General features: G+C 34.8%; 25 protein-coding genes and 7 non-coding genes across 35 annotated transcripts; 13 read left to right on the forward strand and 19 right to left on the reverse strand.

Annotated features, from left to right (window-relative positions):
• Nucleotides 1-313: 313 nt before the first annotated feature.
• On the reverse strand, nucleotides 314-3,073 carry LOC146138958 (uncharacterized). 3 transcript variants are annotated; one of them, XM_083394172.1, is made up of 5 exons: nucleotides 3,000-3,073; nucleotides 2,557-2,784; nucleotides 1,966-2,040; nucleotides 1,740-1,833; nucleotides 314-1,438 (listed from the first exon to the last, which is right to left on the reverse strand). In XM_083394172.1, exons 1-5 carry the CDS (start codon nucleotides 3,037-3,039, stop codon nucleotides 1,231-1,233), a joined length of 645 nt encoding a protein of 214 aa, XP_083250298.1. In that variant the 5' UTR covers nucleotides 3,040-3,073; the 3' UTR covers nucleotides 314-1,230. The 3 variants fall into 3 exon arrangements, with proteins under 3 accessions (XP_083250298.1, XP_083250296.1, XP_083250297.1); XM_083394170.1 differs by having other exon boundaries at nucleotides 1,966-2,286; XM_083394171.1 differs by having other exon boundaries at nucleotides 1,966-2,286; nucleotides 2,557-2,781; nucleotides 3,000-3,067.
• Nucleotides 3,074-12,175: 9,102 nt separating this feature from the next.
• On the forward strand, nucleotides 12,176-24,430 carry LOC146138959 (four and a half LIM domains protein 5-like). Its single transcript, XM_083393638.1, has 6 exons — nucleotides 12,176-12,527; nucleotides 14,082-14,171; nucleotides 17,497-17,671; nucleotides 18,057-18,226; nucleotides 19,793-19,979; nucleotides 22,478-24,430. The coding sequence occupies exons 1-6, from the start codon at nucleotides 12,441-12,443 to the stop codon at nucleotides 22,630-22,632; spliced, it is 864 nt and encodes a 287-aa protein (XP_083249764.1). The 5' UTR covers nucleotides 12,176-12,440; the 3' UTR covers nucleotides 22,633-24,430.
• A 5,940-nt stretch (nucleotides 24,431-30,370) lies between these two features.
• LOC146138960 (1-acyl-sn-glycerol-3-phosphate acyltransferase delta-like) lies at nucleotides 30,371-40,942 on the reverse strand. The gene is made up of 8 exons (XM_083394027.1): nucleotides 40,744-40,942; nucleotides 39,815-39,984; nucleotides 39,168-39,329; nucleotides 38,120-38,273; nucleotides 32,133-32,311; nucleotides 31,525-31,628; nucleotides 30,984-31,108; nucleotides 30,371-30,476 (listed from the first exon to the last, which is right to left on the reverse strand). Exons 1-8 carry the CDS (start codon nucleotides 40,910-40,912, stop codon nucleotides 30,424-30,426), a joined length of 1,116 nt encoding a protein of 371 aa, XP_083250153.1. The 5' UTR covers nucleotides 40,913-40,942; the 3' UTR covers nucleotides 30,371-30,423.
• A 1,508-nt stretch (nucleotides 40,943-42,450) lies between these two features.
• On the forward strand, nucleotides 42,451-46,487 carry LOC146138961 (uncharacterized). Its single transcript, XM_083393956.1, has 8 exons — nucleotides 42,451-42,531; nucleotides 42,767-42,880; nucleotides 43,164-43,322; nucleotides 43,734-43,870; nucleotides 44,045-44,245; nucleotides 44,598-44,761; nucleotides 45,153-45,293; nucleotides 45,806-46,487. The coding sequence occupies exons 1-8, from the start codon at nucleotides 42,451-42,453 to the stop codon at nucleotides 45,910-45,912; spliced, it is 1,104 nt and encodes a 367-aa protein (XP_083250082.1). The 3' UTR covers nucleotides 45,913-46,487.
• A 2,113-nt stretch (nucleotides 46,488-48,600) lies between these two features.
• Nucleotides 48,601-52,792, forward strand: LOC146138962 (uncharacterized). The gene is made up of 8 exons (XM_083393865.1): nucleotides 48,601-48,681; nucleotides 49,257-49,370; nucleotides 49,562-49,720; nucleotides 49,974-50,110; nucleotides 50,315-50,515; nucleotides 50,834-50,997; nucleotides 51,546-51,686; nucleotides 52,148-52,792. Exons 1-8 carry the CDS (start codon nucleotides 48,601-48,603, stop codon nucleotides 52,252-52,254), a joined length of 1,104 nt encoding a protein of 367 aa, XP_083249991.1. The 3' UTR covers nucleotides 52,255-52,792.
• Nucleotides 52,793-53,502: 710 nt separating this feature from the next.
• Nucleotides 53,503-59,050, forward strand: LOC146138963 (small ribosomal subunit protein uS12). Its single transcript, XM_083393439.1, has 4 exons — nucleotides 53,503-53,568; nucleotides 56,709-56,868; nucleotides 57,680-57,800; nucleotides 58,864-59,050. Exons 1-4 carry the CDS (start codon nucleotides 53,565-53,567, stop codon nucleotides 59,008-59,010), a joined length of 432 nt encoding a protein of 143 aa, XP_083249565.1. The 5' UTR covers nucleotides 53,503-53,564; the 3' UTR covers nucleotides 59,011-59,050.
• Nucleotides 59,051-59,052: 2 nt separating this feature from the next.
• LOC146138964 (EF-hand calcium-binding domain-containing protein 10-like) lies at nucleotides 59,053-61,203 on the reverse strand. Its single transcript, XM_083393440.1, has 4 exons — nucleotides 61,064-61,203; nucleotides 60,635-60,799; nucleotides 60,242-60,332; nucleotides 59,053-59,606 (listed from the first exon to the last, which is right to left on the reverse strand). The coding sequence occupies exons 1-4, from the start codon at nucleotides 61,185-61,187 to the stop codon at nucleotides 59,564-59,566; spliced, it is 423 nt and encodes a 140-aa protein (XP_083249566.1). The 5' UTR covers nucleotides 61,188-61,203; the 3' UTR covers nucleotides 59,053-59,563.
• Nucleotides 61,204-70,366: 9,163 nt separating this feature from the next.
• LOC146138965 (NACHT, LRR and PYD domains-containing protein 3-like) lies at nucleotides 70,367-76,404 on the reverse strand. The gene is made up of 7 exons (XM_083394748.1): nucleotides 76,360-76,404; nucleotides 75,533-75,722; nucleotides 73,435-75,176; nucleotides 72,589-72,744; nucleotides 71,390-71,551; nucleotides 70,909-71,070; nucleotides 70,367-70,609 (listed from the first exon to the last, which is right to left on the reverse strand). Exons 1-7 carry the CDS (start codon nucleotides 76,402-76,404, stop codon nucleotides 70,367-70,369), a joined length of 2,700 nt encoding a protein of 899 aa, XP_083250874.1.
• Nucleotides 76,405-78,903: 2,499 nt separating this feature from the next.
• Nucleotides 78,904-83,573, reverse strand: LOC146138966 (uncharacterized). The gene is made up of 8 exons (XM_083394136.1): nucleotides 83,484-83,573; nucleotides 83,100-83,227; nucleotides 82,222-82,414; nucleotides 81,653-81,758; nucleotides 80,893-81,101; nucleotides 80,028-80,447; nucleotides 79,236-79,363; nucleotides 78,904-79,068 (listed from the first exon to the last, which is right to left on the reverse strand). Exons 1-8 carry the CDS (start codon nucleotides 83,537-83,539, stop codon nucleotides 79,007-79,009), a joined length of 1,302 nt encoding a protein of 433 aa, XP_083250262.1. The 5' UTR covers nucleotides 83,540-83,573; the 3' UTR covers nucleotides 78,904-79,006.
• A 2,206-nt stretch (nucleotides 83,574-85,779) lies between these two features.
• LOC146138967 (lactadherin-like) lies at nucleotides 85,780-86,908 on the forward strand. The gene is made up of 4 exons (XM_083394749.1): nucleotides 85,780-85,954; nucleotides 86,240-86,392; nucleotides 86,532-86,704; nucleotides 86,771-86,908. Exons 1-4 carry the CDS (start codon nucleotides 85,780-85,782, stop codon nucleotides 86,906-86,908), a joined length of 639 nt encoding a protein of 212 aa, XP_083250875.1.
• Nucleotides 86,909-99,079: 12,171 nt separating this feature from the next.
• On the reverse strand, nucleotides 99,080-99,153 carry Trnap-cgg (transfer RNA proline (anticodon CGG)). The gene has a single exon. It is a non-coding gene; the product is annotated as a tRNA-Pro (tRNA).
• Nucleotides 99,154-112,346: 13,193 nt separating this feature from the next.
• LOC146138969 (sushi, von Willebrand factor type A, EGF and pentraxin domain-containing protein 1-like) lies at nucleotides 112,347-133,527 on the forward strand. Its single transcript, XM_083394750.1, has 35 exons — nucleotides 112,347-112,350; nucleotides 113,454-113,657; nucleotides 113,884-114,066; nucleotides 114,177-114,350; nucleotides 114,604-114,783; nucleotides 116,911-117,084; nucleotides 117,348-117,527; nucleotides 117,632-117,805; nucleotides 118,024-118,198; nucleotides 118,434-118,612; nucleotides 119,057-119,236; nucleotides 119,380-119,553; nucleotides 119,834-120,008; nucleotides 120,339-120,517; nucleotides 121,289-121,468; nucleotides 121,594-121,768; nucleotides 122,099-122,277; nucleotides 123,035-123,214; nucleotides 123,340-123,514; nucleotides 123,711-123,889; nucleotides 124,693-124,872; nucleotides 125,009-125,182; nucleotides 125,695-125,869; nucleotides 126,782-126,960; nucleotides 127,275-127,460; nucleotides 127,947-128,128; nucleotides 128,732-128,948; nucleotides 129,110-129,265; nucleotides 129,710-129,898; nucleotides 130,354-130,545; nucleotides 130,736-130,924; nucleotides 131,346-131,566; nucleotides 132,391-132,619; nucleotides 132,927-133,064; nucleotides 133,454-133,527. The coding sequence occupies exons 1-35, from the start codon at nucleotides 112,347-112,349 to the stop codon at nucleotides 133,525-133,527; spliced, it is 6,084 nt and encodes a 2,027-aa protein (XP_083250876.1).
• On the forward strand, nucleotides 131,857-131,931 carry Trnaa-ggc (transfer RNA alanine (anticodon GGC)). The gene has a single exon. It is a non-coding gene; the product is annotated as a tRNA-Ala (tRNA).
• A 47,071-nt stretch (nucleotides 133,528-180,598) lies between the features above and the next one.
• On the forward strand, nucleotides 180,599-189,142 carry LOC146138971 (P-selectin-like). The gene is made up of 14 exons (XM_083394751.1): nucleotides 180,599-180,734; nucleotides 180,988-181,167; nucleotides 181,932-182,106; nucleotides 182,326-182,504; nucleotides 182,697-182,882; nucleotides 183,391-183,572; nucleotides 183,889-184,105; nucleotides 184,451-184,606; nucleotides 184,688-184,879; nucleotides 185,138-185,329; nucleotides 187,699-187,893; nucleotides 188,032-188,252; nucleotides 188,382-188,610; nucleotides 189,006-189,142. The coding sequence occupies exons 1-14, from the start codon at nucleotides 180,599-180,601 to the stop codon at nucleotides 189,140-189,142; spliced, it is 2,577 nt and encodes an 858-aa protein (XP_083250877.1).
• Nucleotides 185,700-185,774, reverse strand: Trnaa-ggc (transfer RNA alanine (anticodon GGC)). The gene has a single exon. It is a non-coding gene; the product is annotated as a tRNA-Ala (tRNA).
• Nucleotides 186,054-186,128, reverse strand: Trnaa-ggc (transfer RNA alanine (anticodon GGC)). The gene has a single exon. It is a non-coding gene; the product is annotated as a tRNA-Ala (tRNA).
• On the reverse strand, nucleotides 186,408-186,482 carry Trnaa-ggc (transfer RNA alanine (anticodon GGC)). Its single transcript has one exon. It is a non-coding gene; the product is annotated as a tRNA-Ala (tRNA).
• Trnaa-ggc (transfer RNA alanine (anticodon GGC)) lies at nucleotides 186,762-186,836 on the reverse strand. The gene has a single exon. It is a non-coding gene; the product is annotated as a tRNA-Ala (tRNA).
• Nucleotides 187,116-187,190, reverse strand: Trnaa-ggc (transfer RNA alanine (anticodon GGC)). The gene has a single exon. It is a non-coding gene; the product is annotated as a tRNA-Ala (tRNA).
• Nucleotides 189,143-190,623: 1,481 nt separating the features above from the next.
• LOC146138977 (protein FAM228B-like) lies at nucleotides 190,624-195,325 on the reverse strand. Its single transcript, XM_083394159.1, has 7 exons — nucleotides 195,154-195,325; nucleotides 194,661-194,744; nucleotides 194,001-194,114; nucleotides 193,647-193,841; nucleotides 193,283-193,432; nucleotides 192,654-192,820; nucleotides 190,624-191,015 (listed from the first exon to the last, which is right to left on the reverse strand). Exons 1-7 carry the CDS (start codon nucleotides 195,244-195,246, stop codon nucleotides 190,787-190,789), a joined length of 1,032 nt encoding a protein of 343 aa, XP_083250285.1. The 5' UTR covers nucleotides 195,247-195,325; the 3' UTR covers nucleotides 190,624-190,786.
• A 622-nt stretch (nucleotides 195,326-195,947) lies between these two features.
• Nucleotides 195,948-199,100, forward strand: LOC146138978 (profilin-4-like). The gene is made up of 4 exons (XM_083393832.1): nucleotides 195,948-196,055; nucleotides 196,559-196,687; nucleotides 197,045-197,179; nucleotides 198,110-199,100. The coding sequence occupies exons 1-4, from the start codon at nucleotides 196,005-196,007 to the stop codon at nucleotides 198,251-198,253; spliced, it is 459 nt and encodes a 152-aa protein (XP_083249958.1). The 5' UTR covers nucleotides 195,948-196,004; the 3' UTR covers nucleotides 198,254-199,100.
• Nucleotides 197,483-199,674, reverse strand: LOC146138979 (centromere protein S-like). 2 transcript variants are annotated; one of them, XM_083393833.1, is made up of 4 exons: nucleotides 199,417-199,674; nucleotides 199,022-199,125; nucleotides 198,680-198,829; nucleotides 197,483-198,361 (listed from the first exon to the last, which is right to left on the reverse strand). In XM_083393833.1, exons 1-3 carry the CDS (start codon nucleotides 199,450-199,452, stop codon nucleotides 198,685-198,687), a joined length of 285 nt encoding a protein of 94 aa, XP_083249959.1. In that variant the 5' UTR covers nucleotides 199,453-199,674; the 3' UTR covers nucleotides 197,483-198,361; nucleotides 198,680-198,684. The 2 variants fall into 2 exon arrangements, with proteins under 2 accessions (XP_083249959.1, XP_083249960.1); XM_083393834.1 differs by lacking the exon at nucleotides 197,483-198,361 and having other exon boundaries at nucleotides 198,554-198,829.
• Nucleotides 199,675-199,876: 202 nt separating this feature from the next.
• On the forward strand, nucleotides 199,877-211,225 carry LOC146138980 (uncharacterized). The gene is made up of 18 exons (XM_083394752.1): nucleotides 199,877-199,991; nucleotides 200,562-200,743; nucleotides 201,198-201,269; nucleotides 201,768-201,914; nucleotides 202,420-202,536; nucleotides 203,564-203,690; nucleotides 204,153-204,260; nucleotides 204,556-204,656; nucleotides 205,190-205,322; nucleotides 205,518-205,562; nucleotides 205,878-205,963; nucleotides 206,321-206,551; nucleotides 207,245-207,344; nucleotides 208,361-208,555; nucleotides 209,337-209,444; nucleotides 209,503-209,595; nucleotides 210,176-210,408; nucleotides 210,653-211,225. Exons 1-18 carry the CDS (start codon nucleotides 199,886-199,888, stop codon nucleotides 210,794-210,796), a joined length of 2,328 nt encoding a protein of 775 aa, XP_083250878.1. The 5' UTR covers nucleotides 199,877-199,885; the 3' UTR covers nucleotides 210,797-211,225.
• A 1,115-nt stretch (nucleotides 211,226-212,340) lies between these two features.
• LOC146138981 (atrial natriuretic peptide receptor 3-like) lies at nucleotides 212,341-219,116 on the reverse strand. Its single transcript, XM_083394753.1, has 12 exons — nucleotides 218,890-219,116; nucleotides 217,637-217,916; nucleotides 217,018-217,103; nucleotides 216,475-216,608; nucleotides 215,698-215,844; nucleotides 215,045-215,193; nucleotides 214,413-214,560; nucleotides 213,935-214,029; nucleotides 213,662-213,734; nucleotides 213,351-213,395; nucleotides 212,935-213,037; nucleotides 212,341-212,479 (listed from the first exon to the last, which is right to left on the reverse strand). Exons 1-12 carry the CDS (start codon nucleotides 219,114-219,116, stop codon nucleotides 212,341-212,343), a joined length of 1,626 nt encoding a protein of 541 aa, XP_083250879.1.
• Nucleotides 219,117-222,731: 3,615 nt separating this feature from the next.
• Nucleotides 222,732-227,933, reverse strand: LOC146138982 (GTP-binding protein RAD-like). The gene is made up of 10 exons (XM_083393804.1): nucleotides 227,870-227,933; nucleotides 227,643-227,698; nucleotides 227,372-227,466; nucleotides 226,148-226,246; nucleotides 225,612-225,792; nucleotides 225,239-225,312; nucleotides 224,661-224,757; nucleotides 224,105-224,242; nucleotides 223,544-223,784; nucleotides 222,732-223,250 (listed from the first exon to the last, which is right to left on the reverse strand). Exons 3-10 carry the CDS (start codon nucleotides 227,435-227,437, stop codon nucleotides 223,070-223,072), a joined length of 1,077 nt encoding a protein of 358 aa, XP_083249930.1. The 5' UTR covers nucleotides 227,438-227,466; nucleotides 227,643-227,698; nucleotides 227,870-227,933; the 3' UTR covers nucleotides 222,732-223,069.
• A 1,090-nt stretch (nucleotides 227,934-229,023) lies between these two features.
• LOC146138983 (histone-lysine N-methyltransferase Smyd1-like) lies at nucleotides 229,024-237,699 on the reverse strand. Its single transcript, XM_083393406.1, has 10 exons — nucleotides 237,489-237,699; nucleotides 236,900-237,127; nucleotides 236,317-236,474; nucleotides 235,941-236,058; nucleotides 235,526-235,664; nucleotides 235,076-235,194; nucleotides 234,548-234,647; nucleotides 233,910-234,040; nucleotides 233,485-233,562; nucleotides 229,024-233,291 (listed from the first exon to the last, which is right to left on the reverse strand). The coding sequence occupies exons 1-10, from the start codon at nucleotides 237,672-237,674 to the stop codon at nucleotides 233,142-233,144; spliced, it is 1,407 nt and encodes a 468-aa protein (XP_083249532.1). The 5' UTR covers nucleotides 237,675-237,699; the 3' UTR covers nucleotides 229,024-233,141.
• Nucleotides 237,700-239,492: 1,793 nt separating this feature from the next.
• LOC146138984 (uncharacterized) lies at nucleotides 239,493-245,652 on the forward strand. Its single transcript, XM_083394754.1, has 12 exons — nucleotides 239,493-239,650; nucleotides 240,512-240,625; nucleotides 241,138-241,335; nucleotides 241,763-241,861; nucleotides 242,051-242,116; nucleotides 242,467-242,590; nucleotides 242,659-242,703; nucleotides 243,062-243,196; nucleotides 243,738-243,811; nucleotides 243,982-244,075; nucleotides 244,284-244,338; nucleotides 244,533-245,652. Exons 1-12 carry the CDS (start codon nucleotides 239,618-239,620, stop codon nucleotides 244,702-244,704), a joined length of 1,209 nt encoding a protein of 402 aa, XP_083250880.1. The 5' UTR covers nucleotides 239,493-239,617; the 3' UTR covers nucleotides 244,705-245,652.
• Nucleotides 245,653-247,453: 1,801 nt separating this feature from the next.
• LOC146138985 (SMAD family member 3-like) lies at nucleotides 247,454-252,782 on the forward strand. Its single transcript, XM_083394858.1, has 10 exons — nucleotides 247,454-247,683; nucleotides 247,838-247,891; nucleotides 248,207-248,382; nucleotides 249,022-249,165; nucleotides 249,578-249,679; nucleotides 250,083-250,127; nucleotides 250,279-250,491; nucleotides 251,295-251,432; nucleotides 251,961-252,105; nucleotides 252,648-252,782. Exons 1-10 carry the CDS (start codon nucleotides 247,484-247,486, stop codon nucleotides 252,769-252,771), a joined length of 1,341 nt encoding a protein of 446 aa, XP_083250984.1. The 5' UTR covers nucleotides 247,454-247,483; the 3' UTR covers nucleotides 252,772-252,782.
• A 795-nt stretch (nucleotides 252,783-253,577) lies between these two features.
• LOC146138986 (trans-L-3-hydroxyproline dehydratase-like) lies at nucleotides 253,578-256,289 on the reverse strand. Its single transcript, XM_083393562.1, has 7 exons — nucleotides 256,028-256,289; nucleotides 255,619-255,768; nucleotides 255,402-255,555; nucleotides 255,004-255,177; nucleotides 254,783-254,899; nucleotides 254,608-254,723; nucleotides 253,578-254,467 (listed from the first exon to the last, which is right to left on the reverse strand). Exons 1-7 carry the CDS (start codon nucleotides 256,171-256,173, stop codon nucleotides 254,320-254,322), a joined length of 1,005 nt encoding a protein of 334 aa, XP_083249688.1. The 5' UTR covers nucleotides 256,174-256,289; the 3' UTR covers nucleotides 253,578-254,319.
• Nucleotides 256,290-257,187: 898 nt separating this feature from the next.
• On the forward strand, nucleotides 257,188-262,618 carry LOC146138987 (AP-4 complex subunit epsilon-1-like). The gene is made up of 11 exons (XM_083394755.1): nucleotides 257,188-257,984; nucleotides 258,527-258,745; nucleotides 259,126-259,276; nucleotides 259,687-259,796; nucleotides 260,177-260,319; nucleotides 260,534-260,646; nucleotides 260,725-260,810; nucleotides 261,005-261,094; nucleotides 261,282-261,428; nucleotides 261,646-261,723; nucleotides 261,980-262,618. The coding sequence occupies exons 1-11, from the start codon at nucleotides 257,292-257,294 to the stop codon at nucleotides 262,523-262,525; spliced, it is 2,376 nt and encodes a 791-aa protein (XP_083250881.1). The 5' UTR covers nucleotides 257,188-257,291; the 3' UTR covers nucleotides 262,526-262,618.
• Nucleotides 262,619-262,865: 247 nt separating this feature from the next.
• LOC146138988 (ras-related protein Rab-8B-like) lies at nucleotides 262,866-265,289 on the reverse strand. Its single transcript, XM_083393965.1, has 6 exons — nucleotides 265,126-265,289; nucleotides 264,770-264,830; nucleotides 264,558-264,696; nucleotides 264,304-264,393; nucleotides 264,172-264,237; nucleotides 262,866-263,788 (listed from the first exon to the last, which is right to left on the reverse strand). The coding sequence occupies exons 1-6, from the start codon at nucleotides 265,259-265,261 to the stop codon at nucleotides 263,645-263,647; spliced, it is 636 nt and encodes a 211-aa protein (XP_083250091.1). The 5' UTR covers nucleotides 265,262-265,289; the 3' UTR covers nucleotides 262,866-263,644.
• Nucleotides 265,290-266,957: 1,668 nt separating this feature from the next.
• Nucleotides 266,958-269,448, reverse strand: LOC146138989 (leucine-rich repeat transmembrane protein FLRT1-like). Its single transcript, XM_083393515.1, has one exon. The coding sequence runs from the start codon at nucleotides 268,863-268,865 to the stop codon at nucleotides 267,018-267,020; it is 1,848 nt and encodes a 615-aa protein (XP_083249641.1). The 5' UTR covers nucleotides 268,866-269,448; the 3' UTR covers nucleotides 266,958-267,017.
• Between the last annotated feature and the right edge of the window lie 14,863 nt (nucleotides 269,449-284,311).

A 284,311-nucleotide genomic window follows, 5' to 3' on the forward strand; every position in this document is an offset into this window, starting at 1 on the left:
GTGCTATGTTGAATTAGTTTATTCTAACTACAACACACCTATACATCACCAACAAGAAAATATACAGTTAAATTAACGTCACTAGTACATTTGGAACAATCCTAGATTTCATTACACAAACTGACGGCAAATTTTCTTCATTTTTAATGAGCAATATAGAAAAATGCCAAATTACCAAATGGTTTCAAATTACAAAAGTACCAAATGACCTTGAAAGATTTCAGCAACTAGCTAAAATCACACATTTTTTTTTAATTCTGACATTAGAACCACTAAACAACTTTAAAAGTCACACAGTATTTTGGGTAAAATGACTTGTTTAAAACACTGTTAATACCTTTTTAAGAAATAGCAGGTTAAGACCCAGCTCATTTTCAAAAAACGGCGAAAGATATAGCATTAAATACATCTGTTAAACTGATAAAGTTGCTAAGCTTGTTTTATTCTGAGCAATATTTAAGGCAAATACAAAAAATGAGACATAAAGCATTATTTACAACTTATCTAAATGCACTAAAATTGAGTTAAATAAGCTAATTTTACTGAAATACAAGTTTTGTTCCTAAATACGAGTTGTTTTTTAATTTATATGGATTCTGGGCTGTTTGTCCCTTCTCAACATTTTTTGCACACTTTTTTAATAGAAGAAAAAAAGGAGATATTTAAAGTCATAACCAAAACCACAAATTCCAGTTTAACTGGCGAATACCTTAAATGGCATAGGCTAGTGCTCTCAAAAGATTTCTCCGTGGTCCCCAGGGGCTATGGGGAGCACAGTTTGAAACCCCCAGACTACCTAACAAAAATAATCCATACAACTTTACTTCAAAACGTGTGAGTATAAGAGGCCAATGCTAAAAAGCGGGAAATAAATTGATGGTCGATATGTTATGTCTGCAATTTCATTCAATGACAAATATTACTCAATTGTTCTAACATCACATGAAATCTAAGATACTTTATCTAATTCGAAGTTATAAACATAGAAGCGTTATTGATAAAAGCATAATGTCATACGAAAATATAACTGGTGGCGAAATTGTAGCACATGTTGTTGTTGTCTGTACGATTAAATAAGTAATTTCGCAACACCATTCAGCTTATGAATCATACTGTGTTTAAATTAAATGACATTGCGTTGCTTATTAGCTCATATTTAAAAAGACTTATTGTTGATAAGTAAGACTATAGTGCTAGTATCAGACATCCTTGGTTGTAAAAAAATCGTTTTTATATCACAGCACTGGTTGTTCCGTAGAGTACATTGTCCACCATTTGTCTGGTCGGTTTGTCGACAACTGAGTAATGAGGCGATGCTTCGTCCATGGAGTAAACATTCCCATTAGGTCCGCCCCGAACAAACATCTCCTCAGGCCCAACGTCGTTGCCTTCATTTGTGTTGTTGGGGTTTGGTTGATCCAGCTTATCTCGCAAGTTCCTAAAGATTAGGAACACAATTATTTGAACTGTCATTTATCTTTTCTTTGTCTGTGTTCTGCAAAGGCAATTTTGCCTATTTTATTGACTTGTTTTCAGGAAAAATAAGATTAATTTTGAATCAGGCGGCCGTAAAAGCTTAAACAGCATGAATGATAGAAGAAATATATTTTAAACAAGAAAAACTAAAAAAGTGTTTCAGCAACATTTAGTAATTATCATAAGATGTAAAGCAGAAAAGGTGTAGCTGTTTGCATTTCAATATTAATAAGATTATGTGTTTAACGTATCTTTTCACTCACTTGTATTTAAACGCTGCAAACACTAGAAGAAAAATTGCAATGACGAGCAGAAACGCAAGGACTATAATGGATGCCATAAACCCCGAGCTACCACCTGGAAAGAACATTTAAACTTAGGCTTAACAAGACATTGTTAAAACTTACAATCTAATGTGAAATCGATTTACTAACAGGTCGAACCGCATTTAATGATATGTTATGTTTCTAACTTATACACATAGCCTACCAACTGTTTCGACGCTTTTTGGTGACGTTTTGGGTAGTTCCGTTGTAGTTAGAAATATCTTGTTGTTGTAGCATTCTTGGAATATGAAAAATATGTGTATCACTTTAAATGGTTTAGTTGCACTTAAGTTAAACGCCGTAATATTGGTAGTCATCTGTGGAGGCCAGGTGAGGGCCACACTGCTTTTATTCTGGCACAACTCTGGATAGGTTGTGGCTTGACATGTGGTTTCACCATCCTTGTTACTCTTAACATAACTTCCGCACCACGTCGGTTGGCCATTCCTATATCGGTGTCTTGTTTGTGGCGTGAGTGGTACGCCTGCCAGAATAGTTCAATATACTAGATTATTGTAGAAGCGAAATATCTGTACAAATAGCTTTTTGGTTAAAAGCGCTTCATTACAGCAAACTAATCTACACATATCTCTTGATGCAATGACTCTCAATAACATAGTTTTACCTATGTTTTAATTAAACATCGTAATAAGTAGACTGCAGTCGCAATGTTTACAAAATGTATTTTAGTTTAAGGGTTACAAACGTATTTTTTACCTTACTATCAGGGGTTACAATATGTCATTCAACTTACCATCAGGTGCTCTAAATGAATGCACTGTAGCGTCTCCAATAAACTCAATCAATTGTATGGAAAATACAACGTCACTTCTCGTGGTGTTGAATCTCCAGGTACAAGCTTCGTTGTTAATCGGATCGGCAGAAATTCTGGGCGATTTGTAGTAGAACGACCCGTAGTGGATTTGGTTACTAAATCCTGACGGGCATCTTGCAATTACCTCATGAGAAATAAATCCAACTGCTGCAAACATATTTTTTTTACGTTTCGAAATGGCAATTCTACTGACTGAATATTAGAACAACAGAATGGCTAGATTACAGTTGTTATATACGCATTGTGTATGGATCTTTCAAATTATAAATGCTTTTAAATTGCCCTGGACATACAGGTAATTTGTACTGACTTATCTTGAATTGTTGATCGTGTTTAAGGTTGCAGTAAACCTATATACTTACCTCCAAACAGAATTGTAAAATACATTGAAAAGTTTGCCATATCACTCTACTCTCAACAAGACCCCTCACAGTCTGTAATGAACAAAAATATAAAATATAAAACTTCTGCACAGCAAACCTGATCAGTAGAAAAATGCACATTAAGTGAGTAGCAACAATTTGCCAACCAGTCTATGCTGTAGTTACTTCGCTTAAATTGCTTGAGTAAACAACAGACAATCTATTTCCAGTGTTTAAAAGCGGAAAGAGGAACGTGGGTGCGATTCCTACAGTGGCGTAAGTCAATTTGGAATAAAACCAAGTATATCGATTAGTTGCATACCTCTAACTACTACTTAATTGCAAATGTCTTCATGACACTTTCCTCCGAAGTCCGAACGACAGCCTATAGTTTTTATTAATATATTAAACTTTGTGTTACACTCTGCCTTAAAAGCAAATTTTCTTGGTTGAAATGGCTCAAGGAAACAGCGTAGTAGATGTAGCATACCAATTGTAAGTTTGTTGTGCTTTGCTAAAGAGTTAAACGTATGTTTCGTGATATTTAAAGGTTTACCTGAAGCCTTGTATTTAATGTATTTAATGGAACATCTTTGAACATCTCCCAAAAGTTAAGCATGATAGTTTTTTTTTTGATATACGTTGAATAAATCTGAATTTGTAAAAAACATTGAATATTTATTTGTTTAAAGCTTAATAGTTTGTATTTGTGAAAATTATAGCAAAACATTTATTTCATTTCTTTTGGTCTACTGTAAACTTGTATTTTTTATATGTGAGATGTTTTCTTTTTCTGCGCTTTATTAATTCGGTTACTGCTTTACTGACGGAAAGGATTAATATAATAATTGTCACTCTGTGTCGCTAAAGACAAATTAATTTAGCTTCACATTTTGCCTTTTGAAAATAGTTAATATGTCTGGAAAGTCTATACTTGTGCCGAATAATTCGGACTTGTTAAAAGAATTTAATTAAAATTACAGCAAACAAATGTTATGCAAATGAATCGCATTGGTTATATTGTATGTTTTTTGAATGAAAATATTCTGATGGGTCACATGCGTTTCTTTAAGATACAAACGTTGCACTAATATTGCTTGGCGTTGCCAACTAAAACGATTCGTTTCTTAGTTAAACTTGTCATAGAAAGCTAAACTATTGTAAAATGTAACTTTTTAAACAAAAGTATTTATTTGTAAAAGCAAAAGGATAGAAGTTCAGTCAAGCGTAGCCGGCAAAGTCACGCATGATCGCTTCCCCTTAGACCCTTACTTAAGCCAATTATTTGATCTTAATAAAAGTTAACTTTGCAGATAACTTGATATTTATGCAAGTGTTTGGATTAAAGTTTTAACCGCAGGGTTTAAATATTTTGGAATTTATTCTTTTTTAGCCCTGTGTTATACGCTAATGTACCTAAACCAGTGTTTCTTAACAGGCGCGACCCAAAATTCTGTGGCTGTTTAAATTTGTTAGGTCGTAGACTGCAGTACTTTTATATGGTAAGATTTATTGAGACGCTGAGAAACACCGACCTAAACTTACTGGAAAAAAGTTATTTTGGTCTAAGGACGATATAACTTAACTTAACGGTGGCTAAACTGCGAAGCTGAAATTGCTTAATAGTTTTAGTCGGTTTGTTTGGAGAACAACAACTTATATTTACTCTGTACCACAAATAATGAAACGCTTATGTGTTTGCGTCTTGACCCTAACTACAGTACTTATTTATTATTGCCTATGATGTTTAGGTTTTTTAAACCTGGTCATTAAAATTAGGTGGAAATCAGGTGGCACCATTGGATTGGAAATTGCATCGACTTTATTAATCCTAAATTTCTAGCAATACAATTGCCTGTAAATGCTTACATTAATAAAGGAAGCGAGAATAAAATATAACGACAAAATCAAGAAAAAGAGCAAACTGACAACCTAGGCAAGAGAGGGGAAAGTGACATTTAAGCCAGACTTAATGTTCACAGCTCGTGGTTTGAAGCGGATTAGTTGTGATCAGGCGTCACTTGCTTTAAACCGAGCGAATCGCACCAAATAAGGGCATACAGGAAGCTAGCTTTGGCCGAGGTGGATTACAAGTTTGTTTTTGTGTTTCTTCACAACTTGAACTTAACTTAACCGGGACGATTAAGCGGGCGTAACAGCTTACAAGTGTATTCGGTTTTTTGCACTTTTTCCATATATTTTTTAAGCGCTGTGATGCGTTTCTCAATTACAACCTTTTAAATTTTTTCAACCTTGGTATGATATGATTTTAATCGAAACATCAAAAAACTACGAAAATCGACGAAATCAAAACGTTATGCAATATTCCTAGGAGAAAGCCAAAGCCTGTTAGGTTTACCAACCTGGTGTTGATTTTTTTACGTAAATACGATGTTGTGACGAAAGGGAAATATTTTAAAGTGTTAACTGCTTTTCTGTGCATAGTATTTTTCTACGTGGTGGTAAAATGTGTAGAATGGGGCTACATAGTCTTAATACGTATTAAGCTTTGGTTGTGTTAAATTTCATTATTGTTTTTTTTTTCAATTTTGCAAAAATGCTGTTTGTTGTCGCAAATGTATAAGGTCTAAAAATATAAGTTCTAAATAAATTCGAAATACAATGTTTAAAAATCAAAAGTTTGCTTTTACTTGAAGAGGTACAGCTCCCTTTTAAACAGTTTGTTACCCAAAATAGCAACTTAACACACGAGCTTCCTACAAAGTAGAACCCACAAGTTCATTTTGCCGCCAAAGTGCGAGCTGTGTGTTACGTCACAGTGCTAATGTTTGAATGTCGCTGGTTTGGTTTGAACAGGAAGCGAGCGACATTCAGCAAAATGCTTGAGCCTTTTCAAAGAAGCAAGTCGTTTCCGAAAGGCAAACTTCAATGCAAGGGAATGTCAGTTTGCAAAGCGTTTGACATTTTAGTAAGATACCAAGAATTTACTGAAAGGCTGTGAAATTTAAAGACTGGGTGATTGACTAATGACTATGTTAGCTTTTTAACTTAGCCTTATGGGAGATGTGTTATTAAGCCCCATTGAGTATTCTACATCAAACTCTATAGGAAAAACATAGAAAAAGTGTTTTTTTCATAGGAAAACACTACAGATTAAAATACCTAAGCGATTGGATAAATAAGCCTGCTAGCTTTTTGCTTGGCTTTGCCCTGGTGTGGTAATATGACTGCTTAAGTAAAGTAACAACAAATTTACCAGTAAAATGTACTGCTGAAAGAGTCAGGTAGTTGATGAACGTCTCTGTTTAATTTTTAACTTGGCGTAAAGTAATGGACACATTTTTCAAACTGAAAGACGCCCTAGTTGAAAAAATACGTAAATACGTAATGAAAAAGGCACCTGTTAGCTTTCAGTTATTGTATCTCTATATGTATTCAGGCACAACCTACAAAAAGTTACAGATTGTACGATTTAGGTAATATAAATGAAATTGTTTCGTGACTATTGCAATATTATATCCAAGCCTTATTTAAAGGTATAGTGCTGTGGTGAAGCAGGTAATTGAGTCATACGAGACTTGGCAGTCGTTTAGCTTCGCTTGGGTACAAGTGCGGTATTGGTTCAACAGGTAAATAAAGCAGCGACCCCAAAATAGCCAGGCTTTCGCTTTGTAGCCTCATATTTCAGCAGCCCTTGAGTCATAACAGAAACAGCTCGTTGAAGTTGTCATCGATTTCACGCCAATATCGATTTCTAATATTTGTTTTCGTGTGGGCGCTTGATTCGATTAGGAGCTCCTGTCTATTTTAGTGGCATATTGAGAGCGGAGGTAAATAGCGAGCTATCGTTCCAAATGGTGGGCGTATGCACTGTTACATGTATGTGGCTGTGGATAACCCTGTTTGAAACAAATTACAGGTTTTTGTGAAACTTCCAAGTTGCTGCAAGTGTGTAGAAGTTGGATCGTTATTTATTTGCCGAGATAAATAATAATGTAAATAAATAAATTTTAGTATGAAATCAGGTAATGCTAATAATATGTTAAGTGTTCAGCTATATTTACTTTGAGGTGCCCGAAATTCTGCAACATGTTAATTACTCTGATTACTTTGTTAGTAACAAAGTGTTAGTTGTTACCCTTAAATTAACTTGTGTTGCAAAAAACACAACTGTGTAATTTTCCGGAAATCCTAAGTATATAGACATGTTTAAAGTGTATATAACTTAAAATTTAAAGTATATTTTTCCTGTTTAAGCCTTTCGTTATGTTTATTATTTTGTCGTGTTAGAGAAAATATATAACTGTTTGTTTGCCTTAAATATTGTTAGTCGAACATAGAGAGAAAGGTCAATATTACAACAAATTTCTTATCTAGGTACTTAACCCACCGGGATTACGGGATAACAATTAAGAATTAAATTGGCCTAATTTTGAAGCTAATCTGAGTTTTAAAGAAAAAATGTAGAGACACAAGAAATGTTGTTATTTTTTGTTTAGCTATATATTAAAGCAGTGTTTAGAAACATCGTGAGTTATTTCGTAACACCAGCTAGATACTTCGTTAATCGCTTTTCTCCTTTAAACATATTAAAACACAAATAGCAGATTATTGTATTCAACAAAACTTCATTTATTTGCCTTTTGGTTTGCCCGTCTGCTCAATGAAGTCTACTTGTGACGCAATATAGTTGATCATTATTAGCTCATTCCCGGCCAAATGTGTTCAATTGTTACCGATCTTATGACATCACAATTCAATTTGTGGGTAAACAGTAGCACCTGTGTAGCCCATTGTTATTTTGACGCCAAGTCGATTGTTTCACTTCCATTAAAATTCGCCATTTAGGATAAACGCAAACACGCGACGCAACGCGTAATTTGACGTCATTTCTTTTGAAACTATGACGTCATACGGCGTACGTACGATATGACGTAACAAAACGTGCGTTGTTTGAAAGTAAGCGATGATCTTTTGCTCTTGGAATGCAGCAAAAAAAACGCGCGAATCGATGTCGTAAATTCCCGAACAAACAAAACGTCACAAAGGTTAGGATGGACGTTATCGAACATCATCCATTGTTGACTCAACAAACACTAAAACTTGCCGCTGTCCGCTGCGTTGGCATGGCGATAGAATGGCGACGCGGTTAAAAGTCGTTGACGCGTGGCGACGCCTATGTGACGTCACAGAGACGTACTATCGGCGGATATTGTCGAGTGGATATTTGGCGGTTGTGAGTTTTTATGAGATGTCTGGCTTGTTGCTGTTGGAAGTCTGAGCTTAGGAGATAGTATTGGAGATTACTGCGCGGTATTTGTAGCACTTTTGCCTTTAACATAGGTATTTGGTAGTTTCCAATTAAATAAAGCTGTGTTTAATTTTGGGTATTTTTAGAAATAATTAGGTTCTAAACTGATTTGTCCATGAAGCTATTTTAAATGTTTTTAGATGTGCAGACAACGTTATATTTCCAGTTTAACATCTGTAGTTGTTATTTTTAAAGTGAAAGTGATTGCAATGTACAAGTCAACTGAATCGAACGGTTTGCTGTCATGGAATACATACGTCACAATGGCTATAGTTCTGCGAATTTTGAATGAAAACAACATTTGATGAGCGACATATTTGGTAAACACCGCGCTTTCTGTGATCTGTGGTAGCGGCATTGTGATGTCATCAAGGCCTTTGTTGTATTTGCTGGGGATGCATTGAAACCTTAGGGTAGAGACGAGTTTACATGGAGTGGAATATGTAGTGACTGTGTTTGCCTGTTTTTTAACCAAACAAGTTAACACTTTTAAGTTGTCATTTGTTAATAGAGTTGAGCGGATTTTTAACTTATAATCGCAAGTTGAGGAAAAATGTCCAACATGTAGCATTTTGACCAAGAAACAATTGCAATAACGGATGCAATTAAAACCCCACAGAGGTTTGCAGTGTACTGTACAGCTAAGGAAAGCATCGGAGGATTAAGATATAGATTGTTTTAAATATTGGTTAATAACGTATCGCTTGATAAAAAAGAGGACAGTTATATAAGACAATTGATTAGTGCATGTAAATTAGAGCGAGTTGTAATTTTAATCCTTTCCTTGAAACACATTTTTTAGTTATTGGCTTTGAAATAACAGCCTAGAAAAACGTGGTAAGAATACCCAAGTCAATACAGAAGTAGGCAGCATGTTGCATGTTTCCCACACCTTTTGCAGAAGTAGGCAGCATTTTATGAACATTTTAAAAACGTTCAAACTGCTATTGATTTCTGTTTGGGCTTTGATATTCTTACAACATCTTACTACAAACTCCAACCATTATACTCCCAAGCCTAGATAAGTATGTTTTAACTATAAATTAAAATGTTTCACAAAAGGTGTGGCCCGTATAGTGTAAGCTGTTTAAACCTTGAGTCATGATGCGTGTCACGTACAAAGCGCGTAACCCGTTCACATAATATGAACAGCAATACACAGGCAGTTAATCGGCTTTTGCGTCGTTAAGCTTAAAAGGTGAGTCGTGATTAACAGGGAGGGGGTTAGGGGGTGCAAAACACCCTTAAACCATTAATTAAGCAGATGTATGGGAATAACTGAACTTGGCGCCGAAAACTGTTTGGTATTGTTAAAGAGATTTTAGCATATTATAGGTTTTAACATAATTGGTCCGTTACTCTCGTTATAAGCAAAGCGAAGGTTAGACATTATTATTAGGAGTTATTAAAATTTGCGCTGGTAGTTTTTTATGCAAAACAATTGTACGGTTTTGTAGTTTCTAGCTGTTAACATACAGAAAAAATAGCTATCTTGTGTTAAATAGTTTTAAACATCCCCTGTATAAGTTGACAATATTGCCTTTGTAGACATCCAAACTAGACTCATTTTCCTAATAATTCACGTTATAAATTGCATCTAAAAGGGGGGAAAATGAAAAATATAGGTGTTCGATAAATTTCCTCTGTAAGTACATAAAAGTAACCTCCGTAGAATCAAACCCCTCCCAGTTAAGGCATAACACACGCCATAACGCTAAGATAGCTACAGGCGATCAACGGGCTATTAAATCGTGTTTTGCGAGCCGTATATCTGCTCTGTGGCCGCTACATGTGTAGTTCTGGTAAACACGATAGCTGTAATCTGAACCTTGATAAGCTTGTAGCAAGCCAGAGGCTCAGTTGGATTGAGAAATGCGATAACTTTATGTGCGCAGGTTCAACATTTAAACTAACTTTAATTAAGTGTGCGTTTGTATATTTGTAACTTGGATGTGTTACTTCATATTTAATTTTAAATCTAATCGATAATTGGTTTTAGTGGCAAATAGCTTGCTTGTAATCCAATCTTTACCGACTTATTTTGGTCATTCTAACAAGGTTAAACGTTGTTTTTTAACTGAGGTGGAAGAATTCATTCAAAATCAAAGTATCGAAAATCCTGTTTTTTTGAGGATTTGCTCGCTAAACGTAGTTAAAAGGATATAAAAAAATAGTTGTTATTTTATGAGCCAAACTTGGGGTTTCCATATAGCAGAGCACTATGTGTATGGCTGTAGTGCAAAGCAATTTTAGCATGTTAATATGTATAAAAAGATGCTTTTTACGAAAGGTTCGATGTTGCGTCAAAACTGAACTGAGTTGACCAGCTTGTTACACGAAATATAATATTTCAGCGCACTTATTTAACTGACGTATCGTGAACGTTTTATGCGTCAATTTTATGTCTGTCACTAAGAGATGTGTACACATGAAACAGTCATTTGCAAAGGTATTTATTTAACGTTCAAAGGGCTTCATTATACTTTAATATTTTATATAAGTGTAAGCGTTTTAAATAATAAACATACTATGCGACTACTACTTGGTTGCTACTCCTAATAATACATGTTTATTTTCTTCACCGTTTCGGCTAAATATGCGCCCTTACCGCTTTGTATCGCCCCCTTACCGCTTTGTATTTTGTTTGTTAGTTATCGCATTTTTATCACCTTTTTGTGTCGTTTTATTTTGCGTGTAGTTGAGCGTGGTATTGTTACATTCCATTATGAAGGCATCCTACATAGGTAGCAGAAACGTCAGGAAAAATATATAAGTACCTAAAGAGCTTCTTTTAGTATACTATGCCTGGTAGCAACAGCATATTTATAATGCTAAATTTCGCGATATCTTAAATCTTACTATAGGTCGCTAGTTTAAAATGCGTAACTTCAATAGAAACAACAACAGCCGTTTAGCGCGGTTAAAAGTTTAAAAGTTTGTAAAGTTGATAGAGTTGACAAAGTAGGCGATATTATAAACATAACTCCATCACAATAACGTCACCTCGATTGAAGTTAAGCCTGGGTTCATTAAGGGGCGAAACCGTTAGAACTTCGTCATTAAAACTGTATAGGAGTTATAAGTAAGGAGAAATGACGCGATGAGTAACCAACTGACCACAACTGAACCTCACTGAAGTAAATATAAACACACTGGAAATAGTTTGTAATATACGCCGGGGAATTCTAAATGGAGTTCCCTGTTTGTGCGTCTTACATAGAGCAAAGATTTATTTGTATGCTAGCGGGGTTTGTGGTATTCTAATATTTAAGCGCTTGTGATAAATCGAAAGTTTATTTAATCATGGCACGAAAGTGCAGCAATGTTAAAGATTAAAGTAAGTTTTTAATTTTAGTTTATTTAATCAACGCGCTCGTATCCAACTGAACTAACTAAATGCGTTTAGTGTTTGTTTTTAGTACTTTTAGAAATAGGTCATAGGAGTTATTTATCCCGAAGAGAAAATATTGTAACTTTTCAAAGTTTTTAGTTCGATTTTTTGATATTACATCGGCGCTCAAACCATTTATAGCCTGTGTATGTTAAACAAAAGTACTATACGGCCGACCCTTCTTACGTTTCTACGCTGGGCATGTATGTGTGACTGTGTGTACTTGTATGTGCGTGTGCTTGTGTGTGTGTGTGTGTGTGTGTGTGTGTGTGTGTGTGTGTGTGTGTGTGTGTGTGTGTGTGTGTGTGTGTGTGTGTGTGTGTGTGTGTGTGTGTGTGTGTGTGTGTGTGTGTGTGTGTGTGTGTGTGTGTGCGTGCGTGACTAATGTTTATTAGTAGCTCAGAATACCCTCCCACCGCGAAATTAGCCGCATTAAACCTCACTTCCCCAGTAGTTTGACAACAAACCTTTAAAATGACCAACTTTCTACCCAACGTATTTTCCTTTTGTTTCACAGAGAATTATTTCACCTGTAACCTTCCGTTTTGCAGCTGCATTTAATTTAAAGTTTGCAAAACCTCTGCAAAACATTTGCTGCAATCAGCCAGTTCGTCACGTGACCTTCAATTGATCAGCAGCAGATAATTCCGGAACAGATTTAGACTGTGACGTAACAGACCCAGTTGGTAGCTGAGGGTCTAAGACAGCAGAAGTCTCACTTGAGTTAGAACTTCATCGAAAGCTGAACTCACTTCAACAAACAAGAATTTCGAGAAAGATGAGCGTTAAACTGGAAAGATCTGCAAGTGTTCCTTGCTGCAGCAAATGCCTGGAGTCCTTGATGGGAAAGCAATATCTCATGAAGGTACGAGAATCTTTCAATTTGGTAGATAGAAAGTAACGCAAAAAAGTCTACAAATATCGCATAACGCAACGCACATTATTTGGGTTAGGGTGTTGGTTAGTGTTTGGGTGTGGGTGGGTCAAGTATTTTTATATTTATTATTAATAATAATACTTGACCCACCCAAACCCAAACACTAACCGACGCCCTAACTCAAACAATATGCGTTGTGCGGTATTTGTAGACGCTTTTTACGCTCATTTCTACTAAATCGATGCAGCGCCGAATCCACTTCTAGCTCGTATATTTTGTTTCGTTTGCGAAATGCTCGCTTGCTTTACACAAGAGTGTTGTGATGAAGGATAAACACTTCTTGTCGAAGTGCTGCACCTTTACTACCACATTTTCGGTTGTGGGGTTTATTTTGCAAACATTATTTAGGTCAGGGTGCGAGATAGCGTTTGGGTTTGGGTGGGTCAAGTATTGCTATTTACTGAAGTGCGTACCAATAGTCTGTTTTAAGAATATGTCGATTTACAATACCACATTTAAGAAACAAAACTTAGTAACAACCTCCCGAAAGGACCTTAAGCATTTGCCGTTTACTAACCCGCCCCCTAAACCCCAAAATGCACAGATTTGCTCGCAGCATTTTGAATCTCGTACCAGGTTGAAATATTTGGGTTAAACTAAAATCTTAAGACTGATATTGCAAAGACAAACTCCAGGTGCGCATGTGTGAAGTCAGAGGGATTTACATTGGGTAGAAAAACGATTTATTTCAGTTGAGGGCAAAGTAGCTAATTCCGACATAAACGTCACTTTGTTAGTTGAACGTCATTCGCACAGGCGAACGCACCCAACCATAACCTCCCCGCATCCCCACTGTGTTATCAAACGCCACACGTTCTAGTTTTAGTTGAAGGGATTTGTAACCAAACCCGGTAATGACAACGTTTCATCTCACCACTAAACCTACACCTGATAAACACTAATGGCATATTCGTGTCTACAAGTTATAACCAATGTTTAAAATGTAGCAAAGTGAAGTCCCATATAGGTGGCCTTTTAAGGGGGTATAAGTTATTATCAGCGACGTATTTATAGGGGGAGAATAACCCCCTGCTATTAATATTTCTCCATAAACGCAATGGAAATAATCAAAGAGCTTTTTGGTTGCATGCAAATAGGTGAAGTAGTAGACCTTCAGGTTTTTTTTTTTAATCAAAATAATGGACAAACTTCATCGTGAAAGTGAAACCTTACAGCCTTAAGTATTTTTTTTTAATTAGTTTTCAAATGTCAAATCTTTCATGACAAAAACGATACAAATATTTAGGTAACCTTCCAAAGAAAATAAGCATAATCCATATTAAATATAATTCAAACAAGAAAATTGTTGTCTTTTTGGATAATGACGATTTCTAATTTTTAAGTTTCATCTACACTGCTTTGTATATTAAAATGTGCGAAAAAACACACCAGAAAGAAACACAAAATTCGATATTGATTTGTATGATAAAAATAACGTCCTTTTGGTGGTACATTTTTGTAATTGTGAAATTCTTGTTCCAGGATTCGAGCAAGTTCTGTGTGGGATGTTACGAAAGCATGTACTGCAACTCATGCAACAAATGCCAGCAGATCATATCGACTGAGAGCAGGGTAAGAATGACCTTAACTGCTTGTACAGATCTTGTCAGTCTTGTACTAACCCTTATCACCTTCAATACTTGCAAGCCGGGAAAGTTTATCCAGTTTGTGGCTATATTTGGCGGGATGTAAAGTTTAATGTTACATTTAGGAACTCTGCAAGTTATGATGCCGATTTCTTTTTAAATTATGTGTTATTTAGGTAAACTATGAACTGATATGTAATGCAGCTTAAAAATGAATTGCAAAGTCCAATAAATCGACATCATCTTGATTAAGACGTTTCGATACGAGCTTCTATCATCTTTCGTTTAATGTATGAATTTTGTTGTTTGAAAATTGTAAGCGTTAAACGTGTCCTGGTTTAGACTTCATATCTGTTTGCTGGTAAAATAGAAAAATGATTGAGAAACACTGATGTATCCGAAGCTATACAACCTACTTTTGTGATGTTTAGACGCGAACGAATTATAAAACCTCTGCCTAAATACCTCTTATTATTCTTGTCTTTTTTGTGTAAACTTGGCAATAAACATGAAAGTTGGCTCAGATATTATGCAAGGTACAGAAGAAACAGAACGTGTAGACTTTGTGTACCAACTATATACACGTTGTTTAATCTATTACGATTTTCTTAAGACCCTTGAAAACATTTTCGGCGAATGCAACATATGACAAGTTGCTCGCTTTTTTATATCTTAGTAAACCTAAAATACCCTAAATCTTATTTTGATGTCAGGTTATTTCGCCAGTAGCGAGTTCATACAAACCTTATGTTGTGAGCTAATAGATTCCCTAGAAACGATTTGCATACAGATACATCACAACCCTTAAGCAAACCTTGTAGTTTAAGCACGCGAATGTATTTGGTTGCAGGAAGATGCATTAGAGTGCTTCCCAATTACGCGGCTCCCAAATTAGATTAGATCCTGGATGCGGCAGCAATGACATTTGGCTCGGTTGCTCGCCAATTTAGCTGCTTAATGCTGGCTTCAATTCCCGGGAAAGCTTTTTCCGATCTGCTATAACTGACCTTGTTCAAGTTTCTTGTCAACCTTGTCCCTGTGTTTACTGATATGGACGCGTAATTGCTGTTTGGAAATTGTCTTGAGGTTTTGGCATCCGAAAAGATAAATTGAGCCACTATAACTTATTTCCATGTAAAGGCATTTCTTTTATTTGGTTCTTTAAAAAGGGTATTCATAACATTTTAGACGTAGGTAGTAGGGACATCAAAGCTCATAGGCCTATAGAAGTAGATCTTAAAATGAATAAAGATTTATTTGAAAAGTTCAAAATTCTACCTACTTCTGTATGAGCTTTGATATTTATTCAACGTCTCACTACAACCTGGAACTACTATGCTCCAAAGCATTATTAATCTTGGTGTTCTAAAATTGATTTAAATTAGGGGCCCGAAAATGAAGCTAAGAAAAAACATGTGACTTTGCGGTTTTCGTTAAAGTGATGCTTTTTGATATTGATCCACAATAATATAAAGCTAAAATGAGACTTGCTCGTTGTACCTCACTATAGTATGTTTCTGGAACGAACGTCAGCCGTAAAGAATTTATAAGACCTTAAAGCAACTCATATTGAGAATAAGTCCTTTTCTACATTTAAACACCACCTCAGTAGGGTTAAGCTTGCCAGAATACTTTGCACTCTGTAGTTACTTGTCACGTTTAGCGATGATGTTATTACCGCGCTGGCAAATCATACCTTTGCAAGTCTTGATGCGGGCTGCTGAATTATATGTGTTAAGCACAAGGCTTGCTGGACCCCGTGTATGTATATAGTGTAACAGTGGTTGTTAGAAAATACCTGTCAGTTAACTGGCTTATTAACGATCCAACTAACATCAGAAACATTTTAAAATACACAAAACCAGTGGTCTTGAGGTGTTTTAATGCAGCAAAACTGTTTTTTTATCAAAATTAAACGGTCTTTCAAAATTCCACCTACTTCAGAAGTGTGTAACTACAGCAAATATTAGACGTTAGTCCTACGATGAAATAGTTGTGGTCTCTTAACCTTTCTTATCGAATACCAAAGCCCAAACCCATAAAACTGTAGAAAACAACCAGGAACCTGCATAGGACACATCACAAAAATATTAAAAACATTATCGATAGCGTTATGCACGAAAAGTTCTTTTTGCCAAATGCTTGTTTTAAAACTTCCGTGGGAGACAAAATTTATTTTTATGGTAGAGATAACAGCAAGCTCTTTTGGTTTTCACAATTTAGTTTTGAAATTAGCTGCACAATATTCCAGGGACGTTCAATTAAAGTGTTTTCAACATTTGAATTGTCTTAGCTCTCTATAGACGGACTTAACAAGCGTTCCACTAATGAAACGTTCCATAACTACATTACGTTTAGCAAATATAACCCACATTGAACCCACTGCCTGTAATGCATCTGTGATTAGGTTAAAATCGTAACGACTCAGTAATTAATTAAAGTCCCTGAGGTGAAAGTTTAAAAGGAAATGTTTCCACGGTGACCCTGTACAAGTTCGTTTATCACGTGTTGCACCACCCGCATTATTTTAGTGAAGTTTATTTTAGTGAACTTTCTCTTGCTTGGTGCAGTTTTAATTACCGTGGGCGAGTACATCCTACTATAAAATAAATTATGGTTGCAAACCATGTTGAGATAAAATATGTTTTTTCCTAAAGCGTGCATCAATTTTTTATAATAGTTGATCAATTTCTATGAACTCGGTTCTTTTTGGCCGATATTTTACCATAAAAATTTTATATAATTTTGCCTTAAAAATAAATAAGTTTCTTATTTTTTTCATTCGCGAATTTGTGGGTAATTCCCATTAGGGCCCGATACTTGACATTAAACCCCGATACCGATATTTTGGACAAAAAGTATCGTAATCCGATACCGAATGACGTCATTACTACGGAAGTTGATAAAATTAAAACGTTCTTAAAAACAATAATAGTTAAATTGAAACGTTTAAAGCAATTTTTTAGGTTATTAAGCTAAGATTTGATTTAAGCGTGAAGACGTTTAGTACCTCCAGTTGTTAACCTAATATTTAAAAAAATACCTTTTAGCTTGTAATTCCATGTTTGATCGAAATCAAGGCCGAAATTCCTTATTTCAATTTGGTATAGGACGATGTCCGATACTACCACTTGGTATCGGCTCCTGTCCGATAATATCGGACGCCACTATTCATAAGGTGAACTACAAGTCTATAAAGGTAAAAGTCGTGTTTTCCAACGAGCTTTATTCCATTGTTCCACAATTAATAATTACGTCCTCCAAATAAACACTTGCATGATTTGCTAATTAGATTTTATCCTCGGCCGTAGGATATCTCATACAAGGACTTCCACTTCCACGACCGGTGCTTCAGTTGCAACGGATGTGATCGATGCTTGACCGACAAGAAGTTCATCTTCAGAGACAAGAAGTTTATTTGCGAGAAATGCTACGAGGAGAGATTCCTTCCAAAGTGCTCAGCGTGCAAGAAGACTTTTAAAGCTGGTGGGTTGGCAAGTTTTTAGAGATGTTGTTTCTTTACGAGATGTGTTTTTGTTAATTAAAACGCAGTTATCCACCTAAAAGGCCAAAATAATATTTGCTAGTTTAACAGCCTCACCGGTGACGTCACATAAAAACATTGTCGCCTGTTCTTCATGACGTAATCCTATTAAATTCTTGTAATTGACGTCACGGGTTATTTTGGTTTGTTCTTACCAAGGTGTTTTTGTTTGATCAAAACGCAGTTATCCACAAAAAATGCCTAAAGAATATACGCTAAAAATACTATTTTTATAATAATCTACAGTTCGTTACAATTTCAAAAACGCCATTTGTTAGCCACTTAATACCAACCGCAGTTTACCATTAGTTCTGTTCTTATGTCCAGGTTCGAAGCGAATGGAATACGAGGGAAAAAGTTACCACGAGAAGTGTTTCTGCTGCACTTCATGTGACCTTCCAATCGGGAAGAAAAGCTTTGTGAAGAAAACTGACGGCTACTACTGCCAAGACTGCTTCGAGTCTAGGCTCGCGAACAAGTGCGCCAAGTGCAGCAAGGTGACCTTGACAAATTTATCACGTTTGTCTTCTAATTTATCAGGGATGCGGTTTCTAAGGCTAAATATGAACAAGATTTATTTGACTAAAGGTTACATTGTTTCGGCGTTTTAAATAAACAATTTGCATTGGTGACGTCACAATCGCTAACGATGGGTAGTGGAACGTTTATTTAGGAATAATACTATTTAGGAATAAACATTTGACCTTTGATTATGTCTTGATTAGCGCTATTTACTATCACGTTAAAAGTATTTAAAGTTTAATTGACACGATTGCGCCATCTTTAAGGGGTTGTTTTTTTACATTTTTGGGCTGATTTAAATCAAGGGTACAATTAATTATTTTAGGTTTGGTTCTTCGTTGTACTTTGAATTTTAGCGCATTGGATTCAGCCTACAATAATATCTGGCTGGGACTTATATTTCTAAGCTTAGCCGATAGACTGATCACGCAATGACATTCTACTTTGGCAAATTGTCTTCAGTGACAGAAAATATAGGAGTTTTATCACAATTTTTATCGTAATCGTTGGTCAAAAAGCAGTTTCAGAAGGACTAGATCACAGTTGTCCAACACATGTGTGTGTGTCTTTAATTTTTTATTACAATTTAAAAGACTCAAACGCATAAAGCCTATTGTTAGTGAACAATGCATTCGCTGTGATGCAATAAAGCAAACGACTCGCTGCAATACGTGACGTCATTCAGCTGTCTCTCGCGTCACGTGACCACCTAAATGTCACACCGCGTTCACCCCGGGGTCACGTAGAGGTTAAACGACCGATGCGGCGTTCTGATTGGTTGAGCCGTTTGCGCGGTTAATGTCGTTTCGGGTTTGTTTTTCTGATTGTTGCGAAACAAAGCGGAAACAAACGATCGTTATTGTGACGCGAGAAGCTTCTGGGTCACGTTTTTAAGCAGAACTTAAAGTGCACAAAATGTTTGAAATAAATTAAACGTGACAAACAATAGGCTAAGTAAGGTTGTGGGGCCGGTATTTCAACAAACGCATAAACTAACGTTAAATCACACACGGTTTAAGTTTAAAAGTCAGTCCATTTGTCACTTCGTGCTCTAGAAAAGAACTGTTTGCTATAATAATTCAATTTAAGGCTTTGCCATCTGGTATATAGGTAATTTCATGTTCAGCAACATACATGTCTCCCCAAGCGATAAACGAAGGGATATCGTACAATTGCCGATATAATACGGCCTAGGATCGGACGTTTATCGATGCTAGGATCTCGCATCGGTAAAATACTAGAATCTGGTATGGGTAGGTTCCAGTTCGAATAATTTCTAAAATGGCGTTGCTGTCCTAGCATTGCACACTACTACTCTATTATCGGTTCCGATCCGATATATCGGACACCACTAACACAACCCATGTCCCCCCAGGCGATAAAAACAAAGGGATATCGTACAATTGACGATATAATACGGCCTAGGATCGGACGTTTATCGATACTAGGATCTCGCATCGGTAAAATACTAGGATCTGGTATCAGTAAGTTCCAGTTCGATGTTTAACGGACACTCCTAATATAACCATGTCTCCCCCCAGGCGATAAAGAACGAGGGGGTATCTTACAAGGGCGCCACCTACCACTCTACTTGTTTCGTTTGCTCGGGATGCGAGAAGAACATCTCAGGGGAGCAGTTCATTACACACGATGAGGAGCCTTACTGCGTCAACTGCCACAAAAACAAGTTCTCAAAGAAGTGCTTCAAATGCGGGGAGCCTATCTCAGGTAAAGAATCGACTGTTTGATAAAATTAGACCTATATCTTGAGTGGTGGTAGTATTAGATTCAATTTTCAAAGTTTTGCATAATTTTAGTGAATTTTTGGGATTTTTTTTGTTTTAATTACGTTGTTAGCCGGGTAAATAACTCCAGGAGGTGCTTTTTGACCAGGTCGCTATTTTACACTTTAGGGACCCATTAGGGATTATGAGTCGTTTTGAACTACTGAGTGTTTTAAATGCGGGGAGCCTTTCTCAGGTAAAGAATCGACTGATAAATTTGATAAGGCCTATGTCTGGTTGCTCCAACCCAGCAGTTTTTGAACTTATTTACCTACAAAAAGCAGATTGTATTTTCTCGTATTTGCGCCAAACAACGCTTTTATTTGGCAAATGCCGAGGCAACAGAAAGCTTACAAATTCATGGAGCATAATGGCTGGAGGTTTTAGTCAGATGTAGTAAGAATATTGAGGCCCATACAAAGTAGAATTTTCAACATGTTTAATGTCGACATTCACAAAAAGCTGCTTAATTCCTTATACAGGATTTGACATTCATTCTACGTCTAACTACAACTTCCAGGCACTAACTTAAGGTTTTTTCGAAACTTTAAAAATGCAACAACTTACTTCTGTATGGGCTTTAATACTTTTACTACGTTTAACAAAATTACTTCCGTGCAAAACCGCAAAGGAATCGCTCATAACAACTAATCTATGTGATATAAGCTGCTTGGGTATGCAGCACACACAAATCCAATATGGGCGATTGCGTAATTACTCCAACATGACGTAAGCTCACCCCCATATACAGCAGTGACGTAATAGTTTGATGGTTAGGGGGGCGGGTTACCCAGGGGGGTCATGTTGTTGCCCTAACATGCCTTTGCCGCGTGTCATTGGTTCTGTGGTGAACTCAATCAATGTCATGGTAATTTAATTTAGCCTCAGGAACCGCGGGACATTTGTAGGTGGTTGTTTTTAACATCCTTCATTGATTGGTGACACTCTGGCACAAAGTGACGTTGTAAGGTTTAAGGTGGGTTATCCGTCACAATAACTCGCCATCTGTTGTCCCTGTTGGACACTTATTGGTGTTTTATGTCTGAACTGTATCGGTACAATAACATATTTCTATTAGATAAATTAAAAATGAGGGCTTTTTGCGTAAAACTCAGGTTTTGGTTTACTAAAGAGGTCAGTTTTGCAAAAACAAGCATTCCACCAAGGACCAAGGTGCATTGATATGAATAATGAATTTAAAGTGTTCGACCTGTTTGATTTACTGCGTTCAGCCAAGTTGATTAATAAGGCTTTAAAACTACGGCAGACGGTTGTGGTTAAACTACTTTTTAACCGTCTAACGGCTTTAACTTTTTTAATGTTACTCGTTAGTTGAGCTGCAAACAAAGACGATGCTTGTTTAAAACAGAAAAAATATATATTTTGCTCGTTAAATACTAAAACTGCAAAAATTTATGTTGTTTAGTTTGATTGTTTTATTCAAATATATTTTCTATATTAAAATTTATTTGGTCGCCATTTCATCTTTAATTTCAAGAAGTCCCGCCATTTGCAAATCAAGCTTGAACATAATGTCACTTTTCTATTCGCAAATGAAGTCCCGTCATTTTATAAAACGAGTTTCACGATATTTGAAAATACCGCGAGCCACAGACTGAATTTATTCAGTAAAGTTTTTCACTTTAGCTTAATTCTGAACCACAGACTGAATGTTAAGTGAAGAGGCGTCTTCCTTCCAGCGGTTTGCAGCTGGCGTCCTCGATAATTATCGTTCCAAATATATCGGACGCGTCTCATCACCGCCTAAATCAATTACAACCCCCCGAGACCCCCCGAGACCCCCCGAGAACCAACTATTGCGTCATAATGTCGCGACACACTTACAAGATCCAGCGACATGTAAAACGCGAATCGCGATCAAGCGGAGTGATCTTAACATTTGACCTTGAGAGTGAAGGTCGTGACCTTAAAACGCTCGTGATGACGTAGGTAGTGTTGTAGTGATGCCAAGCTGTGATTGGTCGAGGGTTTGCGGGTTGTGATGTCATGTTGTTGGTCGTTGTGACTATTTAAACTAAACGAATCAATCACAAAAAATCACCGAGTTGTTTTTGTATGCTGGACCTTAAGTCAAATACTTAAAGGGCAGAAGACCAAAGATGTTTCTCTTGTAATACATCATAAACTTAAAATAATACACAAAAGATAAGCTTCTACCAATATTTAACGTTATGTGTTGGTTTTAGTTTTAATGTAGTTTTCTCTTTTACTTTTAATTGGTAGTTGTCTGCTTGAATTTGTTTGGAGACTGATGATGTACTGGTTGGTATTGGAATATATTCCTCGTAAAATACTGACTTTGGTTGAGACAGGATCGTCTAAAAAATACCCTTAAATCTTATTTTAAAATAAATATTTATTTTTAAATAATAAAATCGTAGCAACTTCTCAAATTAAACACGATTTTCTCTGCATTTTTAGGCATCAAGGAAACAAAGATGATAGCATTCGAGGACTTGAGTTGGCACATCGAGTGTTTCTGTTGCCACGAGTGCGGGGTTGCTCTTGAGGGGGAGGGGTTCGCACTACAAGATGAAGACACGTATTGCGAGGAATGCGTCGCTCGCATACCTTAAGTAGCTGACACCTACACCCGACTGTGAATATGTATCGGTTAAAATTCTTTCGTTTTTAAAGTAAATTAAATTATTTAGCTTTTGTTGTAGAAATAGAAATCAAAATTTCGCGTCAGTTTTTTACTTACATTTTTTAATTTTCGAGAAAAAAAACGATTATTTTATCAAACTATTGAGCGTTTTCTGTTTTCGGAATTTTAGCTCCAAATAATTTGTACATATTCTTTGCATTACATCACTGCTTATGACGTCACACGGCGCATGCGCAGTTTAAGAAGCATTTGTACGATTATGTTTTTTTCGCAAAGTTTTATTTAAAACAAAAATCTTTGGAAAACAGTTGAACCCATCAGCTACCGTGGTTACCACTGGTAATGATCACCGTTAATCGGTATAATGCTCTTTTCTGTGACGTAATAATAAGGTTAACGCTTTTTGGCAGTTTGTTAAACGCATGGATTGCACAGTATTGTGTTGGGTGTGTTACCTTTGCGTTTTTGTAGAAATTGTTGTGTTTGCAGTTGTCACTAAATGTATTCTGAATCATAAATATGAAGAACTTTTATAAGTAAATTGGCTAAAATAACAACTTTTTTGTTCTACCTATTCATAGACCGATCAATAAATGCTTAACATATTCGACGTAGTGGGAATATCGGAAATACGTCAGCATCTTTTGAAAATAAATAGATATTCAAAACGTTCAAAATGCTACCAACTTCTGTATTGGCTCCGATATTCCTATTACGTCTAACGAAAACATCCAACTACTATCCTTCAAAGAAAAACATTTTGTTATAAATCTTGGAAAAACTGCGAAGTACAAACTCAGTAGCTGCTGTGTATCCTAACTTAACGACGACGCTGTTCTAAGGCGGAATACTTGCTATAAAAATCTGCACGCAAATACCAGAGGTCATGGATTCGAATCCTAGCTACAATGTAGTGCTTTTTTGCCGAGTTATTACGTTCAGTGGTTATTTGCTTGGTTTACAAAAATACGATGTTTTTATATAGCGTTATTACTAAATTTGAAAATTATTTCTCCAGTAACACATCACTGCTTGTAGTTTAAGTTGGTGTCGTTTGCTAACTTTTAAACCAGTGTTTCTCAACCCATGGGTCGCGACCCAAAACTGTAAGGCCGTTTTATTTGGTTGTGTCGCCGATTGCAGTGGTTTTATGAGGTTAGCCTTATTGAAATTGGTTCTGAGCAAGATTTTTCCAAAATTGTGAAAAAAAAATTACAGAAGCCATACGACTTGGCTCATATTAACCAAATCCGAACTTAGTAATGCTAATCTTATGATTGGTTCTCTAACTAAAACTTCATTGAGTTGCATTAGGTCCCAAAGCTGCAAATCTTTTCTAACACTGGGTCGTCGCAAAAATGTGCTGAGAAACACTGCTTTAAACCTGTGGGACCTTTATTCGGCGAAGTTCAACACATCTTTTGATTTTTTGCTTTCTGCTTGTTTTTCGTTGCACGAAGATTATGTTTACAGTTTCAATTGCAACTGTACAGTACTTGTAAATCATTGCCTTTAAGTAGCAGCATAATCTATTTAAATCTTCCTGTATTCGAAGCAAAAAGTGTTCCGTTTCTTCCATGAAATGTAAATAAACGTTAACACGGATGCTGTGAATCTTACAAGAGTCGTAGAAATAAAGTTTTAAATTATAACCCTCAATCAAGCGGTTCTCTAAGTGGGGTTATGCACCCCCAAAGGGCTCTGGCTTAATTTTTGTTGCAGTGATGTTTTTGTAGTGAAAGAGTAAAAACATTTTTATTCGTGAAGTGCTTCTGGTGAGTTTTGTTGACAAAATTGTGTTTCACAAAATTTCAAAACCACTGAAACTAAGCTGACCATCCATTCAGAATCAAGTGATAAACGCGCAACATTTTTGCATTTAAGTAGAATTGGGCAAAAATTAGTCACGCGAATTACCACTGAACATCATTAACTCTTAAATACAACCTAAACGTAAGAGTCGCATAAAACTAGTTGAAGAGTAGAGGTTTGGCCAACCCTGGACCAACCTCTAAAACAGCGGTTCTCAACCAGTGGGCCATGGCTTTCTGGTGGGCCAAGGCTCACTGGTGGGCCATGGGAACATTTGCGGTGGGCCAGAGACCAATTTAAAAAAGCTAGATTTACTGAAGAATATTAGTTTCATTTATGTCACTATACTTTATTTAACAGGAATAATGGCAAAGGGAGGAATTGAGCAGGAATGTAAATTTATTGTTCAGCAGCTAGTATCTCATTAATGCACGGTTCAATAAATGATCTGTTTTGAAATATGTTCTGCTGTGTTTTGTTCTAAACCTTTTTTTTTTTCATAACTATTGGGCCACAGAATTTTTTTGCAACGTAAATGGGCCACGAAAGAAAAATCACCGTTGTTATAATGACTAGCAGTTAACTTTAAATCGAACCTTTAAACAGTGATTTTTCAACCGGGTATATTGTGGTTTCATATTTTTGTTGACAAACATTCTTAGCTAGAAAACTTAAAGTTGTAGACCTCAGGCGACCGACTTGCATAAAACCTCCCCATTTGAACCTATGCCAGTGGTTCTCAACCTTAATTCTTTCGTGACCCATTTACGTTGCAAAAAATTCTGTGGCCCAATAATTTTTTATGAAAGAAAAAACTGTAAAATAGGTTTAGAACAAAACACAGCAGAACATATTTCAAAATAGAATGTTTATTCAACCGTGCATTAGTGAGATACTTGCGGCTGAACAATAAATTTACATTCCTTTTTAATTCCTCCCCAAGCAATTATTCCTGTAAAATTAAATATAATGACACAAATGAAACTAAATCTAGCTTTTTAAATTGGTCTGTGGCCCACTTTAAATGTTCTTATGGCCCACTGACCTATGCAGTTCAGGTTTCATCACGCCGATACATTTAAATGGAAATACGCCAACAGATCAATCGGCCCTAGCTGCAGGTAAATATAGCTCGCAATAATCCTATGGCTTAACTTGTGATCCTTGCGGAAAGAACAGACATCCTTCTGTGGTTGAGCCACATTTAGACGACCTAGGAAGCCGAACGCTTACCATGGCTTTGACTAAACCCTAGGGGTTTAAATGTGATGACGTGATTGAGTTGAAAGCAAATTTATGCCATCAAGTGAATTGTGGGAGTTTTTCCAAGTGAAAAATAAGATGACGATTGTTTATAAATGGCCAACGGAAAGAGAATAAACTGTTTTTTGAATATAAATTCAATCGTGCTGTTTTACTTAGCTGTAGTTTATTACATCGCTGTTGCAATTCACAACCTTCGATAGAAAAAAAATTTGCGCATAATTAATGCACGCTACCGCCCTCTAGCAGTTATAAAACTACAAAAAAACTGTCACTAGGGCTCAGAACCCGAATTTATGTTTTAATTGATTTTTCAGGAAATTGTCATCATTGCCCAGCTTTGCATTCAACAAAAATCAACTAATCTGATATTTAAACATACTTTACATTACTCTCTGCACAAGGTAGACTGAATAACATATCTCTGCAATATAAATCACTAAAATAATACTTCACTGTGAGATGTTGCTAAAAAAACACGTGGTTTCGGCGATCACGTAAAAGCTTCATTAGCAGATTTCGGCAGATAACGACAACAAATTAGGATCGTAAAAATGAAAGCAGCAAAAAAATGCACCAGAAAAATATTCAGAAGCTTCGTTTAAAAACACTAGAAACGCAAAAATACCAGTTCGGGTTTTCAATAGAAAACATTATTTCATAAATCATTACAGTTTGAGAATTGAAATTGATTCTGATCTGGAACAACCAAAACGATCAGTGACGTCATTGGTTGGCTTTATGACGTCATTATTAGTCTTCATGTCGTCTTTTAATTTATATACGTTTGTATTCCAGTAAGTATGGCCGTTAAAGAGAATCAACAGAAATTATTTTACAGTTGGTGCAAACTTTAGATTTATTGCCTTTTCTGCTAAAAATATATATTTTTTCTGATAAAGAAAATATTAAGCATCTGGTGTTAATGAAGGTAGGGGCGACAGTGCAAAACACAGTTAAGAGAGATATTTGCATAATTCGCACACAATTCGATAAACACGCGAGTTAGAATATTAAAGTAATTAAAAACACATAAATTTTCACAATTTAGGATTCGCAAATAGCGGATGCATGGAGAACAGTCGAAACAAGAATTACACCTTTTACCATAAAAACAAAACAAAACAGGTATAGTGGTAAATTAGTGGGCTGTGTAAAAAAATGTTTTTTTAATTTTTGTTTTAATTTTTGCGTTATTAAGCTTTTTTTTACAAAGGTTGCGGTATATACTGTAAAGTAAGAAGTACGACTTTATCGAAATTACATGCTAAACGATGCCTAGTAAAATCATGGCCCGATTGTAAGATTAAATAAAAAGTCAATATTTCCATAAATGGTCAGATACACGGCATGTGCCCATCTGTGCACAAACACAGCGAATGTGGAACACGAAAAACGTATACACACACGCACAAACACACACACACACACACACACACATATTAGGGATGTCGCACACAGTTTACACCGACACCCGATATTTTAGACAAAAATTATCGCGATCTGATATCAATGACGTCATTACTATGCGGAAACAAGAAAAAAAAAACGTTTTAAGTTTTTTACCAGGTTATTTGGGCCGTTTGCTTTAGAGCAGGGGTGTCCAACATGAGGCACGCGACTGTAGCGTGTTTTTTGTTTTTAGATAAGGGTTTAGGGATTTTTTTGGGTTTTGCATTTCGAAACGACCTAATAAAAAATGGAACGCAAGCCCCCAAAATACAGCCAATTGTAATTGTTTATTCACAATACAAAACAATCCCAGCAAATTACGACCACAAGCAATTACTTCTGACATTACAACAATATACTGTTTTTTATATTTTGTATAAAAGCGCTTTTAATATTAGAAAAAAAATAGTTGCCAAACTTTGTCACGGGAAGAAGTTATAAGATAAAAATTGGCACGTCGGCATGTTTGAGTTGGACACCCCTGGTTTAAATAGTTCACACAATATTTCAAAAACAAGGTCATCTGCTCAATATATCAAGGGTAGAGTTAAACATATTGAGTAACCTTCAGTTGTTTGCCAACTTATAAAAAAAAAATTTAAGTATAGAAATCACAAAATAGACAAAATGCTTTTTATTAATGTGTGTAGTATCGGATCGGCACCGATACTGACCTAGTATCGGACGAGTACCCACACAAGCACTTGGTATCGAGTATCGGCACCGATCCAAAATTATCGCACATCCCTGTCACACATACGCTTCTAAGTACATACAGTGTGGAACATAAAGGACACAGTAAAGAAAGCGCAAATAGACATTGAAAGCGGATCTTGGGTTAAAGTAGGTTGATGTTGAGCAATTGTAAATGCTTGGGTGAATATTAACATGAAGTAGTTGTTGGTTTATGCTGGGACAGGATTGTAAATGTTTCTCGCAAAATACAGCGCTTGTCTTGCATTCTGGCAACGAACCAGAGTTCTGGCAGCCATGGAACCTATTTTCATTTTTATATAAAAAATTCTAACAAAAATAAGCCACTTTTTTGAAGCTCTTATATTTGTTTGCAAACTTAAGATTACACCGTAATAGAGAAACAGGGTTTCATGACGCATATTTGTTACATTTAGTTGGGGGGGTATTTAGAGCGGTACTGAAAATGTACCCTAAAAATGGTTAAATATTCTTAAAGACTAGCAAGCTATATTTCATTTTAATATACATAAAACGTATATTTTAAGTTTCCAACACAAACTGAAAACAAACAAAACAGTTGACACAGTTTACCAACAAACTACTGTACTGCGGTAACATTCAGAAATGGCTTATATTCACTAATTGCATTGCTTATTTAGAGTTTACCAAGAAAAATTAGGAAACCAAAGTAAGAAACAGGGGTTCTTAAACGGGGGTGGTCCATAGGCCTCTTTGGGGTACGTGGACTAATTAAAGGGGTCCATGAAGGCCTAATTGAAATTTTGGCGCTTAAGTTAAAAAATATAAGGAATTTCAGAAAGTTTCATTTAAAAAACACCGTTTTGGAGCATTCTCCTTAATGTATTTAGACTTAATTTCAGTTTCACATTTGTTGGACTAAAAACAACAGGCTTCCTAAGTCTAATTTCTTTGTGACGTCGTTTGTAAAAATTCCACGCCCCCAACCCCCCCAAAAAAATTCAGGGGCTCTGCGTTAAAAAAACTGAACTGAACTAAAGAATTAATCTTTCGGGTAAACTGGGATTATTGAGCGTGCAAATAATAAAGCTGCAAATAAAATGGCGGACCAAGCAAAGGTATATAATACACGATGACACTCTAATTGCACAATTACCTCTGCGAGTAATACTCGGCTTACACGAGTAGCAATGAATGGTCGTACTGAGTACCCGGGTGGAATCGCAACAAAGTATCGGGTGATGCTGGTGAGCGATACCCGATACTAGTATTTTATTCCGATATATTGTGGGAAAAATATCGCGATCCGATACGATACAAAATGACGTCATTAAGTAAAAAAAAATGATAAAATTAAAACGTAAATACGTGATGTTTTTAAGCAAACAATTAGTTTCCAGTTTGTTAAGTCAATTTGCTTGAGCTTAGTTTGCTTTTGTGTTAATATATTCTTTTGTTCAAAAAAATCTGTTTGAAATTTGAAAACGTTAATTATGTCGCAAGATTAAAATTCCTATATTAACTTGGTGTCGGATCGGCACCGATACCACCCAAGTATCGGACGAGTACCGATACCACCCTAGTATCGGACGAGTACCGATACTACCCAAGTATCGGACGAGTACCGATACCACCCTAGTATCGGACGAGTACCGATACCACCCAAGTATCGGACGAGTACCGATACCACCCTAGTATCGGACGAGTACCGATACCACCCAAGTATCGGACGAGTACCGATACCACCCTAGTATCGGACGAGTACCGATACCACCCAAGTATCGGACGAGTACCGATACCACCCAAGTATCGGACGAGTACCGATACCACCCAAGTATCGGACGAGTACCGATACCACCCAAGTATCGGACGAGTACCGATACAACCCAAGTATCGGACGAGTACCGATACCACCCTAGTATCGGACGAGTACCGATACCACCCAAGTATCGGACGAGTACCGATACCACCCAAGTATCGGACGAGTACCGATACCACCCAAGTATCGGACGAGTACCGATACAACCCAAGTATCGGACGAGTACCGATACTACCACTAGATATTTATAAGTTGCATTGACTCGTTTGATACTAGGGTGCCGGTGCCGAGCCTGTTCCTATTTATTACGGGAATTCCAGTTATGATTTGCGATCGCGATTTTTATTTTGAAAGATAAATTTGGTAAAAATATTAAGTTAACAATTGAAGGTAACCACACTTAACACAAAAAATGTTGGCCTCACAAAAGGATAAACATACCTACAAAAAAACAAACAAACGTTTTAATTTTATATTTTTTGCTTGTTTTAGCATATGAATGACGTCATTTGGTATCTGATCATTTAGCACAACCATGCGTATCGGCTCCGATCCGATATTATCGGACATTCCTAGTATTAATTATGCTTTCTTTAAATGTGGCAAATTTAAAATGCTGTGGAACAAATTCAGGCTCGGTTAGGAGGGTTACGGACTTATTATATGAAGAATTCCTCTCGTTCGTAGGGATTGTTACGTCATGAATCGAAGTATGCAGAATAGGGGGCATCAGCGATTTCAGGCCCCCTTAGGTTTTCCCGCCTTCAGCATTATTTGAAACACCAGCGCCACTAGAGGGAAATTATAATATAAAAAAATAATGTTTAAAAGGTTGTTAAAAAATAATTTATAATGTCACTCAATTTTCTTTAGAATAATTTTAAGTTTTTATTTCAACAAAAATAAATCAATTCTAAAAAAGTTTACGTTTTGCGTATCAACTTTATAGTAAAGCACATCAATTTTATTAATCTAACAGCTTTAACTGGGATAAATGCCAAAAAAATGAACTTATTTTTTATTTATTTTTGACATTTGGTCTCTGATCGATATCAAATAATAGCTTTAAATCTAAACAAGTCTTTTTTATAAAACCTGAAGGTTGGAGGTTTTATTTTTACGTAGCAGGAATTTTAAAACCCACACAGAGGTAGTTGCATTTTTGTACGTTTTAAATAAAAACATCATGTCAAAAATAAAGATTTATTCAAAACGTTCACAAAATGATAACTACTTCCGTAAAGGCTTTGATATTCTTACTACGTCCAAAAGTTTTTGTTGTTATTGTTTCAACTCACCTGACACAGCAGCAAGTGAGAACAATGACCGCGCAAGCATCGAGCCCCAAATAATGGTGATTGTCGCGTAATAGAAGAGGGGAACCAGTGACGTGAAAGACCAGAAGAGTAATATGAACAAGGATCTGCGTAGATATAGGAAATTGGGGAAATTAGAGGCGGATATTAACAGTTGTCGGCGATAATCTAACCGTTTAAACTGTTTATTGCTTCTTTAAATTGTTTAGACATGGCAATTGTGAATAAACAAGCTTGAGCTGAAAACGAAACAAAATCCGTAATAATAATAGTTGTTTAGTCTTTCTATTTTTTTATTGCTTTTCAATTGCCTGATTGCTTCTTTCAATTCTGGGTGAAAAAGTTCACCTCTGCTTGTTACGTTAAACGAAAATTAGCTGGTTTAACTCCAGTTTTATTAATAACCGGCCTATCGTGGACATTTTTTATTTGCTCGTTTGGTGCAAGAAGGGTATATTGAAAAAAAACTAGCGGTGAGATTTGAACTCACAACCTCGGGAACTCAAGTTAGAAATCAACTTACATTTTATTCCTGGGAATTTCTTTTCTCACGTAGTCGTTTAGTCTTGGGTCCGCGCCGTTGATCGGGAAAGTGTCGTGCTTCTTAAAGTATCCACAAAACTCGTCCTGTGAATAACAACACTTTGCGGATAATACATTGTATTCAGGTCACAAAATGTAAGAAAACACCAAACTGGGAGCTTGACAAGAAAGGACGCACTTGGAATCATAAAGACTTTTAATTCGAAGGACACGGAGAAAGTAAGTGACGCATAGATGGTTGATGGATATGATTGAGGCAGCGACAATAAGAGCTCGTGATGTAGTTAAGCTAAGCAACCACGCCATTTTTTTTTTACTTAAAACATATATTAATAAATATTTTTTTTAATAAACTGAGATTACAGGTGGATATTATAATAAGTTCTAATGGAAATGCCAAGGGATTACAATTTGTGTAAGCATCGTATTCCATATACAACAGTTCGATATGAAACAAAACCACTAAGTGGCTACTCTGGTAATTACAACGACGCACAGTTTGAGAAACAAAACACTATGATTACAGCATCGAACATGTACATTTCGGCATCGGGAAACGGTTACGATCCGATATTATCGTACACTTACCTTCTCTTGATAAAGTTGCCTGAGGTACTCTGAGCATTCCGCTTCATCGTGAGGTATTTCCTCGACAGGCCTCCTTCTAACGATGAAGTCCGCCTTGCAAGGTTTGCCGTTGATCATGTCGAGCAAGGTTGGGTCGCTGTCTCCTTGGAAGCAAACCGTAGCGTCGTACAACCAATCGACTGTAGGGGAAAGTGGTGTTAGGGGTTAATGAAGGTTCATTGGTATATGCATTATGCAATACGTAGTTACTGGGAAAACAGCTTAAATAATAAAACTTAGTTGGTTAAATCCGTACAGATCGCTGATCTTCGGGGCTAATGCTGTAATTCTAAAATTTATTTAAACCAGGCCTCACTTTTTTTTAAAGAAATGTCAGGCCCCACTTGAAAAACGACATGTCATAAGGATGCATTTGTAGCTAGCCAATGTGCATTTGTAGCTCGGGTCGTACAACTAGTTGACTCTGGGTGTTAATGAAGGTGCATGGGGATATGCAATGTCTAATACGTGGTTAGTCGATAAACAGCTTATATAATGAAAACTTAGCTGGTTAAATCAGTTAAGGTAGCGATCGTGCAACCAATCGAATGTAGGATTAAGTGGGGTTAGGATTAAATGCACTTAACTTGGTCTTTTAACCAAACAAAAAATCAATTTTAGGCAACTCTATTGTTTTTTGTTGGAGTGTATCTTGGGATTATTTAAACAAATACTTCCTGCTAAATAGCAAATGGTTATACCTATAAAATGGTTATGCATTAATTGGGGTTTGGGTATAGGTGAATGAATATGCATGGATAAGCAAGGGATGGCCTGACTGGCAATTTTATAGGCTTTAAAAAAAAACCTGTGTCAGCAACCAATTTAAATACAACAAGACAAGCAATATTTTCCACTTTTGAACAAAACACCTATTCTAAGTTTTATTAATTTAGATGGGATTTGTGGGTAATCCATATGTATTTAGGCTTTTAGTGTCGAATAAACAGCGGGTTTGCGTAAAACACAGGAAATCAATGAAAGGATTTAATGCCAGGTTGCAACATATGTTTGTTGAAATCGGCTTTACTGGCACCTAATTCACCATCAACTGTTAGGGACGTCCAAGTATTGATCGGCAGAAACTTGAGCGGTTCAGTAGTAGCCCGATCGTCGCACATTTAAATGCTCGCGAGTTCGCTTGATTGGAGTTACAGAAGTGCTTCTAAACCTTTTTTTAATCAAGTGCCTTTTTTGCTAAGAATTTACAGACATTTAAACACTTTTCACCGAATTTAAAAAAAAACAATATAAATGCTATGGTCAACAAATTAACAAATTGGTAAAAATTGTGTAACAATAGCACTTTCTAAACTCATAACTTTAGTTGGATGTAAAATAAATTCAACGACTATTTAAAGACATTTTTGAGAGGAATAGGACATTCAAATTTCACACTTTTTAATACGCAGATCACTTCAAAGATATTCAAATATATTTAAAGATTGAAACACTTCCTGGCAACCAACCGTGATACAAAAAAAACTTTTAACGGGAAAACAATTAACAAAGAAATAAATACAATTCAATACAAATAGGTGCATATTTACCACTGGTAGTGTATATTTTATAAAGGACTTACAACACACAAGCTTCTTATCGACTACTTCCGCCTTAATTCCACCCACTAATGCATTATTCATCGCCATAAAATAACAAGCAATTACTGGAAGCTAAGATCATCACGATTTAATCGAAAATTGACGGCGTCTATAGTTCTGGGATGAGTTAATATAAAAACCATCCATTATTTAAACGACTGCCTATCGCATGTGTATTTTCATCCTATGTGTGTATTTTGGTACTAAGCCGTTGTACACTTGTTTATATTTGGGACGGTGACCAGTTTTAAACTAACACTGGTATTGCGATAATGTCATTAGTATCTATATGCAAACTTTGTAAATTGTTATACCCATGTATATAAAAGGGCGTATCTTTATTGAATCCAAAACCATTGGCAGCAGGTTTCTGCTCGTCGATCACTGTTCCGCTGACGCGTATATTAGCAATAAAACTCAGGTTTAAATCCCTGAGTAAAATCAGGATCAGACATTTTTAAGGAATATATTTTGCCTATACTGGCATCGTCAGTTCCTTAATTCGAATGATACATTTTATTAACTCTTGCATACACTTGTGTATGTTTGTCATAGGATTTGCAAACCCTTTTTCTTCTTTATACGGATAATAATATACTTGATAATGCTTTTAACGTTACTTTCAAAAACCCAACACGTCGTGTGGAGTTAAACGAAGCATGACTAGCATGTACATTAGTATGAAGCCACCCATCACCTCTGCGGATATAAAGAGCTTGTGGGGGTTTAAATAAGCCCGGAGTATTTGAATGTGTACAGAGGATGAGTTTTGTTTGCATCGAGTAAAACGGGATTTTACCTTGATTGAGTTCACAAACAAAACAACATTACTTCCTTAAAATGAAAAAGTAAATGGGTGTTTAACACTATACACAAACCTGCAATATAGTTTTACTTTCTTAACATGAAAAAAAAAAAGGGTTTTGAAAAGGCTTTGAGTGATAACATTGTTTTTGTTAACCGATAGAAGCAGCAGTTCATTAGCAATATCAGCTTGTGCAAGAAAAACTTGTAGCACGCTTTCTACACGCACACTTTTATTTTTCTACAAGGATAGTGTCATGACTTGTAATGGTTGCACAGATGTGTAATGTAGCTTGGTAATGAATCTCAAAGAGAAATAGGTCGAGTAAAATAGATGTCGTCTTGGTAAAGAAATTTCGATGTGCATTTGTGTACGGAAACTTTTTTATTAAGATGTTGTCGATTTACTCTGATGTTTTTGCTTTGAAAATCGTCCTTATTAAACGACAGGACAATTGTACATCCCACAATGTCATCAGTATTTTAACGGGTAATGTAGTCAGGTGCGGGTCTAGGACATTTGTTTGATGGACATGAAAATATTTTCAGGTAAGACGTCACAAAGTTACGTCATAACGTGACGTCACAACTTTACGACGAAACGTGACGTCACAGTGTTACATCCAAGCGTGACGTCATAAAGAAGATGATACGCAAAGCAAAAAAAACTCCTTTAAATACGTTAGTTTACAATTGTGCGATGATACGCAAGACGCCCTTGGGATAAAACAAGATAATCAGGTGGCACTGCATAAAGGTAAAATGTATTGAATTCTCGAAAAGCTTGTGAAGAATTCAAACAATTTGTCTTTATATAGTAACACATGATACCCTATTAAGGAAAAATACGGCCAAGTCGGCCATTTACAAAGGGATAAAACAAATTGATCAAGACATCTAGAAACGTAATGCAGTTTAGCGCGAATTTTTTTTTAAATAACTAAAAGTTTTACTGCACACAGTTTGACAATAACTGCCTTGAAACCTCGAGGGTCTCCAAACGTATGTTCATTTGTTTTCAAATTACTCTCATCGATTTAACTAAACTGAAACGTAACAGTCATTTAAAAATCGATGGGCTTTACAAATCGTCTGGAACGAGTTATTAAAACGACGTTTAACGATTTAATCCAACCAATATTGTTTAAAACAAATTTTTCGGAAGGCTATTATTGGTAATATTAGTACATTTTTGTGTGTTGTGTTAGTCGAAATTTAAGGAATGGTTCAACATATTATTTTCTATATTGTACACAAAACAGCGGTTTACATATACGAAGCAAATCTAATCTTTTAAATAATCTGGCTCAGTTGTGCATTAAACAGATTTTAAAACATTACATCGATCTTACAACCATCCGCACATGGGACATAATGTGTTCAATACAGGACCAAGCGACCTCAACTAACGAAGCCCTTTGGCCAAATCAACCCCAAGTGTTTATACAAGGACCTTAAGAAACACGATGGTTGTTAATTAGGCCGGCCTTGACAATTGGTTTGGCACGAGGTTAAAGTGTGGTGTGAAGGTCATTTCAATGACACAGCTGCCAGAGGTGCGTGGTTTGATTTAAATGCCACGTAAAGTGTCTTTCTTGTATTGGACGTTTTAAGTGTCAATAAGCCTTTTAGTTTTATGACATCACTGTATTGTTTATATTTAAAAAACGCTGCGTACGTGGTAGCTATACAGCAATAATACGCTTTATGCAAATTAATCGATATTTAAAACGATGGGTTAGTTTTATGAAAACAATGTATATCCTGATGTTTTTGCTAAAATACAATGAATGTTGCACAACTATCAACTAAATCAGATGTCAAACATTACAGGCCCTTAGGTCAATAAGTTTCAATATGAACCAACGTTTTAACACCAAACAATTCGAACCATACTACTTTAAGTGGTAAATGACTAAGAAAATTGACAACACTGGAAAAATTTAGTTACAGAGCTCAAATTTAACCAACTATTTTTTTTTTCTTGGAAAGTTTGCCGAAAAAATAACAGAATTCACAAAGAGGGATAAGATCCCTTAAATCCACGTGACTTTATTATTGCCTTTCTAGTCTCGAATAAAAAAAAAAATTTTGATAAAGGTTTAGGTAGTGCACATAAAATTTTTCATTTTTTATGTGAGACTGATAACTAAACCAAAACCAGAGACGGTGAGGGCCTGTTGGGGAGATCTAAACTTCAATTTAATTTTTTTTCATAAAATAAAACTGCAAGTTTTAACCATACTTGCGAGGTGCAGTGGGACACGGCAATCAATTCAGCTTTACAATCAGCAAATATATATCAGTTTAAGTTTACTGATACTGAAAAGCATGGAATTTTTGTCAACATTGTCTATCTATCCCAAACCACTGCGTTCACAGTTTAACAAAGCCAGCGATTAAGTTGTTTGTTTTTAAGGAAATGCTATGTACTAATCAGCAAATAGATCAGTTTAAATTTACTGACACCGGCAGGGTTGGAATTAGGGATGTTCAAAGTAGAATCCCAAGGTATTCTAGAATAATAGGTTTCGAATCTAGAATAACGAATCCAGAATAGCGAATCCTAGTATATTTTTATTAAATTATTTAACATCGATTTTGTTTGGGGAAGGGATTAATCTTAATCTACCCTACAGGGCCCACAATCACAGCAATAAATCGCCAAAACAATTTTCTAACATGTGTACATTATAATAAAAAAAATCTCCCATATGTTTAACATTCTTAACAACTGTCATTTGAAGCAGTTGTGTAAACTGTATTATGTCAACTGTCCAGGTTGTTGCCAAAACTTATTTTTTTGCCAATAGTGAGTACAATGCAACACTGCACACAGAACTCTTTAGCAATTCAGTACTGTTTTTTAAAGCAGTGTTGGGTCTTAGTACTTCTTTTTTGACTAACATGATCTGTTATGCAGTCAAATAATGTACTGCAAAGAATACAAAGTTACTATTGACTTAACGAATTCTTGACAATTACACTGTGCATAACTGCATAACCTAGCTGAATATTAGCCTAATGTTGACCTTAACTAACCCTATAGCGCATTTTGTGGACGGCCAGCACGTTTTACAACGTAATGTTACTTTTGCAACTTAACGCATTTAGAGAAATTGCGAAATACGCACCTGGCATTACACGTTAGTCGCTCGCCCAATAATGCTTGATTGACACTACGAACGAACGTTATCGCGAGACGCGGTAATTGGTCGCCCGAAAAAACGCTGACACTGCACTACCAGGTTACATTTAAAGCAAGCACTATAAATTGGTCGCCGCAGCGACAGACCAACTTACCACACGCGTTTGTGCAATTAGGCGCAACAATCCGCGGTAAAACATTAAATTATATCGGTTCCAATTACCCGAAATAAACGGCAGAATTGGATTCGAATACCATCTGGATTCGAATCCAAGGATTCGATATTCTACTTTGAACATCCCTAGTTGGAATTCTTGCCAATATTATTATATTGTCTATTTCAACCTCTTCTTTTACAGTAAAACAGCAATCGATTGAGTTGTTCTTGTACTTACTACTTTCCCTCATTCCTTGTGTTGTGAGCACAAAACCCTTGGTCTTTGGTTGAAGGAGATGCTTAAGAGGTTTAAGGTTGTTCTTGGCGGCATACTCGTTACTCTGTCTGTGACGTTCGGGGGTGTAACGTGTGCCCTCGCAGAATATCAGGATCTTAAAAAGCACATGTTATTAGTGCAAAAAGTTGGGAGAAAGCATTAGTGTTTTGCTTAATGAAGAACACAGCAAAAAAATAATAACTGTTTTGTGTTCCAAAATGTGGTAAAATTTGGGGAGAAAAAAATTGTACATGTTTCACCTTCTTACATTCCAAATATAAAAGAGACAGTTTAACAATATTTATAAAATAACACATCGGCCGTGGGTCTTGAAACAAATTTTTTAAATGTTACAAATCACTAACATAAATAATTGCGTTGGGATAAATGCAGTTTCTCCATCTAAAGCTAAAGCTTGGTTGCAACAGTTTCAATTATATCGCACCAAAACACATCTTAAGCACAAGGTAGCGCTTGTAAGTTTCTCCAGGAAATTAAATGCTGAATAGTAATTAATTCTTATTATAAGTTAATATTTTAATGTTAAATAGAAGGATGTGGCTTTAAAGCCTTGATCAGTAAATTACTATGTAAATATTCATTCATATCGGCCAAAAATAAATACCTAAATTAAATGTAGAAAGCAATGAATTTGTTTCTACTAGGCAACAAGGTTAACATGATTTATTATCCTATAAAAGGTACACATTTAACCTTAAGAAGGTACACATGAACTAAAAAATGCTGAATCACGGCAAATAATAGAAGTTTGATTTTTGTTGAGAAAGCAGTTTGTTTACATTACCTTCGCTATAAGTGAACCCTACACACACTTAAGTTAATATAGAAATTGGTTGTCTGAAAAAACACTAAGACTGACAAGTCATTGTTAAAAGACAATCTATGAAAAAAATAACACTAGACAACAATACCTACATTTAAATAAACGTACTTAATATTCAGTGCTTGGGAGGGCACATATATGACTTATAATAGGTTTAGAATTTACCCAGAAGTTTTCTTTAAAGGTCTGGAGGGCTTTGAATCCTTTAGCCAGAGTTTTTCTATCCTTTTCAATCCTACGCTTGAGAAATATGTACTCAGCCATCCAAAATGCCCAGCCAAGAATTGGAATATAACGAAGTGCTGATTTCACAATGCATTTGGCATTCTAAACATAAAAATATATGGTGGTTTAATATGGAATAACTACATATTTTGTTAATTATTTTTTTATGTGTGGTAACTACTAAGAATTTAAAACTTATATAATTTAATCTACGCTTTTTATGTTAGCAATAAAGTTTAGGCCAATAAACCCGAACCACTTTAACTTTTCTTTCTTTTGCATTTTTAATGTAAAAAAAGATAAAACATGATCACTGCCAGCCTCAGCATTTAATTTTTTGTATTTTATAAAATCTGACAATTTTATTGAGTTAGTTTATAAGCGTATTAAAAACATTAAATTAGTTTACTTTACCTAAATAATTTGTTTCGGAAAATAAAACATTAAATTTATTTATTATTTTTTTAATTCTGATATCTGACTTTTATTAGGTAAATTTACAATTATTTTAAAAAAATATTTTGGCCCATCAAGCCCAAATTATTTGTTTAAACAAACAAAAAATCGGTTATAATTTGTAAACTTACTCCGAGAATGTTGCAGTATTCCGACACAACCCAACTAACAATCCAGTCTAATTGTCCCTTATGGTTCAAGATGGCGATCGTGTTTTCATTTCCCAAATGTTGGAACTCGTGAGGTCGTGCGTAGATGAAAACCCTCATACCACTCCACCACTGAGCGACACCAGGGATCACTGTAGAGTAAAGGTCAGGACAGTGTTAGCAGTTTGACCCAAAGCGAGCTTGTGAAAAAGGTGGTTTCAATAAGAACAGACTTGCCAGACTGGATTTTTCTCAGATATCTGGCTTTATTTAACATGTTTGGCAGCAGAAAATTTATTTTTAAGGTTTTCTGTTTCACTGAAGGAGTATAAGGTTAAAGGTCAAGTTTCAACTCTAAACAACCCACTTAAGCAAGGGACGAAGGTCAATAAGGTCAAAGTACAGTAAGCAATCAAAGCAATGCAGGTAAACAATAAATCATGGTGGGTTTACAATATTATTTTGACTTACTAGGGCCATATAAACATATGACATTAGATACAGAAATTTATAAAATTTACAACAAGTTTATCTATAAACTATTTTTATTGTTTCATTCAAAGTACAGTGAAAGCAATAAAATCAAACACACGTCCAATTTCTGCATTTCATCGGTGAAATTCTAACATAATTAATTTTACAGTAAACCAACCTTAGCTAAAATCAATCAAACAAACATACAATGATTTTTATGCATTTCTTAAACAAACTAAGCGAGATAATGTGACTATTGTGAATAAAAAATTCTACATTTTGCTTAAAACAACCAATACTCAAATACAATATGTCTATAGCACTTACCAACCTATTCCAGCAGAGAGGAAAAGTGACAGTAGTATTGCCATATAAAATATATATTTCCCATTACAGGTAATTTTTTGGCAACTTGGCAAGAATTAAAAAATACTTACAGCACCAGTTGAGGTAGTTAAGGTTGCGGATAATTTTTCGATAAAGGTCCTTAAATCCGACGTACCAAAGTGGAATAGAAAGGCATTGGAACAAGTTGACCACCAATCCACTAGACAGGTAAATATAAGCGAGGAAAATGTGGACAATAAAGTTGTCCTTAAAACCCATTTTATGAAGTTTGTATAAAATTAAAAAAGTTATGTGTTATAACAACCTGAAAAAAACAATTAGGTTTTTAAATAATGATAACGATATTTAGACTGTTTATAAAACAGGTATTAAACATTTAAAATAATAATAAATTTCTGTAAATTTTTGAAGAAACAATTTTATATTTTACATCTGTTTATATAAACAGTATAAATATCATCTGGTACGAAAGCAAGAATCTTTTTTTTTACATTATATAGTCTGCGAGGGATTTCTTACTTTCAAAAGTGTTTCAGAGTTTAGGTTTTAAATATTTAGATATTAGAAGAAAAAGCTCAAAACTAGGGTTAAACCATAAAAATAAGAAACATGAAAACCTATAACTTGTAATCTTTAAAAAAACGATGAAATATTATCTCTATAACTTTTTATCTCGCTTTTCTCAACCTTAACTACTGTTATCTGTCAATTAAAATATGTTCAAAGCTTAATATAACTGGCGCACACCAATTACCAATGGGTGCATTTATCGTAAATTAACAGAGCACATGTCTTATAAATGCTCAAGGTGGGTTTATGACCAAGTTGTTATTGCACTCCTGATTTTCACCCTCACAATAAAACCTTGTTGAAGTCAACATGTTGTTGTTCTACATTGCTATTACTTTGCTTGGTATTTTATTGCGTCTATTATTGCAAAAAAACATTAATTGTTTCAAGATAAATAAAAAAAAATAATTTTGTGTACCTTTTTCTAGTGGTTTAGATTGGTTCACGATTTTTTAAGAAAAAAATTTACCAGGCATTGCATTAAAACATTTAAAAAAGTCAGGGGTCTTCAATCGGCAATAATTCCCACTTAAGAGCCTTTTTTAGTTTTGTTTTAGACATCTGCCCACACAAACCTATTACCACGATTAATCTTAGCAGTCATAAAAAATACACAAATCGTGAGTTGAACCAGCTTCTTGATTTATTAATAGAATAACACAAAAAAAATAACAGGAAACTCTTTTTGCGCCTATTTAATAACCTTAATATGCGTATGTCCAAACGAAAACGACCGTAAAGGTCAAAATAGTGCCCTCTGGCACCAATAAATCTGTTTATCATTTAACCTGAGAAGTTCGACTTTGGTCAGAGAAAGTATTTTTATGTTTGCTTTACTCGAAACGCATGAATGGCGACCGACACGCTTGGATGACTCAGCAAAATCGCCGGGTGAGAGAAAGTTTGATTTCTATGAAAGTCAAAGTAAACTTTAATATTTGTAAAAAAATGAGTTTTTGTAACGTTTCACCAAACAAATTGTACAACTATTAAATAGATAATACTTTTATACAATTTATCAGATGTTTAACTTTCCACAAACGTAAAAATAGTTATTTTTTTTATTTAGCAAAGCGGTGAGAATAAAAAATATAATTTCCGTGTGTAATAAAACCATTTCCGGGTTTGAACAAAAGTAAACAAATGAAAGCAATTTTGTCCTAAATATAGAAAGTATTCTGTGTAACTTTACATAATAAAGTAGCAACTTTTTCAAGACTGTTGCGATGTTATTTCATGAATTGGAATCTTACGAAGCTCCAAAATTCACTGCTGGTCTTAATGGAGTTCCAAAGAAACGTGTCAAAGTAGGCTATACACTTAGAGTCTTACCATATTATTATTCCCTCAGTTAAAAAAAAAACTTTTCTTTATGCAACAAAGTAATAAATTTGCCAATATTTCATATATATGTTGCTAATTATCATTAAAATACTTACTTTGTTTGGCTAAATTTTATTTTTTTAGGCTTTTATTTATTAAAAAAAATGTTTATGTGACCATATTTTTTTACTATAAACAATTTTTTTACTTTTCAATCAGCTGGCAATGTTACCAACACCAATCCATAAATGGAAAATACCTGAAGCTCCAAAAGATTTTGAAATCTTTATTAAAAGAGATGACATGACTGGATGTGCCTTAAGTGGGAATAAGGTAAACTGAAGATTTTTTATTTATTTACTTTAAGTTGCCAACGTAAATGATTTTTTTATAAATTGTTAATTATTAGTAGTGTTTGACTGTTTGAAATTTAATTTCTGTCCATTTTAGCTAACTTTTAAACACTTTATAAATATTTTGTTTAATTTGATTAAGGTAAGAAAATATTTATGAAGTTTTTAAAAGGCTTTTTGTATTAAAATGCTTAAATACCAACTGAGTCAACCAAGATTTGCAAAAAATTAAGTAAATTTCTAGAAACAATTTATTTATTAAGGTGCGAAAGTTGGAGTTTTTGTTGGCTGATGCGATGTCGAAAGGTTGTAGGTCGGTGATCACTTGCGGAAGCGTTCAATCGAATCACTGTAGAGCGACCGCTGTTGCAGCTAAAGAACTCGGAATGGATTGTCACCTTCTTCTACGAAGTGAAAATATGGTTAACAACATCTGTTTATTTTTATTGACTTTTACTTGATACATTTTATTGTCTGTTCACATCGTACAACTATAGGAAAGTTATAATTGTTTAATTTAATTATTACTACTTTAAAATATATATATATGTAAATAAGTTTTCACCCACTGACATAAATGAATTCCTTGGGTGTATTTTTCTTTTGTCTTAGACTTATGTCTTTTTAAAATTTCCATAAGCTATTGGATATTAGATAATATTATGTTTATTAACATTTTTGATAAAAAAACTTGGTGACAAAATATTCTTGTTATTTTACAAATTAACGATAATGCCATACAAATCTAAAAAAAAAGTTAGTTATATGATAATGTACTATTTGTAATTCTTTTTACATATGATTTACAAATTTGTGTTGCTTTGTATTTCTAGAATGTAGAAACTCTGTCCAACCCTGGAAACCTCTTGCCTTCTATTTTGTGCGGAAGTCAAATTTATTTTATTCCCAAAAACTCAACATATGCTGATGATATTAAACCGAGGCAGGAAATCCTGGCTGATAAAATATTGTAAGTATATTTTTTCAGTTTTTAGTTTGTTATTTTACTAAGGTATTTTTGATTCAATTTAAAATTAGATTTTCTTTAATTTAAGATGTGATTTTATTGAGAATCTGTTTAATTCATATTTATTTATTTTTTTTGTGATTCAGGGAATAGTTTGTTTTTATTTTTATCGCACAGAAAATCAACGGGACACCCTTCTTACATAATCCCAGTTGGAGGTTCAAATGAAATTGGAGTTTTCGGTTTCATTGAAGCTTGGAACGAAATGATGTCACAGAATGTTGATGACATCCTCCATGACATAGTTGTGACTTGTGGAAGTGGGGGGACTATTGCTGGTTTGGCGATCGGGAATTTCCTCACAGGAAGCAAAATAAGGTGAATCCTTAGGTGGACTAGGATTGGTATAATTATGAATATACTGTGGAAGCATGACCACAAATAAAAATGGTTGTGCTATCTATTGCTGTAAAAAAAATTCCCGAATAGATAATAATCAAAACATTGTCAGTTGAAATAAAAATTCTATCAGAAAACTCATTTTTTCTCTGCTTGTCATAATAGTTAATAACTATAATAAACTTGTAAATGTTGTATCTTGGAAAGTCACAATGTCAACCATCATGGCTCTGCATTATTAGTTAACCTGGTTGCCATACTAGAACAATTATTCAACTGACAAGATGTTTCAATGTAACATAGGAAAATTAAAAAAGCTTAAATTTTTCAGATTGCATGCGATCTGTGTAAATCGTGATGAGAATTACTTTCACCAACACATCAACGAAATGTTGGCAGCGGTCGGCATCACTCAAACAACATCGGAAGAATTGGTTAACATCATCGATGGCCACAAGGGGGACGGATATGGAAAGAGCACAATTGAAGACCACGGTAAAAACTTGTTAAATTTAGCTAATTGTTTTTAGGATTTGCATAATTATTTTGGATATTACCCCTTTATGGAAGTAATTTAATACAAAACTCTAATTGAAAGGCAGGAGAAAATGCAAATATAACATGAATTAAATCCACACGTTCAAAACGCTTAGTTTCCAACTATGACTGAATGATTTAATTGTGACTGTGTTCAGGGGCGGATTAATGCGGAGGCTGAGGGGGCTGCAGCCCCAGGCCCACCAAAAAATAGGTATAAAAAAAAATATAAATCTTATTGGTTAGTCAACCTAAAAAATCCTAATTTTTTCTTTGTTATTATTGTAATATAAATTCAAATAAACTAAGGTTAAAATTCAACTTTTTTCTTATAAACTTGTTTGTTTAGAGTTTCTTCAAAATCTAGCGTCATCTAGTGGTGTGATATGCGACGCTGTGTACACTGGAAAGGCAGTTCGTGGAATGTTGAAGGAAATGAAAAACAACCCCGGCTGCTTTAAGGGGAGGAGGCTAATGTTTGTACATACTGGTGAGGTTATGTGTATTTTAATAAGCAACTTTTACTTTTAGGACTCGTTTTTTAACAGAATCTTCGTCCGAATTACAAAAGTTAAAAATTGATACATGTAGTTCTTTTTAAGGGCCCAATGATATTGTACAGCATGTTACATTTTAAAAATTACAAAGATTTAACGATCTTTTTACACTTAGCTTTTCACAGGATAACATATTTCTTTGCACTTCTACTGACCATCAAGACAGGTTCCGCAATGATGCTTAAGTAATAAGAATGTATTCTATAATGACGAATTTTCAAAATTTTTATTTTTACAACAGCCATATTGCTAAAAACCCAATTAAATTAAGGATTATTTGATAAGGGTTGTCAAAACTGATATTTCCTTGTGTAGCTTAGACATGTCGAGTACAGAAACAACACGTTTCATTAGTTTCAAATGATAGACAAATTAAAATTATCTGTTTCTCATAAACTTCATTTGATTTTACTGTGAAAGTTATTGCCATGTTCATTGTTTACAGGTGGAATATTTGGAGATTATGACGGAACAATGCAGCACACAATGAACAAGACGTTCCAGAACTTGACGCATTCTTGGCCAATTTTAAATTCTCCTCCAACAGATTGATTATTCTGTTAAACGAATCAAGTGTAGCTTTATAGTTCAAATTAGGCATTTTTTCACACTTTCTTTAGTTTTATTGATATTCTGTTCATGAAATAGCGTAAAGTTTGCGCCGTAAACTGCCTTGATTTCTGTTTGACTCTCCTGTTAAACAAACTGAGTGTAGGTTTACAGTTTAAATGAGGCATTTTATCGCATGTGCTCTGTTTGCTTCATCCATGCAACTGATATCTTTAAACAGAGGTGCATTATTATGTAACAATTCAAAATACTATGTTTTTACAGCAAAAATAGTATGCTACATTTTGATTATATAGAATCGCAATTTACTTCAGCGTGGTTCAAAGTTTACCCTGTCAAATATCTATGCATTAAATACCATTGTTGTATTGCCTTACCCCCTCAGTGCAACTTAATTTATTTTAGTTTTGAAACGTTTTGATTTTGCTGATATGACCAGTTCATGTACTCAAATTAAGCTAAATCAAAAAAAATTCCTTTGGTAGTAAACAAATATATTTTATAAAATTTACACATTTTTAACGTTTGTTTTCCTTTTTGTACTATGTATTCAAACTTTCCTCTCTAAAATTGACATGAATCAGACCGAATTCAGTCGTTAGATCTTTAGATTTCATATTACTATTAAAAAAATGCAGTTTAATTGCGCCAGTTTTTCGTTTTAAAAAATACAGAGACCCGAAAAAGTATGGAGTCATTTTGTTAAACTTCCTGAAAAAGTCCTTATTAAGGTGTACAACTGCGCGGAAACGACAGAACATTAGTGTAAACAATTTTCTTATCACGCACTTGTGCTAGTCACCTAGATTTTGTAAAACCATACTAACTAAGATAATAATCTATGCGTTATAAATGCACCCGATCCGTTAGAAATTAGTGCAATTCTAAAGCAAAAAGATCTACGACAATTCAGGCATACAAAGGATCAAAAGTCTGGCTTTTAGATTTTAAGGGCTTAACAATTCACTAATTTAATTTTTTTCATATTTTACTACCAGTTTAAAAATGCCTTTTCATTGCACATAAACGCTACACACATGTCTTATCGAATTGCTGAAATACAGGGAAAAATAAAAATAAAAAATGTCCTATTTTATTTTACGTAACTAATTATTTATTTTATGAGAATAAAATAAACAGCGACTAAAAAACTAAAATTTTATCCAGTCCAGTGTTTAAAAAAATCAATTGAATAAATTTTGAATTAAAAAAAAACGCAAAAAGTATCACATTATTTTGGTATTATTTAAAGTTTAAACAAAATAAACCATTTTGGAAATAAATATCCCAGCATTCTTGCAATAAAACGATTTTAAGAGTTGCAATATTAACGCCGATGAGACAAGGAATTATTATATAGGGTGGCAGACTTGGTGACCTTCGGTTCTTTCGTCACCCTGCACGTTAATTTATTCGTTTCTTTGCATTCTGTTTTATAAAACGATTACAAACGTGCAAATAAAATATATCTACCTATCTATCTATATTCTATAGGCTGTGAATTGGTGGTTTGGTGCTAACACTTTTCGTTGAGCAGCGACAAATTGGTCACAAATAGTTACCTGAAGATATAATGAAGACAGCGATGAGTTTACATCACAAACAATTTACAACATATCAAGGCGAAGGTCACAGTTTGAGAAACCCTGCCTATCCTAATCACCAAAGCGGTAAGGCGGACATGACGCAGCAAAATCACAGGCCTTTCCGGGGTCGTTTTTGGTCCCTAACTTTTTTAACTTGTCACTATTGCTATTTCAAATTTTTAAAAATATCTGTGAACGACAAAACACACGTTTGATTAAAAACTTTAACCAATTACGCATTTTTAAGAAGTATCAGTATTGTTCAATAATGAACCGTGGGAAAAAGTATAAAATACTTCCGGGTTGTGCAAAGTAAACAAATGTTGTTGAATTTAATAAATCTTTTGAATAATATTCCCAGAGTATTGCCGTTAATATCAAGAAAAACTTTTATTCCATTTTCAAAACCTTGGCAAACCAGGCTCTCAAATATTTTTTGTGTCGCTAATAAACTGAAATTTTAGACCTGGTGTTAGCTTTACCCATCCAGCAATCACACTTTTAGCAAAAAACATTGATAAAATATATTGATGTTGATGAATGTAAATATACAGCCATGTTATCATCTAATTGTCAATATTTTTGCTGAAATTTCAACAATATAAACTACTCGGCAAACTCTTCAAAAAGAGCCATCGTTTATATTCAATTTCCATTAGTTTAATCTAAATTTTTTTTATTCTGGTTGTTGCAATATATTTACGCTAACTGTGGTTTAAATTGTGAGGGTAGTTATCATGCAGACAGAAAATAATTGCATTATTGTAGATTTTTGCTAAAAGCATGGCGGACCCTTATAGGGTTTTGCAAAACACATCAGTTTTATTGTGTATATGGATTGTTTTTGTCACATTTAAGAATTCCATTTTTTGACATACATAATTTTATAAGTAAGCAAAATTAACCATTCAAATGCTCTACACTATGCCTAAATAAATCTGCATATTGCTGGTTGTATATTTAACATTTATTTGATTTCCTTCTATTTCCAAGAAAATACTTTGCAAATACAAGTTAAGTAATGTTTAAACTATTAAAAAGTGGAAGAAAATTACAAAGTTGTAATTTCTCAAAAATTTTTGTCATGAATTTTCACCAAATTGAATCTTACCAAGCCCCAGAATTTGCTGCTTCTCTTAATGGAATTCCAAAACAACGTGTTAGGGTAAGGAAATAAATGAAAATTTATTTTTGTTAAGGAAATAGAGTGGTTCAATGTATCTATATAAGTGTTTCTCTACCCATGAGCTGCCACCCAAAATTTGGTCCCTGTTTGATTTGGTTGGGTTACTACAATAGGTCAGATTGTTAGGTTAATTCAGATTGGTTCAGAGCATGATTTCTTGAAAAGTTTAAGAAGCTTGTAGAAACAATAGAAAAACATTGATCATGTTAATAAAATTCTAACTTCCTGATGTTAATGTCTTATGTTTTTTTTGGTAACAAAGATTTCAGTAAATAGTTTTAGGCTGCCAAAGCTTTGCTGTTGAACTTAACCCTTAAGTAAATATGCTGTTGCTACCAGGCATAGTATATTTAAAATAGGTTTGTCTGGCATATATTTCTTCAACCAACGTTTCGGCTTACTATACGGCAAGCCTTCGTCAAATTACCCCTTAGTAATTGGGTCACAAAAGTTTGAGAAACACTAATCTGTAACTTTAGGTTTCATACCAATTACCATGTAGCCTACTGTTTTTCTTTTGTATTTTTACTTTTTTTTGTTTACTTTTCAATCAGCTGGCAATGTTACCAACACCAATCCATAAATGGAAATTACCTGGAGCACCAAAAGATTTTGAAATCTTTATTAAAAGAGATGATATGACTGGATGTGCCTTAAGTGGGAATAAGGTAAAAAACTAATTTTACATTTTAATAAACGACTTTTAATATCAATGTTAATTAAGTTAAAGACTCATACTGGTAATTTATATTCTATTAAGTTATTTTTAAGTGTGAAACTAAATTAGTTAGAACTTAAATTTTATCTATCAACTAGTTTGAATTTTTAATTCTATAAACACTTTCTGTATACTTTTAAGGTGAGAAAGTTGGAGTTTTTGTTGGCTGATGCGATGTCGAAAGGTTGTAGGTCGGTGATCACTTGCGGAAGCGTTCAATCGAATCACTGCAGAGCCACCGCTGTTGCAGCTAAAGAACTCGGAATGGATTGTCACCTTCTTCTACGAAGTGAAAACCTGGTTTGGCTGCTTTTATTGTGGTTTGTTTTATTACAGGCATAGTTACTTGATTATTATTAATGTTCATTTATTTTTGAGAACCTTTGTTTAATATTGATTTCTATAAATACCAGTTTCAACATTATAGTTTTAATTGTACCTATGTTGAGGTATATATTACATATAAAGCTGTTAGTAATAATTAGTTGTGTTAATAAATTGTTGACAATTAGTTTATCAAAATTAATTTTTATGATATTATGTATTTTTGTAGAATGTTGAAGAACTGCCCAGTCCTGGAAACCTCTTGCCTTCTATTTTATGCCGAAGTCAAATTTATTTTATTCCACTAAAATCACGATACGCTGATGATATTAAACCAAGGCAGGAAATCCTGGCTGATAAAATATTGTAAGTTTCGTGACATAAAATCTGTTACTTCGAAAACAATATTTAGATGGACTTTTTTCATTTTGAGCTAATTTTTAAAAACTTTAATGTCATTTTTGATTATAAAACATTTATTTGTCGTTAAAGTATAATATTTGACATTTATTTTTTGATTTATTTAACGTTTGTAGTTGTTTAATTTTGTTTTTATTTTGTAATGTTTAGAAAATCAACAGGACACCCTTCCTATCCAATCCCAGTTGGAGGTTCAAATCAAATTGGAGTTTTCGGTTTCATTGAAGCTTGGAATGAAATGATGTCACAGAATGTTGATGACATCATTGATGACATAGTTGTGACTTGCGGAAGTGGGGGGACCATCGCTGGTTTGGCGATCGGAAATTTCCTCACAGGAAGCAAAATAAGGTTCGGCTTAAAATTTAGACGAAGAATTAATTTATTTAATTTCAAACATAAATGTTTTGATTATTTTTTTACATAAGATTCTTCAAATTATTTATATTAAATTTAATATTTGTTTCATGAGATGTTTCTGTGACTGAGTCGCAATGACTTGTTTTAAATGACCAAAAAAAGGTGCCTTGTTCTAGCTATAATCTGTAATTGGGGTATTACAATGACCCAAGTTTTACAACACACACTTTGAGAATCTTAGTTTAAAACCTAAATAACTTTTAAATAGCCTACTTAGTGTACTTGTACATTGATATTTTTTATGCTTAGATTACATGCAATATGCGTAAGTGACGATAAATACTATTTTCACCAACACATCAACGAAATGTTGGCAGCAGTCGGTATCACTCAAACAACATCGGAAGAATTGGTTAACATTATCGATGGCCACAAGGGGGACGGATATGGAAAGAGCACAGTAGAAGACCACGGTAAAAACTTGATGTAGCTAAACAACATTTTTTTAAATATAATAAAAAACAAGTAAATAACATAAAAAGCCAATCAGACAATATCATAAATTTTCAGCACGGAAAGTCAAGTGTGTATTTTGTTAACTTGAAGAACTTTTTACTGGAATTAATGACTCTCTAAGGTTTTCGAGTGGCCTATCTAAATAAATTGTTTATTGAAGGGGTCTACAGACTTTCTTATAAAATGCTCCTCTGTTGTCGGGCATTATTAAACCACCGAGGTTGTTTCTTTCCAATAAAGCAAGTTGTATTCATAGGAATTTTGCTTTTTCGCATTTTCGCTGTAATTTGTGAAAAAATATTAGTTTTTTGCTCTTATCTGGTGGACTTGACAGAGTTACCCAAATAGGGATGCAACAATACAACGATGGTTTTATGAATTCTAAAATATTTGAAAAAAGTATTAAAAATTTAGGTTACCAAAGGCACCAAAATCATTACAACACCAAGTTATAATTATGGCAAAAGTGAAAGTCGACCATTTGTTTATAAACTTGTTTGTTTAGAGTTTCTCCACAATCTAGCGTCATCTAGTGGTGTGATATGCGACACTGTGTACACTGGAAAGGCAGTTCGTGGAATGTTGAAGGAAATGAAAAACAACCCTGGCTGCTTCAAGGGGAGGAGGCTCATGTTCATACATACTGGTGAGGTTATGTGTGTTTTAAAAATCATAATTACCTTACATAGAGCTTTATACATTTGAAAGATTTGACTTGACAGACCTCCAAAAACTTTTTTATGTTTATTAGTCTTTATATTTTAATATACAGCTTCACAACTAGGGTTATATTTTGCTTGTTTAAGTATAGTTATGATTAATGACGTCATTTGGTATTTGTATCGGATCTTTTCATCCAAAATACCATCGTATCGTACAACCCCAGTCAACATACTTCCAATTTACTTTAACCAAAATTCAACCAAAGAAAAACATAGATTATATATTAAGTTGATTGCTGGATAGATTTGGTTGCTAGCGTGTAAAAATTTCCGACAATAACGTACGTTCTTTCGGAGATATTAGACTTGAACGTTCAGTCTGAATGATTTCCTTTTGATTATAATGGCACCGATGTTAAGCGTATATCGCCATTGTTTCTTACAGGTGGGATATTTGGCGTTTATGACGGAACACTGGAGCAAACAATGAACAAGACATTCCAGAACTTAACGCATTCTTGGCCCATTTTAAATTCTCCCCCAACAGATTGAGTGTTTTGTTTATGGAACTGAGTAGGTTGCTAAAACTAAAGTTTCCTATTTTATCTCACGTTTTGTAATTCTTTTATCTATGCAACTGATATTGAACTGGTGTTGGCCGCTCCAATGCTAGTATGGTTAAGTGGGGCTAAGCTGATAACTCGACACTGTCTGCATCTTTTGGCCCATTCATGGCCGATTTTGAATTCTCCTCCAACTGATTGTCTTGTTCAAGGAAATTAATAAATTGAGCGTCCAGGCCAGTCTCCTGAAGTCAAAGCTAATCAAACAACATTTCAGACAAATTTATCTTAAGTTTTGCATTTTATTGCTTGTCTATGTATTTATCACCTATGCAACTAATTTCGACAAAACAAAGTTTATTTTCTTGGAAACATGTGTTTATTGTTGGTATAGGGTCTCGTCCTCTATTCGATGATATCATATACCATGCGTTCCACTTAATCTAATTTATTGTTACTTTATCGAAATCAGCATAATAGTTGTTATTATAGAACTCTTAAAACACATATACCGTTGCATTGTTTTGTTGGGCGTTATCTGAATTTTATGAAGACTAAACAATAAAACTAACAAACCGTTGTTATACAAATATTACATGAGCATGCGTCAAATAAAATAGATTAACTCAGCATTTTATATGTTTTCATCAGTTATATCTTATTTTCGTTACATGGAAACCCTGGACCAGATCAGCCTAGTTTTCGTTCTCAAATAATCAATAAGAAGTATTTTATATGGTTGGCTCATAAAGTACAACACACTAGTTGTTAAAGAAAGTGTATGTCATTTGTTTGTTTAATTTAATTTGCTCAATTCTTCGAAAGTTTTATGAAAAACATGAAACTGTTCAAAATTTTCACATAACACATTGATGGCCAAGCTATTTGTTATCTTTGAAGTAGTCTACTATGTCGTACATTGTAAAAATTTAACTTTCAAATACTAACATAAAGAAAAAATGCAGTGATTTTTATTCAACCATTGCAAGAAACACAATAAAAGCAACTTTCCGCAATACTTAGTAACTTTAGTTTATTTGTATTTCGCCGTGTGTAGGAAAAAAAACACTCTAATAAGTGATTAAAATGTGTCTGTTTTACTTGAAAACATTTAATAAGAATAAATACCGTTCAAGAAACTCTCTTTTCAATCAATTTATATGGGCTGTATAAATAACCAAAGTTTGACAACTAAGCGTTACTCCCCTTTTGGTGAAATAAAATGTATGACGTCACGAAAAGTGGCCGAGACGAGAAACATCGTGGATTCGTTCTTTTTCACGAAACCCTGAAATCAAAATGGGTAAGTTAGGTTTTGAGTTTTTTTAAGGGATATATACGCGGAAATTACAGTCTTTGAATCAAGTTTTGTGATAAAAAAAACAACTAGACCGTATTTTTAATGTGTAATAAGTGTAAAAATAGTTAAAAGTGATTGCTCTTCACAGTTTTGGCTTCAACAACTTATAACTGAATTTAGTAGCACAAATGCAGGCGCTGGTCTAGAATCCTACCACAACGAAACACCATTTGGGTTAGGGTGCCGGTTTGGGTTTGGGTGAGTCCAGTAATAGTGTTAAACAATATTACTTGACCTACCCACACCCAAACACTAACCGACACCCTAACCCACATTATGCATTGCTTAATAATCATTTCAACGTTGTGGTAGGATTCTAGACCGGCGCCCAGTTTTGTGCGTTGATTTCATAACTGTGGTAGGATTCTAGACCAGCGCCAGATTGGAAACTTTGGATATTGCGCGGGGGAGATGTTTTGCAGCTGAAAAAATGCGCGGCTGAAAATAAAATTTCGACTTGAACTTGCGCGGCTAAAAATAAACCATCAGGCTACCGAAAGTTGTAAATTGCGAATTTATATTAAACTTACAGCGTTCATAGAATACTTGAATCACTGCGCAATTTTTGGTTGGTGTGCGGGCGCAGTGCGCAGGTAAATATTTAAAAAGATGGATAGTATAGCATTTAATATACAATATTACTCGAAATTGCCTAATTTGACGTCACTAAACACGTGACCGTTGTCCACTGATGCGTGACCAAATCGCCTAACTGTGCGTTTTCAGCGTTTCGCAAGTGATTCTATATGATGTATTATATGATATACGTCTTATAAACTAGCGTTAAAAAATGTTATGCAACTTCAGTATGCGGCCCGCCAATTTTTTTTGTGCTTGTTAAGTTTCATACAGAAGTTTGCGCGGCTGAAGTTTTGCGCGTTTGCTCGAGTCAGATTTGCGCGGCTGAACACATTTTCTATAAAATGCGCGGCTGTGACCGCGGCTGAAAGTGCTACTGCGCGGGGGATAAATCCCCCGCGCAGGCCAAACTTTCCAACCTGGGACCAGCGCCCAAATGCAGCCTTTTTACCCCAATTTTGTAGTAAATTGGGCTAGCAAATTCATTTAAATTAAATCGTAAGTTTTTAGGATAAATGCAGACAAACAAACAAAATGTGTATATCTATTTTTTTAATTTGGTCACAAGTATTTTAAATTAAAGTAATACAAGCATATAAAACTATAACAAACTTCAGTAACGTAGTTCAGTGTGAAAAGTATGGCAAGTTATATTATTTCAACAGACCAGACCTGCACCCTTAAATAATGAATATGCACTCAATTTTTCCATACGTTATTAGTAGGGAGGGTTTATTTTTGTTCTAGACCGGCGCCCAGTTTTGTGCGTTGATTTCATAACTGTGGTAGGATTCTAGACCAGCGCCAGATTGGAAACTTTGGATATTGCGCGGGGGAGATGTTTTGCAGCTGAAAAAATGCGCGGCTGAAAATAAAATTTCGACTTGAACTTGCGCGGCTAAAAATAAACCATCAGGCTACCGAAAGTTGTAAATTGCGAATTTATATTAAACTTACAGCGTTCATAGAATACTTGAATCACTGCGCAATTTTTGGTTGGTGTGCGGGCGCAGTGCGCAGGTAAATATTTAAAAAGATGGATAGTATAGCATTTAATATACAATATTACTCGAAATTGCCTAATTTGACGTCACTAAACACGTGACCGTTGTCCACTGATGCGTGACCAAATCGCCTAACTGTGCGTTTTCAGCGTTTCGCAAGTGATTCTATATGATGTATTATATGATATACGTCTTATAAACTAGCGTTAAAAAATGTTATGCAACTTCAGTATGCGGCCCGCCAATTTTTTTTGTGCTTGTTAAGTTTCATACAGAAGTTTGCGCGGCTGAAGTTTTGCGCGTTTGCTCGAGTCAGATTTGCGCGGCTGAACACATTTTCTATAAAATGCGCGGCTGTGACCGCGGCTGAAAGTGCTACTGCGCGGGGGATAAATCCCCCGCGCAGGCCAAACTTTCCAACCTGGGACCAGCGCCCAAATGCAGCCTTTTTACCCCAATTTTGTAGTAAATTGGGCTAGCAAATTCATTTAAATTAAATCGTAAGTTTTTAGGATAAATGCAGACAAACAAACAAAATGTGTATATCTATTTTTTTAATTTGGTCACAAGTATTTTAAATTAAAGTAATACAAGCATATAAAACTATAACAAACTTCAGTAACGTAGTTCAGTGTGAAAAGTATGGCAAGTTATATTATTTCAACAGACCAGACCTGCACCCTTAAATAATGAATATGCACTCAATTTTTCCATACGTTATTAGTAGGGAGGGTTTATTTTTGTTCTAGACCGGCGCCCAGTTTTGTGCGTTGATTTCATAACTGTGGTAGGATTCTAGACCAGCGCCCAAATGCAGCCTTTTTACCCCAATTTTGTAGTAAATTGGGCTAGCAAATTCATTTAAATTAAATCGTAAGTTTTTAGGATAAATGCAGACAAACAAACAAAATGTGTATATCTATTTTTTTAATTTGGTCACAAGTATTTTAAATTAAAGTAATACAAGCATATAAAACTATAACAAACTTCAGTAACGTAGTTCAGTGTGAAAAGTATGGCAAGTTATATTATTTCAACAGACCAGACCTGCACCCTTAAATAATGAATATGCACTCAATTTTTCCATACGTTATTAGTAGGGAGGGTTTATTTTTGACCTTTGTTGCACCATGTCAACCCATTTTTTTGAGGCCGTGCACCTGCGCGATCCCATACTTTCCAGATGGGCATGTAATTATATACCAGTCTGAAAAGAATGGCAGATCTCGGGTGTACAGCCAAAAAAATGTGCAACAAAGGTCGAAAAAGTGCACCTTTCATGATTTCCGATGCACTCTGTATGGCATACATTGCACTGTAAACGTTTGTCGCACAAGCGTTCTTCATATTTGGGATGCAGTTAAGATTTTTTCAAGGTGCCATTTTAAAAGGTTCCAAAAAACTCGTTGGTGCACTTGCCATACTTTCCACAATGGGTTATATATATGTTGTTAAGCAATAGAACGACAAGCTTTTCATGTTTATTATGTTTGATTCCAGGAAAACCAAGTGGTCTTCGTTGTGCTCGAAAGCTAAAGAACCGAAGAAGGGAACAGAAATGGCACGATAAGGATTACAAGAAGTCCCACTTGGGAACTGCCTTAAAGGCCAACCCATTCGGGGGTGCTTCTCACGCTAAGGGAATTGTGCTGGAAAAAATGTGAGTCGTTTAACCTTACTTATGCGTCTGTGGAAACATGATCTTACCTCATAATTTGTGGTCGCCAAAATAGGTCGATATATATGCCAAAAACAGATATTTATTTTGTTAAATACTAGTTGGCGATATTTGGTACCGAATGGCGTCATTGGCATTGTTTTGGTAGCAGTCCACCCAAAGATCTTTGGAAAGTTATTGGAATGCAATTGCAGATCTGAGAGTCTATTTTATATTAAACTAAACTCCTGCTAAAAACTCTTGAATACTGCATTGGGAAATGTTTAAGCAACATGAAATTGTGTGGCTGTAAAAGTTTTTGCTAAAGTGGTGTTAAGCACAACTTTTGTTTTTTACATTTGCTTACTCAAGTTTTACTCAAGCACGGCTGACTGAATTTTACGCCGATTTATCACAAAATAGGTTGCTGCAACCACAGCGGAGTTTACAACTAAACCAAAAAAACCCAAACTCTTCATTCTGGTCTGCTATGTATCATTCGTTACCCGATTATATTTTAGTTATTTACACCAAAGATCTTTGTGTTGAATCCAAAACCACGCCATGTAGTCATTAAGTGTGAATTGTACCTGCTTTTCCTTTATTTCTTTAGCTAATGTTTAACATTTTGTTTTTAAAAACTGGTAAAACATGTTTTCCCAGTTAAATGAATGTTGCTTCACAAAACAAATTCTTAGAAATTGTTTAAATGGTTCATTATTTACATTTTGTATTAATAGCTTTCACAGAAAATATCTGAAAACCCTTCCTATAATCTCCACTATTTGTAACTTTCATGCTTGTGTTGTTTTAGTGGAGTTGAGGCCAAACAGCCAAACTCTGCCATCCGAAAATGTGTCAGGGTTCAACTGATCAAGAACGGAAAGAAGATCACCGCTTTCGTCCCCAACGATGGTTGTCTCAACTACATTGAGGTAAACTGGGGATTTATTACATAATGTACGACAATTTGACTGTTACCATAAATATACGAGGAGTCAATGAAACATAGCAGCCCTATTGTAACACTGTTAAGCCAACCACTTATTAAACATACAAAACATATTGACAGAAATATGTGATTTACTCGACATAGTGGTTTGCTTATTAAGGATGTCAAACACATAGTTTTGATACCATGGAGGCTAGGTTTGGGTGATACAATCATATATCTCCATGCACTTCATATTTCTGCTGATGCTTATGATTTTGGCTCATTTGTTCACATAATTCCAAAAGTTTTGCATGACAAGGGAGACTTAACTTTCTATCTTTTCAACATCATGTAGTAATCCATTTTTCTGAATAAGCTCTGTACTTGTGTTTGTTGTCCCAATGCTAATATGTTTAAGTGGGACTTAGCTGATAACTGCAATGCTGCCTGCATGTGTTAATTGCGTGGGGACCATACCATGGACTACCACCTCCTACAGGGGCTGGCCAAACAAGTGTGCATGACCTTATTGTGGCACACTTCCTAATTTAATATTTAGGACAATTATTTTCATGAAGTCGGAAGATAATGGACCAATACCAAAATAATATTAGTAGGCTAATAAACAGTATTGTGTGGTTCCCCACATTCCCTTTGTTTTACAAGTAGGAGATCGAATAAAATTCTAAAAAATTCATGGCAGGAGATAAAAACATTTGGAAAATAATACAGATATTGCATTTATATCATTCTAACCACTGATTACTGCATAAACCACTTTTGAATTAAAATCATGTTTTCTAACTTTTTCAAAAGTTTGAAAAAATGGGGTCCATTGATTTATTAAAATTTTCAAAGTGGCCAAGGTGTAAAAAAGGTTGAGAACCCCTGCTTTACATTATACTTTTACAAACTACACAGTATAAGAAGAATATGTTAAAACATTTAAAAAGTATGATTTAACTTCTCGAACAACTATAAAATATCGTAGGCAAGACATTGTGTGGAAACTGGATTCAATTTGATTCTCAAACATTGTACTATGTTTCATTTTGTATTTTTAGGAAAACGATGAAGTTTTGGTGGCTGGATTCGGTCGAAGTGGTCACGCTGTAGGAGATATCCCCGGTGTCCGATTTAAGATCGTAAAAGTGGCAAACGTTTCACTTCACGCTCTTTTCACAGGCAAGAAAGAACGTCCTCGCTCTTAAGTTTTGAATGTTGCATTCAAAATAAACAAAATACAAAAAGTCTGGTGATGCTCTGTTATGTATTGCGGTTCCATAAATCACAACGTTTGTGTCCATTGGAAACAATCTGCCACTAGCTTGGTTTTATACAACCAAACTTTTTTGAGAAAATACTGTTTTTTGAACTCTGATATAAAGTAGAAAAAAAAATAACACCCCCACCCAAAAACTATACATTTTAAATAATTAGTGGGGAAGCAACAAGAAAGTGACTGCGCATGTAAAGCAGATGTTATTATTTTAAAGAAAGTTTAAGGTCATTATATGGCTAAATGTGTTTATTTAGTTGGTGTATATCATCTAAATATTTGAACATCTCGGAAGAGTTGATGTTATGTTTTACTAAGGTAAAGAAAAAATTTCGAAAGCTGGCTATCAATATAAGGAAAAATAAATTATAAATCCGTTTTTTATAAAACCGAACAGTGCAACATTTCACACAATATAGCCTGAAAAGCTTGGAGACGATCCCATCACAGTGAAAAAAGCAAAAGTTTTTTTTTTTCATAGCTCATCATTTCTTGAAAGTAGAGGAAGCTTTTGTCAATCCTTGTTTTCTAAACAATAAAAATGAATTAAAGGTTCAAGTATATCCAAAAAAAATTATGATTTACTTTTTAGGCCCATATTGATTGTAGGCCTCTCTCTAGCACAGCGGTTCCCAAACTTTTCTAAAAATTTTGCCCTGTTGCCCCTTTGCAATGATTTTGATATTTCACTGTCCTATAAAAATTCAAGGGTCAGTTGACCCATGTTTTTTTGTAGTACACTGGCGGTCCGCGGACCCCAGTTTTTGAACCGCTGCTCTAGCATATTTCAACCACATATATTTTCTGTGGTTGGACTACTCTATTTAATAACCAGTTCGCCCACTTACACATTCTTCAATGTTCCCAATTCTTTGTATGCAGATTAAAAACTGAAAGATATTTTTATGTAATGATCTCTGCATTTGGAATAGACCCCCTTAAGTTAAAACTAACCACAACTAGAAACCCTACACAAAGTTATCAACTGTCTATATAAGGAAAGTTTGGTCTACTCTAGAATTGTGCAGAAACCGATTCTGCAAACCTTTTTACTTTGGAAAGCAGTTTTTGTGAGGCAGTATGAATAATCCCACCACTGACTACATGTAAATCACACGGATTTATTGGACAAAGACTTGGTTAGCCAACAAACGTTTACTTACGCTTCCCTTAAAAATGTGTCCATGGTGATTTTATTGAGTTCAGACCCAGGGGGGTATTCGTCAAAATTTGAAATTCCAATTGTTGACAATCCTACAAGAAAAATGGTTTTCACGTTTTTTTTAAGGGAAGCCCGTGTTCAAAATACTTATTCTCAAAAGATTTTAGATTCATAACACAAGGTTAGCCATATTTAGGTGTCAATCAAAAAACAATTACATTTTTGTTTTCATTTAGTCTTCAGACTTAACATACAGCTTAACGAAGGTGTATTTGAAAGCAAAAACCCAATTATGAGGAAAAAACATTTAATAAATAAGCACCATAAAGGCTCACCCTGGTAAATGATGAGTAGCAGTAGTTTATAACTCAACTTAATATGTAGAGCCACATACCAGACACAAACTGATCTCTGGTGATATATCCTCTTTTGGTTGGATCAAGCATTCCAAAAATAGAAATCAGATTACTGTCGTCAAACAGACAAGGGTGGTACATTCCACTTTGCTTTGCAATCTTTAACTTTTCTAATTGTTGAACTAAATATGCCTTCGGTTCATCTAAAAAAGCATATTTTTAATGGGTATATACATAATATTAGGAATTTTAACTGTACGATCATGATTGGAATTATCTACTATAAAGTCATTCTTTCTGATAGAATTTTATAACAATATTGTGGACATGAATTATGATTCTCGCTTTTAATACTAAATTTAAACTTGTAAAAAACAACAATTCTAGTTTAGTAAATGCTGGTTGGCAAAATTTCTCCCAAAAGCGCATTTTATGTTCAAATCCACTTTAAGTGAAAAAATTAGTACCTGGTCTTGCATAGATCAGCATTGAGGTCATATTATCCAAGAGTTCCAATATTCTGTGTTTTTCTAAATAATCTCTTGTTTCTTCTTCTCTTGGATTTGATTTTTGATCATCTTCTTTTGTCATATTTTAATTATTTTTTGTTAGTTTACTTAGGGTTCAAAACAGATATTACAAAGAGCTAGGCACTGATCTAGAATCCTACCACATTTATTTTAACAGCAACACAATGTTGTCAAAGTTGAAATTAAAAGAAAAGGCATAAATATGTAAGAATAAAGATACTAATAAAACTTTAACCACCCAAACGCTAACTCGCACCCTAACCTAAATATTACAAGTAATTTAAAAAAACAAGGACGAAGATGTGGTAGGATTATAGACCAGTGCCAAGGGCTTCACAAAAGACGTACTGTTTTAATAAACAAATGGTAAAAAAACAAAAAAGTGAGAATTTATCACAACACTATTTTATTTTAAGTGTCACAAACAATCTTTGGTATTACAATTACATTTTCAGAATCACTGATACGAATCCACTGTTATTATACTTATAATAGACAACATTACGAGGCCATATAATTAAAAATTATAAAATAAGCATACAAAATGAAAAATTATCCAACATCAACATTACATTTTTTTATCATACGTTTGGAATCGAGAAATTTTGTTTAAGTTGTCTTGACAATTGCCGCTAGCGGCGCATTTACAAGGAATAATTTTATTATAGCTGATGTTAAATTAAAAAATACGGCGAGAAATTTGTAAGTTTAAAGAATGGTCTCAACTATGTGTGTGTGTTTAAAAAGCGAGCTTTTTTCTTAATAATTTGTTTTCTTTTTCTCTTTGTATAGTTTTGGCATGATGCGTAGCACGTTGGCTTGTCCATTTTTTCGTCCATAATATTGGTCATTTCTTCTTCTGGCAGTTTGAAAATGATTTTAAAAGGCCCAACGGAGTCATTTGCAAAATAATTAAGTTAAAGTTAGGCTTTTTAACGAATAACAAATTAAGTCCTAGCCTAAGTATATGTTACAGCGAGAAACGTGATTTTTAATATTATGACGTACTATTGTCACTGTTTTCTATCCATTTTAGCTTATTTGCTCGCCAAGGGCGTAAGTTCTTCAACTTAAGTTTAAACTGTAACTGCGCAACACCTTAACTGTAAACCAGATTTCTGTGTCCGGTATTCGCTGTGGGTTTAGTAAGTTGTTCAAATTTACTCTTGCTGTTTGCTGACATTTGTTGATTAACTGGAAGCTGAAATTTACCTTTACATTCAATTAGTTTTTTTTAATCGTGAATTGCTCTTTTCCTTGTCGCTAAAGAAAACGTAGCCTATATGTTCGTGTCGCGGTTAATGTGCAAAATCGTTAGATCCATGATATCCGAATTTATGAATTTCACCCTGAATATAAAACCAATGTAAAAAATAATATATAATCGATTCATTTATTGTCATTTAGGCTTTGGAGGTGATCTGTAAACTGTTTCCAGTCTTCTACAACAAATTTTAAATCTTTTTATTAAAACACTTGAAAAACAAGCACAGCAAAATACAGCTGATTAAACTCCACTCTAAATCTACAATAAAGGGACAAATATACACGACTACACGTGGATCAGGGGCGCATCTAGGGTTTTGTTTCTGGTGAAAAAAATTTCGGAAACTACGTCACAAATCTACGTCATAAGTTGAGTATTAAAAAACTTGCTGTTCCCAAGCAAACTCGTCCACAAAAGTGCTGAAAAAATTTGGTCTGAATATATTAAAGAAGATGGTGAGAACGATAACGCAAAAAATGTTGTTTCGTTTATTTAGAGAGTTAATTTCAAAAAAGACGTGACGCTTTGGGAACATAAAGCACGCATTGACCGATGTTATTGCAACTATAAAGAATGTTTGGGCAAATAACTTGTGAGAGATATTGACCCCACAAAGCACAAAAAGGCATAGAGTATGTTTATCTTGTTTCAATAGGTGTTACTTCCAATGTTAAGGCCTAAATAGATAGAAATAAATGCGATAACCGGGTAAAGTTAATTGTAACATCGTAATCGTATGATAGAACCCGCGATTTTGCATTGTTAGGATGGGCAAAGTAATAAAAAGCAATAAAAACAAACAAAATAAAAAAACAACTTAAAATGCTACAGTACCAACCACACAAATCACTAAAAAAATACCTATAGTAATACATAAGCACAACATACCACACTAAGATGGTTTGTCACGGGTTTGATGTGAGAAGGTTGTTGCTAAACTACAGTGTGAGGAAGTTGTTGAGTTTGAAAAAGTTGAAATCTCCTAATAAAGAATCTGGTTTTAAGCGAAAAAATATTTTGTGAAAGATAAGTTGCAGAGAAGATCGTTTAATTTATTCCAACGATGGCTTGTTAATGTTCCCTTAGTGCAGGGATGGCGAACCACAGACCCGCGGGTCACAAAATGACCCACCACACATTTTTAATGACCCACTTGCCTCTCTAGAAACATCGAAATTTTGTCAATGTAAAAAAATCAAAAATGTGTGCAGAACAACCAAAACGCATTTTGTTTATCGCTGTAAAACGTAGGTGGCGATAATTTTAGGGAAATTAAGAGCTCGCAGCCTAAAAAAAAACAAAAAACCTTGCATTACCAACGTAAGACAAATACACTTACAACGACGCAGCAGCAAAGCTTCGCATAAAATTAACATATCTTACAATATATGACTCTCTTGTGCATTTTGCAAGGATTGAGAATGCGTTTGTGACCCGCGCGTTGAAAAGATCCGCCATCCCTGCCTTAGTGTCACCCATGTTATCTATGAAACAAACAACAGTTTTGGTGAGAAATAGGTGCTTGAAACATGAAGTTATATGGAATGCAACTTGTTAGCTGCCTTCAGGTACAAAGAGAAAACAAAAACGTCCATAAACGACCATTGTTGTTGGCTGGAGTGTATAAAGGTAATTTAACAAAAGCAGGTTTTAGTGAGAGAAGTTTGTTACAAATGGTTGTAGCTTGAAAAAGTTGTGAAGAAAAGTTTGAGCAAAGCTGTTTCAATTGTCGTTTAGTTCCAACGATGATCTTAAAATGTTTTCACCCTTGTTATCTGAAAAGCAAACAACATTTTATTACGATCACAAATATCAACTTGGTGCTTTGAAACATGAAAATGAATGGAATGCAACTTGTTACACTGCCTTCAGGTAAAAAGACAAAATTAAAAACGTCTACCCGACCATTAAAGTGGAATATTGTCTAATGTTAAAGCCTCTCGCTTCATGCAGGAGATTTGATATCCATTTGTTAAAAAAAAAACATAACATCATACATAGCGCAACGGAATTTGGAAAAGTAACATCCCAAAGTATATTACGGACTAGAAGTCCACCGGCAACTAAATGCTACAACTTCTATGAAACCAGTGTGGACTCCAGTTCACCCCCGTTCCCATTAAACGAGGCTTTTTATTTGTAGATTGTTGTGGGGCAATTTGAAGCAAAATGACTTTCGGTAAAATTTGAAAATTTGGCAAAGCTATAGCCTTGGTGTTTTTTCCATTTTTGACGATTTTAAAAATATACATATTTCATAGGAAATTACCGGATTTTTCAACAAAAACCGGTTAGAACCGCCTCAAACTGGTTTAATCAAGATTTTGGGGCAATTTGAAGCAAAATGATTTTTCGGTAAAAAAATTTGGCAAGGCTATCTTGGTGTTTTTTCCATTTTTGACGATTTAAAAAAAACGTATTTCATGGGGAATTTACTGGTTTAATAGCTTATTTGCCACTATTTTTAGCTTGTTAATTCATTATTTTTTTTCAAGCCAGGTCTGCAGAAAAGAACAAATTTATTTTTGAAAATTGCTTCCATATTAAGCGCAATAGGTTACGCGTAAACACTTCCACAAAAAAGCGACGATAAATGACACAGCAAACATACAGCGACAAAGGAAAACAAAAACTCGATAAATGTTTAAACGTCAAATGTGACGTTTTGGGATGAGTGACGTCAGTATATGACATCATAACCCTTTCATCGAGCATTATCCCAACAATATGACGTCAGTTGTTGGAAGCAAGTGACGTCAAGTAGAGGCGGTGTTGACTTCATTCCCGCTTAGTGGTTGTGCGCTGATTACGTATCAGTGATGTCATCACACAGAGATGACATGTGACGTGATTGAAGTTCAAACTTGACGTTGATGTGGTCAGGTCGATCGTCGTGGACTCCCGGAGATGAGTCATTTTGACGTCATAATCTGGTTTGTTCGTCATAATGTCAACCGGTCACGTGGTCCTTTTCCGATCTTACTTGACGGGTGTTTCATGAAAATACAGAAAAAAGGTTAAAATATCATCTTCTACTATTCAGTGGCTTTGTTTATTGCGCCTATCCTTATCCCTAAACCTTAAACCCTAGGCGCTGTGGTGTTGCTTCACAACCTATTGCTACTCCTTAAGCCCTATATGGGGGGCCTTAAACCTTGCTTATCCTATTCCTATAGCAGTTGAGGTTTTTGTTCACAACCTATTGCTACTCCTATTCCTTAAGCCTATATACATGGGGGCAACTGTCCGCTGGTTTCGTACTACAGTGAGCAATCGAGAACATACCTATTCCCTAAAGACTGTTTAAGCCCTATGTGGAAAAATGTTGCGATGAAAACCTATACAAACCTTAAAACTCTTAGCCTTAAGGCCCTATATGGGGGAACAGCCCCCTAGTTTCAACGGATGAGTGACTGTTTTTTCACGAACATTCCTATAACCCTATTTCCTATCACTGACACATTAAACCGAGAACCCAACCACAATGCGGGAAAATGTTACGGAAACGTGTAGTGGCCTGTTTGTTGGGTGAATGTGCGTGTTTGCGAAAAACTGAAAATCAAAAGCCTGTAGGAAAAATGGTTAATAAGAAACTGCAAAAAATCGCTACATTAAAAGTCATTTGTCGACGATCAAGTCGACATTAAAAAAGACAAAACAGTCAACCGAACTTTCTGAACTTCTAAGACCTCCCCTTTCCACAATCTATATCAGCAACACATTTAAATTAATGCAACTGACTCAAATGTTCGTGCGGAATTTTGTTTTATTATGTGGCAGACTAAATAAGTGCAAACACAACACACAGTTCTTTCGTCGGGGAAGAATTCCATCGTCTCATCGCATTGAAGTGTTAAGCACAACAACTAGTTTGAACAAATTTTGTCCAAATTGAGTTCGTTTTTTTTTTTTTTTTTATTTTTTTTTTCATTTTTAGGTTAAGAGTTCACTTCTAATTTTGGAAGCATAAAAATTTACATAAAATGTGTTGTTGCCGATAACCTCACTAAATTGGTTCAGAGCTGTGCAGTGTGCTCAAGTATAAAGGGCAGATTTAAGTGAAAAAGCTCTGAAAGACAATCCGGACACTATCTGCTTTCAGAAATACAATAATAAAAGTGCAAAACACCTACAATAGAAGGCGTGGCTCTCACGTGAATTTGCCAGTTGCGGTATATATCGGTATAAACAAGAAACATACTTTTTTAATATTCTTTGTAAAATTTACCGCATTTAGCAACGTCATTAACGACTGTGGGGTGTGAAGTTTGTATATTATATTTATATCTGTAAAAAACATGCACAAAATGTCAGAGGCAAAAAAATTGAGCTAAAGACCGGACGAGAGGTTTTGCAGAAAACATCTCGCCAAAATGCGATTTTACGAAGTTTTTGTGGTTTGCCATTTTAGTGCAAACTAATGCCAAAATCACTGGTTTCAAGTGGTACTACTACTGCTGCTCCAGGACATTAAGCTATCTTGAAAACCAGTGCCTACGGGATTCGGTCATTTAGCTCCAAAGAAAAAGAGAACTAAAATGCAATACTTAGTTATCACGATTGGTTTTATGAACGGTGCAAAACAGCGCAGCCACACAGCACCGCTCTTTTTGCAAACCTTGTTTACCCAAACCCAACCTATAAATGGGCATTAAATCTGCATTTAAAATCTAAAGCCAGGGGTTGGGGGATCTTATGCCCTACGCGAGGTTTGGTGCCAATACCGGTTTGTATTGACTTGCGTTACACGGACACAAGACAAGCCCGTCAACACAACCGTCGGAATCTAACCCTAATCCTTAGTTATAACCGCCATACTAGCTATATCCTACGAATTTAAATGGCGGAATATCCCACTATTTAAGGCGAGGCTAAATGCAACCTATTTATTCAACACGGTGCCACGACCTCATCTATGGGCCACCTACAACGCACCCTAACCTTCTTGTGGCACCAGAACTACCTTGCACCGCCAAGATCAAGCAAGGTTCCCTGCCCGAACCTTGCTTTGACCCAAGCGGTTTCCGTGCGTCAAAAGAGGTTAATACTAAAGCCTATCTCCCACAGCCGAGATTGACGCGCGTGACAGCCACTAGTTGTTACAGCACCTCATAATAGTTGTACGCCCCAGTGGCGTTAAAACGAGATTTTCCCAACAAACGTACAACATCATTCCTCCAGACTGTTGCTCCTTCACATCCAACTTGGCAAATGGCAAACTTTTTCTCGCGCACGTGTTTGGACGAGTCAGTTGCGCAATCAATCAACGCAGGAATTTTGCGCCGCGCCTTAATTATTTTCTGATAAACTGCCTTTAAGCAATAGCTTAATTTTATTCTTAAGGGGCTTAAGAGTAAATGAGTTGTGTAATACTTCTGTATTTAATTTTTTTTTCGGTTTTAAATGAAAATTTGGCAAAGCCTTGACGTGCTTTCGACTTTTGATGATTTAAAAAAAAATGTTTTTTATTAAATATGATCTTTCCAATTTGTCAAGTTTTAAAATGTTTAAAATAAGAATTTTCAGAGTTCCTGAAACATGTTAAGTTTTGTGCTGTTCGAAATGGATTTGTAAACCATTTGCAACAGACAACAAACACAAAAGTAAACACACATATTTGTGAAAAATATTTGTGAAATAACTTAAGTCCAAGTCAAGTCATTTGTTAAAGACTTAAGTCAAGTAATTTTACCAAAACGACTTAATTCAAGTCAATTAAAAACAGTGACATACACTTGAGTCAAGTCATTGGCTTCAGTCATTACAACACCGGAATCCAAACTGATTTTTTAAAGCTAAGTCTATATATTTTATTCGATAATTTTTATGTTTCTTTCGTTTAATATTATTAAAGTTATTAGCACAGACTTTTAAACCCTACCCGCAATCATTAATCCGTACAGTTATTCGGCACTTAATGAAATAATTTGTTGATTTTTGAGTTAATCTAAGCAACTTCTCCAACTCTATACCACGCCTTACTACTCAAAATCAACAAAATAAGCGTGCAGAAATATGTATAAAGGACTCAATTGTTCTACATTATTTTTACAATCGCCTTTTTTTACACACACAACAAACAAGCACTACAAAATAAAAATAAGGCTCAATATAAATCTACAATAAAAGGAACAAATTAGGATTTGTTAAATTTTGCCAAAATATTTTTTTTATATTGACAAATTAATTTAGACTATATGTCAACTGTATCGTGGATATCATGAGCGCCATAAATTACATTAAAGAGCAATCAGGTTAAAACAAAAAAAGTTAAACTTCGTGCCACACTAAGAGGGTTTATCAGAGGTTATATGCGAAAAGTTTTTTGCTGAACCTTACAGTTTTAAATCAGGCGTTCTTAAACTTTTTCTTTGCGGATATATCTAAAATTTGTTTTTGCTTCCCATGGACCACCGTGGAAGGGAATTTTACAGATGACGTCATAAGTTCACATCACAACACAAAAATGGAGTCTAAATACATTCAGTGCAAAATCGTTTTATTTAATTCAACTTTTTTTTGAAAAATTGATTACTTTTTAAACATACACTAATATTTGAATTAGGCTTTCATGGACCCCCTAAAAATTATACACTTAACACCAAGTTTAAACAACCCGGGTTTAGATTGTGGCAATAAGGTAAATACAGAAATGCCGATTGGTGGTGAGAGCAAATTATCGCAAATCTGTTGAAACTTAAAAACGTTTAGGGTTCCTAAATAAGTAAACAAGTATAAGGCGGCGAAACCAGTTGGTGGAAGATAAAACGAAGTTCATTTAGATGTCAAGGTTGTTAGTATTCCTTTAATTCCACTGTTGTTAGCTGTAAAACATACAAGAGTGTTTCACAGCCTCAAATATAAAAAACAAGTATATCATCGCCAACTAAAAGCTACAAATTCTATGAAATTAGTGTGTTTGCGGGACTTATGTTCGCATTAAACGAGGCTTTTCATTTGTGAGTCTGTTACTTATTATAAAATTTGCGAACTTACCTTGCGTAAATATTCCAAATCAACTTCGCCGATATCTTTTTTAGTTAACCACATTTCCTCCACTTTATGAGCGCAACTTCTAAGCAAAGTCGCCCCTTCACTTCCAATATTGTTGCCTCTCAGATCCAAAATCCCCATCTACATAAACACGTGTTAGTTCATCTACGACGCTAGAAGTGTAAGCTACATAGCGTCTATCGTGGCTATGAAGAAGTTTGCAGAATTATTTTGGGCAAATAACTCAGGTTTATTTAAAAAATAATTAGGTTGTACATTTGTTCAGCTTGGCACAACTTGTTTGTTCAATTAACACGACGCCACGTTATAACGCTGTTGTGTGACGTCATGTCTACTGGCCCATTAAACAAAATCCTGCAGCGCCCCTCGCGATCCGCAAGCTAACAGTAAAAAGTCTGATGTTGTAAGATTATTGCAGTTTTGCGTCCGATATTTTTGTGAATCACAAACTAGGTTTTGTGTGTCTATGGGGAATTCCCTGTTTCAAAATGTGCACCCCCGGTTTTAGGGGGTCAGTGTGGGTAGTCCGCATGCAGCGCACCTAGTGGTCGTTAATATACATAGGCCAAACTTACAGGTTGATCCAAGCGAGATATGGCATCGGTTAGAGGTTGTAGATCGGTTTCTTTAATGTAGCAGTTCCTTAAACATAGGTTCTTAACGTTGTGAATAGATTTTGCCAGTAGAGCAAGTTCATGTGATCCAAGCTTGGTGCCATACAGGACCAATCCTTCCATCTACATAAGCCAGTGTTTGTTAGGTTAATATTGTTACAGGTTGCCTCCAATCATTTCATGCAGTCGGTGTTTAAAAGGAGATAGCTTAATATTAACTTTAACTACTCCAAGAATAGACAGCACATCACAAACAATGAAATAAACGTGACATTTTTTCCCCATAAACACACTCGGGCGACAGCTAGTGGTGACATCACAACAATAACAAGTTAAAAAACATAATTATTCACTGCTCGCCCACAAAATGTGCACCCTCAGTTTTGGAGCTAATGTTACTTGAGCACTGTGTGGACGTAAACTTACAGGGCGATCCAAGCGAGATATGGCATCGGTTAGAGGTCGTAAATCTGGTCCATAGAAGTCACAGTTCCACAAACTCAGAATCTTTAGGTTGTGAATAGATTTTGCCAGTAGAGCAAGTTCATCTGATCCAAGCTTGATGCTATACAGGGCCAATCCTTCCATCTACATAAGCCAGTGTTTGTTAGGTTAATATTGTTACAGGTTGCCTCCAATCATTTCATGCAGTCGGTGTTTAAAAGGAGATAGCTTAATATTAACTTTAACTACTCCAAGAATAGACAGCACATCACAAACAATGAAATAAACGTGACATTTTTTCCCCATAAACAGGGGCGACAGCTAGTGGTGACATCACAACAATAACAAGTTAAAAAACATAATTATTCACTGCTCGCCCACAAAATATGCACCCTCAGTTTTGGAGCTAATGTTACTTGAGCACTGTGTGGACGTAAACTTACAGGCCGATCCAAGCGAGATATGGCATCGGTTAGAGGTCGTAAATCTGGTCCATAGAAGTCACAGTTCCACAAACTCAGAATCTTAACGTTGTGAATAGATTTTGCCAATAGAGCAAGTTCATCTGATCCAAGCTTGATGCTATACAGGAACAATTGTTCCATCTACATAAGCCAGTGTTTGTTAGGTTAATATTGTTACAGGTTGCCTCCAATCATTTCATGCAGTCGGTGCTTAAAAGGAGATAGCTTAATATTAACTTTAACTACTCCAAGTATAGACAGCACATCACAAACAATCAAATAAACGTGACATTTTTTCCCCATAAACACACTCGGGCGACAGCTAGTGGTGACATCACAACAATAACAAGTTAAAAAACATAATTATTCACTGCTCGCCGTTGGTGACACCCGCCCACAAAATGTGCACCCTCAGTTTTGGAGCTAATGTTACTTGAGCACTGTGTGGTGGTAAACTTACAGGGCGATCCAAGCGAGATATGGCATCGGTTAGAGGTCGTAAATCGGATCCATAAATGTCGCAGTGAAGCAAATCCAGCCGTTTTACTTTGTGAATAGATTTTGCCAGCAGAGCAAGTTCATGTGATCCAAGCTTGGTGTTATACAGGACCAATCCTTCCATCTACATAAACAAGTTGTTAGTTGATACTTGGTATAAGCGGCTTCCAGTCATCTCAATTAGCGTTTCTGATGGTAGCTTGTGCTTAATTTCATAGGATAAAAGTAACGGTACAGAACGGTGTTCGCTAAAATAATTGCTGCAGTGACGCGGCATTAATAAAATAATTTTTATTTTTATGAAGCGATGTTACGCACCATGCAGTGGTAGACAAGCGTTATGCGTTGTTTCACTGGTTGAAAAACTTTAATAAGGGATGTCTGGTAATACCGGATCTTGGCCGATCCCATATCAATAAGTAGGGTTTTTATAAACATGAATTTCCACCTAATGCAGCAATTTCTATCTTGAAAGGTAAATTCTCAAAAAATAGAATAAAAGGTTGGTAATTAAAATTTTTCGCGCCAAAACGAATTTTGTCCAATAACCTGGAAAAATTATCGCGATCTGATCCGATAGCAGCGACGTCGTTGCAATGCCCCAACAAATAAAATAGATTCAATCAAAACGTTAAAAGGGTGTTTTTCTTTTCAATAAAGCGGCTCACATAGAAAAAACTTTAACTTAGATGTTTTTTTATGAAGGTTAAGTTACTTTTTTCTTTTTTGTATTTTTGTGTAATGTGTAACAATGAAAGAAAACTCAAATTCTTGAACTCTTGAACTCAAATTCCCCTTTTTTCATGTTCGCAAAATATTAACAATAATGGTTTCGGGCGATTATATTTCATTTGTGTACATCTTCGCACCTTAGCCTTTAAAAGTCGTTAGGCCAATTTTTGCTGTAGCGTAAAAAACGTCTAATTACCTCAGTTGTTAACCTTTACTAGTTTTTGGTGAATGTATCTTTTAAGGTTGAAATTGCTGCATTATAGGTGGCAAATCATAGCTAAAATAACTATATTAGGCCATTTTTTAATTTAATCGATTTTGTTTTACTTTGTTTCCAAAATATCGGCATCAGAATAAAATATCAAGTATCAGGCATCCCAACATCTATAATAAGCAAATTACGATTATTTACAAACCAACGTTAATTACCGGTTTTGCCAAATTGTTAATTCCATCAGTAAGAACTCTCAGATCGGGCAGAGCGATGTTTGGGCAACTTAACGACAGATTGTCGATTTTATGAGCACAGGAGAACAGAGCAGTGAAGTCACTCGCTTTGTTGGTAGTAATATATACTTCTCCCATCTGTTAAAGTTATATAAACGTGAACATGAAAGGTCATTCGACCAGTATACTTTCTGTATTTTGCCGGTGTTTTGGAACTTATTCCACATCATGGTTTTTCTCAGTTCGTAGTTGTGGTATTTTTGCTAACCTCTTCAACTATTGTCATTAAATTTGTATTAATCATCCACACTCGAACAAATATCCTTCACCACTTTGATTTTTTTCCACTTTAAAGTTTGCAACTAGGAATGTTCGATAATATCAGATCGTACACGATACCCGATACCAAGTGGTAGAATCGCTACTTGTTCGCTTTTTCGCATAATATAACATTCTGGTATCGTAATAAAACATTCAAAAATCAATTTTAGTTTTGTGCTTAACATAATTCTATACTAAACAGCACAGCGCAGATCTAGAATCCTACCAAAGCATTGAAAGCAACGCAAAAATATGTAATTTGCGCAAAAACCTTTGTTAAAGTGGAATAGAGACAACCCCACAAACCTCGTGGACGATAACCAATACCAAGCGGTAGTATCCCTACTCTTCCGCTTTTCCCCATAACCTTACATTTTTGTTAAGGAAAAAAATATGAAGTTTTGGACATTCCTATAAAAGCAGCATGAGTTTAAACGCAACAAAAATAAGTAATTCTCGCGAAACTCTTATTAAAAAAATAGAATTAAAAAAAAAACATTCTCAAACCTTATGGTCGTTATGCTTCATTGTGTTCATCAACATTTCTAAAGCGTTGCCGTTGAATATGGATGCACGTTTATTGGTAATTCCTCCGATGTTGATGATAAGCTTCCTTTTAGTTGCTTGAAGCACGTGACTGAGACTTGTCACGTGACTTGAAAAGATTGTGCCATCTAAGGGTAACTCTCTAGGAAGGGAATTCCCCATCGAGTTGATGATGTCATTATCACCTGATTCACAAGCGAAAGTGCAAACCTTGAAAAACGTGGCTGTGTCACTCTCCACCCACTTTTGATCGACTGGCAGTCGTGAAGCAAGTGAAGTAACGAGGTTTGTGAGAAGCTCTTTCTTTTTAGCAACTTCAGTTTGAGAAATCTGAAAAATCGGCCGTAGTTTACCGTGTAGGTCCGGATTGAGCAAGCCGAATAGAAATCTTGAAATCATTTCCCATTGATCACTTTCCATGCGTTGAATCAATTGTGAGAATTCCCCGATATCAGTGTCAAACATGAGCTTGAGGGCTGCGAAGAATTCCTGCCAGAGGAGGTGTACAAAGTAGTAAACTTTGTCTCCTTCCAATAGTTTTAGCTCTTTGTTGTCTGAAAAAGCTTGAAATTTAATAAAGTCTTCCAATTGAGTCACATTAAGTCCAACTCCACTTAAATTTTCCGTTTCGAAGATGAATTTATCTTGAAGCATTCCGGTTAAAGCCAAGTGCGAAAGGTCTCGCAAAACATCAGGGTTAGATGTAAACTTAGTAGAGCGAATAGTAAAATCCACAAAAGATACAAAAACATCAGTAACTGTGAATAAAACATCAGCTGAACCATGTTTCACAATATAAGATGAAAGAGTTTTGGCAAAAATTGGAATATAACACAAAGCCTTGGCTGATGGGTTTTGTTCGAGTGACTTTTTAATCTTGTCATAATCCTCTTGGTTTGGATAAAGTTGTTTGAAGAACAATTCTTGGGAGATTTCGTTAAAGCCGATTACCCGGACTATAAAGTGGGGCTTGCAACTTGGGTGTAGCTTGTGATAAGCTCCCGGTCGTGAAGCAAGCAGCTTGTGAGCATTTGGAAGAATGTCGCCTCGTAGAAGGTTCTCGAGAATGACAACTGGCTTAGCACGATCGTACAAACCAATTACTGGGGCTTCAGTTAAAAGATCCTTGAATCTAGCTTCATCCAAACCATCCATCAAGATGTAGCCATTGGATGATTTTGAAAGTTCAGCCAGAAGTAGTTTATCGTTGTCCTTTTCAAACTGCCAGTGTGGAATGATTGACTTGACTAGGAACTCCAGAACATTTATCTTTTCATTCTTATCTAACTTCTTTAGATCGATAAAAAACAAATAGGATTTGTCCTCTGCAAAAAACATGTTTCTTAAGAAACCCCAAAATGATTTATTTCTAATATGCTTAAGAAACTGCTTGGCAAGTGTGGTTTTGCCGATACCAGCATCACCAACCACACCAACTGTGTTGCCATATTTCTCAACATATTCATTAAAACTTGCTTGACCAGGATATTTTGATTTTGCTTCTTGAATCGAGTTGTATTTTGCTTCAAGAAACAGATTCTTCAAAGAAATGGTATTTGTTTTCTTAAAAAACATCTCTTTTGTCCCAAACTTCTCCAACGTTTGTAGGGCCTCTTTGATGACGTCAAGAGGTACCGGTTCAGTTGGCAGAGATTCAATGATGACGTCAGCTTTTCTGTTCAACGATTCTCGCAAAAATAAATCTGAAAACAACAAATCACACAAAACGTCTGTGTTAGTGAAAAAAGAACTTACAACAACAAGGCCGGAATACCCACAGCCTTTCGAGAAATTAAATAATTTGCTCGCTTAATTTCCCCACAATTAATTTGCAAACCTGATGCAATAAATTTGGTAATAATGTAAATTTATTTGTTTAAAACAGAACTCAATTTAAACTGCAATCTTTAAAATTAATCAAAATTAAAGGACCCCTGGTTTAAAGTATCAACCTTCACTGTGTTAGTGGAAACTTCGATGTCTCCAAATAAGCTCCACCCTCACATACGCATCTAAATCCGTGTGTTGCTTCACATACTTCACCAAGCAACACACTTACCATGGTCGAATGTATCCAGTTTAGGATAGTTGAACCAAACGCTTGCAAGGATTGCTAAGATGGCAACAGCAACAGGAACCATCCAAATACGATTTGGTTGGTTTCTTCGGTTTGGTTGGGCTTCATGAAGATGCACCTCACCGAAATATGCATTCTGCGCAACTATGGGGATGGGGCCTGGTATAGGGTCCTGTGAGAAAAGTAAATTTATAAACACTTTATAACTTTCCACTAAATTACAATATTATACTTTGACTGGTCATTGAACACGGATCGAAGTTGGTAGATCATAAAGTAAGATAATGGTTTGGAAGTTTTATTTTTTGGTGCAGTAAGGTATTATAATAAGGAAACAAGAACCTTAAGGACGAACTCCAAGTAAAGCTACAGGTCACATTTTGATAATATTGGTGCTGTACCTCAAACCGTGCTAAATTATATCTGATGTTTGTAAATGGAATTAGTCGTTACAATGTTAATTGATTAGAAATAAAAACAAAATTTATTGAACGCATTTAGTTGGTACACTAATTGCCTTATATCTGTTTCTTTAAAAGAAGCATTCGCAGCATCAAAAGAATACGAGTGAATGGCGGTCATGTTCAGTTTTGTTTGTGTATCTCAGGCGATATTTCTTGATGGGGACCTGAGATTTATTGAACTTAATCATTTACCCATAGAGAGATGTCGCTGCGAAGCTGAGTCTACGGACGAAAAAATCAACTGATCATTCGTTTCGGATTCTTAGCATGTGACAAAAACCAAGTTTCTTAATTTACGTCATAATATTGCCTTTATCACGCAACAAAAGTAAAAATTATATTTACCGCTTCCACGCCATTGTTTCCTTCTTCGGTCTCACTGTCCGACATTTTTGGTCTGAGGTAACTGTCAATAGGTTAGGTAAATTTACAGCAGTTAGCAAAAGTATTTTGTATCTTAAAACAAATAATATTTATCCACGGCGTCATTGTACAATGTACATAAAGTCGTCTACAAAGTCTACCAACTAAGACAATTGCAATTTTAGCGAATGTAGGGCTGTAGTAAAACGGCGCTGGCTCTTAAGACGAGAGCCGACGGCTGCCTATGGTATGTTACACGTCCCTTGTCAACTACTGGCTCCAAAGAATAAGCGCTAAATAACTTATTCTTAACCACTTCTTGTACTCTAGACAAAGTCACTTCACTTAGTAGGTATTGGCCGTTGAGTAGGCTATAGCCTATATTCACAAATCTCAGAAGTACACACGAAAAGGTAAAGCGGGAATTCAATCCGCTAGTCTGACGTTTATAATAGAATGCATAAAATAGAATCCCCTGCAAAACGCTGAAAACACACAGTTCGGCGCTAGGTCACGCGTCAGTGGACAACGGTCACGTGCATAGTGACGTCAAATTAGGCAAAATCTAGATTATTGCATGTTAAATGCTGCGGCAATAGTAAACTTTAATGCCGGAAAAGTCTTCATTTTCATAGAGTTAATAATATAACTCAGCTGCGTCGTCTAACGGTTATTCAAATCTGCTCTCTTCCACAAACGCTTGCCCAAAACAAGGCCGCTGATAATTCCTATTTTAAGGCAGCTGTGGATCGGTAAACCTGCTTTTGTTCGACGCTATGCCGACATGTTTGATTAAACTAGGCAAAGTTACTTTACTAACGATCTCTCTGTATCTTAGTACCCAATATATATAGAAAAGCATCACTAAGTATTTTTGCAATACTAATGCTTGTACAAAACGATAAACAACATTAGCATTCAAAAAAACAATTGAAGCATTTTAAAAAAACGATTTATCTCTTCTATCAGATAATAATTCCTTTTTGATATATTTGTCAATGCACACCAGTTTGAAAAGCCATTTGTTCAACACAAAATGTTAACCAAGTGCCGGTACTAAGTCTACTTTATAACTGCGTTAGTTTGAACATATAAATACTTATTGCCAAACAAATCTTTCATCACATACATTTGTGCCTTCTATCAAGAATGTGTAATGTTTATTAATGTAACCGACACCAAACAAAAATTTGTTTAAGGACTAAAACACTACCTACCCTTTACATAAGCCCATCGATATTAAACCGACTTAAACAACTTAATGACTGTCACAACCTTTAATATCCTCACCAACTCACTTTAAAGCAGACGAAACAAGCAAGGTACAGTTCATAAAAGTTGGAGCCCTAGGTAAAACGATACTTTGTGAAAAGAAAACAACTCCATTCACGTAAACAATGGAGTCGCGCGTCACTTGTTAAAAGCTGTGTGTTGCTGAAAGTGCACAACAGTGAATCGTCTGTGATAAAATATTTCTCGAAACTAGTTTTGAGTCAAAATCAACTTTCACTGTGGGTTTAGAAAGGTGATCTTAATTTAAAAAATCACAGGTTGTAATTTGCTCAAACTAATGGCACACATATTAATAGCAGATATGTTTAAATTAAACCTGAATATATTCTAAGTACAATTTAAAAGGTATGAAAAATAATGGAAAGTCTGGAAAATGTATATATTTATAATATTGTTAAGCAACGTAAAAAATAAAATAAAATGCAATCACTGAGGATTTTTTAAAATTCGAAACGAAAAAAGTTTGCACCACTGTTTTGCTGCGTCATAATTATAGAATGTAACGTCATGTTGAAATTAAATGTTTTTTACCGGTTTGGGTTCGGTTAAGGTTACTTAAAAATATCCCGTTAAGTTCAGGTTCGACTCTGTTTTTTTCCAAAAACGTTTGAGGAAAATTAACCCAAAACCGGTTCAGACTCCAGTTCGGCTCTGTTTTTATCTTTTCCTGATACGTATCGCACCTTGGAAAGCACGAATTTGTGGTGTTATTTATGTGCGCCTTGAACATGTTTTGTGAAATCTTGTGTGTGTTGTTTTCATAGCGAAGTTCTCGCCTACATTCATCTGTGGACTTGCTCATTAATGCAGTGTTTTTCAACCTTATTTTGACGGCGACTCAATAAATCTAACCACTGTAGTCTGCGACCCAATACAAATAAACGGCGGCCTAATTTTTGGTCGTGACCTATAGGTTGAGAAATATATATATTGATTTCAAATTTACAGGTTTTTTAAGTCGCTTTTGACAAGAAACCTATCAAAATCTTTACACAAATGTCTACATATGCGGCGCTTTAGTATCATTTGCAACTCTGTTGATGTACTGAATAAGACGCTGCAGAGCTCAAAATGGCAGGGGTCAACGCTCACCGCTGTTCATTTCAAGCCCTGCAAGACCTAACGCAATTAAGCGAAGTTCTTTTCTGTTTGGAAATACAATCAACAAAAAAATAAGATAAAACACCAAATTCGCTTGAGAGTAGCTTACATCAAAACAACACAAAGTTGGTACAAAGTTTTTATTATAAACTTATAAATATGTACAAAAATAAATCTTTGGTCTGTGCACAGTGAAAATATTGCACCAATCAGCTTCCCGTAGCTATGGCAACCATCACATCAAGATTTCTTCTTGAGAATCAACGTTCGGTCGAAGAGGCGGCAACCGTGAAGACCCTGTAAATTGTATGGCATGGGTAAAACAACAGTAAAGTGATGTCCTATTGGCCCTGTAAAATAATAATATAAGTTTTTAAATTTTAAAAATTTACACAATAATTTAAAATTTCTGTGATTAAAATATGCTGAGAAAGTTGTAATAAAAAAATGGGGATTTCCCTTACCCAGTTTTTCGGACAGGTCGCTGTCCCTGGTGGTCTGGATTGGAGGAAGAATAACCGAACTCAAGGGAAGTTGATCGCTACTCAGGGGAATCACCTGGTTGCCTTTGCGACGCCTCCGTTTCTTTTTACTCGCTGCAAAAAAAGTTTAAATAGAAATCAAACTAGATAGCTTTCTAGTTTCCTGACACATATCTCATGCTGGTTGATAGAACGCTTAAAGGTATTTATCTTTTAAAAACAAGGTACTAAGCCTCAAAACATTGCTAACAACAACAGCTAATTTTTTTATATAAAATAGTGCGCGAAGGTATTTTTGATGTTTTTTGAGTGATTGGTTGACTAATTTTCTAGAAAATCACTCACAACATCAACAAAAATACTGTGTACAAAACTGGCGCCACAAGCTTTCATAATTTTAAACTTGCTTACCTTTTTCTTTGACCGTTGGTGTGCTGGTTTCTGCAAAATTAAACCGTGGTTTAGAAATGTTAATAAAATAGTCAACATTTTTTTATATTTTACACATACTTTTACCATTTCAAAACAAGAATTTTAAAATGACTTACTATGAGGACAATATTTTACTAAATGCTTAACTAGTATTTTCAAACCAGAACAATCAAACAAACAAAAAACTTTTTTTAAAAGACACTAAATATGAACGCCAATTTTTTGTAAACAAAAATGGTCGAAGTGAATTAAAAAGCAAAAAAGTTTGGCAAAAACCTATTTTATAAATGTGAATAGAATGTCTATGCATCTACCTTTTACAAACCTGTGTCATTTTGTTGCTCTGCATCCGAACGTTCCTGGAGAGTTTCAGCGGCACCGTTGGCCCCCACCGCTCGAGGGGTATCGAGGTCAGTGGAACCAAAGGCCCCCGTTCTCGGCATAGGGGAATCCCGAACGATCTCACTCATCCTACTTCCACTTCGTTGCTGCGACTCAGTGCAAGAATCCTCCGCGTCCCGGTGCTGCAAACCAGGGGAGCCTGTCATATCCTGGTGTTGCAAACCAGGGGAGTTTTCACTATCTTCGTCAAGCAATTGATCCCCTAGGCCAGAGCGTACACTAAGAGATGAAAGTTTCCCGCTGTCTGCAACCTGCCCCGGTAACAACGTGTTTGAAGTGGGGTTGGAAGGGGATTCCCCGTTTGGGGTACCTGGGGCTTGGGGGAATTTTTTTGCTTCTTCTTCTTCTTCTTGTTTAGCTCTGAAAAAATGTTTTAGGTTGTTTAGTGTTTGGGCAAGCAGCATGAAAAGTTTTAGGAACTAAATGTTACACCTAAATGAATTGCACTTTCTGACTGTCTATATGCCAATGTCAAACTAATACAACTTAATCCCAAAATGTGTCGAACATTAAAAAAAATAGTTTAACATTACTTTAAGAAACGTTTGTAGAATCGGATAACAAGATACATGTTGTTTAAAACTGGCTGCAGATTTCAACTTCAACAACAAAACAATGAAATCAAACTTTAAAGACCAGAGGTGATCATTACTAGTTAAAATCATATTTATTTGCTACTAAATTTTTCACTAAACAGATGCATAACTCATAGTAAAAAAATTATTCCAAATTCCAGCGCACTTTTAATGTCCTCTACCAAAAACATACTTTTATTAAAATACACATATTTTGTAAAAGCTCAAACCTTTCTTCTCTGATCTTTCGGACTCTTTCATTCCTCAATTTTCTCTCTTCCTCTTGAATGAGATCTCGCTTCTTGACATCCAACTTTACTCGTTCGTTGATCGTGTCGAACTGTTGGTTGACGACTTGTAGCAACCAATCAAAACCCGACTTGAGGTTCACGTTGATTCCCTTCTTACCAGAGGTCTTGGTGATAACTGAGCAAGTCAGCTAAAGTAACACAACCTTGTTATTAATATATTTATACAAAAATAAAGCTATTAGGTAGTGAGTGACAAGTGTTTTATTCACTAGAGACAACATACCTGTTGAACTTGCAAAACATACAATCAGATCAAAACTGAGAATCAGGGAAGTTAATTTTTCACATAGTTTTCATAAAGTCAGCTACAATTTTCACCTATTAACTTATTTATCAGTAAAAAGTCTAGATATACTAGGTTTGGCTTTTAAGTTGGAGCAAGTATACACATTTTTTTTTATTTGTACCTAGCTTACAAAACATATAAGAAAAAAGTCAATGAGGTGAATATTAACACTTGTGTTGTGTGAATTTTATAATTGTTAACACAACATAAATATATAAAAACTATATAATGTGAAGAAAATATAATTGCTAAACTATCAAAGCAGTTCGAAGTGTTTAAGATAATTCTGGCACTATGATTGAGGGAAATGAATATCTCAAACGTTTTGTTAGCAGTTTGTCCTGTCTATCACTGGTATATCAATAATTAATATTGTAAACATATTGCTCTCACCACTTTGCACAAACATTTGTTTTCGTTGACGACATCTTGGACGTTTAGTCGTTCACAAATCTCATATTCCTCCAAGGCATCTTCTTTATCCTGTTTGTTGGCAAGTCTGGAAAACAATTTGCTGTTAACTTATAGAATTAGGGTATGTAAACTTAAATGTGTTGGTTAGCCTTGTCAAAAAGTTAACAGTGAATTATTTTGCACTTTAATCTCATTGTAGAAAACGCTCTTAACAAATTTTCTAAACAAAAGTATTGAGCAGAATATGTAAATCTGAAGACTTTACTAAATATGAACGTAATGAAATTTCACCAAATCTTCTTAAATTAAAAAACAAGTACATCTCAGGCATAATAATTATGGTTAAAACTTAATTTTAACACAAATAACTGGGTAACTGTGAGTTTTTGATTACCAGACAAAATAGTAAAAAAACTTCACTCATTACTCACTTTAGATTCTAAACAATACTCTTTATCGTGACAGGATTTTTTACTTTCTACATGTTAAGACAGCTATGGTTTAATGTGTTCTATTACCAATAGTTTAAATAAACAATACAAACTTACAATAACACTGGTTTTCTTTGGATAAGTGGATTATTTAAAAGTTTCTCAAAGGTTTCCTTGCACTCATCCATTCTTGCAACATCAGATGAGTCGACCATAAAAATCACAGCGTGAACTTCAGCAAAGTAATTCTTCCAAATGTCACGGATCTTGTGTCCACCTCCGAGATCAATCAATATGACGTCAAACAATCCTAAAAAAAGACAAACTGATGATAAAAACATTGACCCGAAAGACAACAAATACGTTATTCTCACATTTTCATGAAAAAACATTATCATTAATATTAAAAGAAGGTACAAATAATGTAAAAGAATTGTATTACAAATTAGGACAAGTGAAACTAACATATGATTCATTACTTTAAGGAAGGCATTTAGGTCAGTGGATGAAGTAATCATTAGTATCTTAGCAGTCCAACAATTCATGGCACTTTTAGGTGTGGAGGTTCAGAATTCGACCATAATTCAAGCCTGACTGCATTCCATAATTTGTGGCCGCCAAAGATTCACGCCAAATTATTTTTTATCGCTGAAATCCTACACCAAAATAGGACACTATATACGCGAAAGCGAATTTTTTGAATAAATTCACTAGGCTGCGATTTTCCATGCCAAATGACGTCACTGTCGTAGTTTTGGGCAAGTATTTCACGCCAAAGATCTCTGGAGGGAAGCGACTCGAATGCAATTGGGAATTCAAGCAGTGATAAAAACTAATAAAAATCAAATTTATATATTTAGCTTACTAATTCAGGTGTGCACACAAATTGGATCAGAAAAATCTTGGGAGTGTGCCTGGCACAAAATGCAGACTGGACTGCTGCCAATATCAGAATATTTCTTCTATATATAACTAAACATAAGTTTACAAAGTACCAGTTTTAACATCGACGGATGAAAAGCCGATAGTAGGCGCAACATCTTCAAGTGGTTTTCGCTGGACTCCCTTCACTGCTGTTGTTTTGCCGGCGTTGTCAAGACCAACCATCAAAATACTCACTTTTCTGAAATACAACAATACATCCTTGAATGATGGTTTTCTATCGTCATACTACAAAATCATTTGAGCCCAGAGCACAGCTACATAGATAATTGGTTGTAAGCTGATTGAATTCATCAGACTTTACGTTTTGTTGCCGAATTGTATACAGTACTAAAACAATTTACAAATCAAATAAAAAAAATTAAAACTAGCATAATCCCAATACTTGGTAAATTACAATAACTTAACAGTATTGCGAAAATACGACCAATTCTTACTTTCTTTTTGCCTTTGTATTGAGCCACGGTAAACAGTTTCCCATAATTTCAACCATAATCCGCAAGAAAATCAATAAGTTTATGAATGAAAGAAATATTTGTAGTTTTTGCACGAACAAATACGTCGCGTTGCCAAGAAGGTTGTCACACATGAATGGTCACTGAAACCTTGAGTGTCCGAGAGTTAAAAAAATGCGTGTATTTTTGCCTCTCTATAGTAAAGCATTAACCCCTATAATATTTTTTTAGTCTACATATTGAGTTATAATAATTTATTAGACAGTTTAAAATGATTTAGCAAGTTATCTGAAAGGTAATTAACCTCATAGTTACTAGACGTAACAAGTTTGTTTATTTGTTGGCAACAGCAAAATATTTACAATCAATCCCATGAGTCTAATGTACTTTTCAACCATTTTTAATTCTTTCTTAACACCAACAATTCAACATCATTTTACACATTATGGGATAAACATTTGCCTTGTATTTTTTTCTTTTTATACTGACTGCAGATATTTTTGAAATGACTTTTCATTACCGATCTATATGAGGCGTTTTATTCAAATCAACGTATTTGGATTTTGTGAACAAGTTTGCCTATTATTTATTAGTCCAGGTGACGCACATTTATTAAACTTAAATATTAAAGAAATACTTCTTGATATGTAAAGTTAACGAAATCGAGCCGAATGACATATAACCGGCAATTCGATTTTTTTGTTTTTAGTGATGAACACTTCCATAGGCAACTTTATCTTTAAATTGTTCAGATAAACGTGTTCTTATTCAAATCTAAATTGTATTACCACTTGTGCGCATGACGTCGAACAAGTTCTTCCCAATTAGTTTTATCTAATAATATTATTATTTGTCTGAAGGCCAAGTAATCAACACTGTGCTAGCAGTCGTGGTCGCCGCAGAATTATTACGGCGCGAAATTACGATGCGGTTAACTACGCGAAACAAATTGCGGAGACCAAAAATTGCAAGGGGGCGTGTTTATGTTCACCACGAAACGCCTCATTTCTCAACAAATGTGTCACGTACAAACACTTTGTGCGTTAACGGAAAACGTCAGCAACTTAAGCGTATAAACGCTTCCGGTCGCGAAAAGTTGAAATATTTTAACGTTGACCATTCCAGGTAAGAGAGTGGAAATTTGCAGTGAACACTAGTAAGGCAATGCGGTACACGTTAACTGACTGACGCAAGGCACAAAACACGCCTGTAATGTAAACCTATTTTTAGGTTTGTTCTAAGTTGCTAACTCTAAGTTTCACAAAAGAAACCGCTCCGACTTGAATCTGTTTTCAGTCAAGTCCTTAAAAGCGTTGACACTACAACATAGCGATGCCTTATATTTCATATATATGCACTGATATCGATATCCTATATTTTCGGTTCGAAAAGTTCGTCCAGTATAAAATAATGTCAACAGTTGTTAATTTTATTATAAAATTATCTGTAGTGTAACGTCACAATATGACGTAAGGTTGTGAAAAAATCCTGAATGCGCCTCCTGGACCCTGGTTCCAGTGCATATAGGTAAACCTTCGATATTTTCAAAATAGAAGATAAGGTCTATAAGTATAGCGATCTTCACGTTTATTTTTTTACGAAGCAATTGAGTAACTTTATTTACAAGTAAAAAAAATAGTTTTAAAAACCACTACAATTTCATAAAAATATACAACGTTTATAAATGAAATCATTGATTTGGTCAAAATTGTTTGAAGCAATGATTCTTTTTTCCGCTTGATAATAATCGGCATCCGCTTTTTCGATTCATTAAACAATGAGTTCAGAAATACAGTGAGATATTATGTAGAAGTCTAAAGAACGTTTTAGGTATTTTTACGATTGAAACAACGAAATTAATTAATACAATGAACCCTTTGAAAGCCTACATGTGACAGAGCAAAATGTTGTTTGAACTTTATTTTTTTATATGGTAAATCTGTACTTACTGTACAATCTTGCTTTCCAAGTAGGCGTAAACATTTTTGGAGGATATTAGTTTTGGCAATAGACTACTAAAAAGTAGTCGAAAAAATAAAAAAAATAAATAATAAAAGGTCGCCCTATAGGTATTACGTTTTAGTTTTGTTAGATTAACGAAATTTATATTTTAAGTGCACTACATTAAATGATTTAAACAATTTTAGAAGATGTATCTCACTATGTTGCAAGATATTTAACAATTATGCCTATGCCCGCATTAAGTGTCTGGTCCACATTGCTTCTACTCCTTTTGAGACAGCGGTCTATTCTTATACGATGTGACGATAACATTTTCATGACTATAGAAGAGGTACAGGGACTAGGTTCCAACACAAGCGTTGTCGGTCCGCCTGGCCCAGTTGGCCTTGTTGGCCTCCCTGGCCACAAAGGAACCGCAGGCCTCATTGGAACTTGCCGGTGCGACATCGAACGCGTTCAACGACAAACTCCGGTAGTTAGCAAGTTACAAGGTAACTGTTGAATTTCTACTGTAGGTTTGAGCTAGAAAGTGTAAAGTTAAAGTTAGAATAAGTTTAGGACCATAAATAATAATAGTTACAAGACAGTTTAAATATAAATTTAAATTTACCAAATAATTTTATTTTATAATTTCTCTTTTTATCTATAATTTGTTTTTAGAAACTCTGCGCAATAGCTACGCTCAGACAGCAGTGTTCCGTTTCAAACAGAATCCTGGTAATTGTTTTGTTTGTTTTGCATTAAAAGAAATGGATTATATGACCATCTCGTTTTAGACTTGTGTTCAGTCGGGATAAAGACTAGGCGTCTAAGAAATTCGGCAATGACTGCTTCATCTTCAGCCAGTGATCGCTTTGGAGCTCCACATGGAAGATTGGATAACTTGTCTAATAACGCAACTCATCGAAGCGTTTGGCACCCTAATCAAGGTAATTTGCATTACAACTTTTATCAGTATAGTTTGCCCGTCAGGCATTTTGGGATTGACTGTAAGTGCCACCAGAAGCCAATTCAGGCCAAGTAAAACAGTATGCTATTCACTGAAATCACAATATTTTTCCCACAAAGGGCTAAACGCGACTAGCATTTGGATACAAGTGGATCTAGGTGAACCAGGAAAAGTTACTGGTGTAATTACCCAGGGCTATCCATTTGGTGATGCGTGGACTTCTTCTTATAACGTCGCGTACAGCAATGTGACAAGCTATCGAAAATGGATACAAGAAGGAGGCAAAAATAAAGTAAATTAAAAGTACCCGTCATATGTTGTTAAGAAAGGCTTTAAAATGTTTATTTTCATATTCCAGATATTTGCTGGAAATCACGACCAATCAAGTTACAAGGTCAACATGTTTTCCGAGCCAATAACAGCAAGATATTTTAGACTTTACGCGCTCACCTATAAAACCTCTATTGTGCTTCGTATAGAGCTATTGACTTGCTAAATATAGTTTACAATAATAATGTGTTATTGATTTGAAGACTCCAGAGGGATATGTGCCGTACGATAATTTAAACTGCGGAAAAAGGAATAGATCAGTGTTTCTAAATGTTTTTTTCATATTCCTACATTGCAAACCCAAACATAGTCAATTCCTCCCCAGCAAAAATCAACAAGTTATCCACCTTTTTTTTTATTCTACTTTGATGTACCCTGCTGACAACAAATACAGTAAAAACAAATCTACAAAAAAACAAGCTACAAATTAAAATAATATTGTAAAACTACAATAGAAACATTTGCGACAAAAAACTAATACAGCAGACAGGTAAGAAAGCCTCTTAAAACAGTTCTCTGTAACCTTTTTTCTTTGCGGGAAACTAACAAGGTTAGAAATTTCCGGGCATCTTAGGAAGACACACCCAAACTCGAGGGGAAACTAACTTTTTATGGATAGATGCGCCGAAAGCCCGAAAATTGTGCTGTTTTATATTCACGTTATTTTTTGTTTTTGCGTTCTTATTCTGTGTTACTGGTACTCCTTACTATGACCGTTCAAAAGACATTGATGATTTTGTGCATTAGCTAACTGTTTAAAATGTCTATCCGATATCGTGACACTGTGGGTTTTAAGCACAATGATAGAATATTTATTGCAAATAAACAAACGACAAACAGTACTTACAGGTACTTACGATACATACAATAATTACCTCCGTATAACGTACGTATAACGGACTCCACAATGAACAGTAAGCAAGACTGCTATTTTTGGTATAAAATGAAATCCCTTATATACAGCATTCCAGCTGGCGGTAATTAAATATCGTGACAATGCGGTTCGGCGACGCAACAAAAAACAGGAAATTTCGGAAACACGATCAGCAATATGCTGTCAAATTAATGAATACACACAGCAGGCTAGCGAGGTGACGACACAGTCCACCAGGCTGTTTCAATTGAATGACCGAAGTTTCAACTCGGTAACAATATGGAGCGCAAACGCTACAACACCAATCTAGGTAATTTAAACAATAACAAGTCTAAAACTTGGGCAATTGAGAATAACATAAATATACCTATACACATATAACAGAGAAATGGTCTCTAGAGAGTCTAGACTGCATAAATAGATGTAACTGTGAAGAAATGATAGACGATTTTACAATATTATTTATTTCAGTTAAATAAGCTTTTTATTGCTTAAAATTTGTTTTCCTTTGAGAACCACTTATTTTGTCTCTTACACGTTCTTGTGTCAACCTGACTCCAAAGGGCAGGCCGTTGAAATACCCGTCCTTAACTGCTTGAACTCTATGCAGAGTCACTTCACTCAGTTGATATTGCTCGTTGAGTTGATATTCACAAATCTTATTACACACGATACCGTAACACGGGGATTAAAGTCATCGAGGGGGGCTTACAGCTTATATTGCTAACAATATTCGGGTTAGGGTTTGGGTTCAGGTGGGTCAAGTATTATTATAATATTCGCCGTGACGTAAACTGAGTCGTGTGCCTTTTCCATTATTCGTTTTGCGGTATGTGCTTTTACTCGCTCCTCCGTCTCTCTCTTCTTACTCTCGCTCTCTCGCATGAGCTTTTTCGTGTTGGTGCTTAACTGTTTATGCCTGTGGGCAGTCGAGTCATGGTTACCAGATTGGCTTTTTTGACGTCAAATTTTACGAATTTGTCTCTTTTTAAACATGGTTGGTGTCAAAAAGTCAGTTAGCTTTTCTCTGGCTTTTTTGTTAACGCTTGCTTAAATTAGTCAAATTACATAGGCTTACTTCTATAGTTCCAAAACTTTCGTTTAAGATATGTAGGCCTTATACTTTGCCTGACTTTTAAAATAATAAAATCGCTACTGTACGTCTCCACTCTCCAGGCCGCAGTGTTTCTCAACCCATGGGTCGCCAACCCGTTTGATTTGGTTGGTTCTATAAGAAAGCTATTTTGGGACTTTTTTCTTTTGTTTTAATACGTAGAAAGTAACGCGAAAAAAACAAAATAAAAATCTACAAATCCCACTCTCCGCAACGCATATTATTTGGGTTAATGTGCGGGTTCGAGTTTGGGTTGGTCGAGTATTATTGTATTTATTATTAATGAAAATGCTCGACCCACCGAAACTCAAACCCGCACATTAACCCAAATAATATGCGTTGCGGAGAGTGGGGTTTGTAGATTTTTATTTATTGCGTTACTTTTTACATATCAAACCGCAAGAGCCCCAATATTTTACACATTAGGGAAAATTGCAAGCAATACAAAGAAAGTGGTTCACACTTAAATTTGAAGTATTGGTCGCTCAAACAGTTCAGTGAAGTGGATTAAGTTAGCAAAGCCCCGCTTTATTACTTTTAGCAGACAGCAAATAGGTTTAGAAACACCGCGCTTTAGGGTGAGCTCATCAAATCGAATAATTTTTCTATAGAAAACTTGACAAAAAACTGTTACATTTTTAGCCTTAAGATCGTTTAGGATAATAACTGAGCTTTTCCAAAAATCAAAATTCTCTTCTGTTGGTATGTTGTGATCATGTTATGTTTGTCATTTTGTCATACCACACAAGCATGAACCTTAAAGGTTATTTATTATCATACAAATCAACTTATAGTATTATTTATATGTTTTGAATTTATTTACATAATGTTTGGCTTTTTCTGGCTTCTTTTCATCCACGGTTTGGCTTTTATCAAAATTTTAATCTGGTAACCCTGAGTCGAGTCCTGGACACGCTACGAGCTGCCACCTGTGTCTATATATTGATCAATAAATAAGCACTGCTGCCACCTTTCTGAGTGATAATAAAATGGACTGATAAATCAAGTAGTTTCAGAGTCATAGGCAGCTAACAATAGTCCCAAAAAACATTAGGACATTCCCAAACCGCAACGCTGGTCTAGAACAACACCCTAGACAAAAATGGTCGCTGGTCTAGAATCCTACCACATTTCCGTCCGAGGGTTTATATTGCTAGCATCATTTGGGTTAGGGTGCGAGTTACGGAGTTAGCGCTTGGGTTTGGGTGGGTCAAGCGTTATTATTATATTTATTCCTACATATTTATGCCTTTGTTGTATGTTCAACTTTGAAAACTTGTTCTATAATGTTCAAATAAATGTGATAGGATTCTAGACCTGCAGCCATGTTTGTGTTAAAAGCTAACGAACAACTTGTAGCCTAATTAACAAATTGTATTCTTTATTTAAAATAACAGACTTACATATTCCTCATGTGAATAACACAATTACTACTAGATTTATTGCTCTATAATATTGTTGTTTGGCTTATTTGTATTAGGGTGAATGACATAATTTGGGGCTCTTTTTATTTGGTTTGTAGAAAGTAATGCAAACAAAACGGTCTACAAATACTGCATACCGCAACGTACAATATTTGGGTTACGGTGTCGTTTAGCGTTTGAGTGTGGGCTTCACCCACCCAAACCTAAATGCTAACCTGCACTCCAAAATTGTGGCTTGTGGTGTTCTGCAGTGTTAAATGACTTAAGTGCACTTTATTCAATGTTTTCAAGTGACTTGACTTAAGACTTTTAACCAAATAACTTGACTTAAGTCTTTCGGACTAATGACTTGACTTGGACTTAAGTCATTCTGTCAAATATCTTGGGTTTAAATAAAGTGTTTTCATTAAATTTTTTTTAATGAAATTTGGGTTATCCATTTTCAGTTTTGCACATAGAACAATTTGCTAGCTATATATTGCGTTTTTGTTATTTTTAGTTGAGTTATTGCTCATAATCGAACGAGTTTGTCAATTTTTTTTTCAAACTGTGCAAAAAATTATCAAGTAAAATAATAATGTTGAAGATTCTATTAGCTCTTGGTTTGGTTAATATTTTCACAAAAGGTAAGTTTGAGTTTAATTAAATATCCCATTTATTTACTAAACTGAACAATTTTAGTTATTTCTGCAAATTGTATTGAGTTTGCCAATGTTGGTTCAACGGAGGATGGATTAATACTGATGGAGTATAGCAATGGATATGAAACAGAATCAATAGTTTCGTTTAGTTGTGAGGATTTTTTCTTTTTGTCTGGTTCAACGACAGCTGAATGTTCAGTGCTCAATAGCTGGGAGCTGAATCAAGATGCTCCACCAAAATGTTCTAGTAGGTATTTTTTACAGATTAGGGTTTGTAACATTTTCTAACAGATCAAATTCTAACTGAACCTCAACCATTTTTGTAAGATTTTAAGTAGCCGAACCGGAACTAAACCAAATTTTAAAAGAACCTGAACCTTATCCAAACCCGAACTTGTAAAAAAAAAACGGTTCTCTCCAGTTACAACTTGTATTTTACCAAGTCAAGTTATGCCACATTCGAAATTTTATAAAAAACTGAGAATATTGAATAAATAAAATGTTGAAATAAATGTTTATTTTTCAGATATTTTAATATTGAGGGCTGTTTTTTTAATATATCATGTAACTTAGATTAAATGACTCACAATTCAAAGATTACTCATTTATTGACCCACATTTTTAGATTTAATGCAACTTATGTTGTATCCGTACCGGAACTTTATGAAACGGTTTTAAAATAATTATAAAAAAATAATTAACGAGAACGAAACCGGAACTTTTAAATTGCTTGAAACTGAACCTGAACCAGAAAAGTCAAACAGTTTGACTCCCTGCTTTAATATCTCAGCACATACACAAACTATGGCTAATGTTGTTATCATTAGGATTAAAATCGTGTTGATTAATTATTATTTACAGGGTCCACTTGTAATGATATAACTGCCCCTGAAAATGGATTTATGTCTTGTACATTGGAGATGAAAACTGGTTCAGTTTGTGAGTTTACTTGCAAGGATGGTTATTCACTAGAAGGCCACCCTACTTTACAATGTAGTGGGGAAAAAACATGGACCAATGATGTTCCTACATGTAGAGGTAATGTACTAAGAGTTTTCACCCTGTTGAAATATGTTTTGTCTTTTTGAAACAATATTTCAATCTTTTTATAAATACAATATTCTCTATTTACCTCTACCACTATTTATATGTAATCTGAGTCCTAATTTACATTAATATATTAACTGTTAAATCATCTTTTGTTACTATTCAGACATATTTTCTTACAAATCAATGAAAATTTAAAACAAATTGATAAACTTTTAAAGTATATTTGGTTTAACATAAATCAATCAGAAGTTTTGGTATTGTCTATATTCTTTATTTTTTTACATTACTTGATTTATTAGTGTGTTTTACAAACCACCAGAAAACACATGTCCTACCCTTTCTGCTCCATTGAATGCAAATATGGATTGTACAACTGGAATGATAGCAAACTCCGAGTGTATGTTTACTTGCAATGAAGGATATACACTAGAGGGAGCCACTGCGACACTGTGTGACGCAAGCAACTTACAATGGTCAAACAACGCCCCAAGTTGTCAGTGTAAGTGTGTTTACAGTATATGTACCCTTCCTACTTAACTGATCAATTCTGAACATGTAAGTTTTAAAATCTTATTGAAATTCTTCCTATTTTTTATTGTTATATATTTTCAGTGTCGCCATGCCCATCTATTGAATTCTTTAATGGAACTGTAAATTGCACTGATGGTGTTAAAGCAATGTCTGAATGTTGGTTTCATTGTAATGAAGGATTTAGGTTGGAAGGATCTGTCAATCAAATAACTTGTATTTCTGGAACCTGGTCCAACAAGATTCCTACTTGTAAAGGTTTGTTAAGCAATATAATATATATTGTTTATTGACATTTTTATAAGACCTATATTAAGTTTGACTGTTAAATTTGGTGGTTGATATCTGAATAATAATTAAAAAAATGTTGTTCATTTTTTTTTAAATTGTAAGAATGTCAGTCGAGTGTCTACCCATCAGCATGTACCCTAACAGAATTACACTAGGCAAAAATTGTTTGGGAATATTAAAATTATTGCATATAAGTTTGGCATATTGACACAGACTGTTTTAAGTTAAGGAACATTGCAGATAGCGATTCTTTTCAATTAAATCGGTCCCATAAACTGAAGAATTTAAGAAGATATCCAATTGTCACTGCAACTAAATACCATCTCGATTGCTATTTACAATAATTTTGCATTGTGAGCTGTGTCTAACAAGACCTTTCAATATAGATTAATACATTTTTATTTTTTGGAATTGCAACTATTAAAAACTTTGTTGTGCTTGCATTTGGTAAATTGCATAGTAGTTGCTCAAAAATCTAGCGCTAAATTTTATTTACGTTTGGAACAATAATTGTCTCAAATCGACAACAGAAGGTTATATAATGAAAGATATTCTTAGATTACAGCACTTTGCCAGAGCTAATTTTACTTGAGCAGGCAAATGTAAAAAGAAAGCTTGTTTTCATGTGTTTTTCCTAATTTTCAGACATGTCATGTAAAGTATTGCCTAATCTAGCAAATGGTAACTTTGAATGCAAGGACGGCAATAAGCTTGGGTCAACTTGTGTGTTGTCTTGTTCAGCTGGCTTCACTTTGAAGGGAGAGGGGAGCATTGAGTGCATTGACTCACAATGGACACATGAAGTGCCTGACTGTGTCAAGTATGTGATCCTTGAACTTACTGAAAATGCTGAAATTTTTTTAATTCTATTTTTTTTTAAGTTTTAAGTTAATATGTTAATTTCAGATTACATAATTTGTTTTAGTTTAAACTTTGGTGTTATTTAATGTTAAATAAATATACTTAAATTTATAAATAAAAAAAACACAAAACATTTAAAATAAGATAACAGATTAAAATACCTGAATCTCTAAAATTTCAATATTATAAAGTATCATAGTTATGTATATATATCACATAATAGATATATATGTGTACTATGTAGCAACATTTTTTATGACTGCATGAAATTTAAGTATATAATTTATACTTGTTATATTTTAAGATCAGTTGAATGTCCTCCCCTTGATGAAATACTTCACGGGTCTTTTACTTGTTCAAATAATTTCATGATGTCATCAGAATGTACTTTCTCATGTGAACCAAGCCATTCTCTAGTTGGAGAAAGTCCAATTATTTGTGCAAATAATTCAAAGTGGAATTTTCCCCAACCAATATGTGAAGGTAATGCCGTGTGTGTCTAAAGCTGGGATCTAGTTTTTTGCAAAATTTATTCATGAAAATTTCATACAACTATCAAATCATTTAAGGTTTTATTTTGTATAGTTTTAAAAAGTATTGTTTTAAAGAAAATATCAAATTTCCATAAACAAGAAATTGAATCTCAAAAAGTAAAACATCAGTTATTAAAGCAGAAAAAAGTTTTAAATTTTTGTGGACTCGTGCCTGCTTGGCCTCGCGCCCCGCGCCTATAGTTTTAGAGTTTGGTCTAAAACAGGGGTGGGCAATTATTTTTAGCCGCGGGCCGTATGAGAAACCTAAAATGTTGTGGCGGGCCGGATCAAATATGGATCTAAAATACACGCAATATGATGCGTCACTACTCTGGCTGTATAAAACAAATAGGCTAACGAACTTGTTATTACGTTTAGAGTTGTGCGAAAATTTGCAATTTAAGGAATTTAGAGAAAGCCACAAGACGAAAAAAATGCGACTAAACTTGGTTTTAAAATGCAAAATTTAATTCAAATTTAGAGGAGGACGTCACATGACGCACTGTGCACAGATAAAAAAGTACATTGTTTGATATATTAGCACAAGTTGTGGGGCACGTTGACCCAAAAGTTAAGATTAAAATACGTAAAAGTTTCGTAGAAAAGAACTTTGCTTTAAGTTACTGATGTGTGTTACTTGCGGTATACAGCAGCCATATTGCAAAGACGATATAAATCGGGCGAAACACACAACATTGAATAAACTAACTTTGGTTTATCCGGATCCGTCCCGTGGGCCGTATGTTGCCCAGGTCTGGTCTAAAAAGTGTTATGTACATTTTGTAAACATAAAATATTTTTCTGGAAATTTACTTCCACATGTGCAATTATAAACTTTGTCATTATAGTTGAGTTGCTACCACACGCTTTTTCCTAGAAATCCCTCGTTTTTGCACTCCCCCATTGTCTCTATTGTACGAAGACAATGCTGAATGTGACAACACAAACCACCTCAACTCGACTTGTATTGTGACGTGTGATGACCAACAATCGGATGTGTATGTGTGCAAACTCGATCAGGCGGAACAAGAACTTGTCTGGGAGCAGAAATCCAAAAACTGCGGTAATTTGTTTCTTTAAGTTTATTTGATTTATTGGGAATGTAATATGTGTAAGACTTTGCTGCGGCACCCTGGAGTGCCATTTCTAATGCTCAAGGGTGCCGAGAGATATTTAAGAATCTGATTTTTGCCCAACTCTTACCACTTTTTGTGTAAGAGTGGAATAATCCAATTGTAACTTCCTACGTTGTGTAGAGTTGATGTGTGTTGTTATTCTAGTAATTTGTTATTTCTGAGGGGGCCGCTAGCCATAAAAGGTTGAGAAACACTGGGTTAAACTTTAACTTTATTATTTTGAAGAAATTTTAATTTTGTTGTTATTTAGAAAGCTTTCTTGGAAATGGTTCAACAACACCTCCAGTAGGTGAGTAATAATAAACAGAACAAAAAAAATAAAAAAACAGTTTTAAATGTTCTTAAAGGTTTAAACAAAAAAAAATTGTTCAAACATAATTTTTGTTTCTTGAAACAAGTAAACTATGTTCTTATTGTTAAGAATTTAAAAAAATATGTTTAAACGTATTTTATTTGTGTCTTAAATCAAGATGTTTTATTTCTATTGCTTCTTTTTTATTACCCACTCGGACATTTTTATTTGTAAATTTCTTATGTGTTATATTTGTTCAGTTTGTGACAAGAGCATTGTTGATGTGTTTTTGCTGCTGAATGAGCCAAGTAGTTTGGAACACATAGATGTCTTGAACTTCTTTGGAAACATACTCGACGCTCTGCACAAAACTATATTCGCTGGATATACCTGGGTTTGGGTCGGACAAACTGACTCTAACGAATGTGAAAATAACTTTCAGGTAAAATTGCTTAAAATAATTTTTTGGTGTAAGTTTTATATTTTCAACGGTCTGGTAAATATAATAAGTTGTTAGAAATGTTTACAAAGAAACCCAATAGATAATGAAAATATATAAATTAATAATAATAAGTGTCAAAAAATATTGGTAATAATGTAAAAAAACTGCCATTGAAGGAGGCTATTAAACTAGCCAATTTTTTTAATATTGTTATTGTTTTGATTATTTTTTTTAGAGAAAGCCAGCAGTTAGTGAAAAGTACGACATGTTTCGTGGAATCGTGAAGGAAATAGTGACGATACCAAACTGTTGGAGCACAAACTTCTTATCAAGTTCTTATGATTACATTAAAAGATTTGGACGAGGACTCGCCAAACCTATTCTGCTCTTCCTACAAACTGGTCCTGCCAAAACAAATGTTTTGAAAGAAGCTGAAAAACTAATTAGTTCAGGTAGATTATTTAAATTTTGGTTAATAAATTTTTTTAAGTTGCAATACTTTTAGGTGAAAAAGTATTAAATTTCCAAATGTTTTTCATTTGATAATAATATTAGACAGAATTTCATTGAAATTAACTGTTTTGTGAAAATTATATGCCAAAAATTAATCAAAAGACCTTTATTTTATGTGTGTTTAAATGAAAAAGCTTTAGGAATGTTATATTTAATTGAAATATGTTTTCATAGGAGTCAAGATCATTGTTGTTGGTATGGAAGATTCAAACAGTGAAGATTTTTCTGGTTTTAGTCACAATTTATTTTTTCTTGGACCAACAACTTACCTAAAGTTAAACAAATTGTTGTCAGAAGTTGTTCTAAAGATAACAGATAACAACTGTCCAGGTATATCTAATTTATTACCATTTGATTATTTCCAGTCAATTTGATATTTAATAATAGCAAACAAACATGTAAGTGATTTTAAAAAATTGGTTATTGTGCTTTTTTAAAAGATTTCTCTTTAAATTTGTTTGCAGAATGTTTAATCCAGTTGATGAAGTTTTGTCACTCGAACCATAAAACTGAAAAAAAATATGTTACTTTTTTATTTTGTTTTTTAGGCTCAGGTTGCAGTTTGAATGGAACAAATATCAAAGGTGGATCAAGTATTTGTAATTATGTTCACAATAAAGGAACAGTTTGTGAATTTGTTTGCGACGAAGACAAAGTTCTTATCGGAAACAATGTTATTTCTTGTCTGCAGATAAACCAATCATATTCAGAATGGGATTCACCCATGCCTATATGTGAAGGTATTTCAATAAATTTTATAGCTTATTCTTAGAGTAAATTACTCAGCTAAATCTAAAAAGTTAATTTTGTTAGTCTAACACAGCGGTTCCCAAACTTTTCTAAAAATTTTGCCTGGCGGACCCGTTAAAAATTCAAGGGTCTGTTGGACCATGTTTCTTGTAGAACACTAATGCAGTCTCGATTCTTTCTAATGTAACAACTCTCTAACTAATATGAACGATTCGCTGATAGCAGTTAAGACAGCATAATAGATGCTTTATGTTGCAAGAAACATCATAAAACACGCTATATGATCGAATAATAAAGCATTACTAAAAACAATATTGGTGACAGATAATGTTTTAAATCATTTGCTAAAACCTAATGTTGCAAAATTTAAAAGACTAATTCTCCTTGTGGACCGTCTAAAACTGTTGTACGGACCCCAATTGGTCCACGGATCCCAGTTTGGGAACCGCTGGTCTAACAGGTTTAAAAGTGTTGTTTTTTAAAAAGATTTTGTTTAAACTTGTTATGCCTTATATATTATATTTTGCTGTGTTTTAATTTGTAATCAATAGTTTATTTGCAAATTGTTTCATTTGATTTATTTTTTTAACTGTATTTTTCTCCAGGCAATGTAAAATGCCCATCTATCAATGCAACATCTGAGTTGACGTTTAATTGCACAGACAGCAATGAAGCAGGCTCACAATGTATGTTCAACTGCCCACCTGGCTTGTTCATTAAAGGTCCTTCTTTCATCGCTTGTGTTCAAGAAAACCAAAGAGCTTTCTGGAATGGCGAAACACCTTTTTGTTCATCAGGTGAAAATATGTCATTTTGTTGGTTTTGTCTTTATATTTTAAGTTTGCCTAAAACTTTTTTTTTATTTTCAAACAATTGTTTGCAATTTTAGTTCACGGTTTTATTATAAGTATGATAAGTTTTACCAAATTGTAGAATAGTGGTTAGGCTACTGACCCTTGTGGTTCCGTGAAAAAGTTCTCTGGGGTATGTGAAACAAATTTTAGTACTTGATTTGACTGCCTGTGTGTAACCATAGGCTTGTATGGATAACCATTTGAATGTTTGCATAATGATCATTGTACTGTGATTTTTTACCTTAGCTTGTTTGCCCGCTTTAGAAACAAAGAGTTCCTCCGTAATTTTAAGTAAGCAAAAGGGGCTGCCACAAAAGGTTTTAGAGTTGATGTCCTGGGATAATTTCGTAATTATTTTTTGATTTTCCCCCAGATTTATTATGCCAGCCCCCTTTAATGGCGCCCTCTAATGGCAACTTGTCGTGTCCTGGCGGCAACAAGTTTAACGCAGAGTGTGAGTTTGTGTGTGACAAGGGTTATAACATTGAGGGGGCTGCCACCCTTCGATGCGACACTCCACTAAGCAATGGTGGCGCTCAATGGAACAACTTGCCACCAACCTGTGAAGGTAGATGGATATAAGTTTGCTCAAATAGCATTTTTTCTATATTCAAAGTTTAAAATCAAAAATATGTTTTAATACCATATGATTTTGCAAATTGACAGCTGAGCTGTTGTTACATTTTGCAAAAATAGTAGTTGTTTTTAGCTAGAGTTACAAAGAAGGTTTATACTGTTTGTATGTATAAGTTTTGCTTGTAGTTGTTAACACAGTGTTTTAGTTTTTATCACTTTATTTGTCGGAGTTATTTGTTAAATTAAAACACTCCGAAAGCCAATGCAGGCTCACCGAATCTGTCTTTAAATGATGCAAGGCAGGCTAGAAAAACAACTAGCCTGTTGTGAGGTTCGAACTCACAACCTCCGATCAAGCCCGGACTGTCGCTCTACCAACTGAGCTACATAGGCTCAAAGGGGAGCAATTCGAGAAACAACCATAGCACCATTGCCTGCTGCATCCTGTTAGTAAAACTAGCCTGTGGTGAGGTTCGAACTCACGACCTCGGTTATACCGGGACCGTCGCTCTACCAACTGAGCTACACAGGCTCAGAGGGGAGCAAGTTGAAAAATAACCATGACAAAAGGGCTAGATCACAGTTGTTGTTTTCTTTCTTTAAATTAAATACTTACGATTTTGTTTTAATGAGGTCTACTTTAAATCTGATGTGCGGTTGTTTTGTTTAAGATACAATGTCTTATTATAAAACTTAAGCTTCCCGTGACAAACATACTTTTGCTAAAGGTTGTTCGAACCCTCCTTGTATGCAAGACGTGATGGTAGTGCTTGACATATCTGCTGCATCGAGCGAGCAAAACTTCAGGCAACAAATCGATTGGTTGTTGAAGGTGCTTGCCTCCTACCAAGGCCCTGTTGAGGTGGGCGATGTACAGGTCGGAGTCATGCGCGTCTTGTCAACTGCTCCACTCACTTGTCAAGTTGGACAAATCGAACACGATAATGAGGTATGGAAATAACTTTAGAAATTAAACGTTTACGATGAAAAACAACAACAAGAGTTAACCCAGAAACTTCACTTATAAAGTTACACTAATTGTTTGTAATTTATAGAAAGAAATGGTTGTTTACAATATTAGGTACTGTCATTTCATAATTAAATGGAACATTGATAATTTTAAAATAAGTAAATTACTTTTAGTTAATTTTAAAGTTTTATTTTTTATTTTATTCAGATTATAGTTGATCTAAAAAGCGGTCCCATGGATGAATTACTGGAGCGTGTAAATGATCTGAAACACGTTGGGGGATGCCCCGGTACACTGGCCTCGGTCAAACACGCGGTTGATTATTTCAACGCGGTCGGAAGGTCACCCGACAAGGTCAAACGGGTCATCCTTCTACTCACCAATAACCACGACCAGGTCGCACTCAAAAGGTCACAGGGTTACGCAGAAAGTGAAGGTACAATACAGGGCATTGTGACGTAAACAGTAGAGATGCACAACAGACATTGTTGAGAGGAAAATAATTCAGAATGATTGTTTAGTAACAAACCATTTTAAAATATAGCCTCTGTTGACATTTTTCATATAAGGATATATAGAATATAGATTCTTTGTTACGCGTTATGCAAGAGTTATTGCGGACAGGTAAAGCCACAGTAGACCCATTGTTACTGTTTAAAAGTAAATTTAGAATATATTCATTGCTAGCCAACAGGCAAGTGCAGAATAGAGATATTGTTTTGAAACAACGCAGGTGAAACATGTTACACAACAGAAGAGAGTTAGAAATAGTAAAGAAACAGGGAAAAGTTAAATCTAAGGATATTGTCAAGTAAAAGATATTTTAGCTTTCAGTTTATTTTATTCAAATGAACTTGGTATTAGTAAAGTTGGTTTTGTTGAAAATTACTTTAAAAAAATAGCAAAGTTTATTTTGTTGCAAGGAGTTGACATTGTGACCGCCCAAGGTGGTCGGTCAGAGGTCACGGGGTTAAAGGTTACCTCGGGTCGTAGTTTGGTTGACCTTAGTGACGATGATCAAAGCTTCAACATACAAACCGTCGATGACGTCATCGCATCGAAAGGTATGATTTAAAACTTTATTTCTTCTTGACTTTAACTTTGGTCAAATAACCTTAAATTATCATTTAATTAAAGTGTTATTTGTCATATGGAAAAAGAGCGATTATTGTATATTGTAAAATATAGTTTCGTTGCTAAAAATTACATTTTTACAGTAGAAGGTAAATTGCTGTTTCAGTGAGTTTCGAACTCTTGACCATGAGCCTTAGCTTTCACAGTAATACATCTAACAGAAACTTACTAATACATTTCTCAGGAACGTCACACCACTTGTTTAGGACCAAGCTATTGATCCAAACAACTCTTCTAAGCGTCGTCCGATGGTTTTGATGACGTCATTGATCCTCTCTGTATCTGAACTGCTGACCCTCGGAATGGGGTCGATGTCGTAGAAGGGGTCGTGACCCCAGTGGCAAATATGACTAGGAGTTTACAAACTTATTTCTAGCGCATCTATTTTGTTTCCAGCATTAGTTTAGAATTTGTTATAAGCAAGAGAACTGGAAAAGAGAAACAAGGTTAGGTTACGTAAAATTTTTAAGTGCTAAGCTATTTACAGCAATTGCTTTTATGCACTTTTGCGTATCCTTTTAAGAGTCATTCTTGACATTTTAGCGATTGTGTTTTAGCAACGAAACATATGAAGTAACCTTAAAGGTAGCTTTGCAGTTTAGGAACGAAGAAATTGTTCAAAACCTTCTGTGTTCTACAATCTAGAATGTCTGGTGACACCATAATTCTTTCTTTTTATATTTTTAACTTAGTTATCATCGTTAGACGCTAATTGTTTGGTCTTTCTGATTGAAACTGATAAATGTAAATACGTTTTGGCTGAAAAACCAAATAAAACAGAATAATAAACACTGATGTTAATGGTCTGCTGTGATATTCAGAAAAAAAAACCACCAGCCTTTGCAGATTTTGCTATATAAATTTAAAACATTATCTGGAAAATTGATGCTTTAATTCCAGATTTAGGGCAAAATTAAGATGATTATGAACAATATCTTTGTTAGCTTTTGACATGGATCATTAATGAATCGGTATTCAAAAGTCTGAGAAAAACCTATAGCTTAAGGATTTTGGCGGTTTAAAATAATATTATTGATATTATGGCAACGTTCAATAAACTGAAAGTGTAAATCAGTGTTTCCCAACCTTTTTTACACTAGTGCCCCCTTGGGCTCAGTATTATTTCATATCGCCCCCCTCATCTTGTTTTACAGTAAAGTATTATATTAATCGTTGTCTAACATCATATTGTCTTCACTTTCGTTTCGATAAGCTGTCAGTCATGTTTTAGGTTGACTAACATGCATTCACTATAGGAATTTATACATACATTATTTCACCAGGTTATGTCATTACCAGGAAAATTTCATATCTTTCTGCACCAAGACTTTAAATCCTTTTGTAGTCGCGGGCACCAACCAAACTCATGAATGTCTCTGTTGGCCGCGCAAAATTTTAACTTAGAAAAATGTTAGAACAACTGTGAATCAGGCGAGCCTCGAATTTCTTGTTATCCATGCTAATAATGAAAAGTGTAATAGTGTTTGTTAATCTTTTGAAGTCCGGGCGCACCTGGCGAGCGAAGCGAGCGCGATTTTTTTGGGGTATAACGGCATTTCTTATTACATTGGCGAAAAAATAAAAAATGTTAAAAAATATATGTCTAATATTTTTTAATACGTTTTCCGTTTGTCCGCGACACACTTTGCTGCCTTCCACGTCCCAACGGTAAAGAAGCGATGATCTAGTCCAAATACAGCATCAAAACGTAAACAAACTGGACGTAGAAAGATCATTCGCGCAGCGCGAAAATTTTTCGCCCGTACTAAGTTAAGATAGTCAAAAAGTATTTAAAATGGACTCGTGTCTAGTTGTCAAAGAGGCGGTGGGTAGAGGGCCGTAGGTTGGCGACCCCTGCTTTAAATATACAAACATTTTGCCGCGTATAAAACGGTGAAACGCAACAGCAACAACCAACAGCTTTACATAAAACCAATTATTACGTAACGATGGTCGGGAAACTACTACAAGTTCGCAGTACGAAAGTTGCCATTTAAGGTTAAAAGTTACCTACGTCCTACAGTGCTGTTGGTTACTATTTGTATGTGAACTTTTTATAACATTTTGATATAAGTACTTTCATGTAACGCCCCCTTATGTGCGTTCAGCGCCCCCCAAATCATGAACAGGCTCAAAACGCCCCCTTGGAACTCGCCAACGCCCACAGGGGGGCGGTACCGCCCACGTTGGGAACCTCTGGTGTAAATAGTTTTTTTTAACCAAGGCTTTTGGAAATCAATGATTGATTTTTCAAAGGTAAAATATCCTTGGCTTCCCGTTTAATTCCTTCCTGAAGTAGTTAGGCCATTTCCGGTTCTATGAAAGTATTCAAAAAAAACTTCAAGTACATTACTTTTTAATCGACTGCGTTTATTTTTTGTTATTTAACAATGTCGGTGTAATACAAGATTTAAAATATTTGCTGTGGTACTTATTATTGTTGTATTAGGTAATGCTTTCTTGTTTGTTTAAAAGTGGTCAAATGTTATGTATCCACTCAAGTTCACACTTATTTTATCCGACTACTAAACCAACAGTTGTCTTACCATGCTGCACCGTATATTACAGTAGCGGTAAAATCGGGAAAGTGCTTCTGGTTTCCGTTGCTGCTGTGCCTTGCTATTCCATCTGAGATGTGACGGCAACATTTTCATGACTATAGAAGAACTACTGGCGCCTGGTTCCAACACAAGCGTTGTAGGAACGCCTGGCCCAGTTGGCCTCCTTGGCCCTAAAGGAACCACAGGACGCATTGGGACTTATCAGGGCGATATTACACGTGTTCAAAAACTGAAAGATAGACAGAAAGACGTTACAGATAAGTTTAAAGGCAGGGGCTTGTTAAACGCCAATCCCAACCAAAATTCGAAGTTAGTGTACAGTGTTGAGTCGTATAGACCCTACATATATATATAGGCCCTAATATATATATATGTATATATGTTTTAACTGGTGTTGAAAAAATCAATTAAAATTGCTGCCAAAAAGGTGTTTCTAGAACCCCTTTGTTTGTAGACCATATGTGGAGCATTGTTCAAAGAGTCCTGTTTGAATTCCAGCAAAATCCATTGTTCAGTCGGAATTAAAAACTGGAAGGCTGAATGATTCGGTAATGACCCCTCACGGTTGCAATAATATTACGTATACACCATACAGAGGAAGACTCGACAATTTGCATAATTCACATAATTTACAGACTAATGGTGGGATATGGGTTTCCAATTCAGGTAATAAACGGAATATACGAGTAATCATTACACCGAAAGCCATCGCAGACTCACCGAATCCGTCGATCAATCCTGCAAGGCTGCTATAAAAACAACTAGCCTGCAGTGGGGTTCGAACTTACGGCCTCTGGCAATAGTTCGAACTTCATATAGTTGTTTTTAGCCTGCCTTGCTTGCATCATAATCGACAGACTCGGTTATTTGGGAAGGATCATACGTCAGCCGTAATCGTCGGTCAAAAAGCAGCTTCAGAAAGGATAGATCACAGTTGTTGACACGCATGTGTTTGTATATTTCATATATGAGAGATCCTTGTATATAGGCAATATGTAGTCCAATAAGTATTTTAGTCATATACTTGAACGGACCAGTAGGCCTACATTATTTTATTTACTTGACCAAACATTAAAAATCTTTTGTGAAACTAAATTTAGTAATATTTTGGTTAACACATGTAGGTCATAATACAATCTTCCTCTAAGTGGATTTAGGCCGACCAACGAACATCACTGGCATTATAACGCAAGGCACCAACACAGCGACGTTTGGGTCTCCTCTTTGAAAATATTTTACAGCAATCTTACTGGCCCGCGTAGTTATGTTCAGGAAGGGAGTAAGCAGGCCAAGTCGACCATTTTATTTCTTGTACTGCTTCATTAGTCGAATAGTTCAAATTAGGTAATTATTTGCCTTTTAAGGTCTTCGTTGGTAACCATGACCGATCAACCTACAAAGTCAACATGTTTCCGGATCCTGTAACAGCAAGATTTTTTAGGCTTTATGTGCTGACCTTCAAAAAATTAACAGCGCTTCGAATAGAATATTTGACGTGTTAAATATTTGTTTGCCGTTGTTATAAACGTATTGTAAAAATGTTACAAATGGTTAAACATTTAAAATTTATAACCTGATAAAAAATATACCCAGTAAGCACAGAAGTAAGCATTAGTTTGCGTTTTTGTTTCACGTAAATGTTAAATCATTGACAAAATAGGAATAACACCAACCATTTCAAAAGCGATAGTTTAATCGACCGTCTTGCGTAACTTAAAACAGAAGAGATGAAAAGGAGCGATCAAGTTATCACCAACCTTCAGTGTTTTATTGCTTGTTTGTATAAGACCTATGTGTATTGCGCAACTAAAAAGCTTTCAGTGATCACATCAATCGTGATTGGTCGCATAATAAATAAAATATTGAGGATGATAATATGTTGGACTAACATAAATTTGCAGTTTAGCTTACTTCTTTATGACGTCACGTTTAACATAACTTCATGACATCATCTTAGATTTTGACGGATAGCTGTTATGACTAAATGCAAAACGTGAAAATTTGAAAAATAATGTCTTTAACCAAAATTTCGGAAATAAACGATTGATTGATTGATTGTATTGGAAGTGAAGTATCCTTGGCTTATCTTATAGTTTAATTACCTTTTCGCTTCGAGAGTACTCGTTTTACTAAAAAATAAATAGATTTACAAGTAAAAATCATACATTATTTTTACTAGTTTATGAACACGAATTTACATAACTTTAACATTTAATCAACTGCGTGTAAGTTTGATCAACGACATAAAATAACTCTTAACAATTAAAATATAACCATAGACATTTAAATTCAATATTTAAAGCCGGATACCATAATTGTTGTCCAGTCAACAAAGTTTAAAATTTTAACAAAATTTTCGCAGAAGGTTTTATTTTTATATTTTTTTCTTAATTCTTCTTCAAATATTTATTAAAGCTTCTAAATGCACATACTTTTGTCAAAAAAGCAAAGCATTCAGGTAAGAAAAACATCAATATGTTGAATTATCATGTTTGTCTGTGCATTTTTAGATTATTATGCATATCATTTGAAATAAAACACAAATCAAATGTAAAAACATTTAAATAAATTATTGGGTTTTATGTTCTCACCCTGACTATAATATCACTTTTGTAGGGTAAAATGTGAATGTTTCAAACAAAAACAATGTCAAACAATCAAGTAAAACAAAAATGCTGAAGATTTTACTAGCTTTCAGTTGGATAAATGCTTTCACAAATGGTGAGTTTTTAATTATTAACCATTACTTTTATGTACTAATCTAAACTGTTTCAGTCATATCTGCAAATTGCGATGAGTTTACCAATGTAAATACAACTGTGGATGGATTAATACTGATGGAGTATAGCAATGGATATGAAACAGAATCAATAGTTTCGTTTAGTTGCGAGGATTTTTTCTTTTTGTCTGGTTCAACGGCAGCTGAATGTTCAAGCGATAATAATTGGGTTCTCAATCAAGAAAACCCACCGCAATGTTCCAGTAAGCTAAAAGTATTCGCGAAGTCAGTTAGTTCAGTATAACCCATGTGGTACATGTAGCCTACACATTAAAAATATTGCTAAAACTAGATAATATTTTAAGATTTGTTCTACAATTACTAGATTAATTTTAAAATGTATTGTTTTTACAATTGTTATTTGATTTTCTTTTAAAATGACATTTATTTACAGTATTTGAATATATAACTTATTTTTACAGGTAATATTAAACCTCAGCTTTAAGTTAAAATTTATTGTGAAAAACTTAACTAAACTTTATCAATATTTTTCTACCTAATAGTTTTATGACTAAGGGAATACAGTTTTATGACAACTTATATTTACAGGATCCATCTGTAGTGATATAAGTGCCCCTGATAATGGGGATTTGTCGTGCACGTTTGGAATGAAAACCGGTTCAGTTTGTAAGTTTACTTGCAAGAATGGTTATTTAATAGAAGGCCTTCCAGTAATACAATGCAGTGCAACTAAGCAATGGACCAATAGTGTACCAATATGCAAAGGTAAGGTGAAGAACGTTTTTAAACCTTTATTGTTGTTTAAGCTATTAAATCAGTGAAAAATGGATTTATGTATTGCACCTATTTTCATTATTTTGCTTTCTAAACTTCTTGTTCTTTAATTTTTTCTATTCAAAGGTTAATTTAAGTTTTTTTTTAAATATATTTTTAAGACTTTTTAAAATTATAAAATAGAGTAATTTTATTCTCAAAATAAACTTGTAGATTACTATTAAATCAGGCTGTCAAAAATAACTTAATAACCCAGCTAAAATCTTCATTTTGCTTCATTTGGCCTTAAACTTTATATACTTGTGATTTTAGAGAAATCGTGCCCTGCCCTTTCTGTTCCATTGAATGCAAAGATGAATTGTACAAATGCCATGCAAACCAACTCCGAGTGTAGGTTTACTTGCAATGAAGGGTTCACCTTAACTGGCACTCCAGCTACACTCTGTGATGCAAGCAACCTACAATGGTCAAACGATGCACCACTTTGTCTGTGTAAGTATGCTAAAACCAGTAGTGTTATCATTGAAAAATAGTTTATTTTTATCTCTATTTTTATTACATATTTTTTTAACATTTTTATCTCTATTTTAGTGCAAAATTCAGTTCTGCCTGAAATTTAATTCTATATATTTTCACTGCCAGTAATATTAATTATCAACAAATTAGATTTATCCCTTTCTTTACTTTTAAATCGAATTCTGTTTGAATATTATTGTTCTTATCATTTTTTATACATTTCAGTGTCTCCATGTCCAGCTATTGAACTTACAAATGGAGATGTAACATGCACTGATAGTGTTAAAGTTTCATCTGTATGTACATTTACTTGTGATGAAGAATATTATTTAGAAGAAGGTGTAACTGAAACAATGTGCGTGTCTGGGACCTGGTCAAACAAAATACCTACTTGCAAAAGTATGTTACTCTATCTTAAATTAATTTGTTTTATTTAATAAAAAGTATATAATTTTGATGTTTGAATTCATCATTTAAATATAAATTTCGTCCTAAAGTTATTCAAACTATTTAATTTTCAGCTACCTCATGTGATGTGCTGCCCAATCTAGCAAACGGTAACGTTGAATGCACGGACAGCAATAAGCTTGGATCAACTTGTGTGTTGTATTGTTCAGCTGGCTTCACTTTGAAGGGAGAGGGGAGCGTTGAGTGTGTTGACTCACAATGGACACATCATCTTCCTAACTGTGTGAGGTGCTTACCAGTATTATTTATCTGTTTTGATTGCTAGTCATTTCCAGTTAGTAAATGAAAAAAGCCATTTTCTATGGTATGACTGTTAGTTAAAAAATAATTTTATTGGTCTTTTAAAAGATGCTATGTTTTATTTAACTTTATATTTTTACATTTTTAAATTGTAAGTATATAATAATGCTTCCAGGGCAAAATGTCCCCAACTTGATGAATTGATGCGTGGAACATTCACTTGCACAGAAGAAACATTGACATCTTCAGAATGCACTTATTCCTGTCACCCAAACTACTTTTTAGTCGGGGAAAACCCGATTGTTTGCGGTAACAACTCTCGATGGAATTTACCTCAGCCAAAATGTGAAGGTAATTTTATTACCTTCGACATGTATTAAAACAAGTGTTTAATTGTGAGAAAACAGCAAGTATCTTGATAAATGTTTTTTGTGATTAAAAAGTATGTATTAATATTAAATAGTTGAAGCTTATATTAGTCTTTAAATAAATATTTAAGTAATGAATGTTTTTTAATAAAGAAATTTCAAAGTAGGCCTTCACTAAATCAAGTAGATGCTAAAAGGAACATCAAATCTCACATAGAAGTAGACTTAATTTTTAACTTTAATGAGATACTCGAAACCTTCAAAATGCTACCAACTTCTATATGACCTTGATATTGCTAATAAATCTAACTAAACCTGCAACCATTAAGAAAATTTTCGTGACATCATATGACCGATATGACATTTCAATGGTACAACCAGCTGTGTTATACATTAGTGTGTAAGGATCCTCCATGTATGCAAGACCTGATGGTAGTGCTTGACATATCTGCTGCATCGAGCGAGCAAAACTTCAGGCAACAAATCGATTGGTTGTTGAAGGTGCTTGCCTCCTACCAAGGCCCTGTTGAGGTGGGCGATGTACAGGTCGGAGTCATGCGCGTCTTGTCAAACGCCCCACTTCTTAATTGCGGAACCGAAATAGATGATTTTAAGCCTGAGGTAAGTTAAGATTAAACTTATGTCTTAAACGTTTTTAATCCATAACCTAAACGCCAGTAAAATATAATTTTACTCCTTAATTAAAAATTTGGGGCAAAAGCTGGTTTAAAAAATACTTTGTCTAAAAGCTCAGTTTAAAATTTCATGTTAAAAATTCTCATCAGCAATCCTTGAAAGATAAACAAATTATTTGTTTCCTGATTAATAAAACAAAAAATTTTCCGTGAGTTTTGTCTTTTATTCTTCCTTAAACAGTCTTTTCATAATTGTTTTTTTACAAAATAGTTTTTTTAGTTTTTTTATTAAATGTGTGTTTCAGATCATAGTTGACTTGAAGAGTGGGCCTTTGGCGAAAGTTGTTGATCGTGTGAAAGAACTTAAACACATTGGGGGATGCCCCGGCACACTGGCCTCGGTGAAACATGCGGTGCATTATTTCAACGTGGTCGGAAGGTCACCAGACAAGGTCAAACGGGTCATCCTTCTACTCAGCAATAACCACGACCAGGTCGCACTCAAAAGGTCACAGGGTTATGCAAAAAGCGAAGGTAGCCTACAAATATAGACATGGTGTCAAAAACAACATATTTAGAATAAGGGTATAAACAATGACGCAAAAAGCACGGTTAAATCCAAGCACAGACAGAATACATGCATTGAGGAATAGTGAAAATAAAATAGAGCTTTTGAATGCGACATCCAAGATTAGAAGGCATGGTTGAGCAATTGTCAAATTTATAACAGGGACATTGTTAGGCATACAGTATGAAAAGAAAATACACCTTACTGCCAAATAACTAAGATTAGAATATTGTTTTAACAGAGTATTTTAGCGAGTAAAAACGCCACACTTATTTTAAACATTTGTCAGTTGTATATGTTGATTAAGTTAAAGTGAGATTTAGTTTATTTTACTACAAGGAGTTGAAATTCAAACTGCCAAAGTTGGTCGTTCATCACTTGCCAGTTTAAAGGAGACCTCGGATTGTAGTTCAAGTTATCTGAGTGACGATGAGCAATCATTCAACATAAACGATCTCATTAACTCTAAAGGTAAACCCCGAATACTTCTCACTCCCTAAATGTTGACGAACTGATTTGTAATATTGGAAATGAATCTTGCAAGATAAATGCCAACCTCAATTCCAGATCAGTAATACTTAAACTGTCATAAGTATCTCTTGCTACCAGGCAAATTATATACTAAAAATAAGTTCTTTTCCTCCTTATTTGTTAACCGACATTTCGACTATCCAGGAAGTCTTCATTATTTGGCGTGGTGCTGTTACGTTCCCTAATTAATATCCTAGTCGAAAATGTCGGTAATTAAATAAATAGTACCGGTAGGAGAACATATGTTGTTTATTTAGATATACTAACGATGATTTGCCGGCGTAATATATAAAGATACCTTTTAACATCTATGAATAATGTCTGACCTGAACTACTAGCTTTGCTAGACGATGTTGCTGTCCAGCTTGAACATTGATGGAATATATTGTGTGCTTGTCTTATTGACACCTGTGCTATGAAGTGCTGTTCTTTCCAATGTAAAACTACCTTCGTGTTACTCAAAATGTTAAGAATCCACAACTTTGTAACACTTGCTATACAATATCATTACAAAACTTTATATTCCAGGAACCTCGCACCGTGTGTTTTTGATCAACTTCTGGCTTCGAGCTATTCTTGTGACCATCGTCACGCATTGGTAGTTTTGATGACGAGACTAAACTCGAAAAGTCAAAGTTACCTGTTATCCTGCTTAAGGAATAGGAATATACTTTTCATTCTTCGACGTTTTATACAAAGAAGCACACCCTATGAACTAACAAAAGAAATGTAGCCGGTTCAACAGAAAAAGGGGCTTATTATAAAACACAGTAAAGCCGTTAAACCTTCTTTTTCAACTATAGGATTCTTGATGCAATTTGTTATTACAGAAAACTTTTACTTCTTTGAACTGTTGTATAAAGGTTACATCTAAATGCTACCGGTAAACCGAAAAACAACATTTGCGTTTTTGCGCATTTCTTCGTTTTGTTTTTTGTAAATATCGGCCTGAAATATAAAATAAACCAATAAGAGGATTTAGTAGCTTTCACGTTGTGTTGTATTTTGTAAGAGCCAAATCATCCCCGTCTACATGCAAAAATAAACCTATGACGGAAATATTCTTAAAAACCACGACCAGGTCGCACTCAAAAGGTCACTGGGTTACGCGAAAAGCAAAGGTATAAAAGGCTCAGTAAACTCATGTAGAATGCATCATTGATTAGCATTAGCAGCCTTTAAGAAGAGACACAACAGATCCCCCAGCAAGTTAAAACAGTTATGAGTGCTTCAAAATAAACTTTCAATGCAGCTAGCTGTGAAGCAGAACAATGCAGATAAATATCAGCATCTGGCGCTAGAACAGATTCATATTTATTTTACTGCCTGGATTTGACATTCTGACCGTCATTAAAATTGGTCGATCACAGCTTGTGGGTTTGAACGCTAATTCGAGCAACAATACGGTTGAGCCCAGTATCAATGACCACATCTTGACATAAACACCGTCAACCCATTCACTGATTCAAGAGGTGTAAGTTAAATATAAATAATCCAGCACTACACTTAGGTTAAGTGTTCGTTTAACGAAATGAATATTTGAAAATGGTGGCACTTGAAACGTTTACTGTAATTTTCTTAGTTGTAATTTAATGAGCGATAATTTTGACAAAGCATGTGTGATTTAAACGTTCTCATGAGAAACTCCCAACATATTAAACTTGCGCCTGTAGGAATACGCGCGTAGCTCATCACTACATTCTATTGTAAAACGTTCACTTTTCCAGGAACATCTTATCGTGTATTTTTGATTAACTCCTGGATCCTACTGATGATACTATTTAGACAGTTTCCCAGTAGGTTTATCATTGGTGATATAAACAAATTTAGTAAATAAAACTTAGATTTTAAAGTAATAAAAATAGTTATTAGCTAAATCACCTAACTATAATAAAAAAAAATTACCTAGCTTTAAACATGCTAATAATGACAGTGACTTTGTTTAAAACTTAAAATTGAAAGCAACTAAGTAACCTTGACAATGACCTCGCTCTATGTCGACAACTTGTGGTAAAAGGCTTTACTAGAATAAAAATCAAATTTATTAATTTTTTTGAGGGAGGGATAAAACAAATATTTAAATCTAAACAACGCAGGAAATTACAAAAATTGATTTAGGACGTTAACAGTAAGAACATCTGTTTCTTAATTCGTCGTAGCCTTTTTTTAATCCAACACTTGCTCGTTGCATTTATAGTTTTGGAAATTTGTTAGCGCCAAATGGGTAAGTTTTGCGGCGAAGCAGATGACAGTTAAGTAAGCCAGGAGAACTAGGGACTCCCAGTTTTGGATGATTTCAATGATTTTTTCGTAAATCGTTTAAAATGAATTTGTCAACCGGATAAATAGCCTCAGGAGGTTGCTATACAGTTCAGTCTGAAAAGTCTGTCAGATTTCGACGAGTTCTCGTGGCAGTCGTGGCTGCACGGCCGAAATAATTCGGGCGACCGGGTGCAACAAAAAGCCAAAAAAGTGCACTTTCAAATTTCCGGGTGCACTTTATAATTCCTAAGAACTCTTTATTGCATGCTTTGCACTGGAAACAAGCGTTTTACATATTTGGGGGGCAGTTAAGATTTTTTTGGGGTGCTCTTTCAAAAGGTTAAAAAAACTCGCGGATGCACTTGCCATACTTTTTACACAGTTGTATATACAGTTAACTCTTTGACCAAGTTGGTATATTACGCTTGCACCCATACATGATTATTCATAGATTTGGGTGGTGGTTGTATTATATTTAATTTCCTGGGTTATGCAAAGTACCAATGCATTATTCGGAAATTGTTTTAAATTACTTAGTTATCCGTGTAAATAGACCCAGAAGGTGCTTATAGGCTATTTGACCTGATCGCTATTTTACGCTTGCACTCGTTAGGGCGCTGGTCTAGAATCCTACCAAATTTTTGTACGGGGGTTTATATTGCTTACAATATTTGGGTTTGGGTGAGTCAAGTATTATTATTATTATATTTATTTTTACATATTTATGCCTTTCTTGCTATTTGTTTTTTTCTTCCTTGCAATAAAATTTTTGACAACTTGTTTTGTTACTGTAAAAAAACTAAGCGGTAGGGTTCTTGACCAGCACCCCATTAGTGATTTTATGTGGTTTTAGAATACTGATGACAGGGTGAAAAGGCTCTTCAAATGCTTTTAGGGGGCCGTATTAAGTTTAAGAACCACTGAAGTGTGCCGTAAAAATGTGGAAGAATGCACTGTTTTTGTTTTGTTTTATAAAATTCTTGATATCTGGTAAGTGTGTTTGTTTTGCATTTAAATTGCAAAGCATTTTCTGATAATTTATAAATTACTGTTTGTTTTTTAAAGGCGCAGCGGAAAATTGCTATCAAAAATACATTACTTTTGATTATGGAACAAAAAGTCCTGTTTTGACAGTTTACAGTGATATGTGGAATGAGGGATCCGTGGTTACTTTTTCATGCGATCCTATGTTCGAAATTTATGGCGCAACCTCAGCAACTTGTCGAACAATTTGGTTACTGGATCAAGGTTATCCCCCAGGATGTAAGGGTAAGTAATTGTTAATTCTTTTGAAATCCGTCTTAATTTTAAATACTATCTTACTTTATCAAAAAAAAAAAAAAACAGTTTGTAAATGTGTTAAAATTAAAAAATTCATTTAAAAAAAAAAAAAAAAAAATTCATTGAAATTTTACCAGTAAACTGTAGATTCAGTTTTAACATAAAAAAGGTTTACATTTTTTTAATGCAATTAATTAAATTACTACATTTTCAGAAAGAACAAAATGTGATGCTCTCCCATCTCTGGTAAATGGACAGGTAGTTTGTACAGACGGAGTTCTCACTGAATCGGAGTGTACGTTTACTTGCAATCCCGGTTACACACTAGAGGGAGCTGCTACCACACTTTGCCAGTCAAGCAACTTTCAATGGACCAACAGTGTACCACTTTGTCCATGTAAATATTTTGTGGTTTAAAAACAATTGGTAGAAGTACTTTGTTATTTTCTACATATATGTTTAAAATTAAATTCCTGAAATCAGTTTTCTGATCATTACTATTTTCAGTGACACCATGTTCATCTATTGACATCACAAATGGAGGTCTTACTTGTACTGATGGTTTTAAAGCATCATCTGAGTGTACATTTACCTGTGATGAAGGTTTTATTTTAGAAGGAGCTGTAGCGCAAGTAACTTGTGTTTCTGCTGCTTGGTCCGACACCATTCCTACTTGCAAAGGTTTGAAACTAAGCTATCACATAATTATTTAAAAATTATGAAACTTATTTCCAACTGTTACCAGAACCATCTTTATTACACATTTTTGCTTTTTGTATAGCAACAATTTTTTTGTTTTTTAACCATTCCTTTGTGAATTGCTAATATATTTAAATGAAGCACAATGCTTGAACAGAACTATCAAGTTACCAAGGTCCTTTTTATTTGCATACTGTTTGTTAAAGCATTTGGCTTAATGTTATTGTCTTTTTAGTTAACACATGTCCGACCCTTTCTGCTCCATCAAATGCAAATATGGATTGTACAAATGGAATGATAGCAAACTCCGAATGTACGTTTACTTGCAATGAAGGATATACACTAGAGGGAACCACTGCTATACTTTGTGATGCAAGCAACTTACAATGGTCAAACAATGCACCAAGTTGCCCATGTAAATTGTTTTAAACTATTTTTCGGATTACTTAGATTTTAAAAGTTTAGCAATGTTGTTTTAGCAATGTTTAAAGGTTTTAGATGTTGAAAATGAATAAAGAGTTATTTGAAATGTTAAAAATGCAACCAACTTCTGTATGGGCTTTGATATTCTTATTATGTCTTACTACAACCTCCAACCATTATGCTCCAAAGTTTAGCAATGTTGTTTTTACATTATATTATGATTAGGGCCATTTTTATTTTAACCTAAAAAAAAAATTTTTTAACTTCATTTTTATCAATTTTCAACTTTATTTTAACCCAGTGGTCGGCAAACTTTTTTCGTTGCGGCCCAAAATACTCTTTTCAGAGCTATTGAAGGCCCACTACGTAAAACCAAGCTATGAAAACGGTGTCAGAAGTTTAAGGCATTAGAATGGCGTCACAAAGTTAGAAACACTTGTTTTTCTTAAACGAACTCGTTGGCAAATATGAGGCTAAAATCCAGTTTAATTGAGAAAAAATAAGTGGGTTCATTAGATTTACATTGGCAAAACTTCAATTAAAAGGATACGTGAGGCATATGGCACTTAAAAAATTCCAATATTGCTCGAAATAATGGCATTTATAGTATAATTTAACAGAAATTGAACTGTACAGTTATGAGACACACGACGCAAGAAATTATAAAATGTCGCTTTTTGACTGAATAAATTTAATTATAAAACTTAACATAAACGTACATAAAAATCCTTGCATTTGACTTCAAAAGTAACATCGTAGTTCAAGTAATTTGGGAAACTTGTTCTCCAACCAACCGGTGTGGTATTGTGCAACTCAAGCAAGTTTATCGCTTGAAAAAGTTTACCACTATATCATCTCCACAGCTGAATGGCGGCACCCGCAATTACGTAAAACGTTCACACGAAACACGTAGAAAGAAATCCATTATGTTAATCTTGTTTTAAAATTTGGATAAATGTTACTCATGAAACAATAGCCATATTGCAAAGTTGAATAGAAAATTATATTAAACTACATATATTTTAGTAGAAATTACAAGTTTGCAGAGCGTTAAGCTGTTGACACCAAGTAAAGGTGAAATATTACACGGTGCTTTGATGCCGAAATCACTGCCATACGATAACGTAAAACATAGCGGTAGTTCAAAACGAAAAATAAACGCGCGAAGCGCCAAAAATTTTGTGTTTGCATATAGTTAACGTTGGCAAAATATATAGTTAAACACGCACTCTCGGGCCCCATTTGGCAAGCGGGCCTGAACAACGCTAGGAAATATAATTCTTAGCCACATGAACTCTTAAAATACAGAAATGAAAGTACGGCTCTCAGCCGGCCCACAACTACATGATAACACTACTATTCAAAAGTAGCTCGCGGCCCACTAAAAATGACTCTGCGGCCCACATTTGGGCCGCGGCCCACAGTTTGCCGATCACTGTTTTAACCTAAGAAATTTCTTGTTTGTAGAGGCCACAGTTCTTCCTTGAATTGATGCCAGTTACCCAAACATATTATTTTGTCGATTTCAGACCCAAACATAATATTTTGTCGCAAAGTCAAGTTGTTTTATGGATTATAAAAAGTGCATCAAGTTTTTTGGCGATAGACTTAGCTTGCTTAGGCATTTTTGTATTACAGAATGTCAGTAAGCTTTTCCTAAAATCCAAACTGTTGTTCTTTAAAAACACCACGTTTATAAAGATGAAGTGTTTATAAGAATTATTCAAATACGTAACAATAAATAAAAAAATGGACAATTTGCGATAAAAATTACTGCTGATCCATGTGGGCATTGTGACATATTTCTTGCTTTTATGGGTTAATATAGTTTAATTGTGTCGCAGTTCCTGATTTACAATGCTTCCACGACGATTTTAGCAAAAATTACTCTCAAGAAACACAAGAACGTTGTCAAAAGCCATAATTTGACAAATTTTGACTTTATTAAAAAATGTTAACTTTATTGTAAATTTTAACTTTATTTTAACCTATAAACTTCTTAGAAACAGTCCCCTAGGTGCTCTTTGATTCGTGGACAGACGAGGTCCTTAAAAAATTCTAACTTTATTGACTTTTGCGGGCCCTATTTATGATAAAGTCTAACATTTACTCTTTTCAGTGTCACCATGTTCATCTATTGACATCACAAATGGAGGTCTTACTTGTACTGATGGTTTTAAAGCATCATCTGAGTGTACATTTACCTGTGATGAAGGTTTTATTTTAGAAGGAGCTGTAACCCAAGTAACTTGTGTTTCTCCTGCTTGGTCCGACACCATTCCTACTTGCAAAGGTTGGAAACTAAGCTACTAAAAAGTTATTTTAAAATTATGAAACTTATTTCCTACTGTTATACAGCCATCATTATTGCACATTTTTGCTATATGTATAGCAACTATTTATTTGTTTTTTAACTATTTTTCTAAACAAATTGGTAATATATATTTAAATGTAGCACAAAACTCTATGAATATCAGAACTATCAAATGACTGAAGCCTGTTTTTATTTGCATACTGTTTGTTAAAGCATTTGGCTTAATGTTATTGTCTTTTAAGTTAACACATGTCCAACCCTTTCTGCTCCATCGAATGCAAATATGGATTGTACAAATGGAATGATAGCAAACTCCGAATGTACGTTTACTTGCAATGAAGGACATACACTAGAGGGAGCCACTTCTACACTCTGTGACGCAAGCAACTTACAATGGTCAAACAACGCCCCAAGTTGCCCATGTAAATTGTTTTAAACTATTTTTCGGATTACTTAGATTTTTAATATTTACCATATATTATTTTTGTGTTATATTATGATATAGTTTAACATTTACTCTTTTTAGTGACACCATGTTCATCTATTGACGTCACAAATGGAGGTCTTACTTGTACTGATGGTTTTAAAGCATCATCTGAGTGTACATTTACCTGTGATGAAGGTTTTATTTTAGAAGGAGCTGTAACCCAAGTAACTTGTGTTTCTCCTGCATGGTCCGACACCATTCCTACTTGCAAAGGTTTGAAACTAACTTGTTGACTTAAGTCTTAGTCAAGTAATTTTACCCAGAAGACTTAAATCAAGTCAAGTCGTTTAAAAACAATGACTTAAGTCGGTTAACTTTAAATACCCCCTACATCAGTTATGTACCCCTGGATTTAGCACTAAAATAATAAACATAATATATGTATATATTGTTATTTAACAAGCTCCAATGTTTTTACTTTTTTATTTCAGATACATCTTGTGATGCTTATCCTGATAAACCAAACGGTAACGTTGAATGCACGGACGGCAATAAGCTTGGGTCAACTTGTGTGTTGACTTGTTCAGCTGACTACATTTTGAAGGGCAAGGGGAGCATTGACTGTGTTGATTCACAATGGACGAATGAGGTTCCAAACTGTGTGAGGTACATCAGGCTATCTATAGTGCTAATAATTTCAATGCTATCTAGTACTATATCAAACATATACAAGCAAATATGCAGCATACCTACTGGAACTAATATTTAATTATTTCTTTGGTTGTTGTGTTGTTGTTTTTCCGATACAAAGTCAACATTATGTTGTTGTCAAATTTGTTGTAGTAATTTTTTATTCTAATTTTGTGGACTATCATTTTTAATTGTATTTTTCATTACCCAGGGCTGGTGAATGTCCAACACTTGATGAAATGCCGCACGGGTCATTCACTTGCTCAAACAAACTTAAGGAAACATCAGAATGTACTTTTTCATGTGAACCAAACTATTCATTGGTCGGAGAAAGTGCAATTATTTGCGGTGGCGATTCAAAATGGAATCATCCACAACCGATATGTGAAGGTAAACATATTGTAGAAAATTATTCTGACAACTTTATCATATTATTAAAAGCATAAACATGAAAACACAAATGTACTTCATTTGATTTTGATTTCAACGAACACCATGTGTTACTGAGACAATAATACCTTATGTTTAAGTTCAAAGATTAGGTCTGTTACAAAAAAAGTTTTTGAATAATAACGAACTAAGCAATACATTAATCTTTTATTTTTTTTCACAAATAAAATTAAGCTGTTGTTGTTGTGTTTGCTTTCATTTTTACATTTTTTATAACAGTTAGTTTCTATATTTTTAAAATATAACTTAAATTACCCCATGTCTAGCAATAAAGTATTTTCTACAATGAATCCATTGGATTTATCTGTACAGTGGCATAATGCTAATTGAATAAACCAATTGAATAAGGACGTTTTAAAGCAATTGTTCCAAATTCTTTTCAAGGAAACGAATGCCCGACCCTTTCTGCTCCATCAAATGCAAATATGGATTGTACAAATGGAATACTTGCAAACTCCGAGTGTACGTTTACTTGCAACGAAGGATATACACTAGAGGGAGCATCTAATGCGCGCTGCGAACCCAGCAACTTACAATGGTCAAACCTTGCACCAAGTTGTCAGTGTTAGTCATTTATGTTTTCTTACTGAAAAGTAGATATAAAACTGTTATACATGATTTTTTTAGTCATGTTTTCTTCAGGCATTTTAAATGTGACATGAATATTTCAAATTTTTCTAAACTTTGTTGTATAATTTTGACTTTAGTGACACCATGTTCATCTATTGACATCACAAATGGAGGTCTTACTTGTACTGATGGTTTTAAAGCATCATCTGAGTGTACATTTACCTGTGATGAAGGTTTTATTTTAGAAGGAGCTGTAGCTCAAGTAACTTGTGTTTCTGCTGCTTGGTCCGACACCATTCCTACTTGCAAAGGTTGGAAACTAATTTTTTAAACTTGTTATTTTAAATGCATTTCAAACTTACTTTTAACTGTGATCTGGCTTATTAGAAATCCACAGGCTAATTAATCCAGGTATAATCTAGTGAAAATAATTTCATATCTACCTAATTTAAATTCTTCTAGATTTTGTTCACATTTCTAAAATGTCATAAAATTGCCAAAATATTACATATATGGAAATTCAAATATAAAATAAATCTATGTATTTTAAGTAAGTCCAACATTATCATATTTAAATTCACATTACTTCAGAAAAGGTATGCGATGCTTATCCTGACCAAGCAAACGGTAACGTTGAATGCACGGACGGCAATAAGCTTGGTTCAACTTGTGTGTTGACTTGTTCAGCTGACTACATTTTAAAGGGAGAGGGGAGCATTGAGTGTGTTGATTCACAATGGACAAGTGAAGTACCTGACTGTGTCAAGTCAGTAGCTCCTAAACTTGCAAAACTTTGCGTTTTTCTTATAATATCATTTTCTTAATGATTTTTTCCAGCCAAACTGTTTAACAAACAACTTTACTAACTTAGCCTATATCTTTTTAATAAATAACTTAACTATAAACTGGTATTTCCTCTAGAAAATCATGGAGTTTCTTTGAGTTAAAGAATTCCTGCTTATTTTATAGCGATTTTGTGAAGACCTTCAAATTTTAGCGAATGTTATTCATTAGTAATTTTTTCATCTAAGAATTATATAAATATTTTTATAATTCTGACATTTAGCTTACCACAATTTTTTATTTATTTACCCAGGGCGGGTGAATGTCCAACACTTGATGAAATGTCGCACGGGTCATTCACTTGCTCAAACGAAATGAAGGAAACATCAGAATGTACTTTTTCATGTGAACCAAACTATTCATTGGTCGGAGAAAGTGCAATTATTTGCGGTGGCGATTCAAAATGGAATCATCCACAACCGATATGTCAAGGTAACCTCACTAGGCCAGGGGTCAGAAAACTTTTTCATAAAGGTCCGGATAACTGTTCGGATTTACGATCGCGGGCAACATATAAAACTTTGTACTGTCCTAAATGAACCTGATTCATGAAACAAAGGCAACAAAAATATATATTGAGTTTTATGAAGTTGTCGTTTGTTCAAAATTCCATCAAAGCTCAGATTTGATTCCGACAAACGTTTCTGTTATTAAAATATTATTAACCGTATTTTGGGATTATTAGAAAAATATGCTGCTGACCAGATGAATTATACCGACAAGCCACATCTGGCCCGCAGACCGATGTTTGGTGGCCCCTGATATGCGACTAGCAAACTCTTTTGGTTTGTGAAATGCACGAACCTTAAAAATTTGATTTGCGCAATTTATTTTTTGTTAGCCAGAATAACCTTAGTGGTTGTAAGACAATGCAAACCTGTTTGTTCATGCATTTCAGGACGTTAAGCTATTTCTTTATTTACTATATGTTGTAAACTGTACATTTATTTTTTATCAGAGATAATTTTTTTGAAGCATTAGGCACTTGTTTGTCTATATCCGGTTTTACACCAATGTGTGAGATACAATCTATTTTTTAATTAGAACTTGATATACCCTACTTCTAACATTAAAGTATCTTTTCCACAAAATAACCTGATTAATTTTAATATTGTGTGTATCTGTGGCATAATACCATTAGAATATGTCAAAATAATTTAATAAAGACGTTTGTAAAAGCATTTGTTTTAAATTAATTTTAAGGAAACGAATGCCCGACCCTTTCTGCTCCAACAAATGCAAATATGGATTGTACAAATGGAATACTTGCAAACTCCGAGTGTACGTTTACTTGCAATGAAGGATATACACTAGAGGGAGCATCTAATGCGCGCTGCGAAGCCAGCAACTTACAATGGTCAAACCTTGCACCAAGTTGTAAAAGTAAGTAACTTATGCTTTCAGTCTGGAGTAATTCACATAAATTTCAAAGATTTAATGTGCTGTTTAAATTCCTGGACTGTATATTATGTCTTTGGTCAATGAAAGTCGATTATTCTTTGGTTTAGAAACTTCATGCGATGCTTATCCTGATAAACCTAACGGTAACGTTGAATGCACGGACGGCAATAAGCTTGGTTCAACTTGTGTGTTGACTTGTTCAGCTGATTACATTTTGAAGGGAGAGGGGAGCATTGACTGTGTTGATTCACAATGGACACGTGAAGTACCTGACTGTGTCAAGTCAGTAGCTCCTAAACTTGCAAAACTTTGCGTTTTTCTTATAATATCATTTTCTTAATGATTTTTTCCAGCCAAACTGTTTAACAAACAACTTTACTAACTTAGCCTATATCTTTTTAATAAATAACTTAACTATAAACTGGTATTTCCTCTATAAAATCATGGATTTTCTTTGAGTTAAAGAATTCCTGCTTATTTTATAGCGATTTTGTGAAGACCTTCAAATTTTAGCGAATGTTATTCATTAGTAATTTTTTCATCTAAGAATTATATAAATATTTTTATAATTCTGACATTTACCTTACCACAATTTTTTATTTATTTACCCAGGGCGGGTGAATGTCCAACACTTAATGAAATGTCACACGGGTCATTCACTTGCTCAAACGAACTTAAGGAAACATCAGAATGTACTTTCTCATGTGAACCAAACTATTCATTGGTCGGAGAAAGTGCAATTATTTGTGGTGGCGATTCAAAATGGAATCATCCACAACCGATATGTCAAGGTAACCTTACTATATTAGGCCAGGGGTCAGAAAACTTTTTCATAAAGGTCCGGATAACTGTTCGGATTTACGATCGCGGGCAACATATAAAACTTTGTACTGGCCTAAATGAACCTGATTCATGAAACAAAGGCAACAAAAATATATATTGAGTTTTATGAAGTTGTCGTTTGTTCAAAATTCCATCAAAGCGCAGATTTGATTCCGACAAACGTTTCTGTTATTAAAATATTATTAACCGTATTTTGGGATTATTAGAAAAATATGCTGCTGGCCAGATGAATTATACCGACAAGCCACATCTGTCCCGCAGACCGATGTTTGGTGGCCCCTGATATGCGACTAGCAAACTCTTTTGGTTTGTGAAATGCACGAACCTTAAAAATTTGATTTGCGCAATTTATTTTTTGTTAGCTAGAATAACCTTAGTGGGTATAAGACAATGCAAACCCGTTTGTTCATGCATTTTAGGACGTTAAGCTATTTCTTTATTTACTGTATGTTGTAAACTGTACATTTATTTTTTATCAGAGATGCACTTGTTTGTCTATATCCGGTTTTACACCAATGTGTGAGATACAATCTATTTTTTAATTAGAACTTGATATACCCTACTTTTAACATTAAAGTATCTTTTCCACAAATTAACCTGATTAATTTTAATATTGTGTTTATCTGTAGCATAATACCATTAGAATATGTCAAAATAATTTAATAAAGACGTTTGTAAAAGCATTTGTTTTAAATTAATTTTAAGGAAACGAATGTCCGACCCTTTCTGCTCCAACAAATGCAAATATGGATTGTACAAATGGAATACTTGCAAACTCCGAGTGTACGTTTACTTGCAATGAAGGATATACACTAGAGGGAGCATCTAATGCGCGCTGCGAAGCCAGCAATTTACAATGGTCAAACGTTGCACCAAGTTGTAAAAGTAAGTAACTTATGTTTTCAGTCTGGAGTAATTCACATAAATTTCAAAGAATTAATGTGTTGTTTAAATTCCTGGACTGTATATTATGTCTTTGGTCAATGAAAGTCGATTATTCTTTGTTTTAGAAACTTCATGCGATGCTTATCCTGATAAACCTAACGGTAACGTTGAATGCACGGACGGCAATAAGCTTGGTTCAACTTGTGTGTTGTCTTGTTCTGCTGGATTCACTTTGAAGGGGGGAGGGAGCATTGAGTGTGTTGATTCACAATGGACACATGAAGTTCCTAATTGTGTTAAGTCAGTGGTTTCTAAGCTTTTTAATGTTTTCCGATATGCTTAAATTATTGTTTTGCAAATAAACTAGAAAGTGTCAACTGTCAATACAAACTTAGAATAAAAAGCTAAACTTGTAAACTATTGCAAAGATTAATTATTGTTTAAAATATATTGTGCTAGATATGCTCGTCATTTGATTTTTTTCTTATTTACCCAGGGCGGGTGAATGTCCAACACTTGATGAAATGTCACACGGGTCATTCACTTGCTCAAACGAACTTAAGGAAACATCAGAATGTACTTTTTCATGTGAACCAAACTATTCATTGGTCGGAGAAAGTGCAATTATTTGTGGTGGCGATTCAAAATGGAATCATCCACAACCGATATGCGAAGGTACTCTATTATAAGCGAATCTACCGACATAGCAAGCTGTAGCTACAGCCGAAAAATTGCCAGCAATTGTCATTTCCATTCCTTATGTTTATGCTGTCTTGAAATTTTTGATTTTTAGTAAATTGTTCTGTTGTTTGGTTTAAAGTTTTAGGGACAATAATGTAACCTATATTATTTTTCGGTTTCCTAAATTGTATATTTCATATGCTAACCAACATTAAACGCCGTTAGGATGCTAACAAAATCTGTTGTTTAATAAAATGTATTCGTGCAAACAAATCCAGCTTGCGGTGAGATTCGATTAAACCCTTCGGCTTTCACTGTTATTTGGCAAAATTGCAAACTTGTTTTTCCATATATTTACATACACTTTTTGAGTAATATACAACAGCCCACCTTAAACTGTTGGGATGTTTGAAGCCAGTGCTTCTCAACCATGGGTCCCAAAATCTGGCCCCCGTTTGATTTGGTTGGGTCGCCGACTGCAGTAGTTTTATACATTTAGATTTATTAATTGGTTCTGAGCATGATCGATTAAATGTTTAGAAATATTTGGCAATAGAAAGACATGGTTAATATTAATTAAATTTGACTTTCATAATCATATTGTCTTTCGCTCCTCTATATTTTTTCACTTAGTATGTGTGTCGCCGCGATAAAAGGTTGACGAAACAGTGGCAAAAGCAATTAAGCTCTATCTCGCCAAATTGTGGCTTGTATACTGTGCTATTCGTTATAAAACATTTTTTCACATAATTCATAAAGGCTTTTATTTAATGCAATGTACACTTATGCTTATTTAGAAAAAGCATGTCCGACCCTTTCTGCTCCATCGAATGCAAATATGGATTGTACAAATGGAATGATAGCAAACTCCGAGTGTACGTTTACTTGCAATGAAGGACATACACTAGAGGGAGCCACTGCTGCACTCTGTGACGCAAGCAACTTGCAATGGTCAAACGTTGCACCAAGTTGTACAAGTGAGTCATTTATAACTGTTCGTTCAGTGTGCAGCAAAATTTAGTTTTTAATTTTATTGGTATATATGTGTATATATATTTTTTTATAGTTTATAAACGTACATGGCCCTTATTTTCACCCTTATTTACTTTGCAGTTGCGCCATGCCCAGTTATTGAACTCACAAATGGAGATGTAATTTGCACTGATGGTATTAAGGAATCATCTGAGTGCACATTTACCTGCCATGAAAAGTATAGGTTACAGGGAGATGTAAATTCAACTATTTGCATTTCTGGCGTCTGGTCTGACACCATTCCTACTTGCAAAGGTATCTTCAATAATATCATGAATGTGCTTTTTCAAATTCCCCTTTTATACTGTGATAAATGTTTGGCGTATAGTTCAAATTTATAAAATAAATATTGAAAATATAGTCCTGTTGTATATCCTGTGCCTTCGGAAAGTTATTTGGGTAAGAGCATTTTCGAAGGTATCCGGTAGATTATTATGAGTATGCCGTAATTGTTGGTCAGTAGAACTTCAGCAAGGCTAATCAACCAAGTAGATTCTACGACTTACTAGTCTAATAATTATATTAGCATTTTAGGCATTTTTCAAGATTTTTTAAAATCTAATTATAATATGTAAGAACAATAATGCCCATACAGACGTAGATAGCATTTTGTATTTAGCATTCTCAATGTTAAAAATGAATAGAGATATTCAAAACGTTCAAAATGCTTCCTACGTCTGCATGGTCTTTGATATTCTTATTCGTTTAACTAAAACCTCCAGTTATTTTTGTTCCCTAAGTTGTTTTTCAATTCGTATTTTTTCCAGCTACATCATGTGATGATTTTCCTGCGCAGGCAAACGGTCAAGTAAATTGCACGGGAAGCAATAAAGTTGGTTCAGTTTGTGTGCTGTCCTGTTCACCTGGCTACAGTTTGAAGGGAGCGGGAAGTATCAAGTGCATTGATGGAAAATGGACGCATGAAATGCCGACTTGTTTTGGGTAAGAACTGGTTAATATGTCTTCCAATTTATTGATTTAAATCTTTGTAAATGGCCGTACTTGTCTAATTCTGAATAAGGCATTAAGGTGGCACTCTATATCGACAAATTGCATTAAAATCTTGCTTTCGTACAACTGTGCTTCGTCAGGTCAAAGTAAAAATATTTCTGTTTTTTTCTATATATTTTTTTGATTTTTTACTTTGACCTGATAAAGCAGGGTTGTGCGTAAGTTTGTCGAGAATCAATACAACTTGTCTTTATATAGTGCCACCAGACTACTCAATGATATAAGACAGGTGGCTAGGGCCGACCTGCTCTGGGTAACAACTACAGGTTAATGTTCGGTCGTTACAAATTGATACAAGACAGAGGCAGAAGCCTATTGGCTTAGCTAGCCATCAGTGCAACGCATTTTATGAAGTTTAATTTCTGTAAGAGCCAGATTTTTTTTTACATATAATTTAGTTTTTTAAATAGGGTTTATGACAGAACACTTACGGCCGTACGCGCGATAAAAATCGTTAACTAAGTTGGAATAACTTTATTAATCGTATGCGATGGTACGCTCAGGGCCTTTGGGCCACAAATCTTTCCCAAAATCGAACATATACTATTAAGATTCGGCGAACCGCGAAAACTTGCTACTATGAAGTGCAAAAAAACACATTATTTTTGTGAGGATAACGTGTAAGTTTTGTTTGTAATAATCATGTTCAAGAAATGCCAGCTAAGGTTTATCTGCGAGCCAAATGCCATCATTAAAGAGTCGCATCTAACTCGCAAACTATGTGCTCCCTGTTACAAGAAATGTTGTGTTCTGTATTATGACCACAACTAAATAGTACTCCAGGTTTTCTGGACATGTACTAATGTGAGGTTTTGTATCTGTGGTCAAATTCTATTTGTTTAGGTCGGTTGAATGTCCAGCACTTGATGAAATACTTCACGGTTCTTTTACTTGTTCAAACCAATTTATGATGTCATCAGAATGTACTTTTTCATGTGATCCAAACTACTCTTTACTTGGAGAAAGTCAAGCTACTTGTGGCAGCGATTCAGAATGGAATCTACCTCAGCCTAAATGCGAAGGTAACTTGTCATTTAGATAAACTGACTGACAAATATCAAATGTTCATTAAACAGCAGAGTGTAATGTCCAATATAATTTGAAAATGCCTTTGTGAAAAGTAAAATAAAACGACATATCAACGTCACATATCTTATTGTACCCCGTTGAATAGTGAGCATACAGGTAAAATAAAGTAAAGGATTGACATCGCCGTGTACTTGAACATTTGGTCTTGAATTTCTACTAGTAAAATCTTCCTAGACATGTAGAAGACAACAAAAATCGGGTGGAAAAACAAACTTTCAGGGACAATAAACACGTGTTTTTATTTCAGTAATCAAGCGTTTTTGCACTCCCCCATTGTCACTATTGTATGAAGACAATGCTGATTGTGACAACATGAATGACCTCAACTCGAATTGCATTATGACGTGTGGTGACCAACAATCGGATGTGTATGTGTGCAAATTTGATGAAGCGAAACAAGAACTTGCCTGGGAGCAGAAATCGTTCAACTGCGGTAATATGTTGTGGTGTCAAGTTTGCAAGTTTGTTTAAAAATAGACCTTACTAAATAATCCTGACCTAAAATACTTAACAATATAAAACTGTGATTTTTAGAAAGTTTTCTTGGAAATCGTTTACCTCCGGTAGGTAAGTACTAATTAATATACTATAAATGTACAACCCGTCGAATAAGACCTAAATGGTCAGAATCAGGCCTATACAACATTCAATCTAACCCACACCCTAACTTTATCATTAACTCCCCTCATAATTTCAATCCTAAACCAATGACTTATTGCAATGAATTTTCTTATTCCGATAGGTTTATGTTTTATTCAGAACATTTTGCATCTTATTCTGTCGTAGATATTACTGCGTAGCTGGCTTTGTTATGTCATTGGTCTTAATACTATGGTGTTATAGATTATTCTGCTTGGGATATTGTTGTTGCTTTGTAGGTATTACTGTGTATTTTTTAATGTTAACTTTTTGCCTTCAGTTTGTGACAAGAGCATTGTTGATGTGTTTTTGCTGCTGAATGAGCCAAGTAGTTTGGAACACACAGATGTCTTGAACTTCTTTGGAAACATACTCGACTCTCTGCACAAAACTATATTCGCTGGATATAGTTCAATATGGGTTGGACAAATTGACTCGGATGTCTGTGACAACCATTTTCAGGTACGTTATGTTTTTATGTCTCTGGCATCGTAATTAATAATTAGGCAGTTTTAACACTGTGTGTTTATATTGAGAAATATTTAAAATTAAGCGAATATTAAATTAATTTTTGAACTTCTTTTAAATTATAATTTAATGAAATTCTGAAACTTTATAATACTTTCATAAAATGTTGTTATTTCGTAAGCATTATTTGTATTTCTAATACTGTCGTGAATTCGCAAACGTGATAAATGTTTTTGAACCATAATGTTAGACGTAGTGAGAATAAGAAAGCCCATACAGAAGTGGGCAGCATTTTGTAAACGTTCCGCCGAAATCTTAAGATAATCGCTTCAGGTGCTGGTTAGACGTAGAATGGATAATAAAGCCCAAGAACAATTAGCATTTTGAACATTTAATATATCTTTATGTATTTTTAACATGAGAAATTATTCAGTTTTGACATGTTACCTCCTTCTGTGTGGGCTTGATATTCATTCTACGTCTAACTACAACCTCCAGCCATTATTTTAAGATTTATTCCAAATAGTCACAAAATATTACGTCCTTCTGTATGGACTTTGACATTCTTACTACTGCTAAATATTGTATATATTTCAGAGAAAGCCAGCAGTTGGTGAAAAGTACGACATGTTTCGTGGAATCGTGAAGGAAATAATGACGATACCAAACTGTTGGAGCACAAACTTCTTATCAAGTGCTCATGATTATATTAAAACATTTGGACGAGGACTCGCCAAACCTATTCTGCTCTTCCTACAAACTGGTCCTGCCAAAACAAACATTTTGAAAGAAGCAGAAAAACTAATTAGTTCAGGTGGATTGTTTAAATAAATGTTTTTTTGAAGAAAAAATTCTGTCGTTTAGGTTAAAATGTGATCGTATACTTCATATTTAATTTAATACCTTTGTAGTTAAAATAAGAAAAACAACAGGTTAGTGGAACTAAATATTTTTGTGATTAAATGCTTTACACAGGTGTAAAGATAGTTGTTATTGGAATGGAAGGTTCTAAAAGTGAAGATTTTTCTAGTTTTGGTAAAAATGTGGTCTTTCTCGGACCAACAACTTATCTTAAGTTGCACAAAGTGTTGTCACCTGTTGTTTTACAAGTAACAGCCAACAACTGCCCAGGTTTGTAAATGTTACCCTTTTAAACTAACAATATTAAAAAAAAATATGGATTTTTTCAGTTTGTTTTATGTAGCTGTGTGTTATTAGTGTTAAGTTGATATATCAATTAGGAAAAGGAGCATCGTGTGATTTACAAAAAGATGCAGGTTTTTTGCTTAAAATAGGAATAGCCATTCAAAGGTAATCTTATGTTGTTCGTATCTTTGTACTATTTACTAAGATAGCCACATATTTTAATGAATTAAGTTTAAACACCTAAGTTTAAACATTTCTTAAAGAAAATTTATATCACTCGCCTAAATTAACCACTAGTTTAAAGTTTTGTGTTACTATTTCAATTTTTGAAACCCAATCCGCACATAAAATAAATTCAATGTAGACTTTTTAAGGACATTTAAAGATTTAGCAACTTTGTGGCAACCCTGCATATATTTGTGTTTTCAGGATCGGAATGTACTTTTCTTGGAACCAATATCAATGAAGGTTCAACCGTTTGTAAATATGTTCACGGGAAAGGAACTGTTTGTGAATTCGTTTGCGACTTCGGCAAAGTTCTTATCGGAAACAACGTCATATCTTGTCTGCAGAAAAACGAATTAACTGCAGAATGGGATTCACCCATGCCTATTTGCGGTGCCAGATTAAAGTATTTAAGGGAGTAAAATAAATAGACAGCTGTATTTTATATTTAATTGAGTTAATAATTAGTTTCTTGTACAAGTATATTCCATTTAAACACGGCTTTGTAATTATAACACTGCAGCTTTGACAACAGAATTCTATTCACTAAACCAAGTTAACAAAGCATAAGACAATTAGCATAAATATCTCCACATTGTGCTATTAATGAGTCATGTCTTCACATTTCTCCAAAAGTTTTTTCAATTTTTGAAGAAATCTCACTCTGGACCAATCTCTCTTAACCTTGTGAATTACTGCGGTCGGCAACCCAACCAAATCAAACATCCACCCAATTGTTTTAAGTCGCGAACCATGGGTTGAGAAACACTAGTTTTGAGACAATGAAAACATATTTTTATTTTTATTGGCAATCTTATTATTTAAACTAAACATTAAATATGTTCCAGGCCATGCGATGTGCCCAGCCATAAACGCTACAACAGATTTATCATTTCGATGCACGGACGGAAATGAGGTTGGGTCACGATGTACGTTCACCTGCCCACCTGGAATGTTTGTTAAAGGATCTTCCTTCATTGCTTGTCTACTGGTCGACTCCAGGGCGTTCTGGAATGGAGAAATTCCAGTTTGTTTGGAAGGTTATTGGGTTTACGTTATTACTGTTTGTTTAGGCCTATTTAAATTTTGTGATTTGTATTGTTATGTAGAAGTATTGTTGTATAAAAAACTAGATTGTTAATTGTGTTGAATCTTTTTGGATTTTTTTGTGACAAGATTACAGCTTAGATTTATCTTTAACTACATGGCAATTTTTTACATTTTTGGTAGATTTATTATGCCAGCCCCCACTAATGGCGCCCTCTGACGGAAATCTGTCGTGTCCAGGCGGCAATAAGTTTAACGCGGAGTGTAAGTTTAGGTGTGACAAGGGTTATAACATTGAGGGGGCTGCCACCCTTCGATGCGACACTCCACTAAGCAATGGTGAAGCTCAATGGAACAAACAACAACCAAATTGTAAAGGTTTCTATTAGTTTTGATTTTATAATGAACACACACTACACTTTGAGTTAATGGTTCTCATATATCTTTGTTGTTCCTATGTAACCATTAAAATACAAGTTAAACTGTCTAGGACTTTTGATGAGACATTACACAATATCTTGTTTTTTGATTTGTTTTCTTTGTCATTAAATGAGAAGCATTTGGTTTAAACTGTAAAATGATTACTTGTTTTTAAAGATTTTGTTCAAAACACTCCATGTTGTTTTCTTAATGCCAAATATTTTGTATATACACATTAAACATATGTTTTGTTCTCTAATGATTTCCTTTTCGTAAAGTTGTGCATTTAATGACTATATGGATTTGACAGTTGTGAGATCTTGCACAACCAATTTCATTATAAATCAATCCTGTTCTACTTCTTTACATACAGTTTGTGACAAACCACCTTGTATGCAAGACCTGATGGTAGTGCTGGACATATCTGCTGCATCGAGCGACCAAAACTTCAGGCAACAAATCGATTGGTTGTTGAAGGTGCTTGCCTCCTACCAAGGCCCTGTTGAGGTGGGCGATGTACAGGTCGGAGTCATGCGCGTCTTGGCAACTGCGACACTCACTTGTGGAAATGGACAAATGAGTCATATGCCCGAGGTGGGAAATTACTTGAACTCAGTCAGTTTACTGTTTTTTCTAGCCTGCCTTGCTTGCATCATGTATCGACTGATCCAGTTAGTTTGTCGTAGTTTAGATGTACTATGATACGTAAGTTGTTACCAGTTAATCAAGAAACGACTTTTATGCCTGAGATAGGGACAATTAAACGAAGTCATGGGTTATAAATAAATGATATGGTACTGTGGATCCCCTTCTATGAGGTTGCTTGTACTAACAGATTGAGCAAGCATTGGCGTATGGTTGTTTATCGACTCGCTCCTCTCTGAGCCTGCATAGCTCAGTTGGTAGAGCGACGGTCTCGGCTTGGCCGGAGGTCGTGAGTTCGAACCTCACTGCAGGCTAGTTGTTTTTCTAGTCTGCTCTGCTTGCATCATAGATCAACAGGTTCGGTGAGTCTGCGATGGCTTTCGGTGTACTAATTATACGTAAGCCGTAGTCGTTGGCCATAAAGCAGCTTCGAAGGGCTAGATCTCAGTTATTAACACACTTATGCTTGGATGTTTCATTGAAGTCATGGGTTTATTGGGTTTTCTAGCCTGCCTTGCTTGCATCATTATCGACTGGCTAGGTTAGTCTGTTAAAGGCTTTCAGGGTACTATAATACGTAAACTGTTACCGTTGATCAAGAAACGACTTTAGAAGGACCAGACCACAGTTATTGTCATGCTTGTTTTTCGACTCGCTCCCCTCTGAGCTTTTTATTCGTGAAAAAAAATAATTTATTCGTTAAAAAATAAACTTTATTGTTGTGAATGGGGTTTTTGAAATTAAACACTTTTAAATCTTATGTTTTATTGCAGATTATCACTGACCTCTCTAGCGCCCCTATAGAGGAAGTACAACAACGTGTTGGTGACGTGGAACACGTTGGGGGATGCCCCAGCACATTGACCTCGGTCAAACACGCGGTGGATTATTTTAACGCGGTCGGAAGGTCACCCGACAAGGTCAAACGGGTCATCCTTCTACTCACCAATAACCACGACCAGGTCGCACTCAAAAAGTCACAGGGTTACGCAGAAACCGAAGGTAGAAAAAGACTCGTTAGCACAAAAATAATCAAATTTAAAAGAAAGATATTGAAAAGAATCCAGTAAGAAGAATACAGCCTTAGTTATGCAACACGCAAGATTAGAATGGAGGCTTAGTAGGCAATAGTTAATTTTGAACCGAGCTTTTGTTCTGAAACCCCGCCAGAATTATAAAAACAGCAAATTTAGGCGTTAGTATGTTTAATAGTGTATGGGCATTGGGCACGTTAATTATGTTTAGTTGTTAACCGAGTAGTGAAATGTAGCAACTGTTTAAAGTTGAGCAAGGTTTATTTTGTTACAAGATGTTGTTATTCTTACCGCCAAAGCTGGTCGTTTAGAAGTGTCGGGGTTAGAGGTCACCACAGGTTGCGGAGTTAATATTGGTGACGATGAAATAATCCTGAACATAGAAACTGTCAATCAAATCATCGCCTCCAAAGGTAAACTCCATTTCACTGTATCTAAAATATACAGTAGATGTGTTGTTGATAACTGGGAAACTCAATATTCCAAGCCTAAATTGGTATAATGCCTAAAGTGTTTTGTTTAATCTGTTATCGATAAACTTACGGTTGAATATAAATTTTCGACCATTACTACTGTTAAAGCAGAATACCTGTTAAGAAAGTAAAATACAACCGCAGTTACTGAAACGTTCGTATACACAATTTGTATTCAGTGATCAAGTATTTCTCAGTCGTACTGATCAACGATAACTGAACACATTGCATAGTAAACAGGACTTTCTGGGCGTCATGTATACAACTGTAGTTATACTCACGTTTATAATACAATTCCAACTCATTGTAACGCCTATATGTTGATTCAGGATCATCGCATCAAGTATTATGGCTCAATTACTGGATACAAGCAATCCTACTGACCACCGTCACGCTTCGATAGTTTTGATGACGTCACTAAAATCGCAGCTTTTCTTCGGAGACTTAAAACTGGATTTAAGGGGGACAGATATACGGAAGCACCCGTTTAGGTGGAATTATGCGGCATTTTATCTTGATTACGTAATAACCCCCGACGTGCGTATCGACTTTTGTTTGAGCTATTTAGCCGCATACAAAAGTGGACATTGAATATTTTGTTTATTTTTTGTGTATTTTGTAAATATCAACGAAGTTGTAAAATGTATTTAATAAATAAAAACATTCTGATACAAAGTGGTGTTGATTGGAAAGTGTTTGGGGCTGCTGTAATAACCCTGTCAGTTCCATAAATAACCTATTCAATGCAGATGGATAGATTAAATCGTTATAGTAATTGTTAATTGTGGTCCGCATAATAGAACCTGCTTCTTGTATTGAGTTGTAATTTTGTGCCGATAATGTTTGCACAGTCTCCACAGTAACCAACCTACTAATTATTATCCGGTTATTAAATGATTTGCCTTTCCGCTTACGCTGTACTCAAAATTGTTGCCAAAATGATTAAAAGTAAGCTGCTATAGTTTGTGATTAAAATCTAAAGCCTTCGCTAAAAACACACTTGATTGAAAACCTAATAGGAAAATATTCGAAAGGTAGGACTTTAGCTAAGGCCGACGTTTGTTTTAGCCTTTGAATGTCCCAAGAAATATAAATGCGTTTTAGGAAACGTGGTGTTGAGATTTTAATTTAGACACGCGTCAAAATGCAATGTAAGCCTTAAACAGTATTTCATAGTTTAAAGGAGGTTCAAATAGAAAGGGTCGACATCGAATATGTTTGGAAAAAAGATTTTTTTGCCAACATTTCTACTGTGCCTTGTAACAACACCTCGGCAGGTGCGATGTGACGACAACATTTTCATGACTATAGAAGAGCTACTGGCGCCTGGTTCCAACACTAGCATTGTCGGCCCGCCTGGCCCTGTTGGCCTCCTTGGCCCTAAAGGAACCACAGGAAGTATTGGAACTTGCCAGTGCGAAATTAAACGCGTTTATAGAGCGAAAGCACTTTTGTTCGCGGCAATGGGTAAGACTTATGTTAGTATTTTGCATTTGTTGAAGCATAAAGTTCAAAAGATGTTATCAGAATCTTGTGTTTTTTGTACCTCGTTTTTGAAGTTTAACCATTTGTTCAAAGCTTACAAGCCGTAAGCAACCCTTATAAAATTATTGATGGCGTATCTGTTATTTTTTTGGATACTAATTAAGGACATTGTGTAAAGTGCGAAATTTTAATACATTATATTGGAGTATTATAAAAACAAGTTCTAGATGAGAAGCAATGGAATTATAAAATGATAACCGCCAACTACATCTATCAATGTTTTGGTTTGGCTTCGCTCCACTATTGATCGCATAATTATTGAAAGCGCGAAAATTCTTAAGTCTGTTATTTTGTTACAGCTTTGATACACGAGGACAACTATCGGATTCTTCTGTTCATATACATGCAATACCCAGGTAAAGTGGTGGCTGTTTGCCTTCAGTAAACTACAACAAGGTACTAGTAACCGCCTTCATTAATAGAACATTGTTCTGTGGGAATTAAGTCTCGGGAACTTTCAAGTTCGGCGATAACCGCCTCGTCCAGTGATAAAGAACACGGATTCGGGCCTGAACAAGCAAGACTGGACAACATGGTTTTAAACTCAACTCACAAATGCGCTTGGCACTCAGCGACAGGTTAAGTATGACATTGTTTAACCAGTAACCTTAGGGAACCTGAGCTTATCGTTCGATATCGTGCAAAAATAATGTATTTAGACTAAAAATCTTAATAAATACATTTAAGAAAGCGGTGAAAATCGTTTTTCCTACCGGAACGCCGTTTCAGCTTGCTGTTAACACCGCTTTTACCTAAGATAATTTACATTTGTATTATAGGATATAAATAGATGATCTATGCAGCTCGCATTTATTTACCAAGCGATTAACTAAGATAAAAAAAGTTATTTTTCCTATTGGTACAAAATATCAAAAGCATTATAAAATAAACTGTCCCAGAAAGACTTGCAAAATAGTTTAGGGCGCAAAACAAAAAAAAATAGTGTAATTCTTTTTTAAATTAATAATTTTAATGAAAATATAAATTCATGTTAAATTCGGAATTATCTCTCTTAATAGGTTTTTAACACACATAGCATATAAGTGACAAAATTTAATTTCTGCATATAGAGGCTGGGATTTCCATAAAACCAAATTTGTTATCAAACAGGCACCAAACTTTATTTAAAAACTGTAGGAAATCAAAATACATAGGTTTAAATTTAGGTTCAGAAATATTAAAGGAAAGTTTAAATTATTTACTTTGTAATCAAGACAAAGGAGACAACTGGATCCAGGTTGATTTGGCCAAACCTACCATAGTGACCGGAATAATTACACAAGGTTACCCTTATGCCGATGTGTGGATCAAAAATTTCAAAATCTCATATGGTAACACAGCCAACAATAGAAGATTTATACAAGAAGGGGGAAAAGATAAGGTAAACCAATTAAAAGAAATTAAAAAATAGGAGATTCTTGTAGCTACAGAAACTTTTATCCAATTGGCTGGACATGGACTTGGACAGTCTTAAAACCTTTACTTTTTAGAATACAGTCCCCACATAAAGTTATTACTAGTTATATACATCAGGTAATAGTTTGAGACCATAACGAGTGCTTTATAGCATGGCTATTGTCTCGTTACAGAGCCATGATGTTAAGTTATGTAAAGGCGTAGGAAATTGTTTACCATCAAACCTGAGGTTGTCGTTAACTAAGACACAAAATAAAGGTGCTGGATATACAAGTTAATAATATTCTGTTAATGCGCAGATATTCATCGGAAACCACGACAGAACGAGTTACAAGCTCAATCTCTTCCCGGAACCAATAACAGCGAGATATTTTCGATTCCATGTTGTAACTTACAGAATACATATTGCGCTACGTCTTGAATATCTGACGTGTTGAGCAAAATTTTACAACATTCTACGTTTTTAGTGATGTAATTAGATGTTTATACGCTGTTTCAGACAAATTCTATATTACATATAGGTTTATTTTATTTAGTTACTTCGCCTACCTGGTATAGCGTTTTTTTCTAAATATTCGTGTGTTTATTTTTGTTATTATTGTTTGCATAAAATGTTTTAATTAAATGTTTACCGATATATATATATGGGGTTTTAAATTGCAGTTCTGAAAAAAGAGTAGCTTACTCTAACTGAATCTCTATTAGCATGACTGTTTGGTATAAAAAGTCCGATGTGAAGAGGTGGAGGTGATTTCGGTAAAAAGTGTTATATTTCTTGCGTTCCCGTAGGAAAATTTTTAATTGTTTTAGAAATAAAATCCTTCTATTTTGATGTCTGATTAAACCGTTTGGCTTAGTAGAGTGGGCTGCAAAGGGACAGAATGTATATGAGAGAATCACCTCCGTAGTAAAAAAAACAGCAATGAAACCCTCTAAAATGTCAACTAACATGAAAATATTACCATTAGCCTACGGTCCGAAATACTTTGAATAAATAAGAAAACAATTTTATGTTTACGGGTGTAGGCTAATTAAATTTTGTGAAAGGGACAAAAGCTTGTTTTATTAAAAAAAAATCGTTGTTATGCTTTTAGTCAATATGTCAAAAGTGTGTTTAAAAGCAAATAAGAACGTAAAACATAAAGCTGAATTCGTTTACCGAAGAGATTTGTTTAAAAAAAGCTATTATCGTAAACCAGCGGTTCCCAAACTGTGGTCCGCGTACCACCGGTGCGAGAGTCTTTCAGGTGGTACGCAACGAACTTCAGCATACGTATAAAATTGCGAAAACTCTCAACTTTTAAAACTTTCAGATTGGGTAATTTGCCATGTTGCGTTTTAGTTACCTTTAATTTGAGGTTTCGCACGTTTATGACGTAACACTTATCTTGTTCAAGATAATAAAATGCTAATTGTTAGCTGGTTTAATTGTATGCAGTAATTACTTAATAGCGGCAGTGTAGTATTGTCGTATGTATACTGATTAGGGCGATTGTTTTTTTACTTGTCAAAATTATTTCAAGTCAAATCGAATAAAAATGAACATAAGTCGTTTACAAATTAACCACCGAGGGCTCTCTAATTTGGACAAACGGATTGAACAGTTTGTTGTCTTTCTTTGCGTGTGAATTGCAATTATCCAATTTCCTATTTGACTAACTAGGTCTTTGATTATGTTCTGCAATTAGTTTTACTATGAATTTCAACTGTTTACATCACATTTTTTCTACAATAATCATCTTCTTGTTTTCTTTGGCATTTTTATAGTTTTCTTTTTGAAATGACCAAAATATTAACTTAGTATTTTCTTGAGTTTTGCATAAACCCGAAAAAATGTTGAAGACGCCAAGACACTAAATGAAGTACTCCAAAACAACAATTAGCTATTTAAATCAATGTATTTCTAACCTGTTCTTAGGTGGTACATGAACACTGTACAAAAGCTCAAAATGGTACGCGAGAAAAAAGTTTGGGAATCACTGTCGTTAACGAAAGGTACCACTATGACGTCACAACGCGAATAAGTATGATTGGTAATTTTCAGAACGAGAAATACTGAAATACATCAAGAAAAAAACAAATCACTTACCAGTCAGCAGCCTTTAAACAGTTTTCTTCATATTGCTACTAACACATGTATTGTAGGCTACAATAAATCTTTGTCACAAACGTATTCAAACGCCCTTCGAGAACTTTTACCAACTTTATGCCCTAGCACCGTCGTTTATCAGTCAGCAACGGACGAATAAACTTGAACTAAATTAAAACGAACAAAGCTGTAACCTTTTGTTAAATAAATATTACTCTCTCCTTCAACTTGTAGATGTAAAAGAACCTACCAAATATAAGGACGACAAAAGTCAAGGTCATGACGATGCGCAGCCATGCGTGAAATATTTTAATTACCTTTTCGGGAGTGTGATAAATTTAAATTATGCACTAATTTTAATTCATTTTAACAGAAATTAATATGTTATGATTTATTTCTGATCTAAAAATATTTGTTTTGAATTCGAAAAGTGTCAAAAGTGTCAAATTTTTCTATTTAAATGACTTCGTGTTTTTTACCAAGTTTTAAAACTAAAAGTAAATTTTTATTTTTAAGTTATTAAAGATATAAACAAAGCTATTTAATTTATGTAATATAAACTCGGTGAGTTTCAGTAGTTTTGTTAAAATTTAAACTTTTTTTCAGGGAATCGAACCGTAACCGTTTTTTGTAAGATTTTAAGGAGCCAAACCGGAACTGAACCGAATGATTTGAAAGAACGTGAATCTTAACCGTACCCGAACCTGTTAACAAAGCCGGTTCACTTTAGCATGACGTAAAAACTAGTATTTTACAGAGTCGGGTTACGCCAGGCTCGAAATTTTATGAAAAAATGTTAATATTAATTAAATAAGGCGAAAGCCATGAAAAAATGTCAGAGATTATGACACCAACTTACGTAACAAATTTACATCTAAACGTGACATCATAACCAAGTAGCTTTAAGAACACCAAACAGTTTGTTTATTTTGGTAAAAATGTTTTAGGTTGGAGAGGTGTTACTTAATAGTACAGCTATATTACAAACCAATTGAGATAGCCTAAAAGTCTCTGCTTTTGGTAGGTAAAAAAGACATGCCAATATTCACCGACCAGACAAGGCTCCCGCTGATTGTTTTAATAAAGCTAAATTCCAAACAAGCATATACAGCAAAAATGAAAAATGGCATGACAAAAAGTGCAGAAAGTTGCACTGACCCTGGCGGACGCAGGTTAATACCACATATGGACATATGGTGTTGATTTCGCACTAGTTGGCAATTAGAAGTATTAATCGTTAGGGTAATTCTGAGAATCCCATCACACTGTGCCTTCTCCGAACCTGATTGCTTTCGGTTTACACCGAGTCAAGAAACCAAGGGTTTCCGTGCAACATTTACATACTTTATGAGGAGCCCTCGATGAGTTTACTCAAAAACGCCTTTTTCCATTCCATATAAGGCCACATGCTGTTTCCTCTTCGTTGAATAAGGTTATTGCTGTAAAAGTTGTTTCATGGATTTTGTAGCACTTCATGCATTTCGTTTCTTGTCACGCTGGCAATAACCACTTACTTCCTATTTATGTTTATTTTGTTGTTACAATCCATAGTTTCCCACATTTTAATTAATGAAAGATAGCCTTGATGTAGAAATAAGATTAATTGAGTTTTTTGATTAAAATACTTGTGTTTGGTGATGGTTACGTTTGTTTTGGGGAGATTTCCAAACATGACTCCCAGTCGTAAAAAATATGAACTACCGGGTATGAAATATCCAAGTTCATTCGAGTTTATAAATTATTTATTTGCATCGGCATTTTCTATGAATCACTGTGGCCAGCCGACAAAGTTATGATTTGTTTTCCGCTTACGTTGCTATCACAATATTAGTGCTTACGGTAGTTTTAGCTTATTTGATTGTTTTTAAGTTAAGCGAGCATATTTCTAGTTGAAAGAACCAAGTTTTCAGTGCAGTTTTTCAGAAACAAAGAAGGTAAGATTAAACACTGTAAAAGTTAATGACATTGTTTTTTCGCTGGTCAGTTCATGTATGGGTTTATTTGCAGAAGTTACCAACGCGCAATGCGACAGACTTGATATCAAGGATGTTTAAGTTCACTATATGCCTACTTGTGCTCCAACTTGCAACGTCGATCAGTTTTATACGATGCGAGGAAAATATTTTTATGACCATTGAGGAATTACCGGCGCCAGGTTCCAACACAAGCGTTGTCGGTCCGCCTGGCCCAGTTGGCCTTGTTGGTCTTCCTGGTCACAAAGGAACTGCGGGACGCATTGGGACTTGCCAGTGCGAAATTGAGCGAGTAAAACGACAGAGGGACATCATATCGAAGTCTAAAGGTTAATACATCTACTTTTAATAGCTGAAAACCCCTATTCGCATAAATATGAATGTATTTCGTTATGCTAATTTCCTAGGAACTAGTAATAATTCTGCATTATGTTACAGCAATTCAGCAAAATAACCACGCCGAAAGAACCATGTTCCGATACAAACAAAATCCTGGTAACTGGATGATATCTACACGAACAGGTTATATAAGTAAAGCTAATATACTCTTTGTTTCAGACTCTTGTTCTGTCGGAATAAAAACTGGAAAATTAAATAACTCAGCGATGACGGCATCTTCCTTTAGTTCCATTTCGTATTCTCCGTATTTTGCAAGGCTTGACAACTTGTCAAACGACCGAACCAATCGCGGCACTTGGCTCCCAGACCAAAGTAACGTAAATTCTGTATTATAGGGACAATTGAAACTTTCATATTTTGGAGTGGCATGTTTGCCAAAGACAACACGATACGAATTTACATTTCTAAATTGGTAAATTCGTAAATTTATATATTTCTTATGCCATTTGATACTGGCAGAAGAGCTATAAAGTATGAATTGATAGCGGACGATATGCATATACTTACTGAAATAAATATTCTACATATTATCATATTTAGAAGAGAAATGGCCGGAAAACTGGATTCAGGTAAGCTTTGTCCAACCAAAACGAACCACGGGAATCATAACGCAAGGCTATCAATACAATGATTTGTGGATTTCTTCCTTTAAAATGTCGTACGGTAATCACACTGATCAACTCTTTTTTATTAAAGCGGATGGTCAAGACAAGGTGGGTTTGGACCTTTATATAGCTTTTTTTGCATTTTGCAAAAATAAACAAATAAATAAATATGGATCAGGGGCAAATCCATGAAATAAATATAGAGTATACCAGTATACATCTTAAATTTACGTCATAAAGTTACGTCATACAATCCATAGCTTTAAGAAACTTGCTGTTTTCGGTCGAACCCGTGCTACATTTAGGAGGAGACGTGACGTATTGAATCGAGATGATTTTGGAAAACAAATTGTATTGTATTTACTCAACAGTCTCATGGTACCGCACAAACTATATTCCTCCTTTTCGCTTTTCCTCCTTTTTTCGAATTTTGTGTTTATCTTTAAAACTTTCAAATTAGAGAAGTGCTAATTACGATTCAACAGCCAAATTTGTTTCTCGCCAAGCTCCTAAAATAAATTATTAGCTAAATTGATTTATTGAATAAAAACTTGAACGAAACAACTTTTAGCGTTTGTATGGCTAAAATCCTTATATGGTCTAGATCTAGATTGTGATTTGAATTTGGTCTTTAACTTTTTATACAAATTTATACAATAGGAAAACTTTTATTAGTGCCATGGTACACACGGCTGAATAAGTGTTCTCAAACTGCGTAGTGAATAGGTTTCTGTAATACTATTGCTTTTACGTATAGTTAAATGAGACAAAACATATATTTTTTTGGGACTTTCTATCAAAAATCAAATACTGTAAATAAATAGTCTACATTTCAGATATTCATCGGAAACCACGACAGATCAACTTACAAGATTAATATGTTTTCAGAAGCAATCACTGCGAGATATTTTCGGCTTTATGTTGTCACATTTAAAACATACATTGTGCTACGTATGGAACTTCTTACGTGCTGAACGAGAATAATATGACTAACTGTTAATTTTAAAATATAATAAATAAACAAGCCTAAAGTTTTGCTAGATTGTTGTTTGGATTCAATAGCTAATTATTTTGAATTTCTGTCAGCTGAGGGGAATTTTATGGACATAGGTTCCAATTTTTGAACAAGCCATCCTTGGGGCACGCCTAACGCACTTTTTGAACAAAACCGTCTTAATTTAATAAAAACCAACCACCTTGATTCATTATTTAATGTACGCAAAACGACAAAAGTCAGTGAAAAATTTTCACTGAAAATTAAAAAGGCTCTCGACAAGTTGGATGACACTATTGCTCGCACAAAAACATGGCCAACCGTACAGTCTAAAAAGTAATTGCGTTTATTTGATTGCAACTGGCAAAACTTTTAATGTAAATGTCAATATTTTGGAAAACCATAAGACGATTCCAACCCAGCCCTGGAATATGTTATAGGCTAAGTGATTTGCATTTATGTCAAAATTAGAAGTCTCACCGTTCACTTGTGGAGTCTAGATCGCACTACGTATACGGACGTATATTCATTAAACGTATCGTAAAATGTACCGTTTCTCGTTTGTTTAATTGCAATAAATATTCATTTATTGTGGCTCGCATCCACAAACACATGTCGAAACTTAAATCCGCTATTTCGAAGTGTTTTGAAATTACATTTTTAGAAAAGCCGTTAATGAGTCAACTGGATTTTAGCGAAGCTTTTAAATGACCTATACTGCTTTAAAATGCTTTTTATTTTTTTTTTATTTGATTTTTACTTTTCGATGTGTATTTTACTCACAGGAACTGACGATGCCAGTATAGGCGAAATATATATTCCTTTAACAAAATGTCTGATCCTGGTTATACTCAGGTTTTTATACTTTGAGTTTTCTTTGTTTAATGTAAAACGTGACCTAAATAGGCACAAGTACGAGATTCGCACATTGTTTGCCCTAACAGTCAAAATTTTAAGAAATTGTTTTTAGTAGATGTTGATGAGTTTACAAACTTTACACTGTGAAACTTGCCACAGTATATATGCGCTTTAGGGTTGAATAGATTTTCCGAAAAAAACTTTAATTCATACGAGTAATGATACCACAAGATCGGACATTTTAACGCCCTTTTCTTTTCTCCCTATTTGTTTCTTCTGGTTTTTCTTTTTTGTCGCTTCACTCTTCTGTTAGTTTAACCAAAGGTTTGCTGCAGTAACGTAAAGGCTGGTTCACACTAGACCAGCGGTTCTCAAACAGTGGGCCATGGCACACTGGTGAGCCGTGGAAACTTTTGAGGTTGGCCACAGACTAATTTAAAAACTGCTAGATTTGGTTTCATTTGTGCCACTATATTTAATTTTACAGGAATAATGGCTTGGGGAGGAATTAAAAAGGAATGTAAATTTATTGTTCAGTTGCAAGTATCTCACTAATGCGCGGTTGACTAAATATTCTGTTTTAAAATATGTTCTGCTGTGTTTTGTTCTAAACCTATTTTACAGTTTTTTTCTTTCATAAAACTATTGGGCCACAGAATTTATTTGCAACGTAAATGGGCCACAAAAGAAAAAGGTTGAGAACCACTTCACTAGACGCTTCTAGCGTTAACGTCAAACATTTTTAAAAAACGCTTTCGGTTGCGGAAAAGTTGAAATATTTTAACTTTGACGCCTTCGGTTAGAAGCGAGGAAATTTGCCGTTAACGCTGGCAACGCGATATGTAGTGTGCCTTAAGGATGACAGAAATTTGGTTATATTAAGTTACTTGGAATTAGTATATTACAGTGGGTGAAAGTAAAATAGAACCAACTGTTGGGGAAAAAATAGCCATTAACGTCATTGCGCGAAACAAGCCCAAAATTGTTTAAAATTTAAGCATTAAAAACGTAAAATGTTATAACATCCGCATCAGTTGCGCCGGCCGTTTTCTGCAACTACTATAGTTGTTTTTTAATTGCTTTGGTCGAATTTGGGCGCTGGTCTAGAATCCTACCACATTTTCGTCAGGGAGTTTATTTTGCTAACATATTTGGATTCTGTGTCTCAAATTTATTCATTTCATGAGCAATTTCCAGCTTTCGTTACTGTAAAAACACCCGATCCGTCAGAAATCAGTGCATTTCTAAGCAAAAAAGTCTATGACAATCAGCGCATCCTAAGGCAGAAAAGTTTGACTTTTAGACCTTGAGGTCTTGGACAATGCACTGATTGTGAGCCCTATGCAGATTTGGTTTGTGAGCGTTGGCTGTCGCTACAGCGAGAACGATGTAAATAAATTCCAGCAGAAAACATCGCTATAGCGAAAACGATGTTAAAACATTTTGGGGGGTAACATTGTTAGGGTTTAGGCGTTGATTAATATTTTAAGGTCGTTTACAGTCGCGACTTTAAGACAGATAAGACAAACCTTGTTCTAGAATGAACACTTATAAACTTTTTTCGGCGCTCTTTCACTATTGTACGTGAAAAGTTATGCAAAAAAAAAAAAATAATAATAATACCGCATACCACAACGCATATTGTTTGGGTTAAGGTGCGGGTTAGCGTTTGGGTTTGGGTGGGTCAAGTAATATTATGTTTATTATCAATAATAACTTGACCCGCCCTCAATCAAACGCTAACCCGCACCCTAACCCAAACCAATACCTATACAATATGTGATATAAGGGCGCTGGTCTAGAATCCTACCACAGTTCTAAAATCAACGCACAAAATTTGAGTTAGGGTGCGGTTTAGCGTTCGGGTGTGGGTGGGTCAAGTATTATTATATTCTTTGTTTAATAATAATACTTGACCCACCTTAACCCAAACGCTAACCCGCACCCTAACCCAAATGGTGTTTCGTTGTGGTAGGATTCTAGACCAGCGCCGATATAAGCCTTGCCCAAACAATATGTGTTGTGCTATGCGGCATTTGAAGAAAAACAATTTTTTATTAATTTTTACGTACAATAGTGAAAGAGCGCCCTTTTTTCTTAAGTATAAACAGCTGTAGAGCTATTTGGAAGAGCAGACAACATTTTAGGGGTTAATATTGTTGTAGAGTTGTGTTAACGTTTATTTATTTATCCTTAGTGTGTGTTTAGCGTTATTCGTGACTACTATTGCAGAGATTTGGGGAAATATCCAACATGGTTACAAAATCCATGTTTTTACAAAATTTGAAAATACAACATTTTGGATTAGTGTGTGGGTTGATCAAGCGTGCATGTCTGCTGCAATCATATTTTGTTTAGACTTAAAGTTCAGAATCCTTCCTCAATTCATTGTTTTTTTCCGAAAGTTAAGTGTGCAATTTAGTGGTGAAAAAGTGGCAGGATTTTCGACCAGCCCCATAATTTGACCTTTTAAATTCAAGTTTATCGCTGTGATTGTTAAAAATACAAATTTTGGTAAAATTGGTCTTTATAAATATAGGCAACTTTTTCTAAAAAAAATTACTTGATATAAACAGTATTTTTCTCGGCCTAATTAAAGAGGTTCTCACAATGAGATTGTCCCCAGGTAGACCATAGGTATTTTTAAATTTGAACAGGGATTTCAGTATATAAATGGGAACACACAATAAGACCTAAAAAGCAACAATACATAAAGCCCAAAAATCTATAAAACCATAGTATTAAGACAAACGACATAATAAAGCCAAATACGCAGTAATATCCAGTACAGCATTCGATCAAAATCGTCTGACTAAGACCTAAATCTGTCGGAATAAGGCCTAAATTCATCAGAATTAGTTCTAAATTCATCGGAATAAGGCCTAAATTCAACGGAATAAGGCCTAAATTCTTTGGAATAAGTTCTAAATTCATCGGAATAAGGCCTAAATTCAACGGAATAAGGCCTAAATTCATCGGAATAAGTTCTAATTTCATCGGAATAAGACTTAAGTTCATCGGAATAAGGCCTAAATTCATCGAAAGAAGGCCTAAATGGCCAGAATAACGCCCGAACCTGTAAGTAGAGGGTATGGGACGATCGGGGGCCATCGGTCTGGCATCGGCCGTTTTGGTGACTACGTTTGGATGCCCTAGTCTGACCGGCGCCGTCAGGGCGCCGCTGTTTCAGCACTGGATTTTTTGTCCTGTTTGGGGTTATTGGTGGGTAATGGGTGGGGTTAGAAAATGGGTTAGTGTTGAAACTTTTAGGGGAGTTAGTGATGTACTTAGGGGTGGGGTTTGGGGTTAGTTAAAGTGTTGTTTAGGCCTGATTTTGACCTTTTAGGTCTTATTCCGACGGATTTAGGACTTATTACGATTTAGACGGTACTAATACTATAGGTATTAGTGCTATTTTGGTCTTATTCCGAATTGTGTTTTATTCTGACGTTGGTGTTGTTCTTATCTTGGTCTTATGGCTGGAGTCCATATAAATTAATGTAGGCTACTTATAACTTAATTAATTATATATGGTTCATAACTATTTTGACTCTCGTTTGTCAATTTCTATAATTCCAATTTACTTAAATCTAAAAACTCGCTACCAGAGTTTGCTAACAGTAAAATAAAAAAGTGAAAATAGCCTAACTGTTAAAGCAATTATTATATTATGGCCAATATCGAATCGATTGGTGCCCGTTTTTAAACAAGAAAACTCCCGGACAAACTTGTCACAGTTTTGAAAACCAACTGTAGAGGCACCAATATTGTATGATGCAAATGTATTTCGCTTTGATTTATTGGAACCAAAATTTTTTTTTTATTGTAACCAAAAAAATTTTTTTCCACAAAACTTGTTTGGTCAAGGTAAAAGCTGCGGCACCCCGGTTGAGAACCACTGCCATAACATTACGCCGTGCGTTCTTGTGTTCTACATTCTGCATAGTAACATAGTTTGGAGTGCCATGAACTGTAGACCTACTGTCCAGTTGATTTCAATCACCGGAAGAAATGTTATGTCTTAAAGCTTTTCAACTTAATAAAAATCACATGTGAGCCATCAACCCTCTAAAAAAAATGATCTGGAGTGTTTTTTTTATTTGTTTGGGTAGTTGCATTTCAGGTGAGAAAATTTTATGAGTAATTTTTTGTTAAAAATAGCTGCATTTCATTTTTACATATTTTTTCAAGATGTCATGACTGATTGTGTGGAACTCACTAACCTAAATTTAAAAAGTGAAGGAAGCATAAGAACAAAGTACAACAATGGCTTTGTTGCTGATTCTATAGCATCTTTTACTTGTGAAGAATTTTTTTTTCTGTCTGGTTCGGATAAAGCTACTTGTGTTGTTACCAACAACTGGGAGTTTGAAAAAACTGAACCCCCACAATGCTCAAGTAAGTGTTGCTTGTTGATTAAAAAAATTCACCTTCAATTTTTCTTTTTTTCAATTGAGTGAAAATAAATTTATACGTTTTGACGATTACTGACTTACCATCTTTAAAGTTTAATTTTAAGATACCCATTCTGCGAGAAGTTTAACATACCAAGGCTTGCTATAAAGTTTTCTTTGAAATCAATTTATTATGTTTTTTATATTCACAAAATTAACTTTCATTATACAAAGGAGCTGACCTTCTATAGAACAGAAGCCAACATTTATTTGGGACTGTGGAACTAAATATATGGAAAAAAATAAAATGCAACATTGTTTTCCCATACGCTAAACAACCTGGATATCTGTTTTCTACCTGTTTTGGGGCTGTTTAGTGTTCACCCTTGAGATTTCTTTGAGATTCACCATCTATTTCAGACTCTCCAATGACACTGGGTTGACCTATTCAAGGCTATACTAAGATCAAACTAGTCATTTCCAATAAACAACTTTAGGGTTTATTCCAATAAACAACTTTTTTTAAATTTGATATGTATTGATTTATACTTGTGTTTTCTAGTTGTATTTAAGTGTGGCAAGAAGATGCTTTTCTCTGAACCCCTTGGCAGCTTTTAGCGTTGCCAACATATTTGCAATGTTTTTTTTATTTGGTTAGGATCCATCTGCAGTGATATAAGTGCACCTGAAAATGGATTAATGTCTTGTACATTGGAGATGAAAACTGGTTCAGTTTGTGAGTTTACTTGCAAGGATGGTTATTCACTAGAAGGCCACCCTACTTTACAATGTAGTGGGGAAAAAACATGGACTAATGATGTGCCTACATGTAGAGGTAAATGGCAATTTCTTGTTTGATTTCCAAGTTCTGTAAATGCGTCTTTTTGGCTTCCTATTTTACAGAAAGTTTTTTAGTTCAGCTTATTACTAGACCAAAATAATTGAAATGCTATTATGATTGTCTTGTTGTTTATGCAATACTTTTTTTAATGCAACTAACATGAGATGGTCTGTTTTTATTATTAAATTTGAAGGGTTTTACTTTCAACATGTATTTTCTTCTCTGTAGAAAACACTTGCCCGACCCTTTCTGCTCCATCGAATGCAGAGATGGATTGTACAAATGGAATGATAGCAAACTCCGAGTGTACGTTTATTTGCAACGAAGGATATACACTAGAGGGTGCCACTGCTACACTCTGTGACGCAAGCAACTTACAATGGTCCAATGATGCACCAAGTTGTCAGTGTGAGTGTGTTTACACTATATATAATTATATACCCGACTAATAAATTCTGATCATATACATTTTGAATCTTATAAAAATTCTATTTTTTTATTCTGATATATTTTCAGTGTCATCATGCCCATCTATTGAATTATTTAATGGAACTGTAAATTGCACTGATGATGTTAAAGCAATGTCTGAATGTTGGTTTCATTGTAATGAAGGATTTAGTTTGGAAGGATCTGTCAATCAAATAATTTGTATTTCTGGAACCTGGTCTAACAAGATTACTACGTGTAAAGGTTTGGTAAAACAATTATTATTTCTTAGTTCACCAAATGCAATAAAACTATAAGTTTTAAACCATAATATTTGAAGGTTGTTACAGATATCAGATAAGGTTAAACTTCTTAAATTCAATTGAGGTAAATTTTTCTCCATTTTTTGAGTCAAACAAATTACTTTTTATTCCAGACATGTCATGTGAAGTGTTGCCTGACCAAGCAAACGGTAATGTTGAATGCACGGACGGCAATAAGCTTGGGTCAACTTGTGTGTTGTCTTGTTCAGCTGGATTCACTTTGAAGGGAGATGGGAGCATTGAGTGCATCGACTCACAATGGACACATAAAGTTCCTGACTGTGTTGAGTAAATAACCTGTTGTTAGGATAATAAACCAGCTTTTTTACATTGGTGCTATAGAATATTTGTATTTGAAGTATGAATACTAGAAATTATTTAGTTTTACTTGTTTTGATTTTAAAATGTTGCAAGATTTTACTAAATATTGGTTTATAACTGGTATATTTATTTAAAAACTGTCATGTTAGAAGTTTTTAGTTTGTGTTACATCTTTTGTATTTAAGGTCGGTTGAATGTTCACCTCTTGATGAAATATCCCACGGTTCTTTCACTTGTTCAAACCAATTTATGATGTCATCAGAATGTACTTTTTCTTGTGAACCAAACTACTCTCTAGTTGGGGAAAGTCCCATACAATGTGTTAATGCTTCAAAGTGGGATTCTCCCCAACCAATATGTGAAGGTGAATTGGTTTGTTGTATTTATAAGAACCAGGCATATCAGTAGCCAACATGTGAAGGTATGCCATCATAATTGTCGTTTTGAAATATCAATAAATTATAGGAATCAAATAAATTCAACTTCAAAAATTTATATATAACTCTCAAAGTAACTTTAAAGCATTGAGTACAAAAAGTTAAAATAATGGATATCAGAAAAATAAGATTTCAACTTCTGTTTTAAGATTATAATTTTTTTCCAGAAATCCCTCGTTTTTGCACTCCCCCATTGTCTCTATTGTATGAAGACAATGCTGATTGTGACAACACAAACCACCTCAACTCGACTTGTATTGTGACGTGTGATGACCAACAATCAGATGTGTATGTTTGCAAACTCAATCAAGCGGAACAACAACTTGCCTGGGATCGGAAATCCAAAAACTGCAGTAATTTGTTTGTGATATCTTGCCGATTTTTATTTTAGTGAACCTAAATTGATTTAACTGTTTAATTTTCTAGAAAGCTTTATTGGGAATGGTTCATCCACACCTTCCGTTGGTGAGTAATCAGAAAGTTTAAGAATATTTTTATCATTAGTTTCTAATGGCCAAAACTCTGGTTACAATTTTATAATTAAAAAAAAACATTTGTGAAGTTAACATGCTAGTATTGCCTAAAAAAATACCAGTTCGAATGTATGTAATTAATCTGTTAGTAACATGTTTTTACTTCACATTTAGTTTGTGATAATAGCATCGTTGATGTATTTTTGCTGCTGAATGAGCCAAGTAGTTTGGAACACACAGATGTCTTGAACTTGTTTGGAAATACACTCGACGCTCTGCACAAAACTATATTCGCTGGATATTCCTGGGTTTGGGTCGGACAAACTGACTCTAATGTTTGTGAAAATAATTTCCAGGTTTGAAGGGTATAACTAGTGGTAATGATATATATTAGAATATAAATAGTTGAACATATAATTTGAAAGTTAACTATAACTATAACTATCCTGTTTCAGATTTTTTTAATGTACTCAGTATAGCTAGCAATAGAGGCGTTGAACAGATATTTGTCAGAATAACCTCTTTATAATTATATAATGCCTGGCAGCAACAGTATATTCAATAGATTATAATTTTACAAAACACTTTTTATGTTAAATTTGACTCCTGTATTTGCATTGTATGAAATATGCTTTCTTACTCTACATATTGTATTAATTTGGCTTAAAAATATGTTTGTTGTTTCATTTATATCTCATTTTTTTCCTAGGTTTGTGTAAATTAATTAATAATAAATAGTAATCCTGCTTTTTTATCTTTCATATTTCCAGAGAAAGCCAGCAGTTAGTGAAAAGTACGACATGTTTCGTGGAATCGTGAAGGAAATAGTGACGATACCAAACTGTTGGAGCACAAACTTCTTATCAAGTTCTTATGATTACATTAAAAGATTTGGACGAGGACTCGCCAAACCTATTCTGCTCTTCCTACAAACTGGTCCTGTCCAAACAAACATTTTAAAAGAAGCTGAAAAACTAATTAGTTCAGGTTGTTAATTTTACAGAAAAAATTTGTTTATGTTAAAATTTTGTTAAAAAAATCTCAAAAATTTGATTTTTTTTTAATTGACTTTCTATATTGTTACGACTTTACTAGTAATTCTAGAAAATTACCTAGGCCTCCTGTAAAGTCGCTGTGAGTCCTTAATTTTCGGGCAATAAATAACCTACCAAAGAGAACTTATATTAAAGACCACAACAAGAAAACCCAATGTACAGATGTATTGGTTGCAAGAGTAGAATATTACCACACCACAAACAATAATGACACTTAGACACACACAATTACTTACAAAGGCGACAGACAGAGCATAATGAAACTTAAAGTTTTACTCGCTAATTTCACAAGGCTACACCCAGACGTCTCTCTCCGCTGTGTAGGCGGTGAGCCGCTCGTAATATACGCTAAAACAAAACTCCTTTTCACGGGAACCGACGCGCTCCCGGAAACCCCAGGCCTGCCTTACAGGGCGGCCGTTTCGTGGAAAGATAACGTTGGGCGGACCTTTTAGTGAGAAGTTAAACCGCGCCGGAAAACAAGCGATAAATAATCGTGAGATTTGCAGAAATGTTTGGAGACAGGAAAAAACATGTCTAAAGTCCAATTAACGGCGAACACCACAGCGCACAAGAATATTACGTTAATATACAATTATACATGTCTCGAAATGCGAAAACCTAATTCCTATAGCCCTACATTTAAGAACAAAGGCGCAAAATTAATAATGAATGTTAGAATTTACAGTCGGCGTAATTAGCAACCGGTGATAATTTTGTAGTGCTAATTAAGCACGTAACAATATGCTATTTTTTTGTAATATTTTTTTTATTGTATATTTTTCAGCTAATTTAGAACAACTTTTAAACATTAGTTTAGTTAAAAAGAAATACCTGAAACAATGTCCTGTTTAAAAATGTCCATGATTTTATAATAGAGTGTCGTTTAATTCATGTTTAAGCTTCTAATGATCTTATTTTGTATTTATTAGGATTCAAGATAGTTGTTGTTGGAATGGAAGGTTCAAACAAAGAGGATTTTTCTGAGTTCGATCATAATTTATTCTTTCTTGGACCAACAACTTACCTCAAGTTAAATGAATTGTTGTCAGAAGTTGTTTTAAAGATCACAGATAACAACTGCCCAGGTTTGTTTGATTAAACAAATTGTAAATGAATTTTTACTTAAGTCTTTAAAACTGGTTTTCTCACAAAATTATTAAAATTATACCCTGAACTTTTTTTTGTCATTGTTCCTTTAGTTTTAGTTTGTTTTTCATTCTGTTTAGATTTGCTTTGTTTTTCAGGCTCCGGTTGCAGTTTGAATGAAACAAATATCGAAGGTGGATCAAGTATTTGTAATTATGTTCACGGGAAAGGAACAGTTTGTGAATTTGTTTGCGACAAAGAAAAAGTTCTTATCGGAAACAATGTTATTTCATGTTTACAAATAAACCAATCGTATTCAGAATGGGATTCACCCATGCCTATATGTGAAGGTATTGTAATAACAATAATGATTGGTAAAATAAAATACTGAAAAAGTTGCATTAAATGTAATTCGTACTACTTGTGGTTTTTGTGATATGTTTTGAAAAATATTTGTGGACTTTTAGACTTATAGTACCATATTTAAACCTATTCACAACCAACACATTTTTAAAGTAATAAAAAAATTGTTTTACATCTTTTCTACACTTTTCTATCCACATTTAAACACTTGAGCATCACCTGATAAAATAACTGCATTTTTTCCAGATAATGTGAAATGCCCACCAATCAATGCAACATCTGAGCTGACGTTTAATTGCACAGACAGCAATGAAGCAGGCTCACAATGTATGTTCAACTGCCCACCTGGCTTGTTCGTTAAAGGTCCTTCTTTTATCGCTTGTGTTCAAGAAAACCAAAGGGCTTTCTGGAATGGCGAAACACCTGTTTGTTCATCAGGTGTGTTCCATTTAACTTCAACTTTTTAATAAATTTAGTTTGAATTTTGTTTATCCCTAAAGAAGTCAGAAAAAGTAAAAATTGGAAAACCTTAATATTTACATTTTCTGGTCTGAATTGTACTTGTTTTTTTTTATACATAAAATGGCTTTTTAGCACATTTTTTGAACTTTAGATAAGTAATTGATATAATTGTGTGAATTACTAAATGCACTATTTTATTAATTTGATGTCATGTTTGCTGCATTTACTTTATTTTAAAATTTTAAGCCGTTTTTCGTACATAACAGCCTAACAAATGTTGTAGAAATGTGACATTTGTACAATGACTACTCACTTTTTTACTGCAAAACAGGTTTATTTATGGCTATTCAATTGCAAAGCAATGCAAAAAAAAGAAGAAAAATGGTTTGTGGGGTTTTTACAATTCCAGGGGGTCCCCACTGAAATTTGACAAAAAAGTGTTTTTTTAAACAACCCTACTGATACATACATATACACAATGTGTATTCTGTTATAAAGCCCTTCTTTCTTTGTGTTGTTAGCACTTAAACTTCCTTCATTCAATATTTTTTCCTTTTTAAATAGAACTTTTTTCTTTTTCCCCCAGACTTATTATGTCAGCCACCTTTAATGGCGCCCTCTAATGGCAACTTGTCGTGTCCTGGCGGCAACAAGTTTAACGCAGAGTGTGAGTTTGTGTGTCACAAGGGTTATAACATTGAGGGGGCTGCCACCCTTCGATGCGACACTCCACTAAGCAATGGTGGCGCTCAATGGAACAAACCTCCACCAACTTGTGAAGGTTAGGGTTTAAAATAAAAAAAAACATTTTTATTGCTGTATTGAAACGATTTGTTAAATGCCAATGGTATAAAAAATGATTTCAATTTTTGTACGATTAGAAAAGGCTGTGAAAATTTAATGTCAAAGTTAGTATGGAAGCATATTTACATTGGAAATTTTGGGAATAAAACATACTTCAACTAAACTTGTTTTTGAAACATTCAAATATTAATAGTATTTGCTTCTGAAATACTAAACAATCTTTAGTGTGCACTGTGCAACTTAGTTTTGAAAGTGCAAGTTATATTGCACTCATTTTTCCTAAATAATTTGGGTAGGTTTTAAATTCCAGCACTCTCGTTTGCTAAATTGCACACAAACGCCCATGAAGTAAAAGTTATATACCCCAGTTATGCAGACTTATTTGCATGATTGTATTGTTAATAAGATTGTTCCAACCCTCCTTGGGCAAAGATCTGATGGTAGTGCTGGACATATTACACGAATTACAACTTTGACGATTTAATTCAAATATAATGTATAACCACCTCATTACAATCCCCAACAGGTTGTTCCAACCCTCCATGTATGCAAGATGTGATGGTGGTGCTTGACATATCTGCTGCATCGAGCGAGCAAAACTTCAGGCAACAAATCGATTGGTTGTTGAAGGTGCTTGCCTCCTACCAAGGCCCTGTTGAGGTGGGCGATGTACAGGTCGGAGTCATGCGCGTCTTGGCAACTGCGACACTCACTTGCCAAGTTGGACAAATTGAACATGATAACGAGGTCAAGAGTATTTAATTTTAAATTTTATTATTTTACTACATTAATAATTTGTGATTAAAAAATAATTGTTGATAATATTAGAAACTGTGATTTATTTTTAAACGAATATATTGTGATATAAATACCTCATTAAAACTTTGAAAACTGTAGTGTAATTTTCATGCTATATATGTGATTATTTCACAGGTAATCGTTGATCTTAAAAGTGGTCCCCTAGATGAATTACTGGAGCGTGTAAATGATCTGAAACACATTGGGGGATGCCCCGGTACACTGGCCTCGGTAAAACAAGCGGTTGATTATTTCAACGTGGTCGGAAGGTCACCCGACAAGGTCAAACGGGTCATCCTTTTACTCACCAATAACCACGACCAGGTCGAACTAAAAAGGTCACAAGGTTACGCAGAAAGCGAAGGTAAAATACAGGCATTGTGACGTAAACAGCAAGTGTAGAATATAGCCATTGTGTAAAACAACAGGTGTAGAATATACCAATTATGAGGTTAATCGATTGTAAAAGGTAAGTATTGCGCCGTAAAATAATATAGTTTAATAAATGTTTGTTTCCCACATTGTAGTTTATAATAGTTATAGAAGAGATATTGCGGCATTAGTGAAATGCAACAGGCAAGTTTACAACAGAGTTAGACTAAAAATATAGATACAGACGAGAGAGTAGAATGTGGGTATTATCATGTTAGCTTTCAATTTATTTTGTTTCAAGGAGTAAGATTGTGACGTAATTAGCGGTTGTGGAATGAATGTATTGTTACCGAAATAAGGTCGTAGATTAGTTGTAGTTTTATTATAAGTTAATGTTGCAGCCAAGTTCAGTTTATTGCAAGGAACTTAATAATCATAAATTATTTATTTAGTTGCAAGGAGTTGAGATTGTGACGTAATTAGTGGTTGTGGAATGAATAAATTGTTGCTGAAATAAGGTCGTAGATTAGTTATAATAGTTGCAGTTTAGTTAATGTTAGTTTATTTTGTTGCAAGGAATTAAGATTGTTACCGCCCAAGCTGGTCGGTCAGAGGTCACGGGGGTAAAGGTTACCTCCGGTCGTAGTTTGGTTGACCTTAGTGACGATGATCAAAGCTTCAGCATACAAACCGTCGATGACGTCATCGCATCGAAAGGTAACGCAATATTTTACTTTATGTATTATTTGACATACTTTCGATATTATAGGTTATTTGATCTAAAATAATTTGGTAAAGAGCGATCATTTTTTATTTATAGATAATCGATTAAAATGCTTGTCACATCAAGTTTTATTATAGTAATTAAAGTCGCTAATCACCGTCAACCAAATAAAACCATCCTTGTAGAAAACTTGTCATTTAGTAATGCTACTCCAGAACCTACGTAGTGACGTCGCTAACATTGCATTGTTATATTTTCCAGGAGCGCTCAATCGTGTGTTTTTGATCAACTTCTGGCTTCAAACGATTGTACTAACCGTCGTCACGCTTCGATAGTTATGATGACGTCACTAAAATCGCAAAGCTTACCCTAGGGGACATTACCTTGACGTCACCGTTATAGTTTCAATGGCTTATCCGAGAAGGTGATAGCTTCTGTATTTCTGTAGAGAAAAGTGACCTGGAGGGCAGATTTGAGTTTAAAAGAACAATTCAATGTTGTAGTTTGTTTTACTTTTACCGCGCCCTACCCGTGTTATAGATAGTGGACAATTTTCTTTTCACTTTTAACAAATGAACGTTGTTTATCTGCTGAGCGCAAAAAAAAAATAAAAAAAAGTGCCGATTTTATTGCATATGAAGCAAGCGGGTTATTTATGAGCCTCATAAAACTAATTTTGCCTCGTGAATTAACTTCACTTGTTCAAGGTAAGTCTTATTCAAATTTCGAATGGAATTGTTCATCTTCTGCTTCGTATTAAGCCTTAGCTCAGAAAACAACCACTCCACTTGTTGCTTCTGGGTTACTAGACGTACTGGATATATTGATTTAAGCTTTCGCATATACAAGTTTGAAGTTTGCATGAAAGAGAAAGGGCGACACGAAAAAGCGGAAATGATTTATAACCCAGAGCCGTTTTGGCAGCCAGGAACTGTTACAGCAACGCGTTCACACAGGTGAAATACTTTTATCTATAACGAAAATATGTGTCACGATATAACATTATTCATGTGTGAAACAGCCGAATGCTTTGTTCTCAGAATGACAGCGAGTGTTTGGTAAAAGGCGTGAAAAAGTAGCAACATTTTTGATTATACACATTAAAAAAAAAAACTAAAATGACCCGAAATGGTACACATATTTACCGACTAATGTAGTTATTTTTCTGTACTGATGTGAATAGCCAATAACTACTAAAGTCTTTGCGATTCGTATTATTTTCTTGCTGCAATCGATGAATCTACGCATTCTAATAAAGAATAGTTCATGAAAGGTTTGCATTGGTTGAATAAATAATCTCCGTAGAAATCCTGTTGGTAAAGATTTTTTAGCGATGTTTTAAAGATTGAATTAATGGTAATGCTTGGTTTGCGTAGATATCTAAAAAATAAGCTTCTAGTAATAGTTTGATGATTGTTTTTATGTTGTAAAGTTTAATTTGAGATCTGAACTTACAAAGCGGTCATTTGTTTGGTTAGTTTCAATAAATAATTATTCCAACCGACAAAGCTATGATTTGTTTTGCGCTCACCATGCTAGATTACTGTATTTGTGCCTTCATGGTTTTGAGCTCGTGTGACTGTATTTGTCGTGCATTTATTATCGGTACTGGAAGCAAGCTGCTTATGGATTATAGTTTGTCAACAGTAAATAACATGTCACAGTGAGGCGCAGCTGTTTTGGTGGTTCATCAATACAAGGTAAAATTTAAAAACATTTATGTTGGATCTTCGTAAGAGGCAATTTAAACTGTATTGTTTGTCACAGTTTTTCCAATTTAAAGTGCAACGACATACTTAATATCAAGAATGTTAAAGTTCACGTTGCTTTCGCTGTGCGTCGTATCATCAACTAGTCTGGTGCGATGCGACGACAACTTGTTCGTCACCATTGAAGAGGTGCCGGAACCTGGTTCCAACACTAGCGTTGTAGGACCGCCTGGCCCAGTTGGCCTTGCTGGCTTCCCTGGCCCCAAAGGAACCACGGGATGCATTGGAACTTGTCAGTGTGACATCGAACCTTATCGACGACCGAAGGAGATAGTCAGCCGGTTTAAAGGTGGAATTAATTAATAAACAAACGACCTAAACGATTTTTTTTTTAAATGTTTTTTAATATTCATCTGTTGGCTATTAACCTGTATGGTATCGAGAAATGCCTTATTCCCTTGCTTTGTTCTCTTTATTTAAAAGGGGATCTAGACTGGCACATCATTTCCATGTTACATTACTGTCCAGTATCGCAAATAACTCGTCAAAACTTTACAACAAATATTTGGCAACTTAAAGATGGCATATGGGATTTCGAAATAAGGGACTGTCTTATTCAACGGGTAGAGGAAGAGCTAAATCTACATTTTTGCTGAATGGTCGAATATCAAACTGTAAGGAAACTACAGCATATAGGACACAGGTTCTAGATAAACTGAAAGTACCTTATCTGTTTTTAGCCATACAGCTCGGCAAAGCTCAAAAGATTGCATTCGATTTCAAACAAAGCCCAGGTAATGCTTTGCTGGCCTCGCTACAGAGCGAAGGTTACTGGTCGATTTTAATTTATTCGTAGACTCTTGTTCCGTTGGAATAAAGACCGGGCGGTTAAACGATTCGGCAATAACTGCTTCATCCATCGCTAGCAAAAGTTATGCAGCACACAGAGCAAGACTTGACAATATGTACAAAACACGTGACAACGCAGGGATCTGGTTAGCCTGTATATCAGGTAAATGAATTATTTTTACAGGTAAATTCGGTAAATTTTTGCTGATTTTACCAACATCAAATTGATTCGGCAATTTTAGCGTTATAGGCTACACAACATAAATGTTTTCCTATAAAATGCGCACAATTATAATGAGCAAAAAACATCCCTTAAGTTTTATGCTTTAATTTAAAGTTTTAACGTTACTATACCCAGCAAAGTATGCTCCGGTATTATTTAAATGGTAGTGCTGAACTTTAAAACATGTTATATACATTTATATTAACTGATTTTTATTGTTCAAGATCAAAATATTTTCACATGGGTCAGTATTAATTTTGATGTTCTTTTAAAAATATATATTTAAATCTTAGCAGTAAACCTATTTTTAAACTTTGTATCTTAAATCTTGTGACGTCGTTTTGAAGGTGATAACGAAAGATGGATTCAAATCAGTTTTGACGATGCAACAGAAATCACTGGAATAATAACACAGGGCCATCCGGTTGCTGATTTGTGGATTTCCTCATTTACAATTTCCTACAGCAACCGTACAGACATAAGGAGCTTCATACAAGAAAAACAGCATAATAAGGTAACGTATAGCTAGTAAAGTCTACACTCTAGAGTAGACTATAGACTGTAGAAGGTGCCCACACAACCTTTTTACTGCTGTACCCGCGCGGCGCGCGAAAGTGCAGACTTGCTTTGTATTGCGCGATCTCACACACATTGGTGTGATTATCGGCAATAAACAACAAATCGCATAGTTAGTTTAACCGAGCATAAAATAACTTAATATCACTGTAGGGCATTGTATAGGCATTAGGCAACAATAATTCACTGATAGACAATCAGAGGTTAAAAACTTTTCAGCTCGCAGACGCATTCCGCCAAATCCACGTCGCCTGTTTAATTATTTCGGCCCGCGGAATAATCCCTAAAATGGTAATAATACTTCATTAGCAGGAATGTTTAACACATTCCAAACTAGGTTAAATTTTAATGAAACTAAATGGATATTTCATAAAGCTTCCTGTAAATTTTGGTGAATAATTGTGTACGATTTCTTCGTTTATTAATAATCAAGTCAAATAGGTCAATACAAAGTTTAATATCCGGCCCGTGACATTTAATATCTACAATTATCCGGCCTCTTACGAAAAAAGTTTTGTTACCCCTGGTTTAATCTATTCAACCCAAAAGCGCTGTGCATGTGATGGCATGCTGCACCGTGTGAGCAAACTATACAAAGTGCAATTTTCGTTAAATTAGACTATATATATGTAGGCCGTAATTTCGAGCATATGTTAATCTCTTTTAAGTGACTAGTACTTAACATAACCTTTTTAGGTAAGTTTTTCGATTTAAACCAAATAAATGCTTATTTTTGCGCTTCGCATGTTAGACTAGTTTTAATGCGTATTTTTGAGTTCGCTGAGACGACCGTCCGCAATGTTTGTTTGCTTGTTGTGGCCGTATCATTTTATGTTTTGCAGGTCTGCTATAAAATGTACACAATTATGCCTATATTTCCTAATGTAATGATATAGACGTTTCGATTAAAATTAATTCAGTTTAAGCAAAATCACGAAAAGCTTTATTAGTAAGTTTACATGCGACATAGATTTCGCCAGATTAGTTAGTAAAAGTTTGAAATGTTAGATGTTTTAGTGGTTCTGCAGTTAAAGTGCTAAACATAAACATTTTGATTCGCTGAGTTGCAATCTCTAACCAAAATGTTCAATGTTATGTTAATACCCTTTCGGCAAATTTGCAGATATTCATTGGAAACCACGACAGAACAAGTTACAAGATCAATCTCTTTCCGGAACCAATAACAGCGAGATATTTCCGGCTTCACGTCATCACTTTTAAAAATTATGTTGGACTTCGTATGGAGCTTTTAACGTGTTGAGATATAGCCTACATTTACAGCTATGTTCGATCAAAATGCGCCGCCCAGTAACATGATACCACACTTTAAGTGCGTACTAGTGAACTTCATAAAATCGAAACTAAACAAACTGCCACGACATTTCAACGTCTATATTGTCAGATAGCAAGTTTTCTTCCACAATCGAAAAATGTAGCATAACATTTTTAATCTTCCCAGCAGCCGATCAAGAGTCAAACAGTTCAGGAGTGTAAGTCAGTCGTACAGGAGCTGGACGGCGTTCCGGTAAAATAATGATTTCCTGTAAGGCGTATTTTACGTAACTTTCTGCGCCCCTGTTAAATTTTGTTTTTACATTTTTTTACAATCGGCTAGTATCATTAAATATCCAGGTACGAAAGTAGACATTTTTTCAGGTCCATTAAATACGGCTAAATATTTAAAACGAGGTTCGAATTTAACATCTCGGAAGCACAAGGCGATTTATTTGTTCTGCTATATAGTCAGCTCGTTAGAGAATCTGTCTTCTTTCAATGTCCTCAAAAATGCGATCTAATCGTACTTCACAAGACGGTTTTTGAGATTCACATTCAACACTCCAGAAAAGACCACGGGGTCGACCGAGATAGCAGGTTTCTTGAGATTGTCTGTTTTATATTTGTGGTGTCACACTCACACAAATATACGTCATAAAACAGACTTGTGGTGTGTGTTAACTATAGGCTCGTGATCTTTTGAGCGAAGAGGGATCTTTCTTAAATTGGCGGCGAACGAACAAATCCTGGGGAAGCTGATTTAACGTCACGGTGCAACTGTACTAGAACTGAAAAGTGACTATATAGGGAATGAACGATAATTAAAAACACTGTTTCGAATAGTATAATGCAAAAAATTATCGTCTTGCAACGCAATATGATTTGAAATCTGTCAGTTGTTTGAAGTCGTAAGGTGTTACATCAAAGAAGCTTTTAAAAAGCAGACATATTAACCTTGGCGCAAAAGATTAATAACTTTTGGCAAGCTAGCAACTCTATGTTCACTATGTATCGGTTATCTCGCACCGTGTGAAAGGACAATAGGCAATAATGTGTTTTAAAAGTGATGGGTTAACGATACCTTGAATATTGCCTTTTGCTCTGCTTTCCCTTAGCTCAGGGGTTCTTAAACTGGGGTCCATGGAACCTTGGGGGGTCCGTGAACTAGTTGTAGGGGGTTCTTAAGGGTCTAATGGAAATATAGGCCTATATGTATATTCAAGAAGTAAGCAATTTTTAAAAAGAGTTAACTAAAACTAAAACGCTTTTGCTCTGAATGTAGACTCCATTACACTTTCACATTTTGTGGACCGAAATTAGCAGATTTCTAAAGTATTTTTGTATTATTACTGCAATTCATGACGTCATATCTGAAATTTGCTTGCCAATCGTGGTCAACGCTGAGAAAAAAAATGGGAGGTCCCCAGTAAAATAAATTTAAGAACCCGTGCTTTAACTGAAACATAACGTTTATCAGTGAATCACCTGTAACCCCCCCATTTTGTTTCACCTTTAGCGGTTCTATGGAAAAACGCAATGTTGTAACCATGAAGACAATTAGACAAAATATGAAAATTATTTTTTTAAATTTGCTTTCTACGCTTTAACCTAACTTAACCTGTGACATCGCGTCAGATAAAAAAATGCAAGTTTATTGCAAATGGATGTGTTCCGCATTTAACCAGTTGTACGCATTGTGGTGTAATGGTGACGTATGTTATGGGTGGTCGTTATTGCGATTATTACGTCTAACAAAATGAAAAGCATCAAGGAAATTCCCCTGAACCTTTTGACGTCGTAGTGCTCTTACGTTATACCGATATGATTGACTTAAAGGCTATTGAGCAAAGTAAATAGGTTTTATTTATATTTGTTCAGTTTTCTGCCACTTTCAAATGTCATGAATTAGCTTCTTTTTCTAGTGGCCGGCAACCTTTTTCAGTCGCGGACCAAAAACAAATGTAGAAAGGTCTCTTTGTAATAAATTTTACTGACAATTTTGTTGTTACAATGTATAGATTCCAGACAACTTATTACAACAACGGCAACGGTTGTTATCAGAAATAAAACTTGACGTTAAAGATGTGTTTATAACTATAGTTATACCTTTAAGAAGAAGGTAGTAAAAGCGTTCGCAATTCGCGAAAAATGCGTTTATTTCAGCATTTGAAATTGAATCCACACGGCGTCATGTATGAACATAATGAAAGGTGTACCGGTAATAAAACACTTAGTGAAACGGCAAACGCGGTAATATCATCGGTAATCTAGTACGAGTTTATAGTAGAATTTGAGTAGGGCCTTTAAACTCGGTTTTATGTTCATATTGAGAAGACCTAAATCCGTGTGAAGCGCAACAAACTACATTCAGATATGATAAGTTGGCGAAACTAATATTGGTAATAGTTCCGACCCAGGGTAAGCATGACGCTTTAGGCTGAAAAGATTTGGCGCTGGTCTAAGATCCTGCCACAACGCATGTTATTTAGGTTATAGTGCTGGTTAGTGTTTAGGTATGAGTGGGTTAAGCATTATTTCCAGGTATAAATATTATATTAGCCTATTTGACCCACGCTAACACAAATAAAGAGCCTTTACCTATAATTGTTTGAACGCTGTGGTAGGATTCTAGACCAGCGCCAAAAAGTCTTCCCCTGTCACCCTTCTATGTGTAGCGTATATGCAACACTCCACTAAGCAATGGTGGCGCTCAATGGAACAAACTACCCCCTACGTAAAGGTAGGATTTTACATGGGTTCCTGCAAATAGCAGTTGTTTGTTATAAAAGTTTAAACTTAAACCACAACCAAATTGTAAAGGTTTGAATTAAAAATAACCCTTTTTCGTGGCTACAAGTATTTGCTAAACAACAGTTGTATTAGAGAAGTAGGTTCCTATGTAAGTTTGCAGGTTCAAAAAGTAAGCTGTCAAAATATAATGTAAAGTTGCGTACACAAGCACAACTAACATTGCGTTTTTTCTTGAAAATATTTTACCTGACCTAAGTTTTTGAGATATTTAAGATTCAGTATCATTTTTTTCTCAAATCATACACGCTCTAATAATATTGAAACACATCTTACATTTATGTTGTAAAGATTGTGTTTAATACAGACTTCTTTAGAGCGAGCAAAACTTCAGGCAACAAATCGATTGGTTGTTGAAGGTGCTTGCCTCCTACCAAGGCCCTGTTGAGGTAGGCGATGTACAGGTCGCAGTCATGCGCGTCTTGGCAACTGCTCCACTCACTTGTCAAGTTGGACAAATCGAACATGACAACGAGGTAAAGAATATTTAATTTTAAATTTTACTACATTAATAAATTGTGATTAAAAAATAATTGTTTACAATATACGAGACTGTGATTTAAGTTCAACTACGAATATATTGTGATATAAATACCTTATTTATTTATTTATTTAAATATTATTTTAAACTTTGAAAACTGTAGTGTAATTTTCATGCTATATATGTGATTATTTCACAGATAATCGTTGATCTTAAAAGTGGTCCCATGGATGAATTACTGGAGCGTGTGAATGATCTGAAACACATTGGGGGATGCCCCGGTACACTGGCCTCGGTAAAACAAGCGGTTGATTATTTCAACGTGGTCGGAAGGTCACCCGACAAGGTCAAACGGGTCATCCTTCTACTCACCAATAACCACGACCAGGTCGCACTCAAAAGGTCACAAGGTTGCGCAGAAAGCGAAGGTAGAATATAGGCATTGTGACGTAAACAGCAAGTGTAGAATATAGTCATTGTGTAAAACAACAGGAGTAGAACACCAGTTATGAGGTAAATCGATTGTAAAACGTAGTTTAATAAATGTTTGTTTCCCGCATTGTAGTTTATAATAGTTAAAGAAGTAAGAGATGTCGTAGCATTAGTGAAATGCAACAGGCAGGTTTACAACAGAGTTAGGCTTAAAATGTAGATACAGGAGAGAGTAGAATGTGGGTATTATCATGTTAGCTTTCAATTTATTTTGTTTCAAGGAGTTGAGATTGTGACGTAATTAGCGTTTGTGGTTGGAATACATTGTCACTGAAATAAGTTCGTAGATTAGTGTAGTTCCATTATAATAGTTGTAGTTTAGTTAGTGTTAGTTTATTTTGTTGCAAGGAATTAAGATTGTTACCGCCCAAGCTAGTCGGTCAGAGGTCACGGGGTTAAAGGTTACCTCAGGTCGTAGTTTGGTTGAACTTAGTGACGATGATCAAAGCTTCAGCATACAAACCGTCAATGACGTCATCGCATCGAAAGGTAACGCAATATTCTACTTTATATATTATTTGACATACTTTCGTTATTATAGGTTATTTGATCTAAAATATTTTGTTAAAGAGCGATCATTTTTTATTTATAGATAATCGATTAAGATGCTTGTTGCATCAAGTTTTATTAATTAAAGTCGGTAATCACCGTCAACCAAATAAAACCATCCTTGTAGAAAACTTGTTATTTAGTGATGCTGCTCCAGAACTTACGTGGTGACGTCACGAACACTGCATTGTTATATTTTCCAGGAACACTGCATCGTGTGTTTTTGATCAACTTCTGGCTTTAAACGATTCAACCGACCGTCGTCACGCTTTGGTAATTTTGATGAGGTCATTGAAATCGCTCAGATTTTCCTCGGGGACATAACATGAAGTCACCGTTATAGTTTCAATGACAAGTAGCCAAGAAGGCAGAGTTGCGGAGTCGATTAAAAATAACTCAAATCTAACTCCGGCCAAATGTGCGATTCCGTCAGGTTAGGGCATTATTCAGCAATCCACTTTAGGGATGCCATCTAATTCATCCTCACAATACATGGTTGGAAAATATTCCACCATATGTTATTCCACCTTTACAAATTAGTTTCTAAATTTGGTACTGCGCATGCGCACGTCGGACTCGGGACTCTGGACTCTGGTCATGGTCTTACTCGAGTCCCAAGTCCGACTCTAGATAAACAAACCGAGTCCGACTCCCTGCGAGAAGGTGTATCGCTCCAGAAGTTCTGTAGATAACCAGCGCCTAAAAAGCAGATAATGAGTTTACTTCTTAGAAAGGGTGTGGTTCATGATTTACCTTTTGAGAATGATCTTTTACCGTTCAGGAGATGCACGTTGTTGGATGTGGAATCGTATGCAAGCGTAACAACAACCTGTATTTGCTTGTACGTTTATATTGCATATTTGACGACCACAGTAGAGTTGTATTCTTCACTGCTGTAAGAGTCTTTGTGATTCGTGTTTATCTTCTTTCTACAAGCGATGACTTTACACAATCTTATAAAGAAATGTTCATATAAATAATAAATGATCTCAGTAGAAATCTTGTAGTGAACGATATTTTAAAGATTGAACAGATGGTAAAACTAACTTGACAAAATTGGAAAGCTTACAGTATATATTTGTATTTAGACTGGCTTCTGGTAAAAATGCTAACAGAAGAATTCCGAAGTCCATCATTTTACTTTATGGTTTAATTAATCCAAATCCGCCGAACTGATTTTGCTCCACGTTAGCATGGAGTTTAATGATTGTTTTTAGTTTGGAAAGCATTCAATTAGATTCGAAAATGTCAATGCGGTCTTTGCTTCGGCTTTTTCAATGAATCATCAATTATTATTGGTAACCGACAAAGTTATGATTTGTTTTTCCGCTTACGATTCTATCATAGTATTGGTGCTTCTAGTTTTAAACTTTTGTGTTTTCGCATTAGTCGAGCATTTATTATTGATAGTCGAATGCAGCTAGTTTTAAATTGAGGTTTGTCGACCAGGATTAAAGAAGACGGCTTCGAGTTAAGGCGGTTTTAATATTTTCATCGATTCAAGGTAACGTTGATAGCATTTATGCTGCCTGACAGACTTGTTTTTTAGCGAAGTCCATTTTAAAACTGTATTTCTTATTCCCGCAGTTTTTTCTCGACTCGCAATGCACCAGATTTGATATCAATGATGTCCAAGTGTACGATATTTTATTTGCTGTACATTTTAACATCAACTAGTCTTGTGCGATGCGACGACAACATTTTCATGACTGTAGAAGAGCTACTGGCGCCAGGTTCCAACACTAGCGTTGTCGGCCCGCCAGGCCCACTTGGCCTCCCTGGCCCAAAAGGAACCACAGGACGCATTGGAACCTGCCAGTGCGAAATTGAACGTGTTCGACGACAGAATGACATCCTGGATAAGTTCAAACGTAACTTGAAAGTTTTCATATAAACGCACCGAAAATGCAGTCGTTGTTAATTTTAATTTGCAATAGGCACATTGAATGATTATAGCGCTCAGACGATCGTTTTCAATTTCCAACAGAATCCAGGTAAATTTCATATTGACATGCCAAACAATTTTAACTATATATATAGCAGTAGGCCTATTTTTGTTGATTTAGATTCTTGTTCCGTTGGAATTAAAACCGGGCGACTGAAAAACTCCGCTATGACCGCATCATCATTCGGTGGTGAACGTTACGCACCACACTGGGCAAGGCTTGATAATATACATGATGACGACGTTAACAGTGGGAGTTGGATACCTGCTCACGGTAGACAACCTGCTTCGCAAACCACTGCGTTTGCATTTTATAATTTTTTTAGCAATCAACCAGCAATTTGAAGAGAAAATAAATTTAATAAATTACATCTTTTGTGTAAACAAATATCTTTATAATATGTAGCCCTAAACTAAGGGCCGTTTGTGTAGATTTTTCATACTTTTCTTTGTGTTGCCTAGATCAGGACGAAAATTGGCTCCAAGTAGATTTAGATGAACCAACTAAAGTCACTGGCATTATCACGCAAGGTTATCAACAAAGCAATCTTTGGACATCCTCCTTTAAAATCTCGTACAGCAATCAAACTAACGAGCGTACATTCATAAAAGAAGCAAGTCAAGATAAAGTAAATGCTTGTTTTGATAAAACATATTCTTATAGGTATGAAATAGCGACGTAAAGTTACAACCCGTAGCTAGAGGGCTTGCATACATCTCTGTACTGCGTGTCAGTATAATTTTGTCTTTTTTACAATAATTTTTGTTAATTTATCGAATCAATTTAGTCGAAAGAAAGTTTTGACCTTTTTATCTGAATTTTGACATGCGAACGTATTATTTTTCCATAAAAAATGTGTTATCAGCAGGGATATAAAAAGTTTTACGACACTTTACAGGTATTCATGGGCAATCATGACCGTTCAACTTATAAAGTCAACATCTTTCCGGAACCAATTACAGCGAGATATATTCGAGTTTACGTTTTAACATTTAAACAATATATTGTGCTACGCATGGATCTTTTAACGTGCTAAGAAACTATTGTAAACAAAAGTAAATGTTTTATTATTTTCCCTTTTTAAAGTTAGTATATTATTGGGCTATATTTAAAAACTGTGGTTCGTCAAATAATTACCTAACTAAAGCCTTTGATAAATAAAAAACACGCAATAAAGAAACCAATGATTCAATTCAAGTTTTTTATTTATAAAAATAACTTTGTTATTTGGCTGCATAGGCCATTGAAAATGTTTCTAGGCAATAAAGTTAATAAAAATTGTTAATAAAATGTGCGACGTACAGGTAACAATTATAATTACTGGTAGAGATGACATGTTACCTAATAAATTGTTTGCTTTAATAATGACGGAACTTAAATTTGCGGGATTAACTGAAAAACAGGAGGCCAATGAACAATAAACGTTTTTGTTCCTTAGACTTAACTTCACAAACGCCATTGAGGTAATTACCGCAACAACACGGGGACTTATGAGTCCCGTTAATAGTGAGTAAAATTCACTAAAGGCCCGTTTACACTGCAACGTCACTGAGCTGAGCAAAGCGTAATTTGCATTTAAATTCTATTGTGAAGAGAGTTTCAAGCTTTGCTAAACTCAAGCCCCGTGCAGCAGCTGCAGCTAGCTTAAAAATACGCTTTGGAGCGATTTTCACGCTTTGCTAAACTCAAGCCCAGTGCAGCTATAGAAACACGTTACGTTTGGAGCGATTTTTACGCCCAGCGCAGCTCACTGCACCTGAAGTGAAAACAATTTCACGCCCAGTGCAGCTCAGTGCAGCTCAGTGCAGCTCAGTGCAGCTCAGTGCAGCTGTAGTGTAAACGGGCCTTAACTCACTAACAAACATTTTGACTAACATCTAAATGTTTGACTAACATCTAAATTTGTATTTCGTCTGTTTTAGTTATCCGTCTCCAGCTTAGTTTTAACCTGTTTGTATCATAAATAAAATTCTTCCCTGGGCCGCAACATTTTAGCAAATATTATTTTCTAAATTTTAACTTATTTGAATAATGTTGCGAACTACTATTTTAGTGGTTTTGTACATTGCTTGTGCACCTTCTATATACAGATTAATAAAGTATGCTAAAAGAGTTGCTTAAAGGCAGAGTCTTGGATGCATAAGTTATCAAAAATCTACCGTTTGGTTGTAATGGGTAGTATAGCAGCCACTTCGTCATATTGTTTTTACACAGAGAATTTTTGTTTTAATCGATGTGTCGTAACGGAAAATTTTCAGTAAAAATCTATGGCCTAAATTCTTTGCAATCCTTTCAATGTTTGCGTTACTTCATGCAGCCAATGTGCAAACGATAAACGGAAAGTTTTCGGTAAAATTCCGTTACGTAGATGTCTTGCAACCACATTCTAATGTTTGCGATATCCTTGCAGCGAATTTGCAAAAATTCAAATTTCTGACACCAATTTTTATGCGTCAAGGCATTTACATCCGTTTTAGCATATGTTTTCAAAACGCCGCGGTCTGAACATAAATCAGTTTCCCCGGTCGTGTGATTTCAAACTGTTGTCATTTAACTGAAGTCAGAAGCTGTTTCGCAATCGCGTTTTGACGTAAAATTGTATGTTTCGCGTCAGAAATAAGTGTGAAAAAGGCTTGAGTTACGCCCTTTTTGTCACGTGATATTTTGTTAAGTATTATAAGAATTAATGACGTAAATCTTTCTTTATTCGCAGAAATTTTCTTAACTGATTCTCGTCTATAAATAGCGTGTTCAATCAATATAAAACGGGCTTTTACGGCTTTTACTCAGACAGCAAACTCGAGTGCTTTTGTGACTGAACCAGATAGGGGCTACTCACCCGAACCGCAGCAAGCGGACAGAACAGGGTTTGTACGGCGAGAGTCAGAGTTCTCGCCAATCAGCTCTGCAAGCTCAGATTCAAGCAGAAATTCTCCTGTCAAGAAAATACGTAAACCCTTCGTTAATCTTGATAGACTTCAAGCATCTACTTCAGCAGCTGCTAATCATACAGCAAAAAGACAATTGAGGAAGCCATCTCGAGGTCCAAGAACTCCATCCTTGATTAGACGAATTTCAGGATCAAGATCGCCCATAAGATCTAGATCAAACAGAAGATCACCACCAAGAAGAAGATATCCATCGGAAAGAAGAAGCAATTACAGAAGAAATAGCCACGAACGTTCTCCGGAATCCGAAGATTCCTACGAACTGTATCTCCCGCCAGCTCCAAGACCTTCGTGGCGAATCCACGTCCCGTTTAGTGCAGGCACATCAAGAGAGCAAATTGCTTCTGATCGGCTACTTGAAAATCAGGAATCTTGCCCCTTTGTCGATTCTTATTTCAAAGCTCGTGCAGTAACTACTCAACAAATCAAGACTTCAAAACGGATCTTTTGAGGCCATTATAAAGAGGACGGCCTTTGACCATTTTGCTATTCCTAGCATCAGCGAATTCCGGCATATCAACAATATAGACAATCTTGGAATTGTGGTTGTGCATTCTCTGCAAGTCAACAACGAACCAGGAGACGTGTTCGTGTGGCGATCAAGTCATACTCCAACATCTATTGAAGGCAAGGTCTTAACAGAGACGTTCTTGGCATTAGGAATATTCCTTAGTGTTCCATTACGTCTTGAAACAAGTCTTGTTTCTTCAGTAGTAATGTACCAGCCTTTTTGGTAGAACGATAAATGCATAGGATGGCTTTGTTGGCTGGTTTGTATTAGACGACCAAATTACCAAATGTGGCCACAACAACGACTGACATCAATACTTTTGAGACACCGGTAAAGAATACAATATTTTTTTTATGATTGGAATAACAGTTCAAATGCATAACGGTGTGCCATGGGGTGGAAGTTTTAAGATCCGACAAGTCGTCTAAAAAACACTAAAAAATATTACAAACCTTAAATATATCATCGGAAGTTAGGATGGTTCAAATTGTATGAGGCTAGAATACACCCTAATGCAAAAGCATAAAAATATAGATATAAGTTAAAACATGCGCGACTTTTTATATTGTAAGCTACTAACTGTTCAAAGGTTTACAGGCAAGCTCAGAATACCATTTCATAGTGTTGTAGCAAAATTCTTCCTCTTCTTAAGTTCATTGTACCTATTTATTTTAATTGTTCGTCATGCAACCTAACTATAGTTAAATGTAGTATGTGTTTAGATTAAACATTGTATCTCTTCAAATACCTCGCAGAAACCTTCCTCAAAAATACATTTTCAATCAAACCACGATTCTTTGTTTTTTCGTAATCAACTGATTTTACTTTGGGCGGATCTGTTTTTAGTATAGGCAAAAAGAGTGCGCTTATCTCAAAAACATTTTTATTACAAAAAATACCTGAGGTGGTATTATGACAATTTACGTTCGTTTTCCAATGTCAATTGCGGTGATTTTCATCTAGGTCATAGGTTATTAACCGGAGGGCCTGCCCCCCGGTGGGCCACAGAGCATTTGGAAAATTGCAAATTGGTGAAAATTTTAGTTTTATCCGTTTATTTCTTTAGTTCATTTTACAGTACTTTCTCAACTTCTCAAAAATCTTAAGGTTCGCATTAACAGTTGCGTTATATGTGGGTTAATATAAAATGTTCTTCTTCTTATCACATTTCAGTTAATCATTACGAACTTAAGCAGAACTTTAAGAAGTGAGGCACGGAATAATTTCAAAATAAAAGTGGGCCACGACCACAAAAAACGTTAAGAATCCCTGATCTAGGTCAAAAACACAAAAAAATTTCAGTAAGGACCTTGGCTGTTGTTAATCGTTACTTCAGTTTCAAAGCAGCTATTAAAAACAGACAAAAAGCAGAACGCAGACAAAAAGACGCCACTTAATTTTCACGTGTTTATCGTGTAGCTGTGGAGTCCAACAGGCCAAAATGTTTGTCTGTTGCACTTTCTGCAGCGCAAATTTTTAAAGTAACTTTATTGTGGCCACGCAATTTTAACCTAACTAAACGCCACCTTATGAAATATCTAAAATCTACAATCTGGGTAAAAGATATAAAGAATTGGCTGAGTGGTTTGTGTTCTCACAGTAAGTTCTAAGTGGCATTTTAATGTTAAAAAAATTGTCCGTTTTTCTCTCAAATTTAGCCTGTTTTTGCGATACTTCGGCCTTTTCAATTTTACGTCGCCTTGTTAACTTTTCTCCGAATCGGCTTCAGTTGCTCAAACTTAGCCGTTGTGATTGTTTTCTGTTACGAAGTAATATTCAGTGCATTATCTTTCTCCTCTTTCTCTCTCTCTCGTGTGCTTTTACGTTAAACTTGTTTGTCAGACGAGTTAGGCCAAGATACAAGGTGCCGCCCTTTTGTGCTATTAAATTGGGCTGGTAAATTAAGTTGTGTTCATGGGCGCCAGCAGAAAATTTTCCAGGGGGGGGCAATCAGGAGCGTAACCAGAAAATCAAAAAGGGGGTCCTGAATTTTCAACTTAGGGAATTCCCCTATTTTTCGCATGACGTTAATGAATGATGACGTCATAAAACAGTGACGGTATGACGTCATAGAATGGTGATTGCAAGACATGATAAAAAACTAATTAGAAACAGCCAAATACGTCCAGAAAAAGCGACCGCGTGCGTCGTGAACAATCCTGGCAGGCCCCAGCTGCGAAACCACAGTGTGCAATCGTGAACTTCAGGTGAAAAAATAAACCAAGGCCGTGAAATATGTGTGACTAATTGTGGTAGAATCATACATAATTTCGACTATCTAGATTACAAGCTGCGGTTGAGGGTTGTGTCTATTGCACACAGGCTGAATCCCCACCGGTTAGACAAAAACGCTTCAAAGCAGACTGATCGAGGCTAATGAAGTTGATAGAAACCACGAGTTTTTTACGGGTTTTCGAAGGTTTAATGTTAGGAATGGTATTTTGAAAGGTTCAGCAGATATCTTTTTCTAACTATTATGGAAATATATTCCTGGAACGGTTGAAAAGCATTTTCCAGTTTGTTCTATTTGTAATTTTGCATACGTTTAAATGCTGCTTGCATTTCTTTTATATTAAATGGGAATTTAAAATACGCTAATACAATTTTGGCTTTAAAAGTGAACCTACAGCCAAAAATGATTTTGACAAAATTCTTAAGCAATTTTGAATTTTTTCTTCATGTTTCAAAACAATGCAAAAAAAGTGTATAGAAAGAACCACCCTCTTAATATATTTCTACAAATAGGGTCTACCCAGCACTTATGTTGCCGTATGAACCGCTTGTTACGTTTCAAAATCCATATTTCTCCCAAAGTTTTCATTTCATTTGTCTCCGCCATGGTCACAACTGAAATATATCGCCTAGCTTTGACCATAGTAGCCATTTTTTCTCACAGTAATCATCTAGATTTACCAAAAAAATAATCTAAAAACATCTAGATTTTTATGGAGAAATCTAAAAAATAATCTAAAAATGATTTTTGAAAATATTCAATACTTTTAGACAAAAAAATCAACATTAAAAGCTTAATGCCCTATAAAGTTGCATAAAGGGACTTGCTTGATGCTTTAGATTTAAGATTTTCTGCTTTGTAAAACATTTTACTGAACATGACGAGTTACTGAAATTTCGATTTTATATCTCATCATTTTTTTTTTCAATTTGAAAAAAAAAAAAACTTTTGAAATTATTGAAATATTTATCGTCAATAGCGAATCTGTCACTAATTTAGATTATACAATATTTTTTTATAATAATCTAAAAAAACATCCAACATCTAGATTGTATAATCCTACATCTAGATTCAAACCAAAACATCTAAATCTAGATTAAAATAATCTAGAATGGCAACTATGGCTTTGACCAGTTCAAGTTTCGCGCGCTTTGTCGGTGGGGATTGGACAGAGTCGCTTCCATACACGACGCGACAAGTCATTAGTCAGACATGTTTTATCGCGTCATGTCTGAAGTCCGGTGGGGATAAAGAGCATATTTTGTGTTAACCATTATTACTTAAAAATGGAGACTTTGAAACGCGCACGACAGTCACCATTATACCACCTTTTAAAAATCTGCTTCAGTTAAACAAATGTCGATGTTACACCAACATCGGATATTAGCGCAGAGACCGAACAGCGAGAAACATACTGCGTATAACTTGACGTTTTTAGCGAGAAAAAAAGAAATAAGGTTTGACTTAGCGTTGTCAATTGTAGAATACACACTTGCTAATCAGTCAACCTAAACAAATAACGAAAGAGAAAAACTTCCAGCTTTTTCGGTCGACCAAACAAAAGACGAAAAACGGCGTTTTGCGCTCGAATTTGGTTTCTCATTAGATTAAGACGCGTGACCCAATTAATTAAAAGGCACGCCGCTTCTAACAGTTTTATTAAACCATGACAAAAACGACGAAAAAACGATAATATCTCCTACAAAAGGGGGTAAGAACTCCCACGCCACTGGGGGCAATGGGTAATGTATAATATTTTCAAACTTCATAAGTAATACATATTACACACCCGATCCGTCAGAAATCAGTGCAGTTCTTAGCAAAAAGGTCTACGACAATCAGTGCATTCAAAGGATCAAAAAGTCCGACTTTTAGACTTTGAGGTTGTGGGTTTTAAGCACAATGAAAGAATATTTATTGCAAATATACAAACGACAAACAGTACTTACAGGTACTTACGATACATACATACAATAATTACCTCCGTATAACGTACGCGATCTGGACTCCACAATGAACAGTATGCAAGACTGCTATTTTTGGTATAAAATGAAATCCCTTATATACAGCATTCCAGCTGGCGGTAATTAAATATCGTGACAATGCGGTTCGGCGACGCATCGAAAAAGAGGAAACTCGGACAAACGACGAAAACACGATCAGGCAATAAACTGTCAATTTGATGAATTCACAGAGGCTGGTGTGACGACGTCACAACCGGCCAGCCTGCTTCATTTGGTTGGCCGGGGTTTCAAGCCGGTAACAATATGGAGCGCAAACGCTACATCACTCCCCTTGTCTTTGAAGCAATAGGTCCGGAGAGACTCCATGTTGGACTTCTTCCTCCAGGAAGTCAAACATTGTTCATGGGATGATCATGTACTCCTTGTCGATCGGCTCTTTGTAGAACAAGTCAGGAACGGTGGCGACCTCCGAAACATAAATGACTGTTGTCCAACGATGAAAAAGCTCGCTTCGTACAAAGCACGTTGGTAGTCAAAGAGCTGAAACTGAACTGCTCCTTCTAGTGTTCGAGAATCCCTCCGTAATCGAGCTGGTACTTTGTTGCTGAACAATCTGTGTAAAAATACTTACACCGGCGTTTAACAACATGCGAATACAAGAAATGCACAGCCTACAATCCAGAAATAGAGCCGTAAAAATCGTAATTTTAATGTAGAAAGACAAAAACCGTCAGTCAAATGCCTAGAATCTATCGTTCTAGAATACCGAAATAAAGAAAGTTAAACGGTGCTAATCTCTGAAACTCGAAAACAAAATAAACGCCATGTCCATTTAAAAGTAATTCCTAAATGACAGACATTTTAACCTTGGCGTAAAGGTTAAACTAAAAAGTTACACTATGCAAGCCTGTAACTCAAATGGACATGCGACGGTACCTCAGCCGTCAGTAAGGTAAAAAGGCTTCACGGCATCACGTGGCCTTAAAATCATCGGGAGCTTTGCCCGGAAGACAAACAAAACGGTCAGGTTATTTTAGGTGTGATATCTCTGATCAAACACCGTAAACCAAATAGGACCAGACTGCAGGTTAGCTGCAAACGGAAATGGCACTTTAGAAGGCACAACTTCTGTAAGTGTGAGAGATAAATATATCTGTTTATAGGCTTAGAGATTAGTTTACGAGAGAAGAATATTCTCCTTCGTAAAGTTTCACCTTTAACTTAACAAAAAGAGACGTAATTTTGCAAATGACTGAACAGCTATGCCGTAAATTTAGTTAGCTCAAAAGCGGTTTTAAATCTGCATTGATCGACCGATATGTCAACATTAAAACGTGCGCATAATTACGCAACAACATACTTTCAATGGCGGCGGCTTAGAGAGAAAAACAGGCGTGGTGCATTAAAAGGTAAACAAGGCATGTATCAATAACTGACAATGCATAGCGCGCACAAAAATTACGAATGAACTATAGCTGCCATCCTTCGTGAGCGTATTAGTGAAATTCAATTTGATTGGTGTAAGGCCCATCCCTGCGTTAGCGACAACTTTAAGCCATAGGCGCTAAAATTACCCAAAAAACGTTAACAAAACGTCTATCATAAAAAACTAGCAAGAGGCTGAGAAATAAGGGGAAGGAAGATTAGAATAGTCAAGGTTAGAATAGTAAGAGGCCGTAGATAGATAAGGTAAAGTAAAGTTATGAAAGCTTACTATGTTATCATCAGGTGTAAACGTCGTAGGAAAGTGCTGTTTCCTTCGCAACAGATCCGCAAGATTTGCTTGCAAGCTGTTAGGTCAGGCGGACGATACCAGTCATCGAGATACTTAAAATCATCAATCGATCGACAAGAATTCCTGTCTGATAAGATTAGGTAAAGAGAAAGTTGAAAAATATAGGTTAAAAGTACCTTTGGAATAAAGTCTATCTTTAAATAGCATGTCGTCATAGATGTTTGGAACGTCGTAGATGCAGTAAACTCGCTTTGTTGACGAGGCATCGCTTCTGCATTTGAAAGTTCGCTGTTGGACGTAACTGCAACAGACTGAAAAGATTTTACCGGAACATTTAAAGGTTTTGCCGTGTTGCAAAACGACGATGGAGCGGCTTCGAAAGTTGAATTTGGTAAGTCGTTGTTCATCTGCGGCTCAGCTGAAGAAGCAGCTGCAGGTTGCAAAACTGAATCAGTAGACGAGAATGGCAGTGCAATCGGTGGAACAACTTGAACCGATGGCATTAGAACATCATTTTCTGTAAATTTCTTTTTAGAGAAAGGAGAAATAGGTTTAGAAAAAGAGCCTATTTTCGTATGACGTAGCTTAGAAATGGAAAAGTTCGCTTTAATTCCCTTAGGTTTAGGAAAAACATTACCTTTCCTTATATTACATAGCATGGCATCTATACGCGTTGAAGTTTTGGCGTTGCAAGCTTTAAATTTGCTTGAAACCTTTGAAAACAAAACGGAAAAGTTATTCTTCGACATAATGATTTTAAGAATAGCACACGGTAAATAAGACTAAAAATAGGTACAAAAACGTAGGTTAAAAATAGATGTAGTTCAAAACAATAGGTTAATTATAATTATTTTAGAATGTTAGTCAGAAGGTATATGCGTGTTCAATACCACGTCAGGTGCGTCAACAATTTGTGGGTTTTAAGCACAATGAAAGAATATTTATTGCAAATATACAAACGACAAACAGTACTTACAGGTACTTACGATACATACATACAATAATTACCTCCGTATAACGTACGCGATCTGGACTCCACAATGAACAGTATGCAAGACTGCTATTTTTGGTATAAAATGAAATCCCTTATATACAGCATTCCAGCTGGCGGTAATTAAATATCGTGACAATGCGGTTCGGCGACGCATCGAAAAAGAGGAAACTCGGACAAACGACGAAAACACGATCAGGCAATAAACTGTCAATTTGATGAATTCACAGAGGCTGGTGTGACGACGTCACAACCGGCCAGCCTGCTTCATTTGGTTGGCCGGGGTTTCAAGCCGGTAACAATATGGAGCGCAAACGCTACAAGGTCTTGGACAATGCACTATAATTTGCATTAATAAATGTGCATAAGAAGATTAAGTTTAACGATACTTGACCCAATCAAACCCAAACGCTAACCAGCGCCCTAACCCAAATAATGTGCGATAATTTAATAATTATAACGCTTCAGGCCCCAATACCTCAATTTGTGACGTAATAATCTTAAATACAATGGACGAGAAACCATCCGAGTTTGGGCTTTTTTCCCCAGCATTTAAAGAATTATTAAAATAACGCACATTATTTGGGTTAGGATTCGGGTTAGCGTTAGGGTTTAGGTGGGTCAAGTGTTATTAATCCTATCTCACAATTTTTGTTATCTTTTCTGAACTTTTAATGAATATTTTTAATTTATCTTCGCCGGGAGTTTACCTAAAGGTCCAAATCAGTGCATTGCCAGGACCTCAAGGTCTAAAAGTCTAGACTTTTCTGCCATTGGATGCCCTGATTGTCGTAGACCTTTTTGCTTAGAAATGCACTGATTTCTAACGGATCGGGTGTATTACACATAAATAATACTAACAATCGCCCGCCACAACATTTTTTATTCGTCCCGCGATAGAAAATAATTTTCCACCCCTGGGTTATAGCGTTGGTTAGAGTGACACAGGGCTATCATGGATAAAGACATGATGTCTATATTGTAAAAAAAAATCGTTTAAACCTTGCGGAAGGTTTTATTTTTTAGTTAGTCTTGGAATAAAATTGGTGCAGAAATGTGGAAGAATCTGCTTGTTTTCTCAGTGATAATTTCTTCAGGATCAAGTAAGTGGCCATTGTAATTACTTACACATAATTTTTATGTACATTTAAAAAATCCTTTTTAATTATAAGTCATTGAAGCGAGTTGCGGAGAGTACACCATTAATAATTTGGACAGTGATGGAACCATATTGACAGACTACAGCAACAACTTTGAAGTTTTTTCTACGGTTTCGTTTGATTGTGATGAGTTTTTCTTTATATCTGGTTCGACTAAGGCAGATTGTCTTTCCAACCAGGCGTGGAAGTTAAATCACGAAGCCCCTCCTAAATGTACCAGTAAGTATGACTTTCAATTATGATGTCTTCCTCAGCTTAATTCTGTTTAGCAAATAATAAATGTTAAAGGTCAATTCTTTTTTAAGGGTTTAGAAACTTGGGGTGATGGGAGAACATTAAGTCTGTCATTTGGTCGGGGCTCATTATTGCCCTAAAAGTTCCCTACTTTTTATGAAAAATAATATTGAAGCAATATAACAAAGCGAAATATCTGCATTAATTTAGGAATATTAACCACTTGGATAAAGGCCTTGTTACATGTGCTGTGTTTCTAGATTTATCAAAAGCATTTGATACAGTTGATCACTCAATACTTCTAAAAAAATTAGAGTATTGCTGTGGAATTCGTGGCTTACCTTTACAACTGTTTAAAAGTTATATTTCTAACCGTAAACAATTTACTGTTGTTAATGGAGTTAAATCTACATGTACTTCAATAAAATGTGGAGTGCCTCAGGGTTCCACATTAGGTCCCTTACTTTTTACCCTTTACATAAATGATCTCCCTCTAGCATCATCACTAAATACTAAATTATTTGCTGATGACACATACCTTTCTTTTTCTGATATGGATTTACAAAGATTACAATGTAAAATTAATTTGGAACTAGCAAAGATAGATGTTTGGATGAGACATAATAAATTATCCCTAAATTATTGTAAAACATCATATTTGTTGATGACCCGTCAAAACATAGTAACAAAACATAATTTTAGAATAAAGATAAACAACACTGAAATTAAAAGGGTAAATTCTGTTAAATATTTAGGAGTTGAAATTGATAATAAACTAAAATGGACAGAACATTTAAAACAACTTGAAACAAAACTAGCTAAGGCTTCAGGAATAATATGTAAACTGCGGCGCTATGTAGATACAGAAACATTAAGACTAGTATATTTTAGCTTTGTTCATTCCCATTTGCAGTATGCCATTTTAACATGGGGTGGAGCCACCCAAGTAACACTTCATGCAGTCAATGTTCTTCATAATAAAATAATTAGATTGAAAACTTTCAGCAAATATGATAGCCACATCACACCACTTTTTAGAGAATTGCAATTACTTAAAATTTCAGAAATATATCAATTAGAATTTGGGAAATTTATGCACAAATTTCACAGCAATGCTCTACCTCCCACATTTAGCCTTTACTTTACTAAAATTTCTGATATACACAATCATTTAACTAGGTTAAAGGATACTAGACAATTATTTTTACCTCGCACAAACACATCACTAGAGCAGAGATCACTTGGATATCGAGGACCAGTGGTATGGGGAAATATTAATATCAACTTAAAATCGTTATCATTTCACCAATTTAAAATTAAATACAAAACTACATTGCTGCAATTATTCTAACTTGCTATTTCACTACTCCAGTAATATTTGTTTTTTCTTTAGCATACGTATTTGATATAGTTTACTTCCTGGTATATATGCATTTGTTTTTTTGTTTTTTTTCGACTGCTTCATTTATTGGTGTCGGGATGATCTTTTCAGAGTCCTACTAATAAATAATTTAAAAACTTATAATAATTTAAATAAATAGCATGAATATGTTTAGATAATTCTTGTGTTTGCTAATATATATTGTGAAAGGGGGCACGTTGACTGGTAAACCTGTTGGTTGTATCAGTGCCTCCTGGCATATTAAATAATCGTATAGCTTTTGTTGTTGTATTAACGTTATGTACCAAAATAATAAATTGAATTGAATGAATATTTAAAAAATATTTCATTTTTTTATTAATTGTACCCAATATTATTATTTTACATACTTTATAGGCCTTTTTGTAACGTTGTCCTCTTTGTTTTTTTATGTTTTTTTAGTCTGGCATTGTATAGATATCACAATATAAAAAAGTCATTCAACCCTAAATAAATTATCTTTGATGGTTAGCCTTAAAAAAATTATTCACCTTTGGGTCGCAAGCTATTTAATATTTTAGGTTTTTATGTCATTGCTTCTAACAAAAGCCTGAAAATATTTACCAAGGATCCATCTGCAGTGATATAAATGCCCCTGAAAATGGATTAATGTCTTGTACATTGGAGACGAAAACTGGTTCAGTTTGTGAGTTTACTTGCAAGGATGGTTATTCACTGGAAGGCCACCCTACTTTACAATGTAGTGAGGAAAAGCAGTGGACCAATGATGTTCCTACATGTAGAGGTAATGTGAATGTATTTTTTTACGGTGGTTCTGGCAGACAATAATCTTAGATGGTGGATTAAAAACCTTATGTTGTTCATGGAATGCCTTCCTTTTTTTATTTCATTATATTTAGTTTTCACAAACTATAAATTTCTGTTTGCGAAGTTGTGTATAACGTAACATAAAATGCTTAATCTGTCTTTAATAATCAACTTATTTAAGCATGTATTAATTTGTTTCACTATCTAAAACATATATTTGTTCTCTTCAGAAAACACATGTCCGACCCTTTCTGCTCCATCGAATGCAGCGATGGATTGTACAAATGGAATGATAGCAAACTCCGAATGTACGTTTACTTGCAATGCAGGATATACACTAGAGGGAGGCACTGCTGCACTCTGTGACGCAAGCAACTTACAATGGTCAAACGATGCACCTAGTTGTGAATGTAAGTACTAAATACAAAGTATTTTGAAAAAAAAACGAAAGACAGCTGCTTTTTGAACAACAATTACAGCTTAGATATCATAGTACACAGAAAGCCATACAATGTCAACTAATGATGCAAGCAAGACAGACTAGAAAATCAACCAGCGTTCAGTGAGCTTCGAACTCACGACCTCGGTCATACTGGGACGGTCGCTCTACTAACTGAGCTACACAGGCTCAGAGAGGAGCTAGTCGAGAAACAAGCTTAGCACTGTTATTTTCTGCATCCTATTAGTACAAGCAACTTCACATTAAAGGGGATCTACAGTACATTTTCATTTAATAAAAACTAGCAGTATGAAGCAAGCATTGGTGCCATGGTTGTTTCGCTACTCGCTCCCCTCTGAGCCTGTGTAGCTCAGTTGGTAGACCGACGGTCCCGGTATGACCTAGGCAAATTTTTTGCATTTATTTTAAAAGATATTTTTTTCAGTGTCACCATGTCCATCTGTTGAATTCTTTAATGGAACTGTAAATTGCACTGATGATGTTAAAGCAATGTCTGAATGTTCGTTCCATTGTAATGAAGGGTTTAGTTTGGAAGGATCTGTCAATCAAATAACTTGTATTTCTGGAACCTGGTCCAACAAGATTCCTACGTGTAAAGGTTTGGTAATTAGTTACGTTTTGCTTAAAAGTTGTAGTGCAAATCAAACTCTATGTGTTCCAGGTTAAACTTTGCAATAAATTTTCTGTAAATAAAGCACTTTTTCATTGTTCTAGACATGTCATGTGAAGTATTGCCTGATAAACCAAATAGTAATGTTGAATGCACGGACGGCAATAAGCTTGGGTCAACTTGTGTGTTGTCTTGTTCAGCTGGCTTCACTTTGGAGGGAGAGGGGGGCGTTGAGTGCATCGACTCACAATGGACACATAATGTTCCTGACTGTGTTGAGTAAATAACTTGTTAAAATGCTAAACCAGCTTTTTTACATTGGTGCAATAGAATATTTGAAATGGAAGTTACTCTCATATGAATACTAGAAGTTATTCCATTTTTGTTCTTATTTTAAACTGTTGTAACATTTTGCTGAATATTGTTTAGAAACGATCATAGTTGAATAACAATTTTTGGTTTGATGTGTTTCATGTTCATGTATGTTTTGTATTTAAGGTCGGTAGAATGTCCACCCCTTGATGAAATAACCCACGGGTCTTTCACTTGTTCAAATAATTTTATGATGTCATCAGAATGTACTTTTTCCTGTGAACCAAACTATTCTCTAGTTGGGGAAAGTCCCATACAATGTGTTAATGCTTCCAAGTGGAATTTTCCTCAACCAATATGTGAAGGTAAATTGGTTTATTGTATTTATAAGAACCATGTATATCAGTAGCCAATATATGAAGGTAACAATATTATTTATTTTTAAATACCCTTGAAACTTGAAAAACCAAATACAAAGAACAACTTAAATTTATTTGCAACAATCAAATTAACATTTATTACATTATTTCATGCATATTAAAAAAATTGTTTTTTAGAAATCCCTCGTTTTTGCACTCCCCCATTGTCTGTATTGTATGAAGACAATGCTGATTGTGACAACACAAACCACCTCAACTCGACTTGTATTGTGACGTGTGATGACCAACAATCGGATGTGTATGTGTGCAAACTCAATCAAACGGAACAAGAACTTGTCTGGGATCGGAAATCTGAAAACTGCGGTAATTCTTTGTTTGTGATATTTTTCTGAATATTTTAGACGACAACATGTTTATCTCAGATTTATTTAACTGTTTTTTTCCTAGAAAGCTTCATTGGAAATGGTTCATCCACGCCATTAGTTGGTGAGAAATAAAAAGACTATTTTAACTTTTGACAGTTTTAAATATATTTAACTTAATTTGTCTAAAAAAAATTAAATAGTCAAGTATAACTTTCCAATTGAAAAATATAATATTTTAAACATAGAGAAATTATGACACCGTGCCTGACTGACCAGTTGATTAATTAGGGATTTTTATGTAAACAAGGCAGGCCTAGAAAAACTAGCCTTGATACATGTTACTCTTGCTTGCACAAAATCCTCTAAAGGCGTCGGTGTACTATGAATCTATGATATGTGTGTTGAAATTGTTGGCTAGTTCGCTTCTGAAGGGCTAGATCGCAGTTGTCTATCCATGTGTGTGAATGTTCAAGTAAAATACCATTGGGTAATTACCTTTTGTTCAGTTTGTGACAAGGGCATTGTTGATGTGTTTTTGCTGCTGAATGAGCCAAGTAGTTTGGAACACACAGATGTCTTGAACTTCTTTGGAAACATACTTGACGCTCTGCACAAAACTATATTCGCTGGATATACCTGGGTTTGGGTCGGACAAGCTGACTCCAACATTTGTGATAATAATTTTCAGGTAAATTGTATAACTAGTATTTATTATATATCATAATATAAATAGTAAAAGATATAAAATAACCAGTAATGTAGTAACTATTCTGTTTTAGGTTTTTTTATGTAGTAAACATAGCGAAAAAGTTGATATTTTTGTTTTGTATTTTAAGTATCATGTTATTTAAAAGCTGGACTGAGATTAAATTTAAATATATGCTTGACTGATTACACATATGTACACTTACAGACTAATTATATTACCTTAATTTTTTCTAGGCCTGACTAAATTAATTAATATTAAATAATGAATCCTAATTTTTTAACTTTAATATTTCCAGAGGAAGCCAGCAATTAGTGAAAAGTACGGCTTGTTTCGTGGAATCGTGAAGGAAATAGTGACGATACCAAACTGTTGGAGCACAAACTTCTTATCAAGTTCTTATGATTACATTAAAAGATTTGGACGAGGACTCGCCAAACCTATTCTGCTCTTCCTACAAACTGGTCCTGCTCAAACTAACATTTTGAAAGAAGCGGAAAAATTACTCAGTTCAGGTGGATTATTTTTATAGAAAAACTTCATTTTTAAGTTAAAATTTCATTGCTTTAAAATTTTATTTTTTACAAAAAAAATTTAAAAATTGATTTTTTTACTGACTTAAAGTTTTGTATTTTTTTGCTTTCTATATGTTTTTTATAATGTGAATTTTTGTGTTTTTAGCTAGTATGGCCATATTTTAAACATTGGTTTAGTTAAGTAAAATAAAATGAATATCCAAAACAATGTCAACGTTTCTTTAAAGTGCGTTTAAACAATGTCCTATTTTATGATTTTATAATGGAGCGGTGTTTAATGCATGTTTAAGTGTCAATGATATGATTTTATTTCGCTCTTAATAGGATTCAAGATAATTATTGTTGGAATGGAAGGTTCAAACAGTGAGAATTTTTCTGGTTTTGGTCACAATTTATTTTTCCTTGGACCAACAACTTACCTCAAGTTAAACGAATTGTTGTCGGAAGTTGTTTTAAAAATAACAGATAACAACTGCCCAGGTTTGTTGAATAAATAATTTATATAAATGCATTTAGTTTATTACACATTTTATTTTATTTATTTGCTCCTATATTTTCCAGGCTCAGGTTGTAGGTTAAATGTAACAACGATCGAGGGTGGATCAAGTATTTGTAATTATGTTCACGGCAAAGGAACAGTTTGTGAATTTGTTTGCGACGAAGACAAAGTTCTTATCGGAAACAATGTTATTTCATGTTTACAAATAAACCAATCGTATTCAGAATGGGATTCACCAATGCCTATATGTGAAGGTATTGTACCAAAGATGTTTTATTGACATAAAACACCCAATTACTCAGTTCTATTTTTTATTGGTTTATGATTTCAACCAAGCATAAAGAACTTAAAAGATTTTGCATAAACAGTAAAGATAGCTAAATTTACATTATACCTCATGTATGAAATTTCTATTTCTTGCATTTTTTACAACTTTGTTTTGGATATTGTAAAATGTGGAATTTTATGCAAAGGTAATATAAGTATTTATAACTATTTCTCTTTGTTTTCAGGCAATGTGAAATGCCCTATGATCAATGCAACATCTGAGTTGACGTTTAATTGCACAGACAGCAATGAAGCAGGCTCACAATGTATGTTCAACTGCCCACCTGGCTTGTTCATTAAAGGTCCTTCTTTTATCGCTTGTGTTCAAGAAAATCAAAGGGCTTTCTGGAATGGAAAAACACCTGTTTGTTCATCAGGTGTGTTCCATTTAAGTTCAACTTTTTAATAAATTTATTGCGAATTTTGTTTATCCTTGAAGAAGTCAAAAAAAGTAAAAATTGGAAAACCTTAATATTTACATTTTCTGATCTGAATTGTAGTTTGTTTTTTAAACATATGCATATAACTATCGTTTCATTACCACAATTGTTAGCAATTTAAACTGAAACACACATTTGCACAATGTATATTCTGTGGCCCTTCTTTCTTTGTGTTGTTAGCACTTAGATTGAAAACCGAAGATAATTAGAAATTGAAACTTTCTTCATTTAATACACCGAAAAGCCATTGCAGACTCACCGAATCTGTCGATCAATGATGCAAGCAGAGCAGACTAGAAAAACAACTAGCCTGCAGTGAGGTTCGAACTCACGACCTCCGGTCAAGCCGGGACCGTCGCTCTACCAACTGAGCTATGCAGGCTCAGAAGGGAACGAGTCGAGAAACAACCATACGCCAATGCTTGCTCAATCTGTTAGTACAAGCAGCTTCATAACGAAGGGGATCGCCAGTATCATATCATAATACAATGAAACATATGTACACACATATATGTGTGCTTACAACTGAGATCTAGCCCTTCTGAAGCTGCTTTTTGACCAACGATAACGGCTTACGTATTATTAGTACACCGAAAAGCCATTGCAGACTCACCGAATCTGTCGATCAATGATGCAAGCAGAGCAGACTAGAAAAACAACTAGCCTGCAGTGAGGTTCGAACTCACGACCTCCGGTCAAGCCGGGACCGTCGCTCTACCAACTGAGCTATGCAGGCTCAGAAGGGAACGAGTCGAGAAACAACCATACGCCAATGCTTGCTCAATCTGTTAGTACAAGCAGCTTCATAACGAAGGGGATCGCCAGTATCATATCATAATACAATGAAACATATGTACACACATATATGTGTGCTTACAACTGAGATCTAGCCCTTCTGAAGCTGCTTTTTGACCAACGATAACGGCTTACGTATTATTAGTACACCGAAAAGCCATTGCAGACTCACCGAATCTGTCGATCAATGATGCAAGCAGAGCAGACTAGAAAAACAACTAGCCTGCAGTGAGGTTCGAACTCACGACCTCCGGTCAAGCCGGGACCGTCGCTCTACCAACTGAGCTATGCAGGCTCAGAAGGGAACGAGTCGAGAAACAACCATACGCCAATGCTTGCTCAATCTGTTAGTACAAGCAGCTTCATAACGAAGGGGATCGCCAGTATCATATCATAATACAATGAAACATATGTACACACATATATGTGTGCTTACAACTGAGATCTAGCCCTTCTGAAGCTGCTTTTTGACCAACGATAACGGCTTACGTATTATTAGTACACCGAAAAGCCATTGCAGACTCACCGAATCTGTCGATCAATGATGCAAGCAGAGCAGACTAGAAAAACAACTAGCCTGCAGTGAGGTTCGAACTCACGACCTCCGGTCAAGCCGGGACCGTCGCTCTACCAACTGAGCTATGCAGGCTCAGAAGGGAACGAGTCGAGAAACAACCATACGCCAATGCTTGCTCAATCTGTTAGTACAAGCAGCTTCATAACGAAGGGGATCGCCAGTATCATATCATAATACAATGAAACATATGTACACACATATATGTGTGCTTACAACTGAGATCTAGCCCTTCTGAAGCTGCTTTTTGACCAACGATAACGGCTTACGTATTATTAGTACACCGAAAAGCCATTGCAGACTCACCGAATCTGTCGATCAATGATGCAAGCAGAGCAGACTAGAAAAACAACTAGCCTGCAGTGAGGTTCGAACTCACGACCTCCGGTCAAGCCGGGACCGTCGCTCTACCAACTGAGCTATGCAGGCTCAGAAGGGAACGAGTCGAGAAACAACCATACGCCAATGCTTGCTCAATCTGTTAGTACAAGCAGCTTCATAACGAAGGGGATCGCCAGTATCATATCATAATACAATGAAACATATGTACACACATATATGTGTGCTTACAACTGAGATCTAGCCCTTCTGAAGCTGCTTTTTGACCAACGATAACGGCTTACGTATTATTAGTACACCGAAAAGCCATTGCAGACTCACCGAATCTGTCGATCAATGATGCAAGCAGAGCAGACTAGAAAAACAACTAGCCTGCAGCTCTGCTTGCATCATTGATCGACAGATTCGGTGAGTCTGCAATGGCTTTTCGGTGTACTAATAATACGTAAGCCGTTATCGTTGGTCAAAAAGCAGCTTCAGAAGGGCTAGATCTCAGTTGTAAGCACACATATATGTGTGTACATATGTTTCATTTCTTCATTTAATGTTTTTTTTTTCATTTTTAAATTAAATTTATTTTTTTACATTTCCCCCCCAGACTTATTATGCCAGCCCCCTTTAATGGCGCCCTCTAATGGCAACTTGTCGTGTCCTGGCGGCAACAAGTTTAACGCAGAGTGTGAGTTTGTGTGTGACAAGGGTTATAACATTGAGGGGGCTGCCACCCTTCGGTGCGACACTCCACTAAGCAATGGTGGCGCTCAATGGAACAAACCTCCACCTACTTGTAAAGGTAGCATTAAAATATGTCAACTGACATTTTTTATACAGATTTTCACAGAATGATTACAATTGGAGCACAGTTTACTTCATGTTGTAAATATTCTGTTTAATACAGACTTCTTAACAAGATTCTATTGTTGTCAATAAGGTTGTTTCAACCCTCCTTGTATGCAAGACGTGATGGTAGTGCTTGACATATCTGCTGCATCGAGCGAGCAAAACTTTAGGCAACAAATCGATTGGTTGTTGAAGGTGCTTGCCTCCTACCAAGGCCCTGTTGAGGTGGGCGATTTACAGGTCGGGGTCATGCGCGTCTTGGCAACTGCTCCACTCACTTGTCAAGTTGGACAAATCGAACATGACAACGAGGTAAAGAATATTGAAAAATGCCAAAAGTTAGTATCTCTGTAATTTTAATTTGTGACAAAAAACGTTTGTGGATTAGAGACTAATTTTCCTAAAAAAAAATGTTTGAAGTGCAATGTTTCTATGTTCCAGATCATCGTTGATCTAAAAAGTGGTCCCCTATATGAATTACTGGAACTTGTAAATGATCTGAAACACATCGGGGGATGCCCCGGTACACTGGCCTCGGTAAAACAAGCGGTTGATTATTTCAACGTGGTCGGAAGGTCACCCGACAAGGTCAAACGGGTCATCCTTCTACTCACAAATAACCACGACCAGGTCGAACTAAAAAAGTCACAAGGTTATGCAGAAAGCGAAGGTAGAATACAGGCATTGTGACGTAAACAGCAAGTGTAGAATATAGGCATTGTGACGTAAACAACAAGAGTAGATTAGAAGCATTATTAGGTAATATACAGATATGGAATACCGCCATTGTGTAAAACAGAGGTGTAGAATATAAGAGATATGACGTAAATCAATTTTAAAACGTAAGTAATGTTCCTTCAAAAATGTATCTTGATAAAAGTTAATTTTAATTCCAGCCGTGTAGTTTGTAAGAGTTGGAGAAGTGAGAGATGTTGTTGCATTAGGAAAATGCATCAGGCAAGTTTAGAACAGAGTTAAATATAAATTTCAGAAACAGGAAAAAGTAGAATGTAGGGTTATTTTCATGTAAGAGATGTTTCAGCTTCCAGTTTATTTTGTTGCAAGGAGTTGAGATTGTTACCGCCCAAGCTGGTCGGTCAGAGGTCACGGGGTTAAAGGTTACCTCCGGTCGTAGTTTGGTTGAACTTAGTGACGATGATCAAGGCTTCAGCATACCAACCGTCGATGACGTCATAGCATAAAAAGGTAAAACATTTTCTTTTTTATCGGTGTATGCAAGTAGTGGTAGTTTGTTAAACACTATTGCATAACTTAATTTATCCAAGGCAATAAAATAATATAAAGTTTGTCAAATAGAAATATCTTTAAAGCCTGCATATTTTCCTCAGGAACATCGCATCGTGTTTTTTGGTTCAACTTTTTTATTCAATCCATTCTACTCACCGTCGTCACGCTTTGACAGTTTTGATGACGTTATAATTTGCATAATGCTTGATGCGGACCTACAAAGTATGGCGCCAAGAATTGGATTTTATGGAAGATTTAATTCAAAACAACAGCGTCTAGTTTTTGTTTTCAGTGCAATCAGGCGAAGTTTATTAAGAAATATTTATGCTTCATAAGCTGCTTTTGCAAGGGTGGAATCTTCAGGACTGATGATTTAAATGAATTTCAGTTTAATGGTGAATCTTGGTAGATAGCTGATTGCGCAAATGGTCTGGCGACGAAGCGCGAATGTGCTTCTCGAAAGAAACTCTGACTGCGATATTCTGTTTGTTTTTTAATTTTTATATTTGTTCATGCGATTTTTAGTTTTCCATTTAATCAATCACAATGACTGCCTAAATTTGTGTAGTGTCATGTTGATTTGTTTAGTCAAAGTTGGTTGGGCTTGAAGCTAAAACTATGACATTTACAATACGATAAAACACATGAAGCATCATGGGGAATGCGTCCTTACTAGTTGACGTTTATAGATATTTGAGAACGTGGTCCTTTAATTTTCGTTTATTTTTTAGCTTTCCTTTATTAAGCAGGCTTCACTATGCTGTGTTACTTGTTATCTGAACAGCTTTGTCTTGCAAATACTTGTGGCCACAAATATCACAGTAAATGTATTTCCTTCATTGGCGAAAATACTTGCGATGGTTTACCACAAATATGAAAAGTTCACCAACAATGTTGTCAAATGATGACAAGCTAAAGAAATATCACAACTATTGTCTAAGCCAGTGGTCGGCAACCGCCGGTGCCGCTCCACAAAAGTTTTTAACTTGTCCGTAGCAGGTTGCCCACCACTGGTCTAAGCGAGGTTTTGCCAATCGACATTACGTCATGATTTAGTGCTACACACAAAAGATGACACATGGATTAATTGGCTATCTACGTTAGCTAAACGTTTGCCTAGGAAGTAAAATGGAAAAATGTATGTTGTGTACATTAATGTCCTGGTACAGAAGTACATTTTGCAACATAAATATTTGCTCAGTAAACGTATATTGGGTACGAAATATTGTGGGCACTTTTATATGTGCAAGGAGGTTTTAGGAACTTTAAAATACTTGCTCAGTAACCGTAGCGTAATGTACTACTTCGAATTTATAAAGCGTATTTGGCACAACCGGTAAGTAAACGTGAAAATGCATGTTGGGTACAAAAAAATTTTAAGCATATTAACTCGAGGATATTTTGGCAACATTTAAATATTTGCTACTTGCTAGTTTCTATAGAGTTAATTGGCAACGGCACGTTTTGCGTTAATATTCATATAAACGACAGCTGCACATTATTTGCTTCGCTTGTTTGGCGACTGTTACATTTTTAACAATAATTTTGGCACAATGAGAATAAATTGGCACCAGAACCAGCAGTGATTTGACGCAAAGTTACGATGAAATTGGAACAACTTCGGGCTCCGAGTTGAACCGCACGTGGTGAGTTTTCGGCATTTCGATCGACCGCAAGATGTCGTACGAGGCCATGGTGGAGGGGAGTTCGAATCTTCGTTTCTTCTGGATTTTGAGTTCCTTATCGAAGGTCTCTTGTCCGTAAACCGAGTTCGACCACTCCTCAAAGTCGATTCCTGATCTTGTGAAGTTCCCAGACATTCGGTTTCTGACGGAATTAAAAACAAATGTAAGAGCTTCTAAAAGCAACAGATATTCAGTTGGGTGAGAATTTACTATATGATAATTGCAACAAGTTTTCACAAACTGCCTAGCAACTAGACCAGCGTGGTCCAACTGCAGGCACTTTTTTGCGCGAATCTATAATGTTTTTGCAATATGGCCGTTGTATTGTGTGTCGTCACACCTTCTTTTAAAACAAGATAACGTACTGTTTAAATCAATGTGTCGAGCACGAGCAATTTGTTGTGTGCCCAATGCGAAAAACCTCCTGAATTTACAGTTTAGCGCCAATTGCGATATATAATATATTTTACACGAACCAGTAACCAGGAATATTTATTAGGTCACAGTATTCCAATGAGCATTTCCATTTTAACGTCAAAAAATGCAAATATTACTTTTGGATGTAGGCAACGTCATTGCTGTTTAAGTTTTACTTCATTACGCGTTTTTGTTCATTGGATCGTCCCTTTTAAGTTTATTTGCTTAAGAGGCGATATTAACTGCCAACATTGGACGAAAGCTTGTTGAGAAACAAGACTGATAGGTCTTTCATAATTCCTGGGGCACATTCCCACGGATTTCACTTTTGATGAACAAAACTAGCTAATCAAAACAAAATAGTTGCTCACCAACTTAATAGTGGGAGGTATTATACTTAGATAAAGAAGTCACTGCTGGTACGGGAATTGTGTGATTTAATAGGGTTGGGTTTTTAGGCGCGAACAATTCCTTGTTAAAATCACTTTCAAATCTGGAGAGGCCAGTTATTTGTTCTTAAAGAAAAAAGCATGACGCAATATGCTTTTAGGAACTCGGTATTGATACACTTGAGAGTATTTCAACAATATGAAGTAATACCTTGAAGTGGTTTTAAGTGCCACACTCAAAGCCGTTTAATGCGCAAAGGTTGTCATCCTAGGGGGCTGAATTGCGGATTTTCAACTTGAATTTAACAAAGTACCTGACTGAATGGCCTTTTGTAGGCAAATTTAGGCCTCGCAATTATTATGCAAAAACATAACCTTCTTATTGCAATAAAAGTGACAAAGCTGTTTAAAAGCATGTGATTAAAAACGATGTAACAAAAGTATAAGAGGAGATTCGTAATAATGATAAATACACGGTTGTAAATAAAGATGTTTCATTGACCCTCAATAATCTGCGACCCCTGTTCGCGTTTCAGAAATATACGTCACAGAGGAAGGCCTCTGATGTCATAATATATGATCGCGGCCCCGAAGACTGTTTCGTCGAGAGCCACAGTGAGGAAAACCATTTGTGATAAGTACGTTGCGCAAAAATAGAAAACTTAAAAGCGCTGTAACATTGATATTATATGAGATGGGTAATATTATTGGTAAAATAAATACACGGTTGTAATTGTTTATAAAACGAATTGCTAGGCACTCTATAAACAAGCTATTGGACAGAGTTACTCCACCCTTTCACTAAATGTCACAAAAAAACGTCCCCGAAGTAAAAATGAAAAACACGACATCAGTATAACTGGATAAAGTCCGTACTCCCTGGGGGCACCCACAGTTCAGAAACCCTTTACTAAGCAGTCAGTTTCCACATTTTGATAAGTTACAATAAAGTACATATCGTATATTTCCCACACCTGCTTTGTCTTCTGATTGGGCTCTCAATGTCACGCAAGGGCATGCTCATCCATGTGTGACAAGTGGTTCCGTGCCGGCCAAGCGGAACGAGAGGGGGGCAGGGGAGCCTTTGTACGTCACAATCGTAATTCGGCAGTTTTCTCCCCGTCTGGCATCGATGAAGAAACTGAAACAAAGTTGATACAAGAGTTCTAAAGTCGGGAATCGAATCAAAACAATCTGGCACAATTGTGGAATGTTTATTGTTACATAACAATACGTGTAACGTGATGCCATTGTTACGGCATAAGGAACGTGTGTGGCACAGATTCGGAATATCGAATTAATCTAAAGGCTGTTTTATTAATGTTGTCTGAAAACAATGTTTTATCAGATGACAAAACACTAAGTTAATTATGGTTTGTTTTCAAAAATAGGCTGGGTTTTTATGACTCCCTATTCCCACATATATTAATCAATAAATATTAATTAATTACCATATTAATTTATCAAGAATAGCTGAAACAAACAATTACTTTCAAAACATCACCTCGTTTTTGGTTAATTTTTTTTTGGATTAATGATTTACAATCAGTATAACTGGCAATAAATAGAGTAATTAAATTTTTTCAGAAAATCAAAAACTTACCTCTTTTTCGGAGTAACTTCTGCGCTTGCATATCAGCAAGGGATCTTTTAGTTTTGGTGTTTTCGCTTGTAAAGAAACTTCACTTCCAGGTCCGTAAATAACCAGAGGGTTGTATTCATCTTCCGCTAAAACATCTAGAAATACTTCACCCTAAAAAAAAAAAACGAAAAACATTAAAACTAATGATAATGTTTTACCAGCATTTTACCTTATATTTTTGACCCATTTCTTGTTTTAAAAAAAACGCCAAAACTGTTATACAATTTATATAAACCTATTGTACAACAAAATTTTATACAAAGTACATGGCTTTTAATCCTAAAATTTGCAAATTTAACCTTCTTAAAAAGACTGACCAAGTTACCTTTCTATTGCTGTATTGCAAATAATTTAAATATTCTTTTCGTCTTTTTTCATCGATTTTAGAAAACCCGGTTTCAATTTTATGTTCAATCTGCCTTCGTAGTGGAATGTAAACATTTTCTTGCCAAGTTTTGTACAAAACTTCCTTCTTTCGGATTCCAAGAAGATCTTGTTCTGCCACAAATTCATCTATTCCCTAAAATACATGAATAAAATGTTAAATATGTAAACATGTTTTATATATTAAAAAAATTGGTTTTAAATACAAAATGGTAGATTTTCAGAAAAATTTTAATCTCATATTTAATACAAATAAGTGCTTAATATGAATTTTGTACAACAGTTTAGAACCTACTTTAACAAAATTCTGTTCATTGCTGAGGACATTGTTGTACATTTGACGTGTGTCATGAGTTTCTGCGCTGTGTCTGTCTCTTAATCGTTGAAGTGATTTCTGATTAATCCAGTCCTAACAAAACAAAATTTAAATTTTTAAGATAATGTCTGGAGGTTTTAGTTAGATGTACCAGTGTAGCAATATCTAAGCCCACGCAGAAGAAGTTAACATTTTGAATATTTCTTAATGTTGAGAATGAATAAACCAATTTGAAAAACATTCAAAATGCTACCTACTTTTGAATGAGCTTTGAAAATCTTAACTAGATTTAAATATAACCATACATAAGTGGACAAAAAATATACTACATATCTTTGTTTGGAAGTGCTTGCCTACATACCATTGAAAACTTTTGAATATTATTTATGGATCATTTGGGTGGTGCTTTATAGGGGATGCCACTTCCGGTACTTTTATTTTTGCATTCAAATGCGTACAACAATATTGTTTATAAAATAGAAGATTTCAAATGTTTGACACTTATAGATAGCAAGATATTTGCAAAATGGTTTTCAACATATATGTTAATTAGCTTGAAATTAAACATGGATATCTATAAAACAAATAGGATTTCTTTAGAATAGTTAGCTTGATAAATTATCAAAACTAATTACCAACCTTGATTTGTAGGGTATTCCCCAAACTAGATGTGGTTGAGGCAGCGCGACTTGTTCTGCAAACTGAAGGTGACTTTACTCGTTTCTAAAAAAGTAATAACAGCAACCCAAATTTAAAAATTATGACAACCTAAAAATTCAGGGTGCCTGGGTGCAACTAATATCAAAAGTGCTAATCTATAGGGGTGCAGGTTCAGTTTGTTAAAAAGTTTCTAACATGTAGATCCAGACAATAAATCCAATTATTAGATAATGAAAGCACTATACTCCAATCGACAGATAGTTTCCAGGCTAAACCTTACACAATACAGTTTTATGACGAACTAAAACTTGCTTTATAACTTATATTATGTTTAAAGTTTCTAGAATGTTTTATAGTCAACAAGATGTTAAGAAAAATAAGTTTTTGCCGCACAGAATCGCACCCTCCTCTGAATATTTAAAAAACAACCACACCTTTCAAAACAATTATTCCGTTTTTAAATTGTTCATACCTGAAGTGTTACATTATTTGTGGTTAAATCTTGGAGTTCGCTTGAATAGAAGTTTATTGAACCACTCCGTTTTTGCTCTAATTTCTTGCTCATAGTCAAACTTTGTAATACTTTCGCTTAAACATTGTAGAATTAAAGTGAAAGCTTCAAAATAAATATTTGGAGGCGGGCAACTTTCCCTAATTATACAACCCTATTAAATCGCAACTGTAGAGTAGAAAACAAGAATTTTTAAAGAACCCTATAAAAGCAATATTCATTATTATTGTATCTTAACACGAAAAATGTTAATTACAAGCAACCTAATTACTAATTTGTATTCATTTTGTATCGAAATTCTAAATTATTTAATAGAATATATAAATTATATTCGACTACTTTTCTAGAGCTTTGGATAATGTTTTCTTTGCTTCGTTGGTTGCCATGGAAATTGAGTAACAGCGCCACAAGTGACAACAAACTTTTTCATTTTTTATCATGTTTTATTTTTAACTTAAAATGTTCGTAGCGTATGTACAAATAAAATCATTGAAACACAGATAGTTTGCTAAAAAGTTTTAAAATCACCCTTAGTTGTAGTTTTTATTATACAAAATATGTGTTTGCATTAACTTTAACAGTATTTTTTTTTATCATTCTTACATTTTTTTAGATAATAACACGTTTATAAAATTATCTTGCAGATTAAGAAGAAATATTAAATCATCGACAAATAGAAATATCACGATTTTCCTTTCCCGCCAAAGTTGCCTAGCAACAGTGCCATGTTAAACAAGATCTGGTAACTTTGTTCAGAAACGTTTAACATAAAACTTTATTTACTGTAAATAAACTGGCTAAAGAATCTCAAAATGGCAACAATGTGGATGGAAGGTGATCGTTATCAGATTAAAGGCGTCCCGGTAAGTCATTTGTACTCTGAACAAAGCTGTCGACAGTGGCTAATTTATGCGAAACGCATTTTTCGGATTTAACACATCATAATGTATGATTATCAAGAAAAGGATTTTTGGAGGGTAAGCATGCAAAAAATAACTAAAAATTGAATGTTATAGTATCAATTTTAATAAACCATATGTAATGCTAATTATTTTATATTTTTGGAGTGTTGTAAACAAGTCATTGAAGTCCTTGTTAAGTCTTTTTAAATAAATAACTAGTCCAAGTCATCAGTCGCTCAAGTCAAGAAAAAAATAAAAATAAAACGAAAACATAAAATATATCAAGCAAATTGTCTTATGTGAAAAAAAAAAAACCCAATTTTATTAAACACCTAATTTCAGCTTTTGTCCAATGACTCCAGTCAAGTCATTTAAAAACACTGACGGAAGTAAAATCCGTAACTCAAGTTATTACGATACTGGTATTTTGTCAGGCTAAGTAGTTGGGTCCATCATTTTTTAAGGATCGGGTTAAGATGAACCAACTTACAAACCTTCTTCATGATGCGCTAATTTCTACCGAACATGTCGAAAAATGTGCGATTATTGAACGCAAACATGGGGAACAAAAAGCAGCTTCACCAGGATTTAATGTAAGATTATTTTGAATGACAATACAATTTTCATCACAATAAATTATTAAATTTGCATACTGTGCTTTTCATATCTATGTTGTAAATCAGTTTTACTGTTTAGTTTAATTATAAATACTTTCACAATCTTAAGAAATTATTTTTCCATATTAGGTTATAAATTTAGCAATAAAACCAAAAAGGCAACTTTACAAAATTAGTTAAATTAATTAAATTATAATCTTAAAGTATATTACTCAAACATAAAAAAGAGATGTTTATCTAAATGTTTTATTCATCAGAAATTGATCACTTCGGTTTTCCTAAGCTTTTTATTTATTTAGAGGAAAACAAAAATATATTTATTTATGTTTAAAGATAACAAAAGAGCAAGTAAATTCAGTTCTTGATTACTTTCGACGTTGTTCTGTCATCAGAAAAGAAGGAATAAGTTTTGAAGAAAGAAACTACAAATGTATCCGCGCCGACAAAAACTCAATCTACGCAAAATCGGTAAGACACCAATGTTTATGTAAGTGGTTCCAACAGGGGTGCTGTTTTTTAACGCTCAAGGGTGTCTAGACTCTAGAGAATAATTTTGGATTTCAATTTTTGCTGTTCTGGTCAATCTTGTAATAAATTGTTGTGAACGATTGGAGTGCAACAAATCAAGAATGATCTACCGGCAAGTTTTATTAAAGTGCCAACCTTTCGAATTACCTATTTGGACAATCTTCTACAGGGCAATATAATTGCAACTATAGGCAAAACATATAATATATCTATATATATTTATATACTAAAAAAAGACCATGTTCTAAATTCTAAACTACGAGGCGCAATAAACGAGATAAACACACGATAACCAGACAATGCGAAACAACAAGGCTGCATCTTTCTAAAACCCGCTGCTACACAGAAAATGATATGAAGTTGCAAGAAAAGTGTCTTGCTTAATGTTCATTGTGTTGGCATGCTCATGTATCGCCACAGTTTAAAGTTGGTTTACTGGGACACTACAAGTAAGCCACTTGGCGAAAATGCCAGTACCTCAGACTACTACACCAAAAGCCATTGCAAACTCACCGAATCTGTCGATCAATGATGCAAGCAAGGCAGCCTAAAAAAACAACTAGCCTGTGGTGAGGTTCGAACTCACGACCACCGACATACTGGGCCGGGACCGTCACTCTACCAACTGAGTTATGCAGGCTCAAAGAGAAACGAGTCGAGAAACAATTATATGCCAATGCTTGCTACATTCTGTTAGTACAAGCAACTTCATATTTGACCTCAGACTATTTATATTTTTAAGGGTGCAGGCAGCCATAAAATGTTGGGAAACACTGGTACATATTACCCTGTATAAAATACAGTGTCAACTTGGATCAAATATAACGTATATTACAACAAAAATCCATTGAACCAGTGTCTGTTTTGCAGTTGCAGCCAAATGAAGGTGGAGTTATTCTTGTTCGAACTAACTCTTTGGTGATTGTTGCGACGTACACAAACAAAATGTTCCCGTCCGTGTGCGTTGAAGCAATGGAGAAACTCGCCGATTATTTCAGGGAAAAAGGCCGATGAAATTTTGTTTGCTTCTATCCACTGTCACTGCGATTAACTTGTGTTAATGAAAGTGTGTTTTTCAATTGAAAAGCAAATCTTGCCAGAGATTGGTTGGTGATCGGATTTCTAAAACATTGTAGAAAATTTAATGTTGTCAAAATGTTCTAAAGGTGGTAAAAATGTACTCATTATATTGCTGATAACATATTAACCATCATAACTGATTGTTTTGATTTTATAAGTGTTCAATTGTTTATTCATCAAAAAAAAATTAGAATTCAGGTTTCCAAAACTTACAATATTCATCTTTTTAAAACATTGCTATTTGTCAATATATTCAACCCTTCATACAAATCACCGAAAATATTTAAATAAATTTAATAATCTTTTTGTTTATTTAGTTAATGTTAAACAATATTTCAAAATATTCTTAAAAGCATTCACGTTTTTCACTTTGACTGTTTCATCTCTTTTAAATGCTGATGCAAACTTGGTGTTCTTCGCGCCAGCATCAAAACGTCGTCAGGAGAAACTTTCTTTCGACGAGCGTGGTGCGTAAACATCTCAAGGTCACTCGCAAACATTTCACATTTCCTTCAAAAGCAATTTATCAAATAAGATTCTGTTTTCATCGGAACAGATACACATTGGTGTGTGTTATTTTATTCTTGAAATGTGCATTTTTTTAACCTTTGTTATATTATTGAATATGTTTTCCTTTTTTAAATTTATATTTTTTATGATGTTAAACCAAGAGATTTGAAAAAGTACAAAAAGGTATTTTACTTCAAAGCAATGTTAGCTAGTGCAGCTATCGACTGTTTGCTGAATACTATTCCCGTTTCTTTCTGGACTTCTTCACAAATAAGGCCAGTGTTGAGGTGGATCACCTAAAAATGAACTTCAGTTAATTAGGCAGAGTTTATAACAGTAGAAAACAGTGGTTATTACCCTTGGAGCCAAATTGAAACTGTTGTTTTTAAGGGTAATACTGATTAACTGGTACAATTAGACTAGTTAGGTCAATCTACTTGTTTTTATTTTTCATAACCACAAATTAATTTTATGTAATAAAGGTTCAGCGAAGTGTGTGTGCATTAAAATAACTTAAGTTTCTGCCAGTGCTGCATTAAAACTGAGAAATGCAACCAATGTGGAACAAAACTTTGTAAATAACTAACCTCCTGCATTTTGCGTTGTTGTGAATCTTGTTCCATTAATTTAAATAAATTTACAACAAATTCGTATTTTGTAATTGAGTTAAAAGAAATTTATTTCGCGATATTTGTTTTCAATTAGAAAACGACTTGTTCCCCAGAATTCCAATGCAAATATTTAATAAATCGTTTACTGAAATGTCTCAAGCAAAAAATGAATGTTTTTTTCCTTTAAAATTAGCAAAATAACGTCCCTACTTATAACATTTGTTATCTCCGATAAATTTCTCCAACTTTTTTGTTTTCATAAAATTGCGCGAAATGATTTCTATGTTTTTCGGCGACTTGCGGCATTTAGTGGTAGTTTGTGGTCGACTTTAGCTGTATCGATTTAGGTGATTTGAGTTTGTTTGAAATTATTTTCCAAGAATTGGGGAGAATTTTCTGGCGCATTTCTTGGAGATATCGTCTTGTTTTTTGTGAATATTGGAAAATGTCGCGCCGGACAAGCAACGAAAGCACAAAGTCGGCCTCTAGCACTGGAGAAAAACCTTCTGGTGCAAGAAAAGGTGGAAAAACAAGTAAAAACGAAAGCTCTGGTAATTTTGTATTCTGAATTTGGTTTTCGTTTTATTTTTAGTGTATTACGTTGTATGACTTAATTTTAATAGTATTCAAGCTAAATTTTGCGCTGGTCTAGAATCCTACCACCCTATTTTTACAATAACAAAATGAGTTATTCAGATTGAAATTGAAAGCATTCAAGGAAGGCATAAACATGTAAGGATAAATTAAATAATAATACTTGACCCTCTCAAACCCAAACTGTCACCCTAACCCAAATAATGTTAGAAATATAAAACCCCCAATGAAATGTGGTAGGATTCTAGACCAGCGCCTTAATGTTAGGCAAACAATATTTTACTTGCCTTACTTCAGCATTTATGTTTGATTCCTGTAATAATATATTTATTTATTAGGAAAATGCATATTTAAAATTATTTCCTACTCGAACCTAATCAAGCACGGTTGTTTGAAAGCGTGTCACCAGTGAAATAGAATTTGTCAACAAACTCAAAACTATGTTGTTTAACAGCAAGTTATTTTTGCAACTTAACCATTTGCTTTTGTTTCTGTTTCTAATAAACCTCAATGTATTTTTTGTTCAGGAGACTTCAACTGGGACAAATACCTCCAGCAAACAGGTTTAGAAGCCGCCCCAGGAGTTTGTTTCAAACATGATTGTTCACACGAACCTCTGGAAAACAAGTTTGAGATGTTTCAGAAGATGGAAGCTAAAGATGCAAGAAATCCATCGGCCATAAGCGTCGCAACCATCGTTCAAATACAGGTCATTACTTAGTTGAGCTTTAAGTATGAAAAGCATTTCAAACCTCAATGAGATTTCAGAGGTGAACAGTGAAAATATTGGGGTGACCAGGTGCACCTAATGTCAAATTTTTCGCTTGTATAACGTAGATAAATTTGAAGTTTTGGGGTGCAGGTTTGGTCTGTTTAAAAACAAACGGGCTGGTGCACCATATTAAAAACTTTGTTTTTTTGTGGTTGGTGATGTTTATGTAGCTTTAGTTAGCGTGGCTGTAATAATGTTATATCTAAAATTTGATCGTCTGTAACTAGAGTACTAGTGAATATTGTGTTGCGGCAACCATAAGCTCATTTAATTGCAGCACTATTCTATTTGGATGTTTAGGTTTGGACAATCATAATGTCTTCAGTAAATAATATATATGAATTGCCTTGGTATTTAGTGCAAACTAACTAACTTGTAATATTTATTATAGGGTCCCCGGCTTTGCTTACGTTTAGATGGAACGGACGGCTGTAACGACTTTTGGAGGATCGTTAACTCAAAGGTAATTTTTTATTTTAAAATTAGTTTTGTTTAAAGAATTGTACTTTTTTTATATCAACATGTGTCAACACATTAGATAATTGTTATAGTTTTAAAAAACTCTTTTAGGTTAACTCTTAAGGACATCCTTTTCTTTTAAATAGAAGCAATTGACATGTTAAAGGATTTCTGCAAAGCAAAAACTATGCTGTGGTTAGATTCAAACTCTCAACCTCTTAACTATTGTGAGATTACAACTCTACTAATGAAAAATACTCTTAATCCCTGATTTTCAATAAATAAAGTGTAGGAAGTTTAAAATATAGCTATACCTAACTTAAAGAACCACCATTTTAACTGGTAAACTTATCTAGTTTTATTTGGCAGATAAGTTTACTTGGTATTTGTAGCCAAAAGTATTAATTTATACTTTGGTTGCGATGAACAGCAATTTTTTTCTTTTTTTTGGCCTTTGTAAAGCTTAAAATTAATCCTGTGGTTAATAAATTATTTTGTGAAGGATATTTTCCCCCTTGGGACGTGTGAGGCTCACGGTGGTTTGTTGCAACCTCCACTTGGATACACACGCAATGTTTCGACGTGGCCTGCTTTCCTGCAACGAAAGCTTCAAGGAGCCAACCAAGCCCACACCGACGCGTTCCTTCCTGTAAGTTTACACAACAACCAGGTCATGGTGCTTTAAATAAATCTGGTGAAGCTTTCAGGTCACCTTTGACACCTGTCTTAAAGCGGCTTGGGTTTTAAAGGAAAATCTTTTTTACATTTAAAATACCTTGATTGCCTCTTGGTTTTTTTTTATGTTATCAATCTTGGTTACAGAATTGTAGTTTAATTATAAATAATATAAGACTTTTCAGGCAACTTTTTTTTTAATGTCAAAAACTTGAGAATTTAAGGAGCAAGTACGTGGTTATCTAGCTTAGGTATTGTTCAATAACCAACAGTAAACACACTATATTTTGCTTTCCTGCAGACCTAATTTAAAAAGAATAAACAAAATACGAAGTGAGTCACTCAATAATTGTTCTTTAGTCCTTGGCGTTTAACATAATTTGTCGCAGACCAACAAATTGAGCCAAGTAGGTGTGTTAATAGCAACCAATTTTTGCCCATCCATTGCACTTAAATATTCCAACCCTGTGCTTTTGCAGGAACCTGAAGGCCCTAAAACAAACCGGTTCAAAGTTGGAATGAAACTTGAGGCTGTAGATTTGAAGAACCCTCAGCTGATTTGCCCGGCAACTGTCGGTGAGGTGGTTGGAGATCAGGTGAGAAGCAAGTTAAGCAACTTTGGGTTTTATAAGGTAGTGGGTTTGCTTCATAAACACTGGAACTAGTGATATCCGATTAGCTATGACAAGTAATTCCATTAATAAACCAAAAGTTGCCTCTGTAATATAATAGCCAGAATTTACTTTAACACTATAAACCTGAGATACTTTGATTTTTTTTTACAAAATATTTTAGTCGGATTTCCAGTTATTTATGAATAAGCTTATTATGAATTTAATTTGATAGAATACATAGTGGACACCAGTGTGATAAACAAGTCATTTCATAACTCAAGTCCTAGTCAGGCCATTTAAAAAAAACAACAAGTCAAGTTATTGCAATTTTTTACACGCAAAATCTTAAGATAATTAAGGTCGTTTGAAATCAGTGACTTAACTTATTGTAATACTGAACATCATCCCAAGCAATTTGTATCTTTTCAACCTAAGGCAGTTTTTAGGCTTTTTTTTTAAACTGCATATTGAAGTAATGTGATGAAACTTAAGTTTTTTTATTTTTACATTATTGTCATTTTAAGCAGCTACAGTTACAACATAAGGTAACGCAAGAACACTTTAGGTATGTTATGGCTAAAGATTCCTTTATGTCACATATTGACCTGGTTTCCTGATAGTATTCTTTTGGGACTTTATATACCTTCTGCGAGAATATTAATTCCCCTCCCATGTGTAATCATTTACCACTTAATCCATTCCTGTCCTCATTTTAAGAAGTTATTGTGATATTATTGTCAACATGCAGATTGATGTATTTGTTTAGGCATTTAGTCAGGCCTTTTTGTTTTTTAGTTCGATTTGTGGACTGGTTTTGTTAGATTAAAAAAATTAATCTTTGAATAAATTTATTCTGGGCAAAATTATTATTTTTTTAATGTAGAAAATTAAAGTTCTTTGACATGACTTAATTATATATTTTGCTTTAAAAGAAAAAAACAAGAAACAAAAGAACGAGTTTAGTTATAGCTACCTTCTATGCCAGCTAAATATTAAATATTTCATCCAGATATTTGTGTCGTTTGACGGATGGCGCGGTGCGTTCGATTACTGGTGTAACTTCGATTCTCGAGATATTTTTCCTGTCGGCTGGTGCCATAACAACAACCATCCGATCCAGGCACCAGGAAAAAAAGGTAAAACATTTATTCCGTGAATTATTTATAAGCTGTCTGTTTGCATTCTCGTACGCTCTGCATTGCATTTTATAATTGCAGAAGCGTTAAATTTAATGCTGTTTATGCAAACTGGGGTTATATGCATTTTTAAATCTTGTCAAACGAAAAGCGTCACATGAAGGATAATATTTATATATAAATGCAACAACACAGATCATATCAATTTGATTCTTCAATTTAATGTTGTTCACTCAGGTTGCTTATGATTCAATTTTAAGTTTAACTATTTTATTTGTTTTAAGATGTAAGTCCTTATATATTACACAGAATATTAAATATTTCCCCAAAAAAGTGAGCTTAAATGTTCTAAACCTGTGCTTATTTAAAGGTAAACTTACAGTTTTCACTATCCATGCCCGGGTATAAACTTACCTATACTTGTTGTTTGAGCTGTAATATATTTTCACTGTGTTTATGCAGGAGACAATCCTATTATTGTGGATAAACTGAAAGCAGTGATTGAAGAAAATAAAAGACAAACGCGAAGTGTAACGAATAACCCAGAAGCAAAAAGCATTACTGCTAAAGGTAGTAAACAAGTCTTATAATGACGCTGGGAATAATTTTCTTTAAAAAGTTATGTAAAACCCCAAACTTATGTTTTTTAAATAAACAGTGATTTCAATCCCTATAATAATGCAATTTTGATGGTGATACAAATTAAAAAAAAGGTTATGTAAAAACACATTTTAATAAAAGCATCAGAATTATTAGCTATCTATCCCTTTTTTGTTATAAACACTCACAGTAGCTCACAGCAGCTTAATCCAGCTCCCATATTTATGCCTTGTTTTTTATGTATCCCTTGTTTTTTTACCCACAGTATTTCCAATGGAAAATTCTTCGGCACCGAGCCGAGAAAAACCTTTACGACGACGAGCCTTGGAAAAAATCGCTCGCTCTAAACAGGAAAAACCTGAAAAGGTAATTTCCTTTGAAGCAACATTGTAAAATTTCATGACATAAGGGTGTGTCTAGTAAATTATGTGCACTGTTTTATGATTTTATAAGAGGGGATATATTGCATTTGACATACATATTTGCACAATTAATTTACCTAACTGATAAAAAATGGTTTTTTGATGTTTATTATACTCATATCTTTTTTTAAATCATATTTGAAATCTTTAACTCACGGGCCATTTTTTAAAACCTTCATCTAAGTCTTCTAAGAAATTAATTTTTTGGTTCAATATTAATTTATTCAAAAACGGCAATATATTACTAAAAATATTTCAAACAAAACTATATTTTTATAACAACTAATGTAAAAAAGGATTTGTAAGTAGCTTGAAAAATAAATGTCAAAACCTACTAATTCAACATCATCTTATTAAAGACGTTTTTACACGTAATTGTATCGTCATCAGTTAATGTCGATTAGCTTATATAAAAATAACTAAACTGGCTTCCCAAAATTGACAGTCATTTGTAATTTAAAATACTTTTTACTCAAGAAGGAAGAAGAAAAAGCAGTTCCTGAAACTCCCAGCAAAAGTCACGCATCAGCGAGCACCAACTCTGATTGGTCAGTTTCCTCTGACGACTCTGATTCTTCTCAGGATAGTGACGAAACAAAGGATAACAAAGGTCTTGAAGAACACATTTTGTTATTTTTCAATTTTCCTAATATTTATGAGTCGAAACATTTTTTTTCGATATTGTAATAAGACTTTTCTCTCACTTTTTTATTTTGTATGTTTGCAAGTTTGCTTTATTATATTTTTTGTGTTATATTTTGGCACAATTTTTACTTTTTTAAATTTTTATTTTGTTGAATTTTAGAAGAGAAACCAAAAACTTCGGCAACAACCCTGGGAAATAAAAAAGGTGAAATTTATTGTGTTTTTACACAGGGTAGCTACAAAGGCTTCGGATATTTTAGATCATTGATTGTCTTTAAATTGATTTATTAAGAAGACATGAAAATCCTTTGTTTTCCGAAAATCTTTGTGTTATATTTTATGTGCAGCTAAATTATTTGTTTAAAGAATGCTGTTGTTAAAAAAATATCTATTTTTTATTGACCATCGCATTGGTACTATCTTCTTCTAAATTATATTTAAAACACTACAATAATCCAATTCAAAGTTTTTGAAAACCTATAAATTATCTTTAAATGTATTTTATTAAAATATTTTTTAGATCAAGGTGAATCCCCTAAAGCCGCCAGCGAAGTTAAAACACCTGAACACAATTACAGCAAAGAGGAACCAGCAACAGTGTCGCAAGTGAGTTGTGCTGAGATGTAACCGGTGGTGGAATGGGCCTGTCTGATTCCTCGTACACGTAAAATAACTTTTAGGCAAGCAGTATCGGTGAAAAATGATAGCGTCATGGTATGACGTAACTTTGTGGCGTCATCTTTAAAATGAATATATGGCAAAAAAAATGGTTGTACTTAACTTACAATGAACTATTTTCGCTAAACCGTTTTTTAAATAGGACTTTTTTTGACATGGTAAAAAAGGGATTTTACTTAAGTAAAAAATAAAATAAATCTAGTTGTCCCAAGTTTGACTGGAGTTAACTAAAACTTAGGTGTGGAAACATAACTCATTATTTCGCTAAAACCAATTCAACCTCAGGTTCCGAAGGAAGACCGACGTAAATGGGAGCGTAAGCTGTGGCGACAAAAACGCAAGCAGCGCCGACTCGCCAAAGCTCTCAAGCGGGCAGGTCGCCTTATAGAGGAGGGGGATATAGGGGTGCTGGTAGAGGGGGCGGTGGGGGTCAATTTCACCCCCGAACAAATAGCACTGCTGACGTCATCGCAAAGAAAACGGCTGGGATCAGCTATAGAAGGGGAATGCCTCAAGGTGAGACAGATTTTTTGAGTTTTATTTTAAATTGTAAAAGCTTGTGCAAATTATTTTTGGAATGATAGGCTTTTACTTAATCTTTTTGAAACAGAAAAATATTTTGGGAATGTCCGACAATAACGGATCGTAGCCGATACCTGATACCAAGTGGTAGTATCGCTACTCGTCCGATACTAGAGTAGTGTCGGTGCCGACCCGATACCAAATTAATGTAGGAATTTAACAAGAGTTGGTTAAACTTTGGCTGATAACTGGGAGAACTACTTGTGAACGCTTTAATTTGATCTCTGGCTTATTTGAACAAAATAATGACGTCATTTCGGATTAGATCGCGATACTTTTGCATAAAATATCGGTTATCGGACATTTTAGTTGCATGAATGGAAATTTAGAGTAAAACAAAAAATGCTATCAGATATGTACAGTAGCCGCTAGAAGTGTTTGTTGATTTGCTCCGCCTTTGTTTTAAAATATAAGTTCTTAATGGAAAAGTATTAAAAGTTGTTTTTGCATGGTTTTCTATCAGGATATCTGACGTTGGTTATCGGGGCTTTAAACGATGACCATAGAAAACTTATTGTCAAAACATGTTTGTATCTTAAACTATGTGCAGCTCGCAATATCAAGTCTTCCTGTGATTCCCAATGCAAATCCATTATTCATAATTTCCAACATTTCATTTTGCTTCAGTTGAAAAAGAAGAAGAAGCGCAAACGTGTTTGTGACGCAACATACACAAGAATGGAAGGGTTCGGGCTCAAACCTGCCGACTCCAACCAAACAACAACACGTAAGTCGTTCATTCCAACTAATCGGGTGTAGCTGAGAATTGGGATTTATTGTTTCAACGTAGCTCAGTTGGTAGAGCGACCATCCCGGTATGGCCGAGGTCGTGGGTTCGAACCTCACTGCCGGTCAGTTTTACGAACAGGATGCAGCAGGCAACGGTGCTATGGTTGTTCCTCGACTTGCTCCCCTCTGAGCCTGTGTAGTTCAGTTGGTAGAGCGACGGTCCCGGTATGACTGAGGTCATGAGTTCGAACCTCACCACAGGCTAGTTTTACGATCAGGATGCAGCATGCGACAGTACTATGGTTGTTCCTCGACTTGCTCCCCTCTGAGCCTGTGTATAGGTCAGTTGGTAGAGCGACAATCCCAGTATGACCGAGGTCGTGAGTTCGAACCTCACTGCAGGCTGGTTGGTTTTCTGGCCTGACCTTGTTTGCACAAAATCCTGATGAGGCTGACTGATTTCGGTAAGCCTCTTAGAAGGTATCATCTGAAGTCTTTGGGAAATGATAACTTTTTAAAACATGTAGAACGTTCTTGTACCTGTGAATGATTAACTTGTTTCTAAATGTCCATGTTTAACATATGCTAGATTTACTTATTACTTTGAACGCAGCTTTAAGTTGTTCGAGTTGCTTCAAGTTTCTCCATTTAATTTTATTTTACTACAAACAAAATATTAAAGAATTTATTTCAATTATGAAGTTGATAAAATGTGTAGTTATGTCACCGTTTGTTTCTTTAAATGAATTTCAATTAAACTAAACTCGTTTATGTAATTTCTAATGTTGTAAACAAATGTCTGCGACAGCAGCTTTTTTAAACATTTTTACTCTCATTTTCAGCGAGTTATATTATTTTACACCAATTTATTTTAAAGGTCCATGACTTTTGGGGAAATGCTTATCTATATATGTATTTTTTATCATTATAAAACTGATATATGCACAATCTTAAACATTTTTTTGAAGTGTAAGATTTTTTTCACGCAAAAATTATTCCAAAATTTACCCGCAGCTTTAGGTAAAACCCCTACTTCCCCGTCGTTTCTCGACGCCCCCACCCCCACCTCATTATTCGGGGGTGATCGTTCGCGTATTGTGCGAAGTGCTACCGAGGGTTGGCCGACCAGGCTACAACTGGGACCTGTCGTTACAAGCGATAACAAGCTGGGAAAGTTCGACACTTCAACCTTCGCCAACAAAACACAAGGTGGTTGTTGTTGTTTGTGATAGGAAGGTTTAACGTTTTAACAAAGGTGTTTGTGAGCTCTAGGGGTGTCTGATACCTGAGATTTTATTGAGATGCCGATACCTGGTATTTTTGACAAACAAAAAATTTTTTGACAAAAATATAACAATTCGCTCTGATCCTAAATAGGGTCTTTACTATAAAAATAATTTGTTATGCTTACAGAAGCAAAATAGATAAAATCAAACATTCAAATATATTTTTTCAAGTAATTATGCCAAAAAAATGCTTTAAGGTTGAAGAAGTTTAGTTAACTCAAGTTGTTAATGTAGAATTTTAAGGAGGAATCTAATCATGGCTGAAATTTTGATATTAATTTGTTTTGCAGCAAACATATATAATATTTTGCAGCAAACATATATAATTCATGGATCATTAAACTTTTTTTAATGCGGTCCCTAAAATAAATTTGGGCTTGCGTAAACCAGGGTCGGCATGCAATTTTAGAAATGACGTCATGAAATGATGTCATAAAACAAGCAGACTTGGAAACCTAAAACCGAAAATTTACCCAAATACATTTAAGGAGAAGGCAAAGTGTTTTGTTTTATAACATTTATTTCCTGTTTCAAACAATACGCCATTTTTTTAATTGCACCTCACCCTTCATGGACCCCCCCCCCCTCCGAAACTAATCCACGACCCCAGTTTAAGAACCCTCGACCTTGTGTAAGAAAACAAGAAGTGTAGCAGCTTCTGTATATTGTGTTCGAGACCTCAGTAACATTTTTTTATTTCTCAGCTTCCGAAATCGTCAAAACGCCGAGTGAACACGTCACAATGGCCCAGTGCGTTTCCACGACAACCAGCGAGATGGATACGTCACAAGAGACCATTGATGACGTAACAGGTAAGCTCATATTGTCCCGGTGAGCTTGTATTTGTTAAAATTATGTTTTTCTTTCAAGAAGCGAAACCAACTTGCTCCACACCGCCACCAAGTGTCAGCAGCACGAGTCAGATTAAAGATGACGTCACAAAGACAACCAACGCTGACGATGGTGAGTTTTGGATATTAAGTAGTTTTAAGCAAGTTGCTTTGTTTGATTTTTAAGCTTTTTTCGCTAAGTCTTTAAAAAAATTTTAAAATATTTTGAAAAATTGTTGGATATAAGTTTTTGGGAAACCAACATTTGAAGTTGTAACTATTTGTTTCCAACCTTTAAGAAGCCCTGTCCGTCTTCAAACCTGTGCTCCCTCTGTCAATATAAACCTAGGCCAATGTTCGCGTGCAAGGTTTCTTATTTAGGTTACCTAGATTGCATCTACTAGCCAGAAAAACTCCTATTCAAAGAATTTATAAAAAAAATCGCAATCAGTTAAAAGCAAAGCTTCCTGACAAGCTCTGTACGTTAAAACAACATCTGTGACCAAAAAGTTTAAGATAAGCCAGAAGTTTGGAACAATTTATTGTTGCAAGGACATTTCTTTGCTCGAGCTGGTTTTGAAACTCTTCCTAGTTATTTAAACTGCTTATATTCAAATGATGGCACGTGCCTTATAATGCCTCCCATTGCTTCGATTGTTTCACATTCCCGAACCCGGCCATTGTTGATTGTTGGTGATTGTGACGTCACACAGCTGTTTCTTCAACCACCAACCCGCCTTCACACGAGCCTTCTTCAATCGCTGTGACGTCACTCCCGGAAGCGGAAGCTCACTCCTCGGGCGTGACGTCATCGCAACAGCAAATGGTGACGTCATCGAGACGCAGGTCACGCAACCCGTCAAAGTGGAGCATTGATGACGTAATAATGTACGTCAAGGAAAAGGAATCAGCGCTCCACAATTATCTGCATTTGTTTCAGAAACACGTGAGAGATTTTGTATTATTCATATTTTTGATAAAATTATAATTTTTTTTATTTTTTTGTTAATCCCCTAATTTAGGTGTCTATATAGCAAAAACAACAAATGTTTTGATCCCATGCCTTTAATATTATTGTTTCCCGATATCATTTACTTTTCACTATGTAATTTTAAACCTTAGCCAAACTGTCATTTTCAACCACTTATGTGATCTTAACTTCACTAACTTTACTTTATTTACACCCGCAGGAGATCGACGGAGCTGCGTTTCTTCTCCTGAACAGCAACAACATTGTAAAGTACATGAACCTTAAGCTTGGACCTGCTTTAAAGCTCTGTAACTTGGTCGGTGAACTTAACAAGCAAATTGTCAGGCGCAAGCACAAAAAATAACCTTTTATTTCAACAAATAATCACACTTTGTCCAAATGCTGCTCTGTGTATCGAAAATCATGTCCGACACAAAAAACAATTGACGTTTGTTTTAAATAAACAAAAACGAGTTTCGAATAAATATTGAAACGAATAATTTCAAACCAGTTTCACAACGACTTGCGTAAAATCATTCACAAAAACTTTTCTGGTGAAAGATGTATCATTTTAATAATGCAACTTGTGTTAAATTTTTCTTCTGAGTCACTTTTTTTACTTTTAAATGAAATATCCTATTGTTACGTCACTTTTCACTGTCGTCATAGTAATCAGTTTTTTATTTATTTTGTTGCTCTTGTGCGCCGCGTGCGGATGTTGTATATCGTTGTCAATCATTTTCCGTTGTGACGTCAAAATGATATGTTGCCTATTGTGACGAAATGAAGCCTCAGCATCTTTTGGAATGGTATGATTTGAAAACGGAAGGAATGAAAGTTTGGAAGCAAAACGAAAATTCAACCAATTGAAAGAATTCCAATGTAAGGCAAATATTTTTGGTGAAGTTATTACGGTAGGAATGACCGATAATACCGGATCGACTTTTAAGTGGTAGTTTCAATCAGAAGTTATCGTTCAACCGTGATATACCAAAGTTATGGTTTGCAAATGTCCGGTAAGTTTGTATCAAAAACTACTTTTCGCACAAACCCTTAATACTGCTTTGTGCAAAGATGTTTTTATTCAGTTTTGTAGATCAAGGTGACTAAACTTGAATTAATACGCATTAGGATTTTGGTTTTGTATTACAGCTCCTGTTGGTGAAGCTGTGGTTTCCGTAGCCTGTGACCGAGGTACTGAGTTCGAATCTCACAACAGACATTACAATCCTGATTAGGCCAACTGATTTCGGTATATTAGCCTTTACAGACGCTATCATGGATTATTTTGTGGACGCAAGAAGTCTTACGGATACGTGTTGTTTAGTGACACACAATTCCGTGTGTTGTGTAGTAGAGCTACGCCCGTGTCTTATCTAAAGTAGCGTTGTAAGGTTTTGTAGCAATTTTTTGGACGGATGCGAACATATAATTTATAATTGTAGACGTTTTCTTTGTAACAACAAAAAAAACAAGTAAGTTCGCGCAGCATTTTGTAACCCACAAATAGCAAAGTTACTAAACACAATTGAGCATTTTCAAACAGCTACAAGCGTTTAGTTCACGTTTATCAACTCACATGTGTTTCACCGTAACGATTTACCTATGTCATGCCGCAGAACCAGGTTCTTATAGCGGTAAGGACAGCGAAGTTTTCAGTTGTATGTAAGAACGGATGCAAACGTGCTGCTTATAGGTAAACGTTTTGTATGGCAGCATTTCGGGATGGATACTGTATGGTTTTTACTTGTGCAATTATAGGCGTCTTGCTTGTTGTAATAACTAGAAATAGGTCCTGTCCGCGCAGCATTTTGAAACGAATGCAAACGTGTAATTTGCGGTTGTATTTCATAGTTTTTCCACAATGATTTGCTTCAGTTATGCTCAGCCTCAGGCCAGCAAGTGTCACTAGCACCTCATATCATCGTCCAGGTTGGTCATACAGGTTGCCACGGAACCCTCCTCTCTCAGTGGAAGGTGGACAGCTTCTTGCTGGTTGTTGTTCAGGTAGGGGGCGCCGTTGCGACGAGAACCACCACATTTCTGTCTGAGGGGGCAAATATAAACGGTTTTTAAGGGATAACATTAGAAATGGTTAAAAGTTAGCTCTCGGTTAAATCAAATACGTGTTGAGATCTGAGGCATCCTTTTCAGAGCTTAAGAGTGACAAAAACTATTTGGGAATATGACAAATTGATTTTCTTTTCTTGGTTAGCCTCTTGAACAACTACTCTTTGTACGATTAGAATAGAATAAATCAAACTTAATTTTTTTATGTGTGCATCGTTTGCGTTATGCTAATCATACACTAAAGTTTAGTGTATGGATTTAGTGACTAAACCATTTAAAATTATAGTCAGGTTGTTGCATGGCGCAATCTATTTATTACTTCTCAGCGGGTGCCGTTAGCCATTCAACGTTAAAAACCACTGCGTTAGCGTAGATATGGTTTCACTCCTAACTTAGCTCTTACACTGGAGATGGTCAAAGTTAATGTTTTACCTGTAGCATATCGGTGCGACGATTAGAAGGCAGCACATCACCAGCCCAGCAAGTGTGGCCACTACAGCCGTCAGTATCTTGTACTCCCCCGTTTCGCGTATCTCTGTGACGTCATAAAGGTAGTTTTAATGAGTCGATTGGATATCGAACTAATTTGCGCAGTTCAGCAATGATTTGCGATGAATAACCATTCAGAAGTAACTTAGTTAACAGCTAGAAAATACGTTTTCGCATTTCGATTTCATAATATTGGTTATTTTGTCACAATAATGACGTCATTTGGTTTCAAGTTGGAGAACTGCACTTGTTCTCAAAACATCTGAAATCGGTAAAAGAAGCGGAAATACCTAGAAACTAATAACACCGACTAAATGAAAATAGGCATATTCTAACCGACGTATTTGTAGATATTTTACCTGGTTTCTTTGGTCGATAATTTCGAGTTAGTTGATTAATCCAGTCTGTAAAATACAAATACTTTGTTTTAGCTAGTAGAAATAATGACATTTGCGCGAATAGTAATGACAGTTAGGAATTTAATCATCGGACTACAGCCTTTGGTACAGGGTTAAAAAAATCATTTGTTATCTACAAAACCCACTAAATATTACACTCAATCGCATATGTTTGTTTTTATTTTAGTAGTTGAACACGTTAGGTTTACTTATTTATTGTCTTACTACTCGTTATATGACTTGTTACCCAACAAATACCCGTAAATACTCACCATAAGCTGAGTTTTCTTCCTGGATAGTTGGGTAAACAATCGTTTTGATTTTTCCAAAAAAATCAAACTTTTTCTGCGAAAAAAATAGACGTAAGTTACAAACAGCCTTACTTTTCGAGAAAATAATTTTGTAATGTTAAAAAAGCACCTCTCCAAAAATCAACGTGAAAACTTGTTTAACGAAAGTTATTGGATTAATTACAAACATACGGTATGTTCAAAATAGGGTTTACATTTAAATAAACAAGCTTCAAAGGCCCTTATGTAGTTTACCCCGAATTTTCCAGTCTTGAGGTCGGTCATTGCAAGCAAACTGTAATCTCCATGCCTCGTTCCCTCGATATCAAGCGACACTGGGCCTGCGATCCCTAAAAAACAAAGTGGTCAGTTGGTTAAACTATGGCATTTCAAACATGTTAAGAAGTAATTCGGTAGTTTGAACGCGTAAAAACAAATTAGAAGTTACACACGAATCAAGAAGTGAACTTTAAACGTTGTCAGGCTTACTTCTTGAAAGATTTGCGTTTATGTAAGCATCGCAAATCACAGTTTAAAAAGCTCTGGTTTACTTTGTTTGCGCGCTTAAGCTTTTGTTTGCTTACTTAGATGCAAATTACCGAAAAGTATTTTTTTACATCAACCACAGGCACATAATCTTTAAAAACATCAAACAAATTTCTTCAAATTCAAATTTTTAAGGAAGTTTATTATTAACAAATTCGCTTGTTGACCTTGAGGTCAAATCTCTGACCTTGAAAGGTGATGTTCCTCATGCGTTTAGAGATGGCTGTTCCATCCAATAAACTCTCTCCCTTAGCAGCAGTTAGGTTTAGCGCTTGGGCGTACAACAGCACCGCGTCGTGGAAGTTCTCAGCGTATCCGTTCACCTGCAGGTGGCGGTAAAGAGCAATGTTATTAAACAAGTGCGAGGCTTGGTTGTTATAATTTAGGACGGTGTTGTTTGTGAGTGATTTTTTTCGGAGTAGCTTTGAAATATAATAATGAAAGATACATATACACATGTGTTTTTAACGACTGAGATCTAGCCCTTCTGAAGCTGCTTTATGACCAACGATTACGGCTTACGTATCAATACACCGAAAGCCATCACTGATTCACCGAATCAGTCGATCTATGATGCAAGCAAAACCACCTAGAAAAACAAATTGCCTGCAGTCAGGTTCGAACTAACGACCTCCTGCCATACCGCTAATCAAGTGTAATAATTATGATTTTTTTGTTTTTTAACTTTGGTATATCAATCGTTGCTGTCCGGGCCAAATGTGGGGTAACGGCACGTACCCTAGATCCGCCCCTGGCATTAGACAAGAATGTTTGAATCAACGTCCAAAGCATTTACCTCAAAAAGAATGAAACTCTGACCTTTCTATCGTCTGCGGGAATTCCCCTCTTCCGGTACTCGTCCTTGAGGTATTCGCTGAAGTTTATAAATTCCTTCGAATCTGCGACTTTTAGGGTGAATATTTGAAGAGCTCGGTAAGCCAGCTTCGCCTCGTAGTCAAGGTGGTCTCCTGGTGATATAAGGGGAGTTTTTGGTTGTGGTAAATTTTGTTGGGGTATGTTTGAAGCATTAGGAATATAATAAGATATTATTCTACCATAATATCGGTAAAGATAACCCTAAAATGTTTTTTAAACTTTTCATCCCACACTTTGGATTTGTTGAAATAATAGACTAATCCACACAATAATTCGTTAATTTAGTTGTCATGCGTATTTCTTGCGGTACACAAACTGTCAAATTTAACTTAAATATAACGAGGTGCTTCAGTCAATAAAAGTTATCAGTTAAAAAAATGTCGTTGTCTGGCCTTGCTTGTATTATAATCCTGATTAATCAGCTGATTTAAGTGAGCCTTTTCAAAGGCGCACATTGTAAGTTGTACAATCAGTACAACTGTAATTATTACTCGATGTAGAAGGTATCAAATCAATTTCTTCGCTTCAAGCATTCTTAAATCCTAAATTCACTCGATTCAGCTACTTTAATTCCCTTGGTTCGTATCTCTACCTACCTCTCCTCCAGGCCCCATGAGCGTAGTGCGAATCGTTGTGAAGATCGATGGCGTACCAGCTATCGCGCCCACTAGCGGTCAAACCGGACTTAAAAGCTGAGACCATCAAACTGCGAACCTCGTCGCTGGAGGCGCACACGAGCATCGCTGTGAAAAATAAAAATGTTTGTGCGCAGGCAGTATTATAATAAATATAGCAGTATTATGATAAATATAACAGATAAATATATTCTGAATCTATTTACCTTGATAAAGTATATAATGGTACATTTAGTAAGTCCTCTTTGAATAATTCCGGTATCTGTTAGTTTATAATTATCGGCGTTTTAATTTAATGTTTAAACATTAGAAAATTGTGGTTTAGTTGCACTTTCAATTTAAACATAAAAGCCAGAACATTTGATGATATCGATATTTTTTATATTTCTCTTCAAATTAAAATAAATTTAATTTGTAATATGAAATTGGTGCAACTAAACATAGCAGATAAATATATTCTAAGGTTAACTTAGTTGCCTTTAGGATTAAGTATATAATTAAACATTTTAGGTTCTCATTGAAAAATTTGCGGACTTTCTTGATTAATTACCAGGTTTTTCAATTTAAACAGTAAAAAATGCAATTGTAAAATTATCAGAATTATCACAATCCCTGGTAATAAAACTAAAACAATCCTTGAAAAACTACTACTTTGGATCCCAAACTTTCACAGCTTCATTCTTAATTAAACATCCCTGCACATGTGACGTCACAGTTCATACGATAGTGACGTCATACCTTTGGGTTGTCGTAGTTTTTGCAGGAAATCGATGTTTTCGGTGTTTGGCTGCAGCGTATAGGGCCCCCTAGTGTCGAGTTGGACGTCGAGGTTGAAAACGGCGAAGACAGATTGCATGAGTTGGTGGCATTCACTGTAATCACGACATTGTCGGTCAATTGGTTCTTGGTACGTTTCTAAGATTTTGATGTTGGTTTTACGCTGTGATTTATTGTGGGTAAACTGTTTCGACTAACGTTGATGTTAAAAAAAAACTTTGAAAATATTATTAACAATCTGTTTTTCACATTTAAACGATATTACTTCGTTTACACAAGAATGAAGCGTTAGATTTATGTATTTACATCATGCAGGATTTAGGTAAGAAGTAATTTTAGAAGTTAAATGTTTTTTTACATTGTTAAAAAAGAAAAAGACTTTTCATAACGGTTGTTTGATTTTATTGGTTCATGTTGCTTATCATAAATACATTTTGGTTCTTGCACGTTTTCAGTTGTCAGCTTGAAACGAACTTGCGTCGTATACATTGTGACGTCACATACCTCTCTGTTGACCTGCCGAAGAATTCTTCTTGGTACATCAGGTACACAGGGTGAAGCAGCCCGTGTCCCCAGCGTTTAAACATCCCCTGAAACAGAAAAATAAATTAAGCTTTCGACAACTACAGAAACCTTGGTAGAGTAATTCTTAAACGATTTTTGGATGTTGTTGAATTGGAATTCAGTAAACCAATTGCTTTAAACCAAAATTAGGAAGTTATTAATATTTTTTGAACCTGGAGAAACAAATGACAATGGCTGTTTATTTTCCAATTGCACAGTTGGAACTAGAGGAATTCGATTTTAAAGAGATTTTGCTATCTCGGTATCCAATGTTGTTTGTTAAGATACTGCGCCTTTTCTCCACTGAGGTGCTTTTTTGTTGCCTATATTGCCTTTGCGATGTCAAAGGAACAAAAATTTTAGAATGTTCGTATTTTATGCCGAATCTAAAAATTATGTAAAACATTTTTGTCTTGAAAATGATAAATTATAGTTCAAATAAAATCCAATCCTTCAATTAAACCTGTGACATCATAAGACGTCACCAAAATCTCACATTACATCACATTTGTCATATGACGTCACAATTTTGGACTACCCAACACCCCCATCGACCCACCTTGATGAAGTAAGCGATGTCGACGTAAGAAGGGGTGATCTGGGTTAAGGTCGGGAAATCTCCTTCCCTCACCCATGCAGCTTGGGACCCGGGGGAAATCATGGGGATTCCCCACTCCGACGCGAACGTCGCTACCATCGCGGTCGGTTTGTTGCACACCGGACCCAACAATAGCATGGGTGACGTCATAACCGGTTTGTTTGTGACGTCATCTATGGTGCATGTGTCGTAATAGAAGTCGACCGCTTGGACGCCGGCCAGGAAGTCACATGAAGTGTTTCTGGGGAAAGTTAAACTCGTGGTTTGATAAAGTCATTTTTAAGCACTTTTATTTTCTTGACAAAAACGCAAATAAATAGAAGAATTGGGAGAAAAAAATGCCAAACTTTTATTTTAATTAGTGGATCTCAACTTTTTGGTCGTAGATCACTTAATGGCTTTTCTGTCGATGCTTACAAACTGCTTTCTAAAGCCGAAAATATTAATTTGAAAACCTTGTTCCCCGCGCAGATTTAGATTGTAGTCGATTTAATGTGGAAAGAAAAAATAATTACGGCAGTCAAATATAACACTTCCAATTTTCCTAACTACGCATACAACCTTCCTTTTTGACCGCCGAAAAAGGCTTCGGTTACCACAGTTTAAAACCACTTCTCTAAAGCAATTCACTTAGATTGTGTAGTTGTTAGAATCCTCTGTTTTTTCATTTCTAACCCATTCTATATTCGGGATAACTAGCTGCCGTTAATTAAGCCTTCAGAATAAACTCAACTCTCCAAGGAAGGTTTATACTTACACGAGTTTAACCTCAACGCCAAATCAGGACTGTGTTAATTGTTCCAAGACACATGTGTAGTTATTTAGGGAATATGTGGGTGCCATTCAATTACAACCACCCTTATATCGGTGTTGAAAGATTGAAAGTAACCTCAAGTAAACCCTAGCCTTATTGGGTTGAGCCGGTGACAACAAATCAGCTGCCGTGGTTTCAACCAATCAGCTGCCGTGGTTTCAGCCAATCAGCTTCCAGGAACCAAGCCAGGAGCTACAGTATTAAGTTAAATATCATTGATTGACAGAATCTAATATAGCTTTGTGGGGAAATAAATAAACCTTTCGATCTATTTTCGCATTCCCACGACAATACCGCGTATAGATTTGTTACGTCACAATTATATATCGATGTTTACATAGATTGACCTTTGTTGCGAGGTTATGACCTCACAAAGAAACTATTTAACAGCAATTCTTACTTGTAGGTAAATTTGAACTCCATCCCTTTCAATTGTGACGGCATATTGCGTCTTAGTGACGTCATAGCGTAGTCAATGGCGGGCTCGATCTTGTTTTTGCTGAATAAATAGAAATCGTCGAAAGGCAGGAGCACCAGAATGTCGACACGTGACCTATTTGGAGCATTCTGATTGGCTGACGAACTGATCAGAAGGATCGCCAAATATGGAAGGAACTTAATTTGCATTCTGCACCAATACCCCCTGTGACGTAATAAGAAAGAGTCGTATTTAAACATGAGCAGTTGTTTTGTCATTTCCCAAAAAGGGTACTGAGTAATGTTGCTTTTTTCGTGCGTTTTTAACCAACTTAATGTAACGTGAGAAAGCATAGATCAAAATGTTTGTGATCCAACTTAAAATACGTTTCGAAGGTTCTAAGTGACTTTAACAACTAAATGAACCGGTAATGCTTATTGTAGCAAAAGATTACACTTTAAACTAACTATAGACTACATTAGCAACATTTGGTTTTATAATGTCATTTGCAAACCGGTAATATGCGTGGTTGCGTTTTAAACCGAAATAAGACTTTGGTAATCTCTGTTGTGTCTCTTGGGAAAACGTGAATTGTGCGTAAAACCTAATATAAGCTAACTGATGTAACTGGAGTGAAATGTTGGAGCGAAAAATGTCTCGGCTACAAAATACTTATCGGCATATAACAAAGCTTTCTGGAATTAAACTTCTCCTAATTTCTTTCTACTTAAACACCACTTTATATAATGACTATTAAGCACTTTTTAGGCATTTTAAATTTATTTTTGTGTAGTTTGAGGCTAATTTAAAAGGGCACGTAATTATGGTGAATGATTTAAAGTGACAAAAACACGGTTAAAGGGAAGTCTTACGCTTTGTAAGTGGCTAAATTAAATCAGTATGAGCAATACAAAAATATGCTAAATAGTTTCTATGAATATTAAAACTAGTGCCGATGCTGTTAAAACTCATACATTAAGCAACATATTGTCCTGGTACTTTCAATCCTTTAACTCTGGCGACTTTGGAAATGTTTTTCAGCAAAAATCCACAATTCAGCAATTGTTACCTGCTGTTGCAACAAAACCTGTTTTTGTCCCTTTTAACACGTTTCACGAATTGTCACGAAAAAACAGGATAAAAATCTATCTTAATTTCGTGAATAATTTATCATTGCCAAATTACCGGGACGCAAATAGCAAACAAATGGCTGGCTGGCCTGCAGTGCTTTTCTCCCAACAATCAGCCCTTGGATAACACAAGCTGTGACTCATGCGCTTTTCCCGGGGGTCCTTTCCAAGCTAACCAAGCCTTACTCTACTTATACCGCACTAAGCTTGTCAGCGTAACGAGCGCAAAACATTGAGATTATTTTAATTCCTCAAACAACATGTCTGACGATTTGAATTCTCACAGAGGCGGCACAAAAGCGCGAAAACCAATTTTGTTAAAAGACTAGCAAAAATGCCTAACTATTCGATTAAGCTGCGTACATAGGTTTGAATCATCTCAAATAACCTTTCTAACTTGGCACAGTGTTACACTGAAAGTAAATTTAATATTATTTTGCCTATAGCTCTTTTTTGTTAGACTATTAACTAATTTAAATAAAATACATATTAAAATGAGGTCCTTAATTGCGCTTTACTAAACTTCATAAACCCAGTATCTACTTTAAAATAAAAGTATTTTAATCTTGAATTCATCTAATTCGTAATACGCCTCAATTAAATCTCAGGGTGGTGGAATTATTCGTGAAACACACAACATTTCCCCCCACCCAACGTGAGTTAATCCTCTATTGTATTTTGACCAACGCGATTTCTTAGACATCAATGTCTTTATGTTTTCCCGAACCTCGCAACACGTGATTCACCAACATATCTTGTCTGACCCTTCGAACGTCTGGCTCCAATCGCAATCAAACCTTACTAATCTCCCAACACACTCCAACACAATAAGCCACAAATTGTGAATCATTTGCAGACAGTCTCTATCAAATAGAATTAGCTCCACCAGGCAACATATCAATGAATAGAAATCGCTCTTCTGGTGTAAACGAAGTATAAACCGACGTTTCAGCAGCAGATACCCACTTATAAACCCTGCCGAAACATCGGTTTATACTTCGTTTACAGCAGCGGAGCGATTTCTTTTTATCCATCTCCAATGAATTCCATGACTCCAAAAGGTTTTTAATGTAGCTGATATGTAACCCAACTTAGGATCTGACCCTTGTGGAAGCAGTAACACTATTAAGCCGTAAATATTAGCAAAGGTGCTGGTCGTCCATAACAAATGCGTTTTCCCGACGCCAAATAATTATCGGGTATAGGTTAAATAAAATATCAGACAAAGTTCATGACATTTATGCCCCTATGGTTTTACTTTTATGTGGCTTATATGTAACCCAACCTTAATAAGTCTGGCTCTACAGTTTCTGCTTTCGTCGCTTTGATGTTTCAAAGTTCGTCTACTAAAGGCGGAAATACATTTTTTTGATCTGATACGCTCAAATGCAGTTTCTGTTGCGTTTTAAATGCGATTTTGTGACTAAATTGCTTTGAAAAAGGGTTTTACGAAACAATTTCGTAGCAATTTCAACAAAAAATAAATAAAAGGAAATACTCGTGAAAGTTTGTCAAATTTAAACCGAAGCTCTATACTATTGTAAATCATTTATCAGACAATCTCCATCAAAGTTCACAAATTTTATTCTCCTAAAGTTAAGTTTTTTCACTTCTACGTGGCAGATTTATAAGTTACGAAACTTTAAGTCTGGCGTTTTAGTTTGTTTAGTAGCGGTTCCAAGTTGGCACACGAAAGGCGGAAATATACTTTTTCTAATCCGATGCACTCAAGACCACATTCTATGCGTTCTAAATTTGTAATTTCTAATCGAAAATCAAAACTGCAAATTAGCTTTAGAGTTTAACAAACCAAAATGCTGCAATCTTACCAATAAACAAAAAATTATAATACTCGATGTTGTAACGTCAAACTCCACATTATTGTAAAGCTTGTAAATTTTATTCAATATTCTGACATTTTTAAATGCATATATTCTGACTTTTCATTGCAAAAACCTGTTAAAACAATCGACTTCATCTAACTAAATCTTAATTTTTTTAGCAATTTTGGTTAAATCCTGCAATGCGCTGTTTGTTTTCCAATACATCCAGCTACAAGTTGAAATTGTGGCTTTAACCTCGGAAGCTCAAAGCTTTTGTTCGCTTATATTTGGGCGTTTACAAAATTTACGATTGCTTGTACACAAGGCTTCTCGGCGGGGCGCAGAAACCCTTTATGACGCACAATAATCATCACAAAGGGCGTTATTACCCGAGAGTAGAATGAAATGCATTCACACGTAACAATGGGTGGTCTGTGTTGCTTGTTGTCAAACAAATAAATGAGTGATTGTAAATTTTTTCGTTTGGCCTAATTCCATCTTTTCTGCTGCTGTTACGACGAACTTTACAAACAAGTTTATTTGCGTTTGTGCAACTTCAAGTTGTTGACGACATTTTAAGGCGTTAAATAAACTTACGCCGAGCCCTGATTGTTTACAAGTTTTCAGGATTGTGAAAAAATTCAAATTAACCCTTTCGTGCTGTTCAATTTCTTTTTCTTTGATTAACTAAGCAAAATGCATCGAATTTCTGTAACTTTTGGTAAATATTTGTAATTTCAAGCACATCTATAAAATTTATGTGAATTTACACAAATATTTCCCTATTGTTATTTTTCAATACTGGAATTAACTTCAATATAAATCTTTTTGTAAGTTTCTGTAAAAACATTTCATCAGAGCAAACTAAAATAAGTTACGTTTATTAATAAATACACGAACTTGTAGTTACGTCACAATGATACTCATATGACGTCAACACTTCAAAAATTGGTTAAATCGATAAAACACAAAAAAGCATTCCAAAAACTGTTAAATTAAAAAATAAGAAAACGCATTATTGCGATAATAAAAGCATTATTTACAAACGACAAAAGTTTATGAGCAATTTTTAATAAGCAATATTAAAAAATAAGTGATTAAATTACATTTGATTGTTTTAACATAATAGTTTATTGTTGCCGATTGTTCTTTTAAATTACGATTGTTTAATTGATTGTTATAACACAATAGGCTGATTGTTGTGGATTGTTACAGCACAGAAAGGTCTTGGCATGGACTCGTGAGTCTTAGCTCTGTTGTCTTGGTCCTCCTGAATTTCCGCAAACTCCGTTTCCGTAACTTTAAACTCTTGCCTTTTCCACCAGAGTTCAGTGACGTCACACTAACTGAGTCCTCGTCACGCTTAACTGCGCTCGTGTCCTTCTTTGACCTTGACAGATTGACACGTGGTTAAGAGATGAACTTAAATTCAGTAAATTAGCATTCTAACTTGGTGTAAGGTGCAACTCATTATATAAACAACGTAACTTTTAAATGTAGTTTATGAGCATCTTATTTATTAAAATAAACTAAAAACATTTTGGTAAATGTTTCGTCAAACCCAGAAGCCTTTGAAAACTTATCTAGATTTTTATAATACTTTTGGCTTTTTTTAATATTCTCACGTTTTTTAAACTTACGTTACTTTCAAATCAAAGTCACAAAACTTCCACAAAAACTCACTTCATGAACGGGTTGAGAAACGTTCGACTAAACCTTTTCACCATCGGGGTTCGACTGTCACGTGGTTGTGACGTCACATCGCGCACGTCATCGGCTTGTGACGTCACGCTTACGTCAGCATCGTTCTTTCTGAGGTGGATTTGGTTGATGATTCCCTGGAACAATTCCTCCACGTTCTGGTTCAAGGTCGCCGAAGTCTCGATGAACTTCACGTCGAACTTACGCGCCAGTTTTACTCCCTCTGTGACGTAATAGATGGTTGCTGACGTCATATTTTGGTAAAACTTTTTTATTTTTACGAAAACTTTTAAACATATTCGTACAAAACCGACAGACTAAGTGGTGAGGCTTAAGTCGCTAAAAAGTTTTAATTTGTTTTTAAGAAGAATCTAAACGTTAAAATAAAAAGCGGTTTATTGACAATAATATCATTTTAATTCATATTAACGGTATTATAAAAAAAAAATTTAAAAAAACCCTTAATTCTTGGCCAAAAGTAATAAAACAAGGTAATATTGTTGTTTGTTACGACAGAAGTACTTTTATGACGTCACAACTTACCGTTTGTTGAAACTTGTCGCTTCCGCACGAGGTCGCACTTGTTTCCGACCAGTATGACGGGCTTACTGCGCATGCGCGATCCAAAGTCGTTGAACAACCTTGAGAGGATTTCGGTGGCGGTGGTAAAAGTTCCTCTGTCTGTTCAGATAAGGAAAGTTGTCAGATAATAAAGTAGTACGAGTGCTTGATGAATGTGTAAACGGCCAGATAATTACTTTGGAAAACATCATGCTCGCGTTAAGTGGGGCAACAAAGATTGTTTAGTGCGTTTTTCACTATTACTGTCGCACTGGCGTTTTTGTCAAATTTAAACTAAGATTGTCAACCGACGGCCCTCCTTGTATTGATAACTTAAAAAGTTGGTTTCAGAATGTACATAAATGTAGGTGGACATCTAAACTACAATGACGTAATATGCAGCACGAGTTGTGATGCTAAACAAGAAACAAAAACAGGTAAAAAATAAAAATTTCAAGGTTTTAAATTTTCGTTCAAGGTCGTATCATATGTATTAGTTTTACATTATAATTAATGACGAAATAGTGACGTCACTTACCGGTAACTGCGTAGGCGACGATACAAGCTTGGCCACCGTCGACAAAAACACCGAGGTTTGCCGACATTTCGTCGGTGCAACTTTCCAGAAGGTGTTTCTGTGAATAACGATATGTTAGAATGGTTGCAAGGCAAAATAGTATTTTTTCATTAAATTTAAATTTTTTCGAAGTGCGTGAAAATATCTGACGTGTTCAAGTTTTGCAATTAACATCGGCCTCATGTTTTATTGAAATGCGACAATTTTTCTAAAGAATCCCGCTTTCTGGAATAATTCTGAGCGTGTGAAAATATTGGTGTGTTTTAAGGTTTCTTATCAACAGCAAACAACTCTAGAGCACAAGCTGAACAATATGTAAAGCGTGATTGATCTCAGAGTAAACATCGAATACGTGACAACATTACATTTAACAAAATTTTAGCAAAAATACTTCTAAGCGTCGTTTATTGAGCTTACCGAACCTAATTGATTTCAAGCGCGATTGATTTTAAAAGTAAACAATTCTGGAATTACTACGTGACAATCTGCATGGTTGAAACTGATTATTTGATAATAATGACGTAATCATGATGACGTACCTCAGTGTTGACGTCAAGGATTCGTAGTTTGCATTTTTCTCCGTTCATTACAACTGGACGTTCGTAAATGTTATCTAGAACAAAAAAAACTAAATAAATATTTGAACTTAACGACGTCATATAAAAGATTATTGTTGCAATAAAAAATAATTAATGCAAAAATAGCAAACTGAATGTTTATTAAAAGTTATCGAATTACCGTTGTGAAGAAATGACAATAATTACTTCGAAGGAAACAAAATTTATCAATATTTTTTTAAATGTATAATGATGCGATTATAGGCGAAATATATTTCACTTTAATGTCTCACAAAATGTCTGACCCTAATTCAAAACCAGAAAACGTAAAATAATTTGTTAAAGTAATTCTCACGGTTCAGTGAAGTTGCTCCGAAGTAATTTGGAGACTCCACTTCGTCACAATCACATTCATTGTGACCTAACAATCCATTGTGGAAGAAACCACGACACAATGCCGACTTGCCCACGCTCAATTCACCCAGTATGACGACACTATGCACTTGTGACGTCATACTCAGTTGGGTAAAGAATTTCTGTTCAATATAAATTTACGATAAATGGCAATAAATGTAAACAGGACAGATGAAACGATTCGAATTAAAAAAGTATTTTGAAGCGAGCGACAATATTGATAAAAGATCTTAAATCAGACACAATCGCATATGTTTTCAAAAAGTTAAAAACATTTCAAGTAATATTATAGATTTAACCAATTCATGACTAAAATTTCCACAAGGAATTGACATCTTTTAAAGTGATTCATGTAGGTATGTGATTGGGGAATCTTAAACACGTTACATATTAGGAAATTTAACATCCTTGTTTTAAGGTTAACTTACGGTACAGCTTTATATTACTTTCCCATCTAGCAAACATAATTCTCCGCACCTTTAAAACTTGATTTTCTTCGAAAACTTCGTCTTCGTAAGTTGGCAGAAAGTTGAAAGTAGAAGAAGATTCTTTTGATTCACACGAATCCAACCTAAGCTGTTAAAACACACATCAAGAAATTAGTGGCAAATATAGAAGGAATTCAAGCAAATTAATCAATTCTAAAGCCCATCGCACACAATTTAAACAAGAATAAACTCCGCAAACGGCTTTTCTAACTAAGTTTCAAGCAAATGTGTCTTGAGAAACCTGTGATATGTTAATTGTGTTTCGCTTTATATCTAAAAATCGTTCTGAAAATGGAATTATAAAGCCACAAGGCAGTAAAAGTAATCTAGAATAACTACCGCGGTTTAAACAGTTTCAGTACAAATTGGTATGGTAGTTTAGGCAAATATTTTGAATTGTTTTTTGCTTAGTTATAAGTAATGCAGTTTTTAGACTGCCTAATTTTTACCTTACCGTCTGAATAACACTCTAGTTAGCGTGAGATATATTCCAAGTCATACGCCGACCACTTTTGCAACAGAAGTCTTTAGTGATTGGTTTCCTTGGTTTGTGCGCGTTTATAAAACTACAGGGATAGCAGTGGACGTTAAACTCACGAGCTACTTTCAACTGTCATAACTATATTTACATCGATTGACGAGAAGCATATTCGACCCACCCTTGCTATAAGCACAGCGTACAATGTACATGGGCACATCGTATAATGTATAACATACACCACTACTCAGTGAAAAGGCTGATGTTTTATCCAATTTGAACGAGTAGAAACATTTTGAAATTCCAATTGGTTGTAAATGGTTAAAGATGTTCACATTGTTTAAAAGCCTCAAAAAAGATTTAATTTAGTTTTAACCTAATTAAAGTTAAGCGATAAAATCTCGGCGGAAAAGTTAAATGTTGTTAAAGATGTTAACGAAATATTAAAACCCATAAAAAACAATTGCTTTTTTTTAGGACTCTTTAAACTGAATCGTTTTTGATATTAAAGTTTTTCGTAATATTTTCAACGGCCAAAAACATTGTTGGACTAAATTGATTACAAAACGAAACTTTTTTTTTAGATTTTACCGTATTATAAGTTGAACTACATTCTAATAATCGAAGTAATCAAAAATAATTTACTATCCACATTTGGTCACCTAATTGCTTATTAAAAAATACAATAAATTGCTGAATTATAACTAAGCCTTTTATACTGCACACTCTACCTACCTTGTAAATCTCTCCACTCGAGAACATTCTTCGTCGAACGTGCGTAACAATGGGGCTTTTAACCATGGCTTTGTTCCGTCACAACTTGCTCTAATCTACAGGAAAGAGCAGAAATTATTCGATTATCGATCCAGAGTATCGCGAATAGAGCTGATTATCGATTGTCTGCTAACAAAGGGTCGATAAGGGCGGCATTATTTGCCAACAATCAGCCTTATTAATAAATTGATTTTACCGTTACGTAAGAGATTTACTTCCAATTAACTTTCACCTGAATTAATGTTATTTTGCTGTAGAAATCGATGATGTCGCAAAATGGTTCTTTTCCTGAAAAATTAGCATTTTATCAGTCGTGTAACAGTCATTAACAATTCCCAATTAAATAATAATTACCTTAAATATTTGTCGTTATAATTTTATCTTGATTAATAACTTATAAATAATTATAATTACCAATGAAGTATTCGGTAAAAAGTTAAATGAATTCGCATAATTTACCTTTTGCCTTTTAGAAGTTCCTTTAAATTGATATCTTCTCGATAAGCTTCAAGTATCTTCGCTTGGTTTGATAGAGACCTCGCTTAACACTTGAATATATACAGACAAAAGGTCCCATGGTAATTGGATGCAGACATGGGGGGCATTTCTCCCCCTGCATCGCGACTGTTTACTAGACGTACCGCTGTCTCTGTGACATCATAGTGATCTCGTGCCAATAATAACCCGCCATTAAACCATCGGTTAATCTCATGGTTTAACTCGGTCCTTTCTCAAGCCTTAACGTGGATTAATGTTTGAATAAGTTGTCGCTAGTAATAATATGGAAGCTGGGTTCCATAAAAGGTTCTGGTTTTGCAAAATGTCTCATCAAGGGCAAGAAAATATTGTTTTGACGAAATTAAGGAATATTTCGTCTAGCTATGTCCGATAATATCGGATCGGGGCCGATAACCGATGGCAAGTGGTAATATCGTTACTCGTCCGACACATAGGCCCTAGGGTGGTATCAAGGACGTTAGGGTTTCATTGTTTTAAAGATATTTTCGCCATTATTTGCCAACGCAAAAAATCTAACTGTGCACACATAGTTTGTCAAAAAATAAGTTTTTCTTCCGTTTTGTTTAATCTTTAAAACTAAGAAGAATACTTGAAAAACCTAATTAACTGAAACATTCATATACAGATCGTGTATATTCTGTGATTAAGCACTTCTGAATCAGGCTGTCGGTAATTAACGCCGAGTCTTACCAGCTGATTGTCCAAGTTCGTGACAAGCAAGCGTAACTGCTCAAATATTCTGGTGGTTCTGCTCAACTTTAGGGGGCAATGACCCAGGATTATTATGAATTTTAGAGGCTCCATGTAAGCACTTAAGACTTTGGCGCCCTATATGCGTCATTCAAGCTATAAAACAACAAACCACACAAAATATTATCCATCTAAAAATATAGAGAGGTTTAACTTATTTGAGAAAGCAAAAATTATTTCAACCGTGCTTATTTACTTAATGGTTAATCTAACCCTGTTTTGACCCCAACAGTAATTACTTTTAACAACCGTTAGAAACACTTGCTTTAAACATTTCCTAAAGACTGCTTGTTGTGTTTAGCAAGACGTTTTCGCTCTGCAACCATCACCGACCCGTATACAAGGTTAAAAGTTTATTTGGCGGGTAAAAAACAAGTTGTACTGAAATAACAAACGATGTTTATGACGTATCAGGGTCAATTGTCTCTCAGGGGAATCACGTGGTCAAAGTTGGCGGGAGAATCGAGTTTGTTATTGGTCCACGATATCACGTGGTTGCATTTGGCGGGAGCGCATCCGCAACTATTCCGGTATATTGTTATTACGGTGTATAACGTAACAATTGGCAGCGTAGACGCTCCAAATAAGGCGACTTGGTAAAATGACCACGTGACTGATCGCAGAAATGCAATTGGCTCGTTTAATTAAAAAACCGACAACTCAACTAAACAATAAAAAAACAAAAATATTTACAGAAATAAAACAATAAACGTAATAATAAATCATGATTTCATTAAAAGTCGTTTGTTTGAAAAAAGTAGCAGTTTTACAATATATACAAAAAGTAAATGCAGTGAATATACAAAACAAAAATAAATAATAACTGTGCAATTTATACCAATCAAATATTGAGTTCATCTGTCGATTTTTAAACAACTGAAAAATATATAAGTGTTTTCATTAGGTAAATAATGCGTTTCAATTAAAATTTTTTTTCATATTGTGTTTGTGGCACCAAGTTAAATTAGATAAATATAAAGGTTAAAAAAAACGGGTGGTAGAAAGAAGATGAAAAGTAGAAGAATTTAAATAGTTTTTCAAAGAAAGGGATAGAATGAAAGTAATAGAAGTTTAAAGAATTATAGAGAAAAATAAGTTTAGAAAAGAAAGTTAAGAACTATAAAGCAAAGTAGAAGTTATAGTAGGAACTAAGAAAGAAAAATATTGATAGAACAGAAGGGGTTAAAAATAGAAAAGTTATAGTGGATAACAACAAAGGTAAAGAAAGTAACTTTAGAAGTAAGACAAAGGAAAAGAAAAGATTGAGAGGAAATCAAAGAGCATTGTTGGCAATCTTTAGCAAAGTTTCAGAAGAAAATGTATGAAGTTCTCTTTTAAAGAGAAGAGAAGAAATGAAAGGAAATTTAAGATTAAGCTTTGTCGAATAAGAAGTTTTTTAGAAAGTTACTGAAAGAAAAGAAACGATTTAAACAAGAGTTTGTGTGAAGAAGAAAGATAAATGAAAAAGAAAATGAGTTAAGGAAGCAATGAAATGAAAGTAAAGTTGAAAACAGAAGAGAAGAAAAAAGAAGGTGGAAGATAAAAGTGAATGGGAGAAGGAAAGGAAGTTAAAAAAAATATATAGTTAAAGAATATACTTTTTAATAGAAGTAAGAATTTTTTTTAGAAAAAAAGGAAGAAAGAGATTTTTAGTAAAAAAGAAGTAAGAGATTTTTTTAGAAAGTCGTGTAAAGAATAAAATGTAAATTTAGAAAGTGAAAAATATAGAGAAAAATAGTTTTGATAGAAAGAAAGAATTAAAGTTAAAAAGATAAAAAAGGTTGATAGGTGGAAGGTGAGAAAAAAGTGGAAGAAAAAGAAAAATGTAGAAAAGAGAGAAAATCGAAAATATAGAAGAAAGATAGAATAAGTGATAGCGTTTAAAAGCAAAAGAAAATTAGGACACAGGAGTTGGATAGCGAGAGTAAGAAAGAAAACAAGAGGGGGAAAGAGAGATAAAACGGGAGAGGGAAAGAAAGAGAAAAAGGCAGGAAAATAAAGAGCAGGAGAAAGAGAGATCGGATAAGTGAGAGAGAACTTCCGAGAGAATAAGAAATGGAACGCAATAGTTGGAGAGCAAGATTGGGAGCGAGAGAAAAAATGGGAGAAAAAGAGAGAGATAAAGAGTGAGGAAGAGCGAAAGAAAGAGAAAATATGGGGAAGAGAAAGAGTTGGCGAGTTTAATCCAGTGTTTCTCAGCCTAAAGGTCACGACCCCAAATTGGTAAAAATTGACTAAAGTAATTAAAATTGGTTAGATTTATTGAGGTCGGTTATCAGCAAGATTTTCTATTATACTTAGGCAAATTGTGGAACCAATATAAAGACATGGCTAATCATAAAGAACATATTTATGGTAATGTCTTAAGGTTTGTTCACTTAGAAAAAGTTAAGTGAAAATAATTTGGTCGCCAAAGCTTCAAGGTTATACTTAACATTTAATAGTTGGGTCGACGCTAAAAAGGTTGAGAAACACTGGTCTAAAAAAACAAAGATTTAAAGGAGACAAACAAAAGAGAGAAGTAAGAGAAAAGTAGTTAGGAAAGGAATGAGAGGAGGAAAAGAAATTAGAGAAAGGGGAAGTAAGGACAAGTATATATAAGAGATAAAGGAAAAAGGATAGAGATTTTCAAATATAATAAAACTTTTGGTTCTGGCCGGTTACCAATAAGTTTGGGATAAATTGTAGTTGCCGTATAAAACAAAAAAATCCTGCAGAATACTTCAATAATTGGGTTTTATTTCAATAATTGGGAATTTAATCATTAAAAGAAGAATTTATATATTTCAAAAGATTTTAAAAGTAGGAAAAGTAGTAAATAATTGTTTTAAGAAGGTCGAGAAGAATTTGAATAAAGAAAACAAGAGGAAAGGGTAAGGTACAAAAAAGGGGAAAGATCTAAAAGGAAAAGAGAAAGAAAGCAAAGTAGAGAATAAACAAGACGAGAGTTTCGAATGCGAAGATAGTTGTAGAAGGGATAGTAAAGTATTGGAGAAGTTTAAGAAAATAGGGAAAGAAAATGTTGACTAGAAATTGTAAAGAAGGGAAGAAGAAACTCAAAGGATAGAATTAGTGAAGAAAGGAGGAAAATCTTTAGAAGATAAAATAGAAAGAGAAAAAAAATGAGATGTATTTGAAATATTTTTGAAAAAAGTAACACAGAAAAAAGGTAAAGACTGTCTTAAAGTAAAAACAGTTTGAAGAAATCAATATAGAGTGATAAGATGAGAAAGCAAAGTTTAAAGATAGATAGAAACGAGAAGGTTAAAAATGAAAGGATAAAGTTTAAAACTGAAGCTTAACAGATTAGAAATTAGGAAGAAATCAGTAGAAACAAAAGTGGGCAATAGAGAAGAAGTTTTTGGAAAATAAAGCAAAGAAGAAATAGAAGATGAAAAATTGATTCAAGAAAGATGAAGAAGGCGAAAGTAAAGTTCCTAAAACCAAGTAGAAAGATATTGATAGGAAAGCAAAGTAAAAGTAAAAGTTGGGTGAAAAACATGAAAGTAAAGATAGTAAAAATATTTTAAGAAAGATGGAGAAGTAATTATAGAGGTGAAAGTTTTCAACTGAAGCTTAAAAGAATATAAGAAAGAAGTTGATAGGAAATCAGAATAAAGAAAAGGTTTGGTAAGAAAGATGAAAGTTCAGATAGTAAAATTATTTCAAGAAAGATAGAGAAGTGATGAGAAAGTGGATTAAGTTGCAATTAGCAGAAACAAGAAGTGGCTGATAGAGAAGGAGTTCGGGGAAAGAAGCAACCAAGAATAGAAAATGAGAAATGATTAAAGAAAGATAAAGAAGGTGGAAGTAAAGTTCTGAAAAAAAATTTAGTAGAAAAGATATAGTTAGGAACTAGGAAGGCAGAAAGGTAAAAGAGGTTTGGTAAAAAAAATAAAGTTAAGATGGTAAAATTATTTTAGGAAAGATAGAGAAGTGATTGGAGAGGAAAGGTTTTAACTGAAGCTTAAAATAATTTTAAATAGAAAAATATAGAAAGGAAAGCAGAATAGAGAAGTAGTTTAATAGAAAAAGTTAAGAGAGAGAAATTAATTGAAGAAAGATAAAGAAGTGATTAGAAAGCAAAGTGGGTGTATGTTTTTAACTGAAGCCTAAATTAAATTAAGGAAAAAGACTGGAAAGGCAGAAAAGAGAATTGGTTGAAAAGAGAAAGTTGACAGAATCAAATTAGTTAAAGAAAGATAGAGAAGTGATTGGAGAGCAAAGGGGATTAAGGTGGAAACGAATTTAAAAGAATAGTAAGCAGGGAGAAATAGATAAAAAGAGAAAACCTGTTTGCTAAAAAAGGGGCCACAAACACAATAGTGACGTAATCTATAAAAAATTATTAAAAGTTGATCAAAACTGACATTTGTGTAAAACAAAATTGGTTCAATTTACAGGATTTCAATTAGGTTAAACGTATACATTCAAATAGTTCTAATTGTCCATGAATATGACGTCAAAAAGCGCTTGGTAGCCTCAAACCAGCGCGTTTTTTGGCGACTCTCATTTCGCGCTGACTGCTCTTGCTCATGTGCGACTCCATGCGGACTTGCTGAATCAAACCCAAAAGTTCTTTAAAAAGGGAGTGATCCTCACCGAAGGTTTTCTGCGAATTCAATAAATGTGTTGCTTTAACGGCAGAAAATTGTTACAAAGGAACAAAAACATGTTACGACTAGGTTATTTTAGAAATATTTTTAATATTTAATTGACTTTTGTGCGGTCTTTAATGTAACAAAGGCAGTATACCTAAAAAAACGATTAGATTATGGTTGCGTATAACTAATAGACACACTTACCGATATTATGGACGCCGATTTTCCCAGTGTTTCCAAAGCTTCAACGTTCTTTTGGAGTTGCCATTGCAGGATGCCAAGCTAAAGAGTAAACTTTGGTTGAAATATTTGCCTAAATTATGTCAAACAAAATACTAAACAAAAAACAAACAAAAAAATAAAAGTTTTATTGGCATTTTCTAATAATAAATTTTGTTCAAAGCTAAAATCATGAAGATGCTTTTTCTATAGCTGTTATGGTATGTACACTTCAAATGGTAAATATTTTGAAGTCTATTGGTTTAATAAGACACAGCATAAATACCAAAAGAATGAAATGAGGTATAATTCTTACCCCCAAATACTTTGTGACTATTTTGGGGCATCCAATAATAAAACACTCAAAAGTTACATTTTCAGTCCTAACCTTACAGTTATATTGCACTCACCCTCATAAGGTACATCCCCAGAGTAGGGTGAACCTTGGGTAACAACTTCATGTAAGCATCAGCAACCCTCTGAGCAAACTCCAGTGCGCTGTCTTGTCGTCGAAGGTAGGACTGGACCTCAACCGCTAGATCTGAACAAATACAACCAGTTAAAAAAGGTCTAGAGTGGTTAATATATTAATTTATTTTATTAGGAGCTAAAAGCGTAGAATTTTACCAAAATCATTTTTAAGGGCGGTTAACAAAGAATATATATTCTTAATATAAAATATTATAGCACTGGACTTTTAGCGCTTGATCTGCGCACCTACAACGAGTTAAACGGGGTTTAGAAGGTGTGTGTACTATACACACGAACAACATTTACAATAAGTATTTTAAAGCAATATTTACTACACAGATTCTACAGCGTTTATTCCAAATATTGACCTGGCATTTGTATTGATTTTGCCGTGCTAAACTTAACACTCTGGTGCCTATGGGGTAGTTGTTTTAATTGCAGTAATTAACTTTATATCAGTCAGTTTCAAGGTAAAAATATGGAATGTTCGTTACACAACAAAACTCGATTTATTGCTACATAAGTTAGCTTTACTTCAAAATACTAAAACATAGGTATAGTTATTATGACGTCATACTGAGAATGGCGAGCTTTCGAACGTTGGTGTCTGTGATGACACAATCTTGCTGACCGAGAGTTCCAAGAACTTGATTGCTCATTCGTTCCCAATTCTGCTTCTGTAAGAAAGTAAAATAAAAGTTGCTCATTTGGTCGCAAAATAACATTTTTTCAAATTAGTTTTCGAAAAAAAACAGAGGACTATTTATAAAGTCTACTTTTTGCTACAATTGAATTTTTTAAAGTGAAAAAAAACTTTATTTTTGTAGTACAAAGTTGAAGTAAATTGTTCGAATGCTACATTTTGCCAGCAAAGCTTTACAGTTTATCTTTAAAAAGAGCGTAATTAACTTCAGTTGGTCGAACAGTTTTTTTTTAATTTCTTAGTCGACCATAAATTATATGTTATTGGTAATATTGGTAACGGAATAGTACGTTTTTAAACAGATCCAACTGCCAAAAGTATACGTTCCATGCTATTTTCGACAAATCTTACAACCACACTTCAACATATTTACGAAAACTTGTGTTCTTTTTCTCCACTTACCTCTTTAGTCGAGTTAATTCGCTTGAGCATGTCCTTGGAGAACTGGTTGATGTACTTAATACTTTCCTCCTTGATGCTTGGCGACAGAACAGCTGACTTCAAGTCCTCTATCTCGCCCCCTGTGACGTAATAACACCTTTATTGTTGTGCAATAGTGGGATATTTGAAATTGTTACGTCATAAGATGCAACTAGATTTCAAAACCGATGCTTTTTATCATTGTTATGTTAGGTTAGGAAGGCTGGAAAATATTAAATGCTTTAGCAACTGTCTAACTTTAAATAGGGTTTCAATTTTTAGTTTTTTAGTGAAAAATAAACAAAAGTAAATCTTATCTTTTCTATAAAAAAGATTTGATTTTCTCGCCAAGTTTTTACCACTTTTAAGCCATCAATTCTAAAAGAATTTTTGGAAAGTATTTTTTGGCAAATACACGTTTTGTTTGGTTACCTTGGCAACACAAGTTGCACTCGCACTTGAAGTAATATTGCGACATTAGCTTTTCGCGCCTGTTTTCTGTAGTCTCCAAGCAGTCAACGTAGGCGATGCACAATTCTTCATCGGCTGGTATGGGACGCAGCGCCCTCAACTGGAGAATAAGTGAGATTTTAAGGATCATTTACCAACACAGAACTTCCCAGTTGCAATGTGACAAAAATTATGTTTTCAAAGAGAAATTTTGTTGCGACTAATGGATAACTAACTATCTATGAATTTCGCTATTTGGCATTTTTTTCTGTCATCTGCTTCAATTCGGTTTGATTTTACTGCAATGGTGTTTTTAAAACAAAAAAACTAATCTGAAACATCATTATTAACGATATTTAGTTTTTTTATGCTTCTTCCATTTATTGCGCAATCTTACCTCAAGGTCAGTTCCGTTGTTAGTGGCAACGCAGTTAGGGTTGCAGTCATGGTTGAGTAACGACGCCAGAGGGTAGATTCCTACAGCGATTGTTTGCAGGCCTTTGTGGTCGTTTAACCTGGAAACAATAGAACAATCTTGTGCTACCAACCTAGGGTTTACACTTTGCAGAAAGGGTTTGGGATTTAAGTCCATTGAAATTCAATTCATTGTTGTCAAAAATGTGATAAAATAATTTATTCTTTTGTTATTTATGATCCATGAAGTCAGACAAAACACAAAAGACAAGTCAATAGTCAGATTAAAATTTACAAACGCACACTGTGCCTATTCCAAAAAAAAAATTTAATTTATTGGTATCACTTCTGGTACTTACCCGACCGCGTTGCAATCGATTGTTGCGAACAAATGCAGCATGACGTCATCACTCTCTGGCATTGCGTCATAAGTGAAGTAATCACCGAAGCTGTAAACCTTCTCATCAAGATCCGCCTTCTCTTCCTTGGTTCGCTTCTCGAGGTGGTCCACCAGTTCCTAACAATTGAGCACTGTTACGTCACAATTCACGCTTGTTCCCATTGTTATGGGCAATTTAAATGATGCAGAATAGTAAAAAAATGGTTTAAGGCTCTTTTCGTTTTAGATAAAAGTCCTAATTTCAGGAATGTTTATTCTATACGTCACTTTTATTGATATATTTATGTTATAGTTTGAGGTTGTTTTTACATTATGACAATACAATATAGAATCAAATTATCTTGGTCTGATTTGTGCCTTTTAAGACAAGAATATATGGTCTCGTAAATATGTTGCTATTGTTACGTCATATTTTTTAAGAACGTTATACAGAAGCAGAACTTTAAAAATTATTCGTTGAGCATATTTGTAAAAAATTGTTGCATATTTGTAAAAAATGACATAAAAACAGAAAATTCCCCTTGAATAAAACCGAAAGTTACCGTAATCTTCACTTCCTCTTGCTCTTTAGCGCCCTCTCGTTGTCGCCTCCACAGTATCCTAGCAACGAGTCGCGTTTGATCGATCGGTTGCCCCGGGAACACCCGCTTTATAGCCGGGCACTCCATCTTGTGGTCAACCCAACCTTTCTTCTGGCATTCCTTGCTGCAATATCTTGCGAACTTGCAACCCCCACATTTGAGAAGCTGCTTCACGTTAGGGCGGTCCGGCTGCAAAAATCGGTTGTTACGTCACTGGGGGTAATGTTGCGCAAATTATTAGGCGAGGGTTGAAAAGGAGGTTTTAATGTTCCAGGGGCGATTTAAGTTAGCTGTAAAAAGTTTGAAGAAAAATTTTAAATCCATTTTTATTGTTCAGGTTTTATAAATAAACCATTACAAACGAATTTATGCTTATTTTGCGAATATTGTAGCAAAAATAAAATAAATTAATAAGAAACTTGAGCCGTGAATTTGGTAATATGATCGCAAAGCTTAAATTTACTTGATTTTTATTTTAAAGGAATCATGATCGTAGCAAAAAATGATTAAGTGTTTTGTAATTCCAAACATACAAAAAAAATATGCTTACCTGTCCAGGACACGTGAGACAATAGTGGCACGCGGTCTGCGTGTGGCTGCCCATTATGACGTAAGCATATGGTTGTTGCCTCATAATAAGTTGTCCAGTTTCGTACTTCCTGCTTGAGATGAGCCCCCTCCCCTTATGCGTTGTGTCAACCACCTCGACCCCGTCCGACATTATGTTGGTGAACATGATTTCGATTTATTTAAAGATTTTTAAATTTGCAAATTTTTTTTATTCAACTTCTCTGGAGATGGTAATCTATAAAAATGAATTCATTTAAATTATTCAGGAAATAAAATCAATGTTATTTCTTCAAATAGGATGATATAATTTGAAATTTGTTTTTTTAAAATGGTTAAACTGCTGTAAAATTTTAAACTAATCATCGTTATTTTTTTACAAATTCTAACGACAAAAACGAGTTATTCGCCTGAACGTGACATTTTAAATCAAAAAGGTTAATCTGTTTATTTCACACCCATAAAAAAGTGCATCGCATACAAGGCATTATAGTGTTATTTCAACTTTTTAAAGTTCCTGTTTTCATATTATTTGAAAGGTAAATAATCTAATTTAACTGCAATAAATGTTTTTTTTTTACCTCCTGGTATTATATATGTTTAAAAGTCGTAACTCAAAATCTATTAAACTGGGGTCCATAAAAATTCCTCTTTCTAATCTATATTTAGAAAGTCTTAATTTATCCTTAAATTAACTACTTGCATTTTGTGTATGACATCACAATACACTGTTCTGTCACAAACTATTCCTTGTAGCTTTGTCAGATCACAATGATGCGATTGTGGAACACGCGCGCCTGTCTTATGTCCCCAAGGTGTGACGTAACAATGAGATAACAGCTGAAGAGGCGAGCTGCGATATTCGGCGGTCGTGAAAAAGTGCGCTTCAAAGGCAGCTTTCTTGCACAGAACTTTCGGCGTGATGTCGCACTTTTTCACGGCAGCTGATTTCGCACTTTGCATCTGAAGAAAGTTCGAGAATGACAACTGACTTGTCTTGCCACTTTGACTAAATTAATGGCAGAACTTTCGCGATCTGTTGGTAGAGACTTGTAAAAGTGCTTTTAAAGGTTATGGATGTAATTCAATGTTTCTATCATATTTAATTGTTTTGGTTTCTTGCCACAAAAAATAATGACATGAGACGTATTCAAGTGTTTTTCAAGATCTTTTTGTCGGCTTTTTTACATATATTTATATTTTAACAATAATGCTTAATATTTCAGTTTGATTTTTCTATCACAAAATGCAATGACGAGGAAAAACACTATTTGTTTTTATTTTTATTTAAATTATTCTAAATTTAATCGAATTCATATGATAAATAATAATCTAAACCAAGCAAGCCCACATTTTTACATTTCTTGCCGCTGTCTCACGCCTGCAAACGCCCAAACAGCAGTTGTCTTACCAACAGCCGCTCCACACATTTGCTGCCACCTTTGGGACTTTAAATATTCGCAAAACGACACTTTTATAAGTTTGCCATCTGTTCAACGTGGATAAGTGAATACTATTGCAAAAACGCTCAGGCCGAATTTAGCGTAAAACAGTATTTACTTTATCATTTACCACCTTGCTTGCACAAGGTGTCGGAAGCTTAATATCTCATCCCAGTATCGATACTCGATAATTGTGACAAAAAGTATCGCGATCCTATCTGAATTCGCAAATTGGCCAAATTCAGAAATAACACTTGCTTTTAAATTTTTACTTCAAAAATCATTTCAGCCCAGTGGTACCGTAATGCAAAACGGGCTCAGGCCTTCAATGAAAACAATTTTGAATTAAAATGTTTTTACGTAGTTGTGTTTAGTTTACCGATTACTAATCATTATTTTTCTTATTTTTTTCTTCTCGTACCGGTACATATTTTAAAGAATAATGAAAATTTCTTGAATCCAATTTTATTTACGTCATTGCTAGACGTATTTAGTCACGAGTAGGTGTGCGGAAATCAGCGGTGCATTGTGGGTCGTAATTTTAATGGCGGACATTTTGTGAAAAAACTGAAATCGTTTTAAAACCGACATTTCACCCCAAACTATGCCATAAACAAATCAAACAGATTGCTTTCGAAAAAGCTCTTGGTCATTTAAATGACGTGCTGTGATGTCACGGTTAATTGGCCAATCAACGTCGACGGTGAGCTTATTGATTGTTACGTCGCTTCCTTTTCCGTTTCCTGCGAAATGCGATCGAAGTAAAATTCCCTGTTTAGCCTCGAATACATTTCATTGACGAATGTTAACAACTATTTGTATGTTTACGTTGTTTGGTGCTGAAAGTTAGACTTGTAGGAAATGCTTACAGTCTTCTAAAGGCGTTTAAAATAGATGAACACCTAAGCTTATCAACTAAATATAGGTATTCACTTAAAAATCTTGCATGTTTTTATAGATGCAAGTTCATATTTTATTAATTAGTATGGTTGATAAATAGTTATAGCGTTGTAATAAAAAACAAGTTGTTAAACTAAAAATAATTTAACCAAGTGAACACGGTTCACTTAAAAATCTTTTCAAATGTTAAAAGGAGCATACCTGAGATTTGTTTTTAGTAATCAACTTGCAAGCTAAATTATTGGAAACTTTTTTCACTGGTGGTTAAACTATGTTAAAAATTAAGAACCGGCACATATGTATAACTTCCATTGCCCACCTGTAAATTTAAAACATTTGGACCTCGATAAAAGTTACATGGTCTAGAACTCTACAACAATTATTAAATCAATGCACATTACTTGGGTTAGGTTGCGGGTTACTGTTTGGGTGAGGTTGGGTCAAGTATTAGTATATTCTTTGTTAAATAATAATACTTGACCAACCCTAACCCAAACGCTAACCCGCATCCTAGCATAAATACATGTGCGTTAATTTCATAACTGTGGTAGGATTCTAAACCAGTGCCGTTACATGAAATAAATAATTTTCAAGTTATTATGTTTTATTTAATTATGATCAAGTATTATTTTTATACTATTTATATGTTTAAATGTTATTTCAGCACCAATCAGCTTTATCTACTCTTGGTAAAGAACTACTGAGAGCTGCCGAAGATGGCGACGAGAAGTCCGTCAAGTCGCTTCTACTACAGGGAGCCCCATTCACTGCTAACTGGGTAAGGACGTCACATATTTCATGTTTTAAATGAGGTTAACTTAATATTTTATTTTGGTTTACATTTCCTATTTTTTTTGTTGTTTACATTTCCTATTTATTTTAAAGCATTTGAAACAGTATGCCATATTTTGTACTTTTCAAGAGGTAGAAGTTTTTTTCTAACAATTAATATAAAATTGTGCAGTTTAAAAGTACACTGGCAAACAAATCTGTATATATTTACATTGAAGAAATGTTTTTTCAGAATAAACAATATGAGACCCATGACTAACTTGATTTAATTTAAAAAAAATTTTTTTAACTTTAAGCTCTCATAAAGACACATACAGGACATTATTGCAATTAAGTCTTATTCTGTCAAACATGAAAGTTCCCAGTATACATCTTGTGTGTTGCATGATTCGAAAAATGATTAACATTTTTTCGCTTTACTGTCACAGTATAATGTCAACCACTTGGAACCATGCATCTGTAAATTTTGTCTGGCCCATCTAATATTGTTTCTTCTAGCTGGGGATGTCCCCATTGCACTACGCTTGCATCAATGGACACCTTGGTTCCGCCCAAATCTTGACGCGGGCCGGGGTTTCGTGGGACGGACGCACAAAAGTTGACAAGACCCCGATGCACTTTGCGGCTCAGTTTGGTCACCTCTCTATTGTATCCATGCTCATTGGATTTGGGGCTGATGTCAATGCAAAGGACATGGTGTGTTTTGTTTATTTAAGTGATTTAAAACTGGTTTAGTTATATACTTGTTTTAAATTTTGTTTAACTTACAGTTGCACATTCAAGCTAAGTTTTTTTAAAAGATTTTTCTTTGTGAATTGGTACAACTTTTTATAAATACCTAAGTGCATTATGATCATTGTGTTTAAATTAATTTTATAATCACTAAAACCTTATTTGCAATAAGCCAAAATACTGGTTTGGCCTTAAAATAAAGCCGCATAAAACAATCATTTATGAACCATTTAAGTATTTTAGTTTTAAGTGGTTCATGTTATATGGTGATGTGCTTTAGCAGTTGTCTGTCACTGTTTGTAGTGAGTTATGATTTAACTACTTAAGGCCTCTTCTACAAATTACCAATGTGTTGTAATTTTTCTATAATGTCATAAAAAATACATTTTAGCTTGAAATGACTCCATTGCACTGGGCAGTTGTTGAACAACATTTTGCGATTGTAAAACTCCTCGTCTCCAACCAAGCAGTAATAACAACTAAAAACAAGGTAAGCTTCACTTTTTTATATTTTTAACATATAGAAAACAAATGTAAACATTGTTCTGTGATTGGTCCTTGTTTAGTAAGAACTTAATAAATTGCTGGTTTAAAAGTTTTATTGTTAAAATACAATGTAGAGCAATGTATTTGTAACATTTTATCTGATGGTTTAGAGTTTTCAAATAACTTTTTTCAGTTTGATAAAAGCCCAGTTGAAAGTGCATCCGAGGGTTGTGACTACAGGATGGTGGAATACCTCAAGGTAATCCTAGCATTGTACAATATATCAGCTATGCTACCAGGAAAAATAATGGCTATAAACAGTTTTTTTTTAAAGGTTTGGGTGATCGCTAAGTAGTTTTAAGAGACCGCAAGTGTTTCATTTAAATACCAAAAAGTTGCAAGTCCAAAATTCGGGAAACCGCTGGAGAAACCGTTTTCGGTCCCCCAAAACACCTTAAAAAAACACTGGCTATAAATATTAAAAAAATGGTTTTACAATAACAATGTGGTCAATTAGGTTTGTGAGCTAGTTATGCTTTCACATTTGACTTAATTTTACTTATCACTGGTGGATAATTTTAATGTGCTTAACCACTTTATTGTGTTTAGTGTTGTTTGGGAAACGGTGACACGATTCGTGACGACGCTTCTTCATCTCCTGTACAAGGTAGGCTTGGTGTTTTACATAGAACAAACAAAGGCGATCATAAGTTGTATCATAGCAGTGTGGAAAGCAAGTAGTTTCTCTATTTCTCATACTAAAAATTTGTCTACTGTTAACAAATATCTTTAACTTTTCAGATGACACAAGCGAAAGCGAATCGCTACAGAGTTCAACAATAAGTGGTGAGTTATTATACAAAAGGTGTATGTTTGTACTAAACCTATATGTTTTTATTTTAAGATGTATGTTTGTGTTTCTACCATAAAACAGCTTGAATAATATTCAATTAATATATTTATATTAGATAAGAATCTTTGACATTTATACACACATGACCCCTAAAATTATAGTATTAGACTTTGATGATTTTCTGACAAAATTATAATAATAACCTCAATCCTGATTTTCAAAATTCTTTACCACTTTTATCCTAATTTATTATTTTATTTTTTTCGTAAGCCTGGTGTAACTCTTAAAGTACAGTCAACTTGTGCTTACATGGCATAAAACTGATGTTTTTCACACACATGTTATATTCAGACCAACACCCTTGGCTCCAGCACGACATATTAAGCCAGAACGTTGCCAGTGGGGCCTCGGTGCTGCTTGAGGGGGCAAACGCCATCACCCTGACCGAGGGGGGCAAGCTTGCCTGGTCGCACCTCTTCGAACAAGGTAAATCAACAAATATGCTCTTGCTTGAATTGTATGAGTCATATATTTAGGCCGGATCTAAAGTTATGTTTACAACCCAAAAGACTATTTTGGAACACAATAATCGTTTTTTTAGTATTTTCATTGAAGTTCCGACACACTGTATTCTTAAAAACCGGCATATTGATATAAACTATAAATTATCTCTTGTAATAATTCAGCACCAAATAAGGCTCTTTTTAGTCAATTCTACCAACCCGTGGGTTCTTTAGAATATAGTGTTTTGGGTTTGATGAAGTGATTACATAAGGCCTAATTTGGCACATAATATTCAATGTATGTTGCAGTAACTTTTTTGGGTTTATTAATTTGATTTGAAGTCATGTGGACTGGGTATACAAAATGTGGTCAACAATAGGATTTTTCTGGTACATTGTTTTTGATTTTTTAACATTTGAATTCGTTCTTACTTTGCATTTCTATATTTTTACGATTTTTATGCTTGTTGTGCCTTAGTTAGTTGAGTAGGCTTGATTCACATCTAATTTGTTATGTTTTTTAGACCAATCTCTGAAAAAAGAAGAGAAAGAAATTGAATTTGTTTTACCGTCGTCGCTGGCTGATGATGGACAAAAGGTATTGTGATGTCATATTTATAAATTTATTGATGTTTTATATATATTTAGAATAATTATATGAATGGTGTAATCTCTGCATTTTTTAGAGGCAGTCATATGACTGTCCAATGTCCTTTAAACAAAACAAAAAAACGTGATTGCCTAAAATGCCCACACCTTGTTGTTCAGGTTCTTTCCATGAAGCTTGCCAACCAAATGTTGAACGGGTCGAACGGTGGAAACCAACCTTTCACTATTGTGGTCGCTCCCAAGAAGAATACAGGTGAATAATGCTAAAATAAAGTAAAATGTTGTGTCAGCTTGTGATGTTTTAATTTGTTTGTTTTTTATGTTATTTACGTTAAAGTCTATTACAGTTACAATTTGTTTGTTTCTTTTATCTCATTAAAAATTTAGATTTAAATATTGTTTTTTTGTAATTATGAACCAAGTTGATCTATTTTAGAACTTTTTTGTGTGTTGTTTTGCAGTTCTAAAGTCGCCTCCTTCCAAACGAAAAAAACATAACATCACAGTATTTGAACAGTAAGTTATATTTTTATTTTACAATATTAACAATAAACCAAACATAATTATATATATTTAAATTCCCGAATCTCAAAAAAGTGTTTCTTTTTTAATATGAGCTGTTAACGCTCATTCCAAAGCTTTTAAACTTAAAAACGCATTGTTTTAGAGTTTTGTAATGCGCTTATGACATCACAAACGTTTATTTCCAGGCCTCGCGATATTTTCACAACGATCGAGGTGACCCAGGAAGATGCTCTGCAGCGCCAACTAGAGGCAGCACAGAGCGAAGTTGAAATTTATCGCGAAAAGTTGTTTCGTAAAGAACAAGAAGCAACGCTGTGGAAACAACAGCTGGAAAAACTGCAACAAAGCAGGCGATAGTGACGTCATAGTGGCTCATTATTGCTTCTGGAACATGTGTGAATGGTATATTAGGTTAAATTTGAAAAAAAAATGTTATTTAGTCATAAAATTGTGATTTAATTATTGCCAATGTCACGTCAAAAACATCATGTTTTCTTATTTGTGAGTGTCATATTGTTTACTGTACCAAAACTATATTATTAAAAAAACGTATGGAAATACGTTTCTTTATATAATCCTGCCCCAACCTAAAACCCTTGTAAAGAAATCAAGGAGTTTATTTTGATTTGTTGTAAGCATTAAGTCGCCAAAATTGTTTAGGGACACGCCTAACCCTTATCATTATAACTCCACAGCCTTAACTTTTTGCCCACATCATGTTGTTTTTCAATTGGTTGAGTTTTTTGCTTGCCATAATTTTGTTGTACCCTGTAAAGTTATTGGTGCCACCCTTTGGTTTACAATAGTTTCCTCTGATGTTTATCAGTTTGATTTAACTGTGTCCATAGCAGAAGCTTTTAATGCCTGTATTGCTAATGTGGTACTGGAGGGACTTTTTGTTGCTTTATTGAGGTTAAAAAGGTGAATATATTGTTTGGTCAGGTGTTTTGGCCAAGCAACTTAAAAAACGCAGAAAAAGCTTATTTTAGGGCAACTTTTGCGACAATTTTACATTGAAGCGACAATTTTCTTCTGACAAAGGTGATTTGTGCTTTATAATGGCGAATTTTTTTTGTTCAGCAACAACTTCGTTTGAATTTTAGTACTGATACAATGCTCTCTTGTGACATCACAATATTGAACTATTTTTCTATGTTTTCTCGGTGCTATCTCGATGTGCTTTATGACGTAATTATGCGTATTATTGTGCCATATTGCGCATCTATTTTTACGATTGTTGGTGCTTCTGCAGTTTGATGATATGCGCCATCGTGATTTTATAATAAATTTGTTCATTTCGATTCATTTCTTGTGAAACACTGTTGGGCTTCCTTAGAAATAAGTTGTTCTTATATCATCTACTTATGATGAAAAGAACTTGTTGAATTTGATCTGATTTGTTTGGGATTTTTAAGTAAATTTCCTCAGAACAGTGAAACAGTTTATTTTAGTTTGAAATACGTCAGTTCAATCATATTTCGCATTTACTGAGTTAAATTTCCGGCCCGGGTGTTACAAGCTGCTCTGGTGATTAGTAAACGCGTCAGTAAAAATCGTGACAAGATTAAATGCCACTCGGGGTCATTCAAGGAATAATGACGCGTTTAATTGGAAGTTTAAAAGTAACAAAGACAGGAATTAAACACAGAAAGAGTTTTAAACGCAACAGTTTTGTTTCTGATCTGGGAACGTTTCCAAAACGCCCGGTAATCTTGGAATTTAGGAGCAAAATGCGAGAGAAGTAGGTCGATATCGGACTGGTCCGGATTAGCCTGACCTAATCCTCGATTTTTTTGTTGAATTTTTGCAAGTTGAGTGACGTCATTGAATTTGCACGTTTAATGCACAGATTAGTTGCTTGAAACAAAGATGGTGGATTTGTTGTTTTGTTTGGGTCCTTATGTTCCTGGTTTATAAGTGTGTGCTGTTGAGTGATGCTGAGTATGTTGTTAGGCATGAGATGAAAGGACGACATTATTTTTGTTTCATTTTATTGTTTTTATACGTTGTTGTTTTAACGAAATTCTGTCAGATATATTTTTATCCTAGATTTTAAGATTTTTTTTACAAGGTTTTAGACTTAAGTTTAGTTAAACTGAAGTTTTACGATTTTGTGAGACGCAGAGGCTATAGCCTAATGTTTTGTAAAAATATTGGGCGCTGGTCTAGAATCCTACTAGGGTTCCTCTTTTTCCCGGATTTTTTCACTCCCGGAAAACGGGATTGAAAAATGAAACTTCCCGGGAATCCCGGGATCCCGACGAAAAAATTATACATAAAATCACGTCATTTTGAGGTTAATATTTTTTTTTATTTTAGCTTCAAACATTTAATTAAGCTCATTTATGGGCGTTCTTTCTTTCGTGGGTCAAATATTATTATGTTTATTATTAATAATACCGCTTGACCCACCCTCACCCAAACGCTAACCCGCATTCTAACCCAAATAATTTGCTTTGTGGTAAGCGGTATTTAAAGACCGTTTGTTTTTATTAATTTATACGTTCATAACTGAAGGAGCGCCAGACCTTCTCTAATACGAGTCAGGACCCTTATTTGTGATGCATTTTTTTTGTTAAAATAAATTTAATTAGGTTTTTCCGCTGGTAAGCGCAAATAAAACAACTCAGGCAACGACGTTAACATGGTTGGTACTATTTTTTTTCTTTATATTAGTCAAAAACGGCAATATTTTTTAAGTTTTGCTAGGTTGCCAATACCCGGGATTATAAAAAAAACTTCCCGGGATTGTTAATTCGCGGGAAATCCCGGGAATTTCCCGTCGAAACATTCCCGGAGAGGAACCCTAAATCCTACCACAGTTCTAAAATCAACGCACAAGATTTAAGTTAGGGTGCGGGTTAGCGTTTGGGTGTGTGTGTGGTCAAGTATTATTATATTCTTTATCTAATGATAATACCTGACCGACCCTAACCCAAACGCTAACCCTCACCCTAACCCAAATGGTGTTTCGTTGTGGTAGGATTCTAGACCAGCGCCAAATATTGTTGTTCTTTGTCATTGTTTAACTAACTTTTTTGGGAATTGCTCAAATATCTATATATTTTTTAATTTATTTTTATGCAATTTTCTATTCAGTGTTCTGATGTAGTTGTGCATTTTTTTGTTATAAATAATGTTTACGTTATCAGCAAATCAAATCGTGAAGCGCTTAGTCGGAGCAAAAACAATTGACTTGGATTGTCAGGAAGAAAAACAAGCTGAGAAGTTCTTAAAAGCTCTCGCGAAAAAGTTTAAAAAAGGCAAAAGTTTAGATGAATTAGAACGAGCAATCACCGAACGTACAGCAAAAACAAAATGCATCACAATTTCAAGGTAATTAATTTATTACAGAATGTATATCGAAAAATAATATTATTTGTTAAGTTAAATTTAAATATAGGTAGATTTTGTTTAGATATTTATAAACAAAGGTTTAGAACCAATTTTTCTCGTGATTTTTATTAACTTAACTTTTGTGACTTTTTAGATCAGAATGGCGAACTCTGATGAACAGTCCTGATATCATCAACACAAATGGAGAGTAAGTAGATATTTTGTGCAGACTTAACAAGTTTTAAATTATAATTTGCCATAAATTGTGTTACCTTTCACTTCCTGCCGAAAAAGATGGTAAAACACTTCCAAACATAATATTGAATTTTTAAATGTAAAAAAATCTCTTTTCTTATATTGTAAACTTGGTCCTAAGAAAATCTTTGCCAGAGTACTTAATTGATTAATTGTTTATCTTCCAAAAGTTAGTAACCATAAAAAAACTAAATAAAGTCAATTACATTTTGTTATAAATTTGAAACTAGATCCTAAACTAAATCTATTGCATATTTTTTTTTCACAGAACGACGAAAGCCCCCCAAGTTCTTCCCCACGTTTGGACGTGTCGATTCTGGAGGTTCCCGTACTTACAAACTGCCGTCGAGCTTTCGTGCATATCGACGTGCGAGCACGGATTTGAGAGAGTCACCGATGAAATATGCATCCAACCGTATCACTACAACAAAATAGAGGCACCAGGTTTGAATAATTTCGTCTAAATTTTTATGTTTATTTTTATTTTGCATGCTTTGTTAAGTATTTTGTCTACTATTTAATTTTTGGTTCATTTTGCTCCTTAAGGCAGTATTACACAAGGTATTCAAATAATGTACAAAGTTCATTTGTTTGTTATAGTACAGGCTTTATTTTTGATCTCTACTAAAGGACCTAATATCCTTATCTAAAGTTTGAACAACTTAAAAACAAGCAATTTTAAATAATTTCTTCCATCAGAGCTTTCACAAAATTGTCAAAACACTATGCAACATAATATACAGTTTAAAAGTACTTTTAATAAATCCTAAAGACAGAACATTGGCAGAGGTCGTAAGTTTAAACCTCACTGAAGACCAGTTGTCCTAGTCTTGCTTGCATGATTGATCAACTGATTTTGTTGGTCTCTTAAGGCTCCCAGATGCATGATATGTCGCTTTTATCATTGGCCAAAAAGCAGCTTTGCAAGGGCCAGATCACAGTGGTTTATAATGTTTGTGTGTGTATCTTTTGTGTTGCTTAACTCTGATGATGATTTGAGTTAATTTTGTTGATTTCATTAAAACTTTATACACAGTTTCCATATTTGCACCATATGCATCTATATACTTTACTATCCAACAGCTCTTCCCCCGGTTCTGGTTCCAAAGTCAGCAGAACCTCTCCCCTCCCGCGACCAACTCCCCCCAATCTCACTTGACGGAAGTTCAATCCCGAAAAACCTAACTTTCAGCGACGGACTTGAACCGTCACAAAAGTTTGTTGCAGGTTGGAAAAAGAGTGGTTCGTTGTAGGAATGTTTAACACTTGCATTTTATTCCGATATCAATACCCAAAATTTTGGACAAAATACATAGCTATTTGATGCCAAACCTACTTTTTTGAAATGGTTACCTTCACATTATAATCCACTGTTGAATTGCAAATTTGTCTGGAATTATTTTATTAATTTAGTATCGGATAAGTACCAACATTACCCCTATTGTATATATAAAAATATTTTTGGGTGAAAGTATGTTTTTTTACATTTCCTTGTATTTGCGTCAGAAAAATGAGATGTTGTTGTCTAATCTTTTTTCATTAAAATGTTAAAGTTTTATGAGTTACGCATTTCGCCTGGCATGCACAACCCAATTCCATTGTATCCACCTGTTAGCTGGCATCATATGTTTATATTCAGACACTCCACCACCTGGATATATGAGTGAGGACAGTGAGACACAAGATCATGATAATAACGGGAGCGTCACCAACAGCCCTCAACCTGCAAGCTACAACTCTGGTAAGTTGCGGTTATTCTGACACTATACTTGCCTTAATGTAACAAACAACATAAGTGTAAGGTGGATTGTAATGTAATGAATGGTGTTGTATATATATGAGTAAATAAAATCAGCCCTGTTACTATTATAAAATGGTACATACAGTCAATATTTTTGGTACTTTTTTTGCTAAAGGAAATGTTTTAGTTACATTTTAAACACCTTTTGATGAGATAAATTAGGCATTACCATTGCAAATCAGTCAACATTGTTTTATCATTACATAATATTTTCAATAAACTGGATTCCCAGCATAAGTATTTATCTTTTTTATCACTTCAATGTCATAGAATATAAATTATCAGTGTTTCATTTAAACTGCTCTATTGTAAATAATGAAATCATATTTGTAAACTATTTCAGAGTCAGAAATGAACTTTCAACCAAACCTTTCCACTCCAATGCTTGGTAAGTTTACATTTTTAGAGACACTTGACATACAGACATTTTAATCCAACATTTTCTAAAAGGCCTCTGCTATGTTGAGTGTTAAATGACTCATATAAACTAATATTTTAGGGAGAGCAGATTTGTTAAACAGCAAGTTAATTTCATCCAGATGCGCAGCCAGTGGCGTACTGCGAACCACCGTTCTGGTGTTCGATCTCCTACTACGAAATGAACCAGCGTGTCGGTGAAACGTACCACGCCTCGCAACCATCGCTGACCGTCGATGGATTTACCGATCCGTCAAACTCCGAGCGATTCTGTCTCGGTCTGCTTTCAAACATCAACAGAAACCAACAAATTGAGCTGACGCGCCGACATGTCGGTGAGTAGCGACAGTACAAAGACAACGGTTAAAAATAATCCAAATCGCGAGTCCAGTAAAAGAAACAATTGAGTCAGATTTACACCCAGCAGCCCTGCTTTAAATATATATTGTGTTATAGGGCTTTATTTCTCTAGCTCAATGATTGTTATAGTCTTTACAGCTATCTAGTTGATTAAAATACTAATTTAATGTTGGGAATTATTATTAAAATTTTTTATATATTTTTTTTAAATTATTTAAGTCCTCCAATATATAAGAAGGGTCAAAAAGTTGGTTGCCAGGTGAAAAGTTTTATAAGCGCTACTGTTTGGTAAGTCGCCACTGTACAAAGTGTTACATTAGGATTCCAAACTGCCAGTCTGCAACCTTTTATTATAAATAAACTATTACAAATAAAATCTGCTTTGTAGTTATTATTAAGGCACATGTTTCTAGCTCAGTGCTTATAATATTTTTTTACAGCTAACTAGGTTTTATAAATACTGGTTTCATGTTAGAATTGATTTAGTGAGAATATTTAAGGCAATACAGAAGTAGGGAGCATTTTAAAAGTTTTAAATGTCTCTCTGTTTTTTTCAACAATGATTGAATAAAAATAAAAATATATTTAAAACGTTTAAAATGCTACTTATTTCTGTACGGTCATTGACGTTTATTCTACATCTAACTAACAAACTTCAGTCATTATTCTCAAATGTTAAGATTATCATTAACCATTTTTATTTAATTAATTGAGTCCTTTAAAGTAAGTGGTTGATTTTTATGAATTTACATTCAACTAACTTGTTTTATCGTCACAGGCAAGGGTGTGCGTTTATACTACATCGGTGGTGAAGTGTTCGCGGAATGTTTGGGCGAAAGCTCGATATTCGTGCAAAGTCCGAACTGCAACAAACGATATGGGTGGCACCCGGCAACCGTTGTCAAGATACCTCCAGGTTTGGATCGACTTCGAATTGTGCTGAGATGTATAATATTATCCTTGAACTGAATGAAACTTTTACAACCTAAACACAATTCTATGTGCATAAAAACTCTAAATTGATAAATTATTAAATAGATTTTAAAAAGGACACCTGCATTCCATATAATAATTAGTGTATCATATAAAAGGCCTAATGTTTAAAGATGTTTCAGTTGCCTAAAAACTCCCAAACAGACAGCTGGTAGACATACAACATACTCTTACACAAGGTTTGATATTCCTGCCATGTCAATCTAAAGACAGCTCTAACTTTTATTGTGCCTTTTTTTCAATTGTCCGTCCAAGACCTTCTTAATTAAAGCCTGTTGTTCCTGTTCCTCAACTGAAAAATATTCTAAAGTTACACACAAACAATATCAACTAACTATTCTATTTTCTCTGTTAAGAAATATAGTGCAAGATCTCCGTATGATAACATATTTTACTCTTTCACTTCCTAAACATAGCAGCTATCTTTATATTTTGCTATTTTGATTTCCAGGTTGCAATCTGAAGATCTTTAACAACCAGGAATTTGCAGCCCTCTTGTCACAGCTCGTTAACCAAGGTTTTGAAGCAGTCTACCAACTTACTCGGATGTGCACCATAAGAATGAGCTTTGTGAAGGGATGGGGGGCAGAATACAGGTGGGACAAGTTTGTTATTAATCTGTTTTTAATTGTTTGTTCCTAGTTGAAATACATTAAAGTGTGAACAGTGAGCATTACACTTCATTTTTTTGTTACTGCTTGAAGTTAACTTGAAAAGCTTTACGTAACATTCACTGACACAAAACTTTTATTGTGATTCAAAAAGTTAATTATGCCCAAAGTAATTCGTCACAAAATTTTGTAATTCTTAATTTTTTTTTAGTGTTCTAGAATTTTCTGATGTTTATTACAAAAATTTTGTTTATAAGCAAATCTGTTTTAGTTCAAACACAGTACGTTACAAAGTACAACCCTAAAAAAACAAAAATCATTTTTATCAGTAGTTCTCCAGCTTTTTCACCTGGCAATACCTGTAAAGATTTACAACTTTTTAAGTTTACTTAAAAATAATTACTTCACGGTATTACAAACCAATAAGAAGGGTTTGATCCATCTAATTCTAAAACATAAAAAAATTTCTTTGATTAAGATGATCTGGTTGTGATATTTTTATGATTATAATATTTGTTTTACTTCAGGCGACAAACGGTGACGGCGACTCCTTGTTGGATCGAACTACATCTCAACGGCCCCCTCCAGTGGCTTGATAAAGTGCTCACGCAGATGGGTTCGCCCCACATCCCATGTTCTTCTACCTCGTAATTTCACTTCCTTTCTTACTTCGAAGAAATTACTAAGATCTGCTAAAATTTCGGACACTCTGTGGTAGGGTTTGGGAACACATTATTGTATACATGATTTGAAGAAATATGTGAAAAAGTTTAACTAACCAAATTATAAATGTTTTAGTCGATTGGTGCAACTTTCTTCTTTTTTGCAACTTAGGAAAGTCCTAAACAACCAGAAGAGCTTTTTGGTGATGATAAATTTTTGTGCTTTATTTTAGTGATAATGAAATTAGTTTTTTGTTAAGGCAATCTTATTTAACATCATTTTCCGCAAAGTTCTTTAAGAAAATACTGTTTTCAGCATAAAATCATTGTTTTATTCAGAAATCGGTTTTGAAAGTTATTTTTAACCAAACTTGGTAAAACAAATATTAAAAAAAAGACTTTTCTAAACTTGTTATGAACTCTCATTAGCTAGAGCTATTTACTTTTGGTTTTTGACTTGCTGGAATTAGTCGAAGAAATCTCCCAACCTTTCAGTTCCCCTGATTTCATTGTAACTGGGCAACTCGTGTACATATCTTACCTACTTGTTGTAAACTGCCATTATTTCTACTTGCATGGTACCACCAGTCACGGCCTTTTAACTGGGTCGGGGGTTAATTCACACAAGATGTCTTTCACCTTTCTGAAGCCATCTTGTGTACAATCGGTGCCTACACAGAGGTTTACCAAAATCCAGTACCCAGTGTATTTCAGCATTTTCTACAAGGCAATATTTCGGACACTTTTGCATGTGCATTGCACAGATCAGTATACTTTAATATTTGTTAAAAGTTGGTTATTAAAATTTAATATGTTGACCAGTACGACTCCAGAAGGGCTTAAACACAGCATACACATTGTGTATAGACATTTCCGTTGGGACCAATTTATTTGATAAAGTCCACACCCTGAACCCATAGTAGGCCGTGTCTCCAGTACACGTTGTATATTACGCTTAAAGTTCATCCGTTTAGTGCAACTGAGTATTTGCTTCAACTGTGCCACGCTTGCTCCTTTATTTCGCTCGCCCGTGTGTAAATAAAAGCACACACATATTGTACAAATTAGTTTGTAATATTTTGAAATACAGTGTATGGAATGAATAAGAGCATAGTTAATACATTGTTTAAACTAGCGACGTACAGATACCGACCGGATACCAACTGAAGTAATTACTAAACTCCAGTGTTTCTCAAACCTTTTTTCAATACACACAGCATAAGAAAGTTGGAACTTAATTAATATGAGCCATTTTTCGTATATTGCTCTAGTTTTTTTTAATTTGAATCCCAATGAATCTAACCATATAAAAAGTAATGCAGTAGGCTGAGAAACTCCGCTATACTCAAACAAAAAAAATATTTCAAGGTATTTTTTTTGTCTTTTATACATTTCTTGATAGAAAACTTTGTTGCATTGCCACTTTGCGTTGTGTCAGTTTAGATTTAATATTATCGGACATGCTTAGTTTAAATTAATTCAAGAAGATTATAGTGATACAACACTCTGTGACATAATTCACTTGATGTTCAGTGATTTAGACCAACAAAAATCCACTCTGCAGACAATCCTCTTTTTCTGCAGTAAACGTTGACTGTCCAGTGTAAAAAGCGTTGCCCGATACTTCCACTATAACCCCTTCATGTTGGCCACACAGGGTTTTTTTCACAACTTTAGATGTAAATCTGCACACATAATGTTTCAATATTACTCATTTTTTCTTGAAAATTGTATTAGGTAAATGAGATAAGTATGCTTCTAATCATGTTATTTTTTCATTCATACTAATACTAATTATATTTGTTGTATTTTCATGTAATCTTACCTGGATTTGGTTTTGGGGTTCTCAAAGGCTTTTTCTTCATTAACTTTTGTTTTTTCGTTTGAATGTAGCAGCGCCATTTTAGCAGTTACACCAGATCCACATGGACTTCTATCCACCTAATTATAAAATAATATATTAAACTTAAAAATAAAGAAAACATTTAGAGCTTATGCACCTGGGAATCTGCAAAAACACACAAAATTTGTGAAATATCGTCGTCAGATTTGTCGTTTGTAAAAATTACTCCATATAGAAATCCAAGTTGTGAATGATATGGGTGTTGAATATTTACCTAAAAATAAAAACAATTTTGTTTAGTTATATGTATTAAATTTACAATAAAAATGATATTCAAATTTGCAAACCACTCGTTTTAAACATTTTATTTAGACATACATTTTTGACAACTGCTAGCTTTATTTGTAATGCAATTTGTTTAATATCCTCAATTTTTGAATCAAAAAAATCCGATCCAAGGAAGTTTGTGTCCACAAATGCATAAAAAGCTCCTCCATAGCAAACATCAACCTCTATTTGACCAACTCCATCAATCGCAAGTTGTACATTTGACTGAAAGTAAAAAAAAACTAGATCAGTAATTTTTTTTATTAAGTTTTAAATACAATTTGATTTACTATTTCAGACATTGAATAGTTTTAGGTTTGGCAGAAAAAAGAACAGTTCACAAAAAGGATATAAAACCATACATTTAATAAAGTACTCTTCATTACTAATATAAACTTATCAATTTTAATCAGTACTCACATATTTATGGGAGCAGTAATACAACTTACCTCTAATACAAATGCAGGCACACTTTCAAACCGAACCCTTTCAGTTTTACAGTTTGAACAAGTTACAAAAGCCTTAACCAGACCGCACGGACACTGAATATTCACTTGACTTTCAGGTTCTTTATATTTTACAATCTTCTGGTCGATACAATATCTATAAAGCACACCAACTAGGCAATTATAACCAATTTTCAAATGTTTTCAAGTGTATAATTACCTGCCTAGTGCAATAACAGCATGACCACACATTGTGCTGTAACCTTCATTGTGCATGAATAGAAAAGCAGCATCTGCTTCCGGTATATCTGGAGTTACAGGTAAAGCACCGTACATATCATAATGTCCCCTGGGCTCAAACATGAGGAATCTGTAAAGCAATTAAAAGAGTGTAAACATGTTATAAAAATAAACTTACGTATAATTACAGTATAATTAAGACGAAAAAGTAATTCATACTTTTAAAAGCCAAATAGAAATATGTATTTAAAATTAGGCATATGCATAATACCATTAGCATAAAAACGAAATTTAAATCTGTAAAGCAATTTATATAAAACATATGTAACATTGGAATAAAAATATGGGGAAAAAGTGCATACTACATCAATACATAAAGGCAGAATTACTTTCGTATGTAGTCCAAGTTGTCTTTGACATATTGCCGTTTGTCAAGAATAGTGTTTCCGACAATTTCAGGCACTCCAGACTTAATTACCCTCAAAGGCTCACCTCCTGTGTGCATTTCAACAGTGCTTATAGTTAAACTTGCCATTTTTTTATCACCAAAGCCTAAAGCTCCTTTACCCACGTTACTAGGTGCGCCACGCAATCATATTTTCAAGGGCCAATGTCAGTGGAGCGTCATTACATGTTACTCAGGAAGTTAGTTGTCGGTTTATGAGGGAAATGAGGAAAATGATTGATGAAAGACGTGCCAACATTTCACGTTTAAAAGCGCGAATTTGTGGTTCTCCTGCACCTTTTTTGTGACAAATAACACGAAAATAAACAAGTGTAATGTTGTTTTGATAAAAAAGTAAACACGAACATGAGTTTACGTCTGTGTTTCGTAAATCGCGCTTTATTTACGACGAAACGATGATTTTTTGTTCTTTATGCAAACGAAAATTAATAAAGATGAGATATTGGTATAAATAAAAGAAATATATTTTAATGCTTTTGTAAGTTTTGTTTCACATTATTTTGTGAAAAATAGTGTATTCAGCGATGCGTGTCCATTAGCGGGATGTAAACAAACTTTCTTCAATGATCTCTTAAATTTTCTTTGGATTTAAGTTTTTAGTTTATTAAAGTTGTTTTGCGGCAAAACGCCCAATGAGTTAAAAAAAATGGTAATGTGGGATGTTATACTAAAGTATTAGGCTTTTTACCTCAAACAATATACGAAAAAATAAAAATAACATTGGTTGAATTATTCAATTTTATCTTATTTGTAACCATTGAGCGGCTGTCCTTAATTGCAAACCTGTATATTATAATTATTTTAATAATATTCCTAAAAGATAGCAGTTGAATTACTGTTATTGTGTATTGGCAACTGGCCGGTCTGCATTCCATGTCACTTTATGCCAAAATTGAATTTAGCCGTTTCTAAATCAAATGTGCACACGAATTGCTTTACAAAATTTGTTGGTGCGCACCTGCCACAGAATGCAGGTTGCAGACTGTGTAATTGGCATGACATGTTTTTAAAGTTAGAGCTTTAGTTATAGACCAAGCATATTGCTAGATCAGTGATTTGTTTTATGTTATATCCAGTACAATTTATGTCATAGGAAACTTATTTTGTGTCTCGTAACACTCCAAGCTTATCAAATATTTTTGAAATGTTAACGGCCTCAAGAATAGGCAAATGCTGATAAAAATGAAATGTCGGATATTGTCTTTAAAACATTTAACTTGGCTGTTGATGCAGTTAAAGGAAAACAAATAATACAAACTCTCACTGTGAGAAATCTGACTTCAGAACTTTCAAAAAACTTAAAAAAAGAATCTGAAGTTGTTGGAAAATTTCTGACGGAAATCTGCAAAAGTTTTCATTCTTGTTCTGCGAGCGACAAAAGACAACATCTTGTTTCGATTATTTATTGTTGCCAGCTTCCTAGTGTTTATGATGTCACAGTTAAGGACTTACTTTCGGGAACGGCCAGGCATGTTATCACTTTCATCGAACAAGCGAAAAATATTCCCGATAAAAAGCTCGGTTACTTAGCATTGTCTTCGTTGAGTGATTGTTGTTCAAGTGACATTTCTTATCTCGCCGTAAACACGATCGTAAAAGACATAGCAAGTAAGCAAGTTGCCGTCATAAAGTTCGCACTTCAAAGTATTTCGCACCTCGTTCAAATCGACTTGGTTCCGGCACTTTTCCCGATAGTTGAGAAGCGATTGTCGCATGATAATGCTGAAGTTCGGATTCAGGCTTCCGTTGCGCTACATTCCATGCACCGGAGGGCACCAGAGTTCACACAGAACTCTAGAAACCACATCAAGAAGTTGGTTTCCGACCGATCGCCTGTTGTTATGGCCTCTGCTATTCCTTACATCACTGATCTTGTCAAGGTTTGTTTTTTTCATTAAACCAGTAATCCTTTTCCTCAATTTTTTTTTAGTCAGTTCTCATTATTTGTATAAATACCTTTACTGTGCTAATGCAATTTTTACTGTGCTAATGCAACAATTATTTGTTCATGGTGTGAATTTTATTTTCTATTTGATTATGTTAAGCCTGCTTTGGGAAAATCTGTAGAACAGTAAAAAGTGCCATGGGTAGTACACTGCACTAAATTAAAATTGGTGATAACTAACAATGGCACAACTTGCAGTGTTATTTTGTTTCTAACTGTCCTGAGCAAATTTACAGTTGGCTCTATTGCTCATTAATCCATTCAAAATAATTTGGGCCGTACGTGGGAAAAAGTCCTAATTGTGATGCCTCGCAGTATTTATAGGATTATGCTAAAATAATTATTTTTCCTAAAATGACAAATTTCATACTAACATTTTTTTTACTTAAGCACTTAATTACGAGTAGTAGCATGTAGGTTAATAAAAACTTGTAAGTAGATCCAATTGTTTATTAAGTGATATTTTATCCTATATAGGTGAACCCTTCTGAATTTGCGGATCTTTCCCCAAAGTTAATTTTCATTTTGAAGCAAGTTGTTGGTGGAAATCTACCGATAACTTTGACACGAAGTGGAATTTGTGCTCCCTGGCTGCAAATAAATATTCTTAAGTTGATTTCTATTGTTGGAATCGAAGATAAATCCCAATTAAATGTGTTTGCAGAAATTCTTGGGCAGCTTTTCAATCGTTGCCAAGTAAGAAAATATTATTTTGTAAAAACTGTGATGTTGATAGAAATTTAAATTAAACTTTAAATAATCTGCCTGTAGCTAGAATCTATTTTTAATCGGACCTATTTTGAATTTTTTAAGTTGGTTTTGGATTTGAAATGTATATGGTTATATCTAGGAAATATTTTTTTAATTTGTTATTTTGCTTGCATGAACGTGCTTGTTAGGTAATGTATATATTCGGTCTGTACCTAAAATATTTTTTGATTAGACTTATTTTAAAGTTTTTTTTATATATCTTGTTTTGAATTTTAAATGTGTATGTTTAATTTAAATTAAAGAAACCTATGTCTGTAAATTCACCTTCGAAATGTTACATTTGTCAAACAAAATGTTTTTTTTAGATGTCCATCCGACCGATAAACTTTGCCGTTTCTGCTGAAGCTACAAAAGTTGTTTTTAAATTTTTTCTGTCCACTGATAAAATATTCCAGCAAACTGTTCACCAGTTGGGAACTTTCCTCAATTCTACTCAACAAAACACTCTACTCACTGGTAGGAAATAATGTTACTCTAAACCAAACTATGGCTACTGGTTTAATTCTACCGGCCTGCAATATTGCATTTTTTAAATTATCAACAAGAATGTTGTTGTATATAAAACTCAGCAAAATTGTAATTTTAGACTAAAGGACAATTTTATAAAGCTTACTATTTAAAAAAAATATTTTTATGTTTTTTTTGTGTGTTGTGTATAATTAAGTCAAATAAGGTGAATAGAAAGTTCTGCTATAAAGGGTGTGTGTTTAACTCTTTTGTTTAATGCAAACTATGATACTTTTCTTATGATTCAAGGCAGATTTACATAAAATTGTAAACTTTGCTCACTACAATGTGCTAATATTGTACTTCACAAATTTAACCCTGAAAAACAATTAATAACAGTTAAACTAATGTTTTTTCAGGTTTAGAATTGTTGACTATTTGTTCTTCTATTGACCCAAGCCTGTGTTCAACTTACCAAGAAACTGTGATGAAAAGTTTGCAGCATTCTGATCAATCTATTAAAAAACAGGTTGGTACATAATTATGGTCTGAAAATTTAGACAGAAAAAGGAATGGTAAAGCTAAGAATGTCAAATAAACCGACATCATCTTGATAAAGATTGAACTAATAATGATACAAGTGTGTATTGAAATCTTAAACTGTTTTTTAAAGAAAAAAGTTTAATTTATTGAACCTAACTTAATGTTTTGACCAAATTCAATAAATAGTAATTATATACCATGTTTAATATATATATATTTAATTTTTTTTTATATATTATTTTTATATATATGACATTTGGATAAAAATACATTAAATCCATCTAAAATGTGCATGGGATTTTTTTTTTATAGAATATTGCTACAAACAAAAGTAATTAACAAAATATTTATTTTCTATTTTTTTAGACCTTGATCTTATTAGAAACGCTGATCAACAAGGACAATTACAAAGCAGTTTTGTTGCATATGGTCAAAGAACTTTCAACTAAACAGTGGGAAAATAATTTTGTGCAAAGTTTGAGTGAAAAAATATCAAACCTAGTTGAGAAATATCCTTTTGTTTATTATTTACATTGCAAAAATAAAAATATTTAAAATTAGTAAGATCATCTGATTATTATAAATTGCTAATCTAAAAACACATATCCACAATATACAACAAGATTTAAGTGCAAAAAATGAGATAAATAACCTAGTTTTAATGAACAATATCACTTAATTGTAAGTTTTAACTTTGGTTGTGTGATCCTTGACGTTCGAAACATATGCAGACGATGATAATTGGATTCTTGGAACTTTTCATACTATCCTGGTTGCCGCCGGTAACAACACCTCCCTAACTGTTTGTGACAAAATATTAAGCCGGATGAAAAAAGGTATTTATAAGCTATTAATTTAATAAACTAAAGGTTTTGTACAATTTTATAGGATTGCAATTTGCAACTTTTTTTTAGCTGACAAAACTACAAAAGGAGAAGAAATTGAAAGATGTTTAAATCTTGACAAATTGTCGTCACTTCATTTTAATATTGTTTGCTTGGTAAGGCATGTTAAGATGTTGTTTTTAAAAAAAATCCTTTTTTTCAATATTATATGAAAACAAAGCAGTAAAACTGCCGCGGTTTACACAATAAAAGAGTTAAAAAATTGTTTCTTAAATCTGTACATAAATCTATAATTCTGTTGATATTCGGACTGGAAAACATTATATAACGCAGATTTTATTTTCTGCAGGAATTATCTGAATTTTCTCCACAATGTGAACACTTTGGTCCAAATGTGATTATTGCTGCAATTTTAAAAAAGTGTGCTTCACTGCAGAAGGTTGGAAAAAGTTCGTTTTTAGGAAAAATTATATATGTTTATAAATTTGTTACCTTTCTATTAACCAAAGTTAGGTCTGGTGTGTAGCCATGTCAAATAAATATATACGGTATATTTTTTAACTAAAATACTCTTTTTTAAACCATATTTTTATATTTTTTAATCTAGTTACTTATGTTTCTACCAGAATTCAGATTTTGAGGAGAATGTTCTTAATATGATTCTTGGAGTGACTAAGCTTTGTGCGTATTTCGAAATTGTCCCGGAAAATCTGTTTGATGAAATAACATCTGTGGTCGGATCTTTAGTGTTGTCGTCAACTGTAGTTTATCAGGTAACTTTGATCTATAGACTATTCAAACCGTACAATAGACAATTAAATATACTTTAGGATTAGCTTTTTGGGTATGATTTATTTAATGTTCTAAAAAACTAGTCTGTTTACATTAATATATTATATTGTTGTGTTATTATTTACATCAAGAAGTACTTCCCCATAGAGTTTGCAGTTCAATGCATGTAATTCAAATCAAGATTTACATTTTTTGTAGCGTTTAAAAGAGCTTCAGTTGCTGTTAGGTAACCTTGCAATACTAAAAGAAGCTTTAAAGAAATTTCAAGAATTTGAGGTAAATTGACAAAGTCATATTGGCTTAATCAATTTTTACAACTAGTTAATTAATCCTAAAATATCATTTATTATATAAAATTGGTGGACCAACCGTTTAACAAAGTTTTAAAATTGCTTTGTCTAATTATGATTTATAACAGTTTGTACTATTTCCTATTATATAGTTGTTGACAGGTCTAACTTTGGATTCTAGGTAAACTTATCTTTTATCCTCCCTTTAAAATTATTTCATTGCTGTTTTTAATTGTGCATAGTTTGACGACGACTTAACATTTCTTCAAGAATTTGTCGAGGAATCAAAAGAAAAATACAAAGACATTATTTTTCCTCAAATCAAAAAAACGATTGTTGGTGAAACCAAACCGAAAGACATAAAACTGACGGTCGATAAAATGCCGAAGCAAATTCGCTCAACCGCGTCGTTTCTAGCGTCGAACATTCCTAGAAGTGAAGAAAATGTTATGACGAAAAGCTTTTTGCAAACGGAGGTCACTCAAAAAAACCAGACCCAAAAAGTTTGGGGTAAGGAGGGTTATTTAGGGAAACCCCCAGTTGAACAACAAAGCGTTGAAAAATCTGACCTTTCAACTTCACTTTTTAATCGACCTTCAACCTCAGTGTCACAACCTACGCTCGGTGAAGCGTTACAAAACCTTTCCGTCGTTGCAAAAAACACAAGCGAAGACCAAGCTATGCTCGATTTAATGAACGATATGCTTATGACATCACAAAGTGGTAGTGACGTAAGCAATGCGAGTCCGTTTCATTTTACAAGCGAAGATTTGAACAAACATGTTTAGAAACAACAAGTTTTATATTTAAAGAGATTATTATTTGCTGCTTTGGTACAAAAAAAGGAAGGTGATTTAAATGAGTAAATTGTTTATACAAGTCAGCAAAGTGTAATTCAATAGGCACTATTAGACTGCTAGGTTTATGTTTGGGAAAAAGTGAAGGTAAATAGGTTATCAGATGTTTAATGTTGCCAATATGTTTAAGTGTAATTTAACATAAATTTAAATTGATAAAGCTAAAGTATTGTAATAAGCAAGTTAACAACTGCTATAGGTTTTAAAATAGCTATTTGAAACACTGATAAATAGATGTATACTATGGCGGTACCGCATAACATCAACATCATGCACCACATATAGTGTATTTTTTTCTTTTTATAACAATATATTACCTAAAATGGTGCTTGGATATATTTTTGTTACTTCAAGGTAAACTAATTTATGATCAAGGCACACCTTGTGCGAATAATAAGCACTGCATTTTAGCTTTGGGTAATACGACCAAGCATTGAGCAAATGTTAGTAATATAATCGTGCGCTTATTAATAAAATAAATGAAGGCAAAAAAGGCAGGAAAATAATACACAACAACTTGATACTATGACAAAACAATGCACAGTTATGAGAAGATATTGTTGCGTAATATAACAATATATATGAAACTTTGTAGATAGCATCCATTATAATGCTACTGCATTTTACAAGGCACAAGAACAATATAGACTTAAAATTGCAACAGTTTCATAATTCAGCATTGTTTATTATTTGGATTTGTAATGTCTATTTAGATAAAATGTGCCAACGTATTATGTAGTAGCATTTCTTGAATTAAAAAAACAATATTTTTTGCACAAAACTGCATGTTTTGTTATGAACCGGAGAGTTGTAAACAACAATATATAAATAAACTTTAAAACTAAATTAAGTTTGCTTATTATTCACAACAATTTAACATTAAGGTCTAATCGTAAATAATACCATTTAAGTTTTTACCACAAACTGCCTTTGTTGAAAATCTCTAATTAGCCATAGTTTGGCTATTTGCATAACAGCATAATAACAATGAAGGAAGCATGTTTAGATGGACGGTTACTTCCTTTTGGACTAATTGATGGAAATATGACATCACAACAGAGTACAGAATCGGTCGAAAAAGTTTCCACCTTTTTTATCTCCTCCTGGCTTTATAGTTACGGTCGTCGTTTGATTTGTAGTAGTCGTCCTACTATCCATTTTCGACTTGATGTCTTTGGCCATTGTATAAAACGCCTGGCATATCAAAAATATAATTTGAATGATAGTTGCTACAGATTTTTTTTTAAAAGTAGTGTAATTTGAACATATGGTGATTTCTATTTAAATTTTTTTATGAAAATGATTAAATATTTATTCGAAACATTCCAAAATTGCTACCAACTTCTATAACCAGTAGGTCGCTTAGCATTTCAAAATGTTACGGTTTTCTATTAGATCAGTACGTACCAGTAGTAAAGATGCAGGTTTTATGTAACTGTTCATATTATTTTCAATTAGTTGCATTTTAAATTATTGCTAAACATGGGTTGGTATCTTATTGTGGGGAGCGGACTGAAAAAGGTTGTGAAACACTGGATTATGTGATATTTATTCCCAGGATAATTAAATTAATTTACCTCCTCCACATTTGCTGACGTCTTTGCACTTGTTTCCATGAATTTAATTCCATATTCGATTGCAAGCTGTGGCAACAAAAACAATTTAGTTTGAAGCAACAATGACCAATTGTTGTGTAACAAACAACCTACCCTCTCCCCCCTTTCCTTAGAAACTGATCTCTTTTCAACAATGTCACATTTATTTCCCAAAATCATCTTTTCAACTTCTGATGAAGCATGCTGAAAGTGGGAATACATAAATAATGTTTAAGGGAATATAATTCCACACTTTGTGCTCAAGTTAAGACAGAACACAGAATACAGCATTCAATTAATTTTTTTGAATTAAAACCACTTAAAAAGTACATATGGGTTTGTATAAACTTCTGTATTTTATTATATACCTCTTCAATATTCCTGATCCAGTTTTTAATATTTTCAAATGACTTTTCATTTGTGATGTCATACACAAGCATAATGCCCATTGCTCCTCTATAATAAGCAGTTGTTATTGTTCGAAACCTTTCTTGTCCAGCTGTGTCCCTGAAATAATTAATCGTTATGGCAATGTTTATAAAGGCAAAAACAAATTTGTAACTTGTGAGTTTTGTCTTACCATATTTGAAGTTTAACTTTCTTTCCGTCCAAATCAATGGTTCGAATTTTAAAATCGATTCCTAAAAATACAACACAACTTTATTAACATTCAATAGTGGCAGAAAATTTGGCACTGCTCTAGAATCCTACCACTTTATTTTACATTAATGCAACAAGTTGTTAATATTGAAATTGTAAGGAAGAAATAAATTTAGGGATTAATACTTGACCCACCCGAACCCAAATAGTGTCAACAATATAAAATCTTAGCACGAAAATGTGGTAGGAATTAAGACCAGCATCAAAGTGTTTAATATTCTTAAACCAAACATTTTTTTAACTAGCGGTATTTAAAATGAAAAGTAATACACTTACCTATTGTGGAAATAAATGTTGAGTTGAAATTATCCTCAGAGAATCTAAAGAGCACACATGTTTTCCCAACCCCACTATCCCCGATAAGTAACAACTTGAAAAGGTAATCATAAGTTTTACCGCCCCCACTTGACATTTTAATGTGTTTAGTAAATCATCCTAAAAAAACACCTAAAATTGATAAAATTCGCATCTTTATTAAATGTTTAAAAGCTCTAAAACAACTAAAAGGTGCAAGATTGACTAAAAATATTCAACAATAAGTTTAAGCCTAGAACAAACTTAAAATGTAACTTCTAAACGGGCCTTATCAATTTAAGTAGATCTTAATCAGTTTACAAACGATTTATGTAAACGTTTGAAAAACCTAAATATAAATTTACACACAGCGAAGAAATAAACACCATTTATAACTAAAGATGTTCTGTATAGATTAAAAGCTTAAATGTGATTTAATTACTTGATTAAATGACCCCAATAAAGCAGTTAACACTTGATTGTTTACAAAGAACAAACAAAGCAACTCGGGGAAGTTTTTGGTGGTGAACGACCACTAGTTGTCGCTATACAACAAGGTTAAAATGAATAAAAGAATCGAAATAAATTACAAACACTAGTTACTATATGTAAATTAAATAGCTATAAACAAGAAAATTATTTTACATTAGAGCTGGAATACTTGGTTTCCCTTACGAAAAATATTCCCCAATATACATTGCGAATTTATTTTTTGGAATTTTTCAAGCTTATAGGCTAATATTGTGGCAAAGCTTAAGAGCGAGAACATGGTGAATTTTACAAACATCAAATACACCTAATTATTCCATATCTTTACAATTTAAAAAAGGTATTTCCAAATAGAGACTCGAAAAATCGGTCATGGGTGTGAAATTAGTTGGTCGTTAGGTTGCGCTATAGGGTCATTAACGTTGGTAAAAGAAATAACAGTTTGCTAAGTTTGCGGCTCACTAAATTTACTTAATACTGGTTTCAAACACCTGATGTCAAACATTTATATATTTGACTCAAGTTTGCAATCGCTTGTTCAACCAATAATTCTGCTAAATTTACTAGATTTCCTTGTATTTTGGCGTGCAACAAATACGTTGTCGTTTATGTTCTTTTTGGTCGATTAACTGTGTTTAGGACAAAAGTATATTCGAAATCTGTAGACCCGTAATATTTCCCTTTGATTAGCTACATATTTTATTATATTTATAAATTTTGAATATTATCTACACGCATTCCATTATTGGAACTTTTTCTTTTTTTGCTATTCACCTTAAAATTCACCAAATGTAATTTACTGAGTCATATAGTGTTTTAGTGCTTGTTTTTCGCCACAAGTTTTATTTCTGATTCATCCTTATTTCCACAAAACAAATCAACTCTTTTAATAATAAAAATGTATTGAAGAAGCAGCTGGTCCAGCCAGCGCGCGCGCAGTGAAACAATGCCATTCATACGAAACAAAGTGTTACAAAGCGAACAATAATAAAAAGGATAAGGCATGGGTGTCTGTACTAAAACTGGCAAATAAATACTTCCATGCAGGATTAGGTAACAAGTTGTAAGCACAAAGTAACGATATTTCGTCTGCAGGAAGAATAATATTTGCTAATTTAAATTTGCAAAATTTGACAAAATTCTTGGTTTGATAGCGTGCTTAGAAAATGACTCAGTTTTGCCCAAAACATTTAAAAACGTATAAAACAGAGAGAATTTAAAAACACTCATAGCTGTGTTTTTTAAATAAACGCCCTCTACATGATAACTTCACCAATAGCCTTAAGTTATACTTTTAAAAATAAGAAAAACACAAAAATATTCTCTGTGCAAAGAAAGTACAGACAGCCATGTTTAAATAACGCAACAATAAAAATATATTTGAACTAAACCATCATCCCAGAAGAACTTAACGGCACGTTTGTGATGTCAGGGGATAAAAATTGTTCTGCCGGTGACGTCAGATGTTCGTAGATGTGATGACTCGTTCGTGACGTCATAGTCCCGGTCCCGGTGTGAACAGTCGATGTCGTTTCGTCGTGGCTGTCGCTATAGCAACTGTCGCTCGCCTGTATGACGTCATTTGGTTGATGACGCACCATGAGTGTGACGTCAAACTCCTTGTTTGCGTTGTCATGCATGAACGAGGGCAGATAGTGCTGTGGAATGGACTGCGCATGCGTGTAACTAGTGGAGCGTGACTTCTTCACTTGGATTCTCCAAACAACGACAAGAACCACACCCGCCACCACTAGGAGCGCTAGAACCCCGCCCATCACGTAAACCCACAACGGGAGCGATGACGTCACTACTTGCGAGTCTGACGTGGTCGTGACGACCGACAGCGTGGTGACGTCATCGCACTGCTCGATGCCGATCTTGTCGGGATGCTGGTATGACGTCACAATGCAAATTGCGTATCTCGTTTCCGGCGCGAGTCGCCCTATGTGCGTGGCGACACCTGGTGGCAGCGGGAGGATCGTGTAATCGACCATCCACATGGAGGCGGTAGAGAGGCCGCTCTTGCTTGTGACGTCACAGCTCTGACACGACATCTCGCCGAACATGACGGAGAATGTGACGTAGGGAGGCTCTGACGCGGTGCTTGCGTCATACACGATTGTGACATCATTGGTTGTGACGTCACGCGTTTCGAACTTGTAAGCGGAGTGTGTGCACTGAAGCGCTTCGACGTCGATGTTGTAGAGTGTGACGTCACTGAAGGCGGGCGGTGACGCGCATCTGACGTTGTTACCGTTAGCGACGGTTGCCATGGTGAACCAGGACTTGAGGTAGATGAGGTTGCAATCGCATCTCCATGGATTGTCGTGGATGGAGACTGAGGAGGTCCTTGGGATGTTGGAGAAGGAATTCCTCTCGACACTCCTCAACAAGTTGGATGAGAGGTCAAGGGTCAGCAGGTCGGGGAAGCCCCTCAGGGAGCCGTGCGGGGAATCCCCCAGCAAGCTGCTCTGAGCGAATATGAACTGGATCCTGTTGTTTGAGAGCAGTAGGTCGGTGATGTTGGTGGGGAGGTGAGGAGGGATGTTCTCGAGGAGGTTGTGGCTCACATCGAGGGTCCGGAGCTTGCGGAGACGCAACATCCCGTGGATCGATCCAACCTTGAGTTGGTTGAAGCTTAGATCGAGAGTAACGAGGTCGGAATCCTCAGGGAACGAATCATCAGGGATGTTGCTGATCATGTTGTGCTCCAACCTCAAACTCTTCAGGTTGCCAGGGATACGACGCGGCAGTGACGTCAGGCGATTGTTGGAAAGGTCAAGGTGCTCAAGGTCACTCGCCAGCTCGAATGACGTCTGGGAAATCCCCTCATCTGAGAGGTTATTGTCCTCCACGTGGAGTGCTTGGAGCCGATCCAACCCACGGAGCGCGTCCTTGCCAACGTACTTGAGGTTGTTGTTGCTAAGCGATATGTACGTCAGAGTGTTGGGCAGGTTTTTGGGGAATGACGTCAGGAGGTTGTCGTGCAGCTCGAGCCGCTCAAGCGTGACGAGCTTGGCCAATCCGCGCTCGAGAGAAGGCGAGTTGGAAATCTTGTTCCCGTACAGTACAAGCACCCTCGTGTCGCTCGGTATCCAAAGCGGCAGGGTCGTGAGGTTCTTCTCCTGGCAGTAAACCCTCCCCGGGATGCAGCGGCACTCTCGCGGGCACCCCTGTGACGTCATAATCGATGCGAGCGCGACGGCGACGAACAGAAGCAATTGTCGCGTCATGGCAACAATAGGTGTTTGTTTTTATTGTTTGTTGTGATAAATAATTTCTATAAAGGAGAGAGTAAATAGTTAAAGAAAATAAATATTGGTTTTCCACTAAAGGACAAATTTGTTATGTTCTTACAAATTTAATTCATATTTTCTTTTCCTCTGGCCTTTCTAATCGTGATTTTGAAACTTATATTAAAACTGAAATAAAAATAAAGCGACCAAGTATGCATCAGCTGATCAGATATTCCATAAGAGCAAATATATATTCATTTGTCTTGAAATTTGCGTTTTTAGCGTCACAACATTACAACATATATTCAGGATAAATTCTTAACTAAGTCTCATCCAGTAAGCGGATGAAACTGGTTTCGTTTTAAACTTCAGATGCTTTCAACATAAATCCGACAAAGACAATTCAGTGAACCGTGTCAAAACATATCTAACACCTTCTTTCCTGTACGTTTGAAATGAAAGAGAACTTGCGAAAGTAAAAGGAAACCACAGATGTCACTTAAAAACATGTTTTGAAAACACCACTTTGTTCAACTCCATAACATATGCGGAATGTGTTGCACCTTTAAAGTTTTTAAAAATTAAAGTGTTTTTTCTCAATAAATCAAAGAGTCATAGCTTGAGCACCGCTTCGAACAGGTGCGCTTCCCAAGCTATCAATAAATTTTAGAACTTTTATCGTCGGTATTAAGTGTTCTGTTGGAGGGCAAGATTCTGTTGTGAAACTCATACCTAGCTAAAATAAAGAGTTGTATATTTTGGGCAAACATCCAGGAGCCAAATATATAACGTATTTACATGATTAAGTTAAGTTAAAGCACTATCTTTTTTATCTTTCAAGTGTCAGATACTAACTTTTAAATTCTACCTGCAATATCGTTATCAGCCAACTACAAAATCAGTTTAGGTTGAAGCAACTAGCAAAGCACACAACTTTACAATTTCAACAGCAACCTAGTTTTTAAACCACAACTCCACTCGAGGCGCTTTACATCACAAAATACTCCGAAAAAACAGAGGCTAATTTCAACTATAAACAACAGTTTAAAGATCCTACACATACAACCAACCTAATAAACAACCGGAATATTAAAAAGTGCTAATTGCATCACAACTTCTACCAAGAGTCACTTTAATTTTTAAAACCAACTATCCTAACCAGAACTTGCCTTTGTGCGGAAAGCAATACATGAACAATTAACAACTTTAAAAGCACGGTCCGATTTATAAAACATCAATATAACCAACCGCAATAATATAAAGCGCACATCTCAGCTAAACTAAATTGACTAATAGCACTTTCTCAGCCGCAAATCGCAGACAAGACTGGAAGCTTAAAGCCTTGATTGAGATTCCCAGGCGAGAAGCACGGAGCGACTATTAGAAGCTGCTGTGCTTATCGATTAATATCCACGTGTTTTTGACACCGATCTATAAAACCACGCAACGTTGAGAGGCAAGCAATGTACGAGCATGTCAGCAGTTATTGAACCGCTCTTCTGTCTTTTAAACTAATGAATCTTCTCATGCGTCTCGTAAATTAAAAAGTTGAACAGACCAAAGATGCCCTTTTTAGAATTATTGTCATTTGCAAAAGGTGAAAGAGTTTATTTTTATATTGCTGTATTTGTCAGAGCTATTCAGCAAATCACCGTATTTTAGCCCAAAAAAATTAAATCAAATTTTAAAACGAATGGTCTATAATTCATTGCCGCCTAATATCACTAAATATATATCCTAATATAAAACATACACCCTTCCTAAAGCCATAAGGTGTATTGCGACAACTGTGTTTATTTCCCGAATTTCCCGTTAAAAAGCACCCGTAAATTTTACATTAACTTCATGGACTTTATTCAATAATAAGTCCCACTTCCGCAGTGTGAGGTTGTAATTTGCCGAGCTGCTCTCAACTGTGGAAACCTCAGCTTGTTCAATGAACCGAACAAGGTGTGATCTTACAACGAGCGCATGTGTGCTTTAGCATCTTGTGGTTTTAACACGATTCACAACTTGAAACTAGGGCGCTATGGGATTCTGTGTGACATTATTGCAACACATCCCAGTTGTTTACTAACTATAAGGTTTTTCAAACATTTTTGAGACTTTAATATTGTAAGAAACACCAAACGAAAGTTTATTTTAATGCATTAAAATGAACAACACAACAACAATTTATTTACTTTTAGTTTCTCATAGTGCGATATCGGAGTCTGCTTGGATTGGCACCAAATTGAAATTCGGCTGTAATGTACTTAGTAGCAATAGGCCCACGCAATTACAATCCTATTATTACTGAACGAAATCTTATTATTACTATACAACAATTAATAAAAACACGATATGTAAGATTTAAACTGATGTCTTGCTTTATAAAATAAAAGCTAATTACACCCATTGTGTTAAACTATAGTGGTTTCATCTGGGGTTTCATGGAACAATTGTCAAAATATATATTTTTTGCAAAACTTCAGGCAATCTTTCACGAAACAAACACCAGTTGACAATCATTGCTCTACTTTATAGTACAAACAGAAGACTTTGAAAAATCTAAAACCTTACTCTTTTATGGTCAGAAAGTAGTTTTGCAAATTAATACGTCGTTCTACTCAGGACTTTCATACAATACGTCATTATATGTGCTTAACCTAAATTTAACAGTCTTTACACAAAGTTGTAATTCGTCGCCAATCCACGCTTATTTGTTGGTTTTGAGTGAGCGACCTACAAAGTAATTTACGAGAGTGAGTAACTTTCTAGCCTGACGTTTTTATGAGTAAGTTTGCGTACAAACTGCACGGAGATAAGAGCAACTTAACGCTTGAACGAGTTTCTTCACAAATTCGATCAAGAGACTGGTTTAGTCACGATGATGTTTTGACTGGACTCGAGTCCAAATAAGATCGCGCTAATAGCGAAATCACTTTATGACGTCACATTCAACATCGAACATTCTTGTTTTAGCGAGTTTTTGATGAACTTTTTTTTCTTTTCATTTAAATCCAAGGCGGCAATTTAATCAAATTACAAATATAAACGCTTTTTTATTTTTTAAACTCCAAATTAGGGGCCACCTTCAAAAACAAGATGCTGCATGCAATAAGGTACTTACTAGTGCTACTGTGCCTAAGACAAGTTCTTTAAAAATTAGTTCCCAATTAAACGCTTATACGGTCAAGAAACCTTATTATCAGTCCTCGCCTAACTATTACATTAACCACATTCCAATCAGTCTAATTAAAAGCAATCTTTCCACTAAAAGAGCCGTGTCTCTTTTACCAGAATCCAGTAACTTCTAATTTAAGCGGAACTAAATATTTCGCACGAGGCCACTTCTAGTAAAGAAGATATTACGAGCCATTGGCTTGTTTTTACCAACTACAAACCCCGGTCTACACGAAGCTAATAGTCCCATACCCCAGCATACGTTAAAACGCAAGCTCTGTTGCTGTATTCATAAGCTTGACTGCTTTTGCTGCTTTTAAACTACAGTTTTGCCGCCTTGTCCTGGTTTCCCAGGTTTTGAAAATAGGTCGTTTTTACTAAAAGCAAGGCGACGATTTAACTTTTCACAAAACAAGTAAAGTCGAAAGGTTATTTTGAATGGAATTAAGTAATTTTCGTGACATGCTTAATAACTTTTGAATTAACTGTTTAACAAGTTTTGTTTAAAAGGAAATAAGTTATACATGAACACACGACAAATAAGAGAACTTTTGCATTTCCGTCACAATTTGACTAAGTTTTGCAAAGAGTCAAACTGTTTAATTCCAAGACATTATTTATGATCGACCATATTCTCTCAACTTCATTATATTGCGTTCGACTTGGCATTATTACCAAAACAAAGCCCATTGTCTGCTCACAGTGAGCCCTAATTCAAAGCACGCACAGAAACTGAACAGAGCTTTGCTGTTTTAGCGAGAGACAAAATAAACCTCTTAAAATTTAACGACCATTCCCGGCCCAACCATAACCAACAGTAGCTGCCGTTTGGCCTATAGCGTGTGAGATTGAAGCATTTGGAACTGGTGGATTGTTTGGATAACTAGACCTAGGTGCAGTAGCGAAACTATAAATCATAAAAAACGCCGTTCTTTCTTAAATGTGCTAAATGCTTTGGTTCATGCGGTAATTGCAAGGTATTTTATAAAAGCTTAAACGTTACGCCATTTTTATTTTTTAGCTTCTTCCTGTTTTGTCTTATCGACAGCCGCATTAAAAACAGCTCAATAGATTCACTAGTTTACTAATAACAACCACGATAAATAAATATTCTCACATTAAAACACGTTTTTCGTTTCCTGTGTTCGCGTCTATAGGCTTGGGTTATTAAATAAATTCTGAAAGGCGCATCTATAAAATAACCTTTTAAAACACCGAATTTAAATGAAAAAATTACGCACCACCGCGTAAATGTCACCAGCAATTTATCATTTAAACACAAGACAACGGATGGTATTTAACATGTTAAAGCGCGTACAACGGTGGTTTCCAAGCAACATGTTTTCACCGCTGGTCACTTCTCCCATGTCTAGTTAAGGTTTGTCAGCAAGTTGTAATAACCTCAACCTCCCACAAAGTGACCCAACATTTTCAGACGATTATTCACCGCGGGATGAACCGTTGTGAACCAAACAAACCCCTAATTCCTACAAACTTTTACAAATATCTTCGTTGTTTTGAATTGAATTTATATTTAGGACCATAAAACGACCAAGGTGATTTTACGCATCACACAAGCACGGTATTACTGTGCGTTCCGTTTTGCGTAATTCTAACAAACTTTAAGCAAACTAGGATTTTACAAATAAATCCGTAATTTCAAAACTTATATAAACTTTTAAACGCAGTAAAACACTCCAGAACGACTTTTACGTGATTTACTAACTTTTCCTGATGACCAGCTAAGGCAGACTTCATATATTTGTGCAATTATTTTACCGACTGTCTGTTCATGACCCTGACAAGTTCCATTAACATCGAGCGAACAAAGTATTGCGCCACAATCGAGACGCTCGTTCACTTCGATCGATAAAAAACTCTTTACAATCGAGAGAAAGTGATGATTCGAAAAGTCACTTCAACTTTGAAGATTCCGACTCAACAAATCACAAAACTAAACGCGTTTGAAATAAAGAATTTAAACTGGAATCTCCACTAAATATCTAATCTCTACAACATCACATTTTCTAATTATAAAACTTTCTTCTGTCCACCCTTTGTGATGTAATGAATGGGCTTCTCGCGACCAGCAACTGTCGAGGCAGCTGAAGTCGACTGGCCCACTTCACCCTTCTCTGTATCGTCACACCGCGCGATTGTTATCGCCATAATAGCTCCTTTTTTCCCCCGCGCCGCCATTTTGCCGACTCTGTGCAAACATCGCGTGAAAAAACGCGGCGTTTAAGGCAGAGGCCTAATTGCTCGCACAATTTTACGCTCGTCTTAATATTGTCAGACGCCTGCCACACGGATAATACATCATACTGTGACGTCACAAATGCTTTGCGAACTCAGTTGCCATCCTATTTGTGACGTCATATGTATTTTGCTCGGAATTGTAGTTTTTTTCGCAAAAAATAAAAAACGCTCTGCAGAAATGCGTTCTACAAAAATCAAAGCACGAACTTTTGCTAAAACTTTATTAAAGCCAAAAACTTATTTTTGCTCAAATGAAATTGCAACTGTTCAATAAGTTTGCACTGAACGTTTTTAAGTTGTTACTTTCAAACAAATGTAATTCAATTTATACAAAGCACAAACTTTGTTAGTTGTGTGTTGCACCAAATTAAATAATCATTGTCAATTTTAAAAGGCCGATTTTTTGTTTCCTATACCAGGAAACTTGTCCGTTTATCAACAGCTTTATAAATGCATATGTTCAGCAACTTTGCAAGGAACATATTTCATGTAGTTTGGCGCCCAACCTATTGTGACGTCACAACAATTGCCTCAACTGCAATAATGCCCATTTTTCGATCGGCCCGCTTATTGGATACCGGGATTTGTTCACTCAAGCGTGAAATACGACGAGGGTTCACGCAGCGCTCATTGGATATAACCACTCCCCGTTGAACAATGGGAAGCGGTTCGATTAAGTGTGACGTAATAATCACTTGCAGATGTCTCTGGTGTTGTGACGCAATAATGCAGGGACCGATTTCTCCAAGTGATAACAATTATCTCTTGCACGTGCCGCCATTGTGATGTAACAGCTACGGCATTGTGACGTCACAGCGGCGTGGATTGAGTTTAAACAAACAGTTTGACGCGAGAATTTCAGCCGCGAATTATTGGATTTGTATCGCGGCGAATTAATGCGACTTTCCGGCTCAAAAGCGCGATTTATTTCCCAACAAATTTGCTTCTGCTGTTGGATGTTCAAGGCTTAATTTCACTTATGGGTCGTTTCCGTATTAACAAGATCAAAAGCACGTGATAGCGATGCATTATGAGGTCATAAAGCTTCCTGATTAAAATATATGGCGTCTTAGGAATTATTCCCAAATGTATTGGTGATTGTTTGATGCGCTTCTTGGAATCTTGCGAATCGATAAACGCATTAATGTCGATGCAATCATGCATTTAGGTCGAATGTTCGATTTTGTGGATGAATACATTAATCAACCACCTTGGGCTTCATCAATATTACAACATAATAATAGAAATGGTTCTTCTGGTGCAAACGAAATTATAAACCGACGTTTCGTCAGCAGATACCAGCTTAATCGAACAATTTTGCGTTTTAGGTTTGAACTGCCTTCGCAGGCAACTTACCTACGGCGGTAAACAATATTCTATCATTTTTAAGTAAGTGATATGTGGTTAATCACAACTACCTGTTGCAACTGAAGTGTCACCCCTTAATTACCTTTAGAAGCAAAAATACCTGAGTCTATTGCATTAGCCCTCCATCACATTCTAACGTAAATGATCACAACTACTTACATTTGTTTGAAAATAATTTATTTGTGTAATTCAGAAAAATTAACTTTGTTTACACCAGAATATCAATTGCTATCTATTAATGATGTCTGGTGGTGGTAATTCCATCACTACACAATGTATAGCAAGATATCGGGGAATGTAGTCGCTTCTATGTCCATATGTTGTTATGTTTCGTAAAAGTTCTGGTAATATACTTGAATTCTATTCTAAAAATTCTGCGCCAAGAAATTTCGTATACGCAACTTAAAAAAAAAATTTACTCAAAAATTAAAAATAAAACCTTGGCAACGAAACAAGTTTCATTTTCGAAATTGCTTTATTCAACGGTTTACCGGAGATTTCGTTTACCTTATATTGAACATTTTTATTGCGACCTTCCATGTGACAAACGCTTTTTCGTCCGGATCAATTTCATCGCGATTTCAGCTCCGCTGTAAGTGATTTGTCACGCCACAAAGGCGTGAAACGCTTCGATTATGCACAACAATTGATTGACAATCGAAAGTTGAGGGGCGTGCCACAAATATGCCATTGTTTACGCACAATGGGGCGATGTCGACATAATCCAGATCGCGCGCAATACAAGAATATTTTCGAACAAGAATCGCGCCAACAATTGTGCAGGGATTATGACATCACAGTTAAATAAGCTGCTTGGTTTTAGAAGAGCATCCATTGTTAGAAAGCGTCGATATTTTAAACACGGCGATCTGAGCGACTTCTAAAGCGACAAGTTCAACTCGTTTCGACAAAACCAAGTTTCTGACGATGTTGACTTTAATTTGATTGAACGTGTGAAACAAATTGCGCTTTTCACAAAAATGTGGGAAATATTTGCACGCGCTACGATTTTGCCTTAAAGTCACGTTTTAAAAACAGTCGGCACTATATGTTGGTTTGGGAAACATTAGTGTTATTTTAAAGTAAATTAGTTACCTAGATCGTTTTCTAAATTTTCAACTGCCCTTTATAATACTATGTGCTTCCACAAAAAATCAGCGAATTTATCGGCCACAAGAGCCAGACCTTATTAAAATTTAGGACAAGTAAACCTTAATTGCAATATAATACAAATAAATTTTACAATCTAAAAAAATGTTTAAAACCATTGGTATATGACAAGTTTAGCTAACAGTTCATACCAAAGCAGTTGCTTTCAATTGAACTCCGTGTTAGACAGAGTGCAAATATATTAAGCGCCTCAAACATTGTGTGAACTCCAATCTTTTTTTGTCGAAGGTTGATTAACGTGTTTGTAATCCACTTGACAGCAACCTCCGATTCTGGCGCTGACTTATTCATGTCTCGCCTCCAACAAATACTCACCTCACTTCAAACTGTCGGGGACTGGCGGGGTATTTGGGGAAAAGTGGGTAAAAATATGGACGAAAAAATGGGCAAATTTGCCAAAAATGTGCTTTATAATGCCATCTTTGTTGATTTCTAGTATTGCCTTTTTGTTAAAACCAATTTTTATTTAAATATCTTTATTTCAATAATCTAGCAATTTTGTGTAGTATTCTTAGGGAAGTGAAACAATATGTATGTAAGGAATATCCCGCAGAAAATAAAATGTAAAATTAAATGGATTCTTAGCTTTGAATCAGTTGAATATTTAGACTGTTTGTTGGAAAACAATTAAATACCACGAATAATATCCTAAAATAAACAAAAAATCTTAAAAAAAATCCATTTTTTTAACAGCTAAATTTTTATTTATTTAAAGATTTCACTTAATTTCAACTTAAAGACAATTTCTGACAAATAAATTAAAACAACTTTGCATACCGCCAGTTTAAATTACTAGGTCATTAGTTTACTGTTGAACATTCATGTTTAGTCAGACTACAACCTCGTCATACTTTCACCCAGCGTTGACAAATCATCCTAATATAGGCGCCTTAGGCTGATCTGGTGTAACCTTACCCATCTGGCCTCCACACACCCTCACAACACGATTATTCACCAAAAACTCAACCTTATCATCGTGAAATACGAACCTTGACCTTCATGGAAAGTATGATGTTGCCCAATTCACCATTTTTATCGGGAACCCACTTAAAATCACATTTGTCGTATCAGTAGCTAAAATATCACTTAACTCACTCGCTGAGCTTATTTCTAAAATAAATAAAAATTGTCCACTGTTAATTTCGTCAAAATAAGCATGAATAACAAATCAAGTTTTGAAAACTGATTTGGACGCAAATTATGCTAAAGCATTATAGAATATTTAAAAGGAAGGCACAAGTAAATAAGACTAACTATTAACTTTATATATTTGCAGTTGGAGCGTCTTTATTTGACATTAAAACCCTTTTATCGATTGCTAATTATGCTGACTGCGGATTCTAACTTTTATTATTAATTTGTTAAATTTTAAAAACGAATTAGGACTCACTTGCGGCTTTAACTAGGGGCGTGATTGTTTCCTAAAATTACTATAGAAAGCCGTAACAGCAGTAATTTGGTTAACCTTATACGACCAACGGTAAATCGCTTACCCATTTATAGTATAAAACCTTCCGAAAAGTCTTTCTAAAATAAGCGCGTTTCAAAGATATTTAACGTGTCCATTAAGTCAGACGATTGACAAATATGTGTTTAACGCAATAACTGAGATCTAGCCCTCACATTGATCAACGATAACATATTAAAGCACATTAAAAACCTAATAAAAGCACATTGAATCTCTTCGGAAAAGTTTACTAAACCATTCCAAGCCATGAATAAACTGATAATTTTGTATAAGAGACCACCAAGACACCACGAATACTACCAACCCCTAATCCCCTCACCCACCCATGTTACCCCTACTTACCCCAACCCTACTTACCCCTTCAATCCAACTTGTTTGCTTAAGCAGCTCCCGTCCCACATATTGGCAGTATGTCGCGTCACAATACTCTGCTTTGTAAACGTCACAAAGCAAACGCGCGACACTGGGAGAGGTGCCTCGTGGTTTCCGCAGCAAATATTTGTGGAATATTGCTCATAAATATCGAACAAACGCTTTTTGTGGCGACCCTCAAGGAACCTAAGGCGCTCACATCTGAGCAGATGCTAGTTATGGAGGTTTGAAGTCGAGCAAACAAACTGTAATTAACAAGAGTCCGGTGATAAGTTGTCAACAATAAGTCATAAGTGCAACTGTGGGGTATCTTCAGTTCAAACAAAACAAAGCACTTAAGCCTCGCATGTTTTAATGTTGACTCTCCAAACTAAATACCATGCTTGATTCGAACGCTTTACGCTTTTCCTAAAAATGAGCAACAAGATTCGGCGAAGTATTTAAGAATAGAAGTCAAAGGAACTAATAGACACACACATATGTTTACAACTGTGAAAGCTGCTTTTTGACCAACGATTACAACTTACACATCATTAGTAGACCATCACAGTTGTTTTAAAAGCAGCTATGTGTTATTTTCGCGGCGCAATAAATTAGGTCTATCAAATGCTTTACGCTTTTAATTTAAAAAAAATGTCAAAAATAGGAATTAAACAAAAAAACAGCGACCACTTTCCTTTGTTTTGGCGAGGTCAGGGTTGTTGACCCCAAGAACCCTTCTTTTTACCCCCTGGAAAGTACCAAACGAACCCCAGCATTCCCAGCCTCTTAATTGGATCCCACTTTCCGCGTTAAACGTGCTTTGATTGTTCACGACGCGGTTCCTTTGTTCTCGGCGCTTCTGCTTTGTGACGTAACACCGCGCTCTCGGCAAAGTTCGTCTTTCCACGCTCAACTGACAAACGCTAAACCCGGGCTTCGCGCGCTCTCCTCGGACCCTGATTCATTGTGAGTTTGCATATCAATTATGCAGACAATGCAACTCGAAATCTCGACCATTATTACGTCACACTCGTCGGTTGTTTCGCTTAATCCTTGTTCCAACAAATCGCGGAATCGCGCGATCGCATCTATGAAGAGAAAGTCGCCCAATTTGTGTCTGGAACATTATGCTTGTGTCGTAATAATGCTTTCATCGCCTACGCTTGTTACGTCACAAGCGATGAAATGAGTTAAAATGAGTCAGGTCGTGTTTTGGGAAAATTAATTAACTTTCGTCAAAAAAATCGTAAAGTCATTAAAAATTACCGACTTACAAGGCCCTGTGTCATGCCTCATTGCGCAAGCAACAGACCAGTGTGACGTCACAAACATGCCGAAGCAGCGAAGCGTGACATTCGGTTCCTTCCGACGGCATGAACCGGTGTGAGCGTAGCGGCTTGTTTTGTAAACTTCTGTGATTAGTTTTGTAAACGTCGAGGCGCCATTGTTGCGTCAGAAGGGCCATTGATGGTGGATTGTTGGTGATTGTTACGTGTTGAGTCGCACAGGGATTCTCTGATCAGTCACTTGTTGGGTTGCGTTTGATGTGGATTCAGGTTTCTTGGGATAATGCTAATCTAGCAAAGTTCCCGCCCCCTTCAATATATCGCTTGCACCTGTACAACTCACACAATAAGAAGCTTTTGTGGATTGCGTGTTTACTTCCAACCCCTGGGATACTTAATCTATCCGGTTGGTGGCCAAATAAACTATTCGAATCCTTGTGGTCAATTTACTAAAGGGATGAATACCGTTGGCGTTTTACTATTTCATTATAAACCCTCTAATGCCTGTAATCTTCCTTATCTATAAGCATGGAACACATACCAGCAATACTAGCGCAATATTTTTAAGCAAATACAAGACAAAATTATTTATCATACGCAAACAAGTATTATGGAATACTTTGAAACCAACAAAATTGCGTAAAATGCTGCTTTTTCAAACAACTATATAATATTTGACCTAACACATATACACAACTTAAAAACTAAACATAAACCCTACAACCTTCCCCTTTTCAAACTATGTCTTTTTTTAAAACTTTCTTACATTTACAAATAACGTCATTTGAATAATTTACAAACAAATAGCAATCAGTTTAAACTTGTGATGTCAAACACTCGTATAACGACCTCCAATAATTTTGGACTTGTGAAAATATTTCATCTCCCATCTACGAAACCACACAAACATGCGGAAACCTTGTTCAATAAAGTTCGTTGCTTGTAAACGTGCTGCTCATGTGATACCGAGGGTATTCAAGTCTTTATTTAGTTTTCTCAGTCACTTCCATATTTGTAGGGACCAACTCAGGGTTGGTGACATACGGTCCGCATGTTTTCCAAATGTGCCAATGTTATGTTTTATTGGTAAAGGGTCACAAAAAAACAAACCCGTGCCAAGCTGTAGTTTGCAAATACTCCCGGAATTGTAAACTTTACTGTTCGGTGTTTTTTGCTGATCCGATTGCCATGCCGTTCTCCATCATTGTCCAAAATGGTCTTTGGAAAATTTGGGTCAATTGGTTCGATTAAACTAAATATAGGTTGAAAGTGTTTTATTAATGTTGTAGGAACATAATTTGGCTGGTTTTTATTCAAATTAAAGCCAAACAGTGATTTTTTTGCAATGCTATCTTTACAGTATTTTTGCTTTTAGAAGTATTAGCGTATGACGTGCAATTGTGCAGTTTATTCTTCTGCAAAACTCGTTTAGTTTTTAATAAGTCTTAAAAAGCAATGCAACGTGATGTTTTCCCCCGTAAACAACTTTAAACAATTCACGTTCATGTAAAACCGTTTAAAAGCGGATAATCTCCTTATGGAGTCAAGCTCTTATATTTCTCGCACATTTTAAACCCAAACATCTGCATCCCGTCATTTTCACGTCATAAGCGCCACAGTAAACGTCACAATCGATCATAAGCTTACTAGGTTCGCAGGGTTGGGCGACTGTGGCTTAGAGCTATCACATGTCGGTAACTTTACACTGGATCCATTTAACGAGGGCTCTGGTATTTTCGTGGCGGTTTGAACGCAGCTTTTGTGCTGATATCTGCTGCTGCTTTACCTTCTGCTGCTGCTGCTGTTTTTTATGAGATGGCGGTTGTTTTTGGGTGGCCCAATTTACGACTTAATAGTTTCGCTGGAAATTCGGATCTGAGCGGATTCGAAGTGAAGCAAATTGCTTTTGGTAAATAATCTCACGTTAAGTTGCTTTCATTAAAGAAACAAACGCTTTCCTGCATACATATTATCCAAAAACATTAAACTCCATTTTTTAGTAGTTTGACCTAATCTTAAATGTAGATTTTGTAAAATTGCTTGAAATTACTACGAAAATAGCCAAATAATAAAATTGCAACACCTCGATTATTCTATTTTTTTTTTAAATTCCCTTTATGTGCGTATTTTTTCCACACTCTAGATGCCTAAAAGCCGACTATTATATAAGTAAAAAATTGGCAAAATAGTCACAAATAATATTACCATGATTAGTTTTTTTCATATATAGTTTCTTAATACGGGGCTGTGCATTAATTTAGATTCTTCACTTACGTGATTTAAATTATTTTTTTTAAATATGTAGTTGTGTGCTTGTTCGAACTTTACATTAGAAACCACAAACCCGGCAGTAGCCTTTTCATAATTATCTTGTTCGCTTAATTCCCAAGTCATTAGGTTTCTGAAACCTAACCCGAGTCGCCACGAAGCTCAAAAACTACTGAAGCAGCTACTTCCATCCCATAAACACTTGTGCAACTTGGTTAATGCTAGAAAGCTGTAAATGCTTGCTTATATCATATAGTTTTTGCGCCTACATTAGGTAATAACGTAAATGTCATAAAATATGCAAACTGAATGTGTAAAAAAGGAACTTTTAATTTCTACCACCTGATTTACGTGTTTACATTATTTTGTATTCGTATTTCAGAGACGGATGATGCCGTGATTGGCGAAATATATTTCTCTTTTATAAACTAGAACCTATAGCGACTGATTTTGACTGAGACAAAAAAGTCTAAAGTATATTGTCATAAAATACTCTGACACTTTTTTATTTGATCAACTACCGAGATACAACCAAATATTAACATGAAGTTGCTTAAAATGGAGAAATGTGTTGTTAAAATATTCAGTTTGTCTCATGCAATTATTTCTGTGATATAAACATAATTTTTGTGGCAGTTCAACATTTTTAAGCTTTTGTTTGAAAGTTTTATTAGCATGTGTGTTCACCAAAACATCTTTTCAAGACAGAAAACACCCAGCAGCACTGAACATGATTTTTTTTATAGTAAATGCAGACACTAGTTCGTCAAACGCGCTCAAACACGGGTTTCAAAAAGTAACTTAACCTCCCCCTTTTACAAACACAATACTTAAGCATGGGCAGGTTTAAAGACGAATAATTTTGTGGAGGTTAAATGATATAAAAGTGTTTTCTGTAAAATGTATCAATGGATTCCTTTACCTAAATTTCTACTGAAACAAGTAAAATAATGCACAAGCTGCAATAAGAAGTTGTATTTTTTTCAAGACTAAACCACAAACAATTTTTCGGCGAATACTTGAAAAAAATTCTATGGATGTTAAAAAATTTCTAAACCATGGAAGAGTCATTGTAAGAATGACAACCCAACAAATCACAAAAAATGGATGGAGAGATGACAGTTTCCCAGTCCGAACCACAAACCACATTTCTTAACTTTTTCTCACATAGAAGCTTCTCATTGTTGTTCGCTTCCAGACTCCTTTGTCCATCGCGTCGGCCCACAAGTAACCCGACCCCCCGAACCCCATTTACGGCGCAACCGAACACCCCCCGCTCCCCAACGTTCCACCAAAAGCGCGCGCGACTCTGTTTGTTGCCAAACCGCGGCCGACAATGGCGGCGTGTGACGTCACAATGCAAAAGCGCGACCCTAACACGGAGGGGCGGGCTGCTTCGATTTGGAGTAAACCGATTTGCTGTTAATCGCCTGTTGTGAGTAAACTATGGCCGATTATTGCGTCACAATTGCGTGGAAGCTGCTAAAAGTTGCTGGAAGTTTGTGTGAAATGATATTTACAAAAACAAACAATTATTTTATCACTTCGATCGTTATTTTAAACGACGTTGTATAGATTTTTAATCGCTTTATGTAAACGATATGTGTTCTGTCATCGTTGGTCAGTACGAATTAGGGATTGCCAGATCACGGATAAAGATACGTGTATTTTAAAGTGATAGGTTGGCTTCTCATTGTTCTCTTTATGTGCATTACACCGTTTACGACTTTTACAAACCAATAGTTTTGTCCTACGTTAAAACAAAAGCTTCCTTGTAGTTAAATTGTTAGTTGTTTTTCAAACCCAATGTAAAGGAATTTCCCCATTTTAAACAAAATGCAAAAATTCTTAAAATAGTGCTATTTGCTGCCTCCCACAACATTCCCAACCTTCGCCCAGTTATAAAACTTAATTCAGACTTCTACTTGCGTACTGTGTAAACCGCTAAGACGTCAGATGGCGCAATGCATCAAATTTACGACCTAAATTAGTTGGGAGAAAGATTTAATGTTCGACGTTTCGCTGCAAATATCGCCATTAAATGCCAAACAAAATATTCAATTTAAACTTTAATTATAATCTGTCAGTTCTTGGGTAAACAGGAG

Source organism: Ascidiella aspersa, chromosome 7 (assembly GCF_963924565.1).
Source record: "Ascidiella aspersa chromosome 7, kaAscAspe10.2, whole genome shotgun sequence".
Lineage (NCBI taxonomy): Eukaryota > Metazoa > Chordata > Ascidiacea > Phlebobranchia > Ascidiidae > Ascidiella > Ascidiella aspersa.

Coding starts and splice junctions, on each gene's coding strand:
- LOC146138958 (XM_083394170.1), bottom strand. CDS start 3,039: ATGGCAAACTTTTCAATGTATTTTACAATTCTGTTTGGAG. Junction 2,287..2,556: donor TTCATTTAGAGCACCTGATG/GTAAGTTGAATG, acceptor CTATTCTGGCAG/GCGTACCACTCACGCCACAA. Junction 1,439..1,739: donor TTTGCAGCGTTTAAATACAA/GTGAGTGAAAAG, acceptor CCTAATCTTTAG/GAACTTGCGAGATAAGCTGG.
- LOC146138959 (XM_083393638.1), top strand. CDS start 12,441: ATGAGCGTTAAACTGGAAAGATCTGCAAGTGTTCCTTGCTGCAGCAAA. Junction 14,172..17,496: donor TCATATCGACTGAGAGCAGG/GTAAGAATGACC, acceptor CCTCGGCCGTAG/GATATCTCATACAAGGACTT. Junction 17,672..18,056: donor CAAGAAGACTTTTAAAGCTG/GTGGGTTGGCAA, acceptor TCTTATGTCCAG/GTTCGAAGCGAATGGAATAC.
- LOC146138960 (XM_083394027.1), bottom strand. CDS start 40,912: ATGGGTTTTAAGGACAACTTTATTGTCCACATTTTCCTCGCTTATATT. Junction 31,109..31,524: donor GAAATTCCCAGGAATAAAAT/GTAAGTTGATTT, acceptor ATATCTACGCAG/ATCCTTGTTCATATTACTCT. Junction 30,477..30,983: donor CTCACTTGCTGCTGTGTCAG/GTGAGTTGAAAC, acceptor ATTTCCCTCTAG/TGGCGCTGGTGTTTCAAATA.
- LOC146138961 (XM_083393956.1), top strand. CDS start 42,451: ATGTTATTTCATGAATTGGAATCTTACGAAGCTCCAAAATTCACTGCT. Junction 42,881..43,163: donor GTGCCTTAAGTGGGAATAAG/GTAAACTGAAGA, acceptor TTATTTATTAAG/GTGCGAAAGTTGGAGTTTTT. Junction 43,323..43,733: donor TTCTACGAAGTGAAAATATG/GTTAACAACATC, acceptor TTGTATTTCTAG/AATGTAGAAACTCTGTCCAA.
- LOC146138962 (XM_083393865.1), top strand. CDS start 48,601: ATGAATTTTCACCAAATTGAATCTTACCAAGCCCCAGAATTTGCTGCT. Junction 48,682..49,256: donor TTCCAAAACAACGTGTTAGG/GTAAGGAAATAA, acceptor CTTTTCAATCAG/CTGGCAATGTTACCAACACC. Junction 51,687..52,147: donor GCTCATGTTCATACATACTG/GTGAGGTTATGT, acceptor TGTTTCTTACAG/GTGGGATATTTGGCGTTTAT.
- LOC146138963 (XM_083393439.1), top strand. Junction 56,869..57,679: donor GGAATTGTGCTGGAAAAAAT/GTGAGTCGTTTA, acceptor GTGTTGTTTTAG/TGGAGTTGAGGCCAAACAGC. Junction 57,801..58,863: donor GTTGTCTCAACTACATTGAG/GTAAACTGGGGA, acceptor TTGTATTTTTAG/GAAAACGATGAAGTTTTGGT.
- LOC146138964 (XM_083393440.1), bottom strand. CDS start 61,187: ATGACAAAAGAAGATGATCAAAAATCAAATCCAAGAGAAGAAGAAACA. Junction 60,800..61,063: donor GCTGATCTATGCAAGACCAG/GTACTAATTTTT, acceptor ATGCTTTTTTAG/ATGAACCGAAGGCATATTTA. Junction 60,333..60,634: donor CAGAGATCAGTTTGTGTCTG/GTATGTGGCTCT, acceptor TTTTTCTTGTAG/GATTGTCAACAATTGGAATT.
- LOC146138965 (XM_083394748.1), bottom strand. CDS start 76,404: ATGTCGGACAGTGAGACCGAAGAAGGAAACAATGGCGTGGAAGCG. Junction 72,745..73,434: donor TGAAGCATAACGACCATAAG/GTTTGAGAATGT, acceptor TAACTTTAACAG/ATGGGAGAAGTATATATTAC. Junction 71,552..72,588: donor TTAACAATTTGGCAAAACCG/GTAATTAACGTT, acceptor TTGTTTATGTAG/ATGGAAGGATTGGTCCTGTA.
- LOC146138966 (XM_083394136.1), bottom strand. CDS start 83,539: ATGGTTGAAATTATGGGAAACTGTTTACCGTGGCTCAATACAAAGGCA. Junction 83,228..83,483: donor AATACAAAGGCAAAAAGAAA/GTAAGAATTGGT, acceptor GTTGTATTTCAG/AAAAGTGAGTATTTTGATGG. Junction 82,415..83,099: donor ATCCGTCGATGTTAAAACTG/GTACTTTGTAAA, acceptor GTCTTTTTTTAG/GATTGTTTGACGTCATATTG.
- LOC146138967 (XM_083394749.1), top strand. CDS start 85,780: ATGACTATAGAAGAGGTACAGGGACTAGGTTCCAACACAAGCGTTGTC. Junction 86,393..86,531: donor CGTTTGGCACCCTAATCAAG/GTAATTTGCATT, acceptor TTTCCCACAAAG/GGCTAAACGCGACTAGCATT. Junction 86,705..86,770: donor AAGAAGGAGGCAAAAATAAA/GTAAATTAAAAG, acceptor TTCATATTCCAG/ATATTTGCTGGAAATCACGA.
- LOC146138969 (XM_083394750.1), top strand. Junction 131,567..132,390: donor AAATGAGTCATATGCCCGAG/GTGGGAAATTAC, acceptor GTTTTATTGCAG/ATTATCACTGACCTCTCTAG. Junction 133,065..133,453: donor TCAAATCATCGCCTCCAAAG/GTAAACTCCATT, acceptor ATGTTGATTCAG/GATCATCGCATCAAGTATTA.
- LOC146138971 (XM_083394751.1), top strand. CDS start 180,599: ATGTCTTGTACATTGGAGACGAAAACTGGTTCAGTTTGTGAGTTTACT. Junction 183,573..183,888: donor TTTGTGATAATAATTTTCAG/GTAAATTGTATA, acceptor TAATATTTCCAG/AGGAAGCCAGCAATTAGTGA. Junction 188,253..188,381: donor AAATCGAACATGACAACGAG/GTAAAGAATATT, acceptor TCTATGTTCCAG/ATCATCGTTGATCTAAAAAG.
- LOC146138977 (XM_083394159.1), bottom strand. CDS start 195,246: ATGAGCAAGAAATTAGAGCAAAAACGGAGTGGTTCAATAAACTTCTAT. Junction 193,842..194,000: donor ATGAACAGAATTTTGTTAAA/GTAGGTTCTAAA, acceptor CATGTATTTTAG/GGAATAGATGAATTTGTGGC. Junction 191,016..192,653: donor CCAATCAGAAGACAAAGCAG/GTGTGGGAAATA, acceptor TAATTCCGTCAG/AAACCGAATGTCTGGGAACT.
- LOC146138978 (XM_083393832.1), top strand. CDS start 196,005: ATGGCAACAATGTGGATGGAAGGTGATCGTTATCAGATTAAAGGCGTC. Junction 196,056..196,558: donor ATCAGATTAAAGGCGTCCCG/GTAAGTCATTTG, acceptor TCATTTTTTAAG/GATCGGGTTAAGATGAACCA. Junction 196,688..197,044: donor CAGCTTCACCAGGATTTAAT/GTAAGATTATTT, acceptor TTATGTTTAAAG/ATAACAAAAGAGCAAGTAAA.
- LOC146138979 (XM_083393833.1), bottom strand. CDS start 199,452: ATGGAACAAGATTCACAACAACGCAAAATGCAGGAG. Junction 199,126..199,416: donor AACAACGCAAAATGCAGGAG/GTTAGTTATTTA, acceptor GTTCATTTTTAG/GTGATCCACCTCAACACTGG. Junction 198,830..199,021: donor CTAGCTAACATTGCTTTGAA/GTAAAATACCTT, acceptor TTGCTTTTGAAG/GAAATGTGAAATGTTTGCGA.
- LOC146138980 (XM_083394752.1), top strand. CDS start 199,886: ATGTCGCGCCGGACAAGCAACGAAAGCACAAAGTCGGCCTCTAGCACT. Junction 206,552..207,244: donor TAGAAGGGGAATGCCTCAAG/GTGAGACAGATT, acceptor ATTTTGCTTCAG/TTGAAAAAGAAGAAGAAGCG. Junction 210,409..210,652: donor TGCATTTGTTTCAGAAACAC/GTGAGAGATTTT, acceptor TTACACCCGCAG/GAGATCGACGGAGCTGCGTT.
- LOC146138981 (XM_083394753.1), bottom strand. CDS start 219,116: ATGCAAATTAAGTTCCTTCCATATTTGGCGATCCTTCTGATCAGTTCG. Junction 215,845..216,474: donor AAAACTACGACAACCCAAAG/GTATGACGTCAC, acceptor TATTTTTCACAG/CGATGCTCGTGTGCGCCTCC. Junction 214,030..214,412: donor GAGGAACATCACCTTTCAAG/GTCAGAGATTTG, acceptor TTTGTTTTTTAG/GGATCGCAGGCCCAGTGTCG.
- LOC146138982 (XM_083393804.1), bottom strand. CDS start 227,437: ATGGTTAAAAGCCCCATTGTTACGCACGTTCGACGAAGAATGTTCTCG. Junction 226,247..227,371: donor CGAGTGGAGAGATTTACAAG/GTAGGTAGAGTG, acceptor GTGTTTTAACAG/CTTAGGTTGGATTCGTGTGA. Junction 225,793..226,147: donor AAGAAAATCAAGTTTTAAAG/GTGCGGAGAATT, acceptor TATATTGAACAG/AAATTCTTTACCCAACTGAG.
- LOC146138983 (XM_083393406.1), bottom strand. CDS start 237,674: ATGTTCACCAACATAATGTCGGACGGGGTCGAGGTGGTTGACACAACG. Junction 235,665..235,940: donor ACAACGGAACTGACCTTGAG/GTAAGATTGCGC, acceptor CTTATTCTCCAG/TTGAGGGCGCTGCGTCCCAT. Junction 235,195..235,525: donor GTGCAACTTGTGTTGCCAAG/GTAACCAAACAA, acceptor ATTACGTCACAG/GGGGCGAGATAGAGGACTTG.
- LOC146138984 (XM_083394754.1), top strand. CDS start 239,618: ATGTCACGGTTAATTGGCCAATCAACGTCGACG. Junction 241,862..242,050: donor TAATAACAACTAAAAACAAG/GTAAGCTTCACT, acceptor AACTTTTTTCAG/TTTGATAAAAGCCCAGTTGA. Junction 244,076..244,283: donor CGCTCCCAAGAAGAATACAG/GTGAATAATGCT, acceptor GTTGTTTTGCAG/TTCTAAAGTCGCCTCCTTCC.
- LOC146138985 (XM_083394858.1), top strand. CDS start 247,484: ATGTTTACGTTATCAGCAAATCAAATCGTGAAGCGCTTAGTCGGAGCA. Junction 249,166..249,577: donor GTCACAAAAGTTTGTTGCAG/GTTGGAAAAAGA, acceptor GTTTATATTCAG/ACACTCCACCACCTGGATAT. Junction 250,128..250,278: donor CCTTTCCACTCCAATGCTTG/GTAAGTTTACAT, acceptor AATTTCATCCAG/ATGCGCAGCCAGTGGCGTAC.
- LOC146138986 (XM_083393562.1), bottom strand. CDS start 256,173: ATGGCAAGTTTAACTATAAGCACTGTTGAAATGCACACAGGAGGTGAG. Junction 255,556..255,618: donor GCTGTTATTGCACTAGGCAG/GTAATTATACAC, acceptor TGTGCTTTATAG/ATATTGTATCGACCAGAAGA. Junction 254,900..255,003: donor AGCTAGCAGTTGTCAAAAAT/GTATGTCTAAAT, acceptor TTTTATTTTTAG/GTAAATATTCAACACCCATA.
- LOC146138987 (XM_083394755.1), top strand. CDS start 257,292: ATGTCGGATATTGTCTTTAAAACATTTAACTTGGCTGTTGATGCAGTT. Junction 259,277..259,686: donor ACAAAACACTCTACTCACTG/GTAGGAAATAAT, acceptor ATGTTTTTTCAG/GTTTAGAATTGTTGACTATT. Junction 260,811..261,004: donor ATTTTAATATTGTTTGCTTG/GTAAGGCATGTT, acceptor TATTTTCTGCAG/GAATTATCTGAATTTTCTCC.
- LOC146138988 (XM_083393965.1), bottom strand. CDS start 265,261: ATGTCAAGTGGGGGCGGTAAAACTTATGATTACCTTTTCAAGTTGTTA. Junction 264,831..265,125: donor AACATTTATTTCCACAATAG/GTAAGTGTATTA, acceptor TTGTATTTTTAG/GAATCGATTTTAAAATTCGA. Junction 264,394..264,557: donor GGATCAGGAATATTGAAGAG/GTATATAATAAA, acceptor TCCCACTTTCAG/CATGCTTCATCAGAAGTTGA.
- LOC146138989 (XM_083393515.1), bottom strand. CDS start 268,865: ATGACGCGACAATTGCTTCTGTTCGTCGCCGTCGCGCTCGCATCGATT.